The sequence below is a fragment of the Alosa alosa genome, chromosome 7 (assembly GCF_017589495.1).
Source record: "Alosa alosa isolate M-15738 ecotype Scorff River chromosome 7, AALO_Geno_1.1, whole genome shotgun sequence".
Lineage (NCBI taxonomy): Eukaryota > Metazoa > Chordata > Actinopteri > Clupeiformes > Clupeidae > Alosa > Alosa alosa.
This window is the reverse complement of record NC_063195.1, coordinates 35,584,394-35,818,303: the sequence shown is the minus strand read 5'-3', so window position 1 is coordinate 35,818,303 and position 233,910 is coordinate 35,584,394. Positions and strand designations below refer to the sequence as shown.

Sequence of the window (233,910 nt, the reverse complement as noted above, 5' to 3'; positions counted from 1 at the left end):
AATCATTGATATCAATTGCAACAGCCAGAGAAATAAAACAGCTGTGCGGTGTCCGTGCTCATCGATTATGAAGTCTGTCTGCAATGTATGCGTATGCAAGGGCTGGCACATGTGATCTCTTATGAAGCCAAGTGCCTGTTTGCAACTGTTTGCTTTCTGTTTCATACTAATCATTGATATCAATTGGTAACAGCCAGATAAATAAAAAATCATTTTTTTTATAAATATGACCTTAGGGCTGCACGCGAATGGCCAGCGCCACGACTCTAATAATGTACATAACATCGAAAGCACTGTGTTAAGAAGGGCTTCCTGAGCTCTATTGAGAAGTCGTGGCTACTTGAAGGATTGCACCAGTAGCATCGGCGGTTCGAGGAATCCGCATGATGACGGTGCGCTGCTGTCACCTTTTAATTTTACGCTACGCTGTCGGTGTCTGGTCATCGCGATGTCGAAGTCTGTAAAGTATGGCGTGCGGGCTGGCATGCGTCGCGATCTCTTATGAAGCCAAGTGCCTGTTTGTAACTGTTTGCTTTCTGTTTGGTGTGCTGTTTACTGAGTGCATTCATATTAATAATCATTGAAATCAATTGTAACAGCCAGAGAAATAAAACAGCTGTCGCGTGTCCGTGCTCATCGCGGATTGCGAAGTCTGTGCTGCGGCGTATGGGCTGGCACATGTGATCTCTTATGAAGCCAAGTGCCTGTTTCCAACTGTTTGCTTTCTGTTTCATACTAATCATTGATATCAATTGCAACAGCCAGAGAAATAAAAATCATTTTTTACGAAATATGACCTAGGCTGCACGCAATAGCCAGCGTCACCAGACTCTAATAATGTACATAACACCGAGCACTGCATTAAGAAGAGCTTCCGTAGCTCTATTGAGAAGATGTGGCAACTTGAAGGATTTGAGCCAGTAGCATCACCGGTTCGAGTCCGGCATGATGACGTGTGCGCTGCTGTCACCCGTTAATTTTACACTACTCTGTCCGGTGGTCATCGCGATCTCGAGTCCGTGTGTGCGGGCTGGCACGTGCGATCTCTTATGAAGCCAAGTCCCTGTTTGTAACTGTTTGCTTTCTGTTTGCTGTGCTGTTTACTGAGTGCATTCATATTAATAATCATTGATATCAATTGCAACAGCCAGAGAAATAAAACAGCTGTCCGGTGCTCATCGCGATTATGGAGTCCGTGCATCCGCAGCGTCGCGTCGCGTGCCTGCGGGCTGGCACGTGCGATCTCTTATGAAGCCAAGTGCCTGTTTGCAACTGTTTGCTTTCTGTTTCATATTAATCATTGATATCAATTGCAACAGCCAGAGAAATAAAAATCAATGTTTACGAAATATGACCTAGGCTGCAAGCAATAATGTACATAACACCGAACACTGGGTTAGCACCGAACACTGGGTTAAGAAGAGCTTCCGTAGCACTATTGAGAAGACGTGGCTACTTGAAGGATTGTGCCAGTAGCATTGCGGGTTTGAATCCGGCATGATTCCGTGTGCGCTGCTGTCACCCGTTAATTTTACGCTACCCTGTCCGGTGTCTGGCGGTCATCGCGATAGCTAGTCCGTGTGTTCGTGCGGGCTGGCACGCGCGATCTCTTACGAAGCCAAGTGCCTGTTTGTAACTGTTTTCTTTCTGTTTGGTGTGCTGTTTACTGAGTGCATTCATAGTCGAGACTTCGAGATTAAAGTAGATATGACATTTTAACTTCATTCTCGAAATGTGAGTTTAATGTCGACATTTCGAGCTTAATCTCGCCATGGCAAAAATATTTTTTTTCTCCATGTGTGTCCCTAATACTCCGTCGTAGTACTCCATTCTTGCATCTCTCGCTCGCTTTAGTCCTGCAGCCACTGCACCTTAGCCCATTGAACAAGTTAGGCTACATTACAATTAATGTATTTTTTACATAAGCTGAATGTAAGTGCCATGGTTTAGTTTCAACATAAATTGCCACGTTGGAGTTTATGAACTACTAATATTTAACAGTTTGCACCACACAAATAGTTTCTGTCAACAATATCGCAAAAAAACACGGGCACAATTTCTGCAAAACTTGGTGAAAAGGTGGAGCAGATCCGACTCAAAGGGAATTTCAAAGTATTTCTATATAGTAGCCTGGCTATTACCGATGTCCTTAATTTCTTCACGTCTTACAACATAAACAAATGCAATAATAGTCTAGTGAAGTCAGAAATGAGCCTGTCTAAAAGCCTCTTGGAAATCATGTGCCATGTTACATTAAATGCGCACTCAATTGCGATTCGAAGCAAAAAGTACCACTGATAGCGAAGGTAAATTGCATTTTTGTAAATGTGACGACGGCAAAACATTTTGTGGTTAAAGTGAATCGTGGACTATTTAATAACCAAAGAAAGTAAAGGAGATTATTTGCACCTCGGTTCACCAAATAAGGGCCGTGGTTGTGTTTCTACAATCTGTTGGCATCAAACGTAATTTCTGTCAGAAACCAAGTAGGCTAAACGTTTTCATTGTCATCGTGAACTATGACGATGCCCATGTTCAGTGTTCAAGCAGTGACATAGGTTTACTGCATGGGGTAACGTGAGGTGCGTCAGAAAAAAGATGGCCCTGTCCCTCTCAAAACACGTTAAAATAGTGTGATTAGCAACCAGACAATTAAAAAAATCCCGGGGAAGACACCCCCGACCCCCGTGTTATTATTATTACGCTATTATGACTGGCCTGCACTGCTAAAACAAATCTAGAGGTCACGGTCATCTCATTTTAGGAACGTCAAATGTAACAAGTAGGCCCATAAGTCAGAAGAGCCACATATGCGACTGATTACACATTTAATTCACCTGAACAGTGTTTGAATCCTGTTTGTAGGCTACTCAATGGAAATCTTGGACCTAACAGTTACTGTGCAAAGCACAGATTCCATTACTGTTATCTGTTATCACAGATTTCATTCCATATTAGCCACCAACAACTGGGTAATGATGTTGTTATACATGTACAAAATACAACATTTGAACACCCATATTGCTGCTGTTGTACTTCATTGTAAATACAGCTGTTAATGTGATTACTCATATTTCAAGCCGCATTTCTCCGGCCCTTCAGTGTGATGCTTTTCATGAACTGGCCCCTGTGATGTTCTGAACTAGTAATAAATGAGGAGGACAGAGGTACTCATTTCATGAACTTTACTGAGTCTCTTCATACATCTACAACTGGTCACTTGATGGTAATCTGTAGTCTGATTGTCTCTGCAGCGTCACCTAAGGTTTTGGATATGCAACAATACAATTATGAGAACATAACAGCCCCCATTACAAACTAATTGAATAGCCCTTTACTACAGCATCCTCTTGCTTTATTAGTGCAATCAATGGCATCTATAGTGGGAGAGCAGATAGCTAACAAACGTTCAGAAAAAGTCCTGTTGGCAAATTTGAGGAAAAGTCGGTAAAGGGGCTATTTCACACAATTTGAGGGTGCTGAATTCAAATATTTTGTTTACCAAGCTCAATTTTGAGTTTTAAGATTGCTAATTAGCATAATTAGCATAATCCACATACTTTTTGGTTTTGCCATCAGATATCATAGGAATTGCAAAAAATAAGGCATTAATATACTCTTTATGTATCAGATATGTTGTAGGACAGGACAGAAATTACCCCAATGACCCTCAAGTAACAAATGAAAATAAGCTAAAATTAAAATATAAATTGAAATAATAGCTAAAATGCAATAGCCTATGAAGTTTAGAAACATAATAAATTGATAGAATAGTAGGTGACTGCTCATTTTTCTGGAGAAAGTATATTGTCACTAACTATTATGAACAGTTGTTAGTCTTTTTTTTACTGTAAAGGCAACTGTGCTTGCCTAGTTAAAACATCTCACTGGTGCTCTTTCCTATCATTCAAATTCCAGCCATGCAGAAAAATGGAAGAATGTGCATGTTTGAGGAGTCCTGAAGAGTGCTATGGAGATTGCATTATTTGCAAAAGAATTAGACATGATATCCTTTATAGTGCAACAAAAAGAAATATTCTCCAGTGCATCATTACTGCATATGATGCTGAAAGGGAAGTGGACCCAGGACAAATCCTCAGCTATGAACTGATTATTGTACTGTAGCCATTGCAGATAGCGATGGTTATTTGTGAAGTGGAAATAAGTCATCCTCACTCAAGTGCTGTCTAGCAATGTGGAATGTCCAGTAGTGATCACTGCAAAAACTGCTCATTCAACACTGGTAATAGATGCTCAAGATCTAGTTATGACACCCATCTGACTGCAGCACATTTAAGAAGTATGCAGGAAAGTTTGCAAGAAACTTTTTTATTGTTATTTGGTATTTGTTATGTGGTAGCAAATTATGTTAACTATCAAGGAAATAGACCTTGTCAGGGCCAGTGGCGCAATGGATAATGCGTCTGACTACGGACAGAAGATCCTAGGTTCGACTCCTGGCTGGCTCGGCAGCAACTTAGGGGCAGCCGTGGACTACTAGTTAGCGCTTCGGACTTGTAACCGGAGGCCAGACCAGTAGGCATGGCTGAAGTGCCCTTGAGCAAGGCACCTAACCCCTCACTGCTCCCCAAGCGCCGCTGTTGTTGCAGGCTGCTCACTGCGCCGGGATTAGTGTGTGCTTCACCTCCTGTGTGCTGAGTGTATTTCACTTATTCATGGATTGGGATAAATGCAGAGACCAAATTTCCCTCACGGGAGTAAAAAGAGTATATATACTTATACTTACTTATACCTAATGTAGGACTGCACACAGATATTGCAACAGATCATGATGTAGGCCTATCTGATTAAGACCTGAGTGGTTGAAACGTACTTATTAAATTACACTGGGAGCAAAGAAGACTATCTTCACTTTTTCCCTTTGCAACTGTCAAAGAAATCCCATAAACACGGGAAGGCCTAGGGTAACATCAGATGGCCTAAAGATTAGGCTCTTCTGCATAGCATTAAGTGATTTTCATGCAGTAATTTGAATACTCTGACCTTGATCTAGCCTACTTTGGCTATTTAAAGCAACACCAAAGAAGCACGCACTATTTGTTTATCCAGCACCGGCTTGTAACATAACAATGTCCACAGACAAGGTAGAATATGTTGCATGATTTTATGAAAGTACGATGTATTGCGACATCAGATGCAAGTCAAATTTGTAGTTTCTCATGTCTCATTCCATCGAACTACAGATCCGCTACCCGATCTGGCAAACTTACATAGTGAGGTTATAGCCGATAGAGGGCCGCGAAGCGAATGCAGAAAGTGCCGTTCACCCTGTTACGAGTTGATGAACCACTGAAACGATTTTGGAAACATTATTTTAAGGTACAAAAAACTCTTTGGTGTTGCTTTAAAGGTAATTTATTGCCAAAACACCACACAATATAAATGATCTATAACAAACAATAAAGGACTTAATCACACACAAACTAGCCTACTATTTTACTCTCTACAAAAATAATAATTATGTAGGAAGTTTAGAAGTTTAAACCCCAGAATTGACCAAAAGTGCACCAAATTCAACACAAATGACTCAATACAGTTAAAGGAGGCCTGCTTCCTTTCTTTTCCAGATATTTTAGGATTTGGATATTGTTTTAGTATCGAGTATCAAGATATTTATGGCAGGTATTGTATCGAAGTCATAATTTTGGTATGGTGACAACACTACTGTATGCCAGAGCCACTCTGTTTTCTAGATGTATAGGTTTGGAGGCTCTACCACCAACAAGTGATGCTGCTCAATGGCATATTAGAAGAGCACATTATCAAGCTCTAGTATGGAGGCAAGCACACATACCAAATCCAGTGTTACTACTAGAAGTAAAATGTTTTTTACTTGTCGGTTGTTGTTGACGGTAGAAGCAGTTCTGCATTATTCCCGCTATCTAAGTTCATATGTACTGTAGGATATATTCTGAGTTAAAGGTTATCTGTGCAACTTGTTATTGTGATGAAATGCATTAAACGGCACATGAGTGCCTCATATGTTAGCAATAAAAATATGGTTGTGTTTTGATTAGAATTGCTGAGTTTATTACATGTTAACTGTAATCATGTTTCCATTAAATACGTTAATACACTATAGTATGACTTCTTTAATGCTCAAACATGTATTTAGTTTACTTAGTTTACTTTTATTTGGTTTTAGTGATTACTTTTGAAATTATCCCAATTTAGGGGAAAATAAGCAAAATAAATCGCTATTTTATGTTAAAATGCTTATTATGTGGCTTAGAACTCAGAATTGAGCTTGGTAAACAAAATATTCAGAATCAGCACCCTCAAATTAGGCAAGAAGGGTGGTTTACCAACTTTTCCTCAAATTTGCCATCAGAAGTTCTCTTCTGTGAAGCTACTCTCCCTCTATAGAACATTTGCCTGTTGATGGGTATCATACTCCATGCCACCCATGTTATTTGTCTAGAAATGATTTGGTCTAATGCAAAAATCGTACATAACTTTTTGTATATAGATATCGCTAATTAAGTTATAATCTCTTATTATAAACCTCATAAGACCTCATTTGAAAAGCATGCTCCGAGTTGTCTCGAACGCAGCATCGAACACGTCCTGTTTGCGTTGCACAACAGTTTGCGCATGTGCAACTAGAAAACATGGCTGCGCCCGTCAGATTAGTTTTCCCTGAGACGTTTCCATCGCATATACCTGCTTTGCACGTTCTTATCAATAGGCAGGAGTTCAATAATTTCTTTCCAGGTTGCAAGGACTCGTCGCTGACGTTGTTGTACTCATATTGCAAGTCAAAGCTGGGTATTCTGTTATGTGCTTGTTTTGTATCAGATGAAGAAACGCCGTGGTGTGAGTCACCTGTGGTGTTGCACAACGGTAACAAACTTGCATTAAGAGTTTTTGCAAGTAAATTGTTCTACAAACACCATGGACTTTCGAAGGCATCAAAGGGTGTCGTGCGTCTCTTTCAACCACTGGTGTTAAGTAAAGTTGTTGTAGGCGCGCGTAGTAGACAAAGTTTCAAGTGGGCGACCTCCGACAAGTTCTCAAATGGCTTGCACGTTCTTGCAGCTTGTCAGGACCAGGCGCTTTTGGCCAGACAAGGAGACCCACTGTCGTTACCTTTTCACTCTCTAGTCTTTGATACCACGCAGGGTCGCCATCTGGCTGACTTGGTTGTGCTGGAGTCCAGCCCTGTGACGCAGGGAGTCATTACCGTCAACACAAGTTTGGTGGTTACTGACTGTCGAGACATCAGTCCATATCAGACCTTGAATGAACAGCTGAACCACAATTCTACTCGTAATTTGATGTCTTTGATCGCTTCGGACTTTGCCCATTATGCCAATAGCCTGGGCAGTGGCAACTCTTTACTGGACAATACAGCATTGGTTGGCTCTGGATTCTCTGGTTTTGTGCAGGCACTGGAATGCAGGGTTGAGATCAGAGTTGTTGATATTCTCAACCTCTGCCAGAAAGGTGAAATCATTTTTAGAGAAGGACAACATGCTGGGTTGGACATGGACAACACAATCTTTCTCAGCAAGAATTTGCTGCTTAAACTTGGGTTGTTTAATGGTGAATGGGTTGTGGTGTCTACATTGTGTGCACCCTCTGAAAGGACCAAGGCATCAGTGAATTTAGAGCCAACTCAAAGTCCTGAAAATTCAGAAAACAAGAGAGCCTCTAAAGCCCGACTAGATAAACACCTTGCCTTGGTAGTGGTGGTAGACTTTGCCAAGAGTTTCAACACAGCTATCAGTGACAATGTTGGTGTTATCTCCTTAGTTCATTGGTTTAATCTGACCAGTGGAGAGCCACTTCCTCGGGGCAGCAAGACTGTGAAAATCAAGGTGAGTTTTTATTAAAGCAGGTGGTTAGACTGTGCAATGAAATGAAAATCTTACATTGTTAGTCCTCTGACGCAAACATTAAATATAAGTAATTAATATGTTTGTGTCCTAGAGCCTAATCAGGAAATAACCTAGTGGCCTATGTCTTACTATTTGAAAATATGTCCATTACAAGCAATTTATGCAAGCAGTTTATTTTTCATATCGCATTACATTTTATTCCTATAGAGATGGAATCCCCTGTCTACTCTTCCAAGACATCAGCTGTCAGAGAGCTCTTCCCGATCAGCCTCACCACCATTTGCCACAGAGCTCCACATTGAGGCAGTCAGATCACCAGGCGTAAGCTTACACAGGCTCTGGGATGCACTTCTCCACCAATATTTTAGTACACCAAGGTTGGTAGCCATGTGCTTCCCTTGTAGCCCAGCCTAGTCCTCAATCAAGCGAACACTCATGTTCACCAGAATATGAGTGTATCATATCATGAATGATTTAGAATTACAGAATAAGGTCATCAATTCTAGAATAATTGTTCTTGTTCAGGCTGGTGTGGCAGGGAGCTGTCTTAAGTGTTCCTACAACTGGACATCCTGAGGTTATTGAGACCTACTATGAAGGAATAACAAGGTAATCCACTTTTTTTTAATTGACATTTGGTAAATACAACTGTACTTTTTGTCAGCCTCTTTTACAAATCTGACACCTACAGGTGGCCAGTCTTGTGCTTTAAAGTGAAGAGAGCATGTGGCACAGCAGACTCAGGACCCTACCTGGCGGATACAACACACTCCCGTCTGTACTTGGTGAGGAGACTCTCTTCCACTACACAAGTTGGGGATTTGGTAGTGCAAGTGACATGAATGTTTGCCAAGTATTTTTGTAAGCATTTCTATCTGCACAGGAGGGCAGCACCAATAGCCCAGCTCCATGGTCTGGCTCAAATGATGCCTCATTCTGGACAAATGTGTCACCTGCTGGGCTGTCAAGCACTGTAGAGCAACTAGTGACCATCATGCATCCCTATATCAGTGAGAGGTTAGTATATTATAGATTAAAGTATTTATTATGTTATTGTGTTATGGTTTGTATAATATTGTTGTATTTTCATTAGGCTGTTGATTAATTTGGCATTATTGTTTATTATTGATATTCTCCTTAATGTAGTCTTACCATGTCATTGTTTTGATTTGATTATTGATTGAATGGACATTATTGTTTTATTATTGCTTTTCCCCTCATTTTCATTGCTTATTTTATTAGGCTATTGATTGAATTGATATTGTTGTTTATTATTACTATACTTATTATATTTTGACCAACATTCTAATCTGTTCCCTGTTCAATTTTAAATATTATGTTATTTTGTATTTGTGTGTCGCTTTGGACAAAGGCGTCTGCCAAATCCATAACATAACCATAACCATTTATAATTTAGTTATAGATTAAGGTATTTATCATTCAGGCGGGTGGTTATACTACCTCTGTGGGCTTATCTGCAATTCAATTCAACAGAATATTGTTATGTTAAAGGCATTTGGCATCTCTTGTATAAAGCAACTTACAGTTTTTTTTACAGTTGTAGGCTTTTTAAACTTAATTCTTAACTATTATTTTCAAGTTGAAAATAATAGTTAAGAATTAAGTTTAAAAAGCCTACAATATCATACATTTTTACTTTTGACATTTTGTTTAATGTTTTTTTTTTTATGCCCTTGTGATTAAAAACTGACTTTCCTTAAAACCCCAAAGCTCATCCACGTTCCAAGGAAGGGGCACCATCTTGCTCAAAGGACCAAATGGTTGTGGTAAAGTCACTGCTGTCCAGGCAGCATGCCGGAGGTTGCACCTGCATCTGCTGAAGGTGATACTGCTGAAACTAGTTCTCTTGTCATTAAAGAGCTGCCGTGTCATGAGGGTATTTTATGCTCTGATTACACCTGGACCGACAGTTTCATATTGTGTTTTGTCAAATTTGTGTCACATCTGTAATAAATCATGTTTTATATTCTTTCTACCTCTTCCCTAATGGTTAACTCCGAACAACCCAAACATGCCACCATTTCCTGTCTCTTCCATTGTGCCCTTGTGCAGTATGACTGTGTCACGCTCTGTGCTGACACTGCAGCTGCCTGTGAGGCCAAGATGAGATCTGCATTTCAGAAGGCGGAACTCCATCAGCCATGTGTCCTTCTGCTCAGGAACGCTCAGCTGCTAGGGCAACCACGGGATGGCACAGAAACGGATGCCAGAGTGCTAGCTGCACTGTGTCAGTTAATAGACAAGGTCCCGTCCAGGTGAGCTCTATGATAAAACAGCCCAACTTTGCCACTACCACCTGCACAGCCCCATTTGTAGACATTTACTAGGAAAAAACGGTTGTTTACCGTACACTAACATGCAGAAACATTGTATACATAAAAAAACATTTTGTATCTCAAACACACTGCCACATTTATTGGGGTTATGTAAAAACATTAGAAGAGTGATCTTTTCAAAAACCTATACGGTAAATTTGAAAACACCAGCAACCAACTTCCACATCTTACCAAACTAACCACATCTTCCACATCTTACCAAACTAACCACATTACTACAATACTCAGCTGCTCATGCCGGCCTCCAACACTGCTGCTTGTTTATCTAACAAGATAACTAAAATATTTTCCAGCAGTACACACTACTAGACCTGAACTAAACATGGTGGAGTGGCTTTTGGGAACTGATGATATCCAAGTCATAGTCAGTTTCAAATCCAGACTCCAAACCTAGCTGTTCTCATGTGCATGTATTAACTGATTTAATGCACTCTACGTTTTATAAAAAACATTTTGGTAGTTCTTTTATTTGTTCATTGGTGAGACACTTTAAATTGCCAATGTGTATGAATTGGGCTTAGAATATAAATAAATGCGCCTTGCGCTGCCTTGCCTTAATTATTGACATGTCTGCCTCTTGCCTCATTGACAGGGTCATAGTGGTAGCTACTGTGAGTAACACAAAGGAGCTCTCCTCAGGTATGCTGGCAGTGTTTGTCCACCAGGTAGTGATCGAGCGCCCGACAGAGGAACAGAGACGAGCCCTGCTAAGCATGCTCAGTGAGGGCCTTCCCTTGGGCAAGAATGTCAACCTGAGCAAGCTGGCTAGGCAGACTGTGGTGAGAGAGACATTTTTATTACAATACTTTCTACCATTCACTGATTTGCCTAAAGGCTATTAGAACCATTTTTAATTCTATACTGTACACAAGGTGTACAATTCATATTCTACACCAGTGTTACACATTTTTTCCTTAGGCTTATTTAATCCCCCAAAATTTGAAATAAGATCTCACTTTTTTTTCTTAAGAATTAGAAGAAAAAGAGAGTATGTTGAGATCTTAATTTCTCAAGCTGCTAGGTTGGAGAATCAGGTGATACCTCAGTATGAGCTAGTTAATTTCTTGTGAGACAAAGAAAAGACATATCCGAGACCACATTTTTCTTTTGGAATTAGTGGTTCAGGGAGGAACCGCAGTAGTTATGTGAGCAGGGAACTCAGCACAAGTGTTCCGTGCAGCCTGTTTGATAGTATGTATTTGAGTGTCTGAATGTGAGACATTCACTGCACAGAGTTTGAGGTGTGTACCAGTAAATGAAATCAGCTGACAGGTACTCTATTCCTCTCCTAGGGATTTGTCCTTGGAGACCTTTGTGCGTTATTGACTCTGGCTGGAAAAGTTGCACACAAAAGGATTCTGAAAACAAGGTTTGAGTTCAGTTTACTCTCCTTTGGCCACTACCCCAATTCAACATATTTAGATATGTTTTAACTTAAGGTTCATCTGATTTTCTGTGCTGTTGTAATGCTTAATGCGGTATTCTGTAGTATGGACACAGGACTTGTGTTAAGTCTGTATATAATTGTTATTGCTTGAGGTAATTGTACATCATTAATGGTGATTAGCTGGCTGTCCTGTAGCTTTCCTGGAGGACTGAGTTTGCAGCAGGAGGAGGACCTGTGTGCGTCAGGAGTGATTGTCCAGGCTGAGGACTTCAGTGTGGCTCTGGACACTTTGCAAGAGATGCACTCGCAGGCCCTCGGGGCCCCAAAGGTGAGAGGCTTCAGGTTGGGGACATATTTTGGCATTTTTCATATTGGCCTCCATTTATGAAGTGCACTGAGAATAATAATAATAATAATAAAAATAAGTTTATTTTATATAGCGCCTTTCTCAAACCCAAGGTTGCTTTACATAGTAGGAAGGCAGGGAAACACAATAACAAACAAACAAAACAATACAACAGAGACAAGTGGGGTATACTACGAAGCATGTTAGACATATCTAGGCTATGTAGACATATTGAGGCTTGACAAAGCCTTGACTCAGGGGTATACGTTAAGTGATACTACGATAGCAGTTATGTGATATATTTGTCAGCTCAGATCTGTGCACGTTCTCGTGTTGGGATGGCGTTATTGTCGTGAAATGTGGAGACGACAAGACCGCCTCTATTTAAAAACAATTACTTCCGCATTCATGAGCGATAGCTTAATCTACACTGCGGTAATTTTTTGTGTCTAACCTATAACATCAAATAAATCAATTGTCATCAGTTGTTGTATGGTATGCACGTTCATAGTGGGATATTTGCACGCACAGCACTATTAAAGCACATTCGAGATCCAAAATGTTAGTAGAGGCGGAGCTCCACCTGTAAGATCCTACACGTGGGATAACTTCGTTTTTCAAGACAATTGATTGGTCGGTGTGCGGTAGATTACACGATTTGAGCTATAACTTAGCACATAACCTCCTCCCGACCAGGTTTGGTTGACAGCATAAGATACCATGGTGATATAGCGACACTAAAACAGATCCACTTTCGTGTCACAGCATAGCCTGGCTTTGAGCGCAACATACCTCGCTAACCCACTAATCGAGATTCGTAGTATACCCCAAAGGGCAGGGAAACACAATAACAATAAAAAAACAAACAAACAAACAAAACAATACAACAAAGACAAGTTATCTGTATGGAACTATGTGTTGGGTGTGGAGGAGAAGTGATCATTAAACAGATAGGTCTTGAGATGTGCTTTGAAGAAAGGAAGAGAAGGACAGGCACCTAAGGGGGTTGGGGAGGGGGGTTCCAGAGTTTGGGGGCCAAGGCACTGAAGGACCTGCCACCCAGGGTGGAGAGTCTGGAGCGGGGGATAGCCAAGAGGTTTTGGTCAGAGGATCTGAGTGAGCGGGAAGGAGTGTAAGGGGTCAGGAGGTCGCAGATGTAGGGGGGAGCAAGGTTGTGGAGGGCTTTGAAGGTGAGTAGTAGTACTTTGTATTTGATCCGGGACGGAACTGGTAGCCAATAGAGTGGATGGAGAATGCTCAATGCAGTCTAGCATTGATGGGTAAGATCTAGTCCTCACTCTTCTCCCTGCTCTCAGATCCCCTCTGTCAGATGGCAGGACGTCGGGGGCCTTCAGCAGGTGAAGAAGGACATCCTGGACACCATTCAGCTCCCTCTGGAACACCCCGAACTGGCAGCCATGGGCCTGAAGAGATCTGGGCTGCTGCTGTATGGACCACCTGGTACTGGCAAAACTCTGCTGGCCAAAGCAGTGGCCACAGAATGCTCTTTGACTTTCCTGAGGTAAACTACCACATTGGACATTGACTGACTATTGAAAGACTGTTGAACATGCCATAAGAATAAGTCAGTCTAGAAAGAAGAGGGCAAATACAGACATTCTATTACTATTACCAGTACTAGACTATCCAAACTAGTAAGGAATAGGTATCAAAACCAGCTTTAATTGATGGGTATAATTGACCATTAGGCTTTAAATGATAATTCCAAATTAGTTAGGGAATAGGCATCAAAACAAGCTTTAATAGTCATTGTAGCAGCCTCTGACACTGATTTTAGTGATTATAAACAACATTCCTAATAGTTTGGCCTTATGCCCATCACTGCACCCATGCCATTTTCAATACAGTCCCTTGCTATTGCCTATTAAACCATGCTAGCTGGTTAGCATGCTAACTTTTCAGACATGATGTGAAATCAACCAGATATTTATGTCAGATAAATGTCTGCATGTAAGAGAAAGCCAATGTTCAACTGATGTTGCTAGGGGAGAGTGGGGTGTGTCACACAGTCATTGGACAGTTCAGTACAGAAAGAAAAAGCAAGTGTCCAACTCTGCTTTGAGAAATAAAAAGAGGGAAAAAAAACATAAATAGAACATTAAATAGAATTCATCTGATGAGAATAATTGGTTCTGCTTTGACTAGTGTGGAACTTCAAACAGCTGGTCAAAGAAGACTTGGGCTCAATGTGTGAGATAAACAAAATGGCTCATGCTTCATGCAGGCTACCTCAGGAAAGGCAATTCATGTTTTGACAGAGCAATTATTTCAGATAATGCTGAGAGACCATATTCAACTTAAGATCTTAAACATTTGTTTCATCTTACATGCAGACATTTATCTGACATAAACTTGCTCTTCTGATGTCTGACTTTGCTATTTTAGTGTAAAGGGACCCGAGTTACTCAACATGTATGTGGGACAGAGTGAGGAGAATGTCAGAGAGGGTAAGTATGGCTGTGTTGGCTTGTTCTGAGAATATCATCTTATCTTAGCTATAACTAGATAATACATTCACACCTGTAGGGTTTGGCAGGAAAAACATGTCCCAAAGTTTTAATTTTCACAAATTAAATCCATGTATCCATTTCATATGAACAACAAATTTGATTGTTAAACATCACAAAAATCTCTCTTTCATCTCTCTCTCTCTCTCTCTCTCTCTCTCTCTGCCTCATCTCATCCTCCTCTCAGTGTTTGCTTCAGCCCGTGGTGCAGCTCCTTGCATAATATTCTTTGATGAGTTGGACTCACTGGCTCCCAACAGAGGCAGAAGTGGAGACTCAGGAGGTGTGATGGACAGGTAAACGTTTTTTAACATTTGGTCACCTCCATACCCGTGTATAGCTACCTAAACAAGTTCTGGGGTTCTGATAGCTGAGCCTGAGGTGCATAATGTATGCTCTATATGTATACATGGCTTTGGCACTGAGCTTGATGACTGTTCACAACCTCTATAGGATGTAGGAGTTGTGAAATGTGAAGCAGAAGCGTGACACCGTGTCCAAACTACATGCAATGCAAGTGACTGTTGTGTAGCATTGAAGTCTCGCTGTCCACACTGAATCTGTTAAATAGGACCTTCTATTGCTTCATATTTCTCGTTCAAAATAGCAGAACAACGTGACAAACTGAAAGAAAATAGAGATGTGGCATCCAACAAGCGTTCTGCTCAAAACGTCACACTGCACAGCACCATGTGTCTGCAGTTAAGACATTCCAATACAGTACCGAAGCCATGACGTAGCGTTGTCAAGGCAGCAATTTCTCTGGCTCTAAACATACCAATCGCTAGAGGTGACCATAGCGGTGGCTTTCTTAATCTATTTAAATGTTTTGGCAATGTTTTTAAGACGTTAGTACATCTTTATTACACTTTGGGAATCACATAATACAACACATATTAATGCCAACACAATCAAATGTGTTTTAGCATGGGCTTCCTCCGTAGAAGAGATCAGCATTTAACTTCACAGCCTGCACTTTTGTTCTGAGTACACAGCATGACAGATCTGGTCTTGAGCAAACCCAGCCAAGGGTCTACAGTCGGATGATGATGATCTCCCTTCAAACTTTCAACTGTGTTTGACTTTGTTTTTTGTTTGTTTGTTTGTTTTGGCAGGGTTGTGTCTCAGTTGCTTGCAGAGCTTGATGGCCTCCACTCCACTGGTGATGTTTTTGTGATTGGAGCAACCAATCGTCCGGACTTGCTCGACCAGTCCCTGCTCAGACCTGGAAGGTTGGCACTTCTTAGACCTTAGACATAGTATATCCACTATATTAATACCTCATACTTATTTTTGTCCTAGCACAGATGTTTTCCACATGAATTGTTCTTTGTATTTCAGGATGTATGTGTACCTATAAAGATGCTAAATGAAAATAATTTTATCTGGCACACAAAGTTATAACATCTTAACTAACACTAGCCTGACGAGCCAGACCCACATTAAAAGGTAGAGTCTGGGCACTCACCGTTCGCAGTGCTCAGTCCGAGGGCCAATCGGTTGTCTTTCAAATTTCCTCTGCACGCAATAGGACAGCGTTGAGTCCCATGCGTTTTCCTACCAGCGGAGCTAGTTGGCTAGTTCACACTTTTGCCATCTTAAAACAAGCTTAACTCGTGTCACACTGTTGGCCAACAGCAACATCCATCTTCTTTGTTTTCAAGTAGCAGGGAATTCAAGCCAAACCGTTCCCACTCTGCCATCAATCATTATGTTAAGCCCGCCTAACGACTCTATACACGATTTGATTGGCCTGATAGAAGTTTAATTTTTTAAGCTCACAAGCCAACAGAGAGTTGCTAGACTAGCCCTGGAAGCAAATGTAATTTGCTGCCGCTAGGGTGCGTCTAGATTTCTAGGCTAAACTAACACATAACAAGTTATGAAACTGATAAAAGTTATCAGTATTTAGCCAATAATTTGTACAAGGAGGAGGGACGTACTGTTTGCAAGGCCATAGCTGATAGTTTGGCTTTGACTTAAAATGTAGTTGCTTTGTAAGCACTGCTATTTCATTCAAATAATCCATGTTGCTTGTCCATTCTTGTTTTATGATCCTTTTATTAGCTGATCTCGTTATCTAGTGTCAGTTCTCATCTTGTGTTATTTTGTCCCGTTTTTTAGATTTGATAAACTCGTATATGTTGGGATCAATGACAACAAGGACTCACAGTTGCAAGTTCTAAAGGCCATCACAAGAAAGTAAGTGTGTGAAGTATGCGTGTGATGGGGTGTCCTGTCCATCCCTGCTGTTGTGTTTACCTGTCTAAAACAACGTTGCCTTCTTTGTGTGCGGTCAGGTTCAGATTGGAGCCTGGAGTGAGCCTTGCGGAAGTGGTGGCACGTTGCCCACCTCAGATGACCGGAGCAGACCTCTATGCACTCTGCTCTGATGCTATGATGGCTGCTGTGAAGAGGAAGATTCAATGGATCAGTGAAGGTGGGTTCCTTGAGAGATTAGACAACTGGTGTGAGCGCAGGGGGCCGTTGATGTGCTGGGGTAAATGTGCTTATGCTAAGAGATTAAATTATTCTGTTAATCTTCATGTAAATAAAATATAATGTAATGGTATGCTTACAGAAAGAATTTTTTCAGGTGTGTTTTGTACTTAAGAATCATACGTGTCATTTATGCTTATTTATTGATTGACTAATGATAATAGATTCTGCAACTTTAAACTCCAAAACCTGCCCTGATGCTGCAAAAGACCTCAATGTGGTACAAGGAAGTAGTTTTAATCACAGCGCTCCTCTGTTTAGGCGCTCAATTCAATTGGTACTTCTGACTGTAGCACAGGACAACAAACACAAAATCTATTAATAATATATAAAATGTCTTCTACAAGAGAATTTCAGAGAATGATTGAGTAAAGTCTTCTCTGCTTTAGTTTTCTTCCCTCCTTCAGTTTGTTTTTCATCATGACCTCGTGTACACCCTCTGTGTCTCTCCCATTTCCTCTGCTCCTTCAAGGCCTGGAGGCAGAGGACGGAGAGCTGTTGCTCTCAGCGGAGGATTTCCAGCAGGCTTTATGCAACATACAGCCGTCCGTGTCTGAACAGGAGCTACTCAAGTACAAACTTATCCAGCAGAAGCTCAACACAAAGTAACCCCACCAATTACACTTGGGCTCTTACACCATCCAACTCAGGCACTTCATTCCCAGAAAATAACCCACAACTCACACAAATCTAACACATACATGTATTTACAGTGCCATCACATTAAACTTTACACTGCTGTCATAACCTCAACCATATGACTGCATACACATCAAGTCAATGTAATTTCAGCATTGTCATTAGACATTTCAATGACCAAACAGTTTGTAAACATGCTTGTGTCATGTACAAATATTTGTTTTCAGACTTCTTTCTGCATACTGTATTTGGTCACACTTTATATTAAGCACATTCATTGACTAGTGATTTAATGTGGCAGGTTTCAAAAAGTGAATCTTGAAGTGTACTTGTGAATACAGGATATCATGCCTGTTTAAAATGCACTACAGCTTCCTTTTGCAGTTTCGTTTAGGTGTAATACCAAGCTGTTTAAACAGTGTGGTCTATTCAATTAGATTTGTAGGTGTAGTACCAATCTGTTTAAACAGTGTGGTCAATTCACTTAGATCTTTGTGGTCTATTTCACCTACAGTATGCTGTGATATGGATCACAAAGGACAAAAGGACAAATTAATATAAAGTGTTACCAAGTTTATTTAATGTAATGTTGTAAATAATGTCTAAAAATGTAAATTCAGAGAAGTACTACTGGAAGTTTAAATTACTTTGCACCTGCCATCACATGGTAGCTCAAAATAAAAGATGAAGACACAGTGAACACAAAAAACAATCTTTTTATGGTATAAAATTTCTCATGTGTAAACTTTCAACCTGTGCAAGCTTTTCAATTCTTGGTGCTCATTAGCACAAAACTCTGAGCACTTGTCCATACTGGGCGTTATAGCATAAACCTCTTTTCCTTCTGTAAATTCAACTGAAATAAAATTAATGATGTCAAATTAACCTTATTATTGTTCCTGTCACCTACACAATAATACTAAGATCTAATTATCGGGTAAATGGCACAATTTGTCTTACATATTCCAATTGAAATGATTACAGTTCAATTTAAATTTCTACCATGACATGGTGTCTGCGCACTACTAAGAGTCAAGCATAATTCTGCATTGATGTTGTAATGCTTTAATGTTCAATTATCTCTCTGCTTTGTGCTTACTTTGCCAGATTCATGTGTCACAATTGTTTTGGTTGACAGCTTTAGTTGACTTCCATGATGTACTGTTTACGTGCTACTAGCCCGATGGATGAGTGCTGTTTTTTTTTTTTTTTTTTTCAGCTATTTTGATATTTTTTTTCCTCCATGCACTCAAACACAGTCACTTTGAACAAATCAGAAAAAAAGAGAAATGCTCTGACCAGAAAAACTATGGACCAGAGAACACAGGCATAGAAGTCATTTGGCTAAACAATTCCAAGTGCTCAAATGTCACTTGAAATGTAAATAATGTACAGACACACTCATGGAAGGATAATGAACCATAACAGATGTGTATTTTAAAGAAAGGAGATGTACTGTACAGATGGCCTTTAGAAAGGATTAGAGTTTGGGTAAGTACATCTCCATTAATCAGGAGGTTTGGATTTCTGTGGTCGATCCCTTGTTTTCACATGTTTCACTGCCCTCTGTTGACTTTTGCTTTTAGTTCGTTGAGTCTGCAGAGTTTGAAATCTTAGCTCTTCCGTGTTGTCTTCCATGTTAAATCCAGGCAGGGTCAGTCTTCGGGCCAAGATCTCAAGTGAAATGTGGCATTCGATTGCAGGTTCTGCAAGACAAATTAAAGTTTGCTAATTTTTTAATAGATGAATTTGTTGTTTTGTTGTTATACAAAAACTGATCACTGGTCAGTCCACCTATGTTTCAACTTGGATATTCAAAATACATATTGCAGTGCCATTTTTCCCCAAGACTCAGGCCACCACTTCTAAGTTCTAACCTAATTAACTCCCAAATGCTTTTACAGTTGTGCGGTTTCTTTTTCTTCTCAGATTTGTGGAATTTGTGCAGTGTCCTTCTTCTGAAGTCACAGCACCACCACTTTGGTGTAATGTTTTGGGAGTCTCACATGCAACATGTAGCCATATTTACCGCTTACGTGGCCTTTGCTACTTTGGTACGCTTCATCCTTTTCCTCCGCATGAGCGTCACCTGAGGCCTCTTCAAGCCCGCGATGAGCAGCAGCAGTCTGGGCCGGGACTTGGTGAGCCAGCTTCTCAGTAGCGTGCCCTTAGGAAACCTTTACAGGGCACATGGGGGTCATGCATCAGATGCCACTCATATTTGTTGCAGGATAATTCAGTTAAGGTTATTAATTTTGTTCATGTGGAGGTAATGTAACATAGTGGTTGTTTATAGCCAACAAACATAATCTCTCAAGCATGGTTTGTACAAGGAAATATTTCAAATCTAACAAAAAGAAAAATATCTCTAGAAACTATCCTAACCTAACAAATACTCATTTTATGTTCAATAAATGCATTTATGTTTCATCTTGCTGAAAAAATATGTAGTCAGTGAGATAAACAAGGAACAGAATATGAGCAAGCTCTTGGGAGCAGTACAAACCATTCTTGTTGGACTTGCTTGAATGCACAGATGTAGGTAAGTTAAAACTATCGCATTTCATTTTCTGCATACACATGTTTCACAAATAACCAGGCAATCACTTGTGCAGAGTTTGTGCACCATTGATTATTATTATTGGTAACTGGAATCTAGTTGGTGACTTGGTGTTGAATTGGGGACAATAACCTCTTTCTTCTTCCTGTTTTTACTCATTTCATCATTGCACACCATGGCCATTTACATTGCCTGGTTATTTGATGTGGAAATAGATCTGGCATCTCTCAACAATGACCATATACTATGTCTCTGCAATCAGAAATCATTACTCATACCATTAATTCACATGCTAGGGTTGTCATTCATATCTGAAAATCTTGACATGCCCCACACACTCTAACTTGATGTCATTAAACTCAAATAATACCGTCTGTCAGTGTTCTGAGCAGAGGAGTCTGGAATGTGCTGTCCTATACAATACAGGCTTGAACCTCATGATCTCAATCTACTCTTGAGGGAAGGGCAAGATCCACAACTGTAGTTGATTATACTTCTGCTTACAGCCATAGACAAAATGATAGTCTTTGTCAATTCATTTTTTAACTTAATCACCCTTTCTATTGTCACCAGATTTGACTTGTAATTTATTCACACAGCTTGATAAAGTGCGCCCAGCAGACATGTTTCTGATCACATATCACAAAGATGTTAACTCTATTAAAAAACAAACTTTCCACATCCTCTCATCAGCTTTTTCACCAAACTGCTATTTTTTCTTCTCCAAACGACTCTTTGTATGAAGATGAAAACCATCTTCATAGACTTGCTAACCAAGGAACTCTATAAGCAGATCACCTCACGCCAACATACACGAATGACACTCAAAGGGCCCCTAATCCGGTGAAATGGAATCCCCACCCATCCAACAAAAACAGAAATCCGAACTGTACCTCAACCAGTAACACTCCTCACCGAAGCACCATAGCAACAGATTTAGCCTCTGGAAAAGCGACACCTTCAGACACAGAGTTCACATTCTAGGCCTGTTGGTTCGCGGGCAGATGGGCCATCCGTCTGCAGCGCTGGACCCGCCACTGGCGTTTTTATAGATGTCCGAGGTCTCATAGCGCCACTGAGTTCTGACTGCTGAGCACCATGGAAAATATAACACCTCTCAATTGTTCGACTTCTGCTTGCCGAGCACTGCCCTACTGGCCGGAGAGAGATCTAGCAATGTTTAGATGTGCTAGGACCTTGCTGAGGCCATTGTTGTCCCTGCAGGGGCTTGATGTGAAATGTACCGAAAGCAACATTGTTTGTTTTGCTGCCTGTTTTTTTTTTTCTGTTTTTCTTCTCTCGCTCTGTGCTGCCTTTTATGAGTGTCAGTGGAGGACAAAATAAGGTCAGATCAAAGTTAGCCTAATGTTTTGTTGATGGTTGTATTTAATGGAAAATTCAATCCATCCTCAGGTACTACTTTTCTCTTATCCAGTTGAAAATATAATTCCTGGTGGGGTTTGATGAGACCCTCACTGTCTTTATTCTGGCCTTAGTCTTCTCCTCATCACGGATCAGGATGTTATTAAGAACAATTCAGTGTTTATTGGGCTCTCCACCCCAACCCGCTTTATTATCATTAAATCATCCAGTTGTGAGGACACCACAATATTTACATTTGAATCTTCAGTTGATTTTGTTAAATCTGCCAATCCAAAAGTGAGCTCCTTTGGCTACCATTAAGCCTGGATCAAATCCTACATATACAACACCAGTGCATCTCCAGGCTTTCTAATGACTCTCAAAAGTCAGGAATTCCACAGGTTGTCACAGTCCCTTAAGTATTCTCCTCCGTGGCCGGCTTGGAATGACCGGTCAAAGATGGGTGATCATGTGGCTTGCTCCCTAAAGACCTTCACTCTAAAAACAGTCTGACCAGCAGGCATTTAATGCACATTAACTATAGCAATACATTAGTGTCTTATCATATTGTTGGCTACAGATAGCTGGTTTTACATTCAAAAGGGCAAAGACTGGCGGCTTCACTGAAATAAATAGTACCGATACCTCCACTCCATTCCCTGTCGTCTTCATGAGTTTCCAATTAGCTTAGTTTCCAAAAACCTTTGTACAATTGAAACACAAACACGTTTGACTTCTAAAATGCATTCTTGGCATTTCGCGACAACTCGAGCCCTAAATATTTCTGTAAATTAATTCCAGAAAAGCACATTTAATATTTGTTAAATAGCACACAAAACAACCCTGCCAATATTAGAACTCAAATACACACTCAAAACATTAAACTTTTTCCACAAAAAAAAAAAAAAAATCATGCCCCAGAGTTAATGAAGCACTTATCTTGAAAGAAGAGAGATCAGCCCTTACCAATTGACCCCGCACATTTGTCAGGTTATGCCCCCCGCTTCCCCGCAAAGGTACATATATGATCCCTTAACAGAGTTTTTTACGCCCCGCACTAGAAAGTTCAACCAGGATGCAAAAACAAATCTGTTAAATAATAGGAGGCCGTGAACTCCCTGGGCGGGCATGTGGGGGAGGGGGGAGGGGGGGACACACAGGGAGGGGGGCTTTTTAAAAGGAGGGTCCACTCAGCACTTCTCACTGACGAGAGCAACGGATGATCCTGTCTGCCTGGCCAATCCCAGTGGCTGGTGATGTGGTTTCTATGACATCCGGCACATCACATATATAAAAAGGTCCCTGCACTTTGAACAATACAAGTAGAGGTCAGTCAAGTATTTCTGGCACAGATATGAGAAAACAGGATAAACCTACCAAATACACACAAACAGCTCCCTGATACCCACTCCCTGTTTGTGAAGCCTTCAGTCACTCAAATAGTATCCCTCATTTTCAAACACATTCCACTAGATTTCAGATGAAATGTCAGTCAGCAGTCTCTATATTTACATTCTCTTATTCTCAATCTTCTTTCTGTGTTGTCTTTGAAGAGAGTTGAGCAAAGCTCAAATGCTGGGCGTACACAGTGGGGATGGGAACAGACTGCAGAGTGCATGTTCTGACGGGGGAGCCACGGCCCTCTAAAGTCAGTGAAATGTGCTTAATGTGTAAAGATAGAGCATCCATATGTAATGAGGGGAGGGGGAGAGAGACCACTCTGTTCTGTTTGAGAGACTTTTTCCTGCATAAGCACTGCAGAGGTGATCTGGGAGAGGAGAGGAAATGGAGAGGAAACTGAAGAGTGAGGGAGGGGAGGAGAGGAGGAGTGAGTAAGAAAGGGAGGGAGGAGAAGAGGCACCCCAGCACTGCATTGCAGGAGGGAGCCTGGATGGTTAAGGGGAGGTGCAGTGTGGTTTGCAAAGGGAATCCCTAATAAATCAGCAGCCTTCTCTGATAAAGAGAAAGACACATACATTAGGCAGAATCTAACCAAAACCTGCTATCAGCACACAGAATTGGTACTGTATGTGCGAGACCTTGGATCAGGTATGAGTCACTTGTTTTGGTAGGCGTTAGCTGTTCAAAAATCTGGCAAGAATGTTGAACCATGCTGCACACTAATTAGAATGTAAACCTAGACTATAAGTGTTGTCACGTTTTTCAGTGTGTTGTAGTTCCACAGCCACAAACATGCAAGCAGCACATCCGAAAATGTAGTGTAGGTCCCCCATACACATGCAAGTTTGTGGTGTAATAAATAGCACTCAAATACTACTGCTGAAGGTTTCCTCTTCAACATAATTAATAAGGAACAACAGCATACATAAGAATAAAAATCCATTTATAAATATAAATCACAATCATGCATTTGCTGGCTGACATAATATGTAAGGGATACTGAACAACAGCATTAAGTTACCATAATATATTAATAATTAAAGTCCTGCTTGCAAAATCACTGCAGGCTTCATCTAGTAATTGTGATAATAGTTATTTTAGACTTGTGCCACATGCTAATTATCTGTTAAAAAGATGCAGTTCATTTAGACTTCAGAATTAGTATTGTGTGAATATCATCATTTGAAATAATGATTCATTTAATAAGCTGGGAGACGACCATCATTCCAATACAGACATCTGCTGCAACAAAGGAACAACAGCACCATTAAACTAAGTCCAGTATGCCTGGGCTCAGGCTGGTCGCCTCCTACCACATCAACAACATAGCTGCAGTGAATCACACAAGAAAAAGTGATCATCCAACCACTGTCATGCAAGTGAAATACGATTGGACAAGAAAAAGTGATCATCCAACCACTGTCATCCAAGTGAAATATGATTGGACAAAAAAAAACTTCATGGTTATGCATATCATAATTTAACTGACATTCTAAAGGACATTTGACTGAAGAGAAATAATTATCATATAGCAGGTGTGTGTGTGCACGTGTGCATGCATGCGCATAGACATGCGTCAACAATTACTTAAGGGAAAATGATATATAATGCAGTCAAGGACAAGAGGTTTATTGCTCATTAATTAATGTAATGTTCCCACCCATGAAATAAATTATTGGTTCACAGAAAAGTATAAAAATATTTAATGAGTAACAGTAGACAGTTGATACATGTATATTTCATACAAAGACTTTGTGCTTAAAAGAAGTATGATTTAATTGAACTTATTAATAATAATAATAATAATAATAATAATAATAATAATAAAATAGATAATAAAAAGAAGGGCTCTTATGTTAATCCATTTAACACAGGAAATGAAGACATTACAGGATTATTACAGGACTCCTGTTTCTGCCTGTACTTGTATTTGCTATAAAAGCATACGTCAAGGAAATTAGATTTTCAGTTAAATTGTGCAAAATATTTCAACTCATGAAAATAAATGTCATCTCGATTCGCCTATCTTAACAAGAAGTCCAGTTAAGTCATATTTACTCTTGCATAGCAAAATCGAATAAACGGATAAATATTTCAGTTAATAATGCTGATATGTCGTGTAGAACACATTAGTATTAAGATGACGGACATGCCTTCCTCTTTTTCATTCAAAATATTGTAATCATTGAGCAAACACTGGTCACCATCATATAAAAGAGACCATGCATAATTTTTATTCTAGTTTAAGCACAAACAAATATTCTTTGGATTTAATATGTTATACTTTCAAAAGTGAAACAATTCACATGATCAACCCCCTTGTTCTCTCCCTGATGATTACTACATATTACCACACACACAATAAACACACACACTACAGACAGCTAGACAAACACACAACTGATTAAGATCCTCACAGTTTTGTGTAATTTATTGCCAGTCTGCCATTCTATGACTGTCTCTTCCCTTTTTTATTAGACATTATTACCTCATTGTTTCAGTGCTGCAAGTCATCTCATCATAAATCAAGTTAAAGTGCAAACCACTCCATTACCATCAAAAAGCTTGGGTACCCGAAACACATTCCCACAGCATGCTAGATAGTGTGATGGGATAAAGTGTTTCAGTTGAGTGATACATAAAAAACAAGACTCAGATATTTAACAAATATACTGAAACTCTCCTGTTTATCCTTGATATGCATAAAAGCTGTCCACTTAAAGACACAGAGCAGCTCACATTGAATAGCAGGGCTCAAATGAGGCTACAGTGGGGGCGGGGGGGGTCCATTATTATCTGATTCCCCTACTCTTACAATGTTGAAGAAAACCCTCAAATGCATTATGTGACATGCCTTTGCTCCTCAGCCAAGCCACACACATCGCTGTCAATCAATATATCGAAGAATAGATCAGTCATTGGCAACCAGTACACTGGGCAACTTTCAGAATCCTACAGAGATGTGTGGCTTGGTAATAGCACCAGTTTCAGATTTAGAAAACATTAGCCCACATCAGTAATCCCCCTTGTGAGCAGCTAATCAGTGGGGAAAGTGGCAGGACAGAAACCCCAGGGCCTAGGCTAACAATCTGAGACTGTGCTACTCCATGCCAAACACAATAACAACATTGGTCAAATGCATTATGTGCATATGCTTACAGCAGAATCTCATTTTCTTCCCACAATTTCCTCATGATATTCTGTCCCCAAGGCCTAGTTTACCTTGAGACATTATGAGTGTTTTCATCCCTAAGACTGAAAGGTTAACATGGATGGAACCTTGTAATTAGAAAGTCATAAACCGTGGGTTCCATTTGATGTACTAATGACGTCAGAGCACCTTTTCGCTGGCAGTTAGTAGTTTGTATTATTTCAGAATGACGTCTGAAAACTCACTATGTAGAGCACAGCATTTGTAAGAACTCGTTCCACAAAGATTTAGGATAAGTTTTAGTCATAAGATAGTGGTCTAGCTTGCTAACAGCCAGCAAACACACTTTGTAAACACCAACAACACAACAGGCACTGATAAAAGTCAGTTGGCATGCTAACTGGTGTATTTTGACAATATAATTAGCGACGTTGTGTTGTAAGAGCTGTTTCACAGGGTTTTCAGGACCAAGTTGGAGCACAAATCTAGGGAAAGTCTAGGTAATTGGTGGGTGTGTTCATCTCTCCCTCACTGAAACATGCACCACACTTTAAAATCTGCATGATGTCACATTATACTATGGTATTCACACATCCCCCCCCACATAAACACACACACACACCCACACACGATGGATGCTTTTGTAGGTGTATGACCACTCAAGATCAAGACGTCAAGGTGAATGACAAAGTGAACATCAAGACTGCTCTCACACCTCACTTGAATACTTGACTTGTCACTCATGTGTTTCGTCCACCACAGTGGCTCTGCAGGGGAGTCCTGAGTAGAGTTCCATTCTCTGGACTCATGAAAGTGTATTGTCCTCGCCGGACACTTGTGAGTGCTCGGGGTGTGAAGTGGTGGACGCTGACCTCGTCTTGAGACGGAGGAGCCGCAGCATCTCCGCCAGCTGTCCCTCCAGGGCAGTGATGCGGCCACTGAGTGCCCGCATCTCTCCCCTCAGCTCCTGCCGCAGCTCCAGCAGGGCCGTCTGCACGTCCTGCTGCTCAGCGGTCACCTGGAACACACGTCTGCCCTCTCCTGCTGCCCCGGTCATCGGCGCTTGCACCGGACTGCAGTCCTGAGGGGTTTGAGACACCCCTTCCCCAACGCTGTCCAGACGGAGGTCACTCTTGGTTATGCCACTATCACATGAATCTGTTTTCTTCAGCAAGATGACTTCATCATGCGACTTTGTCCGGTCTGGCAGCGTCTCCATGGACTCGGCCTTGGCCACAGTGACCCAGGCGTGATGGGTGTGGTCACGCTTACCTGGCGTCTCCTTAAAGCGGCCCCACCCTCGACCCTTTGGCAGCTCTGCTGACTTCAGACCATCTGGCATGCCGTAGGGGGCATCGAGTTTGGCACGACTGGTGAGTTTGGTAGCGGCGGACGAGGAGGATGATGTAATGGGAGCGGAGGGACTCTCTGTGACCGTGATCATGCTCGTGGCTGGAATGACTTCACAGACCAGTGTGGTCTGCTCTGCGCGGATGGAGCCCTTCTCGATGTCCTTCCCCTCCAGAAGGGCCTGCCTCGCCCTCTCCGCGGCCAGTCGCGCCTCCCTCTGCTCCCGGAAACGCCGGAACAGACGACGCACGGGGTGGTCTGGAGGGAGATTCAGCGGCGCCTCGTCCTTTCTCTTCAGTCGCTCCTCCTCCTCTCGTTTCACATCGCTAATTTTACGGAAAACAATCTGCAGAAAAGCAAAACACCATGTAAACATTACAACCGAGTCTAGTAGATGTTCTAGCTGGGTTCTTGTGAAATTCTAATGTTGCCCAGTGATACTGACCACCAGACTGTTTTTGCCTCAGAGCTTTGCCTGGCAACTTGGTTGACAGCTGATTAAATCTGTTTTCGTTATCCCTATGGGTCTGCGTCTGGGTTTCAAATGGACTTGGAATCTATCGGCTGTGACAGTTATTTTTGTTATATTTGCAGTTATATTTGCTATTTATGCCAGTAGTTTTGCAAACACAAATCTTCTGGCATAAATGCTACACATTATCATACACATTAACTAGCAGAAATAAAGATAAACACTTGATTGAAAGCTTCTGCAACCTCTCATGTACTTTCATGTTTACCAACGTCCATCAGATCTTTTGTCCTGTCAGTCTCCCTGTCTCTTCTTTCTCTCCCTGCCTGCTGACAGTAACCCAGAGTTCAATTCAGAGAAGCTGAGGCATTTGTAATAGTTCAGTTCTGTCTTCTGACTGATATTTAACTCATGTCATCATCCTCTCACCAGGCCACGGAGGCCACAGTGGTTGTAAGTAAGGGAGGCATAAAACTCAGCCCTTTTTTGTATGATCTATTATGGAGCAACACCCTATTTTCATATACGGTATGTGGTAAGTGTAAAATAATGCTTTGAACCCACCAGTGTCGTGAAAATGACCGTATTTGTTGTAGAATGTATTTCCTACAGAATTCCAAATGCACAACAAAAGGAAAGTACTGAAAGCTCACCCTTTTCCTTAGGTTGTATGTCAGATGCAGGTTGCGTGCAAAGTGGTTTGAGAAAGCTGTGTAGAACTCCAGAACCTTCTGCAGAGCATCACGCTTTATGATATGAAGGTCACAGTATGTGAGTGCCCGTACATTCGCACAGGACTGTGCCAGATTCAGCTCCTTCCAAAACACATCCCCAAAAACATCCCCTTTTCCTAGAAGATAAACAGTCCTGAGTGAAAGATAGAATATTCCATTCATGCATTTTCAATAACAGTAACTTGTGATAATGGTGATTATAATGGACAGTTTTTCACAGAAGTCAGGCAAGTCATTTTGTATACTGTATTAAATCATTCTGTTGGAACATTGTCAGCAATGGGCTTTTCCTTTGCTTGAGTACACTTTCCCATATGAACTTCTCTAGCAAGAAATGACCACTGCTAAAGCTGCTCACCAACAGCTTAAACCTTTTACATATGATGATGTAATTTACCGGTACTTGCATCTCCTCACAGATCTGGTTCATGCTGGAAAACGTGACTGTTAACAAATTCATGAGCCAGATTCTCTCACAGATCCTGAAAACGGTGCTTGTTTGAATGAATAGATGTGTATTGTGCAGTGAAAATGTTTTTTTTTTCTCAAATCATTAACACATGAAATTTCTAAATTCAGTCCCTAATATGGCATTAAATATTAATACAGTCAGTTTCCAGTCACAAACAAATGCCTGCCAAAGATCATTTCTTGGAAAGGCCTTCAGCTGTGTTGCTTTTAAGCTGAGGGACAGGACAGCATAAATATTTGATTCTCACCCAACCCATGTCTTTATGAACCTGAACATCAAACATATAAGCGTTCTATAGGGGAAGTAAGCATCAGTGGGGGTATTATAAACCACTCTGAGCTATCTTACTCATTTATCTCTTCTGGCATCATCATCTTCCTCCTCCTCATCATCATCATCAAAATTAAACACATGTGAAAATGAGTGCAGGGGCAGCATATTTTAATCTCCATAACTCTGTTCTATCTCTGTGTTTGTAAATAGCACTGTTGTTTTGATATGATAAAAAATGACAGATAACCACCTGTGTTAACCTCAAAATTATTTGCTAATTTTACAAACCCTATTTATTGCAAGACTATAAGTGTATCCAAAGTAAAATGTTATACTTTTAAATGTAAGGTCTGTTACAATACATACATCTTTTGTATGCTGCAGTACCCATGTGTCTCTGATATTATCAGCAAGATGTCCTGAATTATGTAGTCTTTGTCTTTCCCATATTGAAGAATGACTAGGGCATTTGACCTCTGTGTCACCACATTTTATACCTCAGGGAAACAGGAAGTCATGGATTACTGGTGCTTTAAATTTTCAGTAACGGGTGCCAATAATTGTGGCAAATGTGATTTTGATCAAAAAACAAAATTCTTCAACAGAATAAATGTATCTCCCCTTCTATCAGTGAGAGATTCACCAAAAGGCCCTTAATTGCCAATAATTGTGGAGGTTATCGTAAATCCAGTGTCCAAGAATAAAGCTGTACTCTAGGTGTCAACTTCCTATCAAAACGTTCAGAACATTTTAAATGGACTGCATTTTGAAATAGATTTGTGTGTGCAGTTTCACAAACTGTAGAGTTCTGGGGAAACATCACCTTGTAGAAATGTGTGTAAGTTGTAAAACTGTTTTCATTTTGCCTTTTTTCTCCTAGCTTTAGAAATGTCTTACCAGCAGTCCTGCCAATATACTGCCTCTCTTAAAGCACATGAAACTCACCCAAGATGGCAACAACCTCATCATCTTGGATGACCTCTAATGACCCCGACACCACAAAGCAGAGACTGTCCACACTCTCGCCTGCATGGAAGATCAGGTCACCAGGGGCACTGTGAACCGTCTGAAATTCCATAGCAAGAGCACGAAGACATCCATCACTGGCCAATCGGAAGGCCGGGTGTTCTTTAAAAACCTTCCGGTTCAAGTGAACACAGATGTCTGCACGCATGTCTTTTGGACAGATCTGCAGCACCTATAGGTCAAAAATGCAGAACATTCAGGTCATGACATAGAGTTCCATCATGATGAATAATGTCAACAGTGGAGTTTTTTTACTAATAAGCAGTGTAGGGTTTTTAATCTGAGTTGTACAAACAAGAAGTAGTCAGTGCTGTATGAGATGCATCTTGCCACATGCCTTATCAGTATCAATGCCCCTGGACATGGACCAGGTGGACACTATGTAGTCCATCACTCTCTCACTCAGACCCTTAGGGACCTGGTAGAGCTTCAGGAAGTCGCGGACACTGTTCAGCATTTCGTGGTATCTGTTGGTGTTGGCATACATCTGCTGGAAGATGGTGGTGACATTACCAAAGATGGTTGCATACAGAAGGGCTGAGGGGTAAAGAATATAGAAGACAGGATTAGCACCAAACCACCAAAACAAATGCCACCAACACTGTTCAGTATAAATGTAGTTGTTTATGCAATGAATGTTATCTAGCTCTGCACCTCAACTCAAATCTAAACACCATCCCCACAAACAAGACATGAACGCTTGTACAGTAACTCTGACAGATGTAGTTTGGTCTTCTGTTGTCAGAATATCCACAAGCATTCCAAGTGTCTTGTTGGATTAAGCTATTCTACTGCATTTGCCTACATACTGCATTTCTGTCATAGCAGACGTAGCTATATGTGGGGACTGTGTCACGGCTCAGACGATCAGCACTGCCTCTCCACAGGGGTGCCATATGGCTCTGCTGGGACTGCTTCTCTTTGCAACAACACTTCCTATGAACTCATTTCACTTTGATGCCTTTCAATATTTTATGTAAAGCTTTCAGTTCCTGCTAGCACAGCGCAGTCAAATTGTTTTTCACTTTTTTTACCTTCCTTTTTCCCCGAACTTTTCGGTCAATGATACCCAGCACACCGGGCACATGAAATTGGTGAGCATGTAGCCCCATTAGGCTGATACAGAAAATAAGCTTTCGGTTCCCACTAGTAATAATAAATACTGTTTGTATTGGTTAAAGTGTAGTCAAAGGAGATAATGGTAGAAGGAGAGGGAGGCAGAACTCGAACCCGCAAACAGCAGCACATTGGATTGGGAGTCGAGCATGCCAGCAATCGAGCTAAAAGCCCAGGCTGCTAGCTCTTCTGCCAGCACTACTCTTAAGGCGTCCGTCAGGAGGGAGATTTACCAATGCACGTACTGCACTGCTATGGACCAGTTGGCAACCGTTACATGTGCAAACTTGTGTAGATATATTCAGTCCCATGTCATGTTATAATTTTGTCCTCTACCAATTCTAACTCACACACACACACACACACATCTGTCCTCTTTACCCCCCCACACGCACACACACACCCCACACATATACACCTATCTTAACTTCAATGTCCAGCAACTCAGACACTTGCACAAAATACTTCTGTTTATAGCCTTGCAAGCCTTACTTGCCCTGCCAACACACATCAGCTTCATCCAGCAGTGAACATCCAAATCACCCTGAGGCCAAACAAGGCCACGTCACATGACAAGATGAACTCAATACAGCTCACTCACAGCACACACACACCCACCCACACACACACACACAAACAAACAGAAATACATGGGTTTGGTTTGACTTCAAGCATCATATTGTACTATTAGAATATTAGAAATCCATTCATTTCCAATCAGAAGAAGAAACTAGACCTAATCTATAAATATGGTTATGGTTATGGTTTTGGGATTTAGCAAAGGCTTTTGTCCAAAGTGACTTACAAATAAAACAATACAATAGTTAAATTAACAGTGAACAGTTTTAAAAACAATGGTAAGACTACAATAAGGAGAATAGCAATAATAAACAACACTGTCAATGCAATCAATAGCCTAATGAAAATAAACAATGAAAATAAACAAATACTATAATTCACTATAATTAAATGATCCAGATAATGTTACAGTACCAGCAGGTGCTTTGCTTCCATTATGTCCTATGCCAGGAAAGTTTTCCCATCAACTAAAAACTAATTTAACTAGTCAGTCACACAAACAGTATAATTTAGAAATGTCAGTGACAACTGGTAATGGAATGTTTTGGATAATTTTGTCAAATTACAAATTACGTATAATTTTCTTAATTCTTATTTTTCTTATCCATGTTTACACAACTCTTACCTGCAAAAGCATTCTATAACAGCACAACCACCAGCAGCAGTGCCATGTCTCAGTTCACTTCCAGTTCACTTCATCTTGACATTTATTATTTGTGCTTAACAAACATTACTCTCCACCGGCTCCCAGTGGCTGTTCAAATTAAATTCAAGTCTCTGACTACAGCAGGCTTCTGATTGGCACATATCTACCTCTATCATTCATGTCTGTTACTACTGTAATTGGCACTGGTATAAGCAAGAGATCCCTGTTCAGGCTTTTGTGTCATTTGTGGTCATTCTTTGGTGGAATAGCAAATCTAACTTCAAGGCTCCAGACTCACTTTGTGCATGGGTTGCCCTGGTGCACTTAACGTTTTCCTTTAGGTGCAACAGCACATAACAAATAACAAAAAATTCTCAACAACAGGGTCAGGGTCAGATTCATGGTCTTCCAGGTCTTTGCAGAACAGGGGTGAGAACTACAAGAAATTACATTCATTTCAATTATTAATTGTGCATATGTGTTTTGGACATATTTGGACAGATATATAGAAAATATTTTGTAAGACAAGTCACTGTTAAATGTGGATAAACTGATCCTATCATCATTGGCTTATCTATAGAGACATGTGCTTAGAGGATAGAGGAAGAGGAAGCTTTGGCTACATCCCAGGTTATGTATAAAGGCTCAAATCAAATGTCCCCACTTTCCTCTCTGCTAAGGGAGGACAGTGGGTAAATGTACTCTGTTGGACCATCACCCAACCAGTGGATGTCCCTCAGGCCCAAACATACTGTAGCTTTCTGGATTAGCCTTGATGCTGGACAAACATGTGCTCAGTCAGCGTCTGTTGGTGCATAACATTTCTGCATTTCTGTCTCTCTCTTCACTGTCATAATAAAGTCAAAAAGCCAAAAAGACATATTTAAAAAAACTTACATCCAATCATCATCATGGCTACAGCAAAGGTCTTCTCCCCGTCTGTTGTAGGGGCGATATTTCCAAAGCCGATGCTGGTAAGGCTGGTCATGGTGAAGTAGAGGGAGGTGATGTACACCGAGTCCTTGCTTGGGCCGCCCTCCCATCTCCCAGTGCCCGTGGCGTTGAAGCGATATGGGGTTCCCATCGTTTCGCTCAGCAGGTACAACCAGCTGTCTGTCCGCACCATATTGGCGTCCTCGTCGATGACTTCATAGTCGCCGATGCTGTACCAGATGCAGGCCAGCCAGTGGGAGGCCAGCCCGAAAACACACACCAGCAGCACCAGCACGGCCGCGCCGTACTCAATGTAGTGGTCCAGCTTACGCGCCACGCGGCCCAGACGCAGCAGACGCACCACCTTCAGGGAGCTGAAGAGACTGCTGATGCCCTTCAGACAGCAGTGGATGTGGAGGAGCAGCATGGGGAGAGCAGGTAGGAGGAGAGACAGAGTGACTTTGGTTACTTTCACATCCGAAAAAAGACATGTCATAGACATGGAGGAGACAGCATATGAGATAGGAAATAATTTGTCTGAATATGAATCTACTTAACTATAAAACATATAATTGGTCTTCACAATCAGGTACATTAAAACAAGCAGTGTCCTTTCTATGTCGAACGGTGAGGTTCAAACATTTTAATACTCAGTGATTCTATAACTGTTACTAAATATTACCTTGAACAATTTCTGAATGTCTGAAAATGAAAGTTTGAATTCCTTTTTGTTAGACATGTGAAACAAAGACTGTCTTCACTACACCTGCAGATTGCAACATCACTGTCTCTTATTGGGCATCTTAACAATGTTCACTGAACCCAAAACAACTCACAAGGTATGTTCACCACAGCTTGTTATTTCTGCTCAAATACTGCAAAATGTGACAGTAGCGCTTTGTCAACGCTAAGAGAGCATAGCTTACTGCATGGGCACACAGACACAAGCACACAAACAAAGATTCAGAGAGCTGGATAACGCATGTTGACATGTTAGACCCTTTGAGGCATTAAAGTGTTCAAATCAACTCCCTTTCCCCTCTTTGCATTGGCACAACAGAACCCGGGAGACAGAAAGAGAGCAAAGCAGCAGAAGAAATGTAGGAATAGCCGGCCAAGACCGGTCTGTTCTCTTCATATTTATCCAATTATTTAGAAAAGAGGAGAGTAGACGCAATGATTGACTCCTGACGTGCAATTAGAAATGCATCACATGGTGATTTACATTTATATTATATCATTAATGGGTGGATGGAGTTGGCATTTTCTTACATTTGAGGGAGCTCATTACTCATTGTGCAATTCAAGCCTGCCTTTGTGATGGACGTACAATTTAACATTGTAGTAGAGAGATGGGAATGGGGAAACCTGTCTTCACAAAATGAAGTACAGTGACAGTCTCCACAATGTCCCTCAAACTGTAATACACTCTGTCACTGGCTTGTGCAAATTGTGTTTTAGTACTACTACAGTTAATACTGTGCAAATAGGAGTTTCTGTGTATTTCATATGTAGCCAAATGTGCAATCCATTACATCTAAAATTGGCTTTTAAAAAATCGTATAATTTGACCTCACTGACCAAGTATATTCTTTTGGCCTTTTTATGCCTTTAATGAGACAGGACAGTGGAGAATGACAGGAAGCGAGCGGGAGAGAGTCGGGGGTGAGCTCCAGAAAGGACCACGGGGCGGGAATCGAATCCGGTGCCCCAGCCAGTCGCGCCACGGCTGGGGGCTGACCAGTGGTTTTTAATGTGTCTCTGCAAATGCAAGAAAGACAGAAAGAAAGCTGACCTCTCCTTCTGAATTGTAGAATTTTTCATATTCCAGTTCAGTCTGTAAGAGTCTAAGCTATAACTCCTATGGAACTCTGGGCATCCTCACTGGACCAACACCTGTCGTCGGCCTTTGAAAAGTTTTTCCAGATTTAAAGAAAATACAACTCCTATTAGCTGGGAGTCAGGCTGAACAACTGGTCAGCCTTTCAAATCCACACTCAGAGTGTTCATGGTGGTCTGAAACAGTTCCACTGGATTCATATTGAGCTGGGGGCATACAGTAGTTTAAGAGAATAATGGATTACATAATGGGCACTTTATTTTGTGTACTAAACTTTAAATTACTGCCAACTGCACCGGCACACTGAAGTTTTAAAGTGGAGCAGCATAAGAGCATGGTCTCTCAGAGGAATTCTGCTGACTTGGATGCCGTCGAGTCTTCACAGTTATAGAAATCTGGACAATTTATTGCCGCTCATGTTCTGTTATACCCACCCTGGAGAGCTAAGACTCTGGCTGTTTCTCAAAGTCAAGGTGGGATTCTTCAAGGCTGCTATTTGAAGGATGTTACGTCATCGAGTCCCGTCGAAGTACTCTTCCAGTGTCAAGCATCCATCAAAGGCTACCAAATTCTAGCAAGGACAAAGTCCTTAGTTTTGCTGAATTTTCGAGGATGCAAGTGTGTATGCTCTGCGTGCTCAGAACAAATACAATCATGTGTACTCATTTATGGAGCAAGGCAGATCACTATGTATTTAAATGTAAACATATCCTCTTATTGTCACTATGTAAAGTAGCCTAAATGAAGTATGGGCTCAGGTAATTTTGACAACTTTAAACTCTCACACCTTAATTGTGTAAAAAAGGCATTTAGGGTATTTAAACATTTTCCAATGAGAGCAATTGCAAGCTAATTAGTGCATTTTTCTCTTCACGATTTTGCTTAATGGTTGCTGCTCTGCGGTTTATTTTAGCAAACAAATAAAACATGTATAATTTAATTTATTGACGTGGGAGAATGACAGTGGTGCATTCATTGTTTTTCTAATAGAAGTGGCAGGAGGCATGATTTTCAATAAAGCACACCTGCAGCTCCTGCACACTCGCCAGTCTGTTCCATTGTGTGCTTTCCTAATGCTAAGAGGAAGCCTTTCCTCATCTTTGAAGGATTTGACTAGGCAGGGCTCAGTCCTACCGATCTACCTTGTCTCTGTTTAAGACAAGCCTCCATTCAACAAACGTCTTGGTGACTTTCAGCTCAGTCTACTGTGACTTCCTCCTATACAACAATTATATATTTTCACTTCAATACACTCACGCATACCTTAAGCAATAGTATACTATTTATAACTGTAAATAATCACTATTTAATACTGTTCATGCTGATGTAAATTAAGTTGTTGGTCCAGACAGTAAAAATAGGGGTAATAGGGTCATATAAACATGAATGGGCACTTGTAATGGAAGTTTATATTGATATAAGATTTGGATTGATAGTATTGCATTTGTGTGCATTGATTATGTAAATATTGGGTTATGTTGTCATCCTTTTGGGGATCACAGTAAAATTCAAGTATTACATTAGAACTAACACTTATTGCATGTCATGATTGATAACCGTGTCAGATTTCTTTCTTTTTTACTTAGTAATGCAAATCTATGGAAAACTAAAAAGCTGCATGTAAAATGAGACTCTACTAATTAGATGTTCATACACTGCCACACATTATATTTCTTTAAAAATACTTCAAGAGAAAAAAAAACATACCCACCTCATCTACATTCTCAAAGGCATTGATGACATCATAAGGTAAACAGGACAGCAGGTCAATGACAAACCAGGTCTTCACATAGTTCATGCGGATAAGCTTGGGGTCAGATATCACCTCCCCTCCTGGTCCGACAAACGTAGTATGGAAGTTCAGCACAATGTCCACCAGGAAGATTACATCCACAATGCTGTCCACCACCAGCCAGGTGACATTGTTCTGCTTGGTCTTAAAGGAGACGTTATAGGGCACCATAATGGCTGTGTAGAAAGTGAGGATGAGGATGACCCAGTCCCAGGTGGTCTTGAAGGCACAGTAATGCAGGATAATGTGAGGAGGGGTCTTGGGAGTCTCTTGCTTATACTGGGGAAGAATGTCAGAGCCCAGCTGCAACACCTGAGGAGACAGTTTGTGACAGTTTGTTTGTGACAGTTATGCCATTGAAACAAACACACACACACACACACACACACACACACACACACACACACACACACACACACACACACACACACACACACACACACACACACACACACACACACACACACACACACACACACACACCACCTCTAGCCTCACCATACTTGGCACTGGCATACCTACACTATGTGTTAATGTGCCAAAACAACATTCTGTTTCTAAATGTGGAACAGACAAATGAGTTGATTGGTCATCAAGGAATGTGCCTTCAAAGTCAGACTGAGCCCCAGCTCACTTATTGACCCTTCTTTTCCCCACACAGATATCTCAATCTGCTCCTACACTTCCCATTGCAGCCTTACTTTGACAGTAAACACTATATTGTTGTCTATTGTCATCTTGCTCTGCCAAATATTTGATGTTTACTGTCAATAGGTCCTTTGTACTATTATATAACACATTTCTCTGAAAAGGTATTGTATACTTGTACTGTATTTGCATAGCATGTGTTTATTCAGTTGTATACTATTAAACTGTTATTCTAGCAGGCCTGTCTGCATATGTGAGTTCATAACAGATAATTTACTCATTTGATTGTTTTTCAATATTCCATAAAATTGACATGCTAATACCCTTGTATACCCTGCACTCTCACCATGCCTTGAACTGTGTGAGCCATGTATTATACCATTGTACCATAGAACTGAAGTGCTGACATGTCATCCCTCTGTAAACAAACTTGGTGTGACTTGACATGACTTGGTATGACAAACACTACCTCTGCCAGACGTGAGTGCTTATGGACATTCTCGCCTTTATGGACAGTAGGAGCCAGCTGCTGGATGACCCCACGGCTGCTTGTCAAAGCTCGCGTCAGACGAGCAAACTTCCCCCAACCTTAAATCAGAGTAAATAAATCAAAGAAAACAGATGAAAGCATGGACTGACAAATGAAACAAAGACCTTGCCCCTCCACCTGACTGTCCCTTATTAGCATCGACAGAACATTACCAACTAAATCCTGCTTATGATGAAATGAACATATCTGGGTACATTCACAAACCTTTTGATGAATCATCTTCAATAGGTTGCTTGAAAGCTGTAATGTCGTTGAAAGTACATAGAAACAGCACCACTTTATCTTGTTCATTCCGAATCGGGGCAATCTTCACAAAGAACCACACCGGCATTCCTGGAATCATTAATCATTTTCAGTCCCAAGGCATCTTTGTCTTTTTAGACCTATTGCACTTTATACAATAGAAAGTGTGTTAATACAAATGGCACTCACTGTTCTTCTTGTACATGAGAATTTCAAAGGAGAAAATTTCATAGTTTTCAAATGTTTGTCGAACTTTCTCGCATGTGTCTTTGTCTGTGAGCTCTCCATACATGAAGCTAGGAAGAACAAACCAGAGGTTACAGAGTTGTTTCAGTTTGATAACTTTAGTCCCGGGATACCTAATTAGGTAAAGTATGAACACAAGAAGTAAGGTGACATGTAGCATTGTGTTGGTTTAGATCAGCTCATCACTTGTGTAATATACTTTTGTGTTAAAGTGTAGTCATAAGACTTAAATACCTAAATGTGCATTATTAGATTGGTAAATAGATTCTAGTGTCTTGCATATAGCATGTAATAGAAATGTGGGTTAATTATGAATATACTAGTATGTATCTCTGAAAATACAGGTTTAGAATTGTAAGAGCAGACACATGGTCTATTTTCTGTGGTTTATGATTGTTTTCAATGTAATAATCCGGAGAACATAAATACCTGCAGGTGCTGCTCTTCTGCATAACCTCAGCACGATGATAACCAGATAGTTTGCAAAATCCATCATTACTGTACACAATCGGCCAGTCCACAATCTGAGCATTGCCCAGTACAAAATTTGTGTCTGTAGGGAAAGTAAGTTACAGAGAGATATGGCAATACCAAAACTAAAAAATGTTTTGAAGCAACAGCAATGTTGTATTCTATATCAGTCCAACAAGAGCCACTCATTCAGAATGTGAGAAACAAAAAGGAATTTGCTTGAACTCTGCTAGATATTTAGGAGTTAGGCTACAATAGTTTGGCTTGATGAGTAGTCACAAATTGGCCTAAATGGGTGTAGAACAGTCACAGAAGGTCTGACCTAGACCTGACCTAGAAACTGAGAGCATCTGAAAATACCTCTAAAAACTGGATCAAACTACGTAATGTGAAGATGTCAAAACCATGCTGAACGGGACAAAGGCACAGCAGATTTGGGCAGTATTGAAATCCAGCCAATGCTGTCCTTTAACTACCATGACCAAACGTTTGTGAACGAGGTTCTGATAGGGTTCACACTGCTCACCTATAAAATCAAACGTAAAAATGAAGGCTAGGTAATGAAGGGAGAGGGGTACGGGACAGAATGAGCCGGTAGGATGAGCTAAATTTACAAAACAGATCAACTGGGAAACGAGGGGAAGCAAACAGAAGATATCACAAATAACTCGAGGGTGCACAGAAACAACATATAATTAAACCAATTCAAAAGGAAATTATACCTGTCTGTCTATGAGATAATGTCCAAACTGAAAGTTGAAAAGAAATATGGTTAAATCACGTTGATGAAAGGATACAAACGCGTACTGAACGCGACACGCGTAATCTGTACTGTACCTACCCAAAAATGGATAGCTTTGGACGTTCATCAATAACGCTATTCATTAGCGAACTTAAGAACGATTCCCGATAACTATAACGGTGCTGCCAGCTCAACTGTCATGCATTTGTAATAAATACAACAGTAGGCTATTACCCTACTTTTTACGATAACCTACCACTACAATCACTGGGATAACTCTTGTGCCATTGCGCTTTCAAGGGCAACTGCCCACTGCGGCATTGAGATGTTTACAGTTGGCTGTACGTGCGTATTGTGGTCATTATGCTATAATATAAAGATAAAAGTAAGGGCATATTGCATGTGCATATTATACATCCCGTGAACCGTTTCAATAGTCGTCAATATTTTAATGTAGAAACATACAGAAGCTTTTCTTACCGTTTGATCGCCTAACAATATTTTCTAGAAAAGTATTCTGTGGGGCCACGAGACCTCTTCGACCACCAGCCATACCGGCTGCAGATTCAGTGAGCTTACGCTCAGAGTGGGCTGGTAGAAGTATCCGCAGGACAAGAGCTTCTGTTTGCTGCCACCCTCATTAGGCTATCTGTTGGTAGGCCTATGGGCTACTAGGGAGATGTAGGCTACGAGGTTTTCTCATTACGCGCCGGCTCGCTCTCTTATGGAACTCCCCTTGCACGGCTCCATGCAAAACAGTATCAATCGAGTAGAACCGATGGGCAGAGGTGGGTAGACCCCTTACCGCCCACACGACAATGCAATGCAAGTGATCTCCACCTGTCGGCGAAAATTGGACACTTCACGACTACATCTACAAACGATGGCGAAGCAAATGAAACGTTGAAGATGTTGCAGACACAAGGCGGTACATTGATGAAAGAAATTGGTTAGTGATAGTCAAGCCAGAAATCATTTTAATAGACTAGTACGTTTCCTAGCCTACTAAATGTTAGAAAATAAAGTTGAACCAAACACATCTGTTTTTTATTTGACCTTGAAACCATTGCAGTATTTCTGGTAGCGCTATGCTAAAACCACAATAATGACCATGCGTTTTGTTTAGTCACTATTACCCATGTAGATTTTTGTAATAAACCTAGGCTGTAATTAGGTAAGTGCAGGCTAACACGTATTTTGAAAAAGCCACTACAAATAAATGTAAATACAACACAGTCGTTTTTCATTAGTTTAAGTAAAATATATAAGATTATGTCCATACAGTTAAAGTTTATGTCCCTCAAATTCTGGTCAGAAATTTAGTGAAACCCATACAAGTGAGCACTTGGCCTTAAGCCTACATACAGTTCATGAGCACTGTATGTAGCTCTGGTGGACATTCCTGCTGTTAGCATGCCAGTTGCAAACCTATGCATCAGTGTTGTGAAGAAAAGAGTGGCCTTTTTAATCAGCATATTTTGATATGCCACACAGGTAGCTGTGGCCTATTAGCCTACAGTTGAACACTTTATAGCTTACTTTAGACTTGATAGCCTATTCAGTAGACCTATACTGTATTTCCAAGGCCTTACTGCAAATGCAATAAAACACATAACAAAATTAGTGGAAAGATGAGATAGGCATCTTACAACTAAATGTAAATCTTATGCCTAGGCTAGCCTACTGAACCGTATTGGCATGCACACTGATATGTCCAAGACTCATACAATAGCCTACACTGATCTTGTAGTCTTCTGATTCTGGGGCCTGTACAGTAGTCCTAGTCTATGAAAGGACCTTCTCCGGTAAAAGTGCAGGCCAATCTTATTTAACGGGCATAACAAAATGCATGGGTGTAGCTCCACCTAGTGGCATTTCAGTTAACATATCTAGCCATTGCAGAGACCAGTTAATGTTGTTGTTTAACAATAGCGATGACTGAAAACAAAATATAGTAGCCTATTTTGTCACAATATTTTACTATTCCTAAAAAAACACGGCTGAATTTCCACCATATCAGAGAAACCAAAAGTCTTACACATCTTAATTGCGATATATTACAGAACCTTCCGCCAGAAGAAATAGTTTCCCAAAACATTGAAGATTTGATTAAGCCAAAGGTGCAAATAATTCAATCAACTACATTTAGTTCATTTATGTAACAATATGTTTTTACACGTATGTACAACAATGTCATTTTATAGGGAAAAGTGTAAGATCGTTCTGCACAGCAATGGAGGATTAATACTTGACTGTGGCACGGTGTCACAGTTGCGTAGCAGTGGGGTTATTGAGGGAGACAAGCTGAATAATTTGTGCATTGAATGCATTTAACTGTAATTTCTTTTAGAAATATTATTTAGCGCTCATATTTATAATGCCGGGAATGATGGATAAAGGTTCAGAATATCTTGGGAAAGGTAGATCTAATGGAACAAAAAGTCCCTCAAATGCTTCGAATGGACATTTTTCTGATGAGAGTGGCAGTGACGACGAGCACGGTATAGCCTCGAACACTTATTTCCAATACGAATGCATTACATGTTTTGTCTGGACTTTGGTCATTAATTGCAGTGTAATTAGTGTGTATGTAATGATGCCATAACACATATTCATATTTATTTGCAGATGTGGGTATGCGTGTGGGATCTGACTATCAAGCAAGCATTCCCGATTACGACCCGGGTAAGGCTAACTTGCCTTTCTCAGCTTACGTTGGTTGCACTGAAAGTGATTAGCAAAAAGGCTCATGCTACCTGGGGTGGTAGCCTCGGTGTGTTTTGAAAATACGATAGCAAGGAAAATATACATTATTTTAGTGCAAACACTCAGTTAACCAACTTATCACATTGTCGGGGTCATGCTGTTTATATTTTTTTATTCGTACACGTACCTGTACGTTATAATGGACTTTGTATTTTCGTGCTAGATGCTAGCAGCTCCTAGGCTACCTGGTCGCACAGTGTCGTCACAGTGTCATAGCACTTCTACTACCCCTGTTGATTTTATGGCAAGATTCAACTGTCGGATCTCTTGTATTAACGTTAGGCTCTAGTTTGCAACAATATAGGAAAGGAAAGACCGAAATGGAAAAAAAATACTAACACACTTACGACATTGTGCAGGTGCGACAAAATACACTGATAAAGACATTGGTGGGATGTTAGTGTGGTCTCCGTACCATACTATTTTGGACACGAAATGTAAGTGTAACCAATTCAAATTTGAACACGTGGTTTTGTTTATTTTTTTTGAGCGATTGAATTTTGCTTCATCCAGTGTTAACATTAACTAACAATTGCATTCTTCACAGTGGATGAATACATTGCCATTGCGAAAGAGAAACATGGATACAATGTTGAGCAGGTAGGTTTACAAACTTCAAGTTCAAGAGTGAAGTTCATCAATCGCTCAATACCACGACAGCATGTGTTTGTTTAGTTTATTTGTAGCGATAACAATTTCATCTGTGTTGTGTTTATTCGTAAAATAGGCTTTGGGCATGCTTTTCTGGCATAAGCACAACATAGAAAAATCTCTAGCGGACCTACCCAACTTTACTCCCTTCCCCGATGAGTGGACTGTTGAGGACAAAGTTCTGTTCGAACAAGCTTTCAGTTTCCATGGGAAGAGTTTCCACAGGATACAACAAATGGTAACTGGGAGTGCAAACATCTAGTTTACCTTTTGAAATGGGAGGTAGTTAATTGTATGCAGCAAAAATTGTATGCTGTTAAATTATTTGTGACTGGCGATATGCAGAGTAAAGAGATTTGGACACACTCAAGCCCTGTAAAGGCAGCACCAGGCTCAAGTTCACGCTCATATATTTTGATCTGTAGAGAATGGATTTAGATGCTTTCAACTTATTTCTTGGGTCCAGTGCACTACATGATGCCAATGGCTACCTTACTGGATTTGCCAAGACAAGAGCTTGTTTCTTCACATTCCATATTTTTGTGTAGACTTCACTAAATCATAAATGGGTAGTTTATAACACCAAATTTCGGCTAAAAAAAATCAATTTAGATAGTCATTTCTTTTTTAAGTCTAGGACTAGACATAATCCATGTACTGTGAACCAGCCCATAATGTTCAGTCCAATTCTAAAGGAAGATTGGTAATATATATCTTACACTTGATAGGGCTTCTGTCCTAAGGGGGTTAAATATGTGTTATTGGACCACTAGATGGCATTATCACAATCAATAATATGTTTTTCATACAACCTTCTATGTAGCTTTGTACTGGTTTTGTACAAAGGTGACGGGTGACAATTGTGAACCTCCTGAAATGTCAAAAATGTGCGTTCCATCATTAGATCCTAAGTGGTATTGTGTTTGCTGTAGTTGCCAGATAAATCAATATCCAGTCTTGTCAAGTACTACTATTCCTGGAAGAAGACCCGATCCCGGACAAGCTTGATGGATCGGCAAGCCAGGAAGTTGGCCAGTAGAAACAATCAGGAGGAAAGGCATGTTCAATTGGTCTATTATTATTATTTTTCTGTTGTTGTTTGTTTATTTGTTTTGAGAGTTGTTATGTGTTGACATTTTTATTGAAATTGCTATGAGTGTGAAGAAGAGTATTGTCAGGTTGATCTTTGAGATGTTGAACTGAGACATTATTTTCACACCTTAGTGATGAAGAAATGGATGAGGCTAATCCCATTGAAGCGAATGATAGTGATTATGATCCAACTAAGGAGACGAAGAGAGAGGTACTGGAATTCTGAATGATTCTCATTCACTGATGTGGAGTATAATGTATGCGACTCAGACACTGCATGTAAAAGTGACCCATTCTTACTGTCCCTTCTTCCATCCTGTCCCTGGTCAGAGCCACTCGGAGACACAGATGATGACCTCTAAAATCGGATTGGGTCGGCGGGACCACCAGACGCTGCAACACCGGCACCACTCTCAGCGCTCCAAGTGCCGCCCCCCTAAAGGCATGTACCTGACACAGGACGATGTAGTGGCCGTGTCCTGTAGCACTACTGCTGCTAACACCGTCCTCCGTCAGCTGGACATGGAGCTGGTCTCCCTCAAAAGACAGGTATGGCTCCAAACGCATTGCTATTCTTATTTTTGCCGCTACATAAATGTTCAAAGTGAATAATGTAATGCTGGTGTGGTGTGTAGCATTAGACATTTGGATGAAGTGTGTGTGTGTTACCATTTATTATTACACAGCTGTTCATAATGCCGTAGAATACTCCATTCACTTGAATGGACCTTCCCAACGTTTCCCAACGTCTGAAAATAACAGACTGCTGTCACAGAAAATGGGTTGTTTGCTTCTTATATGTCTTTTATATCATTACACGAATAGTTGGTTCACTTATTGCAATGGAAAGTGGACGTCAGCAAGTAATACGTTGCACACAACACCTGAAATTTTCAAGTTCTATTTGTTTGGCTTTGACTATTTGTATTCTCAGCGGAAGCCACAAAATGGTAAAATCATTTTAAAAGACCCACTGAGTGAAGTTTCTTGACTCGTTGTGACAAGTAGCCGTGTAATAAGCTGGATAATGTATTGTCCACCGATCCCGTTTGCCCTGTCGGGACTTATTTTCCGATAAATACCGGTGGACAATACACTATCCCTTACTTAGTTCTTATTAGTAGTACCTACTAGCTCACCGCATATGTGGTTCTTTTCATACTGCTGTTTAGGTTCAGAATGCCAAACAACTGAACAGCAGTCTTAAACAGAAGATGGAGACTGGTATTGATGATCTCCGTCTACCCGAGGTAGGATGGGTGAACAAAGATTTTAAACTTTTTAGTAACTTCAGAAACATTTTTTTCAATTATATATACTTTAAAGAGAGTCTAATGTTTTCCAGCATGGCTTTCTTGTTTAATCTCATTTTAGAGTAACCAAAAAGTCAATGCACGGTGGACCACTGATGAACAGCTACTTGCAGTACAAGGTAGGATTTAAAAAGTTCTTGAATGTTTGCAAACTCTTATGTTTCACATGGCCCATTTTCTATTCCTTTTTTTAACATCATCACCATGATCTTTTCTGTTACAACCAATTTTCTTTCAAATGTGTCACTTTCAGGTGTCAGGAAGTACGGTAAAGACTTCCAGGCCATTGCCGACGTTATCGGTAATAAGACAGTGGGGCAGGTCAAGAACTTCTTTGTGAACTATCGTCGCCGATTTAACCTGGAGGAGGTGTTGCAAGAGTGGGAAGCAGAGCAAGGCACACGTGCACCAAACGGGGACAGCGCCACCTCTGGCGAGGACACGAAGAACAACTCCAACACCCCTTCAGGGAAAAGTACAGATGAAGAAGAGGAGGAGGTTGTGGAATGTTACTCTGTTTCTTTCCAGAATAGATGTTAACCACTTATGTATGCTTACTGGGGTGATGCTCACAGAATAACATCTCTCTCTCTCTCTCTCTCTCTCTCTCTCTCTCTCTCTCTCTCTCTCTCTCTCTCTCTCTCTCTCTCTCTCTGTGTTTAGGTGACTCTGGCCTCAGGTCCGTCTCCAGTTTCGCAGGCTTCTTCAGGTCAAGCAGCAGCCAGCTGCACCACCTCACTTAACCAGCCTCCACCTCTGCTGCGCCCGTCCCTGCCTGCCACCCCAGCACTCCATCGCCACCCCCCACCTCTGCAGCAGCAGGCTCGCTTCCTGCAACCACGGCCCACCCTCAACCAGCCTCCGCCCCTCATCAGGCCGTCCAATCCCCTGCCTCCGCGCCTCAACCCACGCCCCACTGCGCCCACTGCTCCCTCGGCGTCTGGCACGGCTACTCCAGCTGTCCAGCAGCCCCCCACACTCATGGGCATCCAGCCTGAAACACCGTCCCCTTCTCTGCACTGAGCACATGCTTCTCCTATAAGAACTGAAGCTGAGCAGATATTGTTTTTCATTCTATCTTTAAAATGTCTGCCTTTATTCTTTTTATGGTAAAAATGTTCCTGGGGCACTACCAGCCAAATAACAAGAGCTCTTTGTAGAGCCAGCAGTCTGTAAAAAGGAGGAAACATGTAAACCTGTAGTTTTGTATTTATTTAAAGATTTTTATGTAACATTTCATTTAGAATTATGTAATCATAACTTATAATGATTATTCATGTGTAGATGTCCTAGTGTTTTAATAACTTGCTTAAAAAAAACGTAATTGAAATTTCACCTGAGGTTATGTTGGCACAATCTTAAAATCACAGAGCGTCAACACTAGACTCCAAAATATCATGGCAGGCAGAACTTTTTGTGAGTGTTTTTGTCGTTCCTAGTAATGTTCAACATTTATGCTCAGTGATTTTAGATTTGTTAAAATACGCATTTGTGATTTGTATATAGAAGCATTTATTTATTTTTGTACTTGGTGCTATGGACTCTTATTTTGTTTTGTCCAAACTCTGGCATAACCTAAACCTTCAAAGTGCTCTTATAAGACTAAGAGAAAATAGTTCTTAAAAACTGGAAGATAAAATGAGGATGAACTCAACTGTGTCTCTTTTTTTTCCAAATTGCTTTTTAAAACTTCGTACAAATTTGTGTTGAAGGTCACTGTTCCAATATGTTGATGGACAATTACTTATTTTAATCACAACAGTTACATCTCAATATATTTGTACTTTTGCCTTCAAATTGGCATATGTAATGTTATTGGTTACTCTGAAGAGAATTGGTATTCTTGATGCACTTATTGGTATAACACTCCTGTGATCAGTGTAACACTAAAGAACCACTGGTTGTCATTTGTCTCCAGTTATGGTGCAAGGACATTCAAGGCAAACTCTCATCCTGCCAATGAAGCTATCTAGTGAATTACATACTCTGGTGTTGCATCTGTGTATGTAAGCCAAGGGTTGTGAAATGAAGACTTCTTGTCTTTTTTAAAAAATAAAAAAAATCAATGTATTTTTGTTATGGAACTGATTCCACATTGTTCAGCATTTTTGCAGCTGTTTTGTTCGATTGACTTTGTATTGAAAGCATACATTTTGTTTATTTATTTCCATGTCTTTTAGTCTGTTGTTTTCTCTTGCCCTCTGACTTTGTCTTGGGGTTTTAATGCTCACTTGTAATTGTTCACAGCTGAATATCACTGAACAATAAGCATTTTTACACCAACACTATGGTATTTGGCATGTTTACTAAATCTCAACTATAGATCTACAGTATTTGATTTAAAGGCAACCATAGAAGCTGTAAATGGAATATGTCTTTTTTTTTCTTTTGTTTTGTTAAATCACAGCTTAAATGGATGAATAACGTGGCATGCACTGAAATGAAAAAAGGCTGATTGTTAAGTTCTTGTGGAATTGCATTGTATTTGTATGTAACAAGCTGAATAAAATGGAAAAGTAAGAAGCTTTTTTTTTTTTTAAATATCCCAGATATTGTACACTTCTAGGAAGGCTGCTGAACTAAACTTTCAATGGGGATGTTGGATGTTTGCCCTCTAGACCTCACTGTAGTCTTCCCTCTTGCGGTAGCCTACTGTCATGCCCCCATGCCCTTGGTAGGAAATCGCACATGCTGTGGAGACCTCACTTTGTAAAGACTTTTATACTGACTTGTTCAGGCACTTGTATGCACATACGTCGTTATTCCGAAAAATTGTATGTCTGCATGCTGAAGCCTAAACTGTCTTGCATTTAACTTGAGTAGTTTATTGTATAATGTTGTACTATTAAACAGGTACTCTGTGCCTCAAACTGTAAAGTGGCTACTAAGCTTTGTCTTAATTAGTGCATTTATTAGGCTATTGATGTAGGATAGCCTTTATAATTTATGATGACATTAGACCTCAAACATTGGACGTTTTTATTCTCGCTCTCTCTTCAGCATGAACTACAGTTCCTGTCATGTCTTTTTTCCGCTCTTATTGAGTGGCAACGCGCCATGTTCAGTTCTGACGTAGTAGGCTGTGCGATTTGAGCGACTACCGTAAGAAGCCCGTGCAGATAGGCTATATTCCTGTAAGAACTGTCAACTGAACAGGTGGGACAACTGACTATCCAGACCGTAACATCTACGCACATTTTACTTCAATTGTGAGGTATATCTGCATTTGGTGAGTTTTAAAATCATGCATTGGCTTAATAACAGCACTGGTGAAAACGAAAGCAAGTTCAAATGACATTTATTTTAATCCTATAACACGCTGTACATAAAATATTATTCCGTCTTTAACAGGAGATAAAACACCAGGTTTATTGCATGAAATTCATGTTAATGTTGTTCCACAAGAGCCATAACTACTGGTCTTTATGTAGCATGAGATGGGGATTCCCCAGAAGTGCTAAGAACGCTGTTGTAACAGTGTATTGGTGCTGGCATTACGCACACCATCAGCATAGTTAAGGTGCATGAGAGCAACATATAAACTACCCCACTGAAGACTTTTGTCATGCTCGTCATGCATGTCACTTTTGTTGTGCCTCAATGAAAAGTTTCTACTAATGAGGTACTAGTGAGCTCTGATGGATATGGAGGGAAGTCATGTTGTCTGTCAGCCTACGAGCACACCGTTTCGGAAGGGGATTTCTGTTTTGCAAATGTAGAGTGTAGCCTATTGGTTTATGTCACTAGATTTAGTTTATTGACCTATGTGGAAGAGTCTACCTTTGTAACATATTTACCTAAGCATTGTTAGCCTACTTTAAGTGAATATTTGTATGACGTTTTTCACTTATAGGCTATCATACTCATGTCCGCAGAGGAGAATGAATGCGTATGGTCGAAAGAGCAATCAAGACAGTGTGGTGGTGGTGGTGGTGTGAAGTCATGGGAGCTGGAGTCTCTTCTTTCTGCCCGGACTCTGCACTTCGTGGAATGTATTGGGGAGCAGTACATGTGCCCTGTCTGCAACAGTGTCGTGCTGAATCCCCACCAAGCAGGGTGTGGACATATATTCTGCTATCAGTGCATCCGTGTACTGTTGTAAGTTGGCTTTGATGGGAGGCTAGACTCATCCCATTGCTCGTTGGTAGTCTTTCATAGACTATATTTTAACAAATGCTTGAATATTATCTTTATCTCCTTTCCAGAGACAGCAAAACGAGTCCAAAGTGTCCATTAGACAACATGCTTATCAAGTCAGACGAGGTAAAAATATACTGTACTGTTAGGCCTATACTGTTTTCGAAAATCTGCAAAAAGACAGAGGAAAACCCTTTCACAATATTTGATTGTCATGGCAGGTGTTTCAGGACAACTGCTGTCGAAGAGAACTGCTAAACCTGGAAGTGTACTGTACAAATGCATCAGCCTGCTCACACAAGACCATTCTAAGCCGTTTGCAGGTTGGCTTCACACCTGAGTAGCACATATCCCTTTTCACAATTATGGATGGGTGCTGGATCAGAGAAATAACTCCAAAAGTAAAATAAGAGAGAGTGATCCGCACACCATATAGCTCCCTTGAAAGGTTTTTTTTATTTTGCGTGCAACGTTTCGAGCCCCTGGCTCTTCCTCTGGCTTTACACCTGATACATTCAATCACTTTGTTGGCCTAATTCATCTTTCGGAATGTTGGTCCTGTCTGTCTTTATCTTTTTGATGTTTCTGATGTTGACGATTATTAGGCTTAAAGGACATGGAATTGTGCTTAAACTCACCTATGACAGAGAAACCCATACTCAATGTAGTTTAGCTCAGGAAATGCCACATGGATGAAATCGAATGTAAAGTAGAAAGACTAGAATCAAATATAATAAAATAGCTAAAGTAGCTAAAAATATTCATAAATCATAAATATTGTATGAATATGTCACTGCTTGCCTCTGTCCCTCCCTCTCTCTGTTTTATAGGAACACCTGAAATGTTGTGAATATGAGTCTGTACAGTGCTCAAACTATGGCTGCACAGAAGTAATGCAACGAAAAGACCTGAAGGAGCATCAGAAGAGTGGCTGCGTGTTTCGTCTTGAGCTGTGCACTCACTGTAAAAAACCTTTCCCACTGGGCCAGCTGAAGGTTGGAAGTGTCCTATTTCAGTCACCTGCAATGAATCAACAACAACAAATAATGCAAATGTGGTGATGTTAATGTTAAGCACATAAAGCTACATTTATGTCCACAGAAACATGAACAAGCCATTTGTCCTGAGGGTGAAGTGGAGTGTCCCAACAAATGTGTTCAAAGGATAAAAAGGAATAAAGTGAGATTTCACCTTCAATTTGCTTTGCTCCACCTAGCTGGATCTGAGTTTTAATTTGTCTCTTGTCCATTCACCAGCTCCATGAGCATGCTGACCAGTGTCCTGAAGAAGAGATAGATTGCTCTTACCGCAAATATGGCTGCAGCACCAGGGTATGCCCATGTTCAGACTGCTCTTGTTCTGCCAATGTCTCTCAGTCATGTTGTAGGAAGAAACATTTGACAATTCACATTTCACCTTCACTGACTTTTGATGTCTTGTAGATGATACAGACTAACCACCCCGTCCCTTTACAGGCCAAGAGAGCTCTTGTTCAAGTCCATGAAAGTACTGAGTTTAATCACCATGTTCTGCTGGTTTTGGAAAGCAATAGTATGCTGGAGAAAAAGGTAAGAACAGTTATTAAGAAGTACCAAACAATTCACAAAGTATAACAATCAGATTTCCTTCAACACTCTCAAATGCACTCCTCTGTCTGTCACTCTTCACTGCTTAACGTGCGCAGGTAGAAGAGCTACAGCAAGACCTGGTGCACAGACACAGTGTGCTGCAGAACAGCTGTCTGCTGGTCAACACGCTGGACAGAGAGGTCTCCAAGTGTGACCGCACCATTTCTGCCCTCACGGTAAGATGGCACTTGAAGCATCATCAAAACTGTGACTAACTTAGCATTTTCTCCAAATTGTCTAGTTTTTGTAAGAAAGCTGAATATAAAAACGACTTTTATTTGTGGAAAGACGTGACACTAGAAGTTAGCACTAATTGTCTTCTTAGAGCTGTTGAACCTGAACATCCCTGAAGTTTTCTGAAAAGTCAAATCCTTGATGGAGTTTAGCTAACCTTTGACCTGTGATGTTTTGCCTGTGTGTGTGTGTCAGTGCTCTCTGGAGAAGCAGAGAGAATGTGTGTCCAGCGTACAGCAGCAACTGCAGGCTCTAAGGTGTGTATTGAGAACAGACTTTGGCCAAGAGCAGCTGCAGAGCCTGAAAGCCTCGCTGGACTCCCTCAGGCAGCGGGTCGATGCAGCGGAGGTCCTCCGAGAACATCTGGGTGAGAGGACATGTGAGAACACCCAGAACATGCTGGAAGATTTCCGCAGCGTCGACACATTCTGCAATTCACACTGATAAGCTTGCCATCTCAGTCTGGGGCGCGTTTCCCAAACGCACCCCAACTAAGTTGCTAACCTGTTTGCTAACCTGTTAGCAACTTAGTTGGGGTGCGTTTCCCAAAACCATAGCTGCTAACCTGTTAGCAACTTAGTTGGTTGGCAATGGGAAATTGCATTGCAACCAACAAAGTTGCTAACTTAGTTAGCAACTATGGTTTTGGGAAACGCGCCCCTGATGAATACCTGAATGTAAGGGTTGCTCTGAGGACATCCAGCTATGTGTGACTGTTTGCACGCGTGCCCCTTCAGGTGTTCTGGAGCAGACCTGCCAGCGCCACAGCCGTCTCCTGTCCATCCATGTGGAGCAGCTGCAGAACAACGAGGAGCGCTTTCGCCACCTAGAGTCCACCTCGTACGATGGCAAGCTCATCTGGAAGATCCGGGAGTACCGACGCAGGAAAGAGTCTGGCATCCCGCTCAGCGCACCTCCCTTCTACACCAGCCGCAGCGGCTACAAGCTGAGCGCGCGCGTGTACCTGGGGGGCGACGGGCCCGGCTGCGGGAGCCACCTGTCCCTGTACCTGATGCTGATGCGCGGGGACTTTGACTCCCTGCTGCCCTGGCCCTTCCACCAGCCCGTGGTGTTTTCAGTGCTGGATCAGAGCGGAGCGCGGAGTCACATCACTATGGGCTTCACCCCGGACACTGACAATGACAGCTTCCACCGGCCCCGCAGCGATGCCAACAAGGCTGCCGGTTACCACCAGTTTGTCTCCCACACCAACTTGGAGGCGCCGAAGAATGCCGTGTATGTGCGCGACGACACCCTTTTTATCAAGGTGCAGGTGGACACAGTGGGACTGGAAGACCTTTAGCATACTCACAGCTGACCGACAGTTCAGTTATGTGTCTGTGTTGTAGATTAGTAGTAATGCACGGGCTGGGGCCACTGTGGCGCAAGCGGCTTCAGCATCCATGCCAGGAGCCATTGGGGACCCAGGTTTGAGTCTGGCCAGAGGTCATTTCCTCACCCCACCCCGTCTCTCTCTCCCACTCCCCCAGCTCTCTGTCCCCCTTCACTGTCCTGTCTGCATGAAGACAAGGCAAATTGAGAATTATGTGTATTCACATTTTTCACCCATTCAGTTTTCATGAAGTTGTGAGTTATAGATATCTTGTTAATCTAACCTAATCTAAGTTATCGTGTTAATAATGAACTTAAAAGTCCCCCACAATGTGAATTTTCAACAGGCAGCCTATATGTTTTTTTCAAAGCTAAACTCATGCATCTTACAAATACATCTTTGAATATTCTTCACTGCTACATTGTCATTTTTTCTGTTCCATTGTTTGATGGTACTAGAGCACATCCGTGGGTATGTTAACCGCTCCATGGGGGGGTGGTGGGCCAAGTGAAGCAATGTGTGAGCACCGTTTCTCCTGGTGGTATTAACAGGATGTCATAGTGTGAAATGACTCAGGGCCATGGCCTCTTTCGCACCATCAGATTCATATGGCAACTTCAGAATAGCTACCAGACACTGCTTCACTTCAGCTCGCCCTCTCCCTCTCGACACAGCCTCCACCTGAAACTTCCGAAACCGTTTCAGAACCTGCACGCCTGCACTGCACATCTAACCCTATCCAAAGCACACGGCACACAACATACAACACAGCACACAGCGCCAGTACTACTGTGTAACACAGTTGCAAAAATAGACACAAAATTGAAGCCAAAGGCAACATGATACCTCAAGTGTAATGCAGGGCTTTGTGGGGGATGAAAGCCAAGCAGGTGGGTGACAACAGAGATAGCTGTGACTCGTGTGATGAGGCCTCCGCTGGCTATTCATAGCTCTTTTGTTAAGGAAGGACAACATTCATCAGTAACACATATCTTCTGCTATTGCTTTGCTGCCTGGTCTGTAGCTGGCTGTGGGGCTTCTAGACTCTCTGATCTCGGTGCACTTAAGCAGGCTTCCCCTACAACCAAAAAGATGTGGTCACATCAGAGGAAATGGAGGAAGTTCAAATGTAAGTTCCACCGTTGGTCTAACACCTTTGCATGTCCTCTGTGGCATACGTGTGTATGTGGAGTAACTATTTAGTAAGACAAGACGTGCAACCTTACTGTACTGTCCTTACGGCATGTGTTGTCCTTTTGTGGCTTGCTAGTAGATCTTTGCAGTGTGCTTTCATTCTGTTAGCAGATGTGTTTCTAGCTGCAAGAATTAATTAAACATTGGGAGATTAAACAATAGCTCTGTTGTGCACAGTTCTCTTTCTGAGGACAAACGTTAATGCCAACCTTATCTTTTCAGCCCCACTTGAATTTCCTTTGGAGGCCAAGTACAGGCCTATTCTTGAGGTACCCACAAAGATTGATTGAGTTATCACCTCTCCCTAAACAACATTGACATTCTTGGGAGGTTTTGTAATGCCTTGACCAGCAGGGTATTACCATATTATTCAAATTGATGTGTAAAAAGCCCAACTTTTCTAAGGGTTTCAGTTTATACTGATACTAGTTTAAGTCATTGTCTGAATGTACTATTTACTGTGTCTTTTTCTTTACTTTTTCTATCTTATTATATGAACCCATGGAACAACAGTGTTGTTATTTGCTAATGCACTACCACTCATCGTGACACACCATGCTTTGTTGCTTCTTCAGAGCACTTTTCCTATAGACCCCATGAGCCGTTTCAACTTGAAGAGGGGTTCCCCTCAGGAAGAGTTCCCCTACTTGAGGGGCAATCATACTTTAATGGGCGAAATCCTCACTCTGCATCTTTACACGCGACAGTTCAACCGGGCCACAGAAAGTGGAGTCATCTTTGACGATATCATTCGGCCTGGCTTAGAAGACCCTGGTGAGATGTTTGAGTGTGTGTGTGTGTGTGTGTGTGTGTGTGTGTGTGTGTGTGTGTGTTCACTCCTGTGTATGTGTCTTAAAGTGTCAATGAAACAAGTCAGAGGTAAAGTGTACAAAGCAGCATGTTTACATCCCCTCTGCCCTGCCCCCTCTGTGACTCCTCATGGAGCTTGGGGAGGGTTTGGGTTTGTGTGTGAGTATGCGCTTACCATGCAAATTCAAACCATTAATTTTGTGAGCAGACAGGTGCACTGGAAAATGATACAATACAGTACAATTCACCTTTTAGTGCACAGCTCTAGCACATATGGCTATATGTCTGTAATTAGTCAACAACGCAATGTGTGAAAATCACTATAATGTAATAACTTTAATAGTATGTATAACTATAATGTATTTCTGTTTTAATGCATCTTAAGCCATTAATAGTAATGCTAGTATACCATGTGTACACTGCATAGTTTCCGGAAGTTAACTGTTGTGTCTGATGTCATGTTGCCTGCCATCATTAGGTAAGCCCACAGAGCCAGGTCAGGTCAAGTCAGTGGGCTGTTTGGCTGGCGATGCCCAATCCTACATCCTCTTCTGTGACTTCTTTGACCGCATCATTGAGGCCTATCATGACTACAAAATGACCAGTACACAGGAGAGTGACTTCAACAGCGGCAACCTAAAGGTTTGGTCCCACCGACTGCATACCACGTGCTGGATTATTCCTCCTACTGCATGTGTGTACTGTGTAGTGAGGTGTGTGTGTGTGTGTAGGGAGGGGAGGACTTTGATGCGGCCTATGCTGTGAGCTGTGAGATCAGAGCGGCTCGCTGTGTGGAGGACTTCTGCTTCCCAATGCACTGCAGCAGGGGAGAGCGCAGGGCACTTCTCTCACTGGCACAGAAAGGTACCAGACACACTCGGACATCAGCACGGTCAAACACATCAGCAAGTGTCCTCAGAAGAGATATCACACATCTTGCAGTACATTTTGATAGTACTTTGTGTTGGTTAAAGAGTTGGAAATACTACAAATGAAGTTATATTATCATATGAAGTTATATTATCATACCATGATGATCATATTAACTTCATGTTAAAATAATAAAAATACAAATAATGAGCAATAGTGTTTTGCTTATTCCTATGATAAACATATTTATATTTTCTTGTATTTCAAGTGGGGCCTTGAATAGTATACATTGAATCTACTTAACAAAACAACAAAAATTGTAATCGTCTGTGCTGACAAAAAAAGTAGTTTTTAATTTGTCACACTGCTTAAAAGACAAGAGCCAATACAGATGCATGGTAAATGTGATATTTCATCCATGGGTTTTGTATAACACATTCCTGATGGCTCATTATTCAGCTCTGACCAAGTTGTCTGAGGAGTTCCCAGGCAAGCTGTACTCGATGGAGCAGCTGAGTCAAGATGGCGACGGGAAGGGGCTGTCCATGATGAGCCCATCCCCTGCCATGTGCAAGATTGGAGTGGCCCGCGATTGGCCCAGTGCCAGGGCTGTGTGGTAGGTAAAACAAACATTAGGTCTAGTCTATCTATATTGTGCTTCAAAACTGTTCATCAACAGTAATGAGAGATTGTCATTTGGGGATTTTGAATATACACATGAATTATATTCTCTCTACTCCCTAGGGTGAGTGAGAACGGACAACTGGTCATATTGGTCAACTTTGAGGACCATCTCAAACTTGAGTGCACCAGGACAGACGCCAATCTCCAGCTGGCATTTGACTGCATCTGTGCCAACCTGCTGAGGGTATGGGGAGATCTTTTTGCTATTTTATTGTCTGGAACAACTTGAACGCTTAAACCACTTGTGCTCTGTATTTGACTCTATTCCATCTGTCAAAGCTGGAGAAACTGTACAAAAATCTGCGCCACACATTTGTGTGGAAGGAACACTTGGGCTGGGTGGTGAGCTCTCCTGCCGAGGTGGGCACAGCCTTGAAGGCCAGCGTCACCGTCAGGCTGCAGCACCTGCCTGGTCACAAGCGCCTTGAGAATGTCCTGGACAGACTGCGCCTCCACATGATTCCTACTGGTACTACAGCCACATCAATTCTTTTTCACCATGTATTATGGTATAGAAATAGAGCCATCTGATGGGTAGCACTAACAGGTCTATAAAACTATCTACAACTGGGTTACAGACTAATCTTTTGCCTCACAGTTTTTTCCAAACAGTTTACATCAGCAACATCTATATGTAGATATTTGGTAAACCCAGAACTCTGCATGTATACAGATCATCTATGCATATCACCAAAACTAGGAGTGTGATATGGTCTTACCAAACCCCTCCCCAAGACAACACTACTCTATGGTAGGTGTATATGAAGTAATGCAATTCTCCTGTCTTAGGCTGACTAATGAAGATACAATGGAAAGGACAGCATCCAATGTGATCTCATTCAGTGTCCCTTACATTTGAGACACAGATATCAGTTAACAATTTTGCAGCTAAAAAGCCAAGCAAGCACAATCTGTCCTCCCAGGACAAAGGGGCAAAGACTGAGGCACAGACATGGATGGGAGTAAAACTAAGTGCAGACCTAGGGTCAGTTCTCTGTACAAAAAGCAAACACTATGTTTGTGTTTTCATACAAGGGTAACAGGGGTCACAAACTTAAAGTTTCATCATTGGTCATAATCAGCAGGTAGTTTTTCCAGTGAGATGTCATATAATGAAGCTAAACCTTATTTGGAAATACAGTGCACATCCAGTGTCACCGTATCCTTTAGCAAAGATTTAAAATAAAACGCAGTGTAGTTATTTTATCTCACAATAATGGCTTCAAACTCATTTAGATGCTACGCTGACTTAAAAACAGATAATGGAGTCTCTGACTGTGTCCATGTGTGCCGGAAACACCTAGTACTGCACCATGTGACTTGTCATGTGAGGAGCATGACCCTTTCCTTTGGTTCTAGATGAATTGGTGGGTGGTTGGTGGTTGGTACCCAGTGCGTTGAAAATAGACGAAAAAGGGAATTCTTGCATTGTGTTACTATACAATATGTCTTTTTGTTTGTATTCTGTAAGTGGTATAAATTGTCCCTTTTGAGATCATACATTACCATGTATGCCTTGTCTCCTCCATAGACAAACCCGGCCTGTACATAGTGACCAACACTCCCACCATTGGCTTCACAGAGGTGGGTGTGGTCCAGCTAGTTGTGGATGGTGTGAAGCTGCTCATTAGCATGGAGAAGAGGCTGGAGAACCACGGGGGAATAGACGATCTAGTACCTACACACAAACTCAGCGGCTACACAGACACACAGCTACACGTCTAAAAGGAGCAGCTACACTAGGAGTCCTGTGATGACAACAAAGTTTATGTGTCATGTGTAAGGTAAACGGTCTTCATATGGTTTTTAAAAACAATGTGGCCCTTGTTGTGGAACAGCACATGGTGAATTACAATATGCATACCTAAAATTCTGAAAATAAATTACCTTTGTCATTTTGTTGGCTATGGACTGAAAATGACCACTGCTCATGTCAATCACTCCAATTTTGGGTACTTAAACTAAAAGACGAACAAACACTTCAGAGGTTCCTTTCAAGTCTCTTTTAATAGTGTGCATCAGTGAGTTCAGACAACCAGTCAACTTTTTCATGGATGTTTTTTTTTTTTTCAGGATGGTAGTGAGGGGAACAGGGAACAAATCAAGATATGGGGTACGGGGGGGAGCTATTAACTTATTCATGACTTTTGATCACAGACCACTGCCATCTGGTAAGGCAACAGAAAAAGTGTTCTCCAGGTGACAAAAGTACCATCACAATAAAAAATAAATCAGTGCCATCCCAACATCACCCTTCAAACCCGCACACATACACACACACACACACACACACACACACACACACACACAAAACACACACACACACACTCAGTCACATACATACATTACCCACACACAGCTACGAGTAGGGAGAGGTTGGGGTACTCACAGTTTAAAACCTTTACATATTTTTTCTCTCAACTGAGAAAAAGCGCTTCAAATAATAAATGGACTGTATTGTATTCCTCACCTTCCCTTCCTGTCCCTTTAAGTGTGTAGCGTGAGCATTGCTTTTCCCTCCTGCTCAGTACTGCTATAGAACAGTTGGTGATAATCCCAATACAGACTTTCATTGCACATTTCACCCTTTTCACTTAGTACAAAGGAATACCATACACTCAACTCTAGTGGTTTTACATCAACTCTTCCGCCAGGCTTCTCTCCATCACTCAGTCTGAAACAATGGAGACCAAATCATTAAAATGACACCTCCTACATGGGGAATATGCTTGGGTTTCTAACTTCACAAGGGGCCAGGGTGCAAAGACAGGCAGAGCAGCAAATGAGAAGGCATGATGTATGACAGATGAAACTTATACTGTTTACCATGTTGTTAGTCGCTTTGGCTAAAAAAGCGTCAGCCAAATGTAATGTAATGTAATGTAATGTAATGACAGGGGGGAGGAACGGAAATCCAAGGCGTTCTCAGCCAACAGTTTGAGCTGTAGGCTCCAGGGCAGCACTAGAAAGACAAACCCAGCAGTGAGTAGTGTGAGCACAGCTTAAGGTCAAATCAGAGGCCAGTCCTACTATAGTATGCCTACAATACAGTACCATTTATAGAGTAGTCTTCAGTGTTCATTAAATATTCAGAAAACATTAAATATTCAAATCAAGATGGTCCCACATAAAAGGGGAAGAAGCGGAATGCCATTCATGTTCAATGCCATGTCAACATAAAACAAACATTCTCCTTTTGTTTGTTTTGTAGAACCAAAAACGTACTACAGATGCATTATGGGTGGATGTAACTGGTGTTTGAATGTGACATGCTAACGTTTTCAAAAATACTGCTATCCAACTGTTATTTTTGAGGACTAGGCTCCATATTTGAAAGTAAAAAGTATTTTTTCTTGTGAAAAACATTAAAACAATGCACTAAAAAGATGCTAATCATGTCATGAACAGAATCAAAATAAAAAATTACAGTATGACGTTAAAACATACAGTTCTTTTTTTCTGTACACAACCCAAAGACTATACAAACACTTTCAGACATAATGCTGAAAGCATCTTGTATTATACAACTCTATAAACAGTCAAGGTTGACAAAAACATTCTCTAAATAACCTGTACATATGGAAAAAAGTATCTGTAGAAGTCTGTGGTGGTTGCCCCCCCTACAAAAGGTAGTTCAAGTGAGAGAACTAAGAATAGCAGGCCATCAATACGGTTTATTATTGCAATGATGGTTGCGTTAGCCTCAAAAGTAATAAGCAAGGCTCTAGGACGAAGGGCAAACAAAGGGCCGTTCAGTAAACTTGGGACATGACCAGGAATTCAGCTGGATTCAACTTTGATCAGAAAAGAGTAAAGATGATTCTCAACTAAGCTCCTGGTTCATCCCCTGACTTCACTGGACAGGGTATTGACGTGCCCAAAGGAACAGCCATAATGGGGATCAAGGGTCAGATTCTGGAGGGAGTGAAAGGTTCTAGGAACTTTTTTCCCCACTTACCAACCCACACACACACACCAGTAGCCTGAAAAAAAAGCAGTAAACTGAAAATGGCATTCAAGTCCTCTGCTACCAGCGAGGATGGAAAACAAGTGAGGAACCAGGGCATGTTGCACCCCCCATCTCTCCATGTCTAGCTTCATAGCTCCATTTTTTACTGGGTCACTTTCTCCCTTCAGAGCTTCAGCTCATTGGCTATTTTGGAGGCAATGTTTTTGAAGGCGATGGAGGTGCCAGATATTCTCTTGAAGCGCACACCGTTGAGCGAGAGGCGGGGAAGCTTGCACACCTCCATCTCCCATTGGACCAGGCAGTCCTGCCGGGCGTCACCGTGGACACAGAAGAGCAGAAAGCGCTCCCGTTGCTCGTAGTCACAGTTATTGGCGTCCAACACCTTGCGGATCTCACGCATCATGTCTGACGGCTCCATCGAGGAGGTGGTCTTCATGCTCCAGGTGAAACGCAGGGAGCGCGGCTTGGAGTCACGGCCATCTTCCTTGGGCTCACCAGACGTGCTCCTACAGAGGCATGAAAAAAACACAACAGGACACATGTGACTCTCTTACACACACACTCATAAAACACATGCACACACACACACACTCATAAACACATGCACACACACACTCATAAACACATGCACACACACACTCATAAACACATGCACACACACACACACACACACACTCATCAACACATGCACACAGAACTGGAGGAGTAGGGATAGAGAAGATGAATAATTAGACTGATGACACGCACGCATGCTTACACACACACACACACACACAATGGTCCAGGCAATAATTAGGCTGTGACAAAAAAACTACAAGAAAGACAGAAACACCAAAATTAACAAAAAGTGACAGACAATTACTAAACAAATGCAAAAACAATATACTAAAAAAGAGCTTTGCTTTGATTCAAACCACATTTAGAAGAAATTCTGCTAATAAACACGTCCAGACATGTCTCCAATCTTCTGCAAATGTCAATCAAAGATAGCTCTTCCATTTCCTACCAACTATGCCTGGGGCAGCAGTAGGCTACATCGCTTTATAGCATGAGAAATCCCCACAACCACATTTTCCCAGTCCTATATCAAATACCCTCAGCGAACCAGCACTATGGACAACTACAAAATCAATTATATTTAACACTTACAAAAATAAAGGGCAAATGAAAACAACAGCAGCCTTGTCCTTTTGATACCCACACATGTCTAAAATGGTTTTCAATAGGAGACAGTAAGACTTGCTTGAATGGTAAGGTAATGGTCATTTCTCAAGAGGGAGAAGAGGCAGGTTGTTGAGGGCATTTGGGACAGGCCCTGGGGCTCAGTTTGGTCTACGCACAGGACACAAGTCTCACCTCAGGCTGTCAGTCCTGGCTCTGGCTTCACCCTCACTGGGAACCCTTGGAAGCAACCAATTAAGAGTTCAATTCCACAGACAAGCATAACAAGGCGTATATATGCATGCATTGTACACCTACACACATGCGTCGTTTAGAATAGCCAACACCTGTGGGGAGGATTGGTTAGTTTGTAATATACAGTGATGAATATAGTGTATAGTAGGAATGCTTTCTTCATATTTGTTTGATTTGTCAATATCTCCTTACTGCTTTAAAATATTTAGATTTGTCCAATTCACAGGTTCTCAATCCTGGTCCTTATAACCTCCTGTGTGTGGTAAGTGTAAGCATTTCATTTTCCATGGACTTTGTTTTTTGCCATTTTGATATTTTATGTGCCATCTCCCAGAGAAAAGAAGACACAAGAAATGAGGCAGTGTGAAACAGATTCAAATAAGTCATTTGAAAGACAAGTTTATTGTCATGTTATCATAAAAGGATTTATCAGTAATGAAATGTCTTGTGCTCAAGAGCCAGCATTCTGAAGCAAATTGATTGATGAGGTGTGATGATTACACCTCTGTTTACCTTACCAGTAAAATGTTCTTGCTTTGTTATTTCTTTGTTATTCCTATCCTATCGTTTCACTTGTCAAACTGAATTTCATCAAACTACATTTTGGATAGCAATTTGATTTCTACTCAGAAGTATTCACTTGTTGGCTCTATGATGTCTAAACAGTTTTCATCTATCCAGCAAAACAACCTCTACATGAACCCATACCCCATCGTTTGCAATAGATCTCCACCATGACCAAACACACACACACACACACACACACACACACACACACACACACACACACACACACACACACACACACACACACACACACACACACACACACACACACAACCACACACACGTCAGGCAGGCATGGGATATGCAGGCTGGTATAATGCAGGTTAAGAAGTACTGCAGGGGCAACAGAGTCAGAGGAGGTCATTAAGTGAGCAGGAGGGGTGGCAGGGGTGGCAGGGCAGAAATGATGGGGGAACATGGGCGTGGTGGTGTCCTACCTCTGAGTCACCCTGAAAGAGAGAGTTCTAGAACACAAGAGAAAAGAAGGCATCCTTAAAGCCACTTGAAGCTCATTGAAGTACAATGCTTAGGAAGGTTCAGTCAGTAAATATTTTGTCTGAGAAGGGGAATTTTCCAGAAACAGGGTTGGGTTTCAATTTCAATGTGTTGCACCAAAAACATGTGGCGTCTAATTTACAGCCAAAATGCTGTACATCCAATGCTATAGACTGCTTTGGGAGCGCACAGGGCATCCTGACAGCTCCACATCAGCAGATGCACTGTGACTAGGGGAGAGGAACAATAATGCTAAATAAGATGTCTCATTGAACTTCAAGCAAACATATGCAGTGTTGCAAATGTATATGCAAATGGTGATGCTGCAATACTATTATAGAACTCTTGATCCTTGTGAAATAAGTGATAGACACTTTTATATACTCTCCATTAATTGACCTGTGTGTCATGATTAGCTCAGGATCAAAGACAATTACAACAAATGTCCAAGTAATTACTAGATAGCATTATTGAGACTCTACAGTTTAATCTGTCTCAGATGCTAAGATGTGGGAAATGCATTGCTTACATAAATAAAAGGCCTTCAGTCGATTTGTATAAACAACAAAATAAAATGTAGTAAAAGGAGAAAAAAACTGAATGGCTGGAATGCAGAATATAGGGAACAACACTAACAACACCAACAGCACTAGTGTGAAGAGACCTCTGGAAAAGATGAAGAGACCACTGCACATTTTTCTGATGTCATCCTACGGTTGCTGAGTGACATATGAATGAGTTGACGGTCCTGTTCAAATTTGCAGCGGCCATTTAACTTTGAATAAGAGCAGGGGGGCTGGATCTGGGGTGAAGTGGAGTGGCAGTGGCACACAGTAGAGATCAGTTGGCCAGCACTCTACACTTGCTGCTGATGCACCCCTAGGCCTTCTGCTTGTAATATGAATCAGACTGAACTTTTACAATGGTGAGGAGAACATTCCAGATGCACTGGAAATACAAGTCCACTAGTACTGAGGGCACACAACAAAACATCAGCTGCTGCACGTCGCTATTGTCTGGAAGAGCAACGATTATGGTGTAAGGGCTCTCAACTGACCTGCGCACAAACTTGGAGGTGATCTTGCTGATGATGCCCGAGGAGGTGCCGCGGCGCGCTTGGGCGAGAGCTCCAGTGTCGTGGGAGAGAGAGGGCGAGGCGGGCGGCCCGTTGTAGGTGGCACTGCGTCGGTCCCGGAGCTGCCCACCGTGGAAAGTGCTGCGACTGGACGTGCCCCGCGGAAACCGTGTGCGGTCAGGCGTGCTGCTGCTGATGCTGTGGGCCGAAGGGGAGGCCGTGGGGGCGCGTGTGCTCGAGCTAGGGGTGGACGAGAGAGAGAGGCGAGATAAAAAAAAATAGGAGAGAGAGAAACGACAGAGATAAAGATGATGGTAAACAGAGATGATCATGGAATTCCATTCTACCGATATAGACTGTAGGAGATAGGATAAAGGAGATAGCAGATGGGATATAGGAGATGGGATATAGGAGATGGGATAAAGGAGATGGCAGATGGGATATAGGCGATAGGAGATGTGATATAGGATATAGAAGATGGGATATAGGATATAGGAGATAGGATATAGGAGATGGGATATAGGAGATGGGTGATGGGATATAGGAGATGCGATATAGGATATAGGAGATGGGATATAGGATATAGGAGATGGGATATAGGAGATGGGATATAGGAGATGGGATATAGGAGATGGGTGATGGGATATAGGAGGTAGGAGATAGGAGGTACTGATATGAGGTTGTCTGGTCCAATGTGGCCTCACCCTTTGTACTCGGCGTTGTCCTCAATGGGAGGCAGGGGGGACTTCACAGGGTGCCCAGAGGCGGACATGGACTTCATGTGGCGTGACCGTGTGGATGCCATGCCTGAGGATGGGGATGTGCCACTAGCTGAGGCAGACATCTCACTTAAACTGAGAGAGAGAGAGAGAGAGAGAGAGAGAGAGAGAGAGAGAGAGAGAGAGAGAGAGAGAGAGAGAGAGAGAGAGAGAGAGAGAGAGAGAGAAAGAAAGAAAGAAAGAAAGAAAGAAAGAAAGAAAGAGAGAAAGAAACTATGTAAGAAAGGCGGCCAATACATGTCTTCCCTATTCCATGTAGTGAGTTACAAACAACCTGGTGTCCAAGATCACTACCGCCGGTGCCACCCTCCCTCCTGGAATATTTCACTGCTCCTCAATGCCACACGAGAGCTATTGGACAGCCTCATACAACGTCCCTAGTATCTTACTGTAGGCTGTTCCTTGTATCTGTCCCTAGTATCTTACTGTCTTACAGGACATTGGCAGAGAGGAGGTGAATTATTTACACTTATCATGTTATTACAAAAGATAAAAACATTATAATGAGGAATTGCACGATATGATAGTCATGCATCATCATATGCACCGCATATCTCCCTTAGTTCAATAATCCCCACAAGTGCAAGCACATACACACGCATACATGAAGAGCTACAGTTTCCTTATTTTAATTCTGTACAATGGATATTGTTGAGTGAGTGAGTGAGTGAGTGAGTGAGTGAGTGAGTGAGTGAGTGAGTGAGTGAGGTCATCAGCACACCTGCTGTCCTTGCCGTTGGGAATGGCCGAGTAGCGCTCGGTGCTGGAGCGCTCACACACATACGTGTTCCTCCGTGTCATCGCTCCTGCTGCACTGCTCTGTTCACACACACAAACACAGAGAGGAAGTTAGATCCAGCCACACAACCACACCCCTGCCTGATGTGGGCCACATCGTCCCACCCACGAGAGTGTGCACCCACCCCTGAGGCTGTGGTGGACCTCCGGTGCTCCTGGGTGACCAGTGGAGAGGCGGCCATCTCTCCCTTGGAGCTGGAGGTGGGCAGCTTACGCCCATTGTCCCAGTCTTCCTTCTTCTCCCCCTCCACACTGTTGGCCTGCACCCGCTTGGTGTAGGACACGGCTGGGGGGACGGAGGGCGCCACTGCAAGACAAGAGCCACCGCAGTTAACCGACCAATCTCGCCTCGGACACCAGGCCTCTCTATGCGCACTAGTTACCGTTGTGCTTCATGCCAAAAACGGTCATGCTCACCATAATCACTATAGCGACGTTGCTTCTGACTGGCCGATGTGCTGCGCTGGACTTTTGAGGTGTGGGCAGGTGATTGGCCAGAGCTGTTATTGAGGTCACTGCTGGGCCGAGTCCTCTGGCACAAATTGAGGTTGGACAGTGATTCACTCCCCTCAAACTGGACACAAAAGACGGACAGTCAAGCACCACGCCGCTTACAACAGAGTATCAATGTGATTTACAGCCGCAGCCCGATGACTCCCCCCACAGCACCACTTTCCACTGACCTCAGCGTGTTTCCTTCCCAGCAGCAGGTATGTGGCCATGACCTCATCATACTTCTGGCCCACGAGTGACTCTGTGACCTCATCCTTTGGGAAGCCCATAGTGACCATCAGCTCTGTGTGACAGGAAAGGCAAACAGAGAGATCAACAGAGGGACAGGACCACAGTACGAGTACGAGACTTGAAATTGAGATAGGGCCGGCTATTTCTGAAAATGCAATGTTCTTTTTTTCAAATACCACACAAAACTGCAAACAGAAAGTGCAAGTGTTTTTATCTAGTTTTAGACACCTGTACTAGCAACCTTAGCTTATAAATAAAATAATGATAAAATAAATATTAATACAAATTATAAAACAAATGAAAAGCATAAAAACAGGTATGTGTGTGTGTGTCACACCAAATAAAAATATTTTCCTCTCATAACTTTTTTAAACCTGGCAAACTATAGGCGTCAGGGTTAAGAAAGCAACACCATTGCATTTTTATATCAAAATTTCAAAAGGCCATGGCTTTAAAATGGTCAGAGATAAAGTCCTACTGTCAATGTAAAAATCTTTGTAAATTTACCCATCTAATTTGCCACTGGATGGCAAGCACCTCAAATTATGCACCTTTCAGTAAATACTGGATGAACATATTTGAGCAGGTTTACTTTCCTTTTTTCATATTACCCACATAACAAATTAACAGGAAAACACCTAAGATGTATATGGTTTCTAAACCACAAGGCCTACAATAAAGTATTCTGGTCAAATCAGTTCCTATCGCGGGTAATCTGAGTACCCAGAAGTTCGCATCATATTGCGGGTGACTTTGTAGTTTAGAGCCCTATTTCTACAAGCCCTGCTGTCTGTACCACGTCCATTACGGACACTATCAGCACGATTACCACTGCAACCTCCAAGCTATGTTGGGCAGAGGGTCGAAATAAGCATGGTATGCTTAGTGGACACAGTCGTATACACGCAGATGCACCTCCATTCAATAGAGTAGACGATCGATCATAATCTCCAAAAGGATATTCTCCTTCAGATTTAGAATAGGTGAATAACATAGCCTACCTAAGACTTCATCACACGTAAACGATGTCTAGCACATAGTGGAGCAGAGTACAAATGAGATTTGTCACCGTACTTGGAACTATCGTCTATTTTCAGTATCGTTGTTTGTTGCAATTAAAAATAGTCTCAAGGGCCGGATTACATTATTATTTTGACATACGTCGCGGGCCGGAATTGGGCCGGACGCGGGCCGGATGTTTGAGACCCCTGATCCAGACAATGTCAAGCTAATGGAGGGGTTAAGGGACCAAGGCAGGGGACAGAGAGACTAAAGCAGACCTATTCTGTCTGGATCTTTGAAGTCGGGCTCTGGTTCTGTGTAGGGCTTGAGTTCCTCCTCCTCATGGGCCACGTTCATCCAGCGGTCCTTCATGATTTGCTGAAAGAGATAGTGTAACAAAATGACACCCTTAATGTTTACACATTCATAAATAAGATGGCTACAAGCAAGTGTCTATCATATGTCATATGCACCCTAATGTTTGCCTATGTGAAAAAAATGCCTGAAATACACAAAATACAAACACGTCTCCACTTCAGTTCCATCTCAATCTCAGAAACAAGACGATACAATTAATTTAATAATAAAAATAGTAACTATAGAATACAAATAACAGTATACAAATAATTCCAAGATGATGTAGGAGACCTAACCAGCTAATAAAAAAACATAAATGCCTGCTCCACACCAAATGTAAAGCCAATGCAACTGTATGCCAGTGTTAAGTCTCGTCTATAGGGTTCCTGTGCGTCTCTGTCCATCTGAGTGGCAGCATGGTCATACCTCCAGGCTGCCCCGCTTGCCAGGGTTGAGGACCAGGAGTTTCTTCAGCAGGTTCTCACAGTCTGTAGACATGTAGAAGGGAATACGGTACTTTCCCCGTAGCACCCTCTCTCTCAGCTCCTGGAACACACACACACACACACACATACATTACACACACACACACACACACACACACACACACACACACACACACACACACACACACACACACACACACACACACACACACACACACACACACACACACACACACACCTTTAATTGTTTAGAGTTTCAAGTTGTAACTGTTTTTGTTCAGATGAGTAGTAAGCAAACAAGTGTGCAGTAGATAGGATCACCGGTTTTCACTGTAGTAAGAACTGCCCAGTACCATTACCAGGGCAGCACAACTTCTTAAGTGCTACTGACCTTGAGGTTTTGTCCATCAAAAGGCAGCGAGCCGCTAACCAGCGTGTACAGGATGACCCCCAGGCTCCAAACGTCCACTTCGGGCCCGTCATATTTTTTGCCTTGAAAGAGCTCAGGGGCAGCGTAGGGAGGGGAGCCACAGAATGTGTCCAGCTTGCTGCCAATGGTGAACTCATTACTAAAACCAAAGTCGGCTATTTTAATATTCATGTCTGCGTCCAGGAGCAGGTTCTCAGCCTGGGAGAAGAGTGGGGTAGAAGTTGGAACAGGAGAAAGAAAGAGAAAGAGAGAAAGAGAGAGAGAGAGAGAGAGAGAGAGAGAGAGAGAGAGAGAGAGAGAGAGAGAGACAGAATATATAAGAAAATAATGATATTGCAAAACAGTCCTGTGTGAGGACGAGACAGGTGCCAGTACCTGGTGGGGGTCAGCGCACTCACCTTGAGGTCTCTGTGAACTATCCTCTTTTGATGACAATATTCCACAGCTGATACAATCTGGGGAAGACAGTAGCATTTCAAGCACCCATTCACACTGAACATTTCAATGACAATAAGATACATGGCGCTACACAGAGCAATAGAACATCCATATTGTTGTTACAAAACTCGAATGTCAGGCTTTATAGACCAAGATGCTGAATGTTGTGTGTGCGTTTACCTGACGGAACTTTGCTCTGGCTTCTTTTTCCTTCATTCTCCCATGTGCAACCAAGTAGTCAAACACTTCTCCTGGAGTGGGCCAGAGTTTAGACACAGAAATCAGCTGTACCATTTCTACATGTCACTACCCAATGAAATACACAATGAAACACATAATATGCGTCCTTACCTCCACTGGCATACTCCATTATTAAATAAAGGGTCTTCTCCGTCTCAATCACTTCAAATAATTTAACTGGGTAAACAGAGTGACACAATGGAGGATGGATTAATGCTGATTCCATCACAAGAGACATTACTGCAAATATTTACAAATACCTTCATACAACATGCACACCATAATCCCATTAAGGTCCATATTCTGGTTAAGGCTCTTTTCAGAATGAGGAGTTTACATGTGGAGTGCAGCAGTGTTGAGCTACGGGAGTATTCCCTTTTACATGACATACTGCAAAACTTCCAATCATAGCGAGACTATAATAAATGCATTTTTACGTACATCATCCTGAGAAATGGGTTTTTATATCCAGGAAAATGCGCGCACGCACACACCTATAGTGGCAAAATACTGAATGTCTCCCATCACATTCATCTCATTAAAGAGACAGGAGACACTACGGAGATAAAGGCCCAGGAAACTGCAGTCAATTACCAAGAGCTTATTTAAGGACTACCTCGAGGACAGACAGAGAGAGTGAGACCAGACATTAAAGTAAGTTAGAGTAAGTGGGTGAGTGAGTGAGTGATGAGAGAAAAGCTGTGTGCGTGCGTGCGTGCGTGCGTGCGTGCGCCAGACAGAAGGAATGGCTAAGCCTCTCAGCACTGTTTTCAGTTTGCTGGAATTGAATTAGTGTCTCCTACAATGTAAGCTTTTCGAGAGAGAAGCAACAGGCAAGGCTCGTTGTCTATCTGTTTTGGAGTGGACAATCACAGCTCTCAGCCTGAATTATCCATCCCAGCACTCTTAGAGTCACAATCTACTGCTCTACTAATTCCTCCCAGATACTCACATACTGTCAACTAACTGTATCAACTAAAGCACACAGCTTTGGACCACAGGGATGCCCTACAGACCCGTGAATTTAAACCAGTAGGAGTAAACCAATTAAGAATGCAATCATCTCAATCCCGTCACTTATGATCTGAAATAGCTTTCTGTGCAGTACAATTCAAACGGTCACATACATGATTTGCAGATTTCAGATGGATTGTCGGTGCACTAACTGCTTGATTACACTCTTGGACTAGTTGCTGTAGTTGTAGGATTTCCTAATGGACAGAAACAACTGCTGGACATCATTAATATTGCTGTCACCTGTTATAATCAGTTTATCATCCCTCAATTTGCTTGAACTTTCTCACATAAATATCTCATGTGGTATCACTGGTCACTTCATTGGTCATTTGGTATTATTGGTTACTTCAGAGTGGCAAGTTTTACATGGCACAAATGTTTTAGGGAGCTGCATATGGATGGAGAGTCTCCTCTACTGTATGGAATGCTCATCATAATCAGGTCAAGCTAATGACCAAGGGGAGCAGAGAAACAACAAACATGGGAAAGGTCTTACCAATATTAGGGTGATTCAAGATCTTCATAATCCTTACTTCACGAAAGAGCTGGTAAAAAAAGAAGACAGAATTGTCAAGTGTAGCTGTTGCAGTAAAAAACAGTCTGGTGTCATTGGCAACCCAAAGCACAGCCACACTCAACAGTCCATCAGTAATAAGTATCATAATAAGATAAAATATAAATTATCCCAAAACTTATCCCGCCATTCATTGAGACTGACAGGCAAAATCCACCAGCAACCATGGACTGTAGTACCACTACAACTATTCCCATCCCACCAAAAGCTGAGAGTTACAAAGAGACCTAAGCAATGGATGTCCAGACCTCCATAGGTCATAAGGGGGGCATTTTCCCATCTATACAAATATACCAAACCTAGAAACCACTCTGGTTTAAAAAATGCCCTTTGAGAGGAGATTTGAAGGAACCCAGAGCAGATGCTGTTTTGATATTGTAATTGATTGGATACGTGTAAAGCTGTTTAAGAATTGCAAAAGAGAAAACAGCGGAGTGATCACACTAATACATGTTTGCCATTAAGACAAATTATTTAAGGCTCCCATTTCAGTTTTCTATAAAAGGTTCTACACATTCCACAGACTCTAAAGGAAGTGAATGTGCTTTCCAACACTAGAGAGAAGGACCAGGAACAAGGACTGAGAACAATGTAGCGACACATCAATTTATCACATGACAATAAAGCCATCCCCTAAGGCAATAGGTTGTTGGAGAATTTCTGGGGGAGCTTGGTCCTAGGAGACTCGGTTATAGACTCTGTTTTATAGAATGTAATGTACACTACACTTAATGCTTACACAAATGTGGCTTATTCAGAAAAAAGTAGACATGATGAATATGCTATGACGGATGCAATTGTTAGATGACAGTGAGTGTGCAACAGACAGTCCAGCTCTACGCTTGGGAGAAATAAAGCAGCCTAATTTTAGGTTACTTAGGAAATCAAACAGCATTCGACATTCAGAAGTTCTTCTCTTTCTCCAAAAATTATGTCTGTCTGGAGTCTCTCTCTCTCTCTCTCTCTCTCTGTGTGTGTGTGTGTGTGTGTGTGAGGGTTGTGACGTGTGTGTTTGTGTGTGTGAGAGAAAGAGAGAGAGACGTGTGTTTTGTGTGTGTGTATTTGGCCAAACATTTTCTGACACACACATTGGCTTTCCTTGACTCATTCAGTGTGCATTCTTTAGCTCTTTTCAGCACAGGCATAAGCACAAGGGAGTTGCTCCTCACCTCTCTGTCTATTAACTATGGAACAGTGAAGCTTTAGAGAACATGCGGGATCATAGGACCAGGTGACTGAATGACACAGCATGCCAATGCAGGGAACTGAAGCATATAAAAATGAATGCAAACGTGTGCAACTGTAACAGTAAAACTGACCATTCGTCTACGGTGTCAACATACAGCTACAAGTGACCAACTAAGTAATTAAGACCACAACGTGGGTGATGAGGGGATGATGGGTGTATTGATCAGAATACCCTCAATTTAAAAGTGTGTTTGATCCCTATATCTAAAAAACACTGCATAGTCTTAAAAGGACTTTCAGGAGAAATGTTAATCATCTTGCTAACTTATCAACATGTATTTATTATTCATTATATTGCTGCCTAACAACCTATCTGAAGCCAGAAGTGTTGAAATGAGAAATTCCTTAACTGAGAAGTGGAAAGTTACACACACAAACCTCACTTCCCAGTTGCTGGAATAAGCCGTTACCAAACGATGCCCTGTGTTACAGATTTACTCTCAACTCTCCCTACACGTCCCCACTGGGTCTGACATCTGACATCTGACTCCCCCTGTCCTGTGCTAACTCCAATTATGGTGTCAACATTACAGATGGGCCTCACCTGGAGGCAGACAGAGGTGGCAGAGACGTCTTGAGTCATCACAGTGCTCAACTCCACGCTGGGAAACAGATGCTCCTGGGGATTTCTGTCCCATTAAACACTTCTGACCAAGTCAGTGATACTCAAGATTCTCTAGATCATTACTTGCACAGTGTCAGTAATTCTTGTTATTGAGTTAATGCTGGTCATTCATGGCACAGTTCCTCATGGTTCTGATGCAAAATGCTCAGATGACACAGAATCTCGGGTATCCTCACTGCCCCTTTCAGGAATTTCCTTAACAGATCCTTCACCTCTTGAGGCTATTCAGCAAAATGCATTACAAGGCAAGCATTGTCTAACACATTGCACAAAATCCTACTGTAGATTATGAGAGCTATGCAAGCAGATGCAGCTGTGAGAAAATGAACCAGATGAACACGGCTGACATAAAAAAAATGAATGCCAAACCTGGCTACTTCTACAAACTTCTACTACAAACACTACCCTCCCATCAGTCTACTAAGCGTCCCCCAGGACAAGCTCAGGAAGCCATGACTGACACACAGTGGTACCATGGCAACCATTGGCAACTCTGATGTCGTATGACTTACAGATCCAAGGGCACAAACAGGAGGCTATCCTGGATGTACGCAAACGTCGTAATGGCTCTATTCCATGAAATGGCCTCCAGGAAGAAACCAGATAATACTCATGGTGTCTGGGTCTGAACAGTGCTTTGTGAAAATTTTACAGTGCAGGGTACTGTACTGGTGAGTTGGTGTTGCTGTAAACGTCTGTAAACGGTTTGTTGCGACTGCACATTATGGTCACAGATGTGGGGAAAGAAATGCTAAAAGACTTACTTACCTTTTGTAGACTAGTTGGGTTTAACTGTGTCTTGTCAATTATCTTTACGGCTACCTGTGGGGTGGACACAAGGAGGGGGATTTTAAGGAGCAAAACTCTAACAGTACACACAAACATAAACAAAATAGCTAAAATACAACACTCTTCATATAAAGTGGTTTAATTGATCATTTAACACAGTTCAGATATAAAAGCTTTCATTTGAAATATACATTTCCATAGTTTCTGACTTCCAGTACATGCAAACACCAGGGATTTTAACAGTGAAAATGTCACAAAAGTGATGCTGCTTCCTTTCATTGCCTCTAGGGTCTATGCTATACACTATAAGAGCTGCCCGGACACCCTGGCATCCTGTGCAGCGCAGCCATGTGATGGAGCGTCTGAGTGGCTTACGCAAGAGCAGCTCTGTCCAGTGCTCTGACCAACACACTGACGTCCACAGCATCAATAATACAGTCCGATTCCTGCAGTACAGAGTTGAGGCCTGGCCTCTCAGCTTTTACACATCACACATGTTAATGTTGACACACGTGCAGAGGGCAGGTGTGCTAGCATGCCTACCCCTTGACATGATTCACCTGACAGATTATGAGGGATGCTATTAAATCACTGTTCACATTAATGGACACAGGTTAGGATAACTCTGAACACTTCCCAGACTCACCTCTCTCCCTGTCAGCAAGTGGCGTGCCAGTTTCACTTTGGCAAAGTTGCCCTTGCCAATAGTCTTCATCAGTCGATAGTTGCCGATGTGAGGCTGCTCATCTGTGATGGAGGTCACCGAGTTCCTGCACCGGGGCAGGCTCTGCCGACTGCCAGACTTGGTGGGAGGGGCGGGGGGCTCTGGGCCGCCATCCACGGATGTGTGCTGTGGAAATGAGGTACATCAATGAGACAATCTCTTCATTACATCAGAGACACTCCCTGCACCCCAGAGTAAGAGAATCTGAGCAGTTAAGCAGGTTTTAGAGGCAGGATTTAACACTCAACACAGAACACAAACTTATTACGTCGCTTAACTCCACCAAACCAACACAGTGTCACTGTGCACTGTAGTCTACCACTGTACTATTAGAGTCATAGCTGCATAGAAGCACTGGGGCACAGCTAATGAGCACTGATACAAATTATAGTGTAAGTTGTTGAATCATCTAGTAACTCATGTTATGAAAGCTGAGATGGGAGCAGCACAATGCTGGCATACAGAGATATAGGAGTCACTCTTAAAGACCCAATTCATCTTCATGAGCCTACTGGTGGAAGACTCCCATCTCAATATCAGGGCACATTTGCAAGATAAGAAGAATAGGCCTAGTGCTCAAATAAGAGTAGTCAACAATCTTTTATTTGAAATCTGCACTGTAGCTAGGTTTCGTGCCCCTAGTGAGTGTAATGTGTGCTCTTCCACTTGGGCCAATTGTTTTGTGGATATTTAATGGTGATAGTAGTGCTCTCAATATGCAGCACATGCAGCCTATTCACTCAAGACCTAAACATTTTAAAATAAAACTGAAGGAACCTCACTGCAGATGTGAGTGGTCACATTTCTGACAGATGGGTGTGGTTTTGGGGCCCCACCCCAACACATCTGCATCCAGGCACAGACAATCCAAGAGGGTGGAAGGATGTTACAAAACTTATTTTTCAAAACAGATAGATAATAGATCCTATAAAGATTTTTAAGAGATCCCATCATTTTACACAGAACTTCTTCTGTTTACACCACTGTGCCATGTGTATTTTGAAGCTATTAGACACCCGTTTTCACTAGATGCCTATAAGGTAAACATAATTATGATATCCTGCCAAAGAGTTCCGCCATTGTGAGCTATCAGACAGCAATAACCCTTACTTCTCTGTTGTAGAGGGTCTTTACGCTGATAACATGGCACGACACTGGTTTGTCTATGTTGGAATTAAGAGGAATAGCATGTCGGTAAAGTAGCCTACAAATGAGCTTCACTGTTATTAGTTGTTCATGGTCCCCCTCTCTGGCACAGTTTTAACCCAATAGAGCCCCATCAACCCCCCTCCTGTCCCTTATTAGTCTCCTTATACAGACTCCGTCCGGGCCATTCTGCAGTCGAGAGCTGAAGGTGAGTCTAAGGGCACTACAGACAGAATATAATAAAACATTGCTACATGCTGTATAGCTCTGTTTAATCATCTTCCTGACATGGATACACAAACTTTATGGACTTTACAGACAGATTGCTGTGTGTGTGTATGATGAGGTCAAAGACACAACAAAGATGTCCATGCTTAAGCATACAACTTCAAAGAATGAGTAGGCACTTTCCTCAAGTCTTCACAAAGACGTCTAAAATAGCTCAAGGGGAGAGAGCACAACACATGGGCATCTAGGACTTTGATGACCACCACCACAGTCAGTGTCATGGTCTACTGTGTGTCCTGCAGCAGAAGCAGCACTGGGTGGGGCTCCACGTGTACATACACATGCACACACACACGCACACACAGTAGTTGTGACGCAGCTCCCTACTAGATCATTGGATGGGATCAATATTAAATTGGAGCGCAAGTATTGGTAGGTAGAATTGATAACAACTAATAATTCATTTAACAACTGACAATCCCTTGAGGTGGATTTGATGCACCCCGACAATGTTCCGGTCCTATCCCTGGTCCTAACCCACAGGCCCACTCCGGACTGACAAAATCATGAGTCTCTTCAAACACATTTGCTAGTATTCATTGTGAGAACTAATGATTTATAGCTATGATTTACAACAAGTTCATCAAAACTAGTGTTTGGCTGATGGACAAGATCATCATCCATCATCATGGACAACAGTCAACAGTCATCGTGAAGTTGAGTCAGCACAGACAGCGGGAGGCACCCTGCCATACTGTACATCATTTCAGTGGCTCTGCTAGAACACATCACAAGTTTGCAACAGTTCATTCTGAACTAAAGCAATTACAGAGGAGAGCATGTTTAAAAATGAGTTCTTCTAATTTTGTGAAAATATATTCCTCTACTCTATCAAAATATGACACAGTAAAACAATTACTGTAGTAATAGTTGTTTCAATCTGAAAACTATTTCACCAAAGCAAAGGGTTACTTTTTCCTGGGTTGGTCTGATCTCCTCAGAGCCCCTCCTGAATGTCCACTCAAGGCCAGTTCCTGAGATTAATCCTAGACGAAAACATTTTCAAGTTTTCTTTTACTCTAAGTGACAGTTCTACCCAAACACAAAAAAGTTGCTATGTCGATAATCGCCTATAGAGGATCGCTAAGATAATGGCAGAAGTACCGCCATTGTCATGTTATGAGGTTATGTGCCATCAAAATGGAGAGTTATGTTAAGGTAAAAAAAGACTCTTAAATTGTCCATTAGTCATTGGAAATGATTTTTGATATGTTATGACATGTTTATGTCTGCCCCCCTTGCTCAAGGCTATTATCTTACAGATACAATCTGGAAATGAATCTTACAGATACATCTTCATTGGTATGGTAACCCAGATAAGGAGTCCAATGTAGAGTCCTTAGTAGAACACTGGACTAAAGTGAAATATATCCTTTGGTCAGAGTGGAACTGTCCTCTTCATAACATACTCGACGGAGGAGTGCAAAAAGTACCGGTACTCTTCTAGGACATTCATGCATTAATGCATTGACGCTTGCCAGATAAGTGCTACCCAACATTTTCAGAAGTTAATGAGATTTATTGAACGCAAACTTGTATTTCAAATGTAGTTGCCTAGTACTACACTTCCAATGTGAACATGAAGAATTCTGCAAGTCATGCTCATTGAACAACTGAAGCAGCCATACATTGAAATGTAATTTGGTCCACTTGGGCCAACGAGGCTACTATGCCTTGTATCAAGAACAAGACTTACAAGTACCTTAAGGTTATAGCCATGAACATTTTGCCAAACAACTACTAGGGCCAGGCCTCATTGGCAGAATTTAATTTAATTCATGATAACCTTAATGTAATGTGTACCATATTATTTATTGATGCAACTGCCAATTATGCACCGTTAAATTATTTACTGTCCCCTCCGAACAAAGGATACTATATTTCTGATTGCCAAGAGAAAAAGCGGAACCTTGTTTTAGGAAGCATCAGGACCCCTGATGGTGTTTTGTACAGAACAATCTGATAAAATGCCTAACTTAATCTATGTACGTACAGCCTTTCATATACAAATTACCATGCCACTCAATTTCAAAGAAAATCAGATTTTCCCTAGTCTGTTTCTGGGCTCAAAAGAAGGAAAGATCAACAACTCTGACCACTTGTTTACCAGACATCACTAGTGTGCGTTGGTCCCCAGCCTGACACAGAGAGTGTGAGACAGTGGCTAGAGACGGAACGCTACTGAGTGAAAGTGTGTGTGGGGTAATAACTACAGGAGAAGGGACTTAGCATCCTTTCCTGGAAGGGCACCAGAGGCACTTCTCCAGGCCTTTCTGAAGGGCGCTGACACACCAGCAGCATTCCGGTGTTAGCATGACAATGAGCGCATTGCCTGGACACAGCATTCCAGAACGGCACATTAGCCAACCCCCTATCCTCCAACCTTCCAGCCAGCCACCCCCACCAGTGCTGTCTTTAAAAGGCCTACAATCTCCTCGACTCCAGCTAGTCTTATGCAATTGTGTCAGAAAGCCTTGCCAATGATATGCCAAGCTTCAGTGAACTTTCCTTATAGTTTCTCTCTGCCTCACCACACACAGTGACTCACTCGCTCGCACAAACACTCCTGAGCACTCAAAGAAGTAGCCTACACATGTGCACTACTGTTCAGTGAGTCACTTATTACTGTCTTACTGTCTAAGGTTTGAGGTGTGACCTCAGAACAAGTGATGATGGCTTTCTGCATAAGGTGACTGTGTGGCTATATCTTTCCCAGAGAGATTTCCGAGAGAACGTTTCATTGATCCATGAAGCCTCACGCAGGACCTGTCTTTGCATAAAGGACAGAATAGTGCACAGTCATGGACTTACACAGCCAAAACAGATACCCTTGGCATTAAAATGTTAACAACACAATACTTCACAAACATAATCCCATTTATAATGGATAACTATGTTTAGTGTACACGGAGGATATCGCTATACTGCTCTGCTGAGGTAGGAAATTTGAAACAAAACATTTCAGTTTATCCACAGTATTGATCCAATGGGATAAGCAGGTACTGATATCAGCCCAGCCCTCTGTGCCCCAATCGAAGACATCTGAAGTCAACACATTTCTGAAAGCAGATATCAAACAAACATTGACAAATCTGTATTGTGAGTTAAAAGGAACATAAATAACACAAATAGCAAGGTAAAAACCAAACATTTACATCTACACTGAGACTTGAAGGACTAGCCACATGAAATAAAAACGTGTTTCAACCCTTCTTTCGGGCCCAGGTCATACACAGACTGCCCAGACCTACATCGACCCGAAAACTCATTCTGTGCTCAGTGCACAACAGTATGGGGCTGAGAGGAAAGGTCCATCCCAGAAACAGGCCCACTTCGGCATACTAACACACAAGCCCCTGTTCTGTCAGCGCACTGCCCTCAGCGTATAGTTCCAGTGAACAGAAAAAAATACCATCAATCATCAACAATGAGTGGGATATCCTACTACTATAAATGATATAGCCTATGCATTTCAGGTTTTACCGCAAGAAATTAAATGGGCTACTTCATCGGACAAAACCAGTAGTCTGAATTTAAATTCTATTTCAATTCATGCACTAGATCCCAGTGATGGGCGCGTGCATCAGTGAACAGTGATCAGTGCGATTAAGCGACATGATTATAATATCTTCGATTTAGATGAGGTAGCTGATACTTTCATTCTGTTTGATACATTTATGGAACTGGAGGCCACAAAGCGAACATTTGCACATTAGACCTCAGCATTAGTATTGTGGGAGTAGGCTAACGTTGTGTACCAAGCAGAAACAATGAGGTTCACTAAAAACTTAGGCCTATTTCAAAAAGCATAGTCATGTGCAATGTGAATTTAAAAGTTCACACAAGCTGTGCAAACAGGACACTGTTCATTAGACGTAATGTTTCCATGTTGAGGCCAACCAGCCCTATCACCATCAGAAATAGCCTCTATCAGATTTGTTATCATCGATGGTGATGATCAAGAACTTACACAAACACGTCTGGGAGTTTTTCGAATGCCAAACTCTAAAAATTGTGCATGGGGTTCAGATTAGATTATCAATGCACCACTATAAAATAACGTTGATTCATTCGAAATCGGCAAAAACCAAAGGGTCGCAGGTATCGGCGGCTAAATCATCAGCTGGCAGGCTAGCTAGTTGGCCAGGCGATATTGAAAGCAAACCTCCAGCTTGCTACAATTAACATTACGGTGCAGCGACATCACTTCAATTGCCACTGGCTAAAATGTAACCAAACGTTTTTCCTTGTGCATATTATATCCTGGTCATTCAAACGAGAAAATGAGTAACATTCCTGCACTTACATTTTCGGTATCGCGTTCATTCACAGTGGGCAATGGCGTTCTGGTCGACATTTTGTGCTTTCAGGCCTCTTCAAAAACACCAAGGCAGCGTAGAGAACAGCAGTAAGCTACTAGGGAGGATGATAATTTTCCTACTCCAGTTGCTAGACCACCAACATTCCAACCAGACCGACTGATCGGTAATAGTCCAAACTACATATCCATCTTCTGGTACCCCTCGCAGTGGGCTACTGGTATGGGCCTTGCCTGATAGATGCGACCCAGGTACTCAGAGGAAGCGAATAGCGGACTCCGCGTAAGATGAGTTTGAAATGAACAGTGCGCTATAAGCATTGATCCACCCGGCAAACACAGCTAGGAAGAGGGGGGGATTCTTATTTGAAGCCGTCTGTGAAATTCACCCAACCTCAGCTCTGTTGATCGAATGCAACGTTTGTTTAGTTTGTTGATGTTGTTTTTGGTCAGGCTGAGCGGTGCAAAGTGAGAAAAAAAAAAACAGTTTCGGCTATATGATCAAGATGTTTTTCTTTCTTTTGAAATGTTCGAAATAGCCTTATTCAAATACAAACCGGGGGTCGTCTGTATGCCAATTCCCCCTTAAATGATATTTGTAAGTGAAAATACAGCAAGGGTAATCTGTGTTTATCTGTTAAATCTGAATTTTGTGAAGCCTACTACTGCATCTCTGGTAGCGCGACATCACCATCTATTGGTTTGGGGTTTTTATTGCGCGTTTACGCGCGATTCAAATCAACTAGAATGGTATGTCATAGGCTAGGCTGTATCACGAGCGAACCGACCTTTGACCATCATCCTAAAACTTCCTAAGATCTAAGATCACACATTTTGACAATATTACAGGTGTTACAGGATTTGTTTGTAGCTAGGAATGGATTGAATGAGCAAACACCATTTCTCGGAATTTCCCCCCAGTTAACCCCCCAAGTGGCCCACGCACTCAAACAGCAGAGCCACTCTATGCATCTACAAATCATATAGGCCTAGTGAAGCAAAACAGAAAGAATGCAAAGTGCTCATTGGACTATGTAGTTTAATTGTATTTGCAGCATGTCATGACAGAGTTCTTTGAGATGGTAGGTAGCATTCGCTTAACGGTTATATTAGTGGACTCAGTCAAACATAGGATATACGTTTTTATACATGTTAAAATAAATGTAAAAACACTACAGTATAAAACATCAGGATGAAAATACAAAATGCATAAATGTACAAATCATTTTGAAAGTTAATAACATATGCTACTATAGAAAAAAAATCCTTCATTGAAACAGGCACTTAGGATTTAAGTGAAGTTCGGTCATAACTACACCATTTTTTATTTACAAATCTTTCCTGGGGAATTATTCAATGCATACAAAAATACATTTGAACAATATAAAGACACATAAACATAAACAGTACCTTTATGTACAATACAATGACATTTAAAAAGACCTTGAGGACAGACATGAAAAATTCCAGCTATATAAAATAAACAAAACTGTGATTTAAAATAAACAATGAATCAGTGCATGGCCTTTACATTGTGTTTCACACACTATGTTCAAGCAAAAGAAACCTTGAACCACTGATAAGATAAAGAGAATAATTTCATTGAACTTTACTTTCACAAAAGTCAAACACCTTTGTAAATGGCATCTGGTTGGCCAATACATTTGCATCACCCCATAAAATAAAATATGTTTTGGGGAGTATTCCATGGTGGAAAAATAGAGTATTTCAGTTATGTGTCTTGCCACATACAGTAAAACAGACACAGATACACACACACACACACACACACATACACACGCGTGCACACACACACACACACACACACACACACACACACACACACATACACACAGAGAGAGAGAGAGAGAGAGAGAGAGAGAGAGAGAAAAGCACCATGGCCATTTTAGACTTTGCTTTCAGAGGGCAGCTCACTGAGGGCAGTAACAATGTCACTGAATGACACACGGTCTTTGGGGCTTGGGGCCCAGCAGCGCATCATCAGCTTATAAACCCGTGATGGACAACCGTGTGGAGGAGGCAACTTCAGCTTCCCTTCCTGAAGACCTGAAAGACCAATTAAGTGACCATACTTAAGACTCAACGGTGCAACACTGCAAGATTGTTTTAACGAAAAATTAACCAAGGCCAGAAGTAACCAGTTAACTGTTAAACAGTTATACTGAATCATAGCTGATTTAGTGTAGGCAAATGAGCCCTGAGCACTGCTAAAATGAGATGATGTACATGTCTCACCCTCTAGGACCTTGTCATCAGCCAAAGGAGCATATGGAAGCTCTCCAAAACTGAAGATCTCCCACACAAGCACGGCAAATGCCCACACATCTGTCTTGGTGGAGAAGTCGTCCTCAAAGACAGCTTCGGCGGGGAGCCAGCGCAGGGGAATCCAAGCTTGTCGGTAGTGATGGTACTCACTGCGTGGAAAAGACCCAAACACACAAATGTCAGCAGTGGAAAGAACCTCACATTCTCTTTGTCATTTCCATCAAATAGATGTTGGGCAATTCATCCACTCCTTAAAGTTTCTCCATAACACCACATAACTCTTTACTTCTGAGAATATGTCTATTCATATCTTTTCAGTGTGCATGTGCATTTACACCCTCTGATCACTTGGTGGCAGTACTTCTCAAGTCTGTGTGATCTGTGACCAGAAGAAGTCAGTTCAAGCAGCAGTAAAGAGTTTTGTTTCAAAAGCTAAGTTGGCACTGATAACTTGGCACCATAGATGGCAAAGCGGTCAGGTCGAGGCTGGAACACAAAAAGAGAGAAATGGCACTGCACCTGTGGTACACGTCTTTACTCAGACACAGTGCTGATATTTTGACATGGCGTTTGGAGCTGATGAGACAGTTCCTCGCAGCCAAGTCTTTGTGCACAAAACGTTGGTTAGACAGGTGTTCCATCCCTTTAGCAACCTGCAGGCAAACTGACACCTGTGGAGGGAACAACAAAAAGGTCAGGAGGATGTCTATAAATGTTTGGACCTCTGTGTGTTTGGGACAACTGAACTATACTCACTTTTTGCTTCGTACTGAGTACCTTGACTTTTTCATCTTTACTTTTGGAGTTCCTCAAGAACTGCTTCAGATCTCCCTGAAGGAAAATATAATGAAAATAAAATTATAATTTCATTCTTAACACTTACAATAATACTTGACAAATGGAAATAACATGTTCGGCACAAATGCTGTTTTTTTTCCTAACCCACTGTGGCCTCCGTACTCACCATGTCAGCATATTCCAGTATCATGTAATGTGGATCCACCTCCCTGCACATGCCCAGGATGCGTGCAATGTTTGCATGGCACAGCTTGGAAAACATGTCGGCCTCTCGACGAAACTCCTGTTGAAGCTGCTCGTCCCGCGTCTGCAGACTCTTCACCAGCACGACTGCCTCGTCTTCGTCCTCCGAGAGCTTCACCTTGGCTAGGAACACCTCGCCAAACTCCCCCTTCCCTACAGAACAGCAGAAACCCAAGTGTTATGCACACAGATCACAATATTAAGACACGTTTGATTTTAATGCCAGTTGATTATGTGTTATTTATGTGTAGATACAAATCCATTCTGCCACACTGAAAATGTTTCCTACATTAAGAAGCTCATTGTATGTTTACATATAAGTTGCAGCCATCGCTACTCACACTTCAATTAAGATCAGGGATCTCATACATTCTGAGATACTAAACAGCAAATTAAAATCAAAGCATAGCCTGCTAAAGATTCAATGCCCGCTTGCATGCATCAACAACCCCCCAAGGCAGATGATTAATAATATAATATTATCATTACTATCCTCAGGATTATGATTTTAGTAAGGTATTCAAAATGTGCTCTCAGTGCTCTGCACAGTTCAAAGCAGGCACTGTACCTAGTGTTGTGATATTGCTTAGGTTGGCTCGGGGGAAATGAAGCTTGTCGTGGGTACTGTGGCGTTTGTTGGCATTTCCTGTGGCAGCCATGTTGGTCAGGGCGACCGCCTCCTGGATCTGTGCTGTGGCCTGGCCATTCTGCTGAACAGTGGCGCCCCCTACAGATGTTGGAACAAACAACATTCTTATATTCACAACACAATGGTTAAGGAACAAGCATGTTCTAAAACTTGTGAATCCAGAATAAAAATTGTTCTTCAAATGGCTATTAAGTCACAAAGGTCTTTTAATAAAATAAAAGGACACAGGAACTCAGTCTCACCATTAAGGCACTCCATTTCTGGCTCCTCCCCCTCGGCAGGGCCCTTCTGCAGACGTTTTGCATTGCGTCTCCTCTTGCAGTAAAGCATGAGGCCCAGCACAATAATGATGTAGGCTACAGCTGCTCCAACTGACAGGCCAATGGTTTGAATCATCTTATATGGGGTTTTCTCAACTTCCAGTGAGTGCTGCACAGGCTTCTCTGTATCAGACATTCACAAACAATAAGCAGAGTCAGTCAGCTATTCACTTTTCTTTGTGCAGCTTGTCTTTGCTAATGGTGCATCTTATATTATACTCTCTCTGTTCGAGTATGGCATCACATCAATACCATCGTTTTCCTCTATCAAACATGACTGGGTCATTGATGGAGGTCAAGGGCAATTCCTTACCCACGACATAGAGTTCTGCAGAGGTGTGGCCAATGTTGCACTTATTCCCAGCGATGCAGATGTAGCTTCCTGTGTCCTCCATGCTCACATCGTGAATGACCAGAGACCCATTAGGCATTGTTTGGTACCTGCACAGTGAAACAGAATGTGATATACAATGATGTCTAATTCGGTGAAAAACCCAATGAAAAGAATAATATAAAAGAAAATAAAAGAATGTTATACACTGAACATTTCCGGTAAATCTAAAATATCTGCTGAAATTCTACATTATACAGATTAAATCAGAGTATGAATATGGAGTCTGACCTGCTCCTAATGGCCCTTGCGTCTTTCTTCTTCCACTGAATGAAGGGAGCAGGATCTCCACTGGCCTGGCAGTGCAGAACGGCCGTGTGGCCCTGGTACACAGTGGTGTTCTCCGGCTCCAGCTTGAAGGAAACATACTCTAAGGATGGGAAAAGAAAAGAAAGCATACCTGCTGTTGAACACACTGGATGTGTTAGTGTGGTGATGTGTGTGCATGTGTGGCTTTGTGGTTTGTGTCAGTGCTCCTCTTCCTACCTGCCACAGTGAGCTCCACCTCCGCTCGGATCTCCCCCTGCAGGCTGTTGGAGGCCACACAGGTGTAGTTCCCAGCATCCGCCTGCATCACCTTTGAGAACTGAAGCGTACCCCCTGTTTGTGTCACCCAGGGCGGGATCTCACTGCCATCTATATTGGGCAACAGACAGCAATTCATGATCATCATCAATTCTCACCTTCACTATTACCAACTCATCTTCTCACCTTAACAGTCTATCAACCTCTATTAATGCCTCAATCTAAACTGATTACACATTTTCATATTCATATGAATATATGACTCAAATATTCATCATAACTTTTATCTCTGCTGCCTACTATGCTAGCAAACATATAATACGCAACGCATACCCAAACCGTCAAGTATCTGCACCATTCTATTCAAACACAGTCAATTCAGATCAAAATGCACAGTATCCACTGTAGGGCCAGAAAGGCTTTCATAATCACCAGATTTGATCCACTGGATGACGGGGGTTTCTTGTCCCCTTGCAGAGCACTGCACACTACCCTCCTTATCCAGCTCCAGGCACTGGGAGGACTGAGGGGTGGGCGTGAATTTCAGACGCTCTGTGGGACACGGAGACACACACACACGTTAGACCACCAAGAGTTGCATTGCTTACTTCTAACAGCACTAAACACTAGCGCAAACAGGAGTGTATCTCTTGAACCAGAGTACACAATACTGATGTGCCCAATGTGTTACCTGGGATTAGGAATGTATAAAGCCAACCAGCCTTACTTACCTAGTACAAACACACTGGCGTATGCAGTCAGCCTCCCAGCTTCATTTCTGATCATACAGCCATACTGTATGTGCTTGTCATATACCTCCACAGTGTTAATGCGCAGGGTCCCATTAGGAAACTGCTTAAAGCGCACATCCTACAGACAACGACAACAGGTGAGGTGAGGAACAGTGACAGTAATACAGGTATCAGTCACAGTAGCAGTGATATCTAAATGTAAATCAGCAGTGATATCTAAATGTAAATCAACAGTGATATCTAAATGTAAAACAAATCTGTGGCAAACCGTCACTAAAAGAATGCTTCTGGGAAATGATACCTGCCTTACCTCGTTTTCAATAGGGGCATGGTTTCTGTACCAAATGACCTCTGGCTCAGGATTAGCTTTGGCATGACAGTGCAGGTACCCTGCCTGACCCTCTCGCAGTTGACTCTTCTCTGGCGGCTTCTGAACCCAAACTGGTGGTGCTGGAAATATGATGGAAGTAGATTTTAAATATCGCCACAAAAATATCTCAAGAAGAGCATTACTGCTTCTCCAGCTATAGAACTGTTATTAGTTTGCACATTTAAAATGGCCATTTAAAAGCAAAAGCTAATACTTACTGGCCACAGTCACGGTCAACTCTTGCTTCTTCATACCAGCCTTGTTCTGAGCCACACAAATATAGAGTCCAGTGTCATCTCCTTGTGTGGGGCTGAAGACAAGGTCCAGGCCGTTCTGGTGCACACGGCCCTCCTCAGGGAGCCTTTCCCCCTCCCTCTCCCACCACACCTCAGGCTCGGGGTGCCCACGAGGGGCGCGGCAGGCCACTCGCTCCAAGGAGTCTGCCGTGAAGACGCGAGACATACTGCTAACCATGTCCTCCAGCTCTGCAGAGATTACAGAGAAGGAGAGCACTTTAGGGAGAGGAATCTGATGATATTAGGGAGAGCAATTTGATGATATTGTGTCGTCTCGTGATGAAGCATGCCCCAATTTGTGTTGCTTACAAAAACAGTAGTTGTGGTATTTCAGACATACAAGATCTGATCAACTGCAACCTTGTTTCCAAAAAAAAGTTGGGACACTGTAAAATGTACACAAAACCAGAATGTGATAATCTACAAATCTCAAAAACTCATACCTTGCTGTAAAAAGGACACATACAACATAACATTTTGAAACTGACAAATTTGACTATTTCATGAAAAATATATGCCCATTTTAAATGTCATGCCAGCACCAACACGTCAAAAGTTGGCTTATTCTAAAGAAAACACAAGGAAGCACATTTTACAAGGTTAACTGGCTCCATGATTGGGTGTAAAAAGGACATCCCAGCGAGGCTGAGTCTCTCACAAGTAAAGATGTGTGAAAACATGTGTGGCCAAATGATGCAACATAAGAAGAATATTGCTCCTCAATGTAACATTGTGAAAGATTTGAGAATGCCATTATATGTAGTAATCTCATTAAACTAGTCAGGGAGTGCAGAGAAATCTAAACAAGGGACGGCTGAAAAAATAGTGGAGGGCTGTGATATTTGGAGACTCAGATAGCACTGCATTAAAAACAGACCCATTTCTGTAAAGATAATTATATGGGCTGAGGAGAACCATTGTTTCTGAACACAGTGTGATGCTCCATCCACAAAATGGTTAAAACTCTACTATGCAAAGAAGAAACCATATTTAGACATGACCTAGAAATGCATTGCCTGTTCCAACTATTTTAAGATGTGCTGCTGGCATCAAATTCAAAAGTAACATATATTTCTGTTCCAGCAATTTGCTCTCTATTCTCAATTAAATATAGGGTGTTCATGATTTAAAAATCAGAGCAGTCTGTTTTTATGTACATTTTACACAGTGGCATAACTTTTTTGGAAACAGGGTGGTGCATGGTCATTATAACTAAACTCAAATGGAGGTTTTGTTTATTTTACCAGCCAGTCGCAATGATGCTTCTAGGGCCACAGCTTGACCCTGCGGCCCTTTGCCCACACACTTGTACATCCCAGTGTTCCGCGGTTTCACCTGGGTGATGAAAAGTGAGCCATTTCCCATCAAGAATACCCTATGAAGAGAGAGGAAGAGTGACGTTAAGTCAGGTCAAGTCACTTTTGTTTTATAGCACATTTAAACACAACATGAGTTGACCAAAACAGGAGTTGACCTAAGGTGCTTCACAAGTCAGTAAGAGAGGGAGGATCAACTGCAGAGGTGTCAGCAAGAATTTAAAGGTAAATTCTAGTGAGAGATCACTGATTTTGAGCTCAAAAGCCAATCAAATTACAGCCCTCCATTCTGTGCTCCTGCAGCAGCATGCTGATAGGCTAGGTTGTGACTGATACATTATGTGTTTTCCATTGTTGTTTTAATAGACAGGACTATACACGCACACCAGAGGGGTTTCCCTTTGTGCACACACACAGAACCAGCGTGTAACACTCAGATGAAACAGAAGTGAGACACTGAACCATTCAGAGACATACCGAGACTTGTTGGCGATGGGTTCATCCTCATGATACCAGACAACTGTGGGTGGTGGTTCAGCGGTGAACTGGCAGTGGAACATGGCTTCCTCGTTCTTGAGTACCACCAGATCTTCTGGCTTCACCACTGGCTGAGGATAACTTTTATCTACAGCAACAAAAAGGAGCCATGAAGTCAAGGAGTAAACAATGAATGAAAAGTGTAAACATCCAAAATTCAAAGTGAGGTAACTGGACATTTAAGAGGGTTTGATGAAATAATCCCACTCTCTATTTATATCTATTATACCGGATACGAACAACCAAACCACTGGGCCCATCACATTTTCATGGCACTTGACGGCCTCCATATTTCTCCAAGACATTTGGAAAATGGAGGGTATTCAATTGGTTGCTCTACTAGATGGCACTAAACCCTACACACTGTATTTATACTTCTAAACTCAATGAAAATCAGTCCGTGAAATGAACAAGAGAGAATGTCTCTTGAAGAATGTTTCTTGAATTTCCCCTGGGGATCAATAAAGTATCTATCTATCTATCTATCTATCTATCTATCTATCTATCTATCCTGCACACGCACCAACGATATTGAGGGTGAAGTTGAGGCTGCTGCAGGTGTGTCCAGCAGGGTTCTTGCCGCAGCAGTAGTAAACCCCGTTGCTGTCCGGTGTGGCGCTAGCTAGTGTGAGTGTTCGCTCTTTGTTGTTGATGCGATGGATTTTATCCCGCTCTGTGAGATGATCGCCATCTCTGAACCAGCGGCATGTTGGCCTGTAATGGACAAAGGGAGAGTGTTAAAGTGAATGCAATCTACCACTCTCTTCTTTATATCTTAGCAGATTTCCGTTGTTACATGATTATGTTTTCAATACAGTATAATCACATGTGTTTGTAATTTATAATCAATTGTGTACAAGCTACGAGCTTGATGCCGTTTCAGCCTTAAAATACAGGGCCGGAAAGTAAATATTATGGGGCCCATTCTTTGCTAGAGATATGTCTGTGTGTTAACAATTTTAATAGCAGGCATGCTAATAGATATAGTATTAAATCAAATTATTAAAAATGGGGATGCACCCTTATATCAGCCTAGCATAGTTAGCAGCCGATATCAGCCTATTGTAAAATAATATGACATTTAACGATGACAGTGGATGATGTCTATATGTTATGTTGCATCAATTCTACACTCGCTGTACTATGCGCAGACTGTTCAGATTTAGTACTATGAAGAATGAAAGACTTGAAAATGTTTCAATTGTAATTTGAATATTTTTGATTCCCTGCCACTAAAGTCCATAAATAACAACACAAATGAGGTAAGCAAACAAATATCCATATCAGCATTGGTTACTGACCAAGTTGTTATTATAAACATTAGTATCGGCCCAGAATTTCACAATCGTTGCATCCCTATGAAACAAGGAGCAACCTGACGCAGGGAGCATTCTTAAGCCATTCCACAGCTTCATCAGTTGGTCCAATAATAGAGCCTTACCATTTGCCCATATGAGTTCACCAAAATCATATGAAGATTTCCAACATAGACCAATCTCATTCAAAATGAGCAAATGTGATAATTATCATGTATGGATGTATGCACAAGTGAATGTTATTCAACATATTGAGATAGAGTTCAACACTGTATACTCTGATGAAACAGCCAAGCAGCCAGAGAAAAGGGGAAAAGGGGGGACACTCACCGTGGATGCCCATCGATATTGCAACGTAACGTCACAAGGGAGGAGCTCTCGATGTCTGCCTCTGAAGCTGGCTCCTGAAGTGTGACTGCACCGCTCTCCAACCCTGAGGAGAGCAAAAAAGAGAAACAGATACAGAGTAAAAGACAAGAATGAGAGGCCAAACTAATAAAACGGGGACTCCTGAGATGTGTCTGTTGGTGCCCAAAACCATGTTTTGATTATCAAAAACAAATTCCTCCACTTCTGCAAAGTGTCTTTAGAACAGGCCGCAAAAACAGGGGGCTCCTTTAAGCCGACCCACCTTTTTATTTGACATAGGCAGCTGGACACTGCATTTCAGGCAATTAATCTTCGCAAGGGCCATGAATGAGACCTTTGTCTAGGCCTCTAGCAGGCCCAAAATAGCTTTCTCTCAAGCGGCTGATGTTTAATTTAGTGTAGTTGTGGAGTGCTGAGAGGCAGAATGAAAGCTGATGGGTTGCATGTGTGTGTTTATTAGCACCAGGGTCTGGGGGAGACCGCTGGGAGGGACATGGTGGTGGTCAACTGAGCTGTGTGTTCCATAGGGAAGTTGTGCCACACTCACATTTGATATTGAAGGAGGCGTTGTTGGAACGTGCTTCTGCTCCTGTGCCATTGATTAGGGCCACACACTGGAAGTTTCCAGAATCGAGGGTTCGATCCACAGCGGTGAACTTCAGGTTCCCGCCCTCCTGGTAGCGCCTCTCGGTGTTTGCCACTGGCACTCCATTCTGCAGCCAGGTGTAGGCCACGTCCTCCAGGCTGCTGACCTCACAACGCAGCATTGCACTGCGACCGTGCAATGCATCCTGGGACTTCGGCTCCTCACTAAACTGGAGGTAGGCAGCATGTGCACAGAGTACTGGGAAAAAAAAAACAAAAAAGAGGGAGGGTGGGACCATTATCAAGGATCATATCAGTATAGCTGTACACATTGAGTATGATTCACATTCAGCCTGCCAACTTGCACGCTTGCACCGACTGCCTTCATGGTAGTTCCTGCCCTCCTAGACATGCAACTCATCATCAGATCTACTGGCCTGTGCCAACCCATGACCTGCCTCCCCTCCTTCCCACACACCACATCACTTAGACAGCTATTCATGCAGCCCTAGTCCACATGCAGGTGTGCTGCAGACAGGGCCTTGCACCTTCAAATCACTTGTCATTCTTCAACGCCTGCTTGTTGAGTGATGCTCCGGTGCATTCTCTCAACTATGCCAACCTAATGGGACTGTTCTATAGTGACCGTTAAGGAATACGTCTTACGAGTTAGTCTTTCTAATGAGAGAACAAATGTACAACCTTCAGTTCATTTTTTGATTTCAGAGTTTGTTTTACTGTACTATCAGAAAAATGTCATGTTTTGCCAACTCTCTAGCAACAGTTCCACCACTCACACAGAGCCAGACGGGACAGCGACAGAGATCTCCCCCTCCCCCCTCACACACATACAAAGTCCTCTTGGGCCTCAATTGAGCCCTTGCAGGGAGAGGACTGTCCATGCTGAGGAGGGGAAATGAATGCAGTCTCTCCCGCAGAGACAATGGCAACGCCACACTACAGAAAACAGAGCGGGTGCTGGCTAGGGCACGCTAAGAAATGATCTGATTTCTTTTAGCACTCTCAGAGCAAGTAAGTCTAAGAGATCTGTGCTGATCTGTTTTTTTTTACTACCGGACAAATGATGTATCATTCAGTAGCATTAGAATGTCCACTTGCAAGTCTCGGACAAGCTGGAGTGCTCTCACGGTCCTCACGTCTGTCTTAGAACATGGCGTCATACCTAGACTAGAACTCTAAAAGAAACCACACCCCTCTCCTCCACGATGTTGACAAGGCAAAGAGCCTTTACACCAAACATTTGAAAAGAGGAAACGCTGCACTACAGTGCCCTCCGCCCGACTGGACAGAGCTTCATCCTCACAGATGCTGACCAACGTGACCCTGATTAAGATGAAAGCCTGTCTGTGTCCCAAAGGGAGGCCTTCTCAGAGGCTGCTACACCAGACGTTGAAGGCTGTCTTTTTGAGCAGGGAAACCGACCTAATGAGTACCAAATTACCACGCCCCATGAGCAACTGCTCTCAGCTCTGGGGCACAACAATGGCAGACTTTAAACCCAACTTTAAACCCACAGGGAATTCTAGGTTCCTTATACCAACACACATAAATGCATGCAGGAGCCTCAAACATACGCAGCAGTCTCAAAGACAACTACACAGCATTAGGGTATGCAAATGATCCCTCTATGTGTCCTCTACAGCCAGACAGGGAGACGTGCTGGAGAATTTCACTGTTTTCCTCCTGGCTACTGCAGGAAAAAAAGGAGCTTTATGCTGATTTTCAGTGAGAGGTCATATTTGCCCTCAGAGAGTGAGTTTGCTCTCTACAATTTCAAAGATGTGAAGAATAACAGGACAGCGTAAAACAACAATGGAAATCCCCAGGCACAGCTATAACAAAACATCATTCATATTTAGTGAGCGCAGTGACCAGTGAGGCATGAGAGCAAAATTCCAACTTTACTGACCACTGGATTTTTGAACTGACCAGAGAGGATCTGGATCCAATAGAGGCAATACAAGAAATAACGAAATAACTAATTTCAATACTATTAGAATTCAGAAGTCTTAGACAACGAGACTGATTCACTCCATATGATTATAGAATGCTGTCTGTTTTAGTTCAACTTTAATCAGTCAAAAGTTAGACAGCTGTTCACAGAAGCAATATTTTAAACCCAGTACTCTGTAAATACCTGTTTTAGGCAGGATCCCAAACCTCTTTCTGGATTCTTGAGGAGGAATTTACAGAGAGGGGGACAATGGTGGCATTCATGGTGCGCTGCATCTTATGGTCTACATGGGAAACCAAGGAATGCTTGGGATCATACCAGATGAAAAGATACCTATCAAAATATTCTGCTGGCACACAGCTTGGATGGAAGAGCACATGATATGTGCAGGGGCACAACATTAGCAGAGGATTATGCATGTGTCTGGTACCTTGAGAAAAGTCTGTGCAAGTCACACAAGTCGTGGTCCTTCTGCAAATTCTAAGCTTCAGTGATTGCCATTTTCTATCTTATCCACGCTTAATGTACATTTTGCAACAAGCTGGCTAATACTCAAAAGCATACCTCTAATATATGAACACAGTTCTAATACACAACGAAAGAGTAATGAACCACAATAGCACCTAGAGCCATTCCATTGTCAGCTTCCCAAGTATCTGTGACTCAAACTAATTGACTATTCTATTCAACAAGAGGACCTAACTTAATTTGTAGGACATTAGGCTTCATCAAATTAAGACAGCCTTCATGAACACTCCTATTCTCTGTTAGTTTCAGCCATCTTGCTTTCTGCCTACAATTTGATGCAAACATGTTTTTGTAATAAGTGTCTGCTCACGCAAATTCTGAATGTTATCACTTAGCAATCTGAGGGCGAAAACATAAATTGCACTTTGAACATGATGATTTTTGTGCTAAAATACAAAATGCCTATCTCTATTACTATATTATAGTATCCATTAAAGTAATTTCACAACTGAACAACAGGTAGCTGCCATTTTAGTCTTTGGTTTCACAAAGAGCAACTCAAACATTTGATGCTTTGTGTAGAACATCCAGCTATCCAGTGACCAAGGCATTTGGGCCTAATTGATACAGACTGAGGTTATGAGTAACTTTACTAGACCCACAGAACATGTGAGAGCTAGTGGAACTTTCACGGCAAGGCAGTACAAAAGATGTCTTAAGACATTTGAGCTTAGTCATTGCTATAGATAGATTACTTAGGAGAATTAATCCCCAAAAGAAAAATGGTAGTGTTGAAAGGTGGCAGGCAATTCAGATCAAAGTCTTTATTAGTCATTGGGTGTATACTGAACATCAAAGCATTATGTTCTGGTCAGAATAAAGATAGCAATGTTTTACTTTTTAAACAACATTTCATCAATCTTTTTATTTGATGGGGAAATGGTTGCCTATGGAGCACCAATACTTCTACAACTTCTTTTAAATTGATTTTTCACACTGATATAGGATAAACTGGCATGTTAACTCAGCCCATGCCACCCTTCCAGGCTTAGGCCCTACACTGGGACTCTTATCACACTCAGCTGCTGTTGTGCTTGTGGTAACCTAATACACTAGATAATATAGCAGGCCAGCCAGTGTCCCAAGCACCATTGGAGACATTGTTAAGAAGACACCATGGCCTAGTCTAGGGTGTGCAGGAGGGAGGTTGGCTGTTTTTGCAGCTGCTACACCCACCACCATCATGAAACAGCCCTCCAGAGGACATGGGCGAACAGGTGTCCCTATATGTCTTTCTTCCGTAAATCAAAATGATGCGTGGGAGATGGCATATCACAATCCATCCAGGGCTTAAAATTCATTTTTCAAAATGGGGGGGAATTCCCCCCTTAGGTTATTCATGTAGGGGGGATTTACACAATTTGGGGGGAGAGTTGATTCTGATACTAAGTCAAGAATTGTGATTTCGATACTTCTTCGATACTTTTTTAAAAAAGTGTTTGATTTTGGTGCCCCCACCACCCGGATATGTGGATGCAAATCATTATGTTTTCTATGTCATTAGATACAATAAATGTTCAAAAAACTAACAAGTCAAAGACAATCTTTCTGGGATCAAGTGTTGACATGACCTGAGCTAGCAGGATAGTTACCAAGGAGCTCTTTCCAGATGTAAAAGTTTACAATGGTTGCGTAGCCGATTTGCGTAAGTGCAAAGTGGTTCTTTCTCTCTCTCTCCGTGTGTGTGTGTGTGTGGGTCTGCATGAGGCTATGTTCAATTCAACTCGGTAGTTGATCCGTCCGGTCAATAGCACCGCATTCACGCCACTATATTAACGTCATCAGACAGGCTGTAAAAGTGTATGGGGGAATTTCTCGCATTATGATGGCTAGAATTGCGGGACTTGAACAAATTATGCGCAATACCCGCAATCCCGCAGTGAAATTTAAGCCCTGTCCATCATACACGGGTTCTAGTTGGTTGCAGGGACAGGGGGTGGATGGGTAACGGAACAGTTAGTTGGAAAACTTGTGCAAATCCTTGATAATTAAGGAACAGTTGGTCAGCCACAATATTAGGTACCAACATGGAGGGAACATTAGAACTGGCCATGAACTGAAATAATCCAGGCTTGTGCCCTATGGACATAGCTGACTCAAGTGACTTGATAGCCATACTTTGGGATTATCTCTCAGTCACACTGGATGCCCACAGGCCTTAGAGTGTTTCCATGTTGAAATGCATTAGCTGGATATGAGTTACAAGAGTTTTGAGAGCTATGAATAGAACTCTCTGCCAAGAATGGGGCAGAAACACTGAAAGGAAGGTAGTCTTGTCTACACACTGTATGTTGGACAACAACCAATCCCTCAGCAGTTACAATGTCTGATTGGCCGCTGAAATAGAATCTATGTTGCAGCTGTGCTTCTCAGTGTGTCATCACACATACAATGGCACATATTCTCTCAAGCCAATCATTTGTTGTTTTCACACTGCAGAATTCTAAAGCTCTTTTGCTCATTCCATTTTTATCTTGATTTTTTTTTTTTTTTTTTTTTTTTTAATGAAACTATAGTGGAACCAGGCTCTTATCTCCAATTTAATCAATTAGGCTCCCACTACAATGCCAATATGCCATGACTTAATCACAATTTAAATTCAAGAAGATTAATCCACACAAGAAAATAATTAGTAATACAGAGTTCCAAAAAACCCATTCCACCAACCTCTCAGCACAGAGCAACATGGGCTCTGTTCATGGGAACACAGTAATGCATGGACCATAAAAGCAGACAACACCAAACACAGAGCATTCACATGTGCAGGCAAATAAAGGGGGATCACAGGGGAGAGAAGAGCAGTGATCTCCGTGACCTGTGAGTGTCTGCTAGGGATGGAAATGGGGAGAGAACACAAGTGAAAATCCTAAATGAATTCTTCATAAACAGTACAAACCTAGTAGCGTAGTGTAGTGTAGAATTTGTTCAGATTAACCCCTCACCTGCTGAGTAGAGCACACCTAGGGATGTAACGGTATGAACATTTAACCTCACAGTTATAGTGACCAAAATTATCACAGTTTTCGGTATTGTCACGGTATTTCTAAAACTGTGTTCAATATGTTCAGAAAGCACTGATAGGCCTACACAAGCTGAAATAGTTTCAAAAAGTGTCCCGTACACTTTTTTCTTAATGTTTAATTGGCTATGTGCTTATAGCTTAACTTACCTTACCATAACTTGGAGTTTGCTATTTCTGTTATTTGGATGCAATGAGTGAGACCAAAGTAAGCGTTCACAATAAAACTTTAGGCTACTGTATTCTCCTGATAACGTGAGTGGAATGGATTTAATGTGGACGTGAACATAAAAAGAAGCAGAGTGGCTACATGATACAGTGCACATTTTGCGGTGAAAAAGTTCCGCCTTTTAAAATCAGGTGTAGCCTAATCCGAATCGTAGTTAAAACATTCAATTAGACAACAGAATCAGTAGGGTACCAGTTTTGTTCCAATGTACCAGGCCTACTGTATGTCAAAAGCAGGCTCGGATGAAGCTGGGAAGGATTAAACACACGGTTTCCACACTGCGGTAATCAATAGTGATAATCATGATGTTTGAAATGAAAACAGTAATTATTATCGTCAACATTTTTATCGCGGTTTACCATTATACCGGTAATTATTACATCCCTAAGCACACCTAAAGTTTTAGGCACTTCTGGCATCATGCCATTTCAAACCCTTTTATCTCAGATCTGCTTGTTTCTGTTTGGGTTATGCAATAAAAAATATGGGCGCTCTACAACTTGGGGCCAATTTTTTGCCAATTCAGCCTATTCAACCAAGACATGAGGACCTAAAACTCAACTCTGCAATAAGGTTCCATGACGATTTCTGACGCTGATCTCTTCACGCAGTCTCTTCACTGTTCTATCATCATAAAGGCAAACAGCCCCCCAAAATATACTTCAAAAACATGACATATTGGAAACAAAAATGAAGGAACCTCAGTGTACATCGAGGCTAAGGGCATGATATCTATCTGTCCCATGTTCTGTACCATTTAGTACCATTTGTATCACTTCTGCAGAGTTTTGTATCAAGGCAAACTTTTACAACTGTACCTACTTTCCAAAGACAGTGAATAATAATACACGACATCATATTCATTTCACCCATGTAGAGATCAGATGTAATATAGATGTAATATAATATGTTATATCAGATGTATTATAAGGCGTTGTATGCCATCAGAATCAGCCACTAGAAAAGAAAGTATAATGAGGTCATGTCCTCAAGACAGACTTATCTAGCAAACAAACTACGCATGTGTAATACATTATATGCTTACACATATAGGTATCCTAAGGGCTCTTTCCTGTGATGAAACACTTACAGTAAATAAAACACTTGGTAGATAACCATTTTTATGTTGTGCTGAAGCTTGGTGGTTTAGGAAGAGAATGCTGCAGTGCTACTAAATTCAGCAAGAGAAAATCGCAAATGACAAACATATGTACCTCAATTTAATCACAACCTCATTCTGATGTCATAACTAAACAAGAACCACTTGTTCTCAGAGGAGGCCTCAACACTCAGACTTGGTTTGAAATCTGGTCAAACTGAAACATGACAGCACAGCACTTTTTTTACCTCCCCCCACATGACTCCAGTCACCCTCTCAACGTATTCTTCATGTTGCCCCCATCACAGTGGTGATGTAGAACCCTGGCCTGGAAGCAGGCATGCTACAGCAGGAGTAGCATGTGTGATCTCACAGTGCGAATCAAACTCTTATTCACAAAGGCATTATGTGGATTTTGCGCTAAGCGCACACCAAGCCCACTCCAAAAGCGTGAGTTGCAATGCCGACTGTCAGTCCTGGTTCTGGATCTCTTGTGGGAAAAAGAAGAGAAGAGAAAAGGTGAAGGAAAGAGAAAGCATACAGTACTTTTAGATCCACTCATCCCAGAGCCAAAACACTATTAACCGCAACTGCATCTCCTTAAGGGAATATGTACTGCACCTTTTGGTAACAGGTAGGCAAACTAAATGGCCATTCAGAGCAACCGGTTTCCCGTTGGCTCCGACAGAGATTCCACATGTTGAATCAGCCACAAGGCAGCCAACAGAGCCAACCGAACACACATTGCACCGTTTTGGGCCATGGACGCCAGCCGACCGGCCCAGTGTTATCAGACGTCCAACCATCGGCTGGGCGTGCACTGGGCTTTAAAGTCCTCATCAAGAATGAAGACCACCAGGGACTGCAAACATGCACATACTGTAGACATTCCCCACTAACCTCTTCAGTGTGCAAGTCTGTACTCTCACTGCCAATGGGACATGTGGTTAAATGGTTTTAATCTGGAAATGTTAAGAAGGGTCTTTATCTCATTCTATTTCATTCTCTCTCTCTCTCTCTCCAAATTTATAACCATACAATCCGTCCAAATGTATACATAGTGCATGGTGAGAAGTACACATGCTGCAATTGTCTTCAAAATATAATGTTGGACCGATCAATTAACAAGAGTGCAACACTTGTGCAAGTAAAAAAACGTTGTATCTATACTGCCTGGTTTCTGTGATCTCATTCACTGCATGTAGCCTTCAAAATCTAACACAAAAAAGATTCTCACCCATTTCAAAAACTGCAATTTGACTTGACGCAGCTCCAGTGTGCTTTTGAAATGTCTGTTGTGGAAGTGATCAAGTGTTCAAGGTGTTTTGCTTATCTTCTTGCTTTACTTACTACAATGGTTGTAGAAAAGTAATAAAACACTTGAGTGTGTTACTATAATTAACATAATGGTTTTGATCTCTCTTTTATAATATATAATTACGTCAATTCACTAGTGAGCATGTCATTGTTAACTAAAACTATAAGATCTTGTTGGATGCAAACTTCTTTTACTTCCACAAGTCAGCATAGGACATTTAAAGTCCACTACCTGGAGACTGACCAAGAACAGACAATGGCTTTCAAGACCTGACATGTGCCAACAGTAAGCATGTTTCATAGGACTTTCCACTTTCATCTAGGCTGCAGGAACAGGCCACTGCTTGATCATTTCACCTTTTCCACTATGGTGCAGTACCTAGGGTTGAACGTCACAGAGTGACTCAAATTGATACGGTCATCAAACTTGGGCCACTATAATGATAACTTCATACATTCTGTAATAGAAAATAATCTCTGATTCATCATATTGTTTAACTAAAGAAGAAAAATACCCCTAAATTTTGCTTTTTTGTAATTTGAGTAATTTGATATGTAGTGTATTGTGTTTTTGCACTGTACAATATTTTCTCCCTGTACATTTTTTCTTCACTACAGTTTATCTTCAATTTATATACACCACCAACAGAAGTCATGTCACTGCTAGATTTGTTGGATCCATAAATGGATATCTATTTAGAACACCTGCATGTTCTAGTAAAATATCTATGTTTAATGCAACAGCACATCAACTATGTTGGCTATTTTGTCTCACCCCTAGTCTGTAGTTATTCCACTTGGTAAAAATGCTTTAAGATCAAACCGATTTAATTCCCCCCTGAGCATGGCATTTCTCCATGACTATTGCTGTGGGCCCCTCACCCATGCCAGCTCTAATTACCATGACAAAAAGGGGAGATGGCTCCCCTATGTTCTAAAGATCAAGCAGAGTCCTCAAGTACCTGTGAATCAGCCCTGGCCTTGGCCTTTTATCTTTCAAACCACTATGCAAATATCCCACAATTTCCTGCAAAAACCCTGAAGGAACCAAAACCCCCAGAGAGTAGGTAGAGCTACGGACAATACACACAATTATCCCCAACCCCCAAGTGTTCTTTTGGAAGCATTTTACCTGTCTCCACGACCTGGTGGTGCAGGAGAAAACCTGGGCAAAACTAGCCTATCCGGTCAAGAAACATACATAATGTAGGCTTGGTTGTGATTGATAAGACTCGAAGACGGAAATCAAAACACCAAGAGACAGTGCGATAGAAGAATTAGTATCATACCGAGTAAATCCTCTTGATATCTAGGCTATTTATACGATCCACGAAAATCGGCAACTTCACCCCCACCCCCTTCACCACACATACACGCTAAAGGCAACAGCATCCCAGCCGGTTTCAATTCAAGAAACAGCCCGTTGAATCAAACTGCAGCGACATAGCCACTAAACTACTACTAACCCATTAGGGCCTATCAAGATATTTCACAGACTGTTACCTGTATGCCCATCTATGTTACGTTATTCAAAATGCGGAAACGCACTGATTAAGGTTTTGGTTAGCGACACACGTTTTTTCCGCAGAAAAGTTCCTGCACAAATAAGAGAGCATTCAAACACAACATATGCTATCAATTATATGTCTGTGCGTCATTAAGAAGCAAATCACGTCTCTTAACTCTGCTGTAGCCTGGCCAAGATCGACAGTTTACGATTCTGTCAATAGACAATAAAATCAGTTTAGAATTTGGTAACTGATGCGCTATTGTTTCCTCCCCCTCCATGTCGTTGAGACTCCGCGGCCCCTGAAGGGTTCGCTTGGCGCACACAGACTCATTGTAAGTTACACAAAATCCTGGAAATCAGTTCATTTTTCAATGAAAAAACAGAAAATCTAACTTACACAAATCAATATAGTCCCGCTTCAAACTTGCCAGCGCACAATGCCATTGCCAACCAACACTGGGCATTCGCTACAATGTAATTCTAACAGACATGCACTCGTTGAGAAAGTTTAAATTGTTGCCATGTTGCTGTTGTCTTCAAAATTATTACCATAGCTATATGCTGTAAAAGTAACACTTCTAGTTATCTTACCTTTACTGAACAACGCCAGGATCGCGAAAACAGTGGCTCCCTTTGTCGACAGCGGCACCCGTACATAAGGTAGTCTATTCAACACCAATTGTCGTCGGCGACGCTGTCCCTTATCTCCATGCGATAAACTCATGTTTGCGCTTAAAGAAATAGTCGATCGGAAAAAATAGTTTCAGATAGGATATGGGATATGAAGGAGTTAAACGATATCTACTGGTGTGCAGTTGGCTAAATCCTTGAATATTCCCACTTGTTCCTGCAACCATTCAAAAGCGAACAGTCCAGTTTAACTGTAAGAAAGCGCATGTGGTCACAAGTCTATGGTGTTTCACCATAACCTTGGGTAGAGTTGGCAACTGAAACAAGGATTTTTTCTTCTTCTTTGCGGGTGGCTGTTGTGAGAGCAGGAAAGTTCGTCCCCTTCTCCAGCATCGCGTTTCCCTCAATCCGCGCCCCTCTGATGAGCAGTTTCCGGTTTTGGTGAGGGGTAATAGGTAGACCAGGCAGTAGGTGGATTCTCCCAACAGTGAGCCCAAGATATAGGGTAATGAACCAATGATGCAAAACGTGTTAAAGGATTTTTACTTTTGTCAGGTAGACTAGGCCTATATATATCAACAACTCAACACATAACTAAGTAGGCCAAGGATGTAGACATGAATCAAAGAAGTAGGCATACTTAAAAAAAAGATGCCCTTGATGTTGCAAAAGAAAGATAATTGCAAACACTTCTAAGGAGTAGCATCACTCTACTATCCACATTTAAAATGTCATATAGGCCTATACTCAGACCACCAAAATCCAAGGTAAAAACACATTCAGAAGCCCCTACCCAAATTAAATTAAAAAAAAGCACCCAATATGTGCCGTACCAAGTGATTATTATTATTATTATTATTATTATTATCATCATCATTGTTATTATTATTGAACTTTGTTACAAAATAACCTACACTTATCTGGCTGCAAGAAAGTTCTTAAAAGAAGCATTTCCAAACCATAGCAATGCAATCTAGAGAAACATCAGTTCACTGACTGCATTACATTTTGTTTTAGCTAAGACTAAAAGGCTGCAGGGGAATTGTGCTTCTACAAATGTTTTTATTTTATTTATTTATTTATTTATTTAGCAAAAAAATTATAAAAGTAGGTGCACACCTCTTTTGACAATGGAGAAGCATTGATTTCATATTTAAACCATCATCTGAGATGACTTTGATTAACCCAAAATAAAGGTCAGCAGTGGCCTACCTTTAGGACCTTCCCATCATGCTTTGGTTGTCTATTGTACAGTAGAACGTTGGTCTACATTCTAGCAGGACATTAACGGGGCTCATGGGTGAGACGTAACGGAAAGAGCACAAACGCATTTTTCTAGAATTGCATTTACAGCAGAAAAAAAGAAGACAATAGTCAATACAAGGAGAAAACATTGGCACAATGGTGGCTTCACCACAAATAGGACATTCCATTGGTATAGATGACAAGACCAGGACAAGACTGGGCATGGAGGCTGTGAAATGGCTACTGCAACATTAACAGAGCTGCAGGAATTTATGGCGAGTACTTGTTGCTCTCTACATGTGACAATAACCTCTTGTTTGTTTGGACCACAGGGTTATGTGGCAAGACAGAAACCATTCCTCATGGGGGAAAAATCCACTCAAGCCAAGCTAAATCCGTAGATGGAAGTAAAATTCCAATATCCATCTAAGCTCTCAAAATGTGTACAAATCTGTGGTTTGACAGGATAAAGTGTGATATTTGTATCCATAACTCGAAAAGGTATGCATATCAACAGCACATCAACAAAAGACTACTATTCCCACCATGAGGGAAAGTGGTTTGTCAGTTTGAGAGATCAGACATCCACAATCTACAAAAGAGGCTTCACAACAGAGGAGTGTTGGGATGACCCTGACGGAGCCAAGACCTAGAGCCCAAATCTTTGGTGATCTGCCAAGGACTGTGACAATTTGATGAATCTCGATATTTTAGCAAGGAGCCGTGAGATAAAATATTCAAGATGTACCAAACAGACACTCTTATATAACAATGTAATACACTAAAACATCATTCAATAAGGTATTAGTTAAAATATGCTTCCGTTAGTTTTTGGTGTTAATTTTACAGGAGCAGTAAGGTGACTGGTAAGCTAATTACCCTCACAGCATCCTGAACCTCACCGACACCAAAATCAACACTGTAACAACACCAGGATCAGCACTGATGAAATATAGCATGCAGATGGTGTCTTTGGGTAATATAGTTGGCAATATGGTGACTATTAAAACTTACATTTAAAGGTAGCCATTACAGCTCTTACACTAGCATGGTCACTGGATCCCTAGAAATAAATGACAGAACATATTCAGTTTCATAAGAGCTTTTCTTTTATTATTGTTTCTCAAAAGAAAAATATAAAATATTAACAGCTCTCTGTTTCAATTTCATATCTCAATAGTACATTGCATAATGCCACATTTTACATTAAGCTGTAATAGTTGTACAGTAATTGTCCTGCAAAGTCAGTTAAACCATAAAATCACTGAACAGCAGATGCAACATTAAAAAAACAAGCAACCTAGCAAAAGGGTGTCACGCTGAACCATATTATTTTAAAAACACTATTACAACATGGAAAAAACTACTGTTACAAAAATGCAAATGCTGTAAACACAACATGACACAAAGAAGAAGATATGAGAACCCCCCTTCCACCCCCCATTTGTATAAGAAATGTACATAACCCTCAGATAACTCTCGGTTCGGCTGCTCAAAAAGTAGTTTTTGCTCTTTAAAAAAAATGTACATTTGCCATTAAGGCGAAGAGGTCTATTGTTATGGCCATTCTGCCACCTAGTGGCCAGCACGGTTATTTACCACAAAACTTTTCAGTCACAGACACTGTACTAGTTGAAAAGTACTGGGAAAACCACCACAAGTGTATCTCTTGTATAGTGAAAACAATCATTAGTTAGATATTCAATCAGTCAATGTCAATAACTCCATCTGTGTAGTGTGAAGTGAGAATGGGCAATCGCTCTTACTGTCTGCAATTGAAAAGTGGTTTTGTCTGAGAGGGCCTTCAACTGGTCGAGACAAACTGTAGAGACGGTGCCAGGTTTACTAATTTTAAACAATATAGGTATAAAGAGGAGGAAAATTCCACAAGGAGAACAACTGTCTTACTGTTGGGGACACTGGTAAGAAATGTTCTTGGACAGACAACGAGAGGAAATGACAATTATCAGGTGTGTAAATAATAACAATATGAATAATAATAATAATAATAATAATAATAATAATAATAATAATAATAATAATAATAGCTGCAGTCTAGTTTGTCAGAAGTATTACTCGTAGCCACTGAGTCATCCCAGGAATTGGGACAAAGATAAAAACATTACCAAAGTGCAGGCATCATGTAGCAGACACAGCTAAAAGAGAATCATGCTCTTACAGAAGGACTGGGCTTACAATTAGATTGTGCTTTGAGGGATGTTGATTAAAATAAATATTTAGCACACAGTAACTATGTACACTACAAAGCAATGAACACGCCTGCCAACCAACACACACCTGATGCATTCATGCGGTCTCTGAAGAGAGTAGGAAAGGGTACTCGTTGTATGACAAGTTATAAATGTGTGGGGTCCACAAAATGATTGCAGTACAACTGAAGGGGTCTCTGTAGTTTATTGATCTCTACTGATAAACCAGATCTCATTCCTGCGTCCAGGAACCCCTGGGTTCTCGTAGGTTGCTACCATGTACATGTGGCGATGGACGTTCTCCACCTCCCCAAGCAACTCCCACAGAAGGTGAATTTGCCGCTGTACAGTCTCCTCAGTGGTGGTCCCATAAAACACTCTGATGGAGACCAGACATTTACAATGCAATACATTTGATGAACTTACTACTACGATATGATACATAACAATTCACTTTACTCACATCTTCTATTTATTCCTGTGTTTATTACACACACACACATGTATATGTATATGTATATATAACCTTTGCATTAATTCACACTGGAAGTGACAAGCATTTCCCTACATATTGTACCTTGTATAACTGTATATGACAAAGTTTATGTCACACAACACATAATGGCCAAGGTAAGCTTGAGTTCTGCTTCCAGATTAAGAAACCTGTTTCCTTACCGTGTGATAACTCTCATAGGTTCTCTGTGAGAAATGGTGATTTCAGGGTCATTGGACTGAGGTGGGTTGGTCTGGTACTGTCCAGGCAGGTAGTAAGCGGTCACCACATCCTTCATAAAGTCAGTCCCGCTCTCTGACAACTGAAACTCAGCCAGCACAGGTACAGTCATGCCCAAGTACTTGCCTACAGAATAAAACAAACAGGAGAGGTCAGACACAAACCACATAACTGTACACAAATGTTCACTCCCTCTAAGATTTCATATAGACCACCCTCTCACCATCTCTGCACCAAATGAATAAACCTCTTTCAACTAGAATTCAACATTCTTTAAAAAAAAAAAAAACATTTTGCTAACCTAAATAAAATGATTCTAGGTATACCATAATTTCTTAAGAAAAACTGAAACAATTGCAAGGATGCATGTTTTACCCACCAGCAGAGCTCTCCTTGCAGATAAAACGCATGAGTTGCATGAAGGCGAGAGAGATGCTTTGTTCGTACATTTTCTCTGATTTGGTGATGCATGCCCACTTTCCTGCTGGATATAGCCTCTCCTCAATCACTTCTCCCAGCTACAGCCAATCATCAACACGTATGCGCGTGTGAACACACACACACACACACACACACACACACAAAGATATGGCAATTAAGACTATTAAGTCAAGTTCAGTGAAAAAAAAAAAATATTAATTATAAATAAATAACTAAACCATTTTCAAGTCTTTCAGCCCTTCACTATGAATGTGTCAGACAACACAGCTAATACATTATTTATCTAGTGCAGATGTAACGGTAGCCAGCTGGTACGTAGCTGTGCAGTATCTGTGTTAGGTAAACCTCCCTTCCAACGCCCTAGGAGACACGCCAGTAAAAGAGCTAGCACATGGACCTTTAGCTCGATTGCTAGCACACTCCACACCCAATCCGAGGTGCTGTTGTTTGCATGTTCGATGCTGGATGATTACAGGACTGAACCGTTCGATAAACACAACACAGGCTACACTGACATCAACATATAACACATAAACATCAGCCACTGCCATCAGTACATGTCATATTATTTGCCAATAGGCCGATACCAGAGAGGGTTGGAGCGGATCTTTTATTTAAAAATATTTTCCGACACTGATGTTAAGCCAATATATCGGTGCATCCCCAATTGAGTAACCCAATTGTTGGGAATTAAGTAACAGAACAGTGGCATACCTTTTCACGTCTAGATATAACAGAAAAGGGCACCGGCTCCCTTTCAGTCTCCTGGTTCCTCCGGGTCATCTCAGCAATGGGTCCGGTCATTTCTGTCAGTACAGAGCATTATATATATATATATATATATATATATATATATATATTGCATTATTACAATTGGGTGCAGATTTTGAGTAAAACACAAGTAGCTTTACCATCAAACATATCCTCTTCTAACAGTAAAATAGAGTATAATCAGTTATTATAAAATCTTAATGATGCATTATACAGAAAATTAATTCTGAGTATAATTGCTCAATTCATTTCTCATAGTAAACAAGCATGTTCCTGTGTACCGCGTGGAACAGACACATGGTGGGTCCGACCCACAGCCTGCCAATGGGCAAGCAGTCTGTCTTGATTCTCATCATCCATTGGCTCAGAGCTGTCTGTGATGTCATCATCCAGCTGTTCATCATCCAATGCGGCAAGGTCTTCAATTGAGATCAATGCCATTTTCCTGGCTTAATGCCTCTTGGAGTTGGACTGAGCTGTGGGAAGAAAATACCTTAAAAGTTTCCTCTAGGTCAGATGTTGTGAAACCAGGGAGCTTTACTTTTGACCATGTTTCAATAAACTAAGAAATGTCTTATATTCTGACCAATCTACTGTTACCTTCACTGTGCATTCGTATTTGTATAAAAAGCCATGTCCATGTGAAAAATCATCACTGGTCTTTCATGCAAGGATCTTTAAGTCAGAGATTGTCCATCTTTTCAACATCATCTTTCAATCAGTAAGGCTTTTAACATTCAAGCAAAAGTTACAAAATAATTCTTACATATTCTATGCAATTCTGGCGATATTTTAAAACAATGCTCTCTTGCCTTGGTAGTCTACAGTAACATAAAGCACAGGTTGTGACCTACAGAGCCCAGGATTTTTTGAAAGTTAGGGGTTTCCAAAAGATATTTTTGTATATCGAGAGAATGTGCGCTCATTTTGACTAAATTGTGGTCACATGCACAATTTAGTATATTGTGTGTTCATTTTACTAAATTGTGTGTACATTTTAATAAATAGTGCACTCATTTTACATAATTGTGCACAAATTTTACTTATTGCGTGCACAATTTACTAAATGGTGCGCTCATTTTACAAAAATTAAAATGAGAGCACAATTTAGTAAAATGAGCGCACCATTTAGTAAAACGTGCACACAATCTACTAACATGTGTGTATGATTTAATAAATTGAGAGCACAGTTTAGTAAAATGAGCACACTATTTAGTAAAACATGTGCATGATAATAAAATGCACGCACAATTTAGTAAAATGAGCGCACGTTTTCTGGATGTTCACCAAAAAATATCTTGCAATGACCCCTCCAGGGTTCTATAGTCACCCTTGTCAGTAGATAATAGATTTTATTAAGGCCTTAACATAAGTCTAGCTATTATTATAAATATAAATCTTTGTTATTTGTAAGTAAGTAACTTACATTTATATACAGTAGCGCATTTTTCTATGCACAGAGTGCAACCCAAAGCGCTCCACGACATTAACACACAGTCGCCAGTGTACCCGTGACACCAAGACATGACAAATAAATTAAAAAATAATAAATTACACACAAGACAAAAGATGCAGGACGGAGCGGCGTAGTTGCCAGCGTACCCCTGACACCAAGACATTTTTCATTAGGCTATTGATTGAATTGACATTGTTGTTTATTATTGCTGTTCTCCTTGGTGTAGTCTTACAAACTTTTTAAATTGTTTACTGTTAAATTTAACTACTGTATTGTTGTTATTTGTATGTCGCTTTGGTTAATTAGGCTTATTTGGTTTATTTGGTACATTAGTTTTCGGTTCCTGGGGATACAGATCACTGACTCCCTCTCGTGGTCCCTACACTCCACCTGTACCCTCAAGAAGGCACAGCAGAGACTGTTCTTTCTGAGGAGGCTAAAGAGCTTTGGGGTGAGAACAAAAACCCTGGTGAACTTTTATCGTTGCACTACTGACAGCATCCTGACTGGATGCATCACAGTGTGACTGGGGAACCTGTCTGCTCACAATCTCAAAGTATTGTCAAGGACTGTCAGGACTGCATCCAAAATCGTTGGGGCTCAGCTTCAAATGATCTACTCCACACGCTGTCAGAGGAGGGCTGAGTCCATCATCAAGGATGCCAGCCATCCAGCTCACTCCCTCTTCTCTTTGCTTCCCTCTGGCAAGTGCTACCGGAGCATTACCACCCACACCACACGATTCAGAGACAGTTTTTTTCCACAAGCGGTCAAGATGTCCCATGTCCATGAGGTTTTATTTATGCATTGCATGCAAGTATAGTGGGTGTGTGGGGGGTTTATGGCTGTATAATGTGTGCATGGATAGTTTGGCTATGTGTGGTACTGTAGAGGTGGTACTTCTTCAACTCCCTTTATTTAAGGTCCCCCCCTCCCCTGTGTTTATTTACCCATCCTTGCACTACTGCAACTGTGGCACAATAATTTCGCTATATTGCAAAGTAGGCTAGCCTATATGCGACAATAAAACTTGAAACTTGCTATAGGCCCTACCATTACCCATAACAATGACTTGCATGAAACTGCGCATATCTGTGTCTTTATAACTGATGTAATACTAATGTTCTTTATAACTGACCAACCCGGACATTATTTGAAAAAAATTGCTTGCCTGAGCTCACTCGAAATAATCCTGCCATAAAATGTCCAAATAGCCCGACTGAATGTCAATGGGAAACATGGACTGGGTACGGGAACAATGAGGATTAAAGCTAACATCATCATGGTCGGCGATTTTCATCAACAAGTTACTGGATCGTAAGGTGTCTACATAAACGACACGATGTAGTTAAGGGCATATTCATCATAGCATGCATGACACCCATTCATTCACTGAACGAGCAGGAGAAGAAATCACCAAATAAAACGTAAGGTCAGCAGCAGCAGCACAACAAAAAAAGCTAACATGGCCAGCGGTGCAGAAGAAACAAAAACATGATCGAACGCTTGATTGCACAGAGGCTTCGAATAACCACACATTTAAAATAACAAGTAGGCTATGGTATTATCACCTATCTGAACAGTTTAACCACTAGAGCTACACTACACGAGTGTTTTTATTAAGCGGTGGAATTAGGTTATCTTTACAGTTTAACAATCTAGGCTAGCTAGCAAGCTAATATTTCCCCATCAACACTATGCTGGAAACTGCACACAGCAAACTTTGCCTGACGTTGTTTTAGCCTTCCCTTTTAATAATCTGGCGATTAGGCTACTCTATTTCGTTTGTAACAATGCTTGTGTCCTAATGTAGCACTTACCTGAGGGGGGAAGTTGATTGTAGCAAAAGGTAGAATCTGTGTTTATGTGTCACCCGACAGTCAGTGGACGTTGACGTAGGCTACACGTAAAAATGTTGTCCGAGGAAGACTCACTTGCGACACTAGAGGGCAGTCTTATCCTTGCTTTCAGAGAAAAATGTAACAGCGCACTAAAGTGTTTGTTATTTGAGGATGTAAAAGAAAACGCGCTTGCTTGGGTTTACAACCCAAATTTAGGGCTCGTTAGAAAATACAGCATGCCTACGGTGTGATGTGCTTGTCTGTGATTAATCACACGTGGAACTCACAAGTGAAATAAAATAAGTCACTTATTTTAGGCTACTTATTTTATTTAAAGGAGTTAACGTTCACACATGGGGTGAAAAGTAGCCTAGCAGTCAGCCAAATGTAGGGTATATTACTCCTTGCAGGTCAAGGGTAAAACAAATAATTCCAGTGTGTGAGACCCAGTTTACAGCAGAACAGATAGGATGATTCAGATTGAAAAAGTTCAATATGGTCTGACATTATCTCCAAAATAAATGTGCATGCCCCCTCAGGCTCTGTGTGGTCTACTTCTGTGTTGTGTTTTCACATGTCATGCAATGATTGAATCAATTTAAACTGCATATGTTGACAGTTCCTGGAACAACTTCTGCCTGCAACAATCACACGAAACCACAAGATCATAGGGTCACAATTTTTAGGAATTATCAGGGAATTTAAGGCAAAAAACTGTATTCTTGAAATACTTTTCAAAATTCCTGCTATTACAGAACTAGCCTATAACTATCACAGATTATTAGGCTACATAACTAGCCTATAACTATCACAGATTATTACAGAACTATTACTTCTAGTCTTTCATGTCTAATCTCAGGTGCCACTTCCCTTCCCATCCCCTCCATGTTTGGATACTGTCTGTCCACTAGCCACTTGTACCACTGTCTTTATGCCTCACTGTTTGCGTGCTATATTAGCACATTAGCACATATGCATAACCCCCCCCCCCCCTCCATGCCACAGCCAAACTGTGGCCACACTTATACATTTTCTTAAATAGTTAAATATATAGATATATAGACTTTCCTTTACTTTATTTCTGCATTGTTGCACTGTTGACTTACTCATTTGCACTATCACCATTGCACTACCACCATGACACTCATTCACACAGAGCACCTTAGAGCACCTTATCATACCTTACTATGCACAGAGAATCACAGGCTCAGTCCCTGCCTCAGTCATTGCAAGCGCCTTCACCACTATGTGGATACTGTTTTTAGAATTGATTTAGATTAAGTGTTAGTATAATTTGTAATTTTGTTATTTGTATTTTAGTATATTTTTATATATTGTATTAAGTGTTAGTATAATTTGTATTTTAGTATATTTTGCATATTCTTTATCTTCTACTGTCCTTACTGCTTAGTTGTGTTTTTATATTATATACTTGAATTACTCTTCTGCTGTTAAAGAATGTGTTTGTCTTGTATGTATGCTGCTGAGACCTTGAATTTCCCCTGGGGATCAATAAAGTATCTATCTATCTATCCTTGCCCATTATTTTACGACCCTGAGGTTAGAATTGAGAATCCCATCAGCTATATACTTCAGCCGGCACTCTCACCTGGACATGGCTGCTGCCGATTGCCATACATCTGGTTCCTGTCAGCTGTTGCTCATACCAGACTGCATCAGCATCATCATTTCCATGATGTCAAGTGGATTCTGGTGATTTTATATGAGTTTGCAATGCAGTTTCCCTTCAGGGATTAGTCAATTTACCCATTTTACCTACCCTAACTCCAGCAGGAAGGGAGTCTGACGGTTAATCTGAAAGTTGAGGGAAGTGGGTGCTTTTCTAGTGGTTACAACAGAGTTCTGAATCAGTGTTCTAAGGCCAATACAACTTAAAGCTGTATATTGGATGTGGCTTCATTTTGTTTACTGACTATTTTTGAAGCAGTGTGCGTAAGTGCATGATTAACATAGTAAAGATATTTATTTTTACAGTAATGGAATAAAAGTCCTTAATTACACGAGGAAGGCACCAGCTCTGCAGCATGAATGTAAAAACAGGCCTACTACAAATCATCTTCACAAAACCAAGTAACAGAACAGTCCTAACAGTGTCCATTGAGATCAATTTGAACTGAATGTTTTCTTTAGGAGAGTCATGAATCAAAGGCAACATCAATTAGCATGGTTCAACAGGAGCTATTACCGGTATATGCTTCAATTTAACAAAGGGTCAAGAAGAAAATCGGAAGATACAACTCAATAACATTAAAATAAAATGTCAGTGCATACACCAGCAGCCGTAGTCGGTAAAAAGTAACATACGGTTTAACTGTGTCTTTATGCAGGCCAGTCCATACTCGTAAACATAGCCCAGTCATTCCAGTGTATTGGTCAGTGTGTCCATACTCGTAAACATAGCCCAGTCATTCCAGTGTATTGGTCAGTGTGTCCATACTCGTAAACATAGCCCAGTCATTCCAGTGTATTGGTCAGTGTGTCCATACTCGTAACAACGTAATTGTTCCAGTGCATTGGTTAGTGTGTCCATAGGGGCTACCAGTCATTTCGGTAAATTGGTCAGTATACCTCTAGTTGTAAGTGGTGAATTTAGTTCATTCCTCAAGTTGTGAGGACAAAATGGAAGGTCAAACTAATAGACTTTGATATCTTTCCTGGAAAGGGGGATGTCGTGGAATGTGTTGACAAACATATAGCGAGAAAAGAGTATGTAGAGGTGGCGAAACCACAACAACTGGCTGCGATGACAGAACATGGCCCTTTTGGCTTGTTTATACTCTTTTGAACTAAGTATGCAGCACAGGTCAGAGGGAATTAGCCAACTGATAGGCAGCTCCAAGATGGAGAGATACTTTCTGAAGATGCTGATGGTGTTCAAAACCAGGACATGACAGTCATGTGGTACTTTCCCAGTGACAGCAAGATGACTGAGGGCCTTGTAGATGGCAATGTGGTTGGCATGGCCACTTACTCCACTTCCGTCGAATGTCAGTACAACGTTGATGGAATGTGTCTGGATGTGTCTCAAAATCAGGTTTGATGTGAGAGAAATGCTCCATTCTGCTTTAGGGTCATCTTGAAGATCTTTGTGCTCAATTATGAAGACTTGGGATGCTGCTATTCCCAAAACGGCTGCACTGTCGAGGAGTTCTTTTTTGCGCTGCACGCCCTGATTGTAGTAATTACCAGATGACAAGCATAACAACTGCACAGAAACATTCTGCTTCAACAACATAATTATTGAAGGACTGAAAAACATGCACTCATCATCAGGATGTGCAATTACAAACAATGCTCGCCCTGAATCAAGTGCGAGAGAAGTTTCTTGTACATCTCGGAAACCCCTTTTATGTTCAGGGTCATTGGATAAAAGACCTGACATTACGGATGTCCTGTGATATCGATGATAAATCCATTTTATCCAACCTACGTAAAATGCAAAGAAAAGTATCACGGACGACAAAATCATGTTCTGTTCAAGCTTCCGTGTTTGCCCGCCGTGTTTGATGACGTAAATATCCCGCGCCTATTAGAGGTTTGAGCGCGACACTTCGTGCGCGGTAGTGAACGATTTCATCCTGGAGCGGTTTCTTTTTATTTTGGCATTCGAATAAATCACGGTAATGTTTTCACCCCGTGGTGGACTAGGCTCTGGCCGAAGGCAAACAAGAACAGGTGGTCGGAAAAGTTTAAGCTGTACTCCGACAGGACTTTTATTCTCTCCCCGAAGGTCGTCAATGCCAGCGAGGTAGGCTAAGTGCCAGGCTCATCATAAACACAAATGGAGCACCCAGGCCGAAGATTGTTTAGACTCACGTTAAAAATACCAGTTAGCATAACCTAGCAACTTTACTTTATTCTCTCCAGATCAACCCCTACACGAGTACAAAGCCATGGTACAATTGAAGCGATCAACTTTGATGTGCAGACATTTGGCTCCTCGCTGCCAGTCAAAGTAATGGAGGCACTTACCATGGCAGAATGTAAGGTTTTTGTTTGGTTTGATGTCGTAACTGTAGTGGTAAATGTGTCATGTTTAGGAAAGAAGTGTGGTTCAGCATTCCCTCTTTGTGTTTCTCCCCAGCTGATGATCAGATCTCTGTGAATATCGAGGAGACAGGCTGGGCGTGGATGGCGTGTGGAGAAAGACTTGTCATTTGGAAGATTTGTCAGACAGCGGTCGCGAAGGTATTGTCACCTAAGGACCGCAAACATTTCGAAATGGTGCAGAACAGTTGATCTAACGGCATAGTCCGCATATAGGTCAAATGTCATGTCATGTAAAATCAGATGAAGATGTTTCTGCAGAGTCTCAGATTTTGTTCAAACCTTATCATATGAAAGTCAAATCATGTAAAGTATTTCTGTTCAGATCCAATTTGTTCATATTTTGTTCAGCCCATTTAGTTCTACAGTCTGAAAAGCACATTACCTGGGTAGCAATGTTTGCCCATTATTATGCTGATGCATATTATTTATAGCCAGCCCAAACTTTGTAAGATGGAAGACAAACATGTTCTAACTGACTGAACCATTAAAAGTTTGTATGGCAAGCCCACTGCCCAGTCATGCTAAGACCATGCTTGTCTTCTATCTTATAAAGTCAGAGCTAGGAATAATGCTTTAAGATATTAATGTCCAATGTTATGTCTCACCGTGTTTTTGAAATGATTCGCAGTTGTCAGTGTGCAAGGATCTTCAGTTACCCCCAAGTGAATTTGCCTACAGTGCTGACCTCATCTCCATCTCCTCCTCTAACCCGTTGGACAGTGCTCCTATACAGGTTACGTTTGTGTATCTCTTTTCAAGCTCTGAGGACATTGCATAACATAACAAAACAAGTTTATATTTCCTTTGTTTTTTTGAGTTTACCATTTTAAAATCCAGTGCCCTTGATTACCAAAACGCTTTAAGGAAAAGCAAATGATGGAAATTTCAAGTATCTTGGAAAAGTAGTGTGTAAAATGTGTAAAGTTCTCGTTTTACGGTATTTGTCACCCGGGAATGTTCCTACGTAACATAAAAAAGCAAAAAATGATTGCATGAATTTCGACTAAGTTCATCATGTGTAGCATACACTAACATTGACTTCCTCTGAATCTACAGTCAATAAGCGTCCTGGCGGTGTCACCTGAAGGAACAGTCCGCTTCTGGGCCAGTCTAGCCCATGAGGGGAGCTATGTGGAGATGACCGCAGACCTTGGGGGGAACCTCTGCAACTTTGTTACAGCAGTAAAGGTGAGCCGTTTGGATAGTGTGTACCACCAACACATGAACGGTCTGACTCTCCTTCCTGTTGAAGGATATCTTGCAGTGTACAAAGATTAGAAATGATCAGTCAAAACTTAAGTAGTAGACAATCAGACAACTGATAGCTCAGACATTTCAAGAAGTTAGACACACACACTGTTTGAATTTGATGTATTTGCTTGAAACCAGTTGATAATGATATATGGCCTTTAGTGTTTTAATGAAGCTCAGTAGAAACATCAACTGAACTCAGCACATTTGACCAATCCCTCTTACTGTCATGAATAAATTACTGACGTTGCCTAATCCAATATTGGCATGAAATGACCCTAATGTTAATATTGACACCCTGCTTTGCTTTTTGATATTCCAGGGGAACAGTTTCATTGTTTCCTCCTACAAAGGCCAGCTCCTGAGGGTGGCGATGGATGTTTCCGGAAAGCTGCAGCTACGACCTCTGCAGCAGGGTCAGGGGGTGCTGTCAGGCATTGGACGTCGCGTTTCCAGCCTCTTTGGCATGTTAGCCCCTCCCACAGATGTCACAGTCAGTCTGCCAGCAATTTTTCATTTTTGCCGTTTTTATTTATTCACAAATATTCACCGTCACTGTCTGTCGGGTTTTATCTTCTAAGATGAAGTGTCTAACGGCCTCCACCTGTGTGTCTTGTGCAGGTCCACAGCGTTCTTTGGGTGGCTGAGACTGGAAGTCTCTTCACACTGACCTCAGCAGGACTCAATAAGTGGGAGGTGGACGAGAACTCCGAGCTGCAAGTCCTCAGCTGGAATCCAGTCAGCAGTCTGGAAGAGTGCATCTCTGATGCTATCTGGGTTAGCACATGCTTATCTACGAGAATAATGTGGTGTAGGGCCTATTTTAGAATACTTCCAAAGTGTCATTGTTAATTGTATGTTGATAATCCACAGTGTAGTATGTTTTTATATGAGATGTCTCTCTAAATCACTGATGTTGTGCTCTTCAAGAAATCACCGTTATCAATTCATGTTTCTTTTGTAGGGGTCAGAAGCCAACTACAGTGAAATAAAGGCAGGTGTGAATGTGGCCTACCCGGACCTTCAGCTGAGCCAGTAAGTTAAATATTAGTCATACGTGGTTTTAGACTTGAATCCAAACAACATTTGGGTCAGTTTCGAGTCATTCTTAGCTCTCACTGATGGTGAATGAAGTATTAAATTCCTTATATATATACTGTATGTATATGTATAATCACATATTAGAAATCGAGGAAAACTACTATTGATCACAATATAGGTGACATCCAAAGCTGCTGTACAGAAATCTGGTTGTTAGCTATGTGATGAATTTTTAATTGATCTTTCTTTTCAGAAGCAGATATAAAGTAGAGAAAATGTTCCTTGTAATTGATGTTGTGTTTTGCTTCAGGGAGGGCTTGGTTGTACTGGCTGCAGCCTGGCACCCTGCAGACACACCCTGCCTGGTGTACTACTGCCTGGTGCTGCTGCCTGACCGCCTCTCCCTCACCTCAGATGAAATTTCCGTGGAAGTCACCAAACACAACCCTGCTTTTCAGGTACAGTGTTCACAGTGACATGGACTATGCTATGGTAGAGTTTAGATTATGCTATGGTAGAGTGTAGATTATGCTATGGTGGAGTTTAGATTATGCTATGGTAGAGTGTAGATTATGCTATGGTGGAGTTTAGATTATGCTATGGTGGAGTTTAGATTATGCTATGGTAGAGTGTACATTATGCTATGGTGGAGTTTAGATTATGCTATGGTAGAGTGTAGATTATGCTATGGTGGAGTTTAGATTATGCTATGTTAGAGTGTAGATTATGCTATGGTGGAGTTTAGATTATGCTATGGTAGAGTGTAGATTATGCTATGGTGGAGTTTAGATTATGCTATAGTGGAGTTTAGATTATGCTATGGTGGAGTTTAGATTATGCTATGGTAGAGTGTAGATTATGCTATGGTGGAGTTTAGATTATGCTATAGTGGAGTTTAGATTATGCTATAGTGGAGTTTAGATTATGCTATGGTGGAGTTTAGAATATGCTATGGTAGAGTACAGTCATTGGAGCATGCTGTGCATTGTTTAATGTGTATGTGTAGGTGTAATGAAAGGTGCAGTCTGCATCTATTCTAGTTTTATAAACTCCAGTGTTTGTACTCAGTCTCGGCTCTGTTTGTAAACACCCTGACCAAACCATGCAATGCTCCAGCCTATTAGCCTGTCGCCTCTAGAACACAGAAGGGAGGTGTACACCTGATTGGAAGTTGAGCTCAAATATCAACAATAAGCATTATTAATTATTATTTAATTGATCCATGTCCACAATCAACCTTGATTGTGTGGTTCATATGTTGGTGTTATGCAGAGTGAGGAGGAGATGCACACAACCCACCTGGTTGTGCCAAGAGGCTCTCGCAGTGCTGCTTACCTGTACAATGAGGAGATGGTGTTCACCTGTTCGTTGGCAAGAGGTCGGGGAGCCCTGCCCGAGGAGAGGATTGCCTTTAGTGACCCAGGTAGGGTAGTCACAGACTAGGGGGAGGTGGGTGTTGGTGGAAGAGTCTGATCATTTGTAGCTAAGTTGTTGTGGACAGTTTAACCAGATATTAACGTTAAAATAAAAAAAAAACATTCAGTCATCAGAGTTGTGGTGATTAATTGTAGATTTTCAATATTAAAATTGAAAGGATTTGCATTTAGCAACAGCATTGGTTACGGTAATTTGATGTATTTTTACAAATGTCTCATGTGGATGTGGACTTTACAGGAGACCGTATCCGTGGCGGAGGTGTATGTGCGAACCTGCCCGTTTTTTTCTCCCAGAATAGTGGGCTTGTTGCCGTGGTTCCTCGGGAGAGTGCTTCCATGCTTCCTGAGATGATGGAGGATTCCCTTTGCTCCTCCCTGGCAGGAGCAGGATCAGAGGTAGAGGCCAGATAGAAACCCAAATCAGGCACTTAATCTGTGCATGCACTACAGCAGAATAGTAGCTTACAGAAAGCCTGTTTTGTATTCTGTCAGGTATTCTTTTTGTTTTTAGGCACTCTGTTTTTTGAAGTGCAAGATGAAGATGATTTTATAATAAATGATTGTTAACTTGTTTTGGAATCATCAGCTCCTATAATTTCCCCTTGTATTTATGTCCATAGGCTGCTGTTACAGAAATGCCTAAAATGGATAAAGTTGCACAGGAAGACAAAATCAAATTACTGAAATCCGCTTTCTTGCAGTTCTGTCGGTATGTGCCCTCTCACACGCGTACACCAAAGTTACGATGTCCTTATTGGTGCTTCATTTTTAAGACTATTTTTTGAGTGAGTAGAGAGACATCAAATCAAATCAGAGCCATGTTTACTCCATTTACACTGTGCTTTGACTAAGTGCCATCCTACGCTCCCTTTTCCAAAGGCACGATGTGGTTGGTGCTCAGACAGTGACTGATGAGCTGCTGCCCAGTGAGCGAGATGGAGGCGAGGGGGCAGAGCTGGATGAGGTCGTGGCGCAGATCAGCTGTGACCTCGTGGACGATTATCCGGCCTCTGATCCTCGCTGGGCCGAGTCCGTTCCTGATGGTGAGCAGGAAAAGAACATCTCAGAGATAGAAAAATCAGTTAAGAGAAGCTTCCATTAAAGGGCAGTGAGACATCATTGTGTTATGTCCAGATAATCCCACTGTTCCAAACATGGTGTTTAAAGGTCCGCCATTCTTATCCAATACACTTTTCTTATGTAATGCACTTAATCAAAACCCTCCTTGTGGTTCTCTTAAGTGTCTGCTCAATATATGTGATTCATACACAATCCTGGGTCAGTAAATGGGAAACATAGTGGTTTGTACACATCCATAAACAATTCCAACCAATCAAAAAGTTGCATCAGGAGTATGGAAGGGAGGGTGTAATTTGATTGGCTGTTGAGTTCAAATATCTACACTATTTTAAACAAAGACTCTGTGTCTAAAGGTGGAACATTTCTTTAATGTGCTGTAATTAAAACAAATGTAAATGTGAACAGTTGCATTATGGTGATGTTCTTTTGACCAGAGGGTGCTGGCTTTCCACTGACCTCCCTCATATTGCTGCACCAGCTGGAGGACAAGATGAAGGCCCACGGCTGCCTGATGGACTTTCTGAATCAGGTAAAGCCATTATCACCTTAAAGGTTGTATCAGCGACAGCGGGGATACGTAACTTCTGTTGATGTTCAAACAAAACAGAGAGCTAGCTCGCTACTCCCTCCCGTGCAATTAAAACTCCTAAACGTGCAACTCGTCGGTTATTGGTTGAAACACTTTATTTTGCTTTTAAAGGGTTGCCAACCCTTGTTGGTAGCTATTTGTTTTTGTGTACAGATCTCGGAGCGTAGGCTGCCTACAGAGACGCGTTTTTTTGACGGCCCGCTTATGGGGCAGGCAGCTAGCGGATCATTAGGAAAGATTAGATGAATGTGATCAGTTATGTTAGGGCCTTATTTGGGCCTGAAATCGCTGATACAACCTTCAAGGTGCCAGCTTGACCCCACTACTCATAGTATTCAGCTTTTCTCTCTCATTAGGATCATTATCCCTCTTGTTGTCTATAGTAGGATTTCACACTAATATCTACTCTCTGTTTTCCATCTTCTTTCCTTCTGGTCTCCCCCAGATGGGCCTGCTGGAGCGTTTGAGCTCCACCACTGTGCGCGCATCTCCCATGGCGACGAGGCTATTGCTTTGTGAGCATGCAGAAAAGCTGACCGCAGCCATTGTGCTGAAGAACCACCATGCCAAGCACCCAGACCTGGTCAACCCCGCCATCGCCAGTGCCCTGAAGAAGAGCAACGCTGACGTGCCTGCCAGCCTCACCCCTGCAGATGTCTTCTTCAGAGAGGTGCAGGACAGTTCAAGAACCTGTTCAATGTCCATTCTGCTCTCTCTAATTCTGCATCCCAGTCTAAATTAAGACAAGTACTTATAACATATAATCATAATTTATAATAATTCATACATCATACATACAATCATTCATTAATTGTATTCAAAAGTATTTTTTTCAAGCGTTGTTATTATGAAAGGGCTGAAGTTACAGTATTAGTAATGTCTTTACTGGTCATCAGAGAAATGATGATCACCGTATTCACTAGTGGTCAGTGCACTTCTTCCTTCTGAATCTTCATAAACACAAGACCTGTGCTTCAGGTGTCTGGTATTTCTGCCATCTTTGAGTGTCTCCTGGATGAAGAAGAGAAGGCTCTGAAGGAGAATCCCATCACTTCCCTCAAGTGGGCCCAGATTGTCATTGAGGTCAACGTGGTCCTCAAGGTGTGTCAAGGCAACATTTCTGCATCTTACTTAATGATTTTTTCTAAACAAAGTTCGGGAGGAGGCCTTAGGGATGATTGACAGCAATTAACTTACCTGTCTTCCGCCGCCAGGGTATTTATGCCGGCCTCCTTATCCATACGTCACACGCCGCGGCGCTCGCAAAATTATCCCTCCTCCCCTTACTCCTCCATTTCACTGATAGCCCAGTTACGCATCCTCCTTACATTGGGGGGTGCAAGCGGCCATCGCTCTATCGCGATCGCCACTTCAGGCATTCCATGATCACGGCCAGCTACCATGCCAAACACGTCCTTAGCTTATTCACTCAGTATAACAATCATGCCGATGGGCGAACTAGTGAAACTCCACCTCATTATCACCAGTACCTGTACCAGAAAACCACACAATATTCATGCCCACCCTTCTTAAACACTTATCTGTAACCTCCTTCAATAACCACTTGTATTTATGAAAACCTAGTTGAAAAATCAATTATTAGGAGAGGAGTTGAATGTTTTGGATTAAATCCAGCTTAAGTCATGTGGGGTGTACTTAAACAATACAGTTTGGATTTCACAGGATATGCTTGAAGCAGCGTGCCAGTACAGAGAGAGTAAATCCTCGTTCTACCGAGCTTCAGAGACGGCTGATTCTGAGCCTGAGTATATCCCATGGACAGGTAACACACCCCCACATCTGCAAAATATGCAACCTTAACTAAATATTCCTCTAATAATTCAGAGATGAATAACATGTTTTCTTAAAATATATATTTTTTGCATTTCAGTTCACTAAAGACAGGACATTTTAAATACACAGGAGAAGTATTAAATACCCTGTGCTGTAGGTGAACATGTCTGGAACATTCTCATGTAACATTGTCAAAACAATCATATTTGAGGAGGGTGGTTGTGTAGTGACCATTGCTTCTACAATTATTATTCCATTATGGTTATATCATTGCTGCTCAGGGTCCATCCACATCCACAAAAGATGATGAATCAGATCTTGCTCTGCTTGGAGGCATGAATAACAGGCTCTTAATCAACATGTTTCCCCTGATCATTTCCCCCCTTCAGCCTCTAGTGGTGTTCGGTCAGTCATCACGCGGCAGCATGAGGTCATCCTGAAGACGGTGTACCCACATGCCGACTCAGAGCTGCGCAATACCCTCAGTGAGCAGTTGGTGGCACTGCTCAACTCCTACTTGAGTGGCTATGTGGCCCAGCTGGGGTCACTCGACAGGGCCACCAAGTCTGACCGCTACAGCGCCCTGGAGATGGAGTACACTCAGAGACGCTCGGAGCTGCTGCTGCCACTATGTGAGTTCACGCTTTCATGCATGCCAAGCCATTTCTAATCAATATGAACGCTTCCAAATATGGCCTACTGGAGAAAGTGTGTATCTTGTGATTACTTGGGATTTACCAACGGTGTTTATCTCTTAGACTTGTCTGACAAAGGGTGATATCCAAGAGGCATTTAAATGTTTGTGACTAAACAACAATGAAAAAAAATAGACATGCGTGGACGCTTATTGGAAGGTTGTCTAATGCAGATATCTAAATGGATGTGCTGCAAGTTTAGCAAGTGTTTCAGATATACAGTAAAGAACTAAATTATTCATACCCCTGGCAAATATTGATTTAATGTTGATTTTCTCTTGACCAATATATTTGTTCTGACTGAAAATGACACTGCCACATGCAAAAAGGTTGCAAGACAATGTGGGAGAAACAAGGAATCAAAAAAAGAAGCGTTTTCATCTTTTTAGACAAATTTTATTCATACCCTTTTAAAATAATCAATGGAAACATCTTTATTTGCATTCACAGCTCTCAACATGGTTCATATAATACCGACCAAGCCTCTTCATGTCTCCTCAATGATTCTAGACCGCACCTTTTTAACAACAATCCGGGTTTTGAGTCAGGAACGATTATTTGCCATCACTCTGGCCTTGTGCTCACTTTTTGACAGATTGAGGTCTGGACTCTGCTCTGCCACTCTAACATGTTGATATTGTTCTCGGTTAACCATTTCTTGCCTTGTTTGGCTGTATGTTTTGGTTCATTGTTTGGTTTAATGGTCCAATGCCGCCTATTGGGGCAGGTCTCTCGGCAGACTGCCTGATCTTTTCCTCCAAAAATCTTAATGTAGCCCCTTCTTTCCTCATCTGCTTGGATGTAGGCATTGTGTTGTGTACCATGACACTGATTTGTGTTGTGTTGATGTTTGTGTTGACCAGTGGAGCTGGGTCAGTACCAGTGGGTGTCAGCCCTGGCTGAGAAATATGGGGACTTTGACATCCTGGTGCAGATGTGTGAACAGACTGACAACCAGAGCCGTTTACAGCACTACATGACTAAATTTGCAGACCAGGTAAGAGCCACCAGCCCCTGATGTCCCCTTATCACACTGGCTTATCAAGCAGTTCATAAATGTTTTGTGGAGGATTCTCCAGAGTTGTCAGATGTTGTCTCCACTTTCTGCAGAACTTTGCAGATTTCCTGTTCCGTTGGTACATGGAGAAGGGGAAGAGGGGCAAACTGCTCTCCCAGCCAATCGCACAGCACCAACAGCTGGCCAGCTTCCTGCAGGCCCATGAGCATCTCAGCTGGCTTCATGACGTTCATGTGCACGACTACCAGAGTGTAGGAATTTCTCCAACTCTCTCACATATGCGCGCGCGCACACACACATACACACACACACACTCACAATCACACTCAAATTGATGGTAATTTTGATGAACGAAGACCCAGTCAGGCAATAGGAATATCAGGAGCTGTTTTATTTACAGTGCTATACACTGAGGGAGAGACCCACCAGCTGTCCTAACTAAAAACAAGCAAATAGTCTGGGCCCAAGTATCCTTCCAGGTTGCTGAGAAATGGCGTCGGTCATCCCAGTGTGTGTAGATCTCACTGACCCAGACCCTGATTAATGCCAACCTGGCAATCCAGAACAGATAACTTCTAAAACCGGGGAGGCACTCATGCAGAACTGTGGCACACTGTAAAAACACTATATTCCCCAATAACTAAAAACGTAATTAAATACAAAGATATAACATTACATTTAAACAGTCATGGCATGGGTGGAAGAACACATGACAAGGAAACAGCTGGCTTAGTTGAATTAATCTATTCAACCCTGATTTGGACTGAAAGAAAGATAAGGACATAAAGTATTACTTATGAATATATAGTACAGGCCAAAAGTTTGGACACACCTTCTCATTCAATGTGTTTTCTTTTATTTTCATGACTATTTACATTGTAGATTCATCAAAACTATTAATGAACACATGTGGAATTATGTACTTAACAAAAAAGTGTGAAATAACTGAAAATATGTCTTATATTCTAGTTTCTTCAAAGTTGCTATTTCTTTTTTTATTTAATACCATATTCAGCAAGCCATAACTTGACAAATACTCATCTGTGGGCCAAATAACTTTGCATTCATTCATAGTTTTGATGCCTTCAGTGAGAATCTACAATGTAAATAGTCATGAAAATAAAGAAAACGCATTGAAATGAGAAGGCAGGAATGTCATCTTATGAATATTTTGTTTTTACACACACACACACACACACACACACACACGCGCACACACACACACACACACAGTCTTCACAGTGGCTATGTGGCATTACAGGAATCTCACGAGCACATGCACACCCCCTAAAGCTGTTTGTGTTTGTGTGTTCTCTCTGTCTTCAGGCCCACGAGACCCTGCACAGCCAGGCCCAGATGGAGACTCGGTACTTTGTTAAGAAGAGGACCCTGCTGGCCCTCAGCAAGCTAACAGCGCTAGCATCAAACATGGCAGAGAGCACCATGCAGAAGCAACTAGATGGTATGTTCTAAAAGAAGTTCCCAGCATCCAAATGACACAAACCATATCTTTTTTTTTTTGGTTACACTTTACTTGACAGTATCGACATAAGAGTGACATGACACTGTCATGAATGTGTCATACTTCTTAGAGGATTAGAGTTAGAGGTTAGGATTAGGGTTAGGGCTAGGGTTCATGTGTCATGACAGTGTCATATGTTCATTACAGTGTCACTCTTTATGTCGATACTGTTAAGTAAAGTGTATTTTATTTTTGTATTTTCAAAGTCACTATTCCTATGGATTTCTGTGGCAGTAAGATTGGCACTATTGCTATGTGTCCAGGTGAATAGTTTGTTAAAATGTGCTCCATTGGTTGTGGTCAGTTACTGTGTGGCGTAATAGAGGCGTGCCGACAGGCGGCGTGCGGCCCCAGAGGGAGGCCCTGTGGCCCCTACGCTGACTCAGCGGCGCACCACAACTCACCACCATGCACCAACTGGTCAATTGACCACCATGGGGGCAGCAACTGGTCAATTGACCCTCTGGACTGGCAAACACCATGTTCCCTAATGCTATAGAATGGGAACAAAACATATGAAAGAAATTTACAAAAAAAACTGTCCAGTAGAAAAAAAACACTCTGGCACGATAATATTCAAGTTAATGATACAGAATCTAATTCTATAGTGATCTAGCTATAACTGTAGTGGCTCCATAGCCATAGTCCCGAGTGCCTTCCTTAGTATTACAATTCTCAGTAGAAGATTATGCTGTGAAATTCATGGGATTATAATTCTGTGGTCGTTTTGGTAACACCTGTACATGTTAAGCACATTAGTATTAAGCATATTCTTCTTCTGTCTCAATAGCTGATTTATTCTAGGTAAGTCCTTATAAGCAACTAGTTCGCCTTGATCTAACGTTCCTGTTCTATAGCATGGATCAGAATACAGTTTATAGACACCTAATACACTGTCTGAATCTGTGACATAATAGTAACATAATACAAAGACCAACTAGTTGCTTATTAAGGATTTACCAAGAATGAATCACCTATTTAGTAAGAATAAGTAAGAATAAGTAATTGTTGAAAAAAGGCGTAATAAATGTGTAATGACATTTAATCTAGACTCATACATACACATATTAGTTATGTGTTAATGGTTAACGTGTGTTGCTAAAATAAAGAGTTACCATAATTTCAACTTTAATTGAGATTGAATTGAAGGGTAGGACTGCCTGATTGTTGGTATATGTGTTTCTCCTCCAGATATCGTAGAGCAGGAAAGGTTCCTACTGCATCAGGAGACTCTACCCAAGCAGCTGCTGGAGGAGAAACAGCTGAACCCTGACACAATGCCTCTTCTCAGTGCACACAACCTGATTAATGTGAGTGGAGGCACACACACACACACACACACACACACACACACACACACACACACACAATCAATAATACTTTCATAGAACTATGGTGCCAACCTCCCACACATGTTTTGCAATGAAAATTCCTTGGCAAGGCTTTCTGTTTACTGTATACCATCTTTTCTACACCCTCCAGCTTTACATCTGTGATGCTAACCGCCGAGCCAACGAGTATGATTTCAAAAAAGCCTTGGACCTTCTTGACTACATAGAAGAGGTTTGAATCTGCTCATTCTTAACACACATATCCTTTATTTACAGTGGTCCTGCAAAGATTTCTGAGAATATATGACAAATATAAATTAAAAAAAAAAAATTGAATATGAATATGAATTTCCCCTTGGGGATCAATAAAGTATCTATCTATCTAAATCTTCATCAATCTCCAAAAACAAAATGCATGAATTGAAACGATAGTGGTTGGAAAATAATTTCATGATTTAAAGCCTTAAAGGAAGAAAACGTTGTATTCACATTGTATGTCTGAGGGGTTCCAACACTCCTGAGTAGTTAGCAATAGTCTCTGTCTGCTAACGAAGCTCTCTGTATGTGTTCAGGACGATGCTGTGGACGTTGAGGCTCTGAAGTGTGAGATCCTCTGTAAAGCTCTAAAGAGGGACGAGTAAGTGCAGCTGCTACCTCCACATCAGCCGTTTCCCCATGTTTAACTGGACCACAAATCCTATTTCTTTCATTCTGAGTAGCTGTTGATATCTATCTGATACTGTCCCCCTCCCCCTTAAGAAACGGCACTGGTAATAGTACATTTGTCTGGATTTATGTCGGAAACGCCGCAGTGGTTCAGTCCAACATTCCAACAAATAATGGCTCAGCTACAAGAGCACATGGTGCATGTGTTGCATTTGCCACAATTAAGTCCACAAATAAGCAGTTATTAGAATTTTTTTTTTTTTTTTTTTTTTTTTTTTTTTTTTTTTTTTTTTTTTAAAAGCAGCACATGTGTATATATAAATACATTGCTTCAAGCTCTCATGCACTTTGCAAAAAAATATAATTCTATTTAACTGCTTTGAAAGTTTCTGATAACTTCATGCACACAAATTGTACTTGCTTTAAGCCCTGAACATAGCACCAAAACATTCAATGAAAGGGCTCAATTACTGTTCCTACCGTGGTGAGGTCCTGGACCGAACTGACTCCTCTAGGCCTACTCAGCTTTCCATTCATTCTGAAACCCTGCCCACTTGCTTCCAACCATTACACAGCAATCCAGTAATCAACCACTTACAAGATTCTAAGTAGTACATCTGGTCCTTATGTGATCCCTTTTACCTGATGTATGTTACTGCTGTTTGGTTTGGTCATGAACCGCACTTCCAAAACGGTTCCCATGAACTCTGTTCACTTCCAACAGATTAGTTTGGTGTTCGTTGAAAGTTGTTTTTCTAACTAAATTTCTCTGCCTGTGTTATTAGCTGGTCATCAGCCGATGGCAATGATAACCCAGTGGAGGCAGCAAAAGACAGCATCTTTATCCGAATTATCACAAAGCTAATTGAAGAGGGTAAGAAATGCATGCGTGCATGCTGTCATTATTGGGCTTATTCAGACATTGTTGGATTCTTGAGGCTGTTGGTGAGAATGAAGAGCTTGTGTTGTTCTCCTTTCCTTACAACTCTTGTGTCTTATAACCCGTGTATGGATTATCCTCTCTCTCAGGTGTTCCCCTGCAGACATACCTGCCTGACGTCAGAGACCTGATGCAGTTGGAAGAGATGGAAAGTCTGAAGGCAAAGCCTTATTTTGAGTTTGTACTGAGAGCCAACTATGAGCATTACCTACAGATCTGAACCCTGCCCTCCTGCCATATTGTTTTCATGTTGTCTCATCATATGTTTTGATATGCATAATTAAGACTGTTTCTTTAAATAAATATTTTCTAAGCAATTCTAGCCTCTTTTTTTAAGTTACAAGCCAAATACAGATAGCAAATCTTAAGAGTGTCTCGTTCTGACCCTTGAAGGGTATGTATGTTTATTTATAACTTGAGGAGTGCTCCCCCTCCTTCAGCCACTAACCCACCCACTCACACCCCCCCAGACTTCCTCCTCACTTGGACTCCTTGGCTCTGCCCCCTCTCCTTCCCTCTCCCTACCTAGAAGTGCTTTCGCTTCTACTGATCCTTTTGGTCAATATATTCTTCCCTAAATATACATGTCCAAGGCAAACGTCTTTGAGGCACAGATGCTGACATACACTTCATGCTGTAGTAGGAATCTTGAGGGGTGCAATTGATCTACTTGACTACTGGCAGGAACAGATGTCTCAGAGAGACTTGAGGCTCCTATAAATAGTTGGGTGAGGTTAATTTGGGGGACAACCCCGATTAATAACCACAGCTTTTACTGGGCACTTTTGTGGCCCTATATGGGCTGTGTGAGAACGCAACACCCTTTTCTTCATGGGGGGTAGTTTCTTTTTTGTTCTTAGTCAGGACTGTGGACACTGCAGTTTTTGAAATGACTGCTACAAGCCTGATCAGTGTAATTTTACTGTGTATGGATACACAAACTATTGGTTGATTTTCAGTTTGATCTTCACAAAAAAAAACAAAAATTCTCTCGTCAATTACTCAGATATGGAAGCCACAGTATTTGTGGCTGGAATAGTACTGTGCTTCCCAGTATTAAATATTATCATTAACATCAACAACAATATTAAACAATATTGGATTTTTTTTATGTAATAAACCATACATTATGATAAGAAGAATAAGAAAGAAGGTTTGAGTGCAATTCATTTAGTAGCAGAGAGCAAACAATTCTCAAAACAGCAGCACAATTATAGTATCAAAGGAGCTGAGTTAATTTTACATTTGCACCCAGCCAAACAGTCAACCTGCCTAAAGGAATTTGCCAAAATGTTAAAACTTGTAAAAGTGGGGGAAACTCTCCTTGATGTTACTAACTTACTCTCATCATTCACATGACCATAACTAGAATTGTAAAGCATTACGAGTTGTAATTTTAATGTAAACGACAGTAGTCCACCACTAGGGATGACAAAATTAACTACTTCATTAATAGGCCAACGAGTTTGCAGTCCCGCCTTGTACACCATCCCAACTCGAAATGTCATTCTAGAGGAAGAGGGTTACAACCCCTGATCTTCCATACACGGCTTGGACACCATGGTCTGGGTTAGGGTCTAACTCTCCATATAAGGACTGTCCCGGGCACTGCGCGCGGTGGAGCTAAGCAGATTGCAAGCAGGGTGCCCACCATTCACACCAATCTGAGCCAAATATGGATAGGGGTCGGGGCAAATACCTGTGTAATACATTGATATTCCTGAAGGTTGCTCGTAGAAAAAAAAGGGGAGGGGGGCTAGGACTCAACGAGTATATAAGCATCTTGGTGGTCCTCATATCCCTGTAGCTGGATCCAGCAGCGGTTGAACTTCCAAGCAGGAAACCCCCACAGGTAAGCGAATGAAACCGGACTGGAAAACCTCACTCAACAAGATTTTACAACAAGATTATACTGAGCATCGAAAAGCTTTGGATACTTTACCATGAAGGGACTTCATTGGAAATCCGATTTAACAATGGCCAGGAATATGGAACGGATAAAACTTAACGAATAGTTAATTCAGTTTTGACAGGCGTGCAACTGGCGCGGTCGCCGTTGTCAGACTGAGGTTGACTTGTAAAAGTAACCCGTTGGAAACTGTAGGCTATTCCACTCAGGCTTCATGTAGGATCACGAATCTAGCTGCAGGATTTGAGCATAGAGAACCTCTGTGATTACTGTCAACTAGTCTGAGGGCATAATTTGACGTCAGGCTAAAGCAAAACAGTTCATAAACTCGGTAAACAGTTTATAAACATTCAATAGCTTATTTATCTTATTTGGAGCAATAGGCTATCTTATTCTTAATATGTAATAGCCTAATGTAACATCAGCTACATTAGGAGACCAAGTGCTTGTTAGAGAAATTGGCAAATGAGGTTAGCTAGACCTTTTTCTTGACAAAAATAAATAAATCAGGAGCATTCTACCTGCTAGTGAATGAATGATGTGGATGATAGGCTATGTTTACATGGATACTAATATTCATTTGGCTAGGCCTATTAGTTAAGATTGTGATACATAGGCTACTTTATTTATTAAGTTATAAACCAATTATTATTGGCAAAAAATACATTAAGTAGTTGCTGTTGTCATGTTGGTTCTTCTATTTTCAGTAGGTTCTTCTATTGTAAGTTCAAACAAACTTGTAATTACTTGTGCAGGAGACAGTTGTCATATTGGCATCATACTGGCAAATGTTGTGGAGAGTTTCAGTCCAATTAACTTCCTCCTAGTTTGAGAGTAGATATGCACTGGGGTTGGCTACTGCTCCATCAAACAGTGGTTTGGGCTTTCTCCTATGATACAACTTCCCAGCAATGATCAGAATAATAAATAAATAAGTGCAAGGAAAAGGTAGAAACAGACACTAGCTGTGATCAGATACAATGTGAGTAGATGTTGTGAGTGTCTTTCCTTCTAAGACGTCTTTAAGTCCAGGCTCTCGGCTTCTGGCCCCTTGCCTTTTGCAGAACAACAGCTGCGGGGATATTCTTTACCGACCCCACTCTCTGCCTCGTGTCATATTGCTTAAATATCTAGTAGACACTATGCCTGTGTGTGCAGCTGTAGCCCTTTATTTGAAGAACTTCTCTACATTTTGTCACAGTGTTACTGTTTTACGAAGCCTATTGAAGCAGAGAAGTTGTTTGAAAGTTATTCACATAGTTAGGTACAGCTGGTTGTTAATCTGCATTGGCCGTGTGACAAGCATAGTCTGAGCTGGTAATTGTGGCATGTAAATGTGACACCCCCTTCTCCAACTGTTGGCAGAATCCATCAACATGTGCGACGACGACGAGACTACCGCTCTGGTGTGCGACAATGGCTCAGGTCTGGTGAAGGCCGGCTTCGCCGGTGATGACGCCCCCAGGGCTGTCTTCCCCTCCATTGTGGGTCGCCCTCGTCACCAGGTAAGCCTTTCTCCTCAACTTATCAAACTGTTTTAACCTTTTTTTGAAAAGCATGACATTTTGAGATGCAAGTCATTTTTCTCCTGGACACATACCCTACTTCTCACAATCTGTCTCTTTCTTCTCTCTCCAGGGTGTGATGGTGGGTATGGGTCAGAAGGACTCCTACGTCGGTGATGAGGCTCAGAGCAAGAGAGGTATCCTGACTCTGAAGTACCCCATTGAGCACGGCATCATTACCAACTGGGACGATATGGAGAAGATCTGGCACCACACCTTCTACAATGAGCTGCGTGTGGCCCCTGAGGAGCACCCCACCCTGCTCACTGAGGCCCCTCTCAACCCCAAGGCCAACAGGGAGAAGATGACCCAGATCATGTTTGAGACCTTCAACGTCCCAGCCATGTATGTGGCCATCCAGGCTGTGCTGTCCCTGTACGCTTCTGGCCGTACCACTGGTGAGGCAACATCCATATATCTACCATACACATAGCACATTTGCTTTAGAAACACTGGCAGTAATTGCAAGGTGATTAATAATCAAACACATCCGGTTACTTGTGAACTTATTCACTTATTCACTGTTTTCTCTACTCAGGTATTGTGCTGGATTCTGGTGATGGTGTCTCCCACAATGTCCCCATCTATGAGGGTTATGCTCTCCCCCATGCCATCATGCGTCTGGATCTGGCCGGTCGCGATCTGACTGACTACCTGATGAAGATCCTGACTGAGCGTGGTTACTCTTTCGTGACAACCGGTTAGTATGAAATGTGCAAATAAAAGTTTCAGTTTGATACAGTTTCAACGAGGTTCCTCTTGAGCAAAACTTGAACAAAAACATGCCTTTTACAGCTGAGCGTGAGATCGTGCGTGACATCAAGGAGAAGCTGTGCTATGTGGCTCTGGACTTCGAGAATGAGATGGCCACCGCTGCCTCCTCCTCCTCCCTGGAGAAGAGCTACGAGCTGCCTGACGGTCAGGTCATTACCATTGGTAATGAGCGTTTCCGTTGCCCTGAGACCCTCTTCCAGCCTTCCTTCATTGGTGAGTATACAGGAGTACATATGCAGCAAAGTTAATCCCATCATAGCTTTTATACTTTTTTCTTTGAAAAGGCACTTTTCTCACTCACACACTTCACCCACAGGTATGGAGTCTGCTGGTATTCATGAGACTGCCTACAACAGCATCATGAAGTGCGACATTGACATCAGGAAGGACCTGTACGCCAACAACGTCCTTTCCGGTGGTACCACCATGTACCCTGGTATTGCTGACCGCATGCAGAAGGAAATCACTGCTCTGGCCCCCAGCACTATGAAGATCAAGGTGATTATATCTTGCCCATTCCAACTGAATCTGCCTTTGCTATAGAAAGTAGGAAAATGGCCAATTGACTTACTTGTCTCTCTCCTCTTGTTCTCTTCAGATCATTGCCCCACCTGAGCGTAAGTACTCTGTCTGGATCGGTGGCTCCATCTTGGCTTCCCTGTCTACCTTCCAGCAGATGTGGATCACCAAACAGGAGTACGATGAGGCAGGCCCCAGCATTGTTCACCGCAAGTGCTTCTAAGCTCATCACCATCACCCAAACCCAAGGATCATCTCTTGCTCAGGAACCAGCAGCCGCTGCTGTTATTGTGGGACAATTTTGTACAAGTTTTTTTTTCCAGCCAACGATTTGTTACAGTGACAAGAGGATGTCAGCCTCTACAAACACAAAGAAAAGCATCAAGAAATGTCATCTTTTGAATGTTTGCTTGTAGAGGGTCTGATTTCTTAAAGTTGGTCAATTGTAGACCTTTAATTTATTCTATCCACAATCAATAACATCAACAGGTCCAGGAAATAAAACTATGAACTATTTTCAAATGTCTTTGTCTTAATTTGTCACTTCTTTCATCCTTGAAACATGATCTATCAATCATTAGGTCTACCTATCTCTGTCATTACCCTCTGCACACATAAAGAAAACCTGAACCATTAAGACAAGGGTTTTGGTCAACCCACACAAATTCACCTGGGACTTGAATGGGGATTCAGGGATTCATACTCACACCAAAATGCTCTGGTGGACTCTCTCTCTCTCACACACACACACACACATCACCTAGTCATCTCTCTCTCTCACACATACACATACACATACATATAGCCAAGTCATCACACATACATACATATAGCCTAATCTAATCATTTCAAACACACTCTCACACACATTAAAATCAAACACACTCATACACACAGCCTATAGCCATATACACGCACACATAGCCTACACATAAACACAGGGTTTGTAAATGTTGCTTAGACGACAAAGCTATTCCAGTTACGAGATGACATACTCACAGGTTTGACTGCCCCACCTAATTGGATTCAGGACAACCTACTAGACACGGTGGGACAAAAGCTTGAGAGCATGCGCATTGTAACATTGTGTGGATAAACATCGCTCTTGCCGTTTACGATACGCCACACACTGCTGGTTGAAGCCCAGCTCTGCCATCCTAAAATTCGTCGGATACATCCAGCAACTGATTGATTCCAACAGACATTATGGTTAAACATATCTTTCGTCAGTCCAGTGCCTAGTCTCAGCCGAGCGGGTAAGGATTCAACCTACGGTGATATGTGTTAGGCTATTCGTATCCTGAGTGCTTAGGTGAAGTCCGATTAGACGTCATGAAATCCTATGTAGCCTTGCATGCCTTACATCGTTTCTCGTTGGTCATAATTGCAATAAGCATCATGCTAAGAAATATCTTCATCGGGTCCGTAATGTAATGGGGTCAAATAGCCTACGTCTTGTAATGGGTGCGCAGGGCACAGAAGCAGCCTTGGATATGGTGATGTGTTTTGCTTCAAATCCAGGCGCGTTGGATCAGAAATACACCTGCACATTAACATGTTGAGGTTGTAGTATCCCAATAACATTCGACCTGGTATCGAAAGAAATGCTCTGAGGGGTTGGGGAAGGAGGATAGGGGGAGTAGGCTAGTAGGCTAGTCTTATCAAGTTGTGATAAAATATTAATAGATGCAATGCAGTAGGCCCAAGTCTGACAGGCAGTAAGGGTGCCTGGCTGTCATGGTGGCTGGACTATCTGTCCTGGGTTTACATTTGTTATTGCAGAGTGCCTGTTTAGATGAAGCCTACGCAACAACATCAGCTCGCGGGCTCCTGCCGTCAGTAGGCCTAGAATGATATTAAATTGTTGAGCCTACTTATCGAGATTTCGTTTCCCTCCCAACAGGTAGCCCTTTATCTCACAAAATGACAACCAATAATAATGTGGTGACAAGGAAAATCCGATCGGAATACATGAAGAAATTCCGGGATCCTAAATGGGACACTTTTTCCAAAAATTACGAGGACTCCGTGAAATACAGATTGACCCGTCGGGTTATGGAACAAACGCACAAACCCTTGTTTTGGGATGGCTGGGACAGTGGGTCAGACTCTAGTGGAAGGTCAAGTCCAAAACTCAGAGAGGGATTGGACCCTTTAATAGCCAAGCTGCAAACACTGGAGTCCAGGACTGAAAACAAAGAGACCCAAGTGGTCGAAACTGTAGTGAATGGTCAATCAACAGACACCCTCAATATGGAGAATTCTTCGGGCATTGGTAAATCAGTTTCCTATTGTCATGATAGAAAAACAATATCTATCTATCTATCTATCTATCTATCTATCTATCTGTAGGCCTAGTTAAACCTTTGCAGTGTTACATCTGTTCCGACTGTAGCTTTTCTCATGCTTGGCTTTTAAACTTTGACTTATTATCATTACCATTATCAAATCATCTTGAAATTCACTTTGCTTTCTGGCAGAGAATGGTGTTCCAGATGAGACTGATAATCCGAACACTTCATCAGAGACTGCACCAAAAAGACGCCCGCGACGCCGTGCTCCTCGGTCTGAGGCCGGTTATGATGGTGACACTGACCGGTCCCGACCATCCTCAGCGCCCAAACCATGCAGAGCGAAGAGTCAGCCACCAGAGAGGGGCAAGCACAGTGAGAGAGAACAGAAGCGTTCCTACATGCGCTCGAGCTGGGCTGAACGACACGTGGAGACGAGAGGGAGAACGCCCAGTATGCGTGCGTCAGTTTCTGCAGGGGAGGTGAGTGGAGTCCAGTCTGGGAATGAAATAATAACAAATATGAGTTAAAAGAGCTGAATTAGTTTAAGAGAGAAAGAGTTCAGTCTCACTGCTCCTGTTTGTAGAGTCATGGCACACTTTATTGTGGTGAAGCCGTTCAGTGAATTGAGAGTGAACCAGATATGCAACACTAGCGGTGGAGGGCATTAATAATGGAGCCGATCCTTGTCACTGAGATGGGCACTGTTCTCTCTTTCACTGCTTTGGGTTTTTAGGTGTCAGTGAAATGGAAATGACATGAGATTCCCCGAAGCACCACCTATATGTCAATTTTATTTTATTTTTTCATTTAGATTATTTTATGTTATTCTTGTATTTGTGTCCTGTTAATTGAACACCCACAAAGTGTGACTTTTTCCTGAGAGCAGCAGAAGTAGATGATGTCAGATCTCTTGTCTTCCTCTCACAGATTCATCGTTCAGACGCAGCCGCCAAGCGGCAAGAGGCGCAGAGGTGTGGCGGCGCACTGGACCGGCGTAGGGCACGATCAGCTGACCTTGAGAAATGCCGCGGCTCAAGGCTGAGTGTTGCAGATGATCGCTGGATGACCGAGTACATGCGCTGCTATTCTGCACGGCTCAGGTGAAATTTGCCCCACCGGCACAGGATCCCCTCTTAACTCTGATCTACTGATCCAGTTTCCTCATTACCTTAAAAGGGTTCCCATGTGGATTTGAGAAGGGAAGGTTGTTCACAGTTTCACCCTCAAAGGATGAATGTCACCACAGCTGTAAAAGTACTGGGACTGATCTAACACATTATGGATGAGGAAATACAATATTATTTGTTTGACTCAAATCGATTGGCTTTTTAAAAGTGTGGAGAACTTTTGCAACCCTTTGGTTTCAATTCACATTCACTTACAAAACCAAAGCACTGTCTCCTAAAGGGCAGTAATGGATCTGAAATTAGACTTCTGATTTTCTTTTATTGTCTTTAGATGCCTGTAGTTGTCTGTGGGCTTTGTTTCATTCTCTCTTCGAGTTTCAAAGTCCAATCATAAATCCCCACTTGTTTGTTGATGTATGTATAGAAGTGCATTTTCTATTTGAGGCTATGTTGAGACACCTTCACTGAGGACGTTGTATGGGCTCTGTAATGTAGCCTATAGTGACTAATAGTTTTCTGCCAGAATGACTAATTTGCCCTCAATGAAAAATATGTTGAGATTGTGAATAGATTCTGAATATATTTGAATCAAACAATAGTAGAAAATACCTTTAAAATCTAAAGTATAAATACATCTACATTTTGGTAGATTTTGGCTGAACAGAACTAACCTGACTCTCTCCAGATGAATTTCGTTCCGCCTAGTTCCACTCATCCATCTGGGATCGATCCATTGGAGTGGTGCTTCAGAAGGCTGGGCCTTTTTAAAAAATCCTTGCATAAGATTGGATAAGCCACTTGTCCGTCATCTATTGACGTGCTACTTCAACCACTCACATCGAAGCCAACCCATGACGCTGAGAACAGTCTCATAGTCATTTCTACGCTACGTCACATCTATGAAACTCCCGCCCTGCGTCCTGATTGGCTCTACCATACAATCTCGTGCTGAAATCACTCTCAACGGAAGCGATACCCCAGATGGATGTGAGTGGAGCTAGGCGGAGCTAAATTTATCTGGCGAGAGTCAGATTAGAACAGAACTAGGGGAAAGAGAATCAGGACATTCCAACAGAACAATTTCCATGACTCCCAGTAATATGAGTACAACTTGTTCTGTTTGATTGTACACTGTGATCAGTATTTTTATATGGAACACACAGGATGCATCAGAAAAAATAGTGTGCATTCCAGATGTCAGTGACTTTGTTGATTGTGGACCAAAGCCTACTTCAGAATTATTTTGTGTCTGTTAGGGTTATGAATCTATGTTAGTTGGACATGCAAGTGATCCATCAGCTCACTGGATAAAATATAGAAGTGTGGTAAGATATTTGATATATTGAGAGTACTCTGGTTCTGGTCAAAACCACAATTAGCCACCACTGATAACAGAGATGTCCTTACCACTTCTTAAATTACTTTTTTGTAACCATGAAATATCAGTGCCTCATTGCAACAAACGTATAGAGCCCCCTTTAAAATGTTCACAGACTTCACAAAGCCACAACCCACCTTTCCCATTTTGTCCACTTTCCAAACGTTTAGATGACTTTTTAGTTGGATTACAACCGCTTGGTATGTTCACTTGCCTAGCTGTGGAGTTAGCCACTTGTGTATTTCACTCTTAGATTGTTTTATTAGCAATGCAGAATGTATTCTCTTTCACTCACATTTTTGCACTTTGTTTGGGCTCTCACGCATGTGATTTGGTGGAAGAGACGTTGAGGGCTGTATTTCAGGTGGTGTCTCTGTTGTGTTTTATTATGACTTGCCGAGAATTTGTTGTGAAACTCATTTGCATGAGCTATTATAGTATAATTCTGCATTTAAAATTCATTTTAATTAACCATGTAAAGATTATTGGAAACATCTCAGGAGAGCAGACACTGCTTCAGAACTGCTTCAGGAATGTAAAGTTGTTGCATTTTACAAACTCCTTGATCAGATGTACAAATGGAGATGTCTTTACTCTTTATGGCACGCACAATCTTGTTTCTTTAATTCTCTCCCTTTAGACAGCTCACTAAATGCGAGTAAATCTGGAGAATGTATGTATATGTACATTGAGGAGTAATGCAATTAGTTTTGTTATTCCAGAATCACTCTTTGATGTTAGTGCTGACGCTGAAAGACTTAAATGAGCTATACACATCTTTATAGTCCTATTGTAAACTAACATACATGAACTAACCATGGTCTTCAAAAATGATGTTTACATTTCTTATATTTGTATTTGTATTTAAAAAATGCACAATAATATATTTTCATCTGTGGTATAGCACAAAACTACTTTAATTGCTGTTAATAAATATTGTTTGAGTAGATTTGTGGAAGTTTCAGTTTATTAGTTTAGAATATTTTATCACAATGAAAGTTTTGGTTTAATTGACAGACCATTAAAGGCTGTCACTGATTCTGGACCATCGAACCATTTTTGTTGTTTGAGCTTAGCAGCCAATGAAATTGAACCATACACTGGCCTGAGCCAATTTGCAAACCCCTTTACACCAAAGGTTTTTTGAATACACACAAAGAATGAACAGGATAGTGAGACGCAATTCGCTGAATTTGACAAAAAGTTTATTGGATTAGAATCCCAAACACTACCTTTAATGATGAGCATGATATGGCAATGCCATCATAGTGAAACAGGCTCCATAATGTCATGTTGAGGATAATGAATGGTCAGATCACTCATTGTGGGTGTGTGTGTGTGTGTGTGTGTGTGAAGAGTGTCCTGCAAAAGTGGTCAAAATGTCAGTTTTGTCATCTGCAAAAGGCATTAAGTTAAAGATGCAAAATTCGTTTTAAAAAAATCTAAAATACATGTCAAGGAAGGATAGTGTATTGTTTTGTTTTGTAAAATTTTAGAGTGAGAAAAAGAAAGGTGTTTATGACTATTCCATGTCCCAACAAGCCATAGGCTCCTCTAGGCAGCTGACTATAAAAATGCTACAAAGCAGTATTTTCAGTAAGCAGAAATGATCTGAGAGCTCCTTGTAGGATTGCTATAAAAGGCATACCATTTTAATAAAAAGCAAAAGATTTTAAGGAACATTTAGTAGATTTTGGAGTGTCGTGCACTGCATACTGTGCAGTGACACTTTCATAAATATGCAATGAGTAGTAGTGGAGGTGTGCACATCCCCACCGGTGAGGTGCAGGGCAAATGGAACTAGAACTACAAAGGAATGAAATGCCCGCACTCTGCTAAAACTCCCAAAAAGTCAGTCAAACAGTTGAAAGATGAAGGAAATCTATCATCTTTAACTTCATATCTTTTGGAAATCAGCTCTTTTACTGTAGCTGTTCACCAAAACAGAAATGTTCAGGGTGCCAATATACCAGTCAAAAGTTTGGAGACACTTAGACATTTCCATTCCACTCCATTATTGACTATTATTTGTGAGTGGTTGAAGTAGCACGTCAATAGATGACGGACAAGTGTCTTATCCAATCTTATGCAGGGATTTTTTAAAAAGGCCCATTATTGATTGAGAATACCAGCTGAGATCAGTTGCATTGTTTCTTTTAATCAGGGCAGGAGTTTTCAGATTACATTATGTGTTTACATAATTGCAAAAGGGTTCTCGACTGTTGTAGAAAGAAATGGCTGATCTTTAATCTACATTGCCCATTATCAGCAACCATTCATCCAATTTTCCAAAGGTACATTCTGTTTACTAATTTGATATCATTTTAAAAAGCTAACTGAGAAAACATTGGAGAACCCTTTTGCAATTATGTAAGCACATAATGTAATCTGAAAACTGCTTAAATATTAAAAAAAACAATGCAACTGATCTCAACTGGTATTCTGTCTATAATGGAGTGGAATGGAAATGTCTCCAAGCTTTTGACTGGTAGTGTGTGTGTATACAACCCCAAAACAGAAAAAGTTGGGACGTTGTGTAAAATGCAAATAAAAACAGAATGTTATAATATAGACGTCTCATAAACCCATATTTAGCAGCAAAAAGGACATAGACAACATATCAAATGTTGAAAATGAAAAAGTTGACTATTTCATGGAAAACATGTACATTTTGAATTTGGTGCCAGCAACATGTTTCAAAAAAAGTTGTGATGGGAGCATGTTTACCATTGTGCTGCTTCACCTCTTCATTTAACAAAATTCTATACATTTTTAGGAACTGAGGAGACCATTTGCTACAGTTTTGAGAATGAAATGTTCTCCCATTAATCCCCGATATAGGATTTCAGTTGGGGTATTCTTGTTTTTCAATTTGTTTTTCAGCCCTTTCCCTTGTTTGCAAACATTTATCTGGATTCTCTGAATGTTTTAATAATATTATGTTCTGTAGATGATATCCCCAAATACTTTACAATTTCATGTTAAGAAGCATTAAAATTAAGCATTAACACGGAGTGATGAATACCGCTACATCTTTAATTCTAAGAGACCCTGCCCCCCTCAGGATGCTCTTTTTCATACCCAATCGTGTTGCCAGTTACCCTAATTAGTTATGAAAAAATTCCTCCTTTTGTTTTCTTTATCATTACACAACTTTTCCAGCATTTTGTGACCCCCGTCCCAACTTTTTTTGAAACATGTTGCTGGTATCAAATTCAAAATGAACATATATTTTCCATGTCAAATTTGTCATTTTTAACATATGTTGTCTGTGTCCTTTTTGCAACTAAATATGAGTTAAAGAAATTGGCAGATTATTACATTCTGTTTTTATTCAGATTTTACACATTGTCCTAACTTTAAACTTATATATATATATATATATATATATATATATATAGATAGATAGATAGATAGATAGATAGATAGATAGATAGATAGAGTACTTCATTTCTTCATTTATCCTCAAAGGGCAATATCAGTGTTGCATTAGCAATTCACATAAGAGACAAAAAACATACAACATGTGATCTCTTAAAGACACGATTTGGCAGTTGCTGTCACTGACCACCACACAGGCTGGAAGCATTACATAACCATTTGTGGGAAATCTGCCAAACATTGAGGAATTTCTCCTGGTTCCTCTACCTAGTAACAAAGCAGGACTAGAACAGAATATAGTTGAGTGAGTTATTTTTTTTTTGTCTTTTTCTTTTCTCTGCCAGCTGAATTTCTCATCTGACAGATTTAACAACCAGTGGAGCTGTGAGCTCAGATGTGCTGTGACATTAAATTACTATGGCACGTTCACAGCCGCTTAATCTGTGTCCAGATCCTTTGACCTCGTCTTGGTCTCCCACATGCTATGAATACCTACTGTAATAAGATCTTCTCCTGGCAGTTCCTTTAATGTTTTCTGTTTTTGTCTACAGCATACAAGTCCTCAAAACAAAGTAAATTATAGCCTAATAATTGTTAAAAATTCAAATCTAAGCAGAGTCATCTCCTGTAGGCACCCCACAAAAGTGTTACTATAGTGTTCTTTTGGGCACACTATTTAAATTAGATGAGATGAAAATATGGTATGGTTTTTCAGTTTCATTTACAACACTTAGCCAAAGTATTACTAATACAAAAGTGTCACATTATGAAATGTCTTGAGAGTGTTATAGATCACCTTAATATGCGAGTCTGTCAACATCCCAAGCAATCTGCAGAAAGAAAGTGTTGGTGCTGACGATGCACTCTTGTGCATGTGTCATACTATTTATAGTCATTTACAGATGGTTGCCAGCTCTGTCCGTATCATGTTTTTGACCTCTCGCGTGCATTTAAGATAGTACAGTGTTATTTCCTGCCAGCAAAAGAGAATAAACCCAATGTTGATATATTTTATTTACCCATGCAGCTCTTATTTTATTAACCCTTCCATCTTCAAAACATTTCTAATGATCACTAATCACTAATCACACTCATCAGACTGAAATTGTCTCACATAAATATTTGAAGGTTCATACTAATATGAATGTAACATGTTCTCACTGTGTCTGGGTTGTTTCTATTGATTGCCTTGTGGAAAGTGGCTTGTTATGTGGTGTCTTATGCCAGGGGAATAGCTGCCAAAGATAGGAGGAAGTTCAACAAGTTTATTTAAATGGCTGGTTCCATTATTGCATTGACTCCTGTGTAAGGAGAAATTAAATAAAACAATTAAAATACAATAACAATTACAGTCATTGTATAACTGAATGTTATTCATCACTCAGCACCATTATCTATGATGTTATAGTAGGATGTATTAAACATATTGAGCTACTGTATTATTTGAAAGCATCCTATGCAAGTTATATTATTAACAGCTTTGAAATTATTTTCAAGGTAAACTTACTTGTAATAGGGAGAAGAATGGGGCTCCTTCCCAGCCTTGCACATGTCCAATACAGTTTCATCTCATCTTCTCCTCCCCAGTTGCAAAGTATTTGTATTTTACACAATTGTCGCAATTACCACTCATGGCTTGCCCCCTTCCCCTTGGGCACGGAACGTGCATTTTATTAAAAATTGCACAATTGCCGTAAAGCAATTCAAGATTCTCTGGGTCGGGGCAGAGCCAAGTTGCAAGGCTGGTTTGGGTCGGCTACGCCTGGAAAGGCACCACATTCTGCCTATTAATAATCATCTGTCTTGCCTGTATTAATAATCATCTGTCTTGCCTGTATTAATAATTATCTGTCTTGCCTATATTAATAATCATCTGTCTTGCCTATATTAATAATTATCTGTCTTGCCTGTATAATCATTTGAAGACCAAGCAGACAGACTTGAGTTTCTTTTTTGTGTAAATGACCAATATGATGCATGCAGACAGAATTCAGACCCCTTCATTTCTATACATTTTGTTATGTTGTAGTTTAATGACAAACTCATTGAAATCATTATTGTTGTTTTCATCATTCTACACACGTGCCAATTATGACAAACAGGATTTTAACATTTTTAGGTACATTTATTACACTGACATAAGCATTCTGTTCAGTTTTTTTGCACCTTGACACCACAACTGATTTACTGATTGGACATGATTTCTAAAGGCACAAGAAATCATGGGAAGGTTGTTAAAATTCTTATGCACTGAAGGACATTGACAGAGTCGTCCCTAAGCTACTCCTCCAAATGTCCTATGGAAGTTGAACCTTTGTCCAAGTCTGAGGTCCTGTGCACTCTGGACTAGCTTGTCATTAAGGATATCTTTGTATTTTCCTTAGATTTCGGCCCAATAACAGCTCAATCCAGAAAATCTTATTTCTCTTTGTCTTGCCCTGACCCTATCTCTGGAGAGACCTAAAAGTGAATCTGATTATTCATCCAACCTGACAGAGCTTGAGAGGATCTGTAGAAAAGATTGGCAGAAAATCTCTGAATATTGGATTGTGCCATGCTTCTTGCATATTATCCAATAAGACTCAAGGCTGTCTCTCAACTACACTGTAAGTACTAAGTAAAGTGTCTGAATACTTGTGTCAATGTAATATTTTAGTTTTACCTTTGAACTACATTTGCAAACATTTCTAAAATCCTGTTGTTTGCATTGTCGTGGGGTCTTACGTGTAGATTAAGATGTGGGGGGAACTCATTTCAACTATTTTGGCATGAGGCTGCAACAGAATACCGGTACATTGTGATAAAAGTAGAGGGGTCAGGATAATGCACTGCTTGCATCTATGTCTGTCTGTTAATGAGTGAATTAGTATTGGGACTGGGACATTACTCTCATACTCAGCTCACCACTGTGGTCAAATGTGAGCCTGGTCTGGAGGACAAGGTTGCTGCCTAGTGGTGACGGCATGGAAACACTTTACTTGCATTATGTTGGCTTAGAGAAATCAATGAACCCTGTTTGGAGAGCAGCCACTGTTGAATTATTTCCAACTTGGATAAACTATTTCAGAATATAGAAAAGAGTGCAGTATAAGGCATTTAGCTAAGTGTTAGAAAAACAAATGGTGTCAGCCTGAATCAACAAGGCTAGTAACTCTGTTCACATCCACATTGCAACCTACACAGGACAGATTTTATATATTGTGACTGAACGGATTCAGTAAATTTGGTAACACTTTATCCACTGTCCACTTCAAAAAGAGTAGCTGAACATTACTGAGCATGAATGCTTGACTTCTGTGAGCAAGCATGGTGTAATGGCATTACAAGAAACAACACGAAACGCCATATTGCGAACTAATCCATTACAGGTGGTCCTGTCTTGTCCTATTACCGGATCAGCAGTGCCAATGCAGAGTGGCGAACCTCCGCTAATACACTTGATAAAGTCCCATGACAGCTGTCCCGTATCAGTGGGAGAGAGGTAAACCAATCCGTGTACACACAAATGTGATTTCTTGATCTCCAAACTTAACATCCTTCAATTCCAGTGGATCAAACATGCAATTACATGTCACTTGGCCATTTGAGAAAAGAATATTCTTCAGCATTATCTGTTTCAAGCATTTTTAGTGCACCAATTTAAAATGTTGGATTTTCTACAACATCACAATTAAAGGAAATAGAGAAGGGAATACACAAATAGAATAATAATTGTATTTTTAGAAATCGATAAGCCATTGCCCCACAATGTGTGAAATTTAGATCATACTTAATGTTATGGATTTAGTTTTTAAACTAAACTACGTACAGTGTCACAGCACAATTATGAGGAACAGGATGTTAAATGTTTGTTTTTATATAAACTACGGCTTAACTGGAAGAAGGTTATGCAAATACTAAATATCAATCCACTGACAGTCAATGACAATCATGGGACGTATAGTTACACTGACTCTGAATGTAATTAAAATACCAATACTTTATATTTCAAGTACAAAAATACCATTAATAAATAAATGCTACAACACAAACAATGGAAATATTCACAACATACTGTACACTGTCTGCTTCTTCACTGACTGAAACGCAAAGCTTGTAAACATCAGTTTACCAGGCCTTACTGCTTAATTGTAAAATCCAGTGTCATTCAGGAAATTTTATGCAAAAAAAAATCATCATTCTTTCTCTGATCAATTAACAAATCTGTTGATGGAAAATATTTAGGGCCCTCATTTAATTATGAAATGTAAAATGCAAAGTGTCTTGTGCATGAAGCTATTGTGTGGCATGTGGAAGCATCAAGCTACTTTTAACAATTATAGATAAACTAGAAATTAAAAAATGCTCTTGAATTGTTCATAAAAGAACTGCAACGTCTTTTTGATGAGATGTGAGTGAGGTATCGCAGTGTTAAAAGTGTGAAGGTAGGCTGCTTGTCCATAAATAATGTCTGAGATTTGTCCTGCTGTAGGACAGGCTGCTACTGTGGCATGTTTGTTCCACCTATGCAGCTGAACTTCTTCCACCATGACTCAGAGAGTTTCCGGATCTTCTTGGGTGTTTTGGTTAGGCAGTGGTTCTGTTGAAGTATTTCGTTGTCCTGCATGCTTGCCAAAATCGCTGTGTCAAACACCTCTTTCAAGTTCTTTTGGGTCAGTGCTGAGCATTCAGTGAAAGTCACAGCGTTTATGTGCTGTGCGCAGACCCGGGCCTCCTCTGTTGTTATGGGCTGCTCTTGGTTCTGTGCTAGCTGGATCAGGACGTGAACGTCCTCACGGAGATCTGATTGTGTGCCCACAAGAATGATGGGCGCGTCTGGGCAGAGCCGATGGATCTCAGATGCCCACCTGGAAGTCACGCTATGGAAGGAGGACGGCAGGACAACACTGTAGCACAGCAGGAAAATGTCAGCATTCTTGTAGCAGAGAGAGCGCAGCTGGGCAAACTCCTCCTGTACGGGGGACAGAGGCAGAGTCAGGGGAAAGCCTCCATGGAATCCACCGTTAAAACTTTCATATTTTATACTACTTGCGAAATGGTCTTTGCAATATGTGCATCCACATAAATATATTTTACATAATGATCACAGTGGTCTAATGTATACCAAAACACCAGTTGAAATCAAACTGGCTGAATGTGACCTATTTAGAAAATAAAGCAAATAAACACAGACGTACATTGTGCTTTCCAGTGGGTGTAAGCCATCTCTGCCATTCGGAAATAGTAGAGGGACACAGATATTAGCATTCACAGTACAAACAACATTATGCAATACATGCAATCTATTATAGTATAGCTACTGTATACAAAAAGATACATTTTATTATAATGAAACTAAATTAACATCAGAATGAACATTCTTAGTGGGCCTACCTCTCCAGAAACATCACAGAGCTGCAGTCTCACAGGCTTCCCATCCACTACTACCAATGCTGAAGGTAAGACGTAGAAGTGATTAAAATAACGTCAGATATTCAGGGTCTTATATATATAAAAAAAATAGGTTGCAGTAGGCCTATGAACATTGAAAAAACCTATTGGTTATGTTTAAGAGCTGCAATGAGTTTTTAACTATTAGTCGCTTCCAACAAACATCAGCTATAGGAACTACACACTAATTACAAAAGAAATCTCATTGAAGGCTACCCTTAATGCGAATGCTTCAGCTTACCTGCAAAATTGTCCAAAGTTGTAGGGATGTACTCTGATGGAAAACCATTTGTGGTATAACTCACGACAAGGCTTGTCTTGCCCACAGCACCATCGCCCACTAACACACAAGTCACCTTCCTCTCAGGTAGAAATAAAGACTTGTGCTTTTGCATTTGCATTTCTAGGCGGGAAGCTCGCCGCTGAGGTACCGGAGGCGCAATTAATGATGCCCCATCGTCTTCTTTGCTGTGGAGCGACGGCATTTTCATGCCACGCTAAACAGAGATGGCACAGTTTCTTAACACTTTTACTCAGCTGTGTCTTCACTGAGGTCGCTGGTCGTAAACTATTAGCCTTGCGCAGTGATTGCTCTTGTCCCTATCCGATTTGCGATGATCTCTTCAGGTGATACCGAACACCTGCTGCGCGAGTAGTTACCATTGCTAGAAGTCACTCTCTATTCACGAGTTTACTCTTGACTGACAACCGATGCATCTGCTGAGCCAGAGGACCTTAAGAAGATTAAAAAAAAAAAAACACTGTCGGCTATGTAGCCTAGGCAGTGCTTCCAGACGCAGTAAATAATTGTGATAGTCAGACTAGCTGTCGTAGAATAAAGATTAACTCAATAAAACAATAACTGTGCGCTTACGTGTGGGCTGTTGGTCGCTCTGAAACTCTGTCATCGTGCAACGATTTAGGGTGTTTGCTTGACAATACCGCCCCCTATAGGACATTTCCATCACTGCACCAATGAACTAGAGAATAATGACTTCATATACATCTTTTGGTTGTTCGCCTACAGAATCAGAATCTGTTTTTATTGGCCAAATATACTTACAAGGAATTTGACCTCAGTAGATGTTAAACTCTCTGTATATTTAACAAATAGACATCTAGTAGTACAAATAGACATGTAGTAGTAATTCGAAATTCTTTTATTTGGATAGATGTACCATCTCGTTTTCGAGGGGGTCCAGGACAAAATATAATAGAAACAAGACACACATATGGACACAATACATAACAGAAAAACAGAACATAACAAGACAATCAACACAATAAGAAACTCAAAACAAACAACAACAACAACAAAAACACACAGAGCCTACAATTACAGCATAATAAGTAACAGGGAATAATGAAGATTCAGAGTATATCCAAGCGTTACTGTAAATAAAAATGAGAAAAATGAAAAGAATAAAAAGATTGAGTGGATCAGTAGCTAAAAAATAAAGTAGTTCAGTAGCTAGAGAAGTATGAGAAAATAGTTAAAGTCTACATGTACAGTTAGTATGAAAATGAGTTGCCAAGGCATGTTTGAACAGTCTGAAAGATGAGATGGAGCGAACATTTGCTGGTAAGTTATTCCAGTCAGAAGGTGCTTTAAACATGAATGCTCTTTTGACGTGGATTTAGAGACATTAGGTACTGAGAGGAAAAGATGTACAGTGTGTCTTAAATAATGAGTGGAGGAAAAAGGAACTAAGAGCTGTTTTAAATAAGTAGGATTTTAAAGATAAATTGCAACCAGTGAATCTGTCTTCTTATATGTGGTGTGGGTAAATCAAGAAGTTCATACATTGTGCAGTGGTGAGTTGTGAATGAGCAGTTAAGAATAAATCTACATAATCTATTATAAATTATCGTAAGAGGAGCAAGAGTAGTATTAGAAGCAATGCAGTACACAGAATCAGCATAATCCAAAATTGGCAATATAAGTTGAAGAGCAATCTTTTTTCTGACCTTAAGTGGGAAATATTTTCTAGAACAGAAAAGGAGACCAAGACTATAATTCAATTTATGTACAATGTGATTAATGTGGCAGTCAAAAGAAAGCTCAGGATCAAGATATATGCCCAGATATTTAATATGGTTAACTTTCTGCAGAGTAGTGCCATCCAAACAGGAAATATGACATGAATTAGTTTTGCATTTGGATTTAATATTCTGGCGAGTGCCAAAAATCATATAGTATGTGATTTAGTTTTATTGAGGAGTAACGTATTAGCTGCAAGCCAATGTTGTAAGTTAATAAAATCATACTGTAAGTCTGCTTCAATCTGTACTAAATTTGTATGTGAGGTATATATGACCGTGTCATCAGCATAAAGCTGAACAGAGCACTTACAAATAGAAGGGAGATCATTAATAAATATGGAGAAAAGAAGTGGACCAAGTGTTGATCCTTGAGGCACACCACACTGCAGAGTTACTGTGTCAGATTTGATTCCATTAATAGCAACACCTTGTTTTCTATTGTGAAGGTATGAATTGAACCAGAGTAATGCAGTGCGTGACAGGTCAATGGTATGAAGTTTATCTAGGAGAATGTAATGATGAACCAAATCAAAAGCCTTTGTCAAATCAATAAAAATTGCACCAGTTAGTTCAGAAGTATTCGAAGCAGTAAGAATGTAATTTGTTAATTTTAGTAGGGCAGTAGTTGTAGAATGATTTGACCGAAAGCCAGACTGAGAAGGTGACAGGATATATTTTCATAGCATGACAGTTGGTTATAAATTAGTTTTTCAAACACTTTAACAACAGCACAGATTATAGAAATTGGTCTATAGTTGTTCAAATCTAGTACATTGCCTCCTTTATGTATGGGAGTAATGCGTGAACATTTCCAAATGTTAGGAAATTCATAGGTGGACAGCGACATATTGAAAAGATCACATAAAGGATACATAAGTACATGAGATGAAAGTTTTAAGAATCTGGCTTCGATACCATCCAACCCAGGACCACTACTCATTTTGAGATCATTTAAGGCATTCTGTACTTCCACAGGCATTATAGTTCTAAAGGAAAATATGCTGTTAGTAGACCGTAAGTTATTAGGTTGTAAATTACCACACATAAATGATTCGGGCACTAAAGAAGAGACTAATAAGAAATGCTTATTAAAGGCTTGGGCCATCGCAAGTGGTTCTTGTAAGATGTCATTTTTAACTTTAATTTGCAGATTTGTTAGATACATTAGTTATTGTTTTGATCTTAGACCAGAATTGTTTAGGATTTTTGAAGTCTTCAGTAAGAGAGTCTTTGTAATAGCAAGATTTAGCATTTCTTGTCATAGTTTTACTTAGATTTCGTAGCCTCCTGTATTCATCCCAATCAGCAGGGTTCTTAAACTTACGGAATGAAGCCCTAGCAGCATCTCTCTACCTGAAAAGAGTAATCAAATCAGCGCTTATCCAAGGAAGGTGCCTGCCTTTTACTTTGATAGTTTTCATGGGAGCATGTTTGTCAATAACACAGTTATATTCAGTTCTGAATGTAAAAAATCCCACGCGTCGTAGACACTTGGTATTAACTAATACCTATCCCAGTTAATTGAAATTATATCATTAATAAATTGATCTACATTTAGTTTTTTATATTGTCTAATTGTGATTAGTTTGGGAGGTAATTTAGGCAGTTTGATTTTCCATATACAGTACACAATTGCATGGTCGCTGAAACAATCCGACATAATTCCTGATTTTAAGAACCTGTGTGGATGAGAGACTAGTATCCAGTCAAGCAGGGACTGACATGTTGGTGTAACACGGGTGGGTTCACTGATTAACTGGGTTAGATTAAGATTTCCAAAACTATTTTTATCCTTAGTAGCAGATTTATCAAGCCAATTTTTGTTGAAATCACCCAATAGTATAAGCTCGTTTGTGTCTTTAATAGAATTAATGGTAGAGATCATGTAATTTATAGATTCAGCAGGTGCAGAGGGAGGTCGATATTATTTTTACAAAAATGCACTCAAAGTGCAGGGGTTCAATATCTGGCATAATTAACTCTGAGACTAGATTAGAAGACACATAAGTAGATAGTATAGTAGCAAACATTCAATAAACAATAGTAATAAAGACACATACTGTACAATATAGACACAATATACATGTAGGCACATAACAACGTATTAACATAATATACAAAATACAATATACAAATAAGCATAGTATCAAGACAAGTACATGTGGAGTGGATATAAATTTCAGAAGTAATAGTGCAAATGTATGCATGCATTGTGTGCAAGATGCATATTGGGATGATAGGTATGTAATGTGAGGGATAAGTGGGTGAATGGTCAAAGAGTGGGGTCTGATGATGTTCTCTGCCCACTTCCTTGTCCTACCAGTGTATAAGTCCTGGAGGAAGGGCAGGGGGGCACCAATTATTTTTTCAGCTGTCCTAATTATGCGTTGTAATCTGCATTTGCCCTGTTTTGTGGTGGCCCCAAACCAAACCGTGATGGATGTGCAGAGGATGGATTCAGTGGCAGCAGTGTTGAAGACGGGCAGCAGATCTTGTGGTAGGCCATGCTTTCACAGCTGCCATAGGAAGTACATCCTCTGCTGAGCCTTTTTAAGGATGGCGTTGATGTTGGACTCCCACTTCAGATCCTGGGAAATGATGGACCCTTGAATGAGTCCACATTTGACACTGCAAATTTTAAGAGTTTGACAGCTGGGTCTTTGGAGATACAGTCGTTTGTGTAGAGGGAGAAGAGCAGTGGGGAAAGGACACACCCCTGTGGTGCACCAGTTCTGGTTGTCCGTGTTCCAGATGTGGCATCTCTCAGCCGCACATGCTAGGGGCAGCCGTGGCCTACTGGTTAGCGTTTTGGACTTGTAACCGGAGGGTTGCCGGTTCGAACCCCGACCAGTAGGCACGGCTGAAGTGCCCTTGAGCAAGGCACCTAACCCCTCACGCTGTTGTTGCAGGCAGCTCACTGCGCCGGGATTAGTGTGTGCTTCTGTTCACTATGTGCGTTTCACAGATTGGGATAGGTGCAGATGTAACCTGCGTTGTGTTGATTGTTGAACCTGCGCGATTCAGCCCTGCACACGCCCGGAATCGAACCCGCGAACAGCAGCACCTCGGATCGGGAGGCGAGTGCGCTAACAATTGAGCCAATAGCCCAGGCTACTGGCTCGCATGCCAGCAGCACTCTTGAGGCGTCGGGGAGTGAGGTTTACCAACGTTCCACAAGCACAGCTAAGCTAGCTGGCATCCGTTACACTGAGACCAAATTTCCCTCACGGGATCAAAAGAGTATATATACTTATACTTATGCTAACTCCTGTCAGTCAGGAAGCTGGAGATCCACTGACAGATGGCAGGAGATACAGTGAGCTGAGAGAGTTTGGCGGTGAGGTATGATAGTGTTGAATGCTGAGCTGAAGTCCACAAACAGGACTGCGTCATCTACTGATCTGTTTGCCCTGTAGGCAACTGCAGGGGTCCAGCTGGTGACCTGTGATGTTTTTGTGGTGGGTCAGCACCAGGCGTTCGAAGGACTTCATGACGACTGAAGTCAAGGCCACAGGTCTATTATCATTCAGTCCAGTGATGGAGGATTTCTTGGGGACTGGGATGATGGTGGAGCTTTTGAAGCATGAGGGGACTTTGCATAGATCCAGTGATTTGTTGAATGTTTGTGTGAAGATTGGTGCTAGCTGGACCGCACAGGCCCTGAGACAGGATGGTGTCACACTATCAGGGCCTTGTGCTTTACGGACATTTTGCCTCAGACATCCTGTTCACATACGGTGAGTGTGGGTTGAGTGGAGGGGGGGCATATGATTCTGTGTTAAAACTGTTTTCATAACTCCTGTGCTGCATCATGTAAATATTACTGGCATGTATGGTTTCAATCCTTATTCACTCCCCTTAAAGGTGCCATGTGTAAGAATTGAGGTAAAAATATCCAAAAAATGAGCTACACGCATCAAAAGAATGAGAAGAAATAAGGGCGATGATGTCATTAAAAAAATGACAAGGTATAGTGCTGCAGAGAAATCAACCTAAATTAGCATGCTAAATTACTAGCCACAGCCCGACAGGTGTCATAATACCAGTTTCGGCCATGGGAGGCGGTATGCGGGCAACATAACCGCCAGCCAAACTGCAATACACGTGTCTCGGTTGTTACTATAGGGTAGACCAACTCACTTTCTGGAGGTATACTGCCCCATCTTTTATGGAATGTGGAGTATGAATTGATTTTTTGGCGGACATTACACATGGCACCTTTAAAGGATAATTCCGGTATTTAGCACTTTAGTCCCTTTTCTGGTTTGTTTTGGATGAACTAGAGTGGTGGACACGGACATTTTGACGATGGGTCCTGTCTCGACTTTCTGACTCGTTTTGAATTGCCTTTGATTGTTTCAAAGTGGTTGGCTATGGGCATGCACAACCAAGTCCTTAAAACAACCCTAACGTTCGTTTTTAAAACTGTGGAACTTACCGAGTGGTTAGTGATGTTCGTTGATGTTCCAAAACAAGTAGCATAGCGAAATACAGTCTCTGTCATGTTTTATTTGCCATTTTGTAAAATCCCATTCATTTCTGTTGGAAGACTCATTGCTCCTTGATATCACTGTGATATCACCGGAAACGGAAAGGGGGTCCGCTTTTCCCCGAGAGACCTTTTACTGTCTATGCTTCAGACTCAAATATTGAGCGGTTTATACACGGTTGTGAGGTATCTGAAAAAATAGTTCCACAATAGCACATAACACGGATTGAAATCATACATTGCGCTGATACATTTGTTTTTTAATAATCAACGAACACCACTAACCACTCGGTGAGTTGCACAGTTTTGAAAACGAAGGGTTGTTTTAAGGACATGTTTGTGCATGCCCATAGCCAGCCACTCTGAAACAGTCAAAGGCGATTCAAAACGAGTCAGAAAGTCGAAACAGGACCCATCGTCAAAATTTCGGTGTCCACCACTCTTGTTCATCCAAAACAAACCAGAAAAGGGACTCAAAGTGCTAAATACCTACACACTACCCCCGGATGGGTAAAATACAGAGGACAAATTTAGGACTAATCAAGTATAACTGCCAAGAAAACACTGGCTTGACTTAAGTCATCCTTAACTGGATGTGAAAGTTGCAGAATACCATAGAACCATGAAATACCAATTGGAAAAAACAGATACTGATCTGCTCTTTTTAAGTTGAACTAGGGCAGTGCTTAACTGCTAGCTACTACAAACTTTGATTAACAATTGTTATCTCGAATACATTCTTTATGATGATGCCAGTTGGGCGGGGATAGAAAGTGGCATGGGGTGAGGAACAGGGGTGTAGTGGAAAATAAGAGGGTAAGCTATGAATTCTGTGATCACGGTAAGGTGGACTGCACCATGCTGTATCAGATTTTTAGAAAAGGCATTCAGAACATGTTTGATGATGGTGGTGGTTATTGTCCAATGTTTATAACAATACCAGTGGTATTACAGTAAACCATGAAACATCACAACCGCATCGTGAAGCTGTCACATACAGGGATGTAATGGTAAAAAAAAGAGGCGGTAAACTATAAATTATGTGATCAGGCGGACCAAGACGCAGTCACCGGTAAGGCGGACCACGATATACCGGTGTATCCTGACCACATCGCAATGGAATACCATTTGATGGCATCAGGCCTATCACTGGGTGTTCTCTCATAGGCCATACAATCACTATTCATTTCCTACATTAATTGAAGTTCATTGTTAACTCCAGAATGAATAAATATGGTTAAAGTCTATGAAGTTTATTAAATCACAATAAAGAGAGAAGTGAAATGTCAGGATGTAGTCAGCAAACTATATCAGAATGGCCTAAAAAACATATAAAGTAAGAATTCTGAAATCTTACAGACAAACTACCGGTACCTATAATGAAATATAACAATTTATTTAGCATGCATTAAGTGCCTACACCTTTATATTAATTGACTTAAGTCTCAGTGCCAGTAGCATTTCAAAAAGGGCAAAGGGGAAGGGGGACTTCACCTCTATGGTAGCCTGTCAGAGTAAACTTTCCCAATTATTTCTCTAAGGACTTTATTATGTCTGAGAATCTGAAGCCATGTAGCATCATAAATACTAAGGGTGATGACTTTGTACCCAAGATTGTATTTTATTGGTGGGCTAATTATGATAAATATAACTTCATTTCAGGTTACATCGCGAACAACCGTGATTGGTTAATATTTTTTATAGCCTAACATTACTGTAACTAGCTGACAAGATTGTCACTAGCTTTCAGTGGCTTAGATGCCAAAGAATGCATGAAATAACAACCAGTTATCTTATCTATCTGACTTTATATCCTGTACTTTATTCATTCTAGCTAATGGGGACAAGGTAGAGGTGACTTGCAAATTTGTGTCTGAAGTAACCTAATAATTTCAACACTGTACCTCAGTGACATGAATCTACTGCACACCAAATGAACCTCAATTATATTGTTTTTCCCTCCTACTGATTATGCCATTTTCTGGCATAATCAGTAGGAGGGATGATGTTGATGCTTCAGAAATCATTTAAAAACACATTCATTATTTAAACTCGTATTATATTGCCTTGGCCTAAGTGCTTGATAAATATCAGACATGCACTGATTCAAATTCTAAAGATGCATCATTTGGTATTTACATAACTTTGTATCACTAAGGTATTGCCCCAGATGTGTGTCCGCTTTGTAATCGATGTGTCATAATGGGATACAATGATACACTCTCCTTTTGGTTGTGCAACAACTTCTACATGTATTAGACAATGATTTTTTCTGTGTTTTTCTCATGCTTTTGTTGTGAACCAAATCCTTGGCAACCTACCTCTTTACTAACACACTGGGATAAACATAACTAACTGTTCATTTTATGGTGGTGGATTGAACATTAATTTTTATCATCTGAAAGCCTGGCCCCACCCACCTTGTATTTTCATTCATTTTCATTTTACTGAGATAAGTCTTGCGCCTTACAATACACAAATATTTCCCTCAGCCACCAGGGTGGCTGGCCAATCAGCGAAAAGAAGGGATGATGTTAGTTTCGAAACTGAAAACGGACATGGTAAATGATAGCAGCAACGCCTGCAAACATCAAATAAATTGTAGCCGAAAGAATGTGTATTTATGTACAGCAAAGCTAGGTCTAAACACATTATGTACATTAAAACATATTAAACTGTAGTGTGGGTGTGTTTCTGAACCAAATAATGAATGCGGATGAGAGAAATAGAATCAATTTGTGTTAGACAGAAAGTCAGTGAAAGTTTCATGACCAGGTAAGTAAGATTTTTTTTATCTAAAACTTGGAAACCAATATGAAAGACAAAAAAAGGTGAGCATGTCGCTTTAAAGTAATCACTTAATCACTCACAATATTGTTCAGAATCATGCCACATATTTCATCAAGGAAAGGGGATGAGTTGAATGCAATCATAGCTGTGATGTTTGTTGATGATGTTGATATTGCCCATGCATGATTTTATTTAAGCAGGAACAAGAATGTGGGTTAAGACTATCAGAAGACTAAATAATACTCTACTCTAAAAGATATTCCCCTTTTTTTCCATTGTAATAAGTTAATTAATCCCATTTGATTTAGTATTTTGTGTTTTCAGAAGTATTATTTAAGTTTGCATCTTCATTTTGTGCAGCAATTGTGAAAATGTAGTGAAATAGCAGGCATGATAATGTGTTGACTGGCCAATCCATGCCGGCCTGGTATGGATTACTATTAAGATGAAATAATACTGATTTTATAGGTCCCTCTTCTCTTTACTTTTAGCTTTTCATCCTGTGCTCCTCTGCCATTGTCTGTCCTTGGCCTGCTCCCTCTGTCCATCCCCCTGGCCTGATGGGATCAGCTGAGCTGCTGCGGGCCCTCCTCTCAGCCCCCAGTGGGACGGAGGAGCTGTGGCTCTGTAGTAATGGGCCACAGCCATCTGTCATTGGGCACATTCACACAGCCACCAGAAGGAGACAACATGTGCTGATTTAAAAGGGGAGCCCAACTTTCCCAGGACAGAGTGACCCTGCCAGCCTCGCTCCCCACAAGATATACACATGCTTGTTCTGACATACTCTTTTATTGACCCCCCTCCCTCCCCACTGCACACACACACCCACACACTCCACTCCAATCCTGTCGTTACACAGAGATGAGATATACTGTGTGAATCACTGAATCAGAGACCACTCCCCTCTGAATACCAATGAGTTTGTTTGTTTGCATCTATGTGTGTGTGTGTGTGTGTGAGAGAGAGAGAGAGTGTGTGTGTGTGGGGGTGGTTGCTTGAATTTAGCAGAACGATGGCTTTCCTCACAGTAAATAGAATCCCCGGGCAGCCGTTTGTAGTGTTTATCTAAGAAAGAGAAAGAGAGAATTTGTGTGTGTGCATGTATGTGTGCGTCTAAGAGAGGAGATATCAGCCAGCTGATAGAATTGATTATGAGAGTGGAGTGTTTTTAAAGAGCACAAAAGTTGTGTGTGTGTGTGTGTGTGTCTGTGCGCTTGTGTGCATATAAGTGTGTGTGTGTGTGTGCGTGTGTGTGTGTGTGTGTGTGTGCGTGTGTGTGTGTGTGGCAATAGGGGGGTTGCTTCATGTTGTTGCAATGTCACAAGATTGCTTTGTTGCACGGTCAACAGGCGTGTGCCATGGAGTGTTGTCCTGACACTCATGCCTGCTGTCCAGGTTTTCAGCAGGCCATGGGAATGACCCCACGCTTTAATGACCTGTGTGCAGTTTTTAATTAAATCTAGAACAGGCATCATTAGGATCGACATCACAATGGTCAAGGGGAAAGAGGGATGGTTTTATTGAGGGAAGTGACATTGCAGGATGTCTGCAGCACTCCTCCTTTGGATCTCCTCCACTGCTCAGACACACATACTGATCACACATACAGTTCTAGTTGAGCAGTCTTGCCAGAATAAAACATTTTCTACACCCTAATTTATTTTCTTTAGTCAGTACCACTGGCTTCTGATTGATTGTTTTTGTAAAGATTTGATATAGCAATAGGGTTAGATGTATAATCACAGTGAAAATGTATTCATAATTCAAATCATCATTAACCTAAAACATTACAGTTTTACTCCTTTTATTTATATTTTATTTGTTGTCATTATTGAGTACCCTTATTATAACAGAACCCTATTGTATACCTGCTTGAATGTTGTTTTTTTGCTGTAGTGGTGACAGTTTAGATCTTGCCCATCAGGACCACATTAAAACTTGTGTGTGTGTGTGTGTGTGTGTGTGTGTGTGTGTGTGTGTGTGTGTGTGTGTGTGTGTGTGTGTAACTGTGTAAGCGTAGGAGGGAGTTTAAGGTGATCGGGGTGAAAACAGAAAAACATGAATATAAGATCTAATCCGATCTGGAGTCTTAGATCTGTGTTTGGTGTTGTTTATTATTGTTAAAGTTTGCTGAAGTGTCTCTGCATATCAGAGTGGGTGTTGCATGAGTGCAGAGGTTTGGCCAGAGAGTGCCTCTGGACCCCCGGGTGCTCTGTGAAGGCATTGTGTGGGTCAGGCAACCGTGGCCTCTGTGTGCTGGCAGCTGTATGTCCAGCTTGCAGGGGCATTGCAGCACAAAGGAGACCATTCCCCCTGGGGGCAACCATTTAGGACAGAGGTCCTTGGCCCACATCTCAACAACAGGGGAGAGGGAGGGAGGCAGAAACCCCCTCCTCATCCTGTCCAGAAGGCCCTCACACCTCCTGCGCCACTCCCCAACCCCCTCGTCCCCTGAGGCCAAGGATGGGCCGGCCATTCCTGAAGTATTAGGCTGACAACAGGTGCATGGTGCGTCTATGGAGAAAGACATACTGGCAGAAAAGAGAAGATAGTAAGAGAAGTAACAGAAAAGACAAATGGGTAAAGAGATAAGTCATATGAACCTGTGCATTTTTTTGCTCACAATCTCCTTTTCCCATGGGCCTTTGTTTCCCCCTCTCTGACATTTACACCTCAAACACCTGCTACCACTACACTGCCATTACAGAGAGGAGAGATCTTATCTGAACTCTAGCCTTTGTAGACTTAATTTTGGCTGTTTGTGTGTGTGTGTGTGTGTGTGTGTGTGTGTGTGTGTGTGTGTGTGTGTGTGTGTGTGTGTGTGTGTGTGTGTGTGTGTGTGTGTGTGTGTCAGTGGCATCATCTTGTCTCTCAGGGGTATAGCATACACAGTACTAACGCCTATACTCTCTGAGCAGATTCCCCCCTAAAGTCGCATCAAACTCAAGCCTTAGGCCGTTGTGTCTCCCGACCCCCACCCATCCTCCCTGTAGTTCTTATGCTCTCTTGCTGTCTTTGCAACATTTGAGACCCCTCACACCCATAAACCTTTGACATGGTCCCATATACAATACTCAATCATGGCCCTCCCCCCAACAAGCACACAGACACATTCTCTATTTCAACTCGGGTCATGGTATGTTTCAAAGTGAGCAGTCATACAACAGATTGTTTGGTGCAGGCGAGGTGATAGTAGTGCTGACAATGTCTCTAACAGAGCGTAGGCCCTGGGGGAATAGATGGAGTTTGGTCACCAGGCCCCTCCTCTGCTCCTTTGTGAAGCCTGCTGCTGCTGTGGGCTGCGGAGGGCCAGGAGGCTGGAAGGGGAGAGGCATACGGAAGGATGGGGGAGGAGAAGAGGATGGGGGTGGGACTTGTGCATATGTCAACCCACAGCACAGGTGTCTGCATCTGTTCCTCCACAGGACAGATGCTTAGAGAGGGAGAGAGAGAGAGAGAGAGAGAGGGACCGAGAGACAAGAGAGAGATGAAGCAAATCTACAACTGAAATAAACTGTAGATAGGAACCCCCTCCACCTTCCAAAAATAATGGCCAAAATTTAGTATTGTATAAATATAATACAAGACAATATTTAGGCGAATATGTCAATATCGATGAAGTGCAATTTATACAGCTACCTTATACTGCAAGTATTTTTACAATTGATCTTTTGGGTCTTGTTTGCTAAAGTATAATAGTGCCAATGTTTTAAATACGACTTCATCTTCCGCTACACCCCTACACACTTCTTAATCTGACTTTTTCTGATGCTCAGACTCCAGCAGTTATGGGCAGATGTGTGCCACGCGACGGGCGTTAATTATTCACGTTGTCAACGCCTTCCAAGCATACATTCTGTTTCTTAAGCTTACATACACAAACAGACGCACTTTCAGCCACACAAAAGCGCGCGCGTACTCGCATGCACATACGCGCGCGCAGCCATGTGCGCGGGTCTCTATGTAATTACTGAATAATTGTATCGCGGTGGGGCTGCCATGTCTCAGGCGAGCCCTCGCACACTGAAGCGTTTCCTAAGCGACCCTAACAACAAGGCGATGTTAATGTGAGAGCGCGCGGTGTGGCCACAAAAGCTTTCGGATTGGCTTGTGTCCCTCCTTGGGCAGCTGGCCAGGGTAATCTGATCCACAGACAATGGAATTCCTGGTCGTCTCCCACATTCACAGGTAGCTTGAATATCTAAATTGTAGCTCCTATTTGGTTTCATGCTACCATTTTGAGGGGGAAACAGCCATGACTGGTCACTGGAATCATCTAAAAATAACTTGTTCAAATCTACTTTCCCTCTCAAAACATTTATAATTATCATATCTTGTATGTCTACAACAACATAAACGAGCATGCATTTTTCTGGAAGCATTTATAAAGCCAGTGATTTCTTAGACATACCACTCTAGTCAACATTTGAGGCCTATGTATTATTCGAGGATTGCTGATCACTGATTTACAAACAGCATAATAGACTATAATGGGGATCCTTCGTATGATCGATATCGTGTGATGGGGTCCGTGTTTACGTTCCCACGGCCGCTCGTGAGCTGTCTACTCCACTGGGACGAAAACTTCTGGCTTCCCCTAGCCATCTGGCCACGGGCTGCCCATACCGTTACAGCTCCTTTAACATGCTACTTGCTTCATTTAGACGGAGCACTCTGGCAAGTGCCACATAGAGACGTGCGCTTGGAGGAGGAGGAGGCGGAGGATGGAGAGAGACGGGATGAAAAAAACGGCGTTAGCTCGGGAGCAGATGGCTTGTAAGGGTCTGGCCGCGTCTGAGGCGTGTCGTGCCCCTTCACAGAGAATCCCCTAGGGCTCCGCGCGCATTCACAATCAATGAAAACGAAAGCGCAAAAGAAAAGAATGAATGGTCGTAGCTCGAGTCAACCTTTTTGTTCACTGCAGCTACTGGTGGGCAGGAGTTAAAGTACAACTGCCCCCCTACAGTCGCGCTTTGGTTAAACAGTCACTCCCAAATCCATCGTTTTGGCCTGTAATGTACAGAAACCAGGATCTATCATATTTCAGGTCAATATAGCCTCTACTAGAGAGGCGAGAACTAAGAAAGAGGGTATTAGGCTATGTGTTTCTGGAATGGCGTCAGATTAAGGTACAGGAAATAAATGGTTACAAGTAAGTATCACACTTGATTGTTACTTGGTAACTTCATTACTTGATATCAGCGATAATATCATTATTCTTAGGATCAGAGCCTTAACTTGAGAAAACAAGTTAAAGGAAATATTACATATAATATTTTAAAAGTTCATTAGGCCTACTTCTTAAGTGCAAGAAGTACGATATACAAATAATAAAGAGATTATTTCAAAGATGCACGCCAATCCCAATGTCTCGGGCCCAAATGAACAGTCTGTAGACCTCTACAGGAGGACAGGGAATTCCAACAAGGATGTCAGCTCAATTAATTTGGACTGGTACCACTTTCTCAACAAGCCAAAACATCTACGGCAGACGGCAGCCAGTTCTTTGTCAACTGAGAGGAAAAAATGGACGAGAAACTAATCCCACTAATTTAACGTAGGCATAGTAGGTAGTATAGCCACCTGTAATTGTGCATATGGACCTGAAAAAACTTTTGTTTATAAAATCCACAAAAACGAAACAGTATTTGGTCCACCCGCGCAGCCAACCCTTTTATCTCTTGGATTTTCATTCAGTTCAGAGTCAACTCTGACTTAGGATAATGCTTAGTTACTAGATACAGGCATGCATTTCGCGGTTTGATTAAAATACATCAATCGGATAATGATTTATTTTGAAGATGGCGAGGCTTCCCTTGACTTACAGTATAGTAAGAGACTACTAGTACGCGACGAGGTTAGCTCGCTCACCCCGTTAAATTGTGGGGAGAGCAGGTGCTGCGCGAATTACCATACAGCTGAGCGAGCAGAGAGCAAACTTATTCCTTCAGCTCACAATAACAAAGTGCCCCGGGGACGACCACGCGGACGCACGCACACACACACACACACACACACACACACACACACACACACACACACACACTTCAGTATAGTCCCCACCCCCATCTCATCCCACAAACCACACGCGTACGCGCGCTCGCACACATTTTCATTCATTGTACACACACGCGCACACCGCACCCCACCCCCAACACGCGCACACATAGAGGGAGAGAGGGGGCAGTGAAAAGGGAAAAGCAAGTGGAGAAAACTGTCGACTTGTAGTTTCTGAAGTTTATCTCCAGCGTTTGGAATAAAAACGAGCACTAACGTTACCATGTCTTATATATAAAGAAAACACATTTAAATCAGTTCAACTGTTTTTAAACAATGGGAAAATACATCACCATACTTCTGTACACAATATCTGAATCACTAAACTTTTGCAATGAAATCATAAATATGCTCGGTGTCTGTCGACTCACTTATTTCCTATAAACAGGAAATGAAATGTCCCTATCACAAAAACATTCAGGGCTCTCAGTAACGGTAGATTTAGTGTTGGAAGGTGGGAGTTGTGGAGGTGCAGGGATACCTCATTGTCAGAACTCGAGACACACTCCGGGAGGAGGTGGTTCATTTGCATGTTATTACCATGGCATGTGGCGCCCGGTATATAACCACAGGCAAGCGCTTGAATGTGATAGACAAACACACAGTGTAGGACGCAGGAAGACGTGAGGTACAGGCCTCTGAGGAGGTTTGCTGGAAGAGAGAAAAAGCTTGGTTTAAGAACCAAGAAGGAACTATATCTCTAAATGCACATTCATTCTTCACTGCTGTGATCACATCTTGGATTATCACCTTGGAACGGATTTTTTTTCTCAGCAAAGGAAAGCAACACTTTAAACTTAAACTTTAGGATTCGTTTGTGTCTATATGACATGAATGGGAACAGCGTGGCTGATGCGGGACAGTGTCTGAAGAGTCTTTTAGGGGAAAGTTGCATTCAATGAATCATTCAGTGAAGAGAATACGGAACTGAAAGGACTCCTTTGTCAAGGAAACAACACTGAGCTGGGAACGGAGTTACTCGAAAACCATTTGTATTTATTTATTTATTTATTTATTTATTTATTATTCATCATGGGACGCTACCTTCTAACCTTATCACTCCTACAAGTCTTCATATGCCAGGTAATACTCCATCTTTTGTATCAAGCCTTTTCTTTTACTTTTAGTCACAATTGCATCACTCACTTACTTTTAGTTCACAGTGTATAGCTTTTCCATGCTAATCTGTCGTTTTATGTTTCCACAGATCCTCTCTTCTGGAGTCTTTGAACTCAAGTTACAAGAGTTTTTGAACAAGAAGGGGGTACAAGGAAATAGGAACTGTTGTAAACCTGGTTTAACACCATCATACCAGACGCAGTGTGAATGCAAAACCTTTTTTCGAATTTGTCTAAAACATTATCAACCGAACGCATCTCCGGAGCCCCCTTGTACCTATGGTGGTGCTGTTACCCCCATCCTTGGTTCAAACTCTTTCAAAGTTCCCGATACGCTACCGGATGGCTCCTTCACAAATCCCATAAGGATGAATTTCGGTTTTACTTGGCCGGTGAGTGTTCTCTTCTTTAGACCCAGCACAGTTTGTTGTTGTTTCTGAAGCAGTTCAAAAGTTCCGATGACCAGCCTTGGCCACTTGTCTCTGAAATGAATGAATCATTTACGCATGAATAGGCGCAAGCTGTTGTGTTTCTATGGTAGCCTAAAGCCCACTCCCAACTCTTTATGTTATGTGCAGCAGCGTGAGTAATTTAGGCAGAACAAAATTCTTCCGTTTAATTTCTCGATTCACCTTATTTTTTTAACAGGGGACATTTTCTCTTATCGTTGAAGCTGTGCACGCCGATTCCAAAGAAGATCTTACAACCGGTATGTTTGAATAGAATGGCGCGCTCGCAATATCAAGTTTTATTTGACACTTTGATTACGCTATTAGGCTACGAAGGGTCTAATGTTCACAACTGTATCTTATTTCAGAAAATCCTGAGCGAATCATCAGTACCATGGCTACGCAGAGACACTTGACTGTGGGGGACGACTGGTCCCAGGACCTTCATTCCGGAGGAAGGACTGAGTTGAGATACTCTTACCGCTTTGTCTGTGATGAGCACTACTACGGTGACGGTTGTTCAGTGTTCTGTCGCCCCAGAGATGATGCTTTTGGGCACTTCACCTGTGGGGAACGAGGCGAGATCATTTGTGATGCTGGATGGAAAGGACAATACTGTACTGAACGTAAGTAATTTGTGTGACTATTCATGCCATGCTGTTTATTGTTTAGACGGTTTCATATAGGCCGCGTCATTTATCGTTCTCACGTTAATTCAAGTTTGGTAAGGAGGTTATAAATGTGGTAGTCTACTTGAAACTTTTTTTTCGGTAGAAAGTTAACGTTTTTTTTTTTTTTTGGTTGTAAAATTCACTAGCGCCCCAGACCCCCTCCCTCCCTACGTCAAACACACAAGACTACTTGATTTATTCAAATCAGGAGGTGGAAAGTTTTTTCGGAATAATCTCACGCGTGCCATAAATTTACGCTTACGTCCGATTCGTTACTCCCGGAGTGGGCTTGGCGCCGATTGGCTTACGAGGGGGAGGTATTGTTTGAAGTGGGCAGCTGCCGGGAGAACGGAGACAATGGAGCAGCTGTCGAGCACTGGCCGCGTATCCACCAGCTGTCCACTCTTATCTCCGCCACCCGGAGACATTAAGGGGTGCTGTGTGCACTGAATGAAAAGAGAGTTTTGGCCCACAGAGTAGGGAGACCCCCCACCCCACCCCCGCCCCGTTTGTGGGCGCCTATTGTGACTGCTTGTTAGGCAGAAGTTCTTCTAGTTTTTTTTTTTTTTTTTTAAGAGTACCAGCTAATAGGTTTAGTGACCCCTTTCTGAAATGAAATTAATTAGTTACGATTTAGGGTAGAAGTTTCTACTGGAAGTAAAATTCAACAAAGAACATGTGTTTGGGGTTGTTTTATGTTGCCATGGTTTTTATGTGGGGTGTTGTCTCTCTTTTGTAGCAATCTGCCTCCCAGGATGTGATGAAGATCATGGATTTTGTGAGAAACCTGGTGAATGCAAGTAAGTATCGCCAGATTGACATCTAAGTTTTGCATCAAAACAGATGTTTAGTCGGCAGTTATATTACTTTAAAAAGGATATTTTGTAATCAACCTACTAGTGACTTATAGTCACTGAGGCCTGTCCGTCTGGTGTCCAAACATCAGAAAATGCTTCAATATCTTACGAAGGTTTTGTTTGTTATAACAGATGCAGAGTTGGGTTTGAGGGTCGGTACTGTGATGAGTGCATCCGTTACCCAGGATGCCTGCACGGGACCTGTCAGCAACCGTGGCAATGCAACTGTCAAGAGGGCTGGGGTGGCCTCTTCTGCAATCAAGGTGAGTCAGCCTGAGAGAAAGAGAAAATCGAAGACTATGTTTTAAAACAGAGTGAGACTAAAAGGATGCTCATGCGTGAAAAAGCAAAACAGAAACCGAATTCAAAAGGATGGCGGCGGTGGGGTGGGCGGGAGGAGGAGAGTTGAAAAGCAGCTGCACTGGTGCTGTTGGCTTGTGTTTACTTAGACAATAATCCACATGTGTCACACATGTGTCTGTCTGTCCACCTCAGATCTCAACTACTGCACACATCACAAGCCCTGCATGAATGGAGCCACTTGTAGCAACACTGGCCAGGGCAGCTACACCTGCTCCTGTCGGCCTGGCTACACAGGAGCCAGCTGTGAGATCGAGGTGAACGAATGCGCTGGGAACCCCTGCAGGAATGGTGGCAGCTGCACTGTAAGTGCCCCTCCACATTTCATCCCACTGTTACTTCATCTTCCACTCATCCTTGCATCTGCCTCACAGAACAGCTGGAGCGCATGGTGTCATAAGCCTCAAACTCAGATAGTGGTTCAGCTGTGGATGCTGTACACTGTCTCCCTCTTGTTCACTTTTGATAACAGATAATCCAGTAGTCCAGTGGTGCTGCCAAGCATTGATATACTGTTGGCAATAGTATACTTCCCCTGTGTTTGATTATTGTTGTTTAGATAATTTAATAACAAATAATATAAGTGATTTTTAAACAACAAAGTGGTTTAGTGTTACCTTCTTTCTTTCCTATCAGGATATGGAGAACACGTACAGCTGTGCCTGCCCACCAGGTTACTATGGGAAGAACTGTGAGTTGAGTGCCATGACTTGCGCTGATGGACCCTGTTTCAATGGAGGACGCTGTGCTGACAACCCAGATGGTGGCTACTACTGCCAGTGTCCCACAGGCTATGCTGGCTTCAACTGTGAGAAGAAAATTGACCACTGCACCTCCGCCCCATGTTCCAATGGTGAGGCCCAATGCAGGACCTTGCATTTGTTTACAGCGCAGTCTCCAGAGCCTCCTGTCATTTGTTTCCTCCACAAGTTTGCATGTTACTAATACCTGCTCCCTCTATCTCGATCTTCAGGTGCCCGATGCGTTGACCTAGTGAACTCCTACCTTTGCCAGTGTCCAGAGGGATTCACCGGTATGAACTGTGACCGCAGCAGTGATGAGTGCGCTGCGTACCCTTGCCAAAATGGCGGCACGTGCCAAGAGGGTCCCGAGGGCTACACCTGTGTCTGTCCTCCAGGCTACACTGGCCGCAACTGCACCGCGCCCATCAGCCGCTGCCAGCACAACCCCTGCCACAACGGGGCCACGTGCCACGAACGCAACAACCGCTACGTGTGTGCCTGTGTGCCGGGCTACGGGGGCCGCAATTGCCAGTTCCTTCTGCCGGACCATGCAGCGCAGATCGCAGGCCACATCCCCTGGACTGCAGTGGCCTCTGGCATCCTCCTGGTGGTGCTCCTGCTGGCCGGCTGTGCGCTGGTGGTGGGCTGCATCCGCTCCAAGGTGCAGCAGCGGCGGGAGCGTGAGGTGGACATGGTTCAGGGCGAGACGGAGACCATCAACAATTTGTCCAACAACTGCCAGCGAGACAAGGATCTGTCGGTCAGTGTGTTGGGATCCACGCCCGTGAAGAACACGAACAAAAAAGTGGACTACCACAGTGAGCAGGACGACATGGTGCCGGAGAAGAGCAGCTACAAGACTCGCCACGCGCAGGTGGACTACAACCTGGTGCACGAGGTGAAGAGCGAGGCCAAGCACGAGGTGAAGCTGGAGTACACGGGCAAGGAGGCGGCCGCTGCAGCAGCGAGCTGTGAAGACATGTGCCAATCACTCGACTGCTTCGACTCGGGCAGCGAATACGAGGAGAAGCGCAGCAAACGTTTGAAAAGGTAATAACCGCGTATGACATGCTAATAATATTATACAAATGTAGAGAAACACCTTATCAGTTATGTTAGCATGCTGAGGTAATGGATATATTTGACTTTTTCCCCACAGTGATGCATCAGAATGTTCAGAAAGGCAGAACTACCAAGGGGTGGTGCCTGGGTGTTTCGACAATAAATACAAATCTGTATTGGTCATGTCTGAGGAGAAAGATGAATGTGTAATTGCAACAGAGGTGAGTTTTTAGATTTGTTTACTTTTGGCTTTATTTAACATCCTGTCTATATGTGTCTATATAAGCATCCTCTGTAGAAGTGAACTTCTTCTAACCCTGTTGCTTCTCTCTGTTCCAGGTGTAAGGGACCTGCAGGTCTACACGGTTAATTTTTAGCCTGTGGGGAATGTGTTGACTCCCTGTCAGAAAGTGCTGCTCTAACCTTAGGTGGAGGTGTCCCGCCTTGTGACTGCTGCTCAAATAGAGACTTTTAACTGATATTCAGAGTGAGCTGGTTCTCTTCCTGAAATGAATGGAGGCAGTGGCGGCCTGTGGGACAGAAAGCTGTCCGGGGCCAAAGTTATGTACCCTTTAAAATAATTTACCTGTAAAGTTGTTTAAAGGTGTTGGGCAATATGTGCTCGTCAGACCATGTTTTTAAGGGATTCATCAACATGTGAGATGCAATTAGTAAGAAAACGAGGATGTAACAAAAATGTAAAAAAGTATTTCAGTGTTTTGCCATTTACCGGGTCTAATTCTGGCAACATTGTGGCAATGTTTTAGCAATATATTGGCAACATTTGCTGTCCGGCCAATTCTTCAAGCCCCATAGGCTGCTGCTGAGTGCAGGGACTGCATCAAAAGGTGGATGTTTGGCCATAATGGCCTATTCTTCACACGTTGTGTCACATGATCATGATCCTGTCACATAGCCTGTGGAGACTGTATGTATACTTGATCACTGTGTAAAAAAGAAAACAAAAAGTGCATCTCTCTAAGTCCTCCGAGCATTTTTTTTATTTTCCCTTCTTTTTTGTAATGTTCTGTATGGTATTGAATATGTAATTATTATCAAGAGTGTGAGTATACTTTGAAAAATGTCCTTGCTTGTCATTGACTTTTTGTTTTGGTAATTGCTTTTATATAAAAAAAAAGTTGTATGATTTTATTTAATTTATTTTTATTTAATTACTATGCTGTATTTTGCATATTTGTTATGGTTTAAATAATTATTTAATTTGAATTTTTTAAGTTGTCGCTGTTATTTGCAAAGGCACTTCGGGTCATTGGGACGTGTTGAGAAATGTTATTTAAGAAGGATTGTAAAAATGTTTTTATTGTCATTGTTTTTGTTACTTTAATGAAGGATTTAGCTTAAATTATTTTTTCAAATAAAGATTATTGAATACTCACTGTGTATTTCAATCAGTATCTTAAACGGGCCTTCAATGATATTTAAAACATTTTTTTCTATTATACTTAACAGAAATGTAATCATGCTTTTCATCTCTCCTATCTTAAAAGCATTTCCCCAGAAGACTTTATTTTAATGACAGTCTGTCTTTTTGTAGTCTTCTGGGGACCCTATGGTGAGGGCTGTGAGCAAAGTTAATAACCAACATCTGCTGTCCCCCACAACCTACCCCATGGAGGGCTATTCACAACCTATATTCAGCTGTGAGTTTGGGGCTCCTCTCTCTGGAGGGATGGGGGTGGGGGAGAAAAGTTATTTGGAAGAAAATGAATATGAAAAACGCCTCAAACCTGTTTTTGTCCTTGTAAACACTGTAATCTTATGGTCAGACTCTGAAAGTATAGGAGTTATAGGCTACATTATATGATTTAGAAAAAATATGATTTAAATTATTTTGTTATTAGCCCAATTTGTCATATTTCCCATACACAAATGATCTTGAAATTAACTTACAATAAGAGATAGGTTGTAGAGATGATAAGAAAACACTTGGTAGGTTTTCCTTTCTGAGGGTTTCAATAAGACTCAAGGGAAACAAACATGGCAGACAATGATTAGAACTGACAATGGGGAGAACACAAAGGCCAGCATTTGGAAGAGCCAGTGTGCCCCAGTGAGTGAGGGAGAAATGGGAGCAACAGCAACAGACGTTGTGGGCCTTTTGAGTAATGGAACCCTGCTGGCAGGCGACAGCAGCCGGCTTCTAAATAGCTGCACAGTGAAAACGGTTACTTAGAATCTATATGATTCATGTAAATTGTATAATTTTACTTCTAATGATAGTTGAGAGAGAGAGAGTGTGTGTGTGTGTGTGTGTGTGTGTAATGGTGAGATGACTTGTTGGAAATAGAGAGGATTAAACCAACTGGCTTGTGATTCTATCATCAATTATTTGGAAGATCAAATGTGACCAGGTGGGGGAGCAGTAAGCTCACTTCAACAATGCAACTGAAAACTAAAAAAATATTGCAATCTATCAGTTACAATGGCTTCTGTGAAACAGCAACAGACACAGTTTCAACTATCAGCTGATAGTATATTGATATACATTGTATCTGCATGTTCAGTATCCTTGCAAAAGTCCAAATGTTTGGGAGAGACAGTAGAGATGGACACACAGAGATGAGAGAGATCAACTTGTAGGATACAGGGGAAAGGGTCTGAACTCAGCAAAGCCAATAAAATAGTAATGAGCAGCAGCAGCGACTAGGTTCAGTTACACTCTAACTCAGTTACACAGTCCTAAAGTAATGAAGAGAATGAGAGCCAGAGAGAGAGAGAGAGAGAGAGAGAGAGAGAGGAGAGAGAATATTTACAGATAAAAGAGGACAGGGTAAGAAAGGAAGAGGAAATAGCCATTAAGCACAGTAGTTTGTAGGGATTACCACAAGGAACCTGTGCCGGTAGGTACACATTCATATTTGGAGCGTGTTGGGCTGGTGTGCTAGTGTAAGTGTGTGTTATAAGAACTCTGTCTGCACAGCTACCTCTCTCTCCATCTGGCATTGGGCAGGTGGCTTTAGATTTGCTTTCTGTTGAAATTCTGCGCCACTGCTGTCAACAAGAGCGTGCTGTGCTGTGGGAGGTTAAAGCCATTGGTTTTGCATTTTGTAAAACAAACTGTTGTAAAATGGAAATGAAATCTGTCTATATTAACATGTATCATGCTGTGCAAGAGGTTTGCATGGTGGGATGGTCCTACCTCTTTACTACTATGCAGCCTCATTCCACATGACTCCTCTAATGGTGATGTATGTTATATGTATGTATAGCAGAGGTTCAAATTGAATTATTTTATTCACAGTAGACATAGGCCTAAATATTTCTATGTAATGTGAATAACAGTCTTGCTCTTTTGACTAAATCAAAAGTAATTTCACCAAGACTTTGCAAAGGAATAACATTGTCTTATCATTTAACGTACTGGAAGAAAAAGAAGTATGAACTTTATGTAAGCTAGAAACTATTCACATTCACAGGCGAAAAGTCGAATCATGCACTTTGAGTGAGTAAATTATGAATGCTACCGTCATGTGTCATGTTCCACCAATCTACAAAATTGAGATGGGGAGCTCATGACAGTGATGACATCACCTTCACTTCACTTAACTTCACCTTCACCATGTTTGCCTTCTCTCTGTTTCAACTGTCAGATCTCCAGGTACACAGCACAAACTCTTAGCCCGGGAATTAAGCTCTGAATAGCAGGACTGGCGATGACTGGACTTGACCCCTCTCCTAACAGATCTCAAAACACAGGTAAGAGGCCAATCCGTACAGGAATGGCCCTCTCTGTAATCAATATATTCTGTAGGATTATCTTGGCATATATGGCACTGAAGAGTACAGGAATGGCCCTCTCTGTAATCAATATATTCTGTAGGATTATCTTGACATATGTGGCACTGATGAGTTTGTGTGTCAGTGTTTTACTTCTATCTCTTGACTTGAATCCTCAGAAGCACTTGGTAACAGGGACCCAGAGCCTGTGCGTCGCTCCCATTGCTCTCTCACTCGGGGGCAATCGAGTGCAGAAGATGGCGGGTCCCCACCGCCCCGCCGGCACTATGAACGAGGCCACCCTCTGCCCAGCAACCACAACCCAGCGCCCAAGGATGCCATCCCATTTCGCAACCAGCACCTGGGCCTGCCGTCTCACAGGAGACACATGGAGTTCACCAGCGGGTGCTCACCCCAGCGGCGGATGACATACTCCAACTTCCGACATTCTGACAGCCCATCACAGACATGTCCGAGTTCTCCAAATCCACGCTCATGTTATGCTTCTCCGTCCCGCTGGGGGGAATCTCGGAGTTTGTCACGTCGGAGGGGCTCCACCTCTCGAAGCCAAGCTGTGTCCCATGGTACTTTCCATCGCCGGTCTGGGAACTGTAGTCCATCTGACAGACAGGACTCGGTTGCCTTACCGACCCAGAAGCGACCGGCTAGTTCTTCAAGCAGGAGCACCCGGAACAGGAGCCCTTGTCAGAGTTCCCAGAGGCATAGTTTAGACTCCGAGAAGTTGTACAATAATCTAACATCTATAGCTACTTCCACGGGATCTCAGCAAAACACCTGGCAAAACACTGAGATGGATGGTTATTACAACAATGGTCATTTTAATGGTAGTAACAGTAATAACAGTGGTTCAAATAGTCATCACAGTAGAAGAAACAGTGTTCATAACAGTGGAGCCTCCTCTCCTCGCAGAAGAAGGGACAGTGGTGCACAGATGTCTAACAGAACTGCTGCCCACACTAACCATGGATCTGACAGCAGGAAGACATACTCACAGAGCATGTCAGACAGACATTCAAAAGTTCACCCAGAGCAGTCCGACTCAAGTCACGGTTCCACTCACTCCCTCCTCAGCTCTGTCTCGCCACAACACTCACTGAGTCCTTCACCAAACAGACACAGCTCAAAACAACAAGCACACAGAGATGTGTCCATGACACACAGAGAGCTCCCAAATGCAGACAAAAACAACACAGACAGGAGCAGGAGTACTATCCGACGGGGTTTGGAGGCTCTCATTTTATCTTCATCAGATGAAACGAGACGACCTGATAGGAGTACCTCTCCTCCAATGACTTTTGAGGATTATGTGATCATAGCTGATATTCCTCGAACCAGGCTATATGGAGAGGGGGAGGAGAATGGAGAGATGGTCAGGAGGAGACCCCAGAGTCAGAGCCCACAGAGGGACTACCAACACCAGCCCTCCAGGTGTGGACGAGCAGAGAGCTGTTATGACAACTAGTGATAGGCCTTACATGTCTGATGCTGCTGATGAGGGCCTCTTATCTGATCTGATGCACACAGACATTTCTCGCAAATGTCCTTCTCTGATCTAGATAATATAGCTAAAAAGGAATAAATAGTAATGAACCCTTTATTGAACTACTTTATTAGACTAGATTACGAGTCTAGATCAAATCCCATTATTGCAATCCCCTAAATAGTAATACCAGTATTGCACTGAAGAGACTCCAACTGGTTACTCATATTTAAACTGGACAAAAACAAGTGTGTTAAGTAGGCTGCCTTCTTCTGTTTTTGTTTTCTCTCATCTCTCTTTCCTCTCGTCTGTCCATTCCTTCCCCTCCTCCCTCCCTAAGTCACCCATCCCCTCTGTCTTTTGCTTGAAGATTCTTTTCATTAAAAGCGCTTTCCATTGCTGTTGTTGGCTTTGTAAAGAACAAATAAAGTGAAGCATTGAGAGCAAAGAGTAACCTAGGTTACAATATCAAGAAAAAAAAAAAGATTGAAATTCATAATAATGGTAGAATGCTAAAATTCAACAACATCTCTTGATATGATCTATGTTGCATCACCTTTGTGATGCTTTCAGGTCTTCTGGCATGCTGGATGGCTACAACTCCACTGAACACAGGGACTCTGAAGAGAGAGGCAGAGGAAGGGAGCGAGGAAGAGACCGTAGGGAGAGGGAGCGCAAGCATCAACAGAGATACGCTGGGAAACAACCCGAGACCAAGCTCACATCATCACATGCCGAAACAGTAAGACCTGCTTTCATCAGATGGACACAAAACCCACAAAGCGTCTGAACCACTGGGAATCTAAAGTAACATTATGTGAACTGGCAAAGTGAAATCACAAGGTGGCAATCTAGAGCTGGTCTTAGGAAAGTGGAAGTTACAGTACCTTGACAATTTCAATATTGTTGGGTTTTCCTTTGTATTTCATTTATAACAGAGATTTACCAGTGCAGCTGGAGAGTGTGATTCTCATCATCAGGAAAAGTTCATACAACCTGCACAGGTAACATTAGGCCTATAGGCGGCTACATAACATTTGTTCACACTTGTGACTGTTTTATCTCAAGTGACTCATTGTGCAAAAATTGGTTAAGTCATGTGAATTAGATTGCTTCAGGGCCAACCGCATCTAATACGCACCCTTAGGCCTTCTTCTAGATAGGGGTTAAAACCGTTAGGCGGTAGCCTACTGTCGTCCTCAAGCAATTTCACGGAAATGAGAGTGCCAGAGACAGTGCAGACTACTTTGTAGCTCCATAGGTCGGATGTATGATGCAATGTTTGTGTCTAACTTATTCACACTAGCCTACTTTCAAGTAGCCTAAAGTCTACTTGGTTTAAAAAAGGGTTCAAGAATTTACCACTTATGCTGTGATGTGAAGTGTTTGTATTGCTGACCTCGGCGATAGGGCGTATGGTGTGAACTGCTGATGACAGCGAAGCCACTACATGTTTGCAGAATGTGAGGTTAACATAACTTTCTTCTTTTTGCAAATTGTCCGCCGGAAATCATATTCTCTCAACATGTCGGTAAGTCTACCTATAGTCTATTCTATTTTGGCCTGCTGCATAAGACTTTCAGTCTCATGTTTTGCACGACGGTTGTGTTGTGTTTTGTAAATGTGTTGTCGCATTATGATGGAAGTTAAGACACAAACGGCAAACGGCATATGGGGCGCCAAGTGTTTTGTAGACAACATTCTGTGCTCCTAGGCTAAGGCTATGCATTAATATTCTATGTACCCTCTTGCCTATAGTCTACAGAAAAACGCAAAATCATTGTTCATCCCAACATATCTACTTCAGTGGCATGGGAATCCAAATTATGCCACTATGATGTTTATTTCCTGTCATTTAATTTGTATTTAGTCCAAAGAAAGGTCTTGTGCGTACGCACGTATTCACGTTTTGTTGAATGCGAAATTAATTATCATACACTAGGCTACTGAATGCATAAGGACTTTGGGTCATACATTCTGTGAGTTGGCAAATTTCAAAACAAAAGCTAAGCAAAGACTGTTTCATTTATCATAGACAGCAATCAAAATTCATTGTTTCCAAGAATGTATCAAGGGAAGGCCTATGATATGCATACAGGTGTTTGTGTGCACATCAGGTCTTTAAAGGTCCGATATATTAAAGCAGCCTAGGCCTTCCCTTAATACTGTGATCTGTAACCAGCTAACTCACTGAATGTAGTAGACTGAGGGTTTGTGAACATCAAACCTTCAGTAACTTATCCATAATTCTGAGTCACAGAATGAATTGGGATAGATATCTTGTGCACATCATACCTTCGGAAGCAGAACTGCATGTGGACAAAATAAATATTCAATGGCAGAGAAAGACCATAGTAGTCACTGGGTTGTAGGGGGATACTGATATAGTGTTACACTGTGGCATGGAAGACTAAGGTTATTGAATTTGCTTGAAAAAAATAAGGCTGGTTGCTACTGGAGTAAATGCACTGCCAAAGGAGGAAGCATATCAAACATGTTCGCCCATCATTCGATCATCTCCCTAAATCATCCATGTAAATAGATCACATTTACATAATTCGAACATAACCCTAAATCATCCATATAAGTAGATTCCATTTCAATGATTCATCTTAAAAACAAACACAACTTTGTGACACTTTGTGCTAGTCAGATGGGTCAGATGTTTTTCTTATTGTAATACCTCCAAAGTGTTCATCCATGCAAGTGCTGGTGATGCATTAAACCACTTCACCTCACTTCCACTGAAGTGTCTAAATGGACAGATAAAATCTGCATATTGGTTCACTGTTAGATGTTATTAAGATTATTAACATTGACTTGCCTAATGAAACACGTGAATGAAGTGAAGAAAGAAAAAAGTGTTTTGAAAGCAAGTGGCAGAATGGAGGTTACCTGGCTGCTGGCTCCACCCACCTGTCAATCAGTTCATTTTCTCACTGAGATTACAGTATGGACACCCTGTTCGCTTTTGCATTCGCTCGACTACCAGGATGGTGGACCAATCAGTGGGCAGTGGGCGGGCAGATGATGTTGCATAGAACAGTTTGTAATCAGTGGCAGAAGTGCTAGAGCTAGACAAGGCAACACGACTGTAGCAACACCAGCAAACATCAAAGAATTGTCGCCAGGCCAGAGCAAGAAGAATGTGTAAATGTATACATCAAACGTAAACACATTGCTTCCTTACTGCCAATGCGATTTATTATCAACTTGCAAGGTTAGTGGCGAAGTAGGAAGTAATTTTAGAGACCCTATACTGATCAATGCGATTGGTTAGGGTGGTCCATGATTACAAAATTAACATGAAGCGGAAGGCCATAAGGATGCAATGACTGGAAGCATCTCCCAATGGAGCCTTCCAAGTGCATTCCCTTCACCCTGTCGTGCGGCTTCACGCTATTCATTATAAGAAAATTCAGGCCGTACCAACACCGTACCTTACCCAACACGCCACTGAGCTCTTGGTACCTTACCCAACACGCCACTGCGCTCTTGATACCTTACCCAACACGCCACTGAGCTCTTGGTACCTTACCCAACACGCCACTGAGCTCTTGGTACAGACCATAGTTATTTCTTGCCTTGACTGCTATTACTCTTCTAACGGGCCTCCTGGCTTCTGCGGTGAAACTGCTACAGATGGTCCAGAACCCAGTGGCATGTCTGGTTCTCAATCAACCAAAAAGGGCACACATTACACCACACACATTACACCACTGTTCATTGAGCTTCACTGGCTACCCTTTGCCGTCTGCATCAAATTCAAGTCATTAACGATTGCCTAGTGATTGCTGGGTCTGCTCCCACTTACTTAAATGCTCTCATCAAGGCTTATGTTACCCTTCAGCCTTTGCGTTCCTCCAGGAAATGTAGTCTGGCACTGCTGCCCCTACACACATAGCAATCCAGACTATTTCACTTGTTGTTCCCCATTGGTGGAACGAACCACCAAGTGCTACCAGGGCAGGGGCGTCCCTGTCTATCTTCAAGAAGCTCTTGAAGATCCAACTCCTCAGTGAGGACCTCCTCTCCTAACAACCCAACACATCTAACATGCACTTTGGGCTGATTCAGACTGGCTGTGAGCGTGTCAGCTGCGTGGCGTGTCCGTTCTCATTTCAGCTCCCATGTTAACAGGTTAGACATTGCACACTACCTGTGTGACACACATGTCTCAAAACACGTGCATGCTACAAATAGGATCAACATTTTTTTTTTCACGTGACAAGCAAGCGTGTTGGAAGTGTTTCCATTCAAAAGAGAAAGTGAAGAGATGTTTTAATAGGCAGAGGGGCCGCTGCAGCGCAGCGTCAGACACGTTTCTGGTGTGCAAAGACAGAAAACGCCACGCAGCCACCACGCAACTGAGACGCAACAGACACGCCACGTTCACACCACGCAGGCAGTCTGAATCATCCCTCACCATGCACTTCTTTTCTTCTCTCCCCTCCTTCCCTCTCCTCCTTCATCTTCTGATAGTGCTATTTACTGTAGTAGAATGTGTTGTTACCTAACAATTGTTACAATCCTTTACATTGTAGCTTGAATGTTATTCCTCATTTTGTAATTGCTTTGGATAAACACATCTGTTAAATGAATAAACTGATTGGCAATTAGACTGACAGCTCTATCCCCACTGGGCAGACAGTGGTCCACTGACCTTTCGCTATCTGGGTGGAAATAATTGATATTTCAAGACATGTATGTTGCAACACAGAATGTTGCACCTATCCTACAGCATGTAGTCCTGGCCTAGATGAGAGAGATGTACATGGAAAACCAGTCAGTCAAAAATCAGTCACTTAAAAATAGACCTAGTTATTAACTCCATAATTTTCTGTTTTTGTTGCAGCTGAATATTCTAAATTTCAAAAAGGGTTGGATATTCAGGCTGGATGATGATGAAGAGGTAAGTTGTTCAAGTCATGGCTTACATTATGGGACTAAAACCCCAGAGCTGTGTTTCCCAAAGCCTTCTTAACGCTGTGTCATTAGGTACACCTGCCTTAACATTTCGAAACATCTGTCTTGAGGGCTCAACATTAATCGCCCAGTTTCCCTTGGCAAATTTTTACAATTGGCAACCAGATTTGGTTGGCTTTGGCAACCAAAACCTCATGCCACTTTTACCACTTTTAAAAAAGTTAACGTTGAGCCCTGGTCTTTCATAAGGTTGGTTTGGACCACTCTTAGGTATACCTTAACACAGCTTTTAGATAAAACAATTTAGTGCCTGTGTTATTATGTTTATTGCTCACCTGGTGGACAAAAAACATAGCACGACTTTGGTAAGATATAGACTACCTTTCAACCATTTAGAAACACCATTATCAACAAACACAGCCTGCAAATTAGAGCATACCTAGGGGTATTGCAAAAAAAAAAAAAATCAATTTGAGTATTTCTGGAATTTTGTTTGCTAGAGTTGAAGGCCGACTTTTGAGTTATCAGAGGCATGCTACTACATGGTTGTGATAAGTCTGTCTATATTTGCAGTGGAGAAAATACTGGTTCGTTTTGGCCAACTCAAGGCTGAAATATTACAGAGACTCTCAGGCAGAGGAGGTAAGATATGACCAAATATACAGATATTAGCCTACTAACTGTTATTATAAACCCACATCTCAGTTATGTCTTATCAAAGCAGTTCTTGAAGTTGATTTTTGGCTAACATTGGCATAATTAGGGCCCGAGAGGTGCGAAGCCCTATTGTTTGTAAAGATTATTATTATTATTATTATTATTCCAGATGAATTTCGCTCCGCCTAGCTCCACTCATCCATCTGGAACCGATCCATTGAAGTGTTGCTTCAGAAGGCTGGGCCTAATCAAAAAATGCTTGCATATGATTGAATAAGCCACTTGTCCGTCATCTATTGACGTGCTACTTCAACCACTCACATCGAAGCCAACCCGTGACGCTAATAACAGTCTCACAGTCCCTTCTACGCTATGTCACATCTATGAAACTCCCGCCCTGCGTCCTGATTGGCTGTACCATAAAATCGGTTGCAGAAATCACTCTCATTGGAAGAGGTCCCAGATGGATTTGAGTGAAGCTAGGCGGAGCTAAGCGGAACGACATTCATCTGGCGAGAGTCAGGTTACATACTTTCAGCTAGACACACCAAATTTGGTAGGTGTGTGTATCTCCCCAAAATGAACAACTTTTGTATGTACAATGCATTAGCCATGCCCAACAGGAAGTGAGGTATTTGGGATTTTGTGCGGACTAAAATGTGATGAATTGTGATGCCAAAAGAAGTGCTTCCCATTGGTAAAAACGCATGAAATCTGGCACACACATCAAGAGGTACCGTGAATACACAGGGGAAAAGCCTTGGCACTGGGCTTGGCCCAGGAACTCCATAGCGCCCCCTTATGTCACTGTGGCTTGTGGTTGGCATATAGTTTTAGATACACACACCAAATTTGGTGGGTACATGTAACTCCCAAAAACAAACAACTTTTGTATTAACATGCCATTAGCCACGCCCACAGGAAGTGAGGTGATTGGGATTTTGTGCGTTGTGGACATGGCCAATTTTAATGTACTCCTCCTAGACGGTTGATCCGATTCATAATGCCAATATGCTTCTGATTCTAAATTGTGAAGCTTTTTTTGAAATGTTGTAATTTGACGAAATGGTGAAACTATGAATTTGAATACCCTTCCACATAAACTATAAATGTGTCTTAATTCACCATGCATGGCTTGAAATGTTTTAAATTTCACAGGTTATTGAATACCATGGTAATGACAATATTCACAAGCCCATAATCCATATTTGGCATAGCGCCCCCCACTGGCAACAAAAAGAACGACAACAACACTGATGTCACGTGATAGATTTGAACGTACTCCTTCTAGACAGTTTGACAGATTCATGTGAAATTTGGCAAATATGATGGCAAGATGACGCTGATGTTAAATTGTGAAGGGATTTTTTAAAAAGTTGTAATATTTTGTGATTTTAATATCTTGCACATAAACAGGAAATGTGTCATAAAGTCAAAGTGCATTGAATGCACAGTCTGAAACTTCTCAGGTTCATAGATATTATGACTATGAGAATAATCAGAAACCCTATTGGCCTGCCTGGCATAGCGCCACCACCTGGCCAAACAGGAAATGTGTCAGAATGGGCAATACCTTAACTGATTTATTTGAAACCAAGTAGGTATACAATATTGGAAATCAATCATTATTGTGATGATGTGCACATATGTCATTCAGGAGGCTAGCATAGCGCCACCATCTGGTCAAGCATGAAATGTGCCAGAAATGTTCTATGCTTTGAATGAATGGTCTTTGAACAGGTTAATAGATATTATGATTATGATATCCAGACACCCAATGGGCCTGCCTGGCATAGTGCCACCACCTGGACAAACAGGACATGTGCCAGAAAGTTAATGCCTGAACTTATTAATATGAAGTTTGGTAGGTATAAAATATTGGAAATCATTATTGTGATGATATTCACATGTGTAATTCAGATGCCTAGCATAGCGCCACCATCTGGCCAAGCATGCAATGTGCCAGAAATGTTCTATACTTTGAATGAATGGTCTGAAACTTAACAGGTATATATTATGATTATGATGATATCCATCCAATGGGCTTGCCTGTCATAGCGCCACCACCTGGCCAAGCGAGAAATGTGCCAGAAATGGGCAATGCCGTTTGATCTCAAACTTTACTGTTTGATCTCAAACTTTATAAAATATTGGATATCAATATTCTGATGATATTCACATGTGTAATTCCCATGCCTAGCATAGCGCCACCATCTGGACAAGCAGGAAGTGTGTCAGAAATGTTCTATGCTTTGAATGAATGGTCTGAAACTTCTCAGGTTAATTAATATTATGATTATGATGACATCCAGCCACCCAATGGGCCTGCCTGGCATAGCCCCCCTCACCTGGCCAAGCAAGAAAATGTGCCAGAAAATAACATACAACAACAAATAGCACCGCGTCAGTGTGGGATTCCGAATTTGTGGGATTCCGAAATGTCACGGGTTGTGGACCGGAGGTGCTCGGGCCCGCCATTGCCGCTTACGGCTATATTTATTACTTATTGTTTCCTGATGAATTGGAAACAATGGCTTTGTTCAGAAGTTAACTTATTATCTCTGAATTGTGTTTATCATTTCCAGAGAGATGAACTGGAAGGAGAGATTGACGTACGTTCTTGTGCAGATATTGTTGAGTGTGACGTGGAGAAGAACTATGGATTTCAGGTTCATGTAAGTAGAGGTTTGAAAATCTGTCCTACAAATCATGTTGTAGTGTATCAAATAAATAACTGTGACAATAATTTGTTTTACATTTTTCACCTGAACAAGAGTGTTGTCACATACACTGTGCTATTCTCATGTTTTTAGGTGATCAATTTCTTTGTCTTTGTTTTTCAGACCCAAGAGTCTGTGATCACTTTGTCTGCCATGACTTCCAGAATCAGGAGGAGCTGGGTTGAGATTTTAAGAAGGAATATTTTTTCAGACAACCTTCCGGATCAGTAAGTCTTTCTCATGTTTAACAGGCACAAACTCACAGAAACTCAGTTGTGTGTTATGAAGATGGTGCACAGACATGGTAATCTCATATGGATTTACCCTTTCAAATGACCGTATCAGATTTTTCTATAGGCCTACAAGTACAGTACATTTCACCTTAAAGGATTTTTCACATACCGGTAGATCTGTGTTTCTCAAGGTCACGAGTACTGTTGGTACAAACAAATCTTTAAAATCATGTCCTCAGAGTGGAGCACTAGCTGCCTGGTTTCTCTAGCTGTTGACTGCTGCAACTCAAGCTAGGTAGCGCAGATGGTTTTTTCGTTTTTTTCCCCCGTACCAACAATACTCATTGACCTTGAGAAACAGAGATGTGAAAATCGAAACAAAAAAAAAAAAAATCATCAGAAGTGGTCTGTTTTTTTTTTTTATTCTTTTTTTTGTTTGTTTTTTAGGCCATTCAGATTGTACTATCTTAACATTGCGTACATGTATCATACCTAAATTAATTACGGATAATATTCTTTTTATATTATTCTGTATTTAATAATGCTGTGTTAAAATATTTTTATTGATTTTTATTTTATAGAGTTCTACTATGAACATACAACCTTATCTTCAAGTGTACACTTAGCCTAGAAATCTAGATGCACCCTAGCGGCAGCAAATTAATTTGCTAAGCCTGTACATGTCAATGATATAGGATGGCCCGCCAGGCTAGTGTACACTGGTTTATTTTCTGGAAATGAAGAGTAACTCATAATTGTACAGGTTCTTGTGGCATAAATAAATGACAGCTCTGCTTCTAGCAGTGAATGAAAGACAAGGAAATATCCATGATCTGTGACCCTCCATCTGAACATTATCTACCACATTTTAGATGTCATGGCTCCAGATCTGAGATCGTGGGCTCCAAGGCCAATTCCCTAGATGTTGATCAGGATGAGTCAAATCTGGTGAGAGCTCCACTGACTAATCAGAGAGAGGCAGGGGAGGGACGTGATCGTGATCAGGAGAGGAGATTGGAGGATCGAACCAGGTGGTTCCAGGAAGGTGTTCTGTGCAGTGATGGGGTGTGCACCAGATGGGACACAATTGAACTTAAAAAGGGGACATCCCAAGCAACAGATCAATTAGCAGATAATATTGTTGGAGAAAGCAAAGACATTGACAGGAAATGGGAAGTTTTTGAGAGGCTGCCATTTGGAGAGATGAAGTCCCTTTGTCTGGATGGTTCTCCAAACCATGACTCCAGTAATGAGGGAGAGGTAGGGCTATCACTAGCAATGACACACTTAGTGAAATTATCTGAATTGTTGAAACAGAAACAATAGCATTGTCAATACAATGTTTTGCTTGCTACAGGTTTTGTCACCGAGACAAAGAAGAGAAGTTTTACGCTCTGGACAAACAGAAGGTAGCTCGAGTGCTGGTGTGGGGGGCCTGAGTGCTGGTGTGGGGGGCCTGAGTGCTGGTGTGGGGGGCCAGTGTGCTGGTGTGGGGGGCCTGTGCGGCCCTACTGCCCCCTGTGTCCCGCGGCTGAGAGCACTGGAGCAGCTCTATGAAGAGAGCCTGGAGGCGGCGCAGAGGGACCATGAGAGGCGGATAGAGGAGCTGCAGAAGGAGAAGGAGCGCCTCTTGATGAAGGAAGCTCAAGCTGCCGCCAAGAGTGAGAACAGTTTTTGCACACACAAGATTGGGGAATTGTTTTCATCTCGCAAGCTCCATTTTTCTTGAGTGTTGTTACAGTCAATTTTTAGCTATTTGTACTGTTTTTCAGCTATGGAGGCTTTAAGGAAGGCCCATCAGGAGGAGCTGGAGAAAGCCAAAGGTTTGGTGGGAAGAGAGGCTCTAACAGAGAGCAGGAAGCCGTTGTGAGTTATCCTACACTCTCAACAACACTCACAGGATTTGGGTTTTCAGATTTAGAGCAGCTAATTATATTGACTTAAATGTGCTGTGTGACACAGAAGGTCAAACGAATATAGCCTACTGGTCCTTTGTTTCCAGATGATCACATCAGTATCTGATCATTTATGGTCCGTGAAAGACGTTATATTAATAAATCATTGTTACATACATATTACCATGTTTATAAACAACAAGCTGCTCATAGAATAGCAAACATTATGTTAGGAAAGGGTGAAAGTACAAAGTAATTTATTTATCATGCAGCATCATTAATCTTAACGTATTTCCATTTGTGACAGCAAAAGCGTATAGCAACATCAAGTGCTAACCTGACAGATAAAGCCTCCTTCCTCGCATTCCACATTACCTCCCTCCCTCCATACCACACACCTCCCTCCCTCCATACCTCACACCTCCCTCCCTCCATACCTCAGTTGACATGTTGCTGGATGTTTCTACCCCCCCCCCACCCGCTGGCTCTGCTCCCCCCTTCCCCAGGTGTGAGGCAGGTGAGCTGCAGGTGGAGCTGGATGGGCTGTCTGAGAGGTACTCAGACAAGTGTGTGGAGCTCAGCCGCATACAGGAGAGCAGTAGAGACACCTACTCAGAGATGGAGCACCAGACAGTCATAGAGCACCTCAGGAAAGAAAACCAGGTACAAATACAGATGGAGCAAGTGTTAGGGGTTTGGGGAAGACACACTTACTCCATCATCTTATTAACCTATTGGTTCAATTCCAACTCTGACATTGAAACCTCAAGGTCAAGGTTCATTTCTATTGTTGTTATTTAATGTGTGAACTTGTGTTATTGCTAGTGTGATGTTGCTTTGATTTACTGTTACTTTTTAAAATAGCTTGGGATACTCAGTCTGTGTGGGTTTGTGTATTGAATCTGCATGTGTCACTCAAATTAAGTTTCACTCTAATAGTGAATTTCCTTGTTCGATGATAACATGTTACTAGGCACTGTTGCCTGTTGCAGCATCAAACTCCCAACACAACAGAAATGGACCACAGTCATATACATTTGTGAAAACCATTCTCGTAGGAAGATCAAGAAAGCAAAGGCTTATGCCCAAATATGGCACACTAGGTGATATTATCACATTATTGTGGGCAGTCGTGGCCTACTGGTTAGTGCTTCAGACTTGTTACCAGAGGGTTGCTGGTTCAAACCCCGACTAGTAGGCACGGCTGAAGTGCCCTTGAGCAAGGCACCTAATCCCTCACTGCTCCTCGAGCACCGCTGTTGTTGCAGGCAGCTCAGTATTATGTGATGGACTCAAGTGGCAAACAATGTTACTTTATTCGTTTGGAGGTCAAAACGGTAATTATAACTGAAACTTAATCTATTGCAAGGGTGCAACTGGTTGAAGCAGGATAACAGAATTCCTGGCATTCAGGTGGCAGAAAGTAAGTATGTAATTTGAGGTATAGTATATAGTATAAGTATATATACTCTTTTGATCCTGTGAGGGAAATTTAGTCTCTGCATTTATCCCAATCCGTGAATTAGTGAAACACACACAGCACACAGTGAACACACAGTGAGGTGAAGCACACACTAATCCCGGCGCAGTAATCTACCTGCATCAACAGCGGCGCTCGGGGAGCAGTGAGGGGTTAGGTGCCTTGCTCAACGCACTTCAACCGTGGCCTACTGGTCGGGGCTCGAACCGGCAACCCTCCGGTTACAGGTCCAGAGTGCTAACCAGTGGGCCACGGCTGCCCCCTAGGTGCAGTGGCCACTCCACTGTGTTGTTGTTGCATTACCACCTAACACCAGGTGCATTGTTATCTGCTACCTGAACGCCATGTTGTCTTTTATCCCTTACCTGCACACAGCTAAAAAAAAATGCTGATAGCTGATAAGTGTTGTGCCGTTGTTTGTAAATGTAAAGGTCTTAACATTCAACAAGCAACATTGCAACTTTCTGATTTTAGCTTAAACATATTAGTCCTGATAGTAGCCCACTCTTCAGTAATCCGTTCACTGTCCACTGACAGATAACGATACTGTGTCAGCAGGAAAGCTTCCTAAAACTTCACACACGGCACATGTGGTTACACCACCACATCCTGTCTCACTGCACGGGTGCACAGGCTCAATTTTTCCCCTTACTGTGTTCTTGCAGGAACTGCAGTCTCGGCTGACCGAAGAAATCACCCTCATGCGTGCCTTCATCACAGGTCAAAGGTCACAGTCACAGTTGATTTTCTATGGAAGTCACGACCATAGCTCCTCTGACATGGAGGTAATTTGTGTTCAATGCATGGAACAATATGACTTGAGGGGTTTTATTGGGGGGAGTTTTTTGTTATGGAGCACAAACTCCAGGATTAGGACATTCATCCTTTTTGTTTCTGTATACTAACCTGTGTCCAGTACTTCATCATTCATCCTCTTTGTTTCTGTATACTATAACGATAACCTGTGTCCAGTACTTCAGTCCAGCTTGATCTGGATGAGCACACTCTCTCATCACTTAGAATTTTGCAATAACATTATAATAACATTTGTAAAAAAAGAAAAAATACAGACCACAGATCAAACAATAGCTAAAAATAAAATGATGTTCCTTCCATTTATACATGTTTACATAAACACCAATTCTGAATGTTATTAACCTGCATGAGTACAGAATAAATGTAGTAATAAACATCTTATTACCTTATAGATAAATTAGCATGCCAAACAATTGATATATCTGGATATTCAGACCACAGACTGGCATTTATATGAATAGAGAATGTTACCGTCAGAAGAGACTAACTGTGACTTTCAATGCAGAAAATGTTATTTGATCATTTTCCACTATTCTGTGTTAACTGCACCTGACATTTTCCAACTGTCTGTGTCCTGCCCACAGATGTACATTCTGTACTGCATGAGGACCATTTTGCATTATACTGCCCCCTAGTGGTCAAAGTCTACACAAAGATATGGATTGATTATGTTTTTTCAGGTGCTATTACGAGCAAAAGACAATGAGATCATGTATCTGCAGAAGGAGATCAGCTGTCTCAGAAATGAAGTAGTCTCTCTGATGAAGGTATGTGGTCTATGTACTCACTGTGTGTACCAAATCATGTACAGGACATGTCTGTGCAAAGTCAAATCTTGTTTCTTGTGCTGTAGGAGAAGCAGTCTGTGTGTGAGCGCTTTAAGGAGGTGTACGTGGAGCTGAGCCGGGTGAGAGGAGCCAGTGAGCGGGAGCTGGGCTGTCTGAGGGAGCACCTGAATCTCACTATAGCGGCAGTGCAGGAGCAACAGCATATGAGCAGCAGCACGTAGCCCTGGACACCAGTCTCCAACTACAGTGTTTTACCATACGGTCAAATGCAAGCTCTTTTGTCAAATTATTTTCAAAATGATGACAAGCTATGTGTTAGTTACCTATGTGGTATGAATAACAAAACAAAAGCTTTTTGATTTTAATGATTAAGATTTAAATTATACCGCTCCTTTGCACATAGTGATCAGTTGAAGGAATTTTATTTTGAAAAGAGAATGGACTCAGAGACATAGTCATCTTCTTTAACAGGAAACAATAAAGTTATAATTTAGAAACGCCTCCATGTCCTTTGCTTAGTGTAGAGATGAGCATGCAAACAGGAGTAAGGAGGCAACAGCTACCTCACATCACACTCGATTTCAAATGTAAACAGTTTTGAGCGCTTCTGAGAACGGAGTAATGGAAGAATGCACATAGCAAACATCAGGTTATATGGCTTTGATCATGGGGTCATCCTCTCCCTTGCCTCTGGTTTTCGTTAAGAGCCATGATGAGAATAAACCTGTCAAGTTGAAGAATAATGTGTTTAGCAATATATAGAAATGCATGCTCTTTTAAGCATGATAGGCTATTTGAGTGTAGCCATTTCGATTACCTAATATAGTGTTTAGATAGACTTTCGCAATGAGTTATATGTATGCAATCTCCATGCTAAAGGACAATGGGAGTTGGGTAGAAAGCAATAGTCTTAACACTCTGTTTTATCTTAGAGACCTCATGTCCAATTTCGAAGGCTTCAAAATATGACATGTACATGTACTAGGCTTCATACTTTTGAACTTTTCCTACTTCCAGAACTGTCAAAAAAATTAAATGAATAAATAATATTAATATTTGAAATGTCATCTACCACTCTGTTTAGAGACCCAATCAAAATACAAATATGGTTAAATTATTAATTATGCAAACGGACACATTTTTACACCTTATTCTGATGTCACACACACACACACACACAATGGATAGGGTTTCTCTAACAAACAAACAAAACCCCAGTTATGATGTTAAAAACATACACCTCAACCTCAAAACCACTTACCACATCAGTCGTCGTCGTCATCATCTGAAGGGACAAAAATATCGTGTTCTTCCAGGAGAGCGGCGAAATTCTTGCTTATCAAAGTGCCCACATACAGGAAAGGCAGAACCACTGCTGTCATGCGTATCAAACCAAAGGGAACCTAGGGAGAATTTGGATAAGATTAAGACGTCGTCTTGCCTACGGCATATTTTGTTGTTAGTGACAGGCCTACATTTCCGCGTTGAACATTTGGTATACATAAACACTAACAGGAATGGCTGCTAAGGCACTCCTTCAGTAGACTCTCATTTCTGATTTGATCAAGGCACTCTATCATTTGTAGCTACGCCTTCATTTTCCAAAACCTTCGCCATTACACCCAAATTAAACGACCCGAGCACTCAACCTACCTTCTCCGGTTTGGGTAAAATGCCACCTGACGTGGAAGAAATATTAGACACCATTATTGTCGTTGTTCCCCCACTTCTGTGGGCTCCAAACCCATTGTTTTTCTTTAGAAAGAAGCGGCTGAATCGACTGACAGTAGACGCCATACTTGAGACTGTGGTCAAGCGGAGAGCGGAAGCAGTTATGACGATATGCAGGGAGAAAAAGGTTCACTTAGGGGGAGGAGTCGAAATCCGGACTGGTGGAATTAATTTGGGCTCAGCATACTTTTTAGCAAAACCAAAATGTTTATATATATAATATATAACCCAATATATAATATTGGGTAATATATAACCCAATTCACTTTTAGAAGGGTGATTAGATTCCAAAATGAATCTCAGCAATGAATCAGTAGCTTGGGGTCGACTCGGGACCCCATGTGGGGTCGCCTGAGATACTTGGTATATTACAATTGACCAGTACATTGCATTCAAATATACATACATTAAATAAAATAAAAAAAAACATGTAATCAGAGCCTTCATTACAATCTGGCTACAAAAAAATAAACATAGACAGCCCACATTAGATGCTTGATTGACGTAATCATCCTTGATCAACGTTCCAAACATATAGCCTATATATATCTATGTTCCCTGGTATATTTACATCACAAAGGACCTTATGTGGGACTCCCACCATGTGTAGAAAAAGCATAACAACACCTCTTCCTCAGACAAGGTGTTATAGACTATCCTAACTGGTGGCATCTCTGCGACGGGAGTTGCACTGCCATCAACCGCAAAGTGCTGACACGTGCACACAGGGTATCAATGGATGTCAACCCGTCCCTATCCATGACTTGTACAACAGACAGTGCATCAGTACAGCCTGTAGAATTATTAAAGACCCCAGCCACCACAATCAAAGCATGTTTACTTCTGCTGTCTGGCATGTGGTATCACAGTCTCAAGGCTCAGACCTGCAGACTGCAGTAACAGTTTCTTCCACCAGGCAACCAGGCTGATCAACAATATACGGGCCTGTCACCTGTCTCTCTTTGATCATATAAACACATCAGCACTAGCCCTAAACACAACATTAGCATTCACTATGATACTCTATTATTGTTGCAATGAAGAGGAACCGAAACACAAGAGTAGATAGATAGATTACTTTATTCATCCCCAAAGGGATTTCATGGTGTTACAACAGCAATTGATATTAACATATTAACACACATACATAAAAATCAATACAATCGTGATATGAAGTCTCTGTGTAACTGATTGTAAACTGTCAACTGTGCATTGTCTCTAAGAATATGACTCTCCTCTCACGGCACAAAGGGAAGTACATTGTTATAGAGTGGGCAGAAATGATTTTCTACAGCAGTCCTTATTGCAGTGAAGTTGAGGCAGCCTCCAGCTGAAAACACTGTTGTTTGAACAGTAGTTCATGCATGTGAGGTGCTGTCCATAATGTTAAGGAGTTTTTGCAGCATCATTCACTCAACAACCAACTCTAGGGGCTTAAGTGTATTTCCAAGCACAGAGCCAGCTCTTTTAATCAACTTGTTGTGTTCTTTGGCATCTGCTCTGATGCTGCTACCCCCAGAAGATAGAAAATTGAACTAGAAACAGCAGATTTAACATGTTTAGCATCCTGCTGCACACATTAAAAGACCTAATGCTCCGTATAGTCTGCTCTGTCCCTTCCTGTACACAGCCTCAGTGCTGCAGTACAAGTCCAGTTTGTTATCAAGATGTACTTGTCATTTTCCATACCTCCACCCCTTTCCCCATGATCAAGACAGTGTTCAACTTTGTCTTGGCCCTCCTGAAGTCCATCTCCTTTGTCTTGGCTACATTTAAGAGGAGGTGGCTGTTTCCACACCACGCCACAAAGCTGTTCACCAGATCTCTTTACTCAATCTCCTCCCCATCCTTCACACACTCCACAACTGCAGTCATCAGAGTATTTCTGCACACATCCTCCCAGTCGTACTGTGGCATTGTACTTTACTACAGAAATGTAGTATTTTGGATATGAAAATACTACTGTACTGCACTGCACTGTAGTACTAAATGCACTGTTTGTTCTTGAATTTTCCCTGGGGATCAATAAAGTATCTATCCATATATCTATCTATCTATCTATCTGTCTGTCTCTATCTTTTTGTAAGGGTTATTTTTTCAGTGCTTTGTAAACAATGTCGTTTTGAACTCTGGCAAATAGCCCTAGGCTACTTAAACTTTAAACTATAGCCTAAGCCTTTGTTTTCCTTTCGGTCTGGGCAATATTTAAGCAACATCTTGATATATTTAAATTCATTCATTTCAGTATTGCCTATTTGTCATGATTTGGGATGTTGGTATGATTACACTAGATGGCAGCACTATCTACGGCTGTGTTTGTGGGGCGTGATAGGTTGTGACGCGATCAACGTGCCTGCGCATGTTTGAAAAAAGTAAGAGAAAAACCGCGCTTGTATCGGGTAGGTAAAGTCGAAGACTAAAATGCTCAAACCGTTTAGAAAGGTTCCAGTCCTGAATACAGCCAGCTTACTGGTAAGTTATGCGATACGCGGGTTAAAGAATGAATGTATTCTAGTTTTGCCGTTTGCACATTGAGGCCATCTCTAACAACGTTTTACATTTAACACACTGTTACCATTGTAACGTTAACGTTACCGTTCATTTCAGCTGGTAGAGAACGAGGAACAACTTCAAACAAGGTTAGCTGATATCATCGTGCAGAATGAGAAAGATGTCAACATCACAGTGTAAGTGTATGGTTCCCAGTTTTCAGAAGTGCACCTAAAGTTACCTTATCGTTATAGACAAGTCGCTTTGCTGAGCGGCGTCACGCTATGCAATCCTATTTCTTTGGTCACCCTTGGTTAGGGTAATTCGATTTAGGCTATGCTAACGTTACGGTGTTTGTTGACATCCATTCAACCCATAGCACGAATGTGAAAGTCCTGTCTGACACGCCGTTGAATTATTCTGGATCACCCATTTCACTTTGATAATACGATTACAAATGAAAAGAACTATACCTACACCAAATAACAATTTTACCTGTAACAATAATGTCGCTTGTCTTACTGAGATATGATGATCATTGAGTGCATGGAGTTGTATAATATTTCAGGGAGAAATGGAAAAGTAGCTTCTGATCAGGGCGTATGCAGAGTTTTGAAAATACTGATTTGCTGCCATGCTGACTGTTCAAGGAAAGTGAACAGACCAAGCTGGGAGAACCCAGACGAACCTGTTAGCAAATTCGACACTTCCAATGATCCAAAAACCCAGGCACCAATCACGCATGGGGCGGGATTTATATGATGATCAATAAAGCAGTGCATTCAACACAACCAATGGATGCACCGATAGGGACAGGGTTAAACAAATATGGACGTGTAACGTATTTTCTTTGGAATTGAGTAAACAACTACATTTAAAACCTTTATTTACAAAAAAGATTTGATTGCACCAGCTCTGAAATTATTTAGAATTCATTTGACTGTTGTTTACGTCCGTGGAAGTTCTAGGTGCCCACACCCCCTCTCAATCTCAATTGAGATGGGCAGTCTGGTGTCAACTCGGCTAGAGACAGACTGTCGCCTCGCGTGGTGTCACATATATGGAAATTAAAATCAAATTCTGCTCAGCAGGTCTGGTACCGGTATGGGTAAACAGTGTAAGCTGTTGAGAGAACTGTAGCTTAGTAACAATACAAGATATCTCCACTATAGTAAAACAATGAGCTATAACACTAATGATAACATTAGACAGGCCTAGTATTTTTGACCTTGTACGGATATTGTTCTGAAGTAGTGTTATTTTTAAGCAACTCATCTCTGACTTTTTCTACACCTTGCAAAGAAATACAGGTCTAGACGTCACCTCGGTTACCTCAATGGTGTGTATGGCCATGCTTTTGTTATCAGCTCAGCTAGTAGCTAACTTGCTATCCATGTGAGAGAGAGTGAGAGACTGACTTGTTTGATATGTAACCTAGAGCATTTCCTTATTTGCTTATCAGTAATTTGGCCCATGCTGCTGTTAAGTCTTCATATTGTGTGTAAGACTATTTTGGCAATTCAACCTGTTAGAAATACCGAATATACTGTTAGGAACCAAATTATTCATACCCCTGGCAAATATTGATTTAATGTTTGTTTTCTCTTGACCAACATATTTGTTCTGACTGAAAATGACACTGCCACATGCCAAAAGGTTGTAAGACAATGTGGTAGAAACAGAAAAAGAATGCTTGGATGAAAGATTTTTTTGCCACCACTCTGCCTTGTGCTCACTTTTTTATGGATTGAGGTCTTGACTCTGGCTGGGCCACTCTGAAATGTTGATATTGATTCTTGTTCACCATTTATTTACCACTTTGGCTGGATGTTTCAGATTATTGTCTTGCTTAAAGGTCCGATGCTGCCTTAAGCCCACATTGTTTGAACATAATGGCACAAATTAATCTCCATAATTTTCAAGTTTTAATGCGGATTTTTTTTTTACGCTGCATGGCTATTGTTTATCTGATCTAGTAACAGCACAGGGATGCAGGACTTGACAAAGGATGAATGATCGTGGTGAGATTTGCGAATCAATGGTAATAATGTGGACGCACAACGGATCTATTTTGAAATTGAAACGTTCTTTGTGGACGCAGAGCGTATTTGTTCCTGAAATCTGTATTAAAATGCTGTAGTAGCTTGAGTGAAAGTGAAAGAGTGAACTCATTAAAATGGTCAACCACATGCCAATAGTGACAAAACGTGTAGATCTGGCTGCTTGCACGCACCAGGTCACTACAATAATATACCCTATAGGCAAATCATACAAGTTATTTTCTCAAAATCTGTTGCATAGATTTAGTTTATTCTTATTGTGTAGGTCTTTTCTTTTGAAATGTTCTATCATCAAAGTGAAATGGTTGATGGAATAATTAAACAGCGTCAAGATATACAGGAATTCAGACTCTGAGGGTACGCCATAAATCAAAGACTGCCAAAGAACATATTTTTGGATAGTAAGTAAGTAAGTAACATTTATTTTTAAAGCACATTTATACACAGCTTACACTGACCAAAGTGTGATGCCGGTCTGGAAGTTGTAATTGAGATTTTAAGTTTACTAGATGTGGTCTTGTCATAGGCCTGATCAAAATTACATTTTCATTCTGACAGGCGACTGGCCCGAAAACTCCCTCTGCCAGAAGAGAACCAGGATAGCCGTCCACGGATTGACCTTATAGTGTTTATAGTAAACCTCAGGTCTGAGCGCAGGTAGGCTTTATTTGTTATTTTATGTGTTTTTTTTTATCATCTTGAAGCCACAATTGCAGCTATGCAGTAATGTCTCAGTTTCTGATGTATGCTTTATTATACAACTAGTTTTGACATCATCTTGAAATTCATTTTGATATTATATGGTCAAATGAAGGAGAGATGAAACACGTGTCATTCCCACCAGAATATGCACTTACAATGTTGTGTTCTGTGTAGGAACAGGCTACAAAAATAAGACAACTTTTCAAAACAAACCATTGCTGACTAGACACCAGTTGGCATATTGGCAAACTTCTAGCAGTGCCAATAATGGTGTGTTTCCACTGAGTGGTACGGTACAGTTTGTTACAGTACGGTACACAATTATTTTAAGTATAAGTAAGTGTAAGTATATACTCTTTTGATCCCCTGAAGGGAAATTTGGTCTCTGCATTTATCCCAATCCGTGAATTAGTGAAACACACACAGCACACTGTGAACACACATTGAGGTGAAGCACACACTAACCCGGAGCAGTGAGCTGCCTGCTACAGTGGCGCTCGGGGGAGCAGTGAGGGGTTAGGTACCTTGCTCAAGGGCACTTCAGCCGTGGATGTGGGCATGGGAGAGCAGTGCTCAACCACTTCCTCCGCCCACATTCTTCCTACTGGTCGGGGATCGAACCGGCAACCCTTCGGTTACAGGCCAAAAGCCCTAACCAGTAGGCCACGCCTGCCCCCCTGTTTTTGGGATGGTACCAAAACAACTGACCTGTACCGCACCATTTTTTGTACCAATCATAATGGTACAGTATCTAAAAGGGTGAAGCTAGACCATGGGTTCCCAAACTCCGTCAATGTTGGCCTCCCCTCTGAAAACAGTGACACCTCCAATCATTTTCAAATAATGATATTCACTTCAGTTAAGCCACTTAAATCGGTGCTATACTATTAGTCCAGTGGACAGAAAGGTGAACCCGGAAATGTTGAGTACACCAAAGTTTTATGATGGAAATATATAGTATGGGTTCCCAGCATGCAGAAACTGCCGGATGCTAATTTGCATATGTTGGGCAATTTGTGTAATTGAGCTAATTAGCATAAATTAGCATAATCACATATATTGATCATATTATAAGAGCTGCTTGGCCAAAATGGACCATGTTAGTATGTTTTTAGGGGTTACTGGAGATGCTGAGTCCATATCTGACATTTTCAAGATTCAAAAGAAAAATGTTCAGTGTTTAGGAATAATTTGGATCTACAAGTTATTTCTGAATTCCACAATCATTTTGGAAATGGCTATTCACTGGCCCTCTGCTGTGACTCACAATTGAGTAACAAAGGGAAGAACTAGCCTCTACTACTCCTCACTGTCCTCATTCGTTGTCTTGTCGCCATCTTCTCCAGACTCTTCATCCCTGTCCTTCTGCTGTTTTTGCTGTGTAAATATATTGCCACATGTAACATCACTGCCTTTGCAGAAACAATAATTAGTACAGGCCAGGCCTGCAGCTGCATTTTCCAGATACATGTATACACAGTTTTAACCCAGCTTTGCAGTTAAAGCTGATAACATCTAACAAATCAGGAGGAGCAACAGGACTTGAATCGAGGGTGGGCAAGTTCCTCTCCTTTCTTCATACCTGTCTTCTTACTCCATCCAAACGCGGTTATATCCACAGCCGGTGGATCAGGACGGTCTGCTGCTTTCCAAAGCAGCACCTGTAGATGGGCACGTTTTCCATGGAGGAGCAAGTTGCGTTCTGTAGGAGACAGTGTCTTCTGTGCTGGAGGAGCCGGGAGTGGGAGGCCTCACCGCCGGGGATGAATTACTGCACGGGCCTACCGGGCCCGGCCCAGAGGCCCAAGGGGTCAGGGAGCCCTGAAGCCCAAGCCTTTGCATGAAATCATTGCCTCAATATCAACACATCAGGATGTAGGCTCTCTGAAGGGAGCTGGTGACGAGAGGCGACAGACCAGGTGACTGCTAGTACGCCCCGCATTGGGCCACTGGTGGTTGTGGTTCCCCAGGGTGAGTAGGGCTCTTGCGGTGTGTGCACCCCACCTGCTGTGTGGCAGTGCCAGAGACTAATTGCTGGACTGAATGTGGGAACGCCCGCGCCAAGGATGGCAATGGCTTGTTGGGGGAGCTGTGCAACGCCAGCGTGCTGGACTGTGCTTGAGATTCCCACGATGTTTCGCGCTGGGGATTCTGGGAGAACTGAATGATCATCTCAATACCAATGTTTCCCAAAAGGCTTGTCCCAAGGAGAACAGTATTACCTTAAACACACATGAGGAAACTGAACAGTCCAATCAGTAGACTAGGATAAGCTAGCCAACTATGCTACTTTGTTTACAATATTTCCAGGCTTCAACCAGACAGCTGAATGTGGTAGAGTTGTAATAGAAATAGTAGGCCTAAGCTATAGGCTAATCTTCATAATGTGTGCTGTCATAAATATCAGACATTCAGTATTCTCTCTTTTTATATCAGGATATAAAATAATACAGATATATTACATTGTAATCCTCTGGTACTCTAAGGTAGGCTATTGAAATGTCAAAAAAATCAAGGTTCGTATCAAACCGTGGGTCAAAAATCATGATACGAATTGAATTGTTAGGTTGGTGTATCGTTACAGCCCTACTGTATATCGCTACAGCCCTATCCTCCAAAAATCTGTCTAAATTGTACCAATAAACGCAAAGTCAGCTTAATGAGAGTAAACTGTGACCAAGTTTAAATAGTGAATTTGAATCTTGAAAATGTCAGATATGGACTCGGCATCTCCAGTAACCCCTAAAAACATACTAACATTGTCCATTTTGGCCAAGCAGCTCTTATAATATGTTATTATGCTAATGTATGCTAATTAGCTCAATTACACAAATTGCCCAACATATGCATATTAGCATCCGGCAGTTTCTGCATGCTGGGAACCCATACTATATATTTCCATCATAAAACTTTGGTGTACTCAACATTTCCGGGTCCACAATGGGGCTCTATGGGCTGTCCACCGGACTATATGCTATGCAATGCAATGAGTTTTCATCATATTTTCGACGTTTGGCTTTGTTGCCAATATTAGGCTCGGGCTGTGTAGCGATAAAATGTGACACATCTGTCCATTTTAAGTTAGCTATCGGAACGTCACATATTACCGTCACGTATGTCCAACCTCTTACGTGTATCTGTCACTTAATATTAATTTCTATACAAACCAAGGCGGCGGATTCCTAAAGAAACACAAGCACCCACACCGTAAGTTTATCTAAATTAGCTATGTACCAAAAAAATACATTTTACCGTGACTCGAAGAGCTGTAAACAGTGTTGTAAGGCTGCGTGTACAAATCCGCTTGGTGCTCAAGCTCCAAGCTGCAAGTTACTGTTCACTGGTAACTTGCAGCTAGCTCGGCTGGCCGCACTGTGCCTAAATTACGTTATAAAGTGTGGCACAATCCATTCTCACTCAGGATAGGGATCAATAATACTTTCCACTATCCCAAATATTTAGTATACATCTCTTCTATGATTTATTTCGATTGTATAATGTTGACAATTACATAATCATTAAAAAAAACATAGTTCTAACATGAAATAAACGTTTTTCCTTCATTTTTGAATCAACCTTCCGCGCCTCCCTTCAAATTATTTGGCGCCCCCCAGGGGAAGCGCATCTCACAGTTTAGGAACCTCTGAGCTAGACCAGGTTAGATCCACTTCAGTCCGTTGGTTTGGCGAGAAAATCATTTCCTATTGTTTTCCTAGTTGTTGACTAGGAAGCTAGTTAGCTTTGTGTTCTGTTAGTGAAGTAATTGTCTTGTTAGTGGTTGTTAAATAGTAACTTGGTGACACAAAAGCTGTGTCCGAAATAGGGAAAATGCTGCCTTCTTAGATACCTTTGTTCTGATGAATTTTGAAGGCAGCGTAGATGTAGGCTCTGTTCGAAACGGAAGGCAGCGACTAGCTGCCTCCCTGACTAAAAGGGCTTTCAGACATAGGTGTAAGACCGAAGGTTCTGCGGATGTTAAGCGGTTGGACCGTATATCTGAACAACATAAACGGTCATATGGCTGTCCGAACTTAGCCGATTGTTCTACTGCTTCCCTCCTAGTATTTCCTCCGGACATTATGTAAATGTGCTGTGTCTGAACGAAGCGTAGAACATACGGTTAAAATTCACACCTAGTGAGAGGGCGTGTCGATGGCGTTTCTTTCGTGCGTCCATGTGGCGGGGGCACTTAAATGCCAGTGTCATGATGGAGTGGCATAGTGCTGCTCAGAAAATCTCCGACCTTGAAAGACGAAGACATCACAGAGCTACTGTCCATGAGGGCAGACAGCGTTGTGATACAACACATGAAGGGAAGAGCAAGAGACACGTTGATGTACAACCGCATCGCAAGGCCAAAGAAATTCAAAAGATCAAATCATCATAAGCAGAAGGCGCTGAAAAGGCAGTAGCCTACACCAGGCAACGTTTTCGTGTTAATTAATCATCTTCGTAAGTCATTATATGGTTAAATGACTCATTACAGGGCGAATGAAGACTCTCTCGCCCGCCCCTACTGCCTGTAGGAAGAATATCCCGCTTGCAAGTTCGGTGTATCCTACCCGCAACCTTCAGTCTCACAAAGTCTCAGACATTGCGAGAAGCAGGATCAGTTTACATCCTGCATCCCCAGCACAGAGGCAGGCTAACGAAAACCCGCTAGCGATTGTTGCAAACGGTGTGTATAATGGCAGAGCCGGCAAAGAAGCAGCGAAAACCCTTGACGGAAGATGCAAAGAAAAGAAAAGAGCTTCAGACCGAAATAGGGCTCGCGACACGATCAACAACGCATAGAGACGCTAGGGGAGCTTCAGAGCTTAAAAAGCACTCAGGCTTGCCTGGTGTCCCTTTAATAAATTGTTAGCCAACACGGTCGGTTTTCTGTTCATAAATAGCCTTTTCATGACCTTACTGCTGAGCCCGATATTTGTTGAGAATAAAAATAATGCCTAGAGAAAACGAAGAAAACCCAACTTTGTTCCAAGCTCCTTACGTAAATGCAATAGACACATAGCCTACAGTATTTGACTAGTTTGCAGGAGCACACAAAAGGCATGTGAATGGCAGATTATCATTTAGACTACCATTCAACGAAATGCAGGCACACGTTTGTAGTTAGCAGGTGCCTATCCCACAAAAGGCACCTGCCATTGGGACAGGGGAGAGGATGCTTTTGGAAAAATAAACCACTTCACCGTTATGTTAGTATTTTGTTTGTTGTTTAAAAATGTTGTATATGATGGCCTTGAAGTCTTGAGTTACTGAATTGAATGGTACCATAAAGCCTACAAGTTTGTGTATATTCTCTCCAACTCAAACTAGATTTGGGTTCCGCTACATAACGTTGAAAACAGATAAATGTGTTTATTTGAAGCACACATACAAATACTGTAGGTCAGCTTCAAGTATGCGCACTTACGTAACTACTTTAAGTATTAGCCTACGCACAATAGATTTTTCTTCTTTAGCCTACATAATGCATACATTTTGTAAACAAAAACGGCAGCTGTGACAGCAGCCGCATATATTCTGTGTCATATCTCGCCTCTTGCGAACTCTGCAAGCCCCCACCTCTCACTCGACAACCACACAGAGATTCTGTAATGTGCGTGTATGTCGTTCACACATAGGTCAGTAGAAGGTCCGCAGGTTAGCATCATATCTGAATCATCCGAAGGGTCGGACCTCCGTTTGACAAGCCTCTGCATATACTCTGGAGGTTATGTCTGACAGCCCTTTAAATAACGATAGAGAGCGGTCTCACTATTTAATCTGTCACTAGACACACATGCATTTGGATTGAATGCATCTTTTAAGAATGAGCGTAGCACTCTAGAATCTTTGGTTAACTGAGCAGCAGGTAGCTGCCTTCCTCTTCAGACAGACACAAATAGTTGTTAAATCAGTATACAAGGTTTACTGAAACCCATGATCAGTGCACAACTTGTTGTTTATTTGTAAGTCTGTTAACTATTAAAGGAGAATTCCGGTGTGATATTGACCTAAAGTGTATTGAAACATGATACCGAGTGTGAACGTATGTCTCATAGCCCATCTCGGCTTGTCCCCTGCACTCCAAAATCTGGCGCTAGTTAGCCGATGCTACCAACAGCTTTTTCAATAGTGCTTCGGCATCGGGCTAGCCATGCAAAAATAATTCCAAAAATAATTCAGTGGAAATGCATGGATTCCAGTTTCTTCCAGTAGCAGCAACTGGAATCCATGCATTTCCACTGAATTATTTTTGGAATCTGATCCCTTATCATACCTGTTCATTCTTACTCGCTGTTCGAAATTTATCGCGGACTAAATTCAAGATGGCTGTAAACGCTAAACTTCGTGAAGATACTGTCTGTATAAATTGTCTTGTAAGTAAACTACCAGTGCTTTTTCAAAGTTCTCAATGTCTCGTTTTAAATGTCAGGGCCCTTGGAAGTCTACCAATGAAGTGTGGAGATACATTGAGCCTCGTAAATGGGAGTAAAACAGTGATTTATTTGCATGGCTAGCCCGATGCCGAAGCACCACTATTGAAAAAGCTGTTGGTAGCATCGGCTAACTAGCGCCAGATTTTGGAGTGCAGGGGACAAGCCGAGATGGGCTATGAGACATACGTTCACACTCGGTATCATGTTTCAATACACTTTAGGTCAATATCACACCGGAATTCTCCTTTAAGGTAGGATTGTTAGCGTCCCATTGTTTACTAGCTGACACTAACTAGCAAGCCGCTACCATTCTGGGTGTTGTTGTAGTTTGTGTAACAAACACGTGATTTGTGCATCTTTTCTTCTCCACGCTGCCTGCAGTCTTTTCTCAAACAAAGCTTGACACCTTGTTGAAATTAACAGCCAGATGCCGAGCAGAAAAAATGCTGGATGTCCTCCACTGTTTGTCGGTGTGTGGCGTTCGTTGTCATCGCACCTACACGCCGCCTACCAAGTAAGGGTACTGTTGGCAGTGAAAACACAAGCCAGGTCAGGGTTTACCATTCCAAATCGTACTGTACTGTACTGTACTGAACTGAACCGTACCACTCAGGCCATGAGACTCTGGGTGGTGTTTACAAGCATCTGCATGCCTAGGTAGCCTGGCTTCACCAGACTCACAGGGCCAGGCTGTGTTTTTGGTGGTTGTAGTCTAAACCTTGCATAGTACTGCTTTTAAAGGCAATTCTGTGGTTTGCTCAATCTAAACACCTTATTGTTTAATATTGTGAAGTGTTTCATGCCAATGAGTTGCCTTTATGCATTTTAGTCTTCAGTCTGCTGAACAGTCCGTTAAGTATCTGGACCCTGGATTCTTTTTGGGGAAGGTGTGCTTTGTGGTCACTGGTGGTATGGACTTTTTTCCCCCTACTACTCTGATCATAGTAATGAGATGATACTATTTATAAAATAGCAAAAATATTTCCAATGTTTTGTGTTGGGGGTTTTTTGCAATGATTTTTTTTGTTCATGTGTAATTGGCCTACAGCTCGCTGCTTGTCAGGTTCCAGTAACCGCTTGTTGACTGCGAGGAAGTTAGCTGCATCTCTGCACTGCCCTTTGCTGTTTGCAGAAGATCAGGTCTGTTTTACCAGTAAAATACGTTATCACATTGTATAAGTCATAAATGATAAATGTTTTTGCTCAGTTGAGTCTCTAGCATGATTGTGTGATCATGGTCAATCATAGATTTTTTAGAAGCAAAATGCTTTTCTCTGAGCTTCAGCAGCTGTTCTGAAGGTGATTGTGTGCTATTGTGTTGATCCTATTGTGTTGATCAGGCATTTTGCCTTTTTCTTTCTCCTCTTTCCCCATGTAGACAAATGAAGGAGTGATTACAGTTGCAGTGAGACTACTTGGTATACTTAAAGTGGCTGCTGGTTTGGTTCCCTTGACAACAGGGCTTTATCTTAACAGTCTGAGTCATTGCATGATACCCTCTGACCTTGAACAAAATCTTGACTGACCAACCTGATGAGAGGAACTCAATTGAATTTGAATGTATATATATGCATCTGCCGTTAAACCTGTGAATATCCTTGTCTTTGTGTGTATATGCATGTATGTGTCCGCTACATGTAGGCCTACTTTTAAATGTGTAAGCCTATAGGTGGGTTAGGCAATGTATATAAACTGTATTTTTGTATTTAAACTGGATACTCTCTAATCTACTCACTGTTTCATTTGAATAAAAAAACAGTTTTCACAAGTTTCAAGTTTGCCCCGTTTCATGTTTGCGAGTGTAGCACATAAAATGGTTCAACAGAATCATTCATAAAGCATTCTCACAACCGCTGGTTAAGTTTAGAAAAAAAGAGTATTTAAAAAAAAAAAAAGTCATAATCAAGACTGGGTATTTTTCCATGTATAGTACCCTCCAGAATTATTGGCACCTCTGCTAAAGTTGACTAAAAACCGGTATAAAAAACAATCTTAGGAAAAAAAATAGGAAAAATCCAACCTTGAAGGGAAGCAAATTTTGAGAAAAAGGAAAATCTCATGAAGAAATAAATATTTTTAACTAAAACACGTTGCTCACAAATATTGGCACTCCTGAAAAATCATATATACAAAACCAGAAGCATTTTCCTATCTAATTTAAATTTATTTAAGTTAATCAGAGTGTCTGTGAACTTTCAGAAGTAGCTCATGACTTTCTTGTTCACTATGGTGTGAAAATAAAGTCACACAGAGGCCAAATCCTCTTGTCATTTTTCAACATCGGAAAGACAAGAGAATATGCTAAATTTAAATAAAAAGAAAGTGTGTTGACATTTGTCAGTCAAAGAATGTCTATGACAACTAGGTACTTTGTTGAAAATGCCTATATTTACAGTTAAAACTGATTAAAAGGTTCTAATTATCTGGAAATGCCCCCATTTACAGTATGGAGGATGGTAAGATATGCAACAACTTCCATAAGAACCACTGTTGGAGAGTTACAAAGGTATCAACTATTTTTCAAAAGTGACCTTACAACTAATTGATTATTTAGAGGGCATGCCAGGTAAAAGCCTGTCTAGTCATTTAATTACCAATGTAAACAGCAGGAGTTACTGAATGATACCGTGACTTTGTCTGGAACTGTGGTCTTTGCGCTCTTTGGCTAGAAACACTTTAGTTGTGTTTGGCATACATAGTAGAATGGCTATACTGAAAAGAACCCCATGCCTAATGAGAATTATGGTGGAGGGGCTGTGCTATTGTGGGGCTGTTTTTATTCCCAAAGGCCTTGGGAACCTAATTAAGGTACATGGTAACCTGAACACCAAGAAAAACCTGAACATTTTCAAAGGAAATCTGTCAATCTCTGCCAAGACACTAGAAGTTGGTCATGATTGGATCATTCATCAGGTCAATGAACCAAAACAAACGTCCATATCAAAACAAATATTGTTTGCTGAACACAAAATCAAGCTTCAGACATTGCCATCTCAGTCCCCTGATCTAAACTCCATAGGACAACAGTGGGGTGAGTCAAAGAGGAGAATACACAAGTGTGGACCTAGGAATCTGGACAATCTGGGGAGATTTTGTAAAGATGAACGGTCTTAAATCCCTTGCTTTGTATTCTCTAACTTTATGGGGTGTCATAGGAGAATATTGCAAGCTTTGGCAAAGGGAGGCTTAAGAAGGTATTACAAGCTGGGGTGCCAATAATTGTGAGCAACGTGTTTTTGTTAAAAATATTTATTTCTTTATGAGATTTTCCTTTTTCTCAAAATAAATTTGCTTCCCTTCAAGGTTGGATTTTTCCTCATTTTTTCATTGTGAGATTACAAAAAAGTAAAAAAGTACACAAATACACCAACAGGCTACAGCCTTCATGGAAAATGAACAGCCTTTAGTTAACCTTTTTTTAAGATTTTGTTGGTGTGCCAGTATTTGTGGCACATGATTTTCTTAGAGATAAGAATTTCTTGATTTTTCCCCACAGAATCTATTCACTTGTGTGAGATGAAGCGACTGACTAAAAAGTATTTTTTTTATAGAGCAGGTTTTACTCATTTTCACCAGGGGTGACAACAGAGAGCCTTGCGCACTGAATGCTTAGATCACTTTACTAAATAAACACAAATCTTCCTAACTCAATTGAATTTAAAACACTGCTATTTGTAAACTCACTAAATGGGGCAGGACCAAAACACTACTCATATGTTTCAGCAATAATAGGGGAGGCATAGTGAAATTACTGTTAGAGTGGATAAAAACACCAAATTTTACATGAGGCTTCCGTAAAGATTTTATTGATTTTAAAAATTTACAAATAGAGCACAAAATATATTTGATGTAAATGTGAGACATAAGGTGAGTAGGGTAAATATTTTAACTAATATCACCATTAAACTTTGCATTTGCTTATCATTGATATGTTTATTCAGACATTCAGACAATCTTCCACAAGGGTATGTGATTTTGCAGTTTGTATATGTGTATTATGTCTTTATTTATTATCTCATGTTTTACATTGACTGAGTGTATTTGTGCTGACTACTGTGAGCTAAACAGATGACGACATCGCTGCGACAACAAAGTCCAGAATCAGTTAGTAAACTTTGGTCGTAGTATTATCCAATTGCGTCAAAGTCCGGAATCAGTCAGTAAACATTGTTCATAGTGTTATCTAATTGCGTGCAGTGATATTTTCAAATGCATGCTTGGTGCCACCTCTCCAGCTGGGAAAATTTTCATTACTCACAGCCAGACCCTAAATCTTTCTAGATTTGGGTCTGGATTTCCAGGCTAATATCCCTTTCTATCATTCCATAAATCAGAAAAAAACTAGGAAAATGAACTATTTTAAAGGACACAGGGGTCTTAATGCGGTATGCACATCGTAACATGTTACTACAAAGACAATCCTGGGTCACATTTATAAAAATGTTAAACAAAATGCCACAAATTGACTGATTTCTGGTTCATTACGCAGTGTAAAGTGGATAAATGAGCAACTATCACCATCAGTCATTTATTAATGCATGAGAACTGGAGCATACACACTGTGCTGCAGGAACAAATTTGTGCCAACAAAGCACCTTGATCAAGTATAGTATGATATCAAATCATCAGGCTAGTGAAAAATGCTTTCCATCAGAGAGAATCTTTGGTGATACTTTCTGTTAACCTATGATTCATAAAGTATTATAAACACATTAATAAAGTTTTTGGCCATGAATTTTGATATCAGGGTGAACCAATTATAACATATTGGTTATTCATTCATTCAACGTTTATTTATTCTCGGAAGTTCATTGAAGGTTGTGTGCCTCATTATGTTATACTGACTCAAATAGCACGATATGTGATGGTGACATGGGGCTTGGGGGCTGGTTATCAGTAGCTTTATTAATTGTTACACTTTGTACAGTCTGCAGGTTACATAGGCTCTGGGCTATTGGCTTATAGAATTTATTCTAGTTAAAAATAGTTAAGTTTGTGATTACATCTGTAAGTGAAAAGTGAAAGTGGTGAGTGATATGCTATAACAATGTTGGTCTTTTTGGGGCATTTTGAGCATAGTTGAATATTGGGGTGGGGTTGGGGGGGTGCACTCAAAGTATAGTATGATTACAGCCTTGTGTTACCTAATCTGTCAATGACAACCCCATGTTACGGATCATCGTCAAATGAACGTTGGTTTGATGAATAGGATTATATCTAATTTGGTTAAAATATATCTTGCTACTTTTGAATTTGAACTATTTAATCATTAACTTTTACAGTTTGTCAACAATTACAAAATTGAAAATTAAAAAAGAATTAATGTAGGCCGCCTCTGGCGGCCCACCTGCAATACCTTGACGGCCCACCAGTGGGCCGCAGCCCACACTTTGGGAAACACTGTTCTAAAGAATCTTTGACCATTGGCTGCTCAAGATGGACAAACCATAACACAAGAGATAAATTAAAATTCATGTAGGAATATTATAAAAGACAAGAAACTAGAGAGTGTGTCAATTTTGATTCATTTGAGTTGTAGGATAAAAAGATGAAAAATAAAAAATATATTCTGTTGTGGATGTTGACTAATGTTTATATTTATTCTTCTGGAAGTAGCCTAAATGTTTTAAAACATATACCTTTAGACTATTGTTTACATTACATTACATTTGGCTGATGCATTTTTAACCGTGACTTACAATATGGTAAACAGTTTAAAGCTTTTTAAAAAAACAATTCTAGAACAATTTAAAACAATTTAAAAGGTAGAGTACAATAAGACCAAGTGTATCAGTGAGTGCTGTTTTTATACAGTCCAGTGTCAGTTCTAGTCAGGTGAAGTGCTATTAGCAAGGCTAGTTGTATTTAGTGCTGGGTCTTCAGGAGTTTTTTGAAGATGGAGTCTGTCCAGGTTTCTTGTTTCATTTACTTAATAAACCTTTTAAGCGAAATATGCCTTTATCGTGTCCCTGACAGTCATTCAATATCTTGTCATAGGCTAGGCAACGACTTAATAAGACTGCTGCAGTCAATTTTGGCAGTTTCTTTTTAATTTAGGACAGGGTCCGTGGCATCCTAACTTAGGATTCCTAAGGATTTTTTCCTAAATGTAGTTAGGAAACATACTTCTGTATAACCAAATATCCTAAATACCTTCCTAAACTTAGATAAAAAATAAAAAAAAGATTTCAGAGTTTGGAGGTTTCTGTAATGAGGCCCCTGGAGAGGAAGCTTTTGGCAGTGCGTACTGTCACTAAACATGGAGAAGCAGTTTTAGCACGTACAACTTTGCCTCCCCTGTAGACAGTCACGCAGAGCAGAATCATTAGCCTTTCAAGTTGCCATGGTCATTTGACCTTCATACTTTATACTTAACATACTTTTTACACCCATCCTGAGGTCATTGTGACTGATTGAGATTACTTTTAGGTATTGTTGCCATGTTTTATATGCATACGACTTTAGAATAGTGAAAGTTATGCTGTGGATTATGCACATGGTTGAAATATTTAGCAAGAGTGTGGAACTAATGGATTGTGGAGAGTAGACACAAATGGCACAGAAGCATAGAGACAGACATGGAAAAATACAGTAATTCAAAAATCCTTCTGAGATGTAAGGACATGTGGCTGAACAGGAGGAGAGATGGAGAGGGAAGCATAGTGTCTGCTTACACGTCTGCACTCAGAGATGTTCTATTATTAGACAAAGGCGGCTACAGTTTGTGTTGTCAAATATTGCTCGTAACAGACATTTGAAAAATGCCAAGTTTCTATATCATAACTTAAAATACATTATATACATGTAGACAGATCAATTTGATCGTACAGTACATGATCTGTTTTTTTGTCAGATATTCCTCCTGCAGTTAGAAGTGGGACAGAGGTAACTGGAGGTGAGCCCAAAAGGCAGGGCACAAGGGAGAGCTGTGTGGAGTCACGTCCACTCTGATAAGGGCGGAAAGAGTCCGCCATGTCCAGAGGAAGTGTGAAGAGTAGGTTTGAGGACATCAGCCACTACAGAAAGAAGTAATAACACCTATCTGAATGTAAATCCAGGTATCATGCTCTGGGTGAACAACTCTTTCAAATGTAGAAATGGCCTTGGCTAAAGAGAAAGAATTATGAACTGTTAGACATGAAAAAGGATAGTTTATTCTTTACACAAATCCCCCAGATGATTTCCCTTTCTTTATTCTATGACATTAGCATCTGTTCCCTTGGATGGGTGTGGAAGGACCCCGGACTGACCGATAGTTGAACTTGCTGTCACAGAAGCAGGACTTCCATCCAAGTGAGGTCAGAGGTGCTGACGGACCAGAATAACCCCCTGCTTCACTACAGAGAGAGAGAATGTGAGAGAGGGCCAGCCACTGGCCAGCAGGAGTGTCTGCCAGAGATAAAACAGTTCTCAAAGGGCAATTGAGATCAGGGTAAAAGGATCTCCTCAGCCTCTCTATTCTCCTCATGTCACCTCAGATGACTGGGCCTATAAGCCATCCAGCACGTACCGTACCCCAAAGGATGAGGTGCACACAACAGTGTGTAAATATGGAATTATTTTCACAGATTTTATTTGTATACAATTATTGTGAGAATCTTACATGCAGTTGGCTGTTTGCACCTTGGTGGCAGCCAAGTGTCAAAGTGGAGAAATTATTCTATTCATGTGTTAGTTCTGCCAATTGACTCCAAATAAGAATGCATTGTTGCAGCCACCCTGTCACCCATTCCAGATTGAATCATCGGACAACTGTTTTTATATGGGTACAGGCTAGGGTCATGGAAGTGTCTGGTTCATAAAGAGTTCATTAGGAATAAGGGGTCTTTAATACAGAGAAAATGTCTCCAGGTTACTGATGGTTATGTGTATATAAATAATAGTTTGAGTGTATCCACAATACACTGTAGTTTATCAAGGTAAGGCAAGGACACTGTAGCTTATTTAGCCTTTAAATATTATTTTATGCATTTTCTAGCATAGACTTTCATACAAGCATTACAAAATGAAATGTACTCTACAGTTATATAGTTGCATGTTTTTTTTTTTTTTTTCAAAAACACTATTTTATAATTCTTTAGAAGAGAGAAGTTTGAGAAGATAACTCATGGTAGCTATAAATGAAAACAGAGACATTTCTTCATAGTTGCTGATTAAAGGTTTATTTGGAAACAGTATAAGCACAACATATTCAGACTTGTCAACTCTACTGTTAGATTACAAATAGTAGTATAACATCTGAATAGACAGAATATTGATGTTAAAAGTGATGCACTTAATATCAGTAGTTGTGTTTAAGTTTTGTCTACCTCCAAATCACTTTGATACAGAATTTATGTTTGTGTTTATGTTTATGTTTATGTTTACTTAGCAGACACTTTTCTCCAAAGCGACAAAAGTTGTTAGTACTATGTGTGTTTATGATTACCAGTTTTATCTAAGATTTGACTTCATTGCAATGAGAAAGTATGCTGTTTTACAATCAGATGTATTAACCCCAGTCACACCGCTTTCCGTCTCAGGGGCACTGGGTGTTTGCTTGGTGGTTTCATCCAGCGTAGCCCAGCTCTTTGTAGAAGGCGTCAATGTCATTGATGACAACACCCATGACTTTCCTCAGTGCGTCTTGACCAACAGCGTCCAGACCAGCCTTTTCACACATCACTTTGGCTATCACCTCAGTGATCAGCTTTAAGGATGCAAAGAGGAGAGTCAGAGGGACACTCAGAGACACACACACACACACACACACACACACACACACACTTTATGGAATTTACAGTTAAACTTACATTACAAGCAGATATTACATTTTTATTTGTATGACAGATGTTTTGGATGAAATAAATATATTAGGCTACATTAAATCTACCTTCTGTGAATGAAGAGGGAGTGCAGTGGCTTTCTTACCTTGAAGTTATTCAGAGGAATTTTGTGGTTATTAGCATGTGTGGTGGCCAGAGGTTTGAGGATGTCAGCATGGGAACCTTTGGCTTTCAGTAGATCTCCTAGTTTCTTCAACACAGTGGCGCCATGAGCAGCAACAGCTGCATTGCCGGCCAGATCACCCGCAGCAATGCCAACAAATTTAGGAAAAAGCCTCTGGGTATCAGGATGCTCCTTGAATAAGCTGCAGATAAGGAATGACAATATGACTGACACGGTGACACTGATAGAGAGGGGTGTCAGTTGCAGTATATTGGTTATAATATGTTGTATATAATATGTTTTTTTTCTCTACTGAATGTGCAACTAAGTCATGGTCCCCTAAAACACACTTTCACAATAAAATTGAATTGGGAGGTTTTTTCAGTTCAAGAGCTGTTCTGATGATGTTTAGAGATGTTATTGTCTCTATACCATATGTGTGTGTGTGTGTGTATGTTCTGATGATGTTTAGAGATGTTATTGTCTCTATACCATATGTGTGTGTGTGTGTGTATGTTCTGATGACGTTTAGAGATGTTATTGTCTCTATACCGTGAGAGGACCTCTCCTCCATGTGCAGTGTAGTCAGCCTCCACTGGACCCCAGCACTTCAGAACCAGGTCATAGTCAGCCATGTTCTACAAAGTAATGTCAAATATGGTTGTGTTAGGCCATTTCTTCTCATTTCTGTCAGCTTTGCCTTTTGTTATCACTTATCACAATGCTTTTTAAAACGTATGTTTCTGAATCATCTGTGACTTTCATTCATTCAGTCTTCAAGGTGACCCTTGACAGATCAGCTAACAAAAAGATGACAGCAATAGAAGGTCTGAGTGCCATTTGAGTTGATGGCAGCTCACTCAGACTAACACAGGTACAGGATAATAGCCATTTATTTGGAAGAATTGAAGTCATTCTGATCTGGAAAGTAAGATGTTTCTCAGTTAGGTTAAACGTCATTCTGCATCCTTCGAGGATTGAGTACAAAGGATGCCTTGGAGAAAAACAAACCCATTAGCATCTGTTACGGAGGCTGAGCTACAGTTTCAGTAACAGTGGCACTGTTGTGATGCTCCTGGCACCACATGCAGAGTTCAGGGAGAAAAGTCCTCTGGGAAAAGATGGATGGCCACCAAATACCCACTCAAAAGCATGTTAACAGAGAAGAGGAAAGTCAGTGGAGCAGGTGGCCCTGGTCAGGAGATTAGAGTGAGAGAGGGAGGCGGCACCAGGCAGAGGGCATCTGAGGACACCAAGTGCCACTGCATTGCTCTTCTGGGCTTAGCGCTATCTGTCTATTAATTACAGATAGGAAATGAAATGATTGACAGAAGGAAAGTAGTGCTCTTTGTCCAACAAATAATACTCTTCATTTAACTGAAATCTACATTTTTAATGGCAATTATGCATTTTATGACTTCTTTCAGACTACCGATTGAGCTGATAGCTTTGTAGTTTGGAAATCTGTACAGAACAGTGTTATACAATAATGTGCTCTGTTTGTGCTCTGAGTTTCAGTATTGAAGCAAACAAAAAGTAGCCTAAACAAAAACAAACATATCTCTGAAGGTCATCTTTTATCTGAAGGAGAGGAAGAAGGCTTCCGTTTTCACTGAAATACTATCAGTTTTACTGAACTTCTGTAAAGTTTTGGGAATTACAAAACTCCCATTTTAATTCAGCTAAAAAGGCACATCCTCATAATGTATGCCAGCTGCAGGCTGCTGTTCAATGTTAGCAGTTAGAGTTATTTTCATTTTTTGTGGAGAGAAAATCGAATGATTAAGGCTTTTAGGCATTTTGCTTGTTATAATAATATCATGCGTCATATATTTTGTCTTTGACGATTAAAAATGTCACACTAGAATTCATCCCCGCACACCCGCACCATAAACTCTATAAACGTATAAATAATTTAATTCAGTTTGATTTAAAAGACAGAGGTTTCCTATTATTTGCCTACCTGCAAAAAATGATGCTGATTTCCTTGATCAAATGTGTGTCTCTTCAAAGTCCTAGAGGACGATTTGTTGATTTGCTCCCAAACTTCACCTTTTATACCAGTCATCCATTGCCATTCTTCAGATCCAGCCAATACATTTTCTCTCTCTCTCTCTCTTTCTCTCTCTCTCTCCCTTCCTGTCAGTCTCATGCCTTTCCCTCTATCTCCATGTGTAACAGTAGCTCCCCCTCTACCTTTTTCCCTGTCCAACAATGTCAACTGTACTTTAAGATGCTTTGTTAACATTTGTGATAATGTTAAATGCGATTTTGAAGAATTGACATACAAATGTCAATTTATGAATGTTAGTTCATTTTTGTCTATTTTAAATTCTATTAACCCCATCAAAAGTTATATGGTATAATATCAAGTAAGGAATTATGTAGTGCTGGAGGACATAGGCATGATTCATCTATTCTACTTTGAAGTCAAATTTTTGTAATAGTTAGGAGCACCAGACGCACAAATTAGGAGAACCGTTTCGGCAACCCATTATGGGTAATGTGACGTCTCCTTTACAACATGTGACTATTTTACAGTCTTCTTGAAAAGCCAGTTATATTTGGCGAGGGCATGGACTCATGGGGACAGTGGTTCCAGGAGAGGGTGCCCTCCTCTCATCCAGTCACGGGATTAACAAGGAGCCAAAGTGACTTAACATTCATATTATTTCTGTCTGTACATGTCTATGTTATGTTTATATTGATTTCTTAGACACTTTTGTACAAAGTGATTTACCATGACAATGAATAATATTATTTTTGTAAAATATATTTAATGTTTAAAGTAACATCATATAGTCTAAATACATAATTTAAATAATAACATTTAAAATTATTTAAATAATAATAATAATAATAATAATAATAATAATAAACAATCATAGATAATAGTCATAGATTTAATGGAATTTAACAGAATAATGTATATGCTCATTTCAGAACATCTTAAGAATCAGGGAAATCTTTGAAGATGTAATGTAGATGTCAGAGTAGGCATAGCTTAGGTTGAGAAATTACACACAATTATCTAGGGTCAAAATGTATTGAATAAATAAATAATCATGTAATTTCATATGCATATTTCATATCCACCTGTAATTCTATCAGTCAGCAGAGGAACTAGAATATAGTTTTGCATTATGCAGAAAATGGTTATTCAGATTATAATTCACCTTTGGTATATGTCATAAACATTTGTGGCAAAATTATACAAAAGACAAAAGGACCCTGATACGTGAATCCATCACATTTCCTATTCCCAACTAGAACTTCAAACTTGTCCCTTCAGTAGTATGTGAACACCTCCCCTTTGTGGTGGATAACTGCACTTGTAAAGCCATCAGGTCCCAGATGAGGCCTCTGCATGCGGCCCTCAATGCTACTGGGAGGAGCCAAACTTACCAACATGTACGACCATTTGATCGCATTCCATCAAATCACAGAAATTGACTTAAATTGGTTGTAAGCAGAGTCCATGAATGTTGTACTCAATGGGTGTCATGCTCTGGTTCTGACAAATTGGAGCCTGACAATTGCATTGACATAAGATAAATGATGGTAAGAACAGCTGATCTGGCAAAGGTTACTGACAAAGGTGATGTACAGTTGTTGCCATACTGGTTAGTACCCTTCCACAAAAAAAAGAAAAATCTACAAGCTCCTAGAACTATTTGAGCTCTTACTTTGGTAGGGTATTTTCCCTGTGCATATAAACCATGACTGATGCCATGCCAAATCTCTAAGAATAACTCAGTTCCTGTTTAAATTTGCTTAACATAAAAACTGCATGAGAAGGCTGCAGAGATTGACTTCTGTTACATGAGATGAGATTTTTTTATTAGAATTCTTTTTATGCGTCCTGATACTATGAGCCAGTCTAAGAAGTCTTGAGCTACTGTACTATATAGTTTATTTACTCTTTTGATCCCATGAGGGAAATTTGGTCTCTGCATTTATCCCAATCTGGAATTAGTGAAACACACACTAATCCCGACGCAGTGAGCTGCCTGCTACAGCAGCGCGCGGGGAGCAGTGAGGGGTTAGGTGCCTTGCTCAAGGGCACTTCAGCCATTCCTACTGGTCAGGGTTTGAACCAGCAACCCTCCGGTTACAAGTCTGAAGTGCTAACCAGTAGGCCACGGCTGCCCTTGCCCTTTGTATTTTCACTATGATTTCGTGTTTTTGGAACATTGTTTACAAACTCGGTCTGTCCTGATGGAGTGGATACATTGTTTTGTAAACTGCTTCACAGTTTGGGGGTTATTCCAAGTGTGTGGTTTAGTGACAAACCTGGATAAGTTAACTCAGTCAGAGTAAGAGGTAAACCTTCTAATAGAAGAGCTGTATGGCTTCATCCTCCTACAAAACAATGCCATAGGGCTCTTGTTGTATAGGTGGTTTACCACTTACTCTGAGTTAACATACCCAGGTTTGCTACTAAACCACATACTTGAAATACCCCCCTGATGATTTGTAGCCTGTTGCATTTGCAAATAACTAGTGCTGTCAGTTAAACGCGTTATTAACGGCGTTAACGTAAACCTATTTTAACGGCGTCAATTTTTTTAACGCGAGATTAACATTCTTTTTGGTTAAACAAACTTTGTAGTTTTTTCACATGCTGTCGCAGTGTTTATACCGAATCTGTGTTTGCATATTTAATACGTTTCATACACTGCATTTCAACACTGCATTTCGGTCGTTGCTTTTACCTTACCATTACCTTACGCATGCCAGTTATGTATCCACCAGCTACCTGCCTGCAGCCTACTTAGCCTACTTCTAAAAGCTATGTTATACTGAGTTCCACAGTTAGCTAGCTAGCAAGCTAACCGTTTTGCATGGGATATTATGGTAAGTGTACATGCTAAATTTGTTCTCAACATGGGGTATTGCAAACGAATTAGGTTGGTAATGTACATAGTTTCGACATGAGTAAGTTACATAAACATAATTCTTCATAACTGCCGTGTTAGTAAAATGATTGAATGTCCTGTGAATTAAAAATAGATGTCTATCAATGATATAATGTTAACTTGTTTTCCTCTAAAATGGGGCGTGATTCAGATTAAATGTATCTTGTATCTTTTCTTGATTAAAAGCTCTTGTTTGGGCTTACGAGCCGGCCAAAGTAGCCTAGGCTGACGCATTAAATGTGCGCCGCCAAAGATTCTTTCACCGTCACTTGTTCTGTTATCAACATTCCTCTTTAGCTGCTACTATTTGCGATGCACTCTGCTTTCGACATTCATTTACATTAGATTACATTCTTTTCAATACAACTCCGCACACCAGCATCGCACTTTGGCGCCGTGTAAATCACGATTCAGTTATATTTGGTCGACGCTGCTCCATAAAATCCATTGTTCATCCAGTGTTTGCCTGTTAAAAACCTATAAATGGCCGGCCTATAAAATGGCAATGCACTCATGTTGAAAAGTTCCTTATTTTCAACTGAACTCAAAGATAATGAATATAGTATGAATATAATATTTTCTGTTTGTTATGCCCTTTATAATGTGTGTAGGCCTACATTTTGTGCACGCACTTCTGCGGTAGCATTTATTTCCGTTTATATCAGCTACATTTCTGAAGAATATGTTGCATCAGGTCTGCTGTACATCTTTTGAAATTTGATTTGAAATAATCAAATAGACCTACGTCTTAAAGTTCAGTTAATAAAGTAACTTGCTTTGCTTTCATTTGAATCCCAATCAAGATACACAATAATTGCTTTATTGTTAATATGGACTCCTGGAAAGTTCAGAAATGCAGAATTTTAACCATATGATAAAATATGTGATTAATCGTGATTAACTATAGGAATTCAGCGATTAATCGTGAATTAGAAATTTTAATCGTTTGACAGCACTACAAATAACATCTTTAAGTGTCATTCTTGCCGGACTCTCCTTTTGGTTCCAGGATTCTTACCCCTTGGTCACTTGGCCAGGCCATGTCATTTCCCCTTAATTCTATCCATGTTTTTAATAAGTGAGATAATCTAGATTGGAACATTGGGACATCAGCTAGTTTCATTTATCATCCCTTACTGAATGCTCATTGGACATTTCAGGCACTATATAAACTCATGTCAATTTGATGTGATGTGATATATGATATTTGTTGGTGTAATATATTTGATATATTTGTTGCCATGTTTGTTATAGAATGTCATATTTTAGATAAATATAACAAACATTGAGCATGGTTTACCATGAATCTGAATCTGTTTCCATAATCCTTGTGCATCTGCTGGGAGGAACAGCTCACACGTACAGAGAGAGCACAGAAGATGGGCCAGCTCATCAATATCATTAGCATATGTTTTCATGAAATCAATGGCCTAAAAGCTGTAGCCTATGTAAAATTATATATTGAAAACATTGTATAGGCCTAGCCTATGCCATCTGATGTTAACTAGCCTATATGCGTCAGTTCGAATAGCTTAACTAATTATGTTTTTTTCCGGCAAAGCTTTCTGGAAAGAGATCATATGCATCCATGTCCATTGTCCTCTGCTCGCTTTCATTCCTTTTGCTTGCAGTAATGTGAATAATCAACATTTAGTAGCCTATGTTTAGGCCTACTTTGTAGAAAAAAAAATTGGGTAGGCCTACCTTATGAAGGAAAGACCTAGGCCTACAGCATAATCCTGTACGTTATGGTACAGTAGGCTACTGTACGTTTCCAATATGACCCAGGGTAATATGCTGATTTAGTCTACAAAACAGAGGACTAAAGCGTGATATGTCATGTAGGCTTAACGTTTCTTTTAGGATAGGCTATGTTTTGTTGAAAAAGTACCCTAGTTCGCCGGTCATTATTCATTCATTCTGCATATCTTTGCTATCGTTTTCTTTCAATAATGTCCAATGGCTTAAACATTGTCCTTTATTGTTTGCTTTAGGCCTACCTTTATATTTTAGCCTACATTATTCAACTCACGTACTGTCATCTGATATTGGGCACTGCCAGTCAAAAAAAGCAAACAGCTGCGCGCACTGCACCTCTTTACGCAACTCCGACGCAACACTAAATATGAAGATGCCTTGCTTTCAGAAGATAACTTCCGTCCCTTGGTTGTGTAGGCTATATATGATATAGAATATCTAAAGCCTACATTGTATAGCTTACATTCAAATATTACCTTTCTGTTACGAAGCTGGGAATAGGCCTATGAGCGCAAATTAGTATGTAGTGGAGGCTAAACGCGAGTAAACACAGTTTATCCACCTCTGAAATTTCAGAAATAGAGTTTAGGCCTACCCACCTCTTATTAGAGTTTATCCACCTCTCAAAAGAGTTTATTCACTTTTAACATTCACAACTGTATTATCCAATACTATCCTATATTCCCAATACTGTGCAATAACCTCCACCATTATTAAACATGTTCTGAATGCCTTTTTAAAAAATCCGATACCGCATGGCGCAGTCCACCTCACCGAGATTGCATAATTCATAGTTCACCCACCTCTTATTTTACCACTATATCCCTGGCACAAATGTACTTTTCCTCTCCTAAACGAGGACAATTGGACATTTTATGGTCAATATTAGATTGGTGAGAACACTAAATATACTAGATCACCTGTAAGAATGTTTCAATCATTCTATCGTAGGTCTTGGTGTTTTTTTTTAGATATTATTAAATAAGTAGGCCTAAGCTATACGTTTTTTCACTTTCTTAAGTGGGCTATAGTTCTCATTAGCAGTTTTATGCTAAACCATGAAACATTAAGCTGCGTCCAAAGACGTCTTTAAAAATCTTCTGATACTGATCATGCATATGGCAAAGAAAGACATGAGATCGTTGGTCTTGGAATTTTGATCGCACTTAGACCTCAGATTACTTGCAGTACCCCGGCATTACCACAAGGAAATGGTCGTACGTCAAGTTTGAACCTGACGTGGAGATAAGCACTTTTCCACGTCAAAGACGGTTTTTATAAATCTGAGCGTTGGCATGGATTTGAGCGTACGCACGGTCTAAGATTAAATCTGTGCGTAAGAACGCTTTATAAATAAGGCCCCTGGGGAGGTGCACGGGGGCGGGGCCATTAACAATGTGGGGGGGGGGTCTGCTCACGGTACTGGCATGGATGCTGGGGGGTCTGCTATGTGGGGAGTATGTGGCAGCCTGAAGGTGGATTTTTGTTCTCTCAAGAGCCCCTAGTGAGAGGGATGAGGAAACAGCCCTGAGGGTCACCCTCTAGGTCAGTGGTTCTCAACCTTTTGGTGATGGCGAACCATCCTGGTATGGGGGGGACTCTGTGTTTTTAGGATAATGAAATTGAACAGCCTACTGAAATATAAAATTAATGTTATGAACTTTTATGAATTTTCCTGAAATATTTATTAAATAATTGTAAAGAAAAGTATTTTTGCATGTATTCTACCTTTTAAATATATGTATATTTTAAAATCTCACGTACCCCCTGGGGTACGTGTACCCCCATTTGAGAACCACTGCTCTAGGTAAAGCTGGATCCACTGTCAACCTCTAATATATCACTGATATATTAGACTCAAGTCAACTTTGTTGTCTTGAAACAGCAAATTAGCTATCCCAACAATAACAAATCAAATTCACCTTTGACTCAAACCAGCGCATAAAGTTAACTTTTCTAAAACATCATATGCATGATCTTGCAGTTGTCTGAACCTACAGGATAACCTGATTTCAGAAATAGTTGTTGCTATTTTTCTGTCGTAGTTCTTGTCGATAGTTGTTTTTGTCGATATTCTTATTAAAACATAATCTTACTGTCACTCACTGTGGATTTACCTGGACCTCTTCACAACTGTTGATGTGTCAACACCATGTTTCCCCCTGTAGAGCCATCAGTCAACACAATGGAATTACTCCAGGTTCAACAAGAACTGGCCTCAGAGGAGCAGAACTGATATACCATCAGAAGTCTGGGATCATTCTTCAGGCTTGGTCATGCTGTTTCTTTGCTACCTGTTGCATATTTTATTTTTGTAGGGCAAAAAGTCCAGAATCTCCATCATGTTTTTTGTATTGTTTTGCTATTGCTGCTCCTGTGTAATTCTGCTGTTCCTTTGCATGTCAAGGTCTTAAGTACAAAAAAACAAAACAAAAACTGGCCCATTTTACTCTTAAATTACATGTTTTATTTGTTGTGTACACTAAAAGTAAATTTACACACGTATAATCTGAAAAGAACCCTGGCATGCACGTACGTCTGTACAGGCTCTTCAAGTGACTCGTTTTCCATAGGAACTCCCCCATACATTTTACAGGCCATAGTTTCATCTGTTGTCAGCAGCCACAGAGAACTATGACGGTACATCCACTTTATCATTACAATGTGCAAAATCCTCCAGGAGACAGGTTAGCAGTGGTACTGACAAAAATGAAGAAGAAAGAAAATGCAAATTAGAGATCCAGAATAATGACAGCAGATGAGAAAAGAAAGCACTTTTAAACCACAGGGTACACACACAGAAAAAGAAGCAGAAATTGGTCCCTTGTTCCCTAGTGAGCTGACCCTTCACTCTTGCTTTTCTGTTCCTTCAAAATAAATATTTGCCAGTGGTTTTGACTTAAACTACAAATATATATAAAAAATAACAAAAAGGTGCATGAACTCACACACACACACTCACATACGCACACACACACACGTACACACGCGTCATACGTACACACATTATACACACACAGCTACAGAATGCTGCCACCTGTACCTTGTGGTTGTGATTTTAGATGTGTTTTCCTCAAGGGAGACGTGATGAAAGTACAGGCCAACACAAAGTTGAAAAACTATTATCATAGTAATGGTGCATACTGTGTATGCTGGAAAATCAAGTGTGAACAAAACGTGGGTGCACCCTCAGAACCAAACAGATTAAACTCAGCAAGAGCACAAAGATGACAGCTGGATCTTGCAGGCAGTGTGGTATTCAAGTTATAAGTTATCTTCATATCACTTAATTTGCACCTCACCTAAAGGATTTTAAACCATTGTTTCCTCATTTAAGACACACATATTATACAGCTCACCCACACTGTTGATTTAAGTAATCCTCAAATGAATAAAGAGCAAAAATCATCCCTGATTATATACAGACTGATTCTTCTAACAAATTCTTGTAATCAAACTTCTTTAAGAACATGATCTACAAACCAATGTGTACGCATTCTCTTCATTCAAACAGCATCATTTCCAGTTCTTGTTCTGCAACCACAATAATATTCCCTGGTCGAACCCACCAACTCCTCCACATAACTGGCTATTATTAAATATTACTAAAAAATAATTAAAACCCATAAAAAAAGGAAATAAACGCTGAAGGTAAAAAATGATATGAGAACCAAGACAGTGGAGGTGACCCTCAGATGGCTGGAGAGCAGGCCCCTTAGGCCCAGGATGAAGCACAGCAGAGGACAGTAGTGGATCAGGCAGGCCAGACGGCCGTCAGTCAGCTATGTGGGAGGAGGCTGAGGCCAGAGGCGTGAGGGAGGTGGGGAACATCAGCACTTTGGCCTGCATGAAGGACAGATCGGGCAGGCTGGTGATAACCTTCAGAGCCTCTGCACTAAGGTTCTCCTCCTTGCGGGGCTTTCTGCCAGGGGAAACGCACCCAAAGACAAACACAGATCAACACGGGCAGAGCTTTACTTCAGTGGTCACTCAAATAAGCTTAAAAGTAGTAGTGGAAAAAGCATGGCTAATTACGATTTCCCCCTGCAATCTCCAGCGGGGGAAATAAAGTATTAAACGCGTCAACATTTATTTTTGTAAGTATATTTCCAATGAGGCTATTCATATGAAATGTTCACCAGACATTAATACTAACTCAGGAAATCCACACATATAAACAAAACTAATAAAACCAAACATTTAAGTCCATAAATAACGTTATGTGTAATAAAGTGGAATGACACAGGAAAGAAAAAATGTTGATGCATTCGATACTTATTTCCCCCGTTGTATGTCTTATTTGTGTGCCTGATCGAAGAGCTGACATAACATCTGATTAATTGTAAAAAAAAAGTAGAAGAATATTACTGATGGACCCATAATAAAGCATACCTCTTCCGATGGACAACAAATGACTCATTTTTATACACAAAATTGAGATGAAAGAGATGAAAATTAAATTGGAAATGTTCAGATGTGCTAGCAGTTGTCAATCTTTTTATAGCAAGGTGACATTAATCCATAAACTATATTTAAGAGCTAATTTATGTGAGCAACAACTATTCTGTTTGAAACTATTTTTAAATCAATTTAAGTTAAGTTGTTGCAGACTCTAAAAGCCCAGAAAGGTGTGTTGTGGATTTTGCAGAAAAGTTTCATTTTTGCAACACTGACTCTGCATCTGATCTGCTAGGTCATTTTCAAACTCCACAGAAGTGTGTGAGGAGTTTGCAGCGCAAATACCTGGTGGACGTGCTGGTTTTCTCCACAGTGGACATAAGGCGAGCGAAGGCGTCGGCTACCCGGCTGCCTGTGCCACTCTGCTCCAGCTTAGCTGTAGTGAGCTCATACAGCTCAGGATCCACACCTGCAACCAACACGCAGGCGCCTTGTTTTAGATGCTCTGACAAAGATAAGGGCCGTTGCATTCATACACACAGTGAAGACGTTCTTTTATACAAAAACAAACAAACACTACTGAAAGAGAGATATTACTCCTATGGGAAGGGCAGAGACAGGAGAGGTTGTTAAATGAGAGTAAGGGCAGGCACATCTGAGTGAGGGGCAGGTGTGGTGGTAGCTGACCTGGGATGGACGTGCCACTGCCGGGGACAAGCTCCTCCACTGGCCCAAAGAAGTCCAGGTTAAGAAGAGAGGAGCCACCACTCGCTATGAGCCACACGCACACACACACACACACACATGGCAGAGGAATTGAGGCATGGAGAGCAGAGGGTTGACAATGAGGAAGATATATGGCAAGTAAGCATGTGAAAGGCAGAAAAATAACAGATAGAGGAGGAGAGGAAATGAGATGTTAAACATTAGTTAAACAGGTTAAATAGAGAGATAATTTAACATGCATCTGATATTCAAAGACTTTGACTGTATAATAACATTTTATTTTGAATATGTACTATGTATGTATGCATGTTGTATGTATGTATGTATGTATGTATGTATGTATGTATGTATGTATGTATGTATGTATGTATGTCTGAAGATTTTGTTGGCAATTGTTGATATTAGTGCCTGCACAAGGACTGCATCAAGGTGTTTTCTTTGGTTATGTTTCTGATTGTATTGTTAACAGCCACAGCTACAAAGAGTATTGACTGAAAAATGTGTTTTAAAAGTGAAGTATGTGATAAGGTATTTGTTGGTGCCCGCATTAGGGGCTTGCGCTTTGCTTGAACATCATCGCTCAAAAGCACTGTTAGTAAAATGCCACTGATTTTCATGTATGACAAAACTAAAATGTTTCAAGATCAATCAGAAAGGCAGACATGAGAAAGGAATGAGAGCGTGGGAGAGAGACTTGCCATCCAGAGGGTTCGTAAGGCCGCTGCTGCTCCAATCAAACTGGACAGGGGGGAGCACCTCCTAGTGGTGAGAAAGTGAAACTCGGATCAAACCATACAATGACCAAAGCGTTTGGGCCTACAGTGATACAGACCAGGCATATGCAGTGCATTGTGACCCACTCTTTTTTTTTTTTTTTTTTTTTAATTAGAAGAAATATTAATAGCAAATTCAATTGATTATGTGTGTAGTGTAGTGAGTGTAGGCTGGTGTGGCAAGCCTGCTGATTATCAAATGTGGAAAAAAAAAGAATAGGTCCAAATACTTCTGAATCGATATTAATCAGGACGATATCTGCCCCCACGCATCCCTCATTGCCATGGTTTTATGACTGCTTTCACAATTTTGAATAGAAGTTATTAAAATTGTACATGTTCACCACCATTCGGACCCCTGCGTTCACCATTACTCAAAAAGATGATCTTAAATGTCATGCCAATAGAATCCTAAATTATATGTATTCTCTCTCTTCCATTTAAAACAAATAAAGTTAACATACATCCCATGTTAAGTGTGTTACCTGACTTATAATTATGCTGTTTGCCAAACATGTTTATGATGTGCCTTATAAAGCAATAATTTATCTTATTCATATTCAATATTACATATGGATTGGCTCTAAACATGACAAAACCACTAGGGCACATTAGTGATTATCTTCTTTCCTTTAATTTTAAACATGGTAGCTTTGCTAGTGAATGTATGTTCAACATGCTGTGGGACATAATTAGGATTACAAAGCAATAGCCAAATAAGGGAAAACTCAACTCCAGGGCAAAGTATGATTTCAGGGAAACCAGCTCTGTAAACTACACCTAGCTTTGAGATGTCTGCATTCTGCACTCCACCTGGCCTGTGTCTGTGGTCGTGCTTATTCTTAACTCTACCTGGCCTGTGTCTGTGGTCGTGCTTATTCTTAACTCTACCTGGCCTGTGTCTCTGGGGTATCTACACATTTTCCAAGTGCAAATTTAAAGACCTTTTCAAGACATCTAAATGGAAAAATTAAGACTATACCACGGCAAAAAAGATACAACTTAAAACTGTTTTATGCAATAGTTTTTTTCTACTAATTTTAACACCCACCCCATTTTGGATGTCTACAGACGTTACCAAACATATTTTGGCAAAAAAAAATAATTGTGTATTTACCTTCACTGCTATAAATGCCCAATTTTAGGGTCTAGGCTGCTTGCTTTTGAAGCTGGCTGTACATATCTGGTTGTGCTACTGTCTGAGGCTGTTCTTCACCTGTGTCTGTAGTAGCCTAGGCTACTTGCCAAACATGTGTACTGGACTGGACTCCCTTCAAATTTTTTTTCAAAGGTAGACTATTTAAATATTTTAATAAGCCTACTAACTTTACTAGGCATCTATTGTCCCATATGCAGCACAGCAAATCAAAGTTAATCCACTTCTTTACATTTTGCATACCAGTTGTATTTAAACCAACCAAAGCTTGACTGAAACATTGTAAAACCTGCTGGTTTCATCTCAAGCATGCACATATTATGAACGCATTTACAGATGCGTTTTTTTATGTAGCCAGTCGCCGACATTAAAAAAAATATGCGGTTATATTTCATAACTTTTGCGAAGTACTGGGAAAGGCTGGCAAGCAAGATGCAGACAGGTATTACAGGTAGGCCTATTATAACTTAGACAGATATTTACTTAGGCTAGGCCAGCAAAACACGCTAGAGATGCAACAGATCAACTTAATCTGTATTTCCTCTGTCGGTCTGTGGTTCCTTCATAAATTGCGCAGCAAATGATCAGACGAGTGACAGAAGCACCGCGCATAATTTGACCAGCAGTCTTCGCGTCCATAGTTTGTGAAACGATGCTGCGTCCGAGCAAAGATTCTAGAAGCCCAGCGCAACTCCAAAAAGGAGGACAAATGAGCGTCTGGCTTGAGACTGCACTGGACAGGGCTTTTAAACTGTCCGGCCCAAATCCGAACGTAGGCCACCCTATCGCTAACTGGCTTACCAGCTCTTTCTCCGGCTCTATCGCTTGCATAGGCTACCTACGTATCTCTCAGCCCTCGGCTACAACACAAAACGTAAGGCATATTTTTACATATTCTTACCAATTTTCACACCTTTAACGACACCTGTGAAAAACATCTTCACTCTGCAACCACTACACTTCCTTCAGTAGCCTTAGAGCCACAATTACACGAAACCGGATGGAGACATTTCACTCACTCTCTCGCACTCGCTGGCAGTCCCATACACAAATTTAATACCTCCTTTTCGAAAATTCAAGACATTCCAGTCAATTTAAGACTTTTTTAGGCCTTAAAAACCGAAAGTTGTATTTAATACTTTTTAAGACTTTTTAAAGGATCCGCGGGAACCCTGGTCTGTGGTCGTGCTGCTTATTCTCTACTCTACCTGGCCTGTGTCTGTAATCGTGCTGCTTATTCTCTACTCTACCTGGCCTGTGTCTGTAATCGTGCTGCTTATTCTCTACTGTACCTGGCCTGTGTCTGTAATCGTGCTGCTTATTCTCTACTCTACCTGGCCTGGGTCTGTAGTCGTGGTGCTTATTTCAGTGGCCACTGCTGGCATCTGTGCTATAGAGGCGATCATCTCGGCAGCGGAGACGGGCTTCACTGGTTCTTTGGTAGGCTCCAGCATTCCCTGCACATAGAGGAAGACAGGACAGAACCCCAGACACAGTCAGCAACCTTTGCTATGCAGAAAATCAACATGCTACTGTACAGACAGTCAAACACTGACAGCATGAATTGATATGGAGACTACAGCCTTACACTGACACTGAGGGTATGCTCAGAATGGACAACTCTGTTAGGTTTTAAAAACAAATCTGTTTAACAAGGTGGGGTGGAAATACAGTGTTTAACTTTTTGTGTGCCAAGACCAAGATGTGTGGAACATGACACACATACATGTAAGTAGGGCTGTGTGCTATAAATACATTTTTTGACACAAAAATGAGCATGGAACAGAACTGTGAAAAGAGGATAAAACCAAACCAGTACATTCCTGTTTCATCACATCCCTACCAATAAAGTGACCAACACCTGGCACGTTCACTCACCAGGCTGGCAGCATACATGGGAACAATGACTGGCTGCTTCTTCTGACCAGTGAACAACTGTGTAAGAGAGAGGACACAGAAGATGTAGCAAAAACATCCCAAAGGAAGATTCCTTATCTCAAAAATGTCTTTTCTTTATCTCAAGACAAATAAATTAGCTCTTATTGAGATCTCATCTGTTTCTCCTAATAGAAAGTACTAAGTGCAAAAAGAAAGATATAAGGAGATATAATTAAAGAGGCAATGGTAAGCAGTGCAATCAGTAAAGGCCCTGTAAACACCGAGACATGTGTAGGGTGATCATATGGAATGGGTACGCTTTGAATAATGAAATGTTGTGAGTGTTACTGACGTTATCAATGACTTGTGGATAAAAACTGTCTCTGAATTGGGTAGTTAAGTTGGGCTTGTAAAGGAGGATGAATTCTGTTTGTTGACATCTCTGATCCTAGCGTGGCAAGTTCTTTTCCATCAACCTAAGTAAATTCATGAGCAACAACAATAATTAACAAAACTTACTATGTTCCTTGTGTCAATTCCCAGAGAGCACAACAACATCTTGTTGCTATGGGAACCACCCCACTGGTGCTGGAGGCCAAAGGCATTGTGAATGTCCTGCAACTGCCTCCACACGTCCCGAACTCCCCTACCAAACACACACACACACACACACACACACACGAAAAGATAATGGATATCAAACGTACTCCTGTAGACACTTTGATCTGTTTTGGACATCACTTTGAGCACTTCAATTGATCCAATGCAAATGAAGAGGAGAGAGATGGTGAGATAGTGAGACTGCACTCACTTGTTCCTTGCTGCACCCTCCAACCCCTCTGCTTGTGATTGATCTGCTGGCTTGAGGAAGCTCTGGAGGTGAAATACTTCCTCTTCTACAGGTGCCATGGGTGCCTCAGGAAAACTGCTCTGGAAGAGCTTCTCCAACCGACTCAACAGTGCAGCCTTCAGAAACGTATCAACAAAACATCAACAAAAGAGCAGACCCAAAAGCCAGTGTGAGCGTGCAACTCAAGAGAAAGCATAGTTTGAAAGCATAGTTTGACAGTACAGTTATGTGCATGATGAATGCACTGACACACTGAAGATCAGCAGTCACCACATCAGTCTCCAGATGTCAGATGGGATATTATGACAGTGCATAACTGTCAATGTAATATTTAAACACTATATAATGCTAACTATCCTGCCGAAGCAAAACAAACAGAACCTCATGCAGGTAATGCCAGGTGTGGCTACAATACAAGTACAATGGTTGTTTCCTAGACAACAAACACACTCACTGTTGCACCATCGGTCCTGCTGCTGTCGCTGCTGCAGCTGGGAGGCACTGTGAGTGGCTGCTGGCTCTCTTGCCAGTCTTCCTCTGAAGCATCCTCCGAAAGTGCTGTTGACTGCTGTGGCCCGAAGGTCGCCCACGATTCTTCTTCAGGACCCGCGTCCTTCTCTTCCTGCTGCTCCTCAAAGGCCGTCCAGTCGTCTGTCCCCCCACTCTCATCGCCTCCCACTGGAGCCGAGTGGAAGTCTGCGAAACTGTCACTGACCGGTATATTCCCAGGATCCTCTTCTGGCTGCTGTTCATTGTCTGCCTTATATTCAGACTCTGTTGGGTCTCTGGAGGAAACGGAGCTCAACTCCTCTGTCTGCAATTTCGAGTCTTCCCTAATATCGGCGTGTGCATCTGCTGTAACCACACCTGGCACCTGTAGTCTCTGTGGGTGGGTGAAGCTGGTGAATTCCTGTCCACAACCAAAGCCTCCCGGCGTTGATGAGAAGTCTCCAAAATCACCAAACTCTTCCTCGTCTCCATCCTCAGCCATCTGACTGTGGTCAGCTGGCGTGGCCGTCTCCTCTTGTAGCGGGGGCGAGGGAACAGAGCCTGTAGTGCTAAAATCACCAAACTCCTCCAGGGCATCAGTGGATAGCGGCCGGCCAAACGACGTCTCTGTTTCTGTCTCTGGCTCACTGTCATTCCCCGAGCTATCTTGCTTCTCTTCTGACTGCTCATCTGTGCACTGGATGCTAGACGAGCCTGGGCTGTGAACCTTGGCACCTTCATCTTCTGAGCCATCTTGCACCTCGCCATTAAGAGTGATCTCTGTCTGCTCTGTGTATGCAGTACGTGAGGTGTCAGTTTCCGTGTCCCTTTCAGTGTCAGCATCAGGCCACGAGTGGACACTGCCTCCATCTCCATTTTTCACTCCCCTCGAGGTACCAGTGGAGAGCGACTGCCCGTCAATCCCAGCAGCACAAGGGTCCCTAAGCGCATTCTCTTCCATGCCTGACTGGATGGAGCACTCTCCATCAGAGCTTGGATGGGGGGTGTTTTCCGCTTTCCATTCAGCAACAAATGGGTTTCCCCAGTTAGTGTTCTGGTTCGAGAGGTCATTGCTCTGACCGTGACTGTTAGTGTTGGAGAATGTTGCAAAATCTGCAAAGTCATCCACATTTTCGATGCCACTCGAAGTCCGGCAGCACTCAGTAGCAGCGTCTGGGCCTCTGGATTTTACAGGTGCATGAGTGTCGAGGGGAGGGGTTCCCTGTTCATCACAAGCTGCAAAACCATTTGTGAGTCGACTTGTGTCCTCCGGACTGCCATTACAGTCCACACTGTCCACCTCAGTCCAGTCTCTCCCACTGATTAACATGGAGTCTGTGTGGGTAGCGGTTTGTGAATGCTCTGCTAACTGTTTAAGCTCCTCTGTGCTAACTCTGTGCCCCGGGGCCTCCCCATCTCCTTGCCCCATGACTACACCATTAGCCTTTGCAGATCCCCCATGCTCCGAGAGTCCACCGTTGTTGAGGAGCTCTGGGGGAGAGGTAGCAGTGGGGTTCTGTGACTGGCTGAATGTCGTTGCTATGTTAAACTCAGTGAGGCTGATGCTGTTGGGTACTCCAGAGAAGTCACCGAACTCATCATCATCCTCCTCTGCACCATCCTCCATCGGAGGAGGAGAAGAAGAGTACATGCGGATGACATCGGGCTCCATCGTCCCTGTGCCAGTCACACCAGAACCACAGGGTCACACCTGTATGTAGACAACACAAATTAGCATCAAGGCAAACTAAAGACTGACTTTCCAAGCTAGCCTACTTTTTTTTCCCAAAACATGTCAAAACATCAAAACGTCAAAACAACAGCTATGTTGTTTGTTTTGTGAATGAATGACAAAAGTAGTACCACTCCTCTCAGAAATAAAAAGGCTATACACAGTATGTATCACTGACCTTGCATTGAGGTGAAATTTTGTATAAAGTTGTGTCTGTGCAGTGTTTCCCATACATTGACTTATTTGTGGCGGCCCACCACAATATCAACATTGAACACCACACAATGATCTTTCATGTTGTACTAAATTGTGCTTAATTATGGTTAGCATCATAACCACGCTGTGCTAATTTGTTAAATTGCATTCAAGTTAATTCTGCAAACCAACCACCACAAATGGAATTCAGTTCTCTGGGAAACACTGCTGTATCAAATCATGTAGGCTAGGCCTAATCATTATCTTGGGAAGTACAAGGCAGTGTGCGATAAGTCTTCATTTTGCAGAACAAGCCTACTCTACACTATCCACAGCTCTCTCAATAAATGGTTTGTGTTAATATATTCCAACCACAATTTGAACTCACAGCTGCTATAAGATCACCATACATTTTGGAGAAGTAAAATTCCTTATATAGCATTATTAGACTGTGAGGCTAAAATGTCACCGACTGATGTTCCAATACACGAATTTGGCATCCAACCAGAGAATTGTCATCAACTATCGTTTAACCCTGTGCCACTTTAAATCAACATGTAGGATGACAAATAGCTAGCGTTAGGATAGAGCAATGGGGAATGTAACGTCAGCCTTGCTGAACAGCGAAATCAGTTGCAATTTACCTTAGCACGAGAACAACTATTTCACACAACTTGCAGCTACTGTTTCCCAGCGTATGACTAGCCCACTCTGTCTGTACACTGTCTGAGACCTCTAGAAATCTGACGAAGGCCGGTGTTTACATTTGTCACTGACAGCTTGCTAACAGCTGGCTAGCAAACAGGCCAACACTAAGCTGACTGAACATGACCTCACCTGAGAAATCTATTCCAGCTAGTAATGTTATCATCACTCCCCGCTACTATGAATACACGTGTGAGTACACGTTGCTAACTCAATAAATTCACATTTCAAGTAAGGATATATTTAACATCTGTCTTGAGAGACTAACTAGCAAACTATCTTGGTCTCACAAAATAGTTAGCTAATTTAGCTACAGGCTATGGGCGTTAGCTAGCACGCTCACTACAACATTAATGTTAACGTTAAGCTTAGCAACATAGCTAAGCCAAATAATGACGTAGCTAGCTAGCTATTCAGTTTGGAGGCAATAATTGTAAATAATGACGCTCAACTGAATGGACACTTAATTGACCTTACCACCACCACTACTTCTATCGCTGACTACTGTTACTTCCAATAACGTTAAACGGGTTACTTCGTCATTCTCAAGGTTTTATTACTCAATGATGCTAACAATGGCTAACGTCATTTAGCATAAATCCATGAGTGCTCTTTCCGCGTCCGAGTCATCAACCTGTGTTTGCTAGAAGCCTAGATAGAAAAAAATTAGAACTTAACGTCACCTCAGGGACCTTGACGATTCAACCACATGACTCAGGAATAAGACAGATACAAGCAGCACAATACTGATCGATCCTGATGTTTATGGTTACGATGCATATATCCAGTAAAGATTGATTCTGCCGGGTAATGGTACCCTCTGCCTCTGCTATTATTACCCAGAATGCATCAAGATGTTTAGGATAGCAGGTGAGTCTGTCCCCAGACCGTCCCCACTGTCGTGCCTGTCCCATGTAGGAAAGGTTGACAGTGGGACCTGCTAATGAAATAGCAGGCCTACCCCATTTGACACATTTATCTTTCCCAAATCTGCACCTAAATGTTGCCAACTTTTTCTAGGTGTTGTTACTGTCTAGGCACTACATTGCCCATCCCAAACTGAATTTCTGAATACATCAAGAAACATGATAAAATACAAGTCAGGATTCATCCTAACATCAGCCAAAAGCTACAATTTAGGCAGATAAACATCAACGTGACAAATGCATGGCTCTCAAACTATGGTATGTCTCTCAAATGGCTGACATAGGGAAAGTTAAAGTAGACTAAGCTTAATACTTAGCAGCAGACTTTTATCTAAAGCAATATCACAACGGCAGATTCGGGAATTGAACCCAGGTTGGTCAGTTGCAGTTGATGATGTTACTGATGCTCCACTACGCCCACATTAAAAAGGCCATCTCAGAAATGTGGAGACAAAGCCAAACTGCCCATAAGTCATTCTCAATACACACAAATGCACACACACACACACACACACACACACACACACACACACACACTCACATGGGTGAAATAATAAAAGTCCCACACAGCAACACTGAACATACGTGGGAAGGTAAAGTCACATTTTTCCCCACAACAGCACAGAAAAAAAAGCTGCCATAAAAACAGTGGTGCGTCAAATGTTCCTGCAGGACGCAGCACTGTGGAGGCCTATCAAAGGCCCCATCTTGACAGGAACGATGTGAAAGACGGTCTCTTAAAGACCTCTCTAGTTGGCAGGAGCGATCCGGAGACCTCATGATTAGTAGGAATTTAGCGGAGACACCAAGGTTAGCTGGAATGAGACCCCTCCGGTCCGCAGGAACGATGCAGAGACCCACAAGTTGTCAGCAGCACTGTGGAGGTCCATCACTGGCTTTCACTATCATGTCGTGAGGTGTCATAATGCAGTGCCTATAAAAAGTATTCATCTCCCTTTGATATCTTCCTCTTTTTTGCTTTTACAAATGGAATTGGTCTATTTAATTTGGCCTTTTTTTAATTTACAAAAAATCAATGTCAAAGTAAAAACAGATTTCTACAAAGTTAATTAATTAAAAATATATATAATGTAGAATAAGTGGTTGTATAAAACTTAAAGTGACTGACTTATATCAATAGCAGTCCAGCCAATTGGTGCTATAGCCTCACAATCAGTGAAACGGACATCGCCTGAGTGCAGTGGATGTGTGATTTTCTAATGAGGAGACACAGCACTCAAAGATTCCTCCATAGAAATGTATGGAGTTTGTAACGTCAATATGGCAGCTGTCTATATCCCGCCTCTTCCGCTGCCAGAAGTCGACATGTGAATACACCATGCCAATCATGTGGTAGCCTATGTTGTGAATACATTGTGCCAATCATGTGTTATGATCTCGCAGCTGGACACGCACACGCGCAGTTCTGCTGAAATAGCTGCCCAAAGTGTGTTGCAACATGGCCGCCGAGTGGGGGGACATGCCTAAAAAAAGGACTTTGGTATAGTATAGCAATATAAAGACACCTGTGTCTGGAAAGTCCAGTCAGGATTCCTGTATATTCCACCATGAAGACAAAAGAACACTCTAAGCAACTCAGAGAAAATTGAAAAGCATAAGTGAGGGGAAAGGGGGGGAAATGCTCAAATCACTGAACATCCTCTGGAGTTTAATGAAATCCATTATTAAGGAATATAAGGAATATGACATATGTATAAATCTGCCTAGAGCAGGCCGTCCCCACACACTGAGTGACCATTAAAGAAAAATACTGTTGGGGAGGCCACCACGGCATCTACAACTCTGAAAGAGTTAAACGTTTCAGCAGCTGAGATGAGAGAAACTCTGCATACAACAACTATTGCCAGAGTTCTTCACCAGTCAAAGCTCTATTGAGTGCCAAAGCTCTTATTAAATCTCGTCTAAAAGCCCAAAGACATGTGTGAGACTCCAGGGTCAAATGGCGGAAAGTTCTGACCACAAATGCACCATCCCTAATTTGAAGCATGGTTATGGTAGCATCATGCTGTGGGGATGCTTCTCGATAGCAGGCCCTGCCTGGAAGGCTTGTAAATGTAAAGGTAAAATGAATTACTTAATGAAATAATAAGCAAAATATATGGAAATTCTGGAGGACAATCTGATTCAGTCTGCAAGAGAACTACGACTTGGGACAAGAATTACTTTCAGACAATGAGCCGAAGCATCGAAAACGTCACAGAAATGGTTTAAAGACAACAAGGTGAACGTTCTGAAGAAGTCAAGTCAAAGCACAGACCTAAATCCAATAGAAAATCTTTGGCTGGACTTGAAAAGGGCTGTTCACACCCGATACCCTTCCCTCTCAATTAAAAATAAGAAACACCTCAAGAGCATTGTGAACACAATGTTCTAAAATCATTGGCCACCCTCTTCAGTCTCTGAAATCACTGCACGACAAGGCAACACTAAGGAGAGCCAACTACATCTTAGAAGACTCTACCCATGTCCTACATAGAGCTTTTGAATGGCTGCCCTCTGGCAGGCGTCTGCCCTGTCCTCTGGCTAGGACTAACAGGAGGAAGGCTTTACTTTTGGGGCTATTCACCTTTTGAACTTGAATATGCTCCAGCCCCCCTCCTCCTCCCTCTCCTGGGACTACCCCTGTCTGTCCTGTTGTTTCTTTTGTCCTGTCTTATATGTTGTGTTATGCCTGATATGTCACTATGCCTGCATGGAGAAATTGCCCCTCAGGGATAAATAACGTTTTTTTTAATTGAATTGAATTGAACATGACAGAGCCTGAGCAGTTTTGCAAAGACAATGGAGTAAAAGTGCAGTATCCAGATGTGCAAGCCTAATTCAGACCTATCCACGCATACTCCATGCTTTAATTGCGACAACAGATGCATCTAAATGCTGACTTGAAGGGGGTGAATATTTATGCAATCACTTATTTTGCATTATATATTTTCAATTAAATAAATTAATTTAAATAAAAAATAATTTATTTAAATTGACCATTTATAAAACCAATAAAAGGGGAAATATCTAAGGGGGGTGAGTACTTAGGCACTGCATCAGCACCCAGGCAGAGCACGTCTTTATTTGCCAGTGCCCTGAGGATAGCAGACGGTCTCCTGTAAGTAACAGCATTCTTGGTCTCTGACAGGTGGTGATGAACACTGTGGAATGGAACCACAACTCTCAGACAATCTCCACCTTCATTCAGGTCAGGCCCTCCAAGCGACAGTGGGTGCGATCAGTGTCTATTTTGTAGATCTTCCTCTCCATTTTGCAGGTCACCTAACTCTAACACCAGTGTGTAGAGTTTAACCTAGAATAAATGGTAGCCTAATGATCTTAGGTTATAGAAAAATTAGACCTACCCTTGCACACAACAATGTTTATTTTTCATTGGCCAATAGGTGGGGCTGTTAACACAGATCCACTCAAGAACATCCTGTTCTAAGCCAATTGGGACTTCAATAGTGTGGGTTTATTTTTTGTGTGGTAGCCTAGGCATCTTAAACATGTCTTAATCATTAGCCTATCAGCTAGCCTCCATAATAGGCCTAGGCTACTGAAGTTGAGCAGTTGAATGTGATACACTAATCGGATACATTTCTATAGGCTACCATTTTTACAAATCTTAGTCTAAGTTCAGCAAACAATTTTGCATCCTCTGTCTAGATTCTACCCTTCACCATTGTAGTCACTGTTTAAGCATAGGTTAATCAATCTCTCTCTCACACACACACACACACACACACACAGGAATCCGGCCAAGTCTTTTGTTCCCTCCCAAGTCCTGGGTATTTAAACACACTGTAAATATAGCCGTGCGCATGGTTACTGTCGTCATGGCGGCATGACAACAGCCCACAGCCTGCCTAGGCACTTGGCAGCCAGGGAAACTTAATATTTGCTTAGCGTTAGCATAACATTTTTATTATGTAATCCGTAGCAGCAGAGCGTTTAGACTGCGCAAGCTTTCTGCATTCTCATTGAAGTCAGGAATACTTAGCCCGAGCTTGTTGCTATGTTGATGTGTTGGAGTGCAACGGCACCAACAAACGCAAGTTCAAGCGCTTCCTTCAGGGAACATCTGGAGTAGGCTAGGGGGAAAAAAGCCTCGGGGTTTGAGCTGGGGAGTGTGGCAAGGACTGCGGAACTGAATGAATGCATTATTGCCAGAGTCGAGTTACGTTTCGGAACATCCTAGTTAGGAGGACATTAGCCTATAGATTTCGCCGTCTATTAGTTAGGCTACATTTAGTCTCTACAAAAGTTTAGTTACTACAAAAGTAATTCACTGAGGCAATGAACTTTTTAGCTTCCATCAGGCAGTTGCTATAGCCTCACCACAGTGGATTTTAGGCAATTCCTTAATTTCATTTTCATACATTATGATAGGTTGGGCTATTTAAGATAGATTGTGCTGGGTTGTAGACTAGACTATATTTATGATTTTAGCAAAAACATACTTAGGCTATTTGTAGGCTAAATTATATGTATATATAGACTACAAATATTTCATAGCCGAACGAAGCTGCAACGTTAATTGGGCTGGTGACATGTGACGCAATGTTGTGTGTTGGGAAGAGGGGGAGACACAAAAATTGCACCTTCATTATGCGCGTGCCCCGGTCATCCTCGGTTTATCTAGGATGTGTGCAGAACAGTCAGTGAAGCTACACAGTGTCGACTACATTTATTCCTTATTTTAAAACCTTTACTTAAACCTTCAGGCTACTTACAAACGAAGCTTATCACGTAGAGTAGGGAGCTTCAACTTTGAAATTGAAATCGCATCGACCAGTCCCACATTCAGTGGACAACTGTTTCAGGGCTTTCAGTCTGGTAAGTGGCTTTGATTCAGTGGTTTTGTCGCGGCATACACGCAAGCCTTTTTTTTCTAACGTTTGTCAAATTGAAATATTTTTATTTTGTAGGCCGAATTAGTAGGCTATCAATAAACTGTATAGAATGATTGTATAAGACCTTATCCTACAATAATGGGCAAGGCTACAGCTTGGACAAATAGCCTGGTCGTGGTGATAGTCGACAATATCGACAATAAACAATTGTCGATGATAAACAACAGAACTTTTGGCATATATTTTGGCATATATATATATATATATATATATATATATATATATATATATCTATAAAGGCAGGCCAAGGCAAGGTCACTGTTGCAATACTCTTAAATTTAGACATGAGACATGAAGCTACTGTGCAGTTGTAGTATAGTCCTATATTCTGTGAAATGAAATTCATAGGATATAGGGAGTCTGAATTTATGCCTACTTTGGGTCATAAAATGATATTGGAATTTGCAATTATAACTTTTTGCCCTTTTTATTCTGTTGCCAGCTTTCTCCAGGTTGTTACATCTTAGCTCATTCGAATTTGTCATTTGATTATCTAGGATGTTCTTCCTTGGCTTAGTAAATGTCTTCATTAACAATGCCAGTGGGTTCACACGCCATTGACCCCCAGCTCAAATAGGGCGAGTCTTCCACTGCCTTCTCTGCAGCGAGCCTTGTCTGCATTAGCCTGGATGCTTTACTTGGTTTATAAATAACTGCATCATATCACTCTTACACAGGTTGTTCCAAGCCTCAAAAGGCTTGAATTACTTTTTCAAGTTAATGTCGCTGTTGCTAATCTAGTGGGATGGAGTTTGACAGG

The 233,910-nt window shown here is 41.3% G+C and overlaps 20 protein-coding genes and 2 long non-coding RNA genes across 31 annotated transcripts in view; 12 read left to right on the top strand and 10 right to left on the bottom strand.

The window, feature by feature from the left end:
- Window positions 1–6,618: 6,618 nt before the first annotated feature.
- On the top strand, window positions 6,619–18,078 carry pex6 (peroxisomal biogenesis factor 6). 2 transcript variants are annotated; one of them, XM_048247351.1, is made up of 17 exons: window positions 6,619–7,841; window positions 8,070–8,239; window positions 8,388–8,471; window positions 8,554–8,647; window positions 8,746–8,879; window positions 9,594–9,705; window positions 9,936–10,138; window positions 10,812–10,998; window positions 11,512–11,588; window positions 11,802–11,934; window positions 13,269–13,474; window positions 14,359–14,420; window positions 14,668–14,776; window positions 15,596–15,712; window positions 16,605–16,682; window positions 16,781–16,920; window positions 17,452–18,078. In XM_048247351.1, the coding sequence occupies exons 1-17, from the start codon at window positions 6,633–6,635 to the stop codon at window positions 17,586–17,588; spliced, it is 3,252 nt and encodes a 1,083-aa protein (XP_048103308.1). In that variant the 5' UTR covers window positions 6,619–6,632; the 3' UTR covers window positions 17,589–18,078. The 2 variants fall into 2 exon arrangements, with proteins under 2 accessions (XP_048103308.1, XP_048103307.1); XM_048247350.1 differs by having other exon boundaries at window positions 11,787–11,934.
- Window positions 18,079–19,024: 946 nt separating this feature from the next.
- kcnh1b (potassium voltage-gated channel, subfamily H (eag-related), member 1b) lies at window positions 19,025–41,042 on the bottom strand. 3 transcript variants are annotated; one of them, XM_048247355.1, is made up of 14 exons: window positions 40,706–41,042; window positions 40,206–40,232; window positions 39,442–39,565; window positions 38,956–39,062; window positions 38,728–38,856; window positions 38,443–38,561; window positions 37,245–37,637; window positions 33,658–34,087; window positions 30,757–30,956; window positions 30,339–30,591; window positions 28,568–28,764; window positions 26,965–27,788; window positions 19,648–19,795; window positions 19,025–19,324 (listed from the first exon to the last, which is right to left on the bottom strand). In XM_048247355.1, the coding sequence occupies exons 1-13, from the start codon at window positions 40,776–40,778 to the stop codon at window positions 19,651–19,653; spliced, it is 3,021 nt and encodes a 1,006-aa protein (XP_048103312.1). In that variant the 5' UTR covers window positions 40,779–41,042; the 3' UTR covers window positions 19,025–19,324; window positions 19,648–19,650. The 3 variants fall into 3 exon arrangements, with proteins under 3 accessions (XP_048103312.1, XP_048103309.1, XP_048103311.1); XM_048247352.1 differs by having other exon boundaries at window positions 19,655–19,795; XM_048247354.1 differs by lacking the exon at window positions 40,206–40,232 and having other exon boundaries at window positions 19,655–19,795.
- Window positions 34,029–36,639, top strand: LOC125297178. The gene is made up of 3 exons (XR_007193973.1): window positions 34,029–34,131; window positions 34,429–34,532; window positions 35,317–36,639. It is a non-coding gene; the product is annotated as an uncharacterized LOC125297178 (long non-coding RNA).
- A 1,465-nt stretch (window positions 41,043–42,507) lies between the features above and the next one.
- rcor3 (REST corepressor 3) lies at window positions 42,508–48,924 on the top strand. Its single transcript, XM_048249082.1, has 12 exons — window positions 42,508–42,726; window positions 42,854–42,910; window positions 43,351–43,428; window positions 43,539–43,591; window positions 43,719–43,880; window positions 44,575–44,699; window positions 44,867–44,945; window positions 45,065–45,283; window positions 45,907–45,984; window positions 46,109–46,166; window positions 46,301–46,545; window positions 46,711–48,924. Exons 1-12 carry the CDS (start codon window positions 42,603–42,605, stop codon window positions 47,068–47,070), a joined length of 1,638 nt encoding a protein of 545 aa, XP_048105039.1. The 5' UTR covers window positions 42,508–42,602; the 3' UTR covers window positions 47,071–48,924.
- A 221-nt stretch (window positions 48,925–49,145) lies between these two features.
- traf5 (Tnf receptor-associated factor 5) lies at window positions 49,146–53,787 on the top strand. Of its 3 annotated transcripts, none has more exons than XM_048248506.1 (11): window positions 49,146–49,261; window positions 49,901–50,145; window positions 50,253–50,310; window positions 50,406–50,507; window positions 51,015–51,179; window positions 51,286–51,363; window positions 51,441–51,515; window positions 51,660–51,752; window positions 51,869–51,988; window positions 52,242–52,425; window positions 52,784–53,787. In XM_048248506.1, exons 2-11 carry the CDS (start codon window positions 49,913–49,915, stop codon window positions 53,347–53,349), a joined length of 1,674 nt encoding a protein of 557 aa, XP_048104463.1. In that variant the 5' UTR covers window positions 49,146–49,261; window positions 49,901–49,912; the 3' UTR covers window positions 53,350–53,787. The 3 variants fall into 3 exon arrangements, with proteins under 3 accessions (XP_048104463.1, XP_048104465.1, XP_048104462.1); XM_048248508.1 differs by having other exon boundaries at window positions 49,146–49,276; window positions 52,242–52,413; XM_048248505.1 differs by having other exon boundaries at window positions 49,146–49,276.
- A 579-nt stretch (window positions 53,788–54,366) lies between these two features.
- zgc:172076 lies at window positions 54,367–58,835 on the top strand. 2 transcript variants are annotated; one of them, XM_048248389.1, is made up of 9 exons: window positions 54,367–54,508; window positions 54,796–54,842; window positions 55,149–55,347; window positions 55,862–56,025; window positions 56,115–56,247; window positions 56,713–56,869; window positions 56,998–57,121; window positions 57,217–57,406; window positions 58,469–58,835. In XM_048248389.1, the coding sequence occupies exons 1-9, from the start codon at window positions 54,472–54,474 to the stop codon at window positions 58,660–58,662; spliced, it is 1,245 nt and encodes a 414-aa protein (XP_048104346.1). In that variant the 5' UTR covers window positions 54,367–54,471; the 3' UTR covers window positions 58,663–58,835. The 2 variants fall into 2 exon arrangements, with proteins under 2 accessions (XP_048104346.1, XP_048104348.1); XM_048248391.1 differs by lacking the exon at window positions 54,796–54,842 and having other exon boundaries at window positions 54,416–54,508.
- Window positions 58,836–61,017: 2,182 nt separating this feature from the next.
- mark1 (MAP/microtubule affinity-regulating kinase 1) lies at window positions 61,018–81,104 on the bottom strand. Of its 2 annotated transcripts, XM_048248387.1 has the most exons (19): window positions 80,412–81,104; window positions 74,594–74,797; window positions 73,927–73,980; window positions 71,208–71,256; window positions 69,806–69,871; window positions 69,635–69,705; window positions 69,415–69,471; window positions 68,978–69,214; window positions 68,567–68,686; window positions 68,062–68,161; window positions 66,721–66,833; window positions 66,455–66,611; window positions 66,163–66,344; window positions 65,961–66,058; window positions 65,165–65,314; window positions 64,443–64,700; window positions 63,328–63,354; window positions 62,264–62,308; window positions 61,018–61,413 (listed from the first exon to the last, which is right to left on the bottom strand). In XM_048248387.1, the coding sequence occupies exons 1-19, from the start codon at window positions 80,460–80,462 to the stop codon at window positions 61,071–61,073; spliced, it is 2,382 nt and encodes a 793-aa protein (XP_048104344.1). In that variant the 5' UTR covers window positions 80,463–81,104; the 3' UTR covers window positions 61,018–61,070. The 2 variants fall into 2 exon arrangements, with proteins under 2 accessions (XP_048104344.1, XP_048104345.1); XM_048248388.1 differs by lacking the exon at window positions 63,328–63,354 and having other exon boundaries at window positions 80,412–81,103.
- A 341-nt stretch (window positions 81,105–81,445) lies between these two features.
- On the bottom strand, window positions 81,446–101,857 carry ptk7a (protein tyrosine kinase 7a). The gene is made up of 20 exons (XM_048247110.1): window positions 101,445–101,857; window positions 91,139–91,435; window positions 90,553–90,655; window positions 89,430–89,620; window positions 88,847–88,994; window positions 88,298–88,428; window positions 86,976–87,242; window positions 86,698–86,837; window positions 86,367–86,505; window positions 86,068–86,187; window positions 85,597–85,746; window positions 85,342–85,480; window positions 85,033–85,160; window positions 84,642–84,842; window positions 84,319–84,477; window positions 83,674–83,903; window positions 83,466–83,540; window positions 83,229–83,380; window positions 82,680–82,858; window positions 81,446–82,490 (listed from the first exon to the last, which is right to left on the bottom strand). The coding sequence occupies exons 1-20, from the start codon at window positions 101,575–101,577 to the stop codon at window positions 82,330–82,332; spliced, it is 3,243 nt and encodes a 1,080-aa protein (XP_048103067.1). The 5' UTR covers window positions 101,578–101,857; the 3' UTR covers window positions 81,446–82,329.
- A 1,962-nt stretch (window positions 101,858–103,819) lies between these two features.
- Window positions 103,820–110,255, bottom strand: soul4 (heme-binding protein soul4). The gene is made up of 6 exons (XM_048249149.1): window positions 110,160–110,255; window positions 107,165–107,359; window positions 106,827–106,918; window positions 106,051–106,189; window positions 105,614–105,797; window positions 103,820–105,317 (listed from the first exon to the last, which is right to left on the bottom strand). Exons 2-6 carry the CDS (start codon window positions 107,322–107,324, stop codon window positions 105,143–105,145), a joined length of 750 nt encoding a protein of 249 aa, XP_048105106.1. The 5' UTR covers window positions 107,325–107,359; window positions 110,160–110,255; the 3' UTR covers window positions 103,820–105,142.
- A 1,890-nt stretch (window positions 110,256–112,145) lies between these two features.
- pigl (phosphatidylinositol glycan anchor biosynthesis, class L) lies at window positions 112,146–113,670 on the bottom strand. Its single transcript, XM_048248692.1, has one exon. The coding sequence runs from the start codon at window positions 113,668–113,670 to the stop codon at window positions 112,834–112,836; it is 837 nt and encodes a 278-aa protein (XP_048104649.1). The 3' UTR covers window positions 112,146–112,833.
- Window positions 113,671–113,728: 58 nt separating this feature from the next.
- Window positions 113,729–127,931, top strand: nup133 (nucleoporin 133). Its single transcript, XM_048248691.1, has 26 exons — window positions 113,729–113,949; window positions 114,069–114,184; window positions 114,286–114,389; window positions 114,880–114,984; window positions 115,308–115,439; window positions 115,825–115,995; window positions 116,124–116,279; window positions 116,467–116,537; window positions 116,854–117,001; window positions 117,816–117,966; window positions 118,218–118,375; window positions 118,600–118,688; window positions 118,859–119,022; window positions 119,494–119,588; window positions 120,094–120,318; window positions 120,627–120,749; window positions 121,332–121,431; window positions 121,832–122,074; window positions 123,001–123,134; window positions 123,248–123,406; window positions 124,482–124,617; window positions 125,869–125,987; window positions 126,160–126,240; window positions 126,581–126,645; window positions 127,460–127,548; window positions 127,704–127,931. The coding sequence occupies exons 1-26, from the start codon at window positions 113,825–113,827 to the stop codon at window positions 127,832–127,834; spliced, it is 3,390 nt and encodes a 1,129-aa protein (XP_048104648.1). The 5' UTR covers window positions 113,729–113,824; the 3' UTR covers window positions 127,835–127,931.
- LOC125298049 lies at window positions 123,532–127,169 on the bottom strand. Of its 2 annotated transcripts, none has more exons than XR_007194152.1 (3): window positions 127,155–127,169; window positions 125,082–125,170; window positions 123,532–123,768 (listed from the first exon to the last, which is right to left on the bottom strand). It is a non-coding gene; the product is annotated as an uncharacterized LOC125298049 (long non-coding RNA). The 2 variants fall into 2 exon arrangements; XR_007194151.1 differs by lacking the exon at window positions 127,155–127,169 and adding an exon at window positions 125,793–125,973.
- Window positions 127,932–129,319: 1,388 nt separating the features above from the next.
- Window positions 129,320–132,897, top strand: acta1a (actin alpha 1, skeletal muscle a). The gene is made up of 7 exons (XM_048248313.1): window positions 129,320–129,466; window positions 130,889–131,028; window positions 131,162–131,486; window positions 131,627–131,788; window positions 131,884–132,075; window positions 132,179–132,360; window positions 132,461–132,897. The coding sequence occupies exons 2-7, from the start codon at window positions 130,900–130,902 to the stop codon at window positions 132,602–132,604; spliced, it is 1,134 nt and encodes a 377-aa protein (XP_048104270.1). The 5' UTR covers window positions 129,320–129,466; window positions 130,889–130,899; the 3' UTR covers window positions 132,605–132,897.
- A 529-nt stretch (window positions 132,898–133,426) lies between these two features.
- ccsapa (centriole, cilia and spindle-associated protein a) lies at window positions 133,427–136,609 on the top strand. Its single transcript, XM_048248312.1, has 4 exons — window positions 133,427–133,637; window positions 134,285–134,656; window positions 134,862–135,154; window positions 135,603–136,609. Exons 2-4 carry the CDS (start codon window positions 134,305–134,307, stop codon window positions 135,777–135,779), a joined length of 822 nt encoding a protein of 273 aa, XP_048104269.1. The 5' UTR covers window positions 133,427–133,637; window positions 134,285–134,304; the 3' UTR covers window positions 135,780–136,609.
- An 8,184-nt stretch (window positions 136,610–144,793) lies between these two features.
- On the bottom strand, window positions 144,794–146,584 carry si:ch211-133l11.10 (rho-related GTP-binding protein RhoU). The gene is made up of 4 exons (XM_048248382.1): window positions 146,233–146,584; window positions 145,935–145,993; window positions 145,739–145,768; window positions 144,794–145,512 (listed from the first exon to the last, which is right to left on the bottom strand). Exons 1-4 carry the CDS (start codon window positions 146,480–146,482, stop codon window positions 145,042–145,044), a joined length of 810 nt encoding a protein of 269 aa, XP_048104339.1. The 5' UTR covers window positions 146,483–146,584; the 3' UTR covers window positions 144,794–145,041.
- A 15,395-nt stretch (window positions 146,585–161,979) lies between these two features.
- Window positions 161,980–168,029, top strand: dla (deltaA). Its single transcript, XM_048247105.1, has 11 exons — window positions 161,980–162,456; window positions 162,581–162,883; window positions 163,140–163,200; window positions 163,309–163,566; window positions 164,351–164,411; window positions 164,601–164,731; window positions 164,964–165,133; window positions 165,465–165,681; window positions 165,802–166,621; window positions 166,731–166,854; window positions 166,973–168,029. Exons 1-11 carry the CDS (start codon window positions 162,406–162,408, stop codon window positions 166,976–166,978), a joined length of 2,202 nt encoding a protein of 733 aa, XP_048103062.1. The 5' UTR covers window positions 161,980–162,405; the 3' UTR covers window positions 166,979–168,029.
- Window positions 168,030–173,113: 5,084 nt separating this feature from the next.
- On the top strand, window positions 173,114–185,780 carry triobpa (TRIO and F-actin binding protein a). 2 transcript variants are annotated; one of them, XM_048247127.1, is made up of 12 exons: window positions 173,114–173,403; window positions 176,728–176,784; window positions 177,372–177,440; window positions 180,041–180,130; window positions 180,299–180,402; window positions 181,281–181,356; window positions 181,766–182,069; window positions 182,181–182,274; window positions 182,810–182,966; window positions 184,449–184,568; window positions 185,280–185,366; window positions 185,453–185,780. In XM_048247127.1, exons 1-12 carry the CDS (start codon window positions 173,323–173,325, stop codon window positions 185,606–185,608), a joined length of 1,395 nt encoding a protein of 464 aa, XP_048103084.1. In that variant the 5' UTR covers window positions 173,114–173,322; the 3' UTR covers window positions 185,609–185,780. The 2 variants fall into 2 exon arrangements, with proteins under 2 accessions (XP_048103084.1, XP_048103083.1); XM_048247126.1 differs by having other exon boundaries at window positions 181,281–181,668.
- Window positions 185,781–185,793: 13 nt separating this feature from the next.
- On the bottom strand, window positions 185,794–187,224 carry smdt1b (single-pass membrane protein with aspartate-rich tail 1b). Its single transcript, XM_048247128.1, has 3 exons — window positions 187,041–187,224; window positions 186,649–186,790; window positions 185,794–186,111 (listed from the first exon to the last, which is right to left on the bottom strand). Exons 1-2 carry the CDS (start codon window positions 187,182–187,184, stop codon window positions 186,653–186,655), a joined length of 282 nt encoding a protein of 93 aa, XP_048103085.1. The 5' UTR covers window positions 187,185–187,224; the 3' UTR covers window positions 185,794–186,111; window positions 186,649–186,652.
- Window positions 187,225–189,463: 2,239 nt separating this feature from the next.
- On the top strand, window positions 189,464–200,566 carry pane1 (proliferation associated nuclear element). The gene is made up of 6 exons (XM_048247116.1): window positions 189,464–189,590; window positions 189,726–189,805; window positions 192,227–192,325; window positions 199,628–199,707; window positions 199,847–199,938; window positions 200,177–200,566. The coding sequence occupies exons 1-6, from the start codon at window positions 189,540–189,542 to the stop codon at window positions 200,321–200,323; spliced, it is 549 nt and encodes a 182-aa protein (XP_048103073.1). The 5' UTR covers window positions 189,464–189,539; the 3' UTR covers window positions 200,324–200,566.
- A 6,371-nt stretch (window positions 200,567–206,937) lies between these two features.
- Window positions 206,938–209,796, bottom strand: mb (myoglobin). Its single transcript, XM_048249369.1, has 4 exons — window positions 209,690–209,796; window positions 208,279–208,364; window positions 207,709–207,928; window positions 206,938–207,487 (listed from the first exon to the last, which is right to left on the bottom strand). The coding sequence occupies exons 1-4, from the start codon at window positions 209,792–209,794 to the stop codon at window positions 207,347–207,349; spliced, it is 552 nt and encodes a 183-aa protein (XP_048105326.1). The 5' UTR covers window positions 209,795–209,796; the 3' UTR covers window positions 206,938–207,346.
- A 7,051-nt stretch (window positions 209,797–216,847) lies between these two features.
- Window positions 216,848–228,166, bottom strand: aftpha (aftiphilin a). Its single transcript, XM_048248706.1, has 10 exons — window positions 227,989–228,166; window positions 224,639–226,384; window positions 224,146–224,300; window positions 223,854–223,980; window positions 223,335–223,391; window positions 222,791–222,913; window positions 220,226–220,286; window positions 219,489–219,572; window positions 219,147–219,270; window positions 216,848–218,325 (listed from the first exon to the last, which is right to left on the bottom strand). Exons 2-10 carry the CDS (start codon window positions 226,343–226,345, stop codon window positions 218,178–218,180), a joined length of 2,586 nt encoding a protein of 861 aa, XP_048104663.1. The 5' UTR covers window positions 226,346–226,384; window positions 227,989–228,166; the 3' UTR covers window positions 216,848–218,177.
- Window positions 228,167–232,091: 3,925 nt separating this feature from the next.
- The window catches only part of peli1a (pellino E3 ubiquitin protein ligase 1a), a 12,329-nt gene continuing 10,510 nt past the window's right edge, over window positions 232,092–233,910 (top strand). Inside the window, exon 1 of the mRNA XM_048249078.1 lies at window positions 232,092–233,073. The gene's annotated coding sequence lies outside the window, so the exon portion shown is untranslated. The remainder of the gene's footprint in view (window positions 233,074–233,910) is intronic.

Bases quoted from the DNA above. Each gene is read 5' to 3' on its own strand.
- pex6 (XM_048247350.1), top strand. From the start codon at position 6,633: ATGGCTGCGCCCGTCAGATTAGTTTTCCCTGAGACGTTTCCATCGCAT. The intron at 8,472-8,553 runs GTAATCCACTTT...TGACACCTACAG, and splicing joins TACTATGAAGGAATAACAAG to GTGGCCAGTCTTGTGCTTTA. The intron at 16,921-17,451 runs GTGGGTTCCTTG...TGCTCCTTCAAG, and splicing joins GATTCAATGGATCAGTGAAG to GCCTGGAGGCAGAGGACGGA.
- kcnh1b (XM_048247352.1), bottom strand. From the start codon at position 40,778: ATGGCTGGTGGTCGAAGAGGTCTCGTGGCCCCACAGAATACTTTTCTA. The intron at 39,063-39,441 runs GTATTTATGTTC...TGTTCTTCCTAG, and splicing joins CAGAAGAGCAGCACCTGCAG to CTTCATGTATGGAGAGCTCA. The intron at 38,857-38,955 runs GTGAGTGCCATT...TAATGATTCCAG, and splicing joins TCTCATGTACAAGAAGAACA to GAATGCCGGTGTGGTTCTTT.
- rcor3 (XM_048249082.1), top strand. From the start codon at position 42,603: ATGCCGGGAATGATGGATAAAGGTTCAGAATATCTTGGGAAAGGTAGA. The intron at 43,429-43,538 runs GTAAGTGTAACC...CATTCTTCACAG, and splicing joins TACTATTTTGGACACGAAAT to TGGATGAATACATTGCCATT. The intron at 46,546-46,710 runs GTTGTGGAATGT...CTCTGTGTTTAG, and splicing joins CAGATGAAGAAGAGGAGGAG to GTGACTCTGGCCTCAGGTCC.
- traf5 (XM_048248506.1), top strand. From the start codon at position 49,913: ATGTCCGCAGAGGAGAATGAATGCGTATGGTCGAAAGAGCAATCAAGA. The intron at 51,364-51,440 runs GTGAGATTTCAC...TCCATTCACCAG, and splicing joins AAAGGATAAAAAGGAATAAA to CTCCATGAGCATGCTGACCA. The intron at 51,753-51,868 runs GTAAGAACAGTT...TAACGTGCGCAG, and splicing joins ATAGTATGCTGGAGAAAAAG to GTAGAAGAGCTACAGCAAGA.
- zgc:172076 (XM_048248389.1), top strand. From the start codon at position 54,472: ATGTGGTCACATCAGAGGAAATGGAGGAAGTTCAAAT. The intron at 54,509-54,795 runs GTAAGTTCCACC...TTATCTTTTCAG, and splicing joins GAAATGGAGGAAGTTCAAAT to CCCCACTTGAATTTCCTTTG. The intron at 56,870-56,997 runs GTAGGTAAAACA...TCTACTCCCTAG, and splicing joins CCCAGTGCCAGGGCTGTGTG to GGTGAGTGAGAACGGACAAC.
- mark1 (XM_048248387.1), bottom strand. From the start codon at position 80,462: ATGTCGACCAGAACGCCATTGCCCACTGTGAATGAACGCGATACCGAA. The intron at 68,162-68,566 runs GTATGACCATGC...TATCTCTTTCAG, and splicing joins GCAAGCGGGGCAGCCTGGAG to CAAATCATGAAGGACCGCTG. The intron at 63,355-64,442 runs GTCAGTTGAGAG...CTTGTGTTCTAG, and splicing joins ACCTCCAAGTTTGTGCGCAG to AACTCTCTCTTTCAGGGTGA.
- ptk7a (XM_048247110.1), bottom strand. From the start codon at position 101,577: ATGAGTTTATCGCATGGAGATAAGGGACAGCGTCGCCGACGACAATTG. The intron at 86,838-86,975 runs GTAAGTATTAGC...TCATATTTCCAG, and splicing joins GTTGACCGTGACTGTGGCCA to CACCACCAGTTTGGGTTCAG. The intron at 84,478-84,641 runs GTGAGACTGAGT...CAACATCTGTAG, and splicing joins AGAAATGGAGTGCCTTAATG to GGGGCGCCACTGTTCAGCAG.
- soul4 (XM_048249149.1), bottom strand. From the start codon at position 107,324: ATGGCATTGATCTCAATTGAAGACCTTGCCGCATTGGATGATGAACAG. The intron at 106,919-107,164 runs GTACACAGGAAC...CTGTACTGACAG, and splicing joins CCATGTGTCTGTTCCACGCG to AAATGACCGGACCCATTGCT. The intron at 106,190-106,826 runs GTATGCCACTGT...GATTGGCTGTAG, and splicing joins TTATATCTAGACGTGAAAAG to CTGGGAGAAGTGATTGAGGA.
- pigl (XM_048248692.1), bottom strand. From the start codon at position 113,670: ATGATTTTGTCGTCCGTGATACTTTTCTTTGCATTTTACGTAGGTTGG.
- nup133 (XM_048248691.1), top strand. From the start codon at position 113,825: ATGTTTTCACCCCGTGGTGGACTAGGCTCTGGCCGAAGGCAAACAAGA. The intron at 116,538-116,853 runs GTAAGTTAAATA...GTTTTGCTTCAG, and splicing joins CCGGACCTTCAGCTGAGCCA to GGAGGGCTTGGTTGTACTGG. The intron at 126,646-127,459 runs GTAAGTGCAGCT...CTGTGTTATTAG, and splicing joins AAAGCTCTAAAGAGGGACGA to CTGGTCATCAGCCGATGGCA.
- acta1a (XM_048248313.1), top strand. From the start codon at position 130,900: ATGTGCGACGACGACGAGACTACCGCTCTGGTGTGCGACAATGGCTCA. The intron at 131,789-131,883 runs GTTAGTATGAAA...TGCCTTTTACAG, and splicing joins TTACTCTTTCGTGACAACCG to CTGAGCGTGAGATCGTGCGT. The intron at 132,076-132,178 runs GTGAGTATACAG...CTTCACCCACAG, and splicing joins CTTCCAGCCTTCCTTCATTG to GTATGGAGTCTGCTGGTATT.
- ccsapa (XM_048248312.1), top strand. From the start codon at position 134,305: ATGACAACCAATAATAATGTGGTGACAAGGAAAATCCGATCGGAATAC. The intron at 134,657-134,861 runs GTAAATCAGTTT...GCTTTCTGGCAG, and splicing joins GGAGAATTCTTCGGGCATTG to AGAATGGTGTTCCAGATGAG. The intron at 135,155-135,602 runs GTGAGTGGAGTC...TTCCTCTCACAG, and splicing joins CGTCAGTTTCTGCAGGGGAG to ATTCATCGTTCAGACGCAGC.
- si:ch211-133l11.10 (XM_048248382.1), bottom strand. From the start codon at position 146,482: ATGAAAATGCCGTCGCTCCACAGCAAAGAAGACGATGGGGCATCATTA. The intron at 145,769-145,934 runs GTAGGCCCACTA...TCCGAATGGCAG, and splicing joins TCTGTGATGTTTCTGGAGAG to AGATGGCTTACACCCACTGG. The intron at 145,513-145,738 runs GTACGTCTGTGT...TCCCCCGTACAG, and splicing joins CACCCACTGGAAAGCACAAT to GAGGAGTTTGCCCAGCTGCG.
- dla (XM_048247105.1), top strand. From the start codon at position 162,406: ATGGGACGCTACCTTCTAACCTTATCACTCCTACAAGTCTTCATATGC. The intron at 162,457-162,580 runs GTAATACTCCAT...ATGTTTCCACAG, and splicing joins TACAAGTCTTCATATGCCAG to ATCCTCTCTTCTGGAGTCTT. The intron at 162,884-163,139 runs GTGAGTGTTCTC...TTTTTTTAACAG, and splicing joins ATTTCGGTTTTACTTGGCCG to GGGACATTTTCTCTTATCGT.
- triobpa (XM_048247126.1), top strand. From the start codon at position 173,323: ATGTTTGCAGAATGTGAGGTTAACATAACTTTCTTCTTTTTGCAAATT. The intron at 182,070-182,180 runs GTGAGAACAGTT...ACTGTTTTTCAG, and splicing joins AGCTCAAGCTGCCGCCAAGA to CTATGGAGGCTTTAAGGAAG. The intron at 185,367-185,452 runs GTATGTGGTCTA...CTTGTGCTGTAG, and splicing joins AAGTAGTCTCTCTGATGAAG to GAGAAGCAGTCTGTGTGTGA.
- smdt1b (XM_048247128.1), bottom strand. From the start codon at position 187,184: ATGGCGTCTACTGTCAGTCGATTCAGCCGCTTCTTTCTAAAGAAAAAC. The intron at 186,791-187,040 runs GTAGGTTGAGTG...AATTCTCCCTAG, and splicing joins TTTTACCCAAACCGGAGAAG to GTTCCCTTTGGTTTGATACG.
- pane1 (XM_048247116.1), top strand. From the start codon at position 189,540: ATGCTCAAACCGTTTAGAAAGGTTCCAGTCCTGAATACAGCCAGCTTA. The intron at 189,806-192,226 runs GTAAGTGTATGG...TCATTCTGACAG, and splicing joins AAAGATGTCAACATCACAGT to GCGACTGGCCCGAAAACTCC. The intron at 199,708-199,846 runs GTATGGACTTTT...ATTGGCCTACAG, and splicing joins GTGCTTTGTGGTCACTGGTG to CTCGCTGCTTGTCAGGTTCC.
- mb (XM_048249369.1), bottom strand. From the start codon at position 209,794: ATGACTGGTATAAAAGGTGAAGTTTGGGAGCAAATCAACAAATCGTCC. The intron at 208,365-209,689 runs GTAGGCAAATAA...ATTACTTTGTAG, and splicing joins ATCAGCATCATTTTTTGCAG to AACATGGCTGACTATGACCT. The intron at 207,929-208,278 runs GTATAGAGACAA...CCTTATCTGCAG, and splicing joins GGAGGAGAGGTCCTCTCACG to CTTATTCAAGGAGCATCCTG.
- aftpha (XM_048248706.1), bottom strand. From the start codon at position 226,345: ATGGAGCCCGATGTCATCCGCATGTACTCTTCTTCTCCTCCTCCGATG. The intron at 224,301-224,638 runs GTGAGTGTGTTT...ACGTTTCTGAAG, and splicing joins GCAGGACCGATGGTGCAACA to GCTGCACTGTTGAGTCGGTT. The intron at 223,981-224,145 runs GTGAGTGCAGTC...TGTGTTTGGTAG, and splicing joins GAGGGTGCAGCAAGGAACAA to GGGAGTTCGGGACGTGTGGA.